The 288,358-nt window shown below is 43.3% G+C and overlaps 4 protein-coding genes across 6 annotated transcripts; 3 read left to right on the top strand and 1 right to left on the bottom strand.

Moving 5' to 3' along the window:
• Positions 1-39,265: 39,265 nt before the first annotated feature.
• On the top strand, positions 39,266-93,262 carry TBL1X (transducin beta like 1 X-linked; the record flags this gene model as incomplete). Its single annotated transcript, XM_084279466.1, has 14 exons — positions 39,266-39,323; positions 56,725-56,870; positions 59,558-59,807; positions 66,382-66,514; positions 75,184-75,325; positions 78,255-78,318; positions 78,422-78,519; positions 80,088-80,148; positions 84,292-84,413; positions 85,221-85,295; positions 88,502-88,629; positions 89,801-89,966; positions 91,246-91,347; positions 92,449-93,262. The coding sequence occupies 14 exons, from the start codon at positions 39,266-39,268 to the stop codon at positions 92,473-92,475; spliced, it is 1,572 nt and encodes a 523-aa protein (XP_084135592.1). The 3' UTR covers positions 92,476-93,262.
• Positions 93,263-112,062: 18,800 nt separating this feature from the next.
• GPR143 (G protein-coupled receptor 143) lies at positions 112,063-124,096 on the bottom strand (the record flags this gene model as incomplete). Its single annotated transcript, XM_084279178.1, has 8 exons — positions 112,063-112,362; positions 113,761-113,878; positions 115,442-115,550; positions 116,863-116,972; positions 117,470-117,562; positions 118,980-119,074; positions 122,295-122,404; positions 123,853-124,096. 8 exons carry the CDS (start codon positions 124,094-124,096, stop codon positions 112,063-112,065), a joined length of 1,179 nt encoding a protein of 392 aa, XP_084135304.1.
• A 15,706-nt stretch (positions 124,097-139,802) lies between these two features.
• On the top strand, positions 139,803-261,839 carry SHROOM2 (shroom family member 2; the record flags this gene model as incomplete). Of its 3 annotated transcripts, XM_084279112.1 has the most annotated exons (11): positions 139,803-140,021; positions 191,082-191,233; positions 219,832-219,963; positions 224,407-227,056; positions 229,123-229,226; positions 245,108-245,185; positions 246,098-246,853; positions 250,454-251,005; positions 251,888-252,068; positions 256,931-257,203; positions 261,573-261,839. In XM_084279112.1, the coding sequence occupies 11 exons, from the start codon at positions 139,803-139,805 to the stop codon at positions 261,837-261,839; spliced, it is 5,364 nt and encodes a 1,787-aa protein (XP_084135238.1). The 3 variants fall into 3 exon arrangements, with proteins under 3 accessions (XP_084135238.1, XP_084135239.1, XP_084135240.1); XM_084279113.1 differs by lacking the exon at positions 245,108-245,185; XM_084279114.1 differs by lacking the exons at positions 139,803-140,021; positions 191,082-191,233; positions 219,832-219,963; ... (1 more) ...; positions 229,123-229,226; positions 245,108-245,185 and having other exon boundaries at positions 246,762-246,853; positions 256,934-257,203.
• Positions 261,840-284,290: 22,451 nt separating this feature from the next.
• On the top strand, positions 284,291-284,977 carry CLDN34 (claudin 34; the record flags this gene model as incomplete). The annotated part of the gene is made up of 1 exon (XM_084279746.1): positions 284,291-284,977. The coding sequence occupies one exon, from the start codon at positions 284,291-284,293 to the stop codon at positions 284,975-284,977; it is 687 nt and encodes a 228-aa protein (XP_084135872.1).
• Between the last annotated feature and the right edge of the window lie 3,381 nt (positions 284,978-288,358).

The following is a 288,358-nucleotide window of genomic DNA, read 5'->3' as shown; positions in this document are numbered from 1 at the left end:
CTCTTGACAGCAGCCTGCGAGGAGCAGCATTCAGCAGCTCAAGGGTCTCACGACCAGGTAAGCCAGAAGTAATCTCGCCAAACAGAAGCTTACCTCGGGAACGTGGCTTCCCATCCACCTGCCTTTTCCTGGGGGAGGACACACGTGCAACTGGTTCCTAGGCATACGCATCATGATGAACTTCTACCAGTGCTCTCATTTAATGCTGTGGCATGCAGGTGCTCTAGAGATGTTTGACAAAAAGTCTGCATTGTTTTTTAAACTACAAAATGAAGACCCACAATGCAGCAAAACAAAGGAGCCACTGTACCATTTTTTAAGTGGCTTCAGTGTTAAGTAGTTGCTATGGTAGGAAATAACCCCAAAACATGTCGGTGGTAAGAGCTGTCTCACCACTGTAGCTGCACCAGTGTCAGCACTGCCTGGTCTAATGCTAGGCTTGAGCTCTCTCACACTGCTGAAATGGTCTGTAGAGGCTGCTTCTGTGTTCATGTAATGTTCATTGATACTCTCTAGCCTTTTCAAACTGCTGCTATGCTCCTTTCACACAATGATCTTCCAAATCCCTTGCTGTGCTAACACCAGCATGTGAGGCGTTCTGGTTAACAGAAGAGGTACAAAATTCTTCCCCTTTTTTGGTGAATTACAGAGAAAACATCAAGAAAGACCAAGATCTTTGCCATCTTGAGAAAACAGTATGGGGTCTATACAGCTGAATTTACTATTCAAGTCTCACTAATCCTATGAGCAAAAGTAGTATTTCTGTTCATATGCACTTAACATGTGGGGGGAGGGTTATTTCTCTTTTTGTCATAATGTTTCCCTGAACTTGTATTGAATTGTTTCTGTGCTGTGAAGATTGTATTTATTTTTTAAGACCTTTGTCTCTATGCACCGATTTTTGGGCATTACCTGCATTTGTTCTTTCTTGCTTGCTATGTAAGTCCACTTGGCTGAGCTGACTTTTTTTTGTGCCGTAACTACTGTCAACAATATTTCCTTTTGTATCACTGATGATGTTCTCAGATAATGTTGGGCTACTGCTGGATGATTTTATTTGAAGCAGAGTAGAATGCTCCTCTTCAATTATGATTTCCTGGTAGCAACTACTATTTTATATCTATATCTTAATCACATTTGATGGTACTGATAGTAATTTCTCACTCTTTATTGTTGTGTGTCTGTAAGCTAAATGCTGCTCAAAAGTCTGCGTGCTTCATCTAACGAATCGCTTCTGTTGACCACAGTTCATAACTTTATCAGATGATTGAATCAAACTTTGTGTTTTACTGGCCAAGTTTCTATAAAACGGTGTTGATTTGCATCAGTTTTATTCGTGTCATTTCCCAGTGAATTTATCCTTTATCTGCTCGCTAATAATGGCAGAGAGCTCTGTAATTACTGAGATCATACCACTTGCCATCATCAAATATTGGTGGAAAATAACTAGCAGTTCTACTGAACTTCTCTGGCGTTCCAAAATGTATTGAAAATTAGCATCATTGAAATCATACTCCAGCAAACACTTTCAGGACTCTAAGGCACAAATTATCTGGGTGTGCTATTTTAAAGCTGTCTTTTAACATTGATTTTGGTTACTAATGCCTTCCTTATCTGTAAAAATGCGCTTTTTTTCTACTTAGAAGAAAATATATGTGGGGCTTTCTGGGATTTTTTTGCATAGCATGTTTGTATTCTTTTAAAATATGAATTGGGAGTTGAAGGCCCTCTGCTTTCTTGTCTGTTTTCTTTAGCCCAAAATTTCCTATTTAAAATAACTTCTAGTTGAATTTGTTGGGGTTTCTTAGTGTGTAGTGTATATTTCAATCTAATTATACCCTTAACCCAGAAATAGAGTGTGATTTTTGGCCACAGGTTGCCTTTTTTTTTTGACTGTTTAATAGTAGCCTTTGACCCCTGGTGGCAGTGGGGTAGGAAGAGTCCTTCCACATTTTCTTTTCTCTGCTTTCTCCCAAATCCAGAATTTTCCCCTAGTTTACTGGGCCAATGAACTTCCGAGCTTGTGATTAACTAAACTACGTATTGAATGTGCAGGTCCAGAGTGTAAGTATGCTCTTGGTATTAGAAGAATGTAGGAGAACCTGTGTGGTATTTCTGTCTTACGTCTCTTAGATGGATGTCCTTCATAGCTCTTGTCTTGTTTTACAAATAAATACCTAAGGAGCAGATTACCCAGTCCTCTGATACAGTGTAGTGGTTTGTTTTATCTCATATTACCAACAGTGTATCCACACGGGATCTGCTAGCACATTACGTATATGAATTCAAGGTCTTCTCCTCCTCCCCAGGTTACTGGCCTCTCAGTAATTCTGAAAGAAAGGGGTGCCAGTAGTGTAGAGTACCATCTTCTGTTTCTTTTTCTCTGGGTCTCTTTTCCTGGAAAGTTAGAAATGCTGATTTTAATGTTTTGATTGTGGAGATGTCCCCAGCAGTTTGAAGTGATAGCAACTATCACAGAACATCTCCTTCTAAAGAAGAGCTTACAGCCTCTTATTTTCCTGTTTCCCAGGCCTCTAATTTCTTCCCTCCACTCAGGCATCTGTATGTAGGGTTGAGTTTGTACAGCACCTGTATCTGTAACACCTCCCAGTTGTCTTGAGCAGGTTTTTTCCAGCCCTAGGTCATCCTTACCCAAAGAGAGTAACCACATGTCAGTGACATGAAGCTAATTCCCTAAATTCTCCTCTGTCATGGATGCAAGATGCTCTTCCAAAGGCCAGAACCTCTCAGCTTTTCACCAGACACATAGGCAGTAATTGTTCATCAGTCTTTCTGCCCTTCTGAAATACAGGCAGATCTCCAGGATGTTTTTCACATGCTCCTTTTGAAACATGCAGCTGATTTAATGCTAGCCAGAGATGGCACATACTTTAGCACTTTTCCATCTCATAGTAACCCTGGCATCTTCATCTCTGCAAGACACTCTCTCTGACCAATCTATAGTGAGGACAGAGCCAAAACAGGTAGAAAACACTGTGCTCTGAAGAAAGAAATGCCAGGAAAATTTCCTGTAACTTCCTGACATCAAATGTTGTAGGAACTGCTTGTTGGATTGTGGAGAGTTATCAGGAGGACTGCTGCAAATCTGCTTAGGCAGTTCTGAAGCAATTGCTTGTCTGAACCAGTATGAGGAAAAGCAAAAGCAGAGAAAAACACGAGGATTTTGTAAAGTTAGCAATCATTTTTAGTGCCTGGAAATAGATCACAGAAGTTCCTTCAGTCCTGTGTTTTAGTGGTTTAGCTGCCTAATCTAGGACAACAATTTTTATGTGATGAGTGCCAGACCCCTTTAGTACTTTCTTCTAGGCAGGCACCAAAATCATTTACCCAAGGTAGTAGTGGCTTTTGAATACCATAGCCAAAATCACTACCAGGACTCATAAAAATACATTTTTACAAAATACGGGCGTGTTAATTTTTACCGTTATCATTGTCTAATATTGATATGATTGACGTGACAACAACAAGAGGCTGACTCTGTCAAGATCACGTGTGATACATTGTAAGAATGTGTAGGGAATTACAGTATTGTGACTAGAAAACCTTAGAGTGTAAAAAAGCAAAATGAAACAGAGGGATGAGGCAAATTTATATGTGAGAACATGAAGAATTGGGGGAGTTCAGTTAGAAATAGTACGAGTATGCATGATACCAAGAAAGACACAGATCACCCTTTACTAGATTGATGTTTATTGTGTTCATTAGTTACTTTGGATTTAAGAACAAGAAGCCTAGGATGCAAGTGGAAGATATTTCAAGTGTACCAGCTGATACGCTGAACAAGTTTCTGTTGTTGAAGGAGCTTGGAATGTCACAGTTGGAGAATGTCACAACCGAAATGTGGTAGTGCAGGTTGTGGCTGGCTCTGCTGGCAGTGCCCTGGCACTTAAGTTTCACTTAAGAAAATGCTCAGTATTCATTCTGAAGTAAATTTCCAGAACAGTTTTTTCTTCAGAAACATTTCAGAAGCTTTCATTTGGTGTGAGTGAGAAGAATGTTTCATTATATGTAGGTCAGCATTAAAATGGTTGATTTTGAGGAAAAGCAAGTCTTTGTTTTATGTAAGAACAAACGTTGCATTTTTATACAAGGAAAGTGAAAGAAATTACTGGAAATAAAAGAAGTTAAGTTATTGTGCCTGGGAAGATCACAGAACAGATCCTCCTAGAAGCTGTGCTGAGGCACACAGAGGACAGGGAGGTGATTCAAGACAGCCAGCATGGCTTTACTAGGGGCAAGTCCTGCCTGACAAATCTAGTGGCTTTCTACAGTGGAGTAACTGCATCAGTGGACACGGGAAGAGCTACAGGTGTCATCTGTGGATTTCTACAAGGCCTTTGACATTGTTCCCCACAACATCCTTCTCTCTAAGGTGGAAAGAGATGGATTTGATGGGTGGACTGTTCAGTGGATAAAGAATTGACTGGATGGTGCATCCAGAGAGTGATGGTCAATGGCTCGATGTCCAGATGGAAGATGGTGACAAGAGTCAAGGGTCTGTACTGGGACCAGTGCTGTTCAGGGCCTTCATTAATGATATTCACAATGAGATTGAGTGCACACTCAGCAAGTCTGCTGATGACACCAAGGTGGATGGTGAGATGAACATTCCAGAGGGATGAGATGCCATCCAGAGGGACCTGGGCAGGCTAGAGAAGTGGGCCCAGGTGAACCTCACGAAGTTCAACAAAGCCAAGTGCAGGGTCCTGCACCTGGGTCAGGGCAATCCCCATTATCCATACAGGTTAGGAGATGATGTACTGGAAAGCAACCCTGAGGAAAAGGACTTGGGAGTACTCATGGATGAGAAGCTGGACACGAGCCACCGATGTGCATCTGCAGCTCAGAAGGCCAACAGCATCCTGGGCTGCATCAAAACAAGATCGAGAGAGGTGATTCTGCCCCTCTACTCTGCTTTGGTGAGACCTCACTTGAGTTCTGTGTCCAGCTTTGGAGCCCTCAACACAAGAAGGACATGGACCTGTTGGAGCACATCCAGAGAAAGGCCACAAAAATGTTCAAAGAGCTGAAGCACCTCTCCTGTGAAGATGGGCTGAGAGAGCTGGGGTTCAGCCCGCAGAAGAGAAGGGTCCAGAGGGACCTTACAGTGGCCTTCCAATACCTGAAAGGTGCCTGTAAGAAAGATGGAGAAGAACTGCTCATGAAGACATGTAACCATAGGACAAGGGGTAATCGTTTTAAACTAGAAAAGGGGAGATTTAGGTTGGATATTAGGAAAAAGTTCTTCACTATGAGGGTGGTAGATCACTGGAACAGGTAGCCCAGAGAGGTAGTGGAGGCCCCATCCCTGGAGATACACAAAGTCAGACTTGATGGGGCCCTGAGCCACCTGATCCAGTGAAGATGTCCCTGCTTACTGCAGGGGGTTGGGCTCGATGACCTCTAAAGGTCCCTTTCAACCCAATACATTCTTTGATTCTGTGATCATCAAGGAGTTGCCTTGCAAGTGCATGAGTTTGAAAAGTATTATGCTTGTGTGTCTTTGTTCTTTAACACCTGTTTTAATTAGTAGTGATTGCTAATGGTTTGGTTTAATTTATTTAGAACTCATCAGTGTTACTGTAGAGGCAGAGAGAGAAGCTTTGTATGTGGTAACAACAGCTGCTGCTGGCACTAGATCCCACCAAATCATTGGTCAGTTTGATGTATGGACTAGTAAAATCAAACTTTTAAACAACGTCCTTTGTAATATAATTCTTGGGTTTAGTTAATAAAACTGTGAATTGATTTTAATTTCTAAAATTATTTTTCAAGTATTATCAACAATTAATGTGCTACCTGTGGGGCTACACATGAGTTATTCCCTTTGACTGCTCAGCATTCATTATTCATAGCGTGTGGTTATTCTTAAAAGTCACATGCCATTCTGTCTGCTCACTGAAAAATAGTGAGCTGTTGTCATAATATTTTTTAAAATAAGTATATTTTAAAATAACATCAGCATTCTTTAAAATGGCCAACTTCTGAGATATACTTGCTTTGAGCCTTCCTTCTCAGTGGTAGCACTTTAAACTGCTGCTAGTAGAATAAACATATTACACCTCTTTTTTAAAAAAACCCTATTTTTCTTTAACACTGCTGAAGTTGCAAGGAAGGTTTTTCAGTGATAGTGAAGAGAGGCTTGGGGATGCTAGCATTCCAAAATAACGTGGTAAAACACATTATCCTTTGATTTTTATCTAAGCTGGTGATTTTTTAAGGCTTAACTTTGAGCTTTTAGGACGGGGCTGTGGCAGTCCTGTGATCTCTGTCTTTTGATTTGTGGAGCGCATTAGGATGCTGCGTTCACTGTGCCAGTCAATTGAGAGCGCTGCTAATAGATATGCAGAGTGGAGAAAGACAGTTTTTGCTGTAATTGTTAATAAGTTTATATTTAGCTTACCTGGAGTGCCAGATTAAGTGGAAGGTGTGAATGAAATCTGTTTTAGAAATCTGCTGCTGCACAGAAGTGTGGGAGCTGCCAGAGGGTGGGTGAGAGGAAAGCTCTGCGTTGGCCAAACCCCCTCCTCTGAATTTTCTCAGCAGAGGCTCCACACAGGCCAACAGTTCTTCACCTGTCCAGGTGAAGTTCTTCCATGTCCAGGCAGGTACATGCCCAGGCCAGTGATTCCAGCTTAGGCTCTGGCACTCTTGGAAAACTCAGGTATTTCCCTGTGCATGTAGCACCCAAACACCGTGTGTGTAGCACATTGCAGGGATGTGGTGTCTCCTGCAAACTCCCTGTAACAGGGTACCATCTTCCCAAACAGAATTAGGGTGGTTTTCCTCTGAAGAACAGGATTTTCTGCTTTTTAAAGGTTGGTTCACTTGAAGCTTTTGTTTTAAACAGAATTCTTTTATCATATTATGCTGTAGAAATGGAATTACTACAGGCAGTCCAGTTAAACATACTCCTAAATATCTGAATGTCTCATGCAGTCATCCCACTCAGAAACAGAACATGTAATAGAAGTATCCTTAGAGTAAGGTGCTTCTCTATACATTAAGCCTTGGAGATGTATAGGGATCTGTATTGCTACTTAATACTTGTATGAGCTGTTCCTACTTGAGCTGCTTTGTTTTAATGGCACGTGAAAACAATTTATGGATAATCATACTATTGTATAGAAAGTACATGCTAAAGATCTGTGCCCAATGCACTAATATTCAGTTAATTGCAGAAGTTTCCATCTTCAGGCAGCCTGTGAGCATTTGGGCAGGATATTTTACTGGCTTAAGCTTCACTCCAAATGCTGTAAGCAAAAAGAAGTAAAATTATTAATTTTTCTCAAAAGTTTACTTATCTGTACTAGTGAGATTTAAGATGTCTTTGGTGTGAACTGGTGAGATTTCAGGTATAATTCATCAAAATGGAATTACAAGCATGTCATCACAGATAATACATTTTTACCTGTACACTGAGGTGACAGGTTCTCAGTTGGCTTTGTAATGGAGTACCGTGGCCCAAGCTTTTCTTTCATAACTGTGATTACACTGATTTACTAAAGTTATTGTAATAGTATAGGCAGAGAGTGAATGATTGCCACAGAAAAAGCTGTGGTGATTTATGCTATTGCAGAGCCTAGACCTGAGCCTGAAGAGCGATGTGCTTGAGTGTCCCTGACTGTTTCAGCACAAAGTCCATTTCCAGCCAGCTTTTGCTGAAGTCTGTTAATAGGTACCAGGATGCTTTTTAGCTTTAGGGCAGATGAGGAGAGATCAGACAGTCTCTTGCTCTGGTTCAGCTGTGATGGGCAGGAAACTTGAGCTAAGGAGCAAAGGGGACAGCTCAGTTCTACGTAGGTGCAACCACTGGTGTGGTATTTCTCAAAATAGTCTCTGTATTGACTTGGCCAAAGCCCATTCCCCTTGAAAGACCCGCGTTGCCTTCAGACCTTCATGCAGGAGGTGTTTTCCCAGGGCTGCTTAGTGTTGTGACTTCTCCTACTAAGTATTTCAGGACATTAGGTGAATATGGCTGCTACCTACTCAGAAAATACACGGGGACCAGGGAAGACAGTCTTCCAAACAATGCAGCTGTGTTGTAACAAAGCATGTTTATAATTTTTGTTATATCTTGGAAGGTTAACGTTTATTTATTGGTTTCTCTGTGGACTACAGTGGAAATTAGCAAGCATCCCAAATCTCTGTAACATGAATTGTGTTTATCGTCAACTTAAATCCATTTAAATAAGTTTAGTTCAACTGATGCATGCACAAATTAATTTGCCTTTTATCTAGCCTGCTTCCTGTCCTAATAAACAGAATAATCAATCATGGGAGCGAGCTTCTATAACGTGATTGTATATCCCTCATCAAGGAAATGTAAAATAATTTCTGATCCCTATTCAGTTCCCCACATAATCAAGGTCTCTGGATATAATGATTCATCTTAATCATTTTTATATTCCTTGGTGGAAAATGGAAAAAAAACCCTCAAACCAAAAAAAAACCCAAAGAACTAGGGTGTTGTGGGTTGGTTTGGTGTTTTTTAAATTTTACTTGTATCTTTAAAGAATTATTGCATTCAGCGTTGTAAAACTGATTTAAAAGTAGAAGATACTTTTTATTCTCCACAAGACAGGAAAGATACCAGTCTGACCCAGAGAACTCTTGATAAACAAAAAGGCAACACTATCACGTGTTCAAGAGTTTGTACTGTAGTGACCTGTATTCATCCTTACGAGTAAAGCCTGGGCTGGAGCCACTGTCACCTTTCTTACTGATTGCAGGGAGTGTAAGGCTCCAGCTAAGCATTTTCCCTCCTTGTTGAAATACAAAGCACCAAACAAAACCTGAGGTTAGCTTCATGGAAGATAGTAGAAAAACTCCCCACAATTAAAGCTTTAGGTTACTGTTTGAGAGCCTCCTTAATAGATTAGCTACATCACATACGTTTTTCCCACGTGGAACTGGCCTGCATATGAAATAATACTTTTACTTTCATGGTGAAGAATTTACACTATATATTAATTGTCTGTGATTTCTTGATTATATATCATTATTCTATACCACATATTTAATGACATTTGTATAGATAAGCAATTATGAAAAATTTATAATATGTGAAAGAGCAATTTTTGCAGTTTGTTTATAGTAGTATTTTACAGCTTACTAGCTGTAGTATTTTAGGGGTGTTTTCCAGCTTGCTTTTACCGACCAATTATTCCTTTTGCCATTCCAGAAGGCATTAAGGCAAACTTGTGTTCTGGGTGGTTTGTCTAAACCTGTGTCTTCAGAGTATGTCCTGGAAAGTGTAGTTGACAAGATTAGAAAAACAATAATATGTCTTAAAAAGTATTCCTACCGTGCCAGTTAATGGCAATTTTTGGACTGGCACTTCGGAAACACTGTTCAAATCAAGGTGTGGCAAGGAGTTGCTTCAAAACGACACTGAAATACATCCTGAGCAGTCAAACCATGCTTCTGGTATTTTAGCTTAAAGATGCCTCTTCTGCTCAACACCGACAGCAAAACAAAATTAATTTTGAGAAATCGTGGTGTAATTCAAGTGTAGCTGCTGGCTGTTGTACAGGAACTGAATCATTTGGCCCATATAATTCAAACTAGACTTTAAACATGTTAATCATATTGCCTTATTATTAATCAGTCCAATGCTAAAGACTTGCTTAATATTAGAATATCTTCTTATGTCTGTAGAAAAATGAAATGCAGAAAATATGCTTATTTGTCCTTTGGGCTTTCAAGTTATGAGCTTTGTTCCAAAAAAGATTTGACATGGATACATTTTGACATTGAGATGAGTCTTTTCCTCTATATTAAAAATTGAGCAGCATCATGCAGAAAACAATAATCCTTGTACTGGAGCAAAAGAAAAGAAAGGTGCAGTGCACATTTTGGAATAAATAACATTGCCTTAAGTGAAATAGTGTCTCCTTGCTACTTAGGTGATTCCATTTCATGAATACAAATACTAAATACCTTTGGTCAGTTGAGGCTTAATCATTTGCTTCAAAATGTTTGTTACCTGAAATGTAAATTAATCCCATGTTTTAAAAGTGTATTACTTTAGGTTTTAGCACAGTAACCTCATTTCACACTGCCAGTTTCATGATTGTCTTGCAAAATCTGTGTTTTTTGAGCCAAAAGTTCAGCTGTGATAGGATATGTGGTGGTTTGACCCTGGCTGGAGGCTTAAACGCCCACCAAAGCCTCTCTATCAATCATTCCCCTATATATTGAGAGGCTCAGGAGTCGAGATGAGGACAGGGAGAGATCATTCCTCAATCAGCGTCACGGGCAAAACAGACCCAACACAGAATAAAGGACAGAAAACTCTCTAATTTATGACACTGCCCTGCACACCCAGTGACACCAGATTCGGATAATGAGAAGTGTGACCAGATCTTAAAGCACCTCCCCCCCACCCCTCCCTTCTTATCAGACTTCACTTTAGTCATGATTTCCCTCCCTTCTCCCACCCAGGTGGCACAGGGATAGACAGGGAATGGGGATTTTGGTCAGTTGCTCAGGAGTTGTTTTCCTTCTTAGCCAGAGGGGACATTCCTCACACCCTTCCCCTGCTGCACGGTGGGGTCCCACCCATGGGTGACAGTCCTTCAGAAATTTCTCCAACGTAAGTCCTTTCCCACGGGGCGCCAGCTCTTCTCCAGCTGCCCCAGTGTAGGTCACTGCTCTGGGGTACAGCCATAAATCATAGAATGTCTCTGTCTCTCAGGCCCAGACTGCTCCAGCCTGGTACTCCACAAGGTCACAAGCTTCCCCCCCCCAGCAAACCTGCTCCAGCATGGGTCGATCTCTCTCTCTCTCTTTGATCTCTGTGTCTCTGTCTCTCTCCATGGGCTGCAGGTGTTGGTACAGGCTTGATCCAGCGCAGGTCACAGCCTCCTCTGTATGTGTCCAACTGCTCCAGCGTGGGGCCTCTCCACGGGCTCCAGCTGGGGTCTCGGCCTTTTCCATGGGCTGTGGGGGGACGGACACCCGCTCCACTATGGGTTTCTCCACGGACTGCAGGGGCATCTTTCTCTCTGGCACCTGGAGTGCCTCCTTCCCCCTTTCCCTGGCCTTGCTGCCTGCACAGTTTCTTAGATCTCACTCACTCTTCTAGTGGCAAAAAGCAGCTGCTTGTGGGTTTTTCTCCTAAATGTGATTCCCAGAGGCGCTGTGACCGTCGCTGATGGGCTCGGCCTTGGTCAGCAACGACTCCGGCCTTGAGCCGGCTGGTGTTTGCTGTCTGGGGCCTGCAGAGAGCTTCTGGCTGCTTCTTGCAGAAGCCACCCCTGCAGCCCCCCATTCTCCACCAGCATCCGTCCACACAAAGCTACAACGATGACTAAGGCTAAACTTGGTATCTGGTATGCCAGGAGGTCTTTCCAGTCATGTTTTCCCAAAACATTGCTTCAGACCCTTCCAGATGATACAGCATCATTTCAATATTTTTGTTCATTACCCTCTTCACAGTAACTCTAGCTGTACATCAAACTGTTAATCATAGTGGGATGATTTGGTTTTTAACAATTTGTGTTGATAGTTCTCTATTTAGTAGTAAACTGGAGAAGCTATTTTCCCTTTTTATGTATGCATTGATTTCTCTCTAGATACTGATAGATCTTTGCAAATTATCTTCTTAAGAGTAAGCCCAAATACTTTGAATTCAAACTAATTAGATAATGTTTTGGAAGTGTATAAATCTATACAGACTTTGCAGGCTCAAAGAATGAAAATTCTCCCCATAAACAGATGTCTAAAATTACACAAAGATCATTAAAGCAAGAGTAACAATATGAGTTTTTAGTAAAATAACCCAAGGCTAAGCTGTGGGTCTGGGGAAGGGGATCAGTAGAAGCAGTGGGTCAGGGAGGGTGAGTAGAACAGGAAGGAAGAATGGTCTCATAACCCTTGCTGGAATGCTGGAGCCTAGGGATTCTCTGAGTTTCTCCACTCCTTAGATGCTTGATTAGCTTGTATTGCCAAAATCCAAAAACGAGGGAAAAGTTGTTATCTATCTGAGGTAGATTAAACCTGTTATTATTGCCTATTACCAGGTTTGTTACAGGTATAAATGCAACTTAGTCACTTTTGTGTTCTTTGGGGTTTTTTCTCTTATTTTGCCTTCTTTTTTCCCCCTGATAAACTGTCGTTCTTTCCTTTATATTAACTTTTCCATCAAAGTCAGTGTTCTGAGAATTTACAAAATCTCCTTACGTAGAATTTCCATTTCTCTTGTGGTGCTTATTTCAGTCACTCCCCAAAGGTGTCATGGTGCCACGTCTCTCAGAGCTCTCTCTTCATACTGTGGTCACCCATCCTGTAATCAGTGTCTGCTTTTGCCTTGCATACAGCTCAGTGAATAAAGAGTATCCAGCCTTGCTGGAGGGTTTCTGAAGCCTAGCCTCTGTGTATGTTCTTCTCTTGATTCTTAAGTCAGTTTTGGTTTAGGATTTCACAGGAGAGTGGATATGAAGAGCTCATTGCTGCGTAATGGTCTGCATCATTATATTATCTTCTGGGTTCCTAAAATTTTGACACAAATAAATGAGAGACAAATGACATTGCATTTGTATTGATTTTAACCATTGTTGCTATGCAGTGGAAGGATTGCATGTCCCTTTGAAAGAGAGAGCAAAACAGGAGTGGCCTTGTTTTTAAAGGGATGGGGGAAATAACATGTCTGGTACTGCAGCATGTTCATTACTAAAGGAGTTGATCTGTTGATGAAATATTTTAGGTATACGGTTTTTGCTGTGGCTTTGTCCCAATTGCTCAAGTTGACCGCTAAATTCAGCCCTAGGGCTTGCTTACATAATTTTAATTATACTATTCATTAGATTCAGAGAGACCTTACGCAGCAGATTTTATTCATCAAGTGTTTTCTTGGTGTTCTAGAAACTTGCATTGTTCTCTTTATTGTAGTTAATTCTCTGGAGAAGTTGCCAGAAGCTTGAAATGGGGGATTTAGCGAAAAGCCCTGTGAAACGGGTCCGATCCCAGTTTCTCCTGTGAAGGTGTTGTTACCTTGAAAGGCAGATGCAGAGCTGTTGACTACAGTCAGACGTGATCGCTCCGTTCTAAATTAGATCTACCTGTGATGGTTAGCAGGGAGCTAATCAAATCACTTGCACCATTTGATCTGGTCCCGTCGCCTTTCATTATCAAAGCTGATTTAAACTGCTTTAAACTAGAACTGAACTGATAAAGCAGATAAATTCATGCATCTGTGATCACATTTTCCTACTCCTGCATTTTGTATTACCTGAGTCTAAAAAGTGGGCATAAAAAACCCTAAAGCCAATGATAATTTATTGTATAGTGCAAATTCTCATCTGAACAGTTCTATTAATTTAGGTGCTCCTGGTTTGGTTTTGAACAATGTGGAATGGGTTTTGGTTCGAATGTAGAGTTTTTAAGTGGTATAGTATCTACTTGTTAATATTCTGCCCTTAGAAATTACCTCCTTTCCTTCTGGATCACCAGCAATATGTAAAAAGTTATTTGGTCATTGCTTGAAAAGCACAGTGAGTTTTTTTTCCCTAGCAGTTCCAATTTAACAGTTGAAAAGGACGGTGATTTCCTTGTGGATGGTGTGTGATCTAACATAATTAATAGCCTTTTCAGTCCAGTGTTGGAATTAAACCATTATGCTCCCCCTTTCCCCTTCATATTACACCTGATCGGTCCAGTAAAAGTTAAGTGGGCAGAGCTGGGAGCAAAATTGAACTGGGCTACGAGTAGAATTCTTATGAACCTCTTGCTTGCCATGCATTTTATAAAAGCTATAATTACTAGTTTGGGTTTGCTCATCAGCAGCATTTGATTGTCTGTAGTTCTCCAGTTTGAATTCTGCAGTTTGTGTCCATGCCATCTGCATTACCTTTGATCTGAGGAAATTGGCCCATTGAAGGCTAAATAGCCACTAGGACTTGATTCCTGACTGGGATCGCAGGCATTTTGAATGTTTTTTCATCTAATTAGTAAAACACCACTTCAATTGGGCCCATCAAGCTGAAATGGAGGTAGAAGGATGTGGTCAGGATTTAAAAACAAGATGTGATTCCTTCCTGTATGCAGTGCAGATGTGACTGGATTTTGCAGCACCCCAGGGCTTGGGAGAGGGATGAAAGCTGCACAGAGGAAAAGAATCTGGGAGTGTTGTTTGACACTGACCTGAACATGAGCCAGCAGTGGGCCCAGGTGGCCAAGAAGGCCAACGGCATCCTGGCTTGTATCAGAAACAGTGTGGCCAGCAGGGCCAGGGAGGTGACCGTCCCCCTGCACTCAGCTCTGGTGAGACTGCACATCGAATACTGTGTCAGTTTTGGGCCTGTGATTACAAGAAGGGCATTGAGGCCCTGGAGTGTGGAGTGTCCAGAGACAGGCAACAAAGCTGGTGAAGGGTCTGAAATACAAGTCTGATGAGAAGCAGCTGAGGGAACCTGGGGGTTGTTTTAGCCTGAAGGAGGCTCAGGGGAGACCTTATCACTCTCTACAGCTACCTGAAAGGAGGTTGTGGTGAGCTGGGGTCAGCCTCTTCTCACAGATAAGTAGCAATAGGGCAAGAAGGAATGGCTGCAAGTTGTGCCAGGGGGGGTTCAGGTTAGAAATGAGGAGACATTTCTTCTCAGAAAGAGTGGTTGGGCATTGGAATGGGTTGCTCAGGGAGGTGGTGGAGTCACCATCCCTTGGGGTGTTCATAGGAAAGGTTGGATGAGGTACTTAGGGACACGGTTTAGTTAGTAATATAGGTGGTAGGGGGACGGTTAGAATAGATGATCTTGAAGGTCTTTTCCAACCTTAATGATTCTTTGATTCTATTCCAAGTCATTTTAAACAACAACTAAAATTACTTACCTCTTGGGAACTGGCAGAACAGCTGAAGTATTTCCAAATACATAAAGATAAGGGAAGGGAGAGCAATTGAAAAATGAGGTTTTGTGTGCTTTGCTTAATGGCACACCATCTTCTGAAGTCTGAAAACTGAGTGTTGAACCTACTGAAGTAAACTGTTCTTCGCCTCGTGTTCAGAGGGTATTTCATTAGGTTGAAGGTGCATATGGAGAAGTGGTGCTGCTGCACATGGTAACAAGTGACTGTCTACAGGATATATGACTCTTCGCCGGAGTCTGTACTGACAAAAGATGGGCAGGTGTAACCTGCCCTTCCCTGTGCAACAGTCCAGTGGTTGAATAAGTTTCAGTCAATTATAGCTGGTTTTATCTATCTATGGCAACAACACTGCGAAAGGGGGTATTGAGGTATTGCCCCAAAAGATCTGAGCTAATTTCACTTTGACACATCTTATTAGCAGTGATGTGAAAGGAAAAAAAATGTTAAAAATGTCTGCAAGTTGCCATTTGGTTTCCCAAAGTCAGCTTTATCCCTGTTGGCTATGGGAATAATATAAAAAGCCATGTAAAATCCCAAGTCATAATGCCATCTGTTCAAATTGCCTTGCAGGCCATACAGCAAGAGGTGCAAAACCTCACCAGCGGGCCCACAGCACTGTGCTAACTCTGCCCAGCCATGGCTGAGCTGCCTGTGCTGGAGCTCTCCCATCCATGGCTGGCATGCAGACTCTGGGGGTCACCCTCCAGAGGCAGGGGGAACCCCCCAGGCTTTCTGCTTTCGGCCATTGGGCCGTCATAGGGCTTTCAGTAAGGGGCAAACTGCAGGGCATATGAATTCAATTATTGTGTGGTTGGACTTGGTGATCTTAAAGGTCTTTCCCAAGCAAGGTTCAGTGATTCTATGTACTACTGCTAGCTCCAGCCCTTCTCCTGCCTACATAACCTGGCACAACCAAGGTTGAATTTTTATGTATTTTTAATGCTACAAATAATTCTAGATTTAATCATTCATTCTTTTAACAACAGCAGTAAAAAGCAACTTGTACCCAAAAGAGGCAGGTGACAGTGATCACTTTGCTCTTTCTTTTCTTTCTTTCTTTTAATGTCAGTTATCTAATTAATGTTACTGGGTATAGAGGAAGTCAGGTGTTGATTTCAGCAGATACAGTAAATGTTGCCAAGTTTAGTCAACTCTGTCTTGGAAATAGAAAACAGCAAAGTTTCAGCCGCCCCAGCATAAATATAACCTTCATTCTGAATACCCCAAACCCTGAGGGGAAATAGGGAAATTCTAAAAGCATAACAAAGAAACGATAAAAGACAAAAATAATCGTGGGAAGTGACGTAAGAAATAGTGAGCTGAGAAAATGGAGGTATCCTTTTTTTTATGGTGCACTTACACATAGCCCCCCCCTGCATCCCTCCTCTTCCTCTCTTCCTCCTAGTAAACCGTGCCTCCATTAGACCTGCAAAAGATGAGGTTCTGTAAGTACCGCAGGATCGCTGTCATGCCCCTGCTTCACTCAAGAGCCATAGACCCTCACCCTTTAATAACTCCAGCGCATTCAGTTGAGAGCTTTAACTGCAAGTTCTTTGGGAAAGAGGCTTTGCTTTTGCATCTCATGTCACAGGGACTTGGCATACTGTGCAGTGGGTAAAAAAACCTCTACTAATGCCAGTGATGGAAACAAGGGGAGCAAAAAGGCAAGGATGTGTCTTTCGGCAGTTGCTGAAAAATGGGTCATACTTTTAGCACTTCATTTTCTTCTGCTAAGAAAGTGCTTCTGCTTTTATTCTGTTGCTTTTCTGGAAGATGAACAGAGGGAATATGGAGATAAGCAATTGTAAAGGGAGTTTTTAGTTGTCTAAGTACATGCACAAATTAGATTTCCCCTCCCCTGCTTCTTCTGGATATCTGCCAATTAATAATTTGAATTAACAGGAAGCTGGAAGGCTGGGAGTGTGACGAAATTCAATCAACCTTGAATTCAAAGTCAGGCTTTTTTTTTATTTATTGTTATTGTGCTGGTGATGTATCTTGAAGGGAAGATGTGTGGTGGTTTATATCCTTTGATAAGGTTTGCACTATCGTCTTGGTTTTCATTTGATTTTTTATGTCAATTTTGTCCAGCTAATAACCACAAAACACCGGTGAGGTAGATAAATCCTATGTAAACTATTATAGAGCATTTTACAGCGAGCTGCAAGTAAAAAAGATTACCTTGTATTTCCCAAGATTGCAGAGGTGGAATTGAGAATCAATTGTAATCTTCAGGAATCAGTCTTCAGCCGTAACCGCTTAGTTTCTCCCATATTTTTGAATTATAAAACGTACTTCATTAGTACAGTGTGGAGCAAGCTTGAAATATTTTCTCTGAATTTCAGTGTTCAAACAATGGTTTTATTCGCCAGCACGTTGTGATTCCAAATAAATGTAGTAATTTTCAGTATTAACAGGCCTTTTCCTCTCTCCAGCACAGAAAGTGGTTTAGGGATTACAGAGGACAAAGCATAAGACTTCACGGCAAAGGATTTTGTCTCTGGATAACACTGTTTTCCTCTACGGGTGCAGGTGGATGTTACTTAGTTTTGGGAGAGTTGTGAGGTTTTAAGGCAAGGGAGGATTGTGTAGGATATGAAAGCTAATATGTGTCTTTTTAACACATGTTTTTAAGCTAATATAAGCAGAGTAACAATTCATAATTAATCGCTGGATTTACCATGGACTCTGTTTACCACCTGACTCAACCTCCATCATTTAAGATGATAGCTAAACAGAGATTGTAAAATGCCAGTGAAATTCTTCCTAAAGCAAGTTTTTTCACTTTAGTAGAGGGATAAAAATAATGTAGTGTTTGCACAGGTCTGTAACACGTAGTTTTGTGCTTTAATGGCAAGACAGGAATTACAGGGGCATTGCCACCTCTGCGTGGCGTCTGTACTGGTGCGGAGACATTTTCAGCAGCAGGGCTGGGGCTGAAGTGTGTTCTGCTGCCAGGGGATACCTCCATTGTGTTATTCACCTCCCAAAGCCACCTTACCTCTTGCCAACTGAAGCTGTAAATCAAGATCACAAAGCAAATCTTCCAGAAGTCCTGATTCTTACCCATTTCTTTTTACCAGTTGCTGCTGTTCATATTAAAGTAGCATCCAATGTAGTGCCCAGACTTAGGAGCTGAGGGATGAGGGATGCTAATCCCCTGCCCATACAAACTGGAGGCCTCTCACAGTGCCTTGTCCTGATCCCAGGGCAGGAGAAGCACTGGCACAGCCTGCTCCCGCAGTCGGTGAGCTGGGGGAAGGAGGCCCACACACTTGGGTCCTTCCCTGCCCACACTGCAGACTTCGGCCCAGAGCGGCTGGGAGCTCAGGAGAAGGAGCAGAGCTCTGGAGTGAGACCCACGTCACCTTCCAGGCTGCAAGTCGAGGTGCACCTAAAGCATGGTCCTGGGGCCTTCATTCTCCATCAGCCCTGGTCTCTGTAGCTAAGGCAACCAAACAAAAATGTGTCTATGATTCCAGTAATCCCCTGTTGCCATGTTTTCGGGTGCAATTCAGCTGCCCGGGAGTGGCGTTTCTTCTTTTAGTTTGTTCTGAGGCATTTCTTTTCCTTCAGTTTGAAGACAGAGACATTACTGTGTGACTGTATTGAGCACCAGGCTTGCTTTTAAAACTGTAGAGCGTTTTCAACACGAGAAAGGAGAATGTCAATTCTCTGTCAAAGAATAGACCGAAGAGTTTTAATACTGGAAAGTGTAATTTGAACTTCCGAAACCCAGAGCAGAGTTTTCCCTTGAGTCCCTAATGGGGAGAAAAAAAACATGAACTTTGCTGTAACACTCTACTAAAATTATGAAACTGTTCCAAGTGAGAGGAAAAAGGCACACTGCATCCTTTGTGTTCCTGTGGCTTCATGCGTACTGCCACTTTTTTATTGTATTTGCGACTCCACAAAGTGTTTCTCATCTTCTATATAAAAACCTACTGGAAACCAACACAGTGTTCGTCATCATCATCATCAAGAACTTTTCTTAAAGTAGCTGCAAGTTGATGTGCCCAGAAGTGGAGAAGAATATGAAAACCAGTCTAGCAAGTGCCTGGCATAGCTGTCATATGGAAGTTATTTGCTTAGTTACAGGTCCCAAGTCCAGGAGCCTTTTCCCATCTGTGTCAGTACCCCTCATTGATGTACAGTTTGGTTTCAGTTGTGGCCTGGAGCTACACAGTAATGAGCCGAAAAGGGTAGTTGAAGCACCAGAGACAAGTTTCAAATTCTCCCCATTTAACTAATATTCTTGTGCAGATAAACAACCGTCTCTACTTTTGTACAACAGGCTCCACCTTCTCTGTGGTCTCCCAAACTGCAGTCATGCTTTGCTGTGCTAATTTAAAGTCTCAGTGGCGTGGAAGGAACCTTGAGAAGCTGTAAGCATCTCCACCACATCAGAACTGTTGGTTTATTGCACACACAAACAGCATTTGGGTCCATTTATGTGAATTGCTGTGCAGGTGGTAAATCACCCATTCTGTTCAGCAGCAATCTTTTTGAGTAACCGGTTATCCTCAGAAAGGAGTGAAACTCCTGGTGTGTTTTTGTGAGTTTCCCAGAGGTGGTTCGTATGTGTCAGTCATACAACTTTAATAATGGTGAGGGTCAAAATAGTGAATCTGAACTTAACTGGTTCCAAAACTCTGTGAAGACAGCCTCAAGGGGATCTTTTGGAAGAGTTTATTCAGCAATGCTGAATATCAATAGTATCTCCAATATCATTTCAGAAATGGGCAATATTGCTGAGCGTTCACTCTCAAAATACGGAGCTGGGGTCAAAAGTACCAATTGACTCCGGAATGCAAATGGCTTGTCAGTTTTCCCTTCGAAAGCAGCAGAAAACTGGAATGAACTGAAACTGTAGACAGTGTATTTTTTATCACAGAAATTGAACTCCCTCCAACAGCAAATGCCAAGGTACATTGTGAGAATAAAATGATACCGTGGTAGATAAGTGCACAGCGTTAACTATGAATAGATGTACCCATGTGTATGACACAGCTCCTACCTTTCTTTGCTTGGAGAGAACAGTTCCACATGTACCAAGGTCGCTGGAGTGGCTGTATCCTGCAAAGCTCATGTCATGCATGAAAGTACATAAAGACCATCTGGGAACTATAAAAATAGCCTGTCCTGACTAGATGATTTGTGTGGTGGCCAAGGACTTGATACACTCATTCAGGAAATGGCAAAACAGTGTCAAGCTTGTTGGGAAATAACCGAGCTCCTTTTCATCCTTGGGAATGGCCAGGTATCTCATGGAACAAATCTATGAGGAGACTTTGAACCACACAGTTTCTGAATGTCCTGAAGTTATCCATGTGAAGTGGTTCAGTGCAGGCAGTGGAAATATTAGGGTTTTTTCCTTAATGTTGTAGGATTTCAGGTTTAATATTTCTGAAGCAGATTGAGAGTGACAGTAGAACTTAACTCACATCTAAAGATTTTTTTTTAAAGTTTTTAAACTTTTAAAAGGTTGGGGGGGTTAAGTTTCAAAATCAAGTTATACCAAATGCGTCATACAAGTTATTACATTCAGACTTTTTTGTTAAAGCCCAGTCTAGAAAGAGTAATTTTAAACCAGCAGAAAGAGCCATAAACAGTGAAATTCGATTGCAGCCTTTCCATGCAGGAGTAAAAATAGAGATTTTAATGACTGGTTTTCTGACAAGCATTTCTCTGTTACCAGTGACACTAGCAGCTTTTGAGCACAATTTTAATGAGATATCATACCTGGATGACTTCTGTTGAGTCCCTTAACCTGAAATCTGTAACCTGTGACAAGTCTGTCTCCCAGTTTTCGTTGTTAATGGATAAGCTAGATAAAGCTGTTGAGGTTCTCCAGCCACATCAGGCAGTCCAGGCGCTATTTTAGATGCTGTCAGGAAGCCTAACGGGTGCTATTAAGAGAATAGTTGTAAACCACCTCCCTGATCTTGTTGGCTTGACACTGAGCATCTGGTTATCACCATACATTTGTGACTTCAAAACAGCCATTTTTTATTGAAGGGTAAGCATTGCTGAGAAAGTATTCCTGTGAAGGACCAGGGTACCGTTCTGCTAAGTAGTTTGTGAGTCCTCCAGTGGCTCATTCTGCCCCTTACTGACATTACCTACCACAGGAGTGGTGTGTGCAGGTAAGAAAGTCTGATGCACCACGTTCATTGGGTAGGAACTAACTACCTCTCTGTTGTCTTTCACACTATCGGCTGCACTTGGGGTTGAGATCGGAGATTCAGCAAGCCCGTGCTGTTGTGTCCCCCGTGCTCAGAGCAGCAAGTTTTGTCTGTAAACTGTTCCCCCATTGCTGCCAGAGTTGGTCAGCTGGTTAGCTTACCCCAGAGTCAGCCGAAATGTAAGCTGATGTATGGGAAGTAGGAACAGCTGGAGAATTCAGACTTCAGAGGGAGTTTGATTTCTGAATTAACACAAGATTAGAGACGTACTTGCGGTTCTGAGGTCTCCTGTGTGGGTTTTTTATAGCTGTATAAAGAGGAATGACACGCTTCTTTCAAATGTGGAAGAAAAATGTAGGGGCTGTTTACTTGGTACCACAAGGAACTTCTTTCCTACTTTGCCAGAGGTCCAGGAGTAGTTAGGCTGCAAGAATGTGTTTTGCTTCCTGCAAATAGTTTGTTTTTATACCTGAATGAAGCTAAAGTCTTCTGAACAGTGTATTAGTGATATCTCAAATCCTGCCTTGGGAATATTTACTTACAATTTTGTTTTCCATTCTTCTGTCTGTAATCCCTTTCTTCTGAAAGTGGCATGAGTGAGTATCCTGCTTGTGCCTAAAGGATATGGGTGATTCCTTGAAATCACAAAAATGTCGTTGTCTATTAGAGGTGCAGCTACAGGCACCGGTTTCACCAGTATGAAACCCATGTGTTCCATCTCCTCAGTGCAGGCTTTTTCCACGTGCGATGTCGGGGGGAAGGGGGAATTAACCTTGGGGTTTTTTTCAGGGTTTTTGAGCACCACTGAGTGGTGTCAGTGGGGGAATGTGGTGTGGGTATTTCCAGAGTTGTGAAATCCTTGGAACACAGAGGCAGAAGCAGTTGTGCAACTTTGCTGGTTTATAGCCTCACCTGTAATCAAAGTAAATGGTGCTTCCTAAATGCCATTAGAGGGTGAAATTAAACAGCAGGAATCAAATTGGAACGCGTTTGTTTGCTCTCGGAATGGAGCCTCCCTTCAGCTGGCACTCTGGCCCGTCACGGCTCTCACTGGGCAGCTTCCCACCACTTCCCAGCTTCCTCCTTCATCACCACGTCCATCCTTGCCCTTTCATTGAAGCTGTTCTTCCACACCACAGACAGACAGAGGCAGTCCTACCTGTCAGCTCTCTCGCCATGCAGTCTGTCACCAGCCCCCCTGAATTTGAGCCCCACAGTTCAAACTCTGCTCAGACCTTGTTCTTGATGCCTCTTTGGTGGCTGGTGCCAGAGGGATGGTCCAGAATGGGTTTGCCTTTGCAGAAGAAAAGGTGGCTTCTCCAGCAACTGATGACGGAAGACCCCAAAACAGGCAGTAGCCTTTGCAACTTCAATTTCAGTAATCGCCCATTGAGAGGTGACTTGATGAGGGGCTGTGGCAGTTTGTGTGCTACATGGTTCTATGTCCCGTGGATTAGTGATTGTAGGCATGAAGTGTACGTGGTGTACACCTTCAGCATCCCAGAAACGTAGTTTTAAAGGGCTTCACATGAGCATAAAATGTAAATGAAACCATCCTTTTAAGCAAAAAAGATCGTTATTAAAAAAATAATTAAAAGTTGTGCATTTCACTTTAGATAAAACAATTGCCCCAAATTAAAAATAAAGCTGCTGCAAGGTAGTATTTATTTCAAAATGTGATTATAAGAACTGATGTAACGAGACATGTCATGTCTCTCACTGGTTAGCTTACATGAAGTAAAGCATTTTTAAGGGTTTCATTTAATATTAATAGATGGCCACTGCATCTTAGTGACTATATATTTTAAAAATTTAATAATACAAGGAACTGGACCATATTTAGTGCATTCATTGGGCTGTTTGATTCATTAGAATTATTTTTAAGTGACTGATTTATTTGTTATTTACTTCTACCTCCATTCTGGGAGAAATTTATTTGAATTCTTCTCCCCAGGCTTGTATTTCTTCAACCTCTCCTTGATTTTTATAGTCAAAATTATGCAACTCAGTTGAGAGATCAGTCTTCTGAAGATGCACTGCCACTTGAACCTTCATGCAGCCCATGTCAGCCACCTTCTGCACTAATTAAGAGGTGCTTTGTGGAAGCACACTGGTGAGGATGGATGCAGCTCTGCTGTAGTGGCAGGCTGAATCAGTAGGAGCTGAAAGCTAGGTTAGAGCAGGACAAGGGGGGGCAAGTGAACAGCTGAATGTTTCTGTTCTTTCTGCAATGTGTTGTGTCAGAAGGATTACTCAGTCTCTTAAGAGCCATTCTTACACAGTCACATTATTGGCAGGTTGTGTTATGCTGTAACTTGAGGTGGAACTAAAAGTCTGTGGTTAGCTTTGCTTTTTGTGAAACAATACAAATGATTTTGTGCTTGTTACAAACAGTTGAAGTGATCAGAGAGGTCAGAGATGTGAATTTGTGAAACGTGCTTTGCACTTGTGTTCGTCACAGATGCACTGTGGTCCTTTGCTTTGGAAGGAAATGGATGTGGTGACTTAGGACTGTAATGATTAAGTCATTGCTGACATCTAATGAGGGCCTGAGAGGCTCCCCATAATACCAAAACCAACACAGAAATGTCTTAAGATGTATTAGTTAATCTTTTAAGAATACTTTGACAGTACAGAGCAATAAAAAATCATTAATAGTGACACTGTTAACTCCTGAGGTGGGATATCCATCTCTTTCTGTGAGAATTGGCACTTGCCTGTGCATAAACTGTGCTTTTCTTAGACGGTTGTTCCCATTATTGATTATATAAAAACACCCCACATTGTGTTTTATTTCCCTGCTTTTTATATTGTAATCCTTCCAAAAGGAATGCAGTTTTTATTACTAACAATAACTGATTTCCTTTGTCAGCAAGATGTGCCTGAATTACTACACACACACGCCCCAAAAGAGAAAAGAGAAACGTCCTAAGTTGCTTGATTCTGGTTGTATGATAAATGCTGTAATGAGTGTGCCCATATCAGACCTGAAGATAAGGAAGCTGAGAGTTGAAGTTAAAAAAAGAAGAGGCCTGCTGTTATCCTCTTGCTGGTTAGCTCACATACAGTAAAACAATTTTAAGGGGTTTGTTTCATACAAACAGATACCCATTCCATCGTAGTGACTGCGTGTCTTACAGAGTATTTTGTATTCTTTAGTAACTGTGGAAGACTTTGCATGTAGGTCTGGATTTAAAGTATTGGCAGCTAAAAAGTACAATTTCTTTACAAAACATCTTGGTTGGTATTTTTTTCTTCAAGAGAATGGAAAGCTATTGCCATGTCAAGTAGCGGCGATGCATTGGCATGACATGCAGAACTGGTAAGGCAGCTCCTCTCTGGAAGCTTTCCTTCACAAGGTATTTGCTTGGAAGAAGGATCATCAGCATCAGTGTACTTGATGGGGGGATGGGGGGAAATGTCTTTTGTATGCAAGGGTCATTCTTAAGCATCAGATTAAATTCTAAAGCATCTATTAATAAAGGGGAGAAAGGAATCGTGTTTTGTGTCATTGTAAAAGCCCAGTGAGTAAATCTTGGCTTCCTTTGCAGATGGAGGGGTTTAGAATATCCCTTTTCTCAGGTCCCAGATCAGCTCTGGACAAGTTGGTAGTGAGTAAAAATCTAAGTTATGGCTCTTCACTGATGTATTTGATTTTATAGCCTTTTGTCCAGTTTATAGTACCAAAATATTGCTCAGTGATAGATGAAAAGACTTACAAATGTACCTTCTCAAAACCCAGCATTCCAGAAGTGTCACTGACAAGAAAAAGTTCCATTGCTTTTTCTGTCTTTGAATCCAGTGCTGCAGAAAGATGAGCATGGACTGAACAGTGTGTATATGTGTGCATTTCTGATGCTCAAAGGAGTTGAGTAAATATTAGCAGTTATTAGGAGCTAAAAATTTCTGCAATTTTCAATTTAAATTTGACCAAAGTAAGCTACAGGCCCTTGCAAGCAAACAGCTCTGTTATTTAAGCTTGCTTTTAACTAAGAAAAAATGAATGGAAGAAGGGGAAAAAATTACTTTCTGTTGAAAAGAATTTATACTTTTAAAATTATTTTTTAAAAATAATTTCCTGAATTAGCTAAGTCTCATAACTGAATGCTTGGGGGGAAATCCTTAACTCATAGAAATAATAACAGAACCATAGAATTACAGAATGCCTTGGGTTGGAAGTGTCCTCAAAGACCATCTAGTTCTAACCCCCTGCAATCAACTAGCCCAGGTTGCCCAAAGCCCCATCCAACTTGGCCCTGAATGCTTCCAGGGATGGGGCTTCCACAACCTCTCTGGGCAGCCTGTGCCAGGGCCTCACAGTAAAGAATTTATTCCTAATGTCTGACCTAAACCTGCCCCCTTTCAGCTTGAAGCCATTGTCCATTGTCCTGTCACTACGCTCCCTGGTGAACAGTCCCTCTCCCACTTCCCTGTAGGAACAGAATAATGAAAGTAAGATGTTGATGAATACAGCTACAGGGCATTAAATTTCACATGGTCTACACATGCAGGAATACAATACTGATAAAAATTAGTATGAAGAACAGAGAAATTTAAAAATCAGTGTTAAATTTTGGCTGTAATAATTTTTCCTCTGAAATATCACCTGGGAAGAAAGAGTATTCTCAGCTATCTGGAGAGAAATGAATCAACCTGAGGTCCATCGTCCTGTAGTCATGATGCCCTTCATCTTTCCCATCCCTGTCCCATCCCTCAACCCTTTCATCTGTATCGGCATGCGTCTGATTTCCCTTCTGTAAAAAGACTGTGAGCTCCTCTCACCTGAGCAGGAAGCAAAGTTAATGTAAGGAGAATATTGTCATAATTCAATTCCAGGCTTCCAACAAACCTGTGCTGAGTGTATACCAGTAGTATTTTTCAGGAGGTTTTATTTTAGTCAAAGTTGTGTGGATTTTCACTGTGATGGAAAAGGCACTTTGCCATGAGAACAACCTCTCTGCCAAATGTCAAGTTCCTGCTCCAAAGCCTGGAAGTACAAGAGATTCTCACTGAAACAGCTGTATAAATACCAGCGAAACTGGGTTTTCCCCTTTTCCGCCCTGAAACGACTGAACCGTTTTTTGCTTATTCCTTCCAGAAAAAAGGTTTTTGCCTGAGGCAAATGCTCACTGCAGAGCTTCACAGTCCAAACAGTTAAAATGGAGTCAAATTACAAGTGATAATATAAGCTTATAACGTGTCATGCTTAAATATAGGTGTTGATGTCGGCTCCTTGCATAGTACTACAAAGGCTTGGATTTCTGTAGGGATGAGAGACCAAAATTATCTTCCCTTAATGAGGGAATGTAAAACTTCAACGGGAGTGGTGAAGAGTGAAAAAGGTAGTGAAAATTCACCTTTGAGTAAAAGATAGACGGATGCCCAGATGTACTGCACGTATTTTTAATTGATGCTGAAAAAATTGAGACGTGTATGGTTCATGATTGAGCTGAGAGGTGGTTGCAATAAGCAAGCGATCGCTAAGAGGGGTTACAGAGCTGTTTCTTTCCCTCCGTCCTTCTGGCCTGTGAGTCTCACATTCTTTCCTCCACAAGAGTTTTTGTTTCAGCAACCTGTAACCAGGTGTGAAGTGTGCTCTTCAGGGAGCTGGAAAATGCAAGTTTGAACCTGCTAATTCTTAAATGAATACTTTAATCTTCAGTATCTTAAATCTCTTACACCACTTCCACGGCCACCTTTCTTCTTTTTTTTGCCTTCCCCCCTCCCCTTTTTTTCCCCCAAATAAAAATAACTGAGTCAGTTCTTTGCAGCCAAAGATACAAACTGGAGCCCACATTTAGAGGGGAAACTTGAAGCAATGAATCCCAGTCTCAGACAAGTGTCTAATCCACGGCTACAGGAAAACACATAAATCTTTGAAACAGGCACATAACTTTCCTCATTCCTTCTAGAGGGAATTTCATAGCTAACTTGCCTTTGAGAATTATGTTCCAGAAGCTGGATGACTAAAATACCCACTCGGTTACAGTATCCTTAGAAGATCCAGTAGGTATGACAGTATGGAGTGTTCCCCCATCTTCCTTCCTGCATGCCTTTTCCAAAAGATTCTTTTTCCAAATAAAATTAGTAAAGAGGGCAATGAGTGAGACTGTTCCAGTTTGGAAAAATTACTTCCTTTTACTTAACGCCTGAACCAGCGTTTGGTTTAAAGCTGTGTGGAGGTCTGGCGTCTTTGTAACACCCACGTAATTTCTCTTTGTGTGAAGGAGAAGAAAGAAGCAGTCTGGGCTGTATGAGCAGGAGTGCAGCCAGGCATTTGGCCAGGGGGAGGGATTGTCCCCCTCTGTATGGCATTCGCCAGACCAAGTCTAGACTGCATCCAGCAGTGATACAGGAAAGATGTGGACAGACTGGAGGGAGGTTGGGAGGACCCCGAGGTGATACAGCTGGAGCACTTGCCCTGTGAGAAGGGGCTGGGGGAGATGGGACAGCCTGGAGAAGGGACAGCTTCAGGGGTACCTAGTAGCCCCCCCAGCACCTGCAAGGGATCATTGAGGAGACAGAGGTGGGCTCTTACAGTGGTGCAGTGTGGGAGGGTGAGATAAGAGGTACGAGTTGCAGTGGGTTCAGGCTGGGTATAAAGAGAAACATTTTCCTGTGTATTCCCATGGAGAATGAGGCAGCACAGCAGGTTGGCTTGGGAAGCTGTGCCATCTCCATCCTTGGGCGTTTCAAGCCCTGACTGGTCCAAGCCCTTAGCAGACTGGTCTGGCCCCAGAGCAGGTCCTGTTTTGAGCAGGGGTTGGGCTAGAGACCTCCCGAGGTCCCTTCCATCCTGTGACCCTCAAGCTTTTAGGCACCCAAAATTCTACTGTCAGTGGCTTTTAAAATGTTTTTGTAATAGAAATTATTGACATCTTCTTCAACACTTCTGATCACTTCTAACTTCCCTATATTCCTTCTTGGAGGGAAGGCTAATAACTTGGAACCTTTTCATTCTCTGACAAAACAGTTCTCATCCAGGGATAAAGCAGAGTAGTGCTTTTTTATTTAATCTGAGCTAACTAATAACTGTGTCATAATATATTAAAATCCTTCCTGAGAAGTATTCAGCTGAATTTTTTTAATGAAAAACATAGATTATGTCATGTCTGTCTCTGACTCCCCAAGGACTTTTGAGTTCATCTTAGTTTCTAGGCTGTTTAGCTTTTGAAAAAGTAGGTTAAAAAGCTTTCCTGTTAGTGTTGCCTTTTAATTTATGGAATTTGCTATTTATATTAGCACTGTGTAGGGCTGCATGATGCAGTCACCAGCAGTGTGATTCTTTGCCTTTGTGTGTTTTACATTCTTGACCCATCCACACATGGAAAACAAAAATACCTACTGAGGACTGGCAAGTCCCTCATAAAATACTGTCTGAATGTGGTGCTGATTAAGTCTCCTGCTATCCCTAGGCTGGAGGAAACAGCAAAATACCATCTTGAAATGAACCAAAAATTGGTAGAAGATTGGGAGGAGAGAAGAAACCCTTTGTGCACTTGGTACCGCCATACATGGCTGGTGATGTGTTTGTAACAATGGTCAAACACCCTCCAGCTAAAGAGAAGCAGCACAGACTATTCCCCTGGTCGTGCTATTAAGACAGAAAGCCAAGAAAACCTAAAATGGCAGAGACTGCCTCACCCTGATGGCCAATTACACCATGCAAAGGAAGGAGGGTGGATGAAAAGACAGATAATGGGTGTGATAGTGTTGTACAAATTGGATTATCCTACTAGATACGGTCTGTGTGAATTTTTCTTTGCCATTTGCAGTCTGGATCTTGAGCATACAGAAGAAAAGTTAAAAGAAATAAAGGAAAAACAGTATTGGAAGCTGGTGCTCGAGGTGGTAATTCACAAGACAGAGATTTTTCAGTCTTAATTCTATGCATTGATTTTTATGGAAAGTTTCTCTATGAAATATTTAGCCATGAATGCAGAAAAGTAACTTGACTCTGGTGGTTTCTTAGAAGTTTCTGTCATGCATCCTTTGAAAGCAAATTACGCCTCTCCATCCTTCTTCCTTCCCCCTACACATTCCAACAAGAAAAGTACTGTTATACCTTCCATAAAAACGGAGGCATTTAGTGATGCTTCTCCACAGCTCCAACTGATATAAACGAGAAGTAAGCCTGGTGAGACTTGTGGTAAAAAAAAAAAAGCAAAACAAATAAAAATCCAACAGATTTCTAGTAAGAGCTAAAGGTTGGAGGTAGGGAAATAGCCTGAATTTCCATATCTATTTGTCTGTTGTTCCATTTCACTATCCCTTATAATTTTTGTCCTTACAGCATTTAGCATCAACATTCTCCTAGGATTATTCAAGAGAAAACATTAAGTATTTATAGCCATAGTTAATATCTTTATAAATAGTTTATAATAGGATCTGCCATGATAACAGTTTGAAATAGTTTCCATTATAATTCTTTGTTTTCATATATTCTAAAATGTAAAAAATACTTGTTTGGGGGTGTGTGTGAAATTTTCCATGTTGTGAGCCTGAAAAGTATTTTTTCCTCTTAAACTCACAGTATAATCCTTTCAGCTAGTTTAAAATTATAGGCAAATGGGAAGAATACTTTTTTCCCTTTGTACAATAATAATCATCCTAATCATCATAAAAATAAAGAAAATCCTCATCTACAGTTTTAACAATACTACAGGGAAAACAAGTTAGGGCTGAAATATGTGGTAGGATCTACTGCCTTTGCTTGCTTTGGGGAAAAATTAAAAATAAAAGTTATAAATGATGGAAAAATAACATCAAACTGTTCCCGTAACATCTGCTAAGTTTATTAGAAGAAACTAATAAAAACCCACCCCCCTCATGACGTCACTGCACATTCCCGTTGCCTGAGGCCATCCAGACATGAACTAGCCCCATTGCTGTGGCTCCAGAGGGGTCTCCAGACCCTCGCAGAACCTTAGCATGGCCCTTGCCCACTGGGCAGCCTCACTGCCCCAACTTGGTGTAGGGGTCAGGGATGTGCCTTGTCCTCTTCCCCCGTGGGAGGAGCAATGCTGGTGCTTCTATCCACTGCTTCTGGCACCTTACAACTGTGTGGGGCCAGCCTGCACAGCTAAAAAAATGTCATTTTTTAGACCAGGGCAGATTCCTGTTGTTTTGCATCAGCTGACGGAGAGCTTTGCCAAATCCAAGGGCTAGTTTGGTCACACATGGTTATAGGTAGCGCTATGAGGCAGTAATACCAGAATAACTGTCATATTTAGTCTTTCTCTAATGGCATCAGGCTGTCCTAAAAAATACCAAAATAGCATGGAATTCAAGCGTACATGGAATTGAAACACAGGTTTCACAGAGTGTCTGGCTGGGCCTTGTGGGAGAGGAGGAGTAAGGCACAAACCTACAGGTATGTGGACAAACAGGCCCATCTGCATGGTGGTGTCTCAGCTTTGTGTTGCTGCCCCTTGCCTGGAGAGCATCTCCTGCACCCTGCAGCTCTGGGACAAAGGAATGAGATTAGGGGTGTGGTAAAGATCTTAAACCTTTTGCTATTACTGCCCCTCACCTCCAAGGTCTCAAGGGAGCGCTCACCATGCCTGCCCATAAGGTGCTGGCTGGTGGAGAAGCCTGCTGTGGTAGCTGGCACCATTGCAACAGTAAGGTGATAGCACTGTGGTTTTTAAAATCAGGGTCCATTATAGGGAGTAGTTTATGTAAGGAACATGTATGGAACATATTTCTCCTTGCAGACCCATCACTCTTGCATTTCTTGCTATGGTGTGAGCATCAGGCCTGCAGCCCCTGCTGTGCTCATGCAGTGGTTGGCTTGGCGCCTTACGGAGGTTTCTGGATGATGTCACCTCAAACACAAGCACTTTATCTACTAGATAGACCTCGGACTTTCTCATCACAGTTTGGTGTCTGCCTACAAACATTCTTAGGGGCACTCACATTGAAGTTTTAGTGGATCTTCACTGTCAGGTGTCACAGAAATTGTTGACAGCTGAAAAAGAAACTGTACTTTATTCTAAATATTTGGAGGGATGTTCATTTTAAAGTATGGCTGTGTTATTTTACTCATGTCTGCAGTCCCAGAAGGAAAATGAAACAGGTACAACCAGTTCTGGTGGACGCTCATCCTGTCATATTCCTGTCACCTCAGTACTCAGTGGATAAAAACCGTAAAGGCCAATGTTTGCTCCTTTGGTTTTGTTGAGGCTTTGGTAAAAAAACCCATAAATTAAGTGAAATGTTAAATTTGAGATGGTATTAATAGCCTCTTCCTCCTGCCAAAAATCAAGAAAAGCAAATATTGATAGAGCAATTGAGCCATCTTTTGAAGTTGCAATCTTCCTTTTCTGAGTGTGTAGCACTACTTCTGAGATATAAAACACATTCCTTGCTGCATTATGGGCATGGAAATGCATGCACAGGCAAGTAACTGCATAACCAGAGGATCCTGTATTTTGTCATAATTGGTTTGAAATGAGTGGACACACTCTATTGTCCCCCACTTTGTCCTAATTGCCGTGTTGTGCTCATGTAAGGAAGAAAATTCTAGCTGTTTAGTGGCAGCATTCCCAATTGACTTCAGTTGTTCCAAAAGCGATGAGGAATCTTGATTCTCAAACTAAATCAAATTGCGGGGTTTGATTTCTGAAGCCTCTTTATTACCTTCCTTTATATATATATATATATTAAGATAGTTGATTTCAAAATTGGAATAGTTGTGGAGTCTCCATCTCTGGAGATATTCAAGACCCGTCTGGATGCCTGCCTGTGCAGTATGAGCTAGGGAGCTGCTTTGGCAGGGGGGTTGGACCTGATGATCTCTGGAGGTCCCTTCCAACCCCTACAATTCTGTGATTCTGTGATTTCAATTGCAAGCTCTAGAATTACCATCAAATTTTATTCTCCCGTCAATCTTATTTTGTCCTCCTGGAGGTTTCCATGCAACATGCTGCTGCAAATATTACTTTGTTTCTTTTATTAAAAACAAAAAAAGTTAAAAAATTAATTGAAGTTGCCTCTTCTTGGAACTGAGCTATAAGAGAGGTATAACACAACTTCAGTAATTAGGAAGAGCGGTTGATTTTGTTCGCTTTTTTTTTTCCCCTTAGCAAAATGCCAAAAAGCAAAGATCAATACAGGAAAACCCATTTCACTCTTCAGCAAAGGGAGCTGGAAAAGATCCACTTGAACTCTTAGAACTGAAATGCTGGAGGCTGATGTAATTAAGTAAACCAGATGAGAACTGAAAAATTACCCGATCAAACTAAGAGATTATAATTATGAAAGAGCTGATACACAGTTCTCAGTCTTTTAAGAGAGGAAGTAGGGTTTGCTGGGAATTTGGCAATGAAAGGCTTGGCTTTTGTTGACAATTAGTTCTTTTGCCCTGGATATTGTTGATGAGTTGAAAAATATTTGAACAGCACTTAGAAATTGATGAAATATCTCTTGTTGCCCCTTTTTTTTTTCTTTCTTTTAATAAATATATGTGGTTTCTGTTCCCGATGGCTTTTCAATTTGAAATGTAATTTATCATTTAAAGAAAAGTAGTATTCATGCTGAAATAAAACTTTCTATAATGATGTCCATCAAAGTGTTTAATTGGCCAAGGTTTTTTGGTTCATATATTTTTATTAGGTTTGATTATTTTTTATATTTTACTGGATGGTGTACTATTTTGCTAACTTTTTTTCAGGACAGGATAACCATTTTGACACTTTTGTAGATTTTTAAGAGGATAAGTACAGTATGCACCATTATGCTTTAAAAAAAGAAAGAGATTCATCAGTTCAAAAGCCTGTCATTATAGGTATTGCATAGGAAACCAACCTTCTCACTGAACAAAGTTTATATTTTATTTAAAGGAACACTTAATTTTTGTCAGATTTGCCCACGCAGCATTTGATTCATCAGGAGTCACCTCAAGATGGAATTGCAGGTCCATTCATGTTTGCCACGTGTCCGCAGCTGTCATTCCTGCTACCTCCTCTTTCCTCAGTTGGCACCAGATTTTAATCACTGCTGTGGCTGAGTTCAGTCACTAGTTCCATGAGATACCCTGACATGTCAGGATCTAAGCTACACCTTCTCCATACCCGTGACGTTTTTCTTGACGCTCACAGATGCAGTTGTTACTTTTTGTCAGTGTGGTCTTAGAGGTGGCAGTAAGAACAGGGCTCTCTGGGTTCATTTTGGTTTAGCGTGGCCTTTTAAAAATCAGGAGTGCACATAAATAGGTTTAAACAAAACAAAAAAAAAACCCCAAAATCAAGAGAAGAGATAACCATAGCATTTGGTTACGCAGGTTTTCTGACAAGCCTCTTTCCCCTTTGAGGTCCCTGTCTTTACTGAGCTGCTATAAATGACAGAGCTCTAGTGAGACAGTACCTACCAGAGTGCAATAACCATTCTCCAAAGAGATTTCCCTGTTCTGCAGAAGCTCAGCTTGCATTTCCTCCAAACATCAGATTGATTATTGTGCTTGTGAAGAGAACCACAAAGTATTAACAGTAAGTGACGCAAAGGCATCTGAGCATCTGTAAAGATCCTGGGACAATAGCTCTAAGAGGTTTCTGCAACCTCATTTCTGCCCTTCAGTAGTTGGAATGACAGTGAACGTACAGAGAATGAGGACAATTATCTGTTTGACTCCTTGTTGAGAAAGGCCAGGGAGAGAAGGTGAAGGTCTTACTGTGGGCACATCTTTCTTTGCTTTCATAAATGCTCTAGAAGGGGTAACTGTTTAGATTTTTAGGTTTGTTTTTTTAAAGCAAGATTCAAGCCTTACAAAGAGGAGTCTGGAAGTCGTGCATGTGGAATCTGCATTTTGGTGACTGACATAGGTGGAGTTTGGAAAGAAACCATCCTGTGTTCTCCGCCCTGTGTAATCAGCAGGAGTGCAGTGGTCTCATTCCTTTCTCGGGATGCTTGTAAAGGAGAAATGCTTTGCTCTTTAGCTTCATGAAATGGCAGGAGAGGCTACAGGGGGAGAGGGGGCCAAGTGTGCTCTTTTCCTCTCCAGAAGTTTGGTTTTAGCATTTTGGGAAAGAAGCACACTGGAGTTCCTCTTTGAGAAGAGGCAGCTGCAGTAAAAGCCAAGACTGAAGAATGCAATGGTGTGAGCCAAGCAGAGCTCGTTAGCCTTTGGGGAAGAGCTGCTGGCTGCTGACTCTGTCCTGGCTCTATGGTAAGACACGGCCTAGAAATACACACACATAGGGCACGTTGAACATTTCTGATGAAAGCATTTTCCAGCTAAAAATACTGAGATTGACTAAAGTGCCTTGTTTTGTGAGAAGTGGCTTCTGGCTTTGGGAAATGTTGGTTTTCATTAAACTACAGAGCGTATGCAAAACAGTAACACATTGATTAGGCTATGTTGTCATGGTGCCTTCCTAGAATCTATTTTAGTTCTCATGTTCATATTCTTGTTTCTGAGATGGGGAGACAGTAGTGGGTCCTGAGACATGTGGCTTGATGTATGGAGCCATCTTGGATGAGAAGGTGGGAGCACAAGTACTTAAACTCTGGTTCCATGTGGCAAGCCCTCAATTTGATAAAATTAAATGTTTGAACTTTCAGGAATGTTTCCTCTCTCTTCAGCCTTTTATTCTCCCCTAAAACAAAACTATAACTTATCTTTGCCTCCCATCATTCAATGAAAATATTTTTGTCATTAAAATCAGTTGGGAGAAGACATTTTTACCTAGCCTTGTCAAATAAGTAGGTAAATAGTGCAGCCCCTCAGGGAGACAAAATTTGTGGGTTTGCATGAGATTTTTTGAGGGGAAGGTGTTTGTTTAACAACTGACTCCCCTCAAAATCCTCCCAACTGAGGAGGATTTGAGTGCTCAGCACTCGGTTAAAGCAGCCTGGAGCTCTCAGATCTCTTCAGGGGATAAGATAAGCCGAGATGTCGGCAGGGCTGGATGCAGAAATGGGAAGTGCCTGGCTTCCTATTTAGGTTTGAGGTTTAGGTTTTAGTTTAGGTGTTTTCCCTAGATGTCTGGCTGGTTTCCGCCTTCCTGAGGGGAAGATTGGACTGGTAACTCCCAGTCCCAGTGGATGGCAATCCTGCTTCAAGTAGCAAATGTAAACTCCTTTCCTGAAATAGCCTCGGCCGTCCCCTTCCCCCAGCCTGGAGGTCAGGACATGGCCCTGGAGAACCCTGCGAGCAGGATTTAGAAGAGAGGCAGAGGAATTGTCTTAGATGCTGTTTCAAAGTTGAAAAAGTTATTTTCCCGTGATTCTTCAGCCAGATCTCCTTAAATTTATGGCAACGGTGCCAAAATGTGCCGGAAGAAGGAAGAACAACCCTTGAGTAAAGGGATGGTATGTGAATAAACTGTTCTCAGTTGACCCGACTAGAGTTGTGCTGAACCCGAGCTATATGCAAGGCTGCTTTCTCCAGAGCTGCTTGCATGGTACATTAGCAAGAGTCCCAGTGCTGCAGGGAGGCTTGAGAACAGTGTTACGTCAGTGCACAGAGCTAAATAGGGTCTGGTAGTGGACTCTAGGAGGAAGGCTGCCCTGGTTACCCAGAGCACAGGGGAATGTGCTGCAAGGTTGGCTTTGCTGGATCCAGCTCAACTCCAGCTGAACGTCTCGGTTCAGGAAAAGCCAAGCAGCCCCAGAAGCACAACGGTAGCAAATCCGATCTAATTACCCAGCTTCTTACCTCTTCAGGGGAAGCATTTCTGCAAGCTTGTCCCAGCAGAACTGAGAATTAAGGGTTTATTTTAAAATAACCACTAAATTTAATTTTGCATGACGTTGATAACCCATCCTGGGGTGGGGGCAGGGTAGGGGATGTTGAATGTTTAGGATCCATGGTCCTAACCCCCAGGGGGGTTGTGGAGTCTTCTTCTCTGGATATATTCAAGACCCGTATGGATACCTACCTGTGTGACCTGTCCTAGGGAACCTGCTTTGGCAGGGGGGTTGGACTCGATGATCTCTTGAGGTCCCTTCCAACCCCTACAATTCTGTGATTCTGTGATACTTTGGGAACTTTTCAGTGAGCACTGCACACATGTTTGGACATTGTCACATGACTGCAGGATCACAACCCAACTTCTTGAGGCGAGGTTGGAGTAAATAGAACATTGCGTTAGGTGTAACTGGGCACAGGAAAAAGTGTTGCAAGTAAAGAAAGCTCAAACACAGGTTTGAATGCTTTCAGTAAATCCTCTTGACATTGTGAAGAATTAAGATGTTCTTGCTGTTTTAAATACGAAATGTCTCCAAGGTATTGTTTATAAGCTATAATTTATTGCTTTTAAAAATAATTAATCAAGGTAATAGCAATCTCCAGTAATAAAAGAAGACTGATAGGTTAGCAGAAGTAAGTCTATCACAATTAATACTTAAGGTTTCTGAGATTTTTCTAAAGAAGTTTGTGTTTCTACATTTTAAAAAAACAGTATTGAAGGGAAGGGCAGTACCTAGACTTTGAGGTATACAAAAGAGAAGTACATTCCTCTCCTCCCCACTGAGCCTTCTGTCGCCTCCTTTATTTGGGGTGTTTATCTGCGCAGAAGGAAATGAAAAAGAGCGTTAATGAAATTGAGTATGGTCTTTCATAGCCCAGCCAAATTTCTAATGAATAGATTTCCCTGGGTCAAAGCCAAGGTCTGTGTATCTTTTTGGACGGGTAAAAGCTTTACGGTTGTGTATCTGATTGCTGCACTGGCATCTGTGGGAGGGAAGAAACCTTAAATGTATGAGTGGGGATCATCTGGTTATTTATGGCATGGTAACAATGTGTATAAAGATATGATCCGACACATATGTCAAAGTAATTCCTGTTGACTGACTTCAGGGAAAATGCATTGTAAATCCAGCCGCTCGGTGCGCTTGGGATTCTGATACAAACGTAGCTGCTGTGGAGGTTTTTTCTGGGGCTGTCAGACTATTTATTTTGCAGTCAGGCTGATTTTCTCTGGTTTTAATTCATTTAAGAAAAGTCTTCTTTAGGAAGACAGACAAAAAAACAACACTCCTCCGTTCCCTTCCCTTTCCCAAAGCAACCCTCTGTATGTGGGAAATACAATGCTATTGTCTTAAATTAGCAAGATGCATCCAGAAACAGCATTTGTAGTGTCTTGAGTTTTTTTTTTTTAAATAAAGTTCATTTTACCACAAAGTACGTCATTGCTGAAACTGAATTTTTGTAAGAGGTTTCATCTTTACCAACTTTCCTACCACCAAATACTGAAACTGCTATTTTTAAAATGCCTTTAGAAGTGTTACGTCGGTTGTTTTTTTTTTTAAACCCACAGCTATCAAAGTTTCTTGATTCATTGTTATCATGGCCACAGAAGTGGTGTGGATGTATTTTAAGTACTTGGGGGTGAAAATGGCTTTAACTGTTGCTGCGAATATCTGTCTGGCTTGTTCTCATTGTACGGTGCTGATTGTGCAACAAGGGGCACAGGGATTTGTTAGTTACTCACAGATGAGTCTGTTTATCTGGAAGAAATATGCATAAAGTTGTACTGAAAATAGTGCTCTCACTGCCGGCACGCACCAGCTTTGGGGACTTCGGTGCTTCCAGTCTCCTGACCCTCAGGCAGAGAAATTTGAGCCCATTTCAGAGATGAGGGATCGAGGAGAAAAGAGACCAAAGGACTTCCCAGGACGATACGTGGCATGTGTGACAGAAATGGATCTTGGATACAGCTGATACTCTTCCAGAATTTTAACAGAAAGTGATCATCCTTCCCAAAGTGGATGAAGTTTTCCCCACTGAGACCGCATGATTTTCACTATGTAGTTCCTTCCCATTCCCTGTGAAGAGCAATCTGTAATAATAAAGACTCAAATACTCGAGGACGATGTCTCCCAAATTAGCAAGCTATGGCTTCTCATGGAAAACCCACACCCAGCCATTGATAAAATATAGCAGCCCAGGAGAATAAAAGGCTTACCAGGGCTCGAAAGACCTCCATTTACATAAATATGCAGAGACATCTGTTACAGTCATGAGTGACCTGCTGGTTTAAATCATCAGCAGGGGAAACTTGTAGTTGATCAGCATTGCCTGCGGTAGCAGGTGCTACTTTAGGCAAGAGGAATTAATGAAGAGGTTTTCGATGAACAAAGACCTTTCCGCTTGCCAAGAAGAGGCATACGGGAAATTGAAACAAACGGCACACGCCTACAGTCTCTCATTTGTCGTACGCGGCAAGAGCCCGGCGTGCGCTTCGGCGTCCAGACCTCTACAAGATCACTTGTAGGTATGGTGTGGCTGACCAGGTTGTGGAGTTTATGTCTGAGAAGTACTGAGGGCTTTTCAAACCAAACTACTTCAAGTCGGATTCCCAAACAGAAATGAATCATCGAGATTTAATGGGAAATGTTCAAAACAAATTGATCATCTAAAAACCAGTGGGTTTACTACCAGAGTGTATGCTCAAAATAGTAATTTAAAACTGTCGTCCTAAAAGTTATGATTACTTAAATGGATGATTGAAGTTTAATTCTTGTTCTGCCATTAATCAGCAAAGACGTTAGAGCATTATAACTTCGTATAATGCCAAGATATTTGTATCCCTTGTTGGCACAAGGTATACGGCATTCTCTCTGTCCTTTTCTGTTCTCGCTCTCCACTCCTCCTCCCAATAAAATTTCTGATCTCACCTTAAATTTAGATTTGTTTCTGTGTCATGGGGATTTTATTTAAGTTCTCTGCGTAACATGGTTTTGTTAGGAAAGCGTCTAGTTCTTTCAGTGAATGAACTACTGGGCAGAAAAATAGTTTACAAATTTGGTGCTGCAAAAAAAGTTATGATTTGGTGTGTTGTACGTGACTGTAATTGCCAGCAGTTCTGTAGAGCACATGCTCACGCAGTAAAAAGGAGGGTCCAAAGAACCTGTAGTGAAATCACAGAAGTCAAAGCAATTTACATTTGCAAAGGCTTCCAAGATTTACAATGCTGATTCTCTGATATATGTTAAATATGTTCTTTAATTACAACAAAATGTACAGTACATCTTGAGTGCTTGATTCACTGTATTTAATGGGTACCTCACATTGGGATGTAACAGCTCTAATAACTGTATGAGATCTTTAAATATCTTAGCAATCCCCACCTCTATTTTGTTAAAAAGTTCATCCTAAATTGAGATAAAACAAAACCTGTTCTTTTCTTTCCCTTTGAACAGAGCGTGGATCACCCTTCTCGTAAACCTCATCAGATTGAGGTTGGGCTAAGATGAGCATAACCAGTGACGAAGTGAATTTCTTGGTGTATCGCTATCTCCAGGAATCAGGTAAATTTCCTGTCTTTCCTCACAATTTCAGGTCATAGTTCGAGTGGGAAAATTGGCTTTTTGCATGGTGTTGCTTTAGGGATATTGCATTGGGGGTTTCAAACTAGTAGACCAAATATTTCTTGCACAAACCCATGTTTCTTTGAAATTATGGGCTTGAACATAAAGTGTAAACATACAAAGGTACAAAGTAAACGTAGCAGCCAGGCAAAACAAGGAAAGAAATAACATCATATGTTAGTGTGGTTTTGTAGAGTTACATCATCTCAGCCAAAGTAATTTTTGGCAGCACAGGCACAAAGCACATGGATTTTGTATCTTTTTTTGATAGCTACTTGAAATAGTTCTGTCAGATACTTACTAAGTAAAGAGGGATTGTCTAAATTGGCTGTAAACGGAAGTTTGGGGTTAGGTATCTGATGTTTTATAACTTCATTCAGGTAAGTATCTATGTAAACTGACCAGCACGAGTGTCAGCGTGGCTCTGCCTTAGTGTCACTTCTACCTCTCCATGTTTTCATATTGGAAAATAATGTCTTTATGGGGCTTTTCAGTTTATAAAGAAAGCTCCATCTTAAAAAAAAATAAATCGAAACTGAAATTTTGGGTCTATTTTGTTTTCATAGTCTCGATTCCACTCTTTGACTACAAGAAGTAGAAGTTCACTGATAGAAAATGATAGAAAATGTTGATAGCACAGAGATGATTGAGGAGGTGAGAAACACTGACAAAGGATTTATGGCCAGGATACACATTTTCTTGGTACTGGCTTTATGGTCTGGGTCAGTAAAAGTAGAATTGACTAAAAATATTTGGTGTTTCATATGCTGGAACAACAACAGAAAAATTACGTGAAAAATCTTGTCTTCATGTCAGAAGACTTGAAGCCAGTTTCAGAATAAGCCCTTCAGACTTGAGATGCCTTGGACAGGGGACCAAAATCCCAGCAGCTAGAAGATGCTGGGTTAGCCTGCTTCTGTTAGTCATGATGACCACCATTCATTAGATAAGTGATTTTAATTTGCTTCTTCTACCTCCAAAGCTATTTCAGTCCCAGGAACCCAAACCCCTGTGCAAAGAATCTCCATTGGAATTGTGAAGATGATCTGTAAAACTTTGTCAGGGTTTGGCCTTTTAAAACAACTCTTTGAGAGTCCAGTTACAGCCTGTTAGTAGCTGTTTTCTCACATTGTATTCTTCTCTCTAATAACAAGCTTATAAAAAAATAGTCTAGTTCTGGCATACAGTCAGATGAAAGAAAGATAGGATTTAGCAGAACTAAAATTCCATCCAGACAGTGTTTATTTTTCAAATTAAGCTATTGGCTACCACATTGGAAAGGGCTTTTGAACATCAGAGCCGTGCGCAGATGGACATAATCGAAGCCTGAAGAATCCTGAAATTGGTTTACATTGCTATATTTGTTAGAGATTCTGCTTCACAGTCTATTAATGCAGTAACTTTTCCTGATGTGAAGAAGAAAAAAAAAAGCCTTTTTTTTTATTCTTGATAGATCAGTAGGTGGATTAGTGTTGTGTAATGATTCAGAAGGAGGCTTTACAAAGTCAGTCAAGAACGGTGGTGTCAGCCAGATGTCAGGAAGAAGGTCTAGGTAACCTCTCTCCTTCAAGCAAGCAGTCCCCTTTGCTTTTTAAGGGAGAGCTGCACATACAAATACTCACATTCATTCCCAGCAGCAATGCTCTAACCTTCTTTACTAAAGGGCCAAATGTTTTTCTTACTTAATCCATACATGGGAAAGGTGTTCACAAAACCTTTGTATTTCCACTGTTTCTGTCATATTTTACCCATATAAGAGTAGAATTTGAGGTAAAATATTTGAGTAAATAAATAAACTGAGTAAGTATTCACATTGCACACAATGAAATCTAGACGGCAGTGTGCTAGTGATTCCATTCAGCTACAGATAGAATAATATGGATATAAATAAAAGCTGTAACCAGTGAGGACTCCACTAATCTATTTAAAAAGCTTTTTGTGTTTAGTTTGTCTTCTTTCATACTGTCATTTGTTTTTTCTAAAGAAGTTTTTATCTCTTTATTTTCAGATAAAATAGGGTAATAAGACAGAAATTGTTACACAGCATCTTGCCTTTCCACCTGCTAGTACAAATGCCATAAGATGCGACAGCAGATGAAAGAGTTTTAATCAGTAGCTTCAGAAATAATGCATGCCAAATTTAGAGGGCTAGTGTGTAATTGTACTTTAAGTTCAAACCCCTCTAGTTTAAGAAGTTTGCTGAAAACAAGGTTATTACTTTGATTTTTTTATTAACATTAGCTGAACCCAAAGCTTCTAGATATTTTATCAAACACGGCTGTAAATGCTGCTTACAAGACTGTATAAAAGTGAATTAATCTTTTTTCAGGTATCTGTCCTTTAATCTTGCCCTGTAAAACTTCCAGGCTTTCCCATAAAATGTAGCAAAATGGTGGGAGGAAGAAAGAAACAACAAAAGGAAATACATATGTTGGAAGGACTATGTCAAAAGCAAACTGTCCCTGTGATATTTCAAGCGTTTTGTGGCTGCAAGGCAGGGAAACATTATGTGAGATTATGTGAAACATTATAGCAGAGATGCTGACGGGTGCCTTACGCTTCATTGTGGAAATGCTGGCAGGTCATTCTAGTAGTTAAGCTCTTCTAAAATTGAAGTTGGAAGTGAAATTCAGTAATTATATTTCCTCCTTAATTCTCTGTCAGGCTAGAAGACTTGCACAGGAGAGTATTAATACAGAGTTGAACTGTCTAAACCATTATTGTTGCTTTTTAACAAATCTTGGCATACCAAGTGGATTTCCAGTGAACTGGAAAAAGCAACTGTTGTGCCAGAATTTTTAAAGGTTAAACAAGATGATCCAGGTAACTATAGGTCAAGCAAAGTCATTGGAAGGTTGAAACTAGATACCGCCAACAAAAAATGAACAGATGACAGCATGCCTCATGCCAGCCAGCAAGGTTTTCTGAATAATAGATCTTGTCAAACAAACTTGATACATCTGTTTCCAAGCTCACAAATGAAGCTGACAAAGGTAACTGTGCTGACAGTAAGGCACTGAGGCTACTGTAGGGCATTTGCTTAGCTTTGATGACACTGTGGTTAGAAACAAAATGGAGGAGTGGTGTGTAAAATCAGTGTAATCCAGGGTTACCAAATGGATTAAAAGTGGGCTAAAGGAAACATCTTGAAAAGTTATTAGAGTTGGGGAATATTAATCTCACAGGTTGCTTCCAGTGGGAACTCACAGGAATCTGTTCTTGGCATGATACTGCTCAATGGCTCTATCAGTTACCTGGAAGGAAATATAAAATGATTCTCGAGTACATTTGCAGATGGAATGAAGTGGTAAGTTATGGCACATGATGGGTTCTACTAACTGATCATGTGGCCTGACAGAAAAAAACCCAGTCCAGTGAGGGAAACCACTTTGAGCTGCCTGCTGCTGGAGAAGATGCCCAGTCCAGAGGCAGTACAGTCAAATCCCTCCGATACACAACTTGGACAAGCTAAGACTCTTAATTGTTTAGCTTTTTTCAAATAAGTAACTAAATAATTGCCTCTTCACATAGATGACTGTCTCAGAGCTTACCTGTGCCCATAGAAACAAAGCAGCCAGGCATAACTTCCATTTAGGCCCCATGGTTTTTTGGCATAGGTGGCTAGGTGGTGTCACTTCTGCTGTGGGACCATGAATCCCCTCCCACCCCTTCTCTTGCAGTATAAAGACATTTAAGTGTTTAATTTGAATTTAAGATGGCTACCTGCTATCCAAAAGTAGTCCTGCAATGTTACACTCAGTTTGCTCCTTTTTAATACGAGCCTTTTTGTGCACAATTTAAAGTGGCCCAATTCTTTAAAGTGCTGACTACATCTAAACATTGTTTATCTCTGGAGTCAAACTTTTAAAAGGCAAGTTATGTTTATTTGTAGGTGTCCTGATTTAAAGACTACCTTTAAGTGAAAGTGTTGGCCTGAGTTACTAAAATCAGACTTAAGTCGTGTCTATGCTATGAAGTTACTACCAGTGCGGAGAGAGAAACACACAGAATTCTCCCATGGTGGGCATCATTATGCCAACGATGCAGGTGCACTGACCAAAGTGAAACAAATTATACCAAAGGAGCCACATTTCTGGCATCCAAATGACATTGGTTCAGGTTTACACCTCTTCAGACTCCTGGGAAGCATACTTTTGCTAGCAGGCTTCTTTGGTGCTGACGTAGTCCTGCTATTGGTTTTCTTCAGAGTGAGCAGCTGTTTCTACAAAACCATATACAATTCAGAGTACAGAGTTTCCCTTTCTGCTTTGCCTGCCCAAAAGTGAAAGTGGTAACCATTTGTCTTTTGGCATGGTCAGAGCAGTAGAGTGCAATGGGAGTAACAGGATCCCAAGGGAAATTGAAGGAGAGAAGGGATGGCAAAACTAAGGGAACTCAAATCTCTCACGTTCCTTTTAATCTAAAATGTGCTGCCATCTATTGTGAGTGACAGGTCCTATCAGAGGCCCACATGCTCCCATAAATTACCTTACCTGCCCAGCCCAGCATGTCACCTCAGTTATTAAAGCTGTTTCAAATTTGGTCTTTTTGATGTATTGATGGATTGAATTGTGTCCCTGTTCCAGCAGTTACATGCCTGTTGCACTATGGAGTCCTTATCTGAAAATCAGCTCCCCGGTTGTCTGCAGCTTACAGTGTGCTCTCTAGTAGGGCATTTATTGAGGTAGATGTCTGGCACTGACTTGGTGATTGCTGAGTTATGGTTGTGTAACAGTTTCCATTTTTCCTCATATTTTTACTGTTCAGTTTGAATTTTTTCCATGTTTTATGACATACGCTTGATAAAATATTCCTCAGTGTACAATCCCTACCATGTCCAAAGCAATAAAAACACTAGCTGGATGCTTCTGCTAAAAAGATGTCAATGAAATTTTTTAGCTGCTGACTTGGGACAGTTTACCATTATACTCCAGAGTTGGGAGTTGTCGTTTTCTTCCCAGCCATACAAATTAAGGCAGCTAATAAGGTAACTGCTTTCCATCTGTAGACCTGGGATGACAGCAGCGTGTTGGTCTGTTTGGTTTATGGTTGAGAGATTTTTCCTTGTTTTCCTCAAAGATAAGATTTTCTCTCAGGTTTTACACCTTTAGGCTCGAGGGCACACATACAGCATGAAGTGTTTCTGTGAATCACAGCACAAAATCCTTTGTAGAGTTGGGCCTGTGCAAACATGGGCCGTGCCTGTTAGCTGCTTCCAGGGCATCGTACTCTCATTCTGCCTTCGGAAATTATGAGAAAAACCAAAATACAGGTATTCTGAAGCCTGTGGGGTTTTTCTTTCTGGTGTTGTCAAACTAGATGCCAGTATTTGGAATAATTAACTGATTACAGTATTTCCAGTGCTCTTTGCAGTTTTTCTTAAAAGGGAGCAATAAAATTTGAAGGGAAATACCGTCTTTATGACTCATTCTCTTCTTTAACAAATATATTTTATACGAAATGTAAATGTTGAAGTTTGCTTGGCTAAGTTCTCAGCCAGTAAGGAATGACTGAAGATCAATATTCTGTTCTTTTGAATTTTTGCCTTGTGCAACAGTCTTTACTTACATAATCCTGTGTAATTTATCTATGAAATCTATATTTCTTCTGCATCTGAGGTACATTTTGAGTATTTTTGAACAACTGTGTATGGCACAGAGTCACAGATGAGGAAAGTGCATGTTGAAAGTCATGCAGATTAAGCATAGCATAAAATACTGGCATATATAGGTCAGCTGAATTTGCTTCAAAGCTAACAGTTCCCTTTGCATGGGAAGGCTGCTGCTAGGTAGAAGGGGAATATACAGTGCGTCAGTTTGGCTCGGATTACTAAAATCTACCCCTTGAAGAATAATGAAGCACTTGGCCAGTGTGGCAGTATAAACAATTGTGCACACGGAGAGTAGAGTCAGTGGAATGTGATTTTTATTTTGGTTTTTATGTTTTCTTCCAATTTAGCCCATTAGGATCATGAGATAGTTCAGGTTGGATGATATCTTAGGAAATGACAAACCAGAGAATAGTTCAGGATGGCAGAGACCTCTGGAGATCATCTAGTCCAATGCCCCTGCTCCCAGCAGGGTCGGCTGTGGCAGGTAGCTCAGGGCTCTGTCCAGTCAGGTTTTGAGTGTCTCCAAGGATGAACGGTCCGCAACATCGCTGGATAGCTTGTTCTAATATTCAGTCACCGTCACATTAAAGAAGTGATTTGGTTTTGTTTCAGTGGAATTCATGTGTGTCTCAGTTTGTGCCTGTTGCCTCTGGTCCTGTCACTGGGCACCACTGAGAAGAGCCTGGATCTGTCATCTTCGCACCACCCTCCGGTATTTATACACATAGATAAGGTTCCCCATGAGCCTTGCTTCTCCAGGCCCTCTCAGCCTCTCCTCGGGTGCCAGATGCTCCAGTCAGTGATCATCCTCATGGTCTTGTCACTAGACTCACTGCAGTATGTCCTTGTCTCTCTTCTGTACTGGGAAGCCCAGAACTAGACACAGCACTCAAGGCGTCTCACTGGGGCTGAGTAGAAGGCAGGGATCCCCTCTGTTGACCTGCTGTCAACGCTTTTCATAGTGCAGCTCAGGGTCCTCTTGGCTTTCCTTGCTGCAAGGGCATACTACTGGCTCACGTTCAGCTAGTCTGGGCTCCTGCCAAAAACTGGGGCACTTTAAAGGTCTTCTGAAGAAGTTATACATAAAGGTGCTGTTAAACATGACATTCACTGGGATGCTCCTCAAGCTGTGTACATCTCTGTGCTGTAATCATAAGGATGGAGACCTTTTGTGTGCTGAGGGACAAACACATCCTTGAAATGGCATCTGACATGGGTGACAATCCATGGCTGTGGGATTTGTGTCTACAGAAGTGATATCACCGGCCTTTGAGCCATGTGCAGTCTGCCTGTGGTACAGAGCAACTGCTTCAGAGACAGTCCCAGATCACTGATGGAGGGATGCTCATGTATTGGCTTAGCATCTGTTTGCACGGATACTTCTGTGCTTGTCTCACTGGGTGCTGCACAGGTACTACTGAGTAAATCAAACAATACACTTTGTAAGGAAATTTATAAAAACTGTGTGTTTAAACCTGGCTTTAAAGCTTTTGTGCCTCAATATTCCCATTTCAAAGTGAGGTTAATACTACATATGGTACCTCACAGCAGATGGTAAAAGGCTTTGTTCCTAAAATGTATTGAAATCCTCTGAGCAAAGACTATTACAGGTGGGCTGGGACACTATTTAACTTGTTTATTATTAGTATTAGTATTATTTCAAAGTACTACTTGTGAATTTATATGTATATATAAGAGCAGTATGAACGAGATGCTACCTGTATTATTCAGGAACTGATGTTAAGACTGAAGGCAGGGTTTCTTTTGCCTTTTCAGCTCTACAGTGGCTAGGCTTTGGAGCAATGCAAACCCCATTTTTAGTACTCATGGTTTAGCACAGATCTGATTTGTGTGCGTGCAGCCCTGTTTATGTGATGTGTTATCCTCTTTAGGGCCAGTCTACTCAATTAAAATAAAATTACTTAAGCTTGTGATCCAAATCTCTTATATACTGGAAGCTGGATATAGAACCAACATTTGTGACCCCATCCTGAAGTATTTGAGATAAAATAAAAGTCACAGTGTTGTTCCAAGAGTGGAATATGTGTTATAATGATTCTTGGCCAAGAGTGCTTGAGAAATTTGACAAAAACAGGTTTGATTTAAATAAAAGTGTTTCCTAAAAGTCACCCCAACATGAACATTCCTATCTAATTAGAAACCATCTGTAACTATATATATTCCATATAATGAAACATAATATATATAACTCCTTGCAGCATAATATGTATGTTGTAAAAATAGTGTACTATCAAAAGGGTTTGTAAGAGGTTTTAATGAACTGCTACTCTTCTTGTTTGTTTAGATCTCTCTCCTACTTCCTGTATTTCTTTTAAACTAGGGAGGAAGTGACTCTGTGATTCCAGAAACAGTGGCACTGACCCTGAATTTTAAATTCATAGTTGGAGGATGGATGACTGCTGAAAAGACAAATCCATTTCTCAAATAAGAACCACACGACTATGCACAGTTTCTCTCTATGCTAGTAATCATTTACTCTCTTTGCAAATACTACATAAATTTATAGAAAAACAGGGTCAGCATTAGGAGACAGGCAGCTTTATTTGGCTGTAGTTCCAAACCCATGTTTTTAAAAGTCATCAAAGCTGTAGATCTTGAGAAAGATGAGGCTGATAGGTTGCAGGTAAATACTTTTCCCAGCTTTCTTTAAAGACAAGCAAATGGGTTTCTAAGCAGACAGCCCCTCCATACCGTGTGAAATGACATAGGAATCTAAACCACACTGGGCACTTTTTCCATAGAACAATGACCACATATCAGCAGTATTTGCTGGTCAGCTTCCTAAAATCCAAATTCTACAATAGAGGGGGGAGGGAATCTTTACAGTTAGAGAAATTACTGCTTCTTCATAGTTTGTTCTGGTTATATTATCTAAAGAATGCAATAGGCTGTATGAGGGCCATTTTTATGTGTGTTTATACACACGGACCTTAAGAGTTGAGTGACCAGAGAGCTAGTTTATATGCATACATATAAACGGTAGTTTCAAACTGCATTGTGGGGCAGTTCAGGAAGTCCTTTTTGGCTGTATCTTTTACCCCTGTTGCATAACAAGAGCAGCATGAATGCCATGTAAGAAAAGCAATACTCACTGCAGAATTTTGTAAGTTCCTGTGAAGGAAGAAAAAAAACCCTAATACACTGAGTATGGTGTTCTTCTTGCCATTTGCAGAACACTGCTCACTTGGTATTTCCTCCTAGGTCTCTCCACAGCTTTCTACACTAGGCTATTTGAATTTTCCCTTGGCCTGAAGGTTGCTGTACAGTGTTGGATCTCAGACACTGAGCAAACAGGGTGATTTTTAAGCTACACAAGCGTAAACAATTCCGCCTTTGCAAATGTATTCCGCAGCACGGATTGTGGTTCTGATCACTCCGTGCCCGGTTTTTAAAGCTTGCATAAATGCAGTGTTACAGCCGTATTAAGAGTATAGGAAGCTGGGTGGAAGGCAGTTATCTATAGGGCAGGATGGCTTTGCTGTTCAAGCCAGTGAAGTGCTACGCGTTTGTCAGTGTACAGCTCCTCCAGGCCCGGGGAAAGGCGCAGTATCTTGCATCATTTCAAGTTCTGCTGATGTCCTGTGTGCTGGGTGGGGGCTTTCTGCCCGCACAGCTACGGCAGTTACATACCACCCCTCCTCACACCTAACCAGCTGCAGTAGGACTCCGTTTGTAGGCACCGTCAGCAGAAGCCGTCTTGGTGTTGAAGTTCCGGAATGCCCACTCTGTGTGTGCCGGCCGTGGTGTCCTACCTGCCGCCCGCTTGTCTTAGGCCTGATGGGAGAACATAGCTTAAGGGGGGGGGAAAGAGTGAGGTGTGTATGACTGTGAAAGGCCTTCTGTGATCCTTAAAATGATGCACGTCTCTCTGGATGTCTGGTTGCATGGACAGGGCTAAAAAGATAACAGCACCACGTGAATTTGGCAGGAAAAAGATTATCCTTTTTTTCCATGAGTTATTTCAAACCTTGCCCGTAGTTGCATTAAATTTCTAGGTCATTTATTCACACTCGTCGGTCTAATTTACACAGAGTGAGTGAAAAAGAGGGTTATTTCAGACCTTGTTTTCGAAAGATTTCAAGTTCCTCTTTCCACTGCTCGGGTTCTGTTTTCTGTCTGTATCGTATTTCTCTTTTTGTTAATTTGCAGCCTTCAGAAAGACTTAAACAGTGAGTGCCAAGTGCTGCTCATCAAAAGATCATTTCCAAGTTGTATTAATCTTTTCCAACATATTTTCCTGAATTAAAAAAAAAAACAAACCCTGCCCAAAAAATTCTTTGGCTCATAATAAAATGATTTTCGGGTAGCAGACATTTACTCTGAATTCTTGGCAGAAGGTGGACAGGTCAGATATCCAAGAAAGAAGGGTGTAACGCTTAATATTGGTGAATAATCAGTTCTACTCAACTTTGGGTAACCAGGCACACTATAATTTTGGCAACTGACGCAAGCTACAGCTAGGGATCCTTTCTTTAGCTAGGGATTCTTTCTTTATATTTCCCAGGGACTGTGAAAGAGCTTGTAATACAGGACACATTTCCCAGGGTTCTGGAAATGATTTTAATCGTTCAGCAGTCCTAATCTTGAAACAAATGTACAAGCCCTATTGTTCAGCTGCTTCTTCTAAAAATATATTTCAACTGCAGTTCTTATTTTAAATTGCTAATGTGTGTCCTTGTTAAGCCCTTTATGTAATTGCGAAGGTAAGTCTTCAAAAATAAGCAGACACTGCCAAAACCAGAGAGGCACTCTAGGATGTATTACTGAGAAAGAAAAAGCTCAGCTAGTAGAGGAATCTCAGTCTGCTGTGAATAATAAGCAAGATGTGGTGTGGGATTTTTGCCCACCTTTTATTTAACTCTTTGTAGAACCTTATCGCTGGCTTGAGGCACCAGCCTCTAATTAACTGCAACCGAATGTAATTTGGAGAAACCGGTGAGCTTTTTGTGAAACCTCTGTGTATGTGTGCTGGGGCTGTATTTTATGGCCATATTTTTATGGATGCATAATGACACTGAGACAGAAATGTAGGGAGAAGCGAGGATAGGGATCCATGTTACATTCTCAGTTCTTACTCGGTGCATCACGCACAAGGGGAAATACTAGAGTCTAAAATGGCAGCTGCAGTCAAGTACAGTGAAGAGCATCATTGTATTCTCTTGGGCAATGGGCAAGAAATTATGTCATTTACCTCAGGAACTAGATTAGCGTGTGTTAGGCACAGGATTAAGAAAATACAGTTGCTCCAAGTTAAACTGTCTGCTTCTGGTTTTTGCAGCCAGAAGTCACATTCAAATATGCCCTTAATGGGATGTGTCCCTTCCTTCCCTACGCTAGTAAATGTAGAGCTACAGAAGTGTTAACTTAGCGTTAACTGTTTGTACCTCGTGAGTATTCACAGGGAATGATTTTGTGCATGGTCCTATTTCAGTGTTTTTTGGCAGAATTGCTGAAAACTGCAGTGTCGGGGCTCTAAGGTATCTCAGATCACCATGTTGCACCACTCTTCCCTTCTTGCCTGCCTGCTTTAGATGGCACTCCCAAGACCCAGGCGTCAGACTTGGGAAGAGGTTTTCCCACTGGTTGCATCTGGTTTCTTTGGCAAGCAGCTGTGCAGGCAGCTGCAGAGTTCCTTGGGTTTGGTAGCAGGGCAGAGCAGCCGATGGTACTGCGAGGGGACATCTCTTCCTCCCGCGTGCAATTTTCTTCTGGCTCGTTACGCTGTGGAATGTTTCTACTTGATGCCTCTAAATCTCCCAGGATTTTTTGCCCATATTCCCATTTATGGTCACGAAGCTGCCTTTCCTTTACCCCTTCACAACCATCTTTTTTTCCCTGCAGCCTGTCCAGCTCTAGTCAGCTCCGACATGCCTGCTGCTCTCGCATGAGCTTTACGTGGGCCACAGTCTCCGCAGTAGTGCCAAGTGCAGGGCTGCCCTAACAAAACAGGCACTCCTGCAGCCAGAAAACTTGGGATTGCCAGTGGATCCCATTATAGCAGTTGCTGGTGGGTTCTCTAGAGCCAGAAATTTTAATCGTTTCTAAAAACTTGCTCATTTTTGCATCCTGTACCTGCCAAATTCCTTCGAAGAGAACAGCATGTTACTTCAGAGAGGAGGATTGAAAGGGCTAGCACTGGGGATTTCCAAGAAAAAAGACGACAAGATGTCAGAGGAATGGATGAAATAAGAAAGGTTGATTGTTTCCACTGGAGATGGTTACCTTGTTACAGAAAAATCCAAGGGGTTGGGTTGTTTTGGGGTTTTTGGGGGGTTTTTTGGTTGGTTTTCTTTTTTTTTTTTTTTTTTACATTTTTCTTTATTTTTTCTTCTCTATACATCCTCATTTTGCTTTATTTTTTCTTCTCTCTTGCTGTTGAGGTTTATTACCTAATTTAGTGATTTCCAGAAATTGAACCAAAGATCCCTGGATCTGAAAACCTCAGTCTGGCCTGCTTGAGTTAAAGAAATAGGGAAATTTTTTCAAGACGATGGCACAAACCTCCATAAGAAATCTCACTGTTTTCCAGGACAGAGGGCAATGCTGGGCATGGGTTACATGGTAGTTTGTGGGGATGGCTTGTTACTTGGACTCAGTGTTGGGGTAGAGGCTGTTAATCATCAAGATGCCTGAGATGCATGTGAAAGGCAATTCGATGTTCATAATTCTTTATTCTCTGTTTCATTCTACAGTAACGAATGTTTCAGTGAAGAATCACACAGTGTGAATAATTAAACTGAACAATTTGCAAATAACTTAGAGATATCTGGTTTTTAAAAGATTGTTTGAACGGTATGCTAGCTAAATTTACCAGAGAAGACCAAGTTCAGAGAGGGAAAACTTGCTCAGTGTTCAGTTATCACTTAAATATTGCTAATCAGGGCATCCCCCAGGTAACATGCAGAAGAACTTTTTCACAGTGAGGGTGACAGAGCCCTGGCACAGGCTGCCCAGGGGGTTGTGGAGTCTCCGTCTCTGGAGATATTCAAGACCCATCTGGACGCCTGTCTGTGCAATATGAGCTAGGGAGCTGCTTTGGCAGGGGGGTTGGACCTGATGATCTCTTGAGGTCTCTTCCAACCCCTACGATTCTGTGATTCTCTGAACTCCTGAGCAACCAGCAAGGACTAAGACCTTGCAGAAGTCCTTGCCTATTTTGTCATTCCCTTCCCCCGTTCAAACGCAGCGGTAGGTGCTGTAGCTCTTACAATATACGATTGCAATTCAAACAAGACAGCTTTCTGTGGAAGGGATGGGAAATGAAACGAGTGTTTCGTGAATGTCAGTTAGCTGGATCTGCAACTGCCAAGTGATCTAGCACGGGGAATACTCAGCAGCAGCCCAGCTGTGTGCCTAAAGAAAAGAATCCTTCACTCCCAGAAGAGGTGAGACATGAATCTGGAGAAGACAAGGTGTTTCCCAGGGTGCATGCCTGCCCTGTGCCCTTTCCTGCACCTATGTTGGGCAGGCATTTCTGCTGTGAGCCAGGTATATTAAAAACAATTAAAACTACATATCCTGCAGATCAGACAAGCACACAAAGAGCAGCATAATGTTCACCAAATAATTTTGTGATCTGTGGCAAATCTTATTTTAAGGGAGGCCATTTTTAACTGAAAAAAAGGAGCAGCCAAGGGTAAAAAAAAAAATCATCTCCAGTTTTGCAGTTACAGCAAAATCTATCAGTGAAATTTTGCAAAACACAGCCCTACATATGCATTTTTTGGCACTGCCTGGGGCAAGAATTCCCAAATGGCTGTGTATGTACCACTGAGAGTATATACAGACTCCTCGGTGTGGGAAAAGATTCAGCACAGAACTGGGACCTGTTATCACTGTGAGTGCAGGAAGTGCAGGAGTCTTACAGTGAGGAATTTCACTCCGTTTTCAAGTGGGAAACACTCGCATAACAATTTTTGGGCTGAGGGAGAGTCATTTAAGTCATTTTTCTGCATTCATTATGTCAGCTATGATTTTATGTTCTGCACAAAACCAACTACTCCACATACCTGATAATGTATTTACAGATTGTGCAGAGTGTGACAGTTCGTGCTTTCCCATCTGTTTTGAGGTAGGAAAAACCTGGGAGCTGTTCTCTCAAGTGCCACAAGGTGCCATTTAGTGCGCTGGCCGTGTCACAGCGCAAGTGACTGTCCAGTTCACCTGGCACAAAACCAGCTCAGTGCATGGTCATAATCTTCATCCCTTTATGATCATGACTTTAACCTTAAAAGCTCATAGTCTCATTGCATGTGTCCTCAAAGGGTTTCCTGCATTCGGGTATCAGTTATTGATGCTGTTGGAATAGGAGTTACTGTGTTATAGGGTGGTTATTATGCTCACTGAAAGGACAGAATTTATGAGAAATAATGCATATGGACATGGGTTTGCAGCTCATCCGTGTCACTGCTCCTCCAGCATTTCTAGTGTGGGTCTGTTGTGATTTCATGTCATCCCTACCGCGTCCTTTCCTCAGATCCCCACTCACAGAGCACCTTCTGTCTCCCTGCTCACTCCCCAACTGCCTTGACAGCCTGTACAGAGTCGCTGGGGTTGAGGGGGAGGGGATGCTCGTGTCTTGGCTTCCCGTTCCCCAGTGTGGTTTCGTGAACTTCAGAAGGAGGGCCAAGTTAACAATCGTAACACAGGCTAGCATTTGAGAAAAACAAACCCAAACCCCTTGCCTTTGTTTAATAGAAATCACCTTTCTGTAAGGCTGGGCTGTAGCACTGCCGCAGCGTTGCTGTATAATTCAGTGCACTCACACGCAAAAGAGAACGGATGACATCTGGTAACTATAAAAGCAAAGCTCAAGTGATTTTTCAGTGTTATCAGAAACGTGACGTGGGTACAGCTTCCTTCAGGATTTTGTTAACTCTGTGTGTTACTTCCAAAGCCAGTCTGCTTTCCTGTGAGCCTGACGCTGCTGCTATGGTAGTACAAGAAATCAGGAGGCAATTAGCTATCGGTCGGTGGTCTGGTTGCGTTGTTTCTGTTGTGTTTGGGTTTCTTTTAATTGCAGTTGCATGGGAGGAATTTTCCAAGAGGGCTGAGGAAGCCAGTGTCCAGCAGCACTCGCTTAAGCACTTTCACTCTGTTGGAGTTCAGTATTTAGATCTTGGAAGGTTTTAGGAGAGTTTGCTAAAACTGATAGAGATGCATGAATGAGATTGCTCTTCAGTGACAAAGTAGCCAGGAGTTTTGTCATTTAACATGTGCTTTGTTACACAAATCCACTTTTGATGGTTTCTTACCATCAGGAGAAGTAATCAAATAGCAAGATTTGTGGCAATAACATGACAGGGTTACGTGCTGGGAAGTTCCTTCTCTCGTGTGCAGCCAGGTGAGACATGTCACTCTTTGGGGATGTGGCAGCTCCATCCTGGACAAAGGGATCAGCTGTGTGCAACAGTCATCTCTGCTGGCAAAGATGGGGCTTGATGCAACCCAGCAGACAGCTAAACAGTCTGCACGATACCAAACGCAGTAATGACAGGTACGACATCACCATTAAAATTCAGCCTACTGTAAGGATTTTCTGCTTTTTCATACCAATCTTTGTTGGTTGCCATTTTTAAGCCATCCACCTTTTGATTGGATCAGAGACCGCGTTACAATTTTCTGCGCTGCTGATTCACAAACTAGCTGCTGCCAAGTTCCGTGCTTCTGGACAACAGGTTAATGATCTCATTCCTCTCCATTCTTAAGCAGATCTGCTGATTTATCCATCATGCATTTTAAAGTCCATTCCTTTCCAAGGAAGTGGTGTTACTGTTGTTGTTAATTTACAGATAAACATTAATTAAATAGGATCTGATTCTCTAATTCTGCTTTCTTGTGTGGCGTGCCTTCATACCTACACCGAGATGTCAGTGTTCAGTAGTCGAGCCCTAAGATCTCTCAGACATAGGCTGTGCATGCTCAGTGCTTGTTTTCTTCCTTGTTGTGGGGCCCAGTAATACGCTGCAAAACTGGTAAGGAGGGAAAAACACTGCCCCGCAGATCTTGCCCCCTAGCTTGGGTGCAGGAGGAGGTCCAGCAGCTCATAAACTAGACCAGGACATAAAGGGCAGTAAGAACTGGACCAGGGGGTAGATAAATGATACTGCAATTTTTAAGGTGGTTTTTGCTGTGCTTTGTTTTTGTGTTTTGGAATCCCGTGTAACTCTGCTCATAGATGGACCTGCCACATCTAAAAAGGTATCCAGAGCATCCCATAAAACTGGGGAGTGCCCTGAAGGGAAGGAGAGGATAGAGGCTGTTACCAAGAAGGAGAAAAACAGTGGCCAACTGAAATGTGTAGAGGAGGGGGGAGAATCATGGAGAAATATATCCCTCGGTTTCAGATGTGGGAGGCATTCTATTTCTCAGCTTGTTTTTGCTATCTATCCACAATCATCATTGAGATAGCTGCAAAAAACGGGTCTTGAAAACAATTTGAGTGAGAGAGAGAGAAAAAGCATTACTGTGGAGCGAGCCCAAAATCCCGTCCTCCAGCCCACACACAATTGGACATCGCAGTGATACGGGGGAAATCCCTTAACGGACAAAACTATAAATGAAACTACTGTTGACAAGGGGAAGAGGCACAGCTATATTTAACGGAAGTATTTTCATCTCAGAGCTGCTTGCCTTTTTTTTCATCTTTTTTTATTTCTCTCTTCTTTCTTGTCTCGTCGGTGGAGACTGCGAGGGCTCTTCCTGTCTGAGACAGTGCATGGGTGGTTTCCCCAAGGCTTTTAATGTTAGATTAATGCTCTGGAGACAGCGTGGTGATAAATGGGTTCCTACAGTTATATCTACATCCTGTTCCCCCATCCCCCTCCCGCATCTGCCCCTACATACAGTCGCTCTGCAGCGCTCGCCTTCATACCCAGCAACAGTTTTCAGCAGCTTCTGCCAGCATTTAAGGCACAGCTTTCTCTTTAAAATGTGCCCAGCAAAATTCTTCGCATTTTCAGTGCCCTCATCTCCGTTACCCCTTATTTCTGAGAAAAAATGGCAAAAAATGAGACAGGGAAGAGAAAGGCTTCTGGTAAAAGGATAGGCCACTGCCCTGACTTGGTGTCTGGTGTCTGGCAGATGCCAATTAATTACTATTGCTATCGCTGTTCAGTTTCAGCAAATAGGTTTATAGGAGCAGCCTTGCTGTTGTTTCCCAGTTTAATGGCAGTGCTCTGCACGTCACATTGTGCGCAGCAATAAACGAGCAGAGGGTTTGAAATCTCCTCCCTGGTACAAGGGAATGGCTCCCTCGTGTCAGTTGCCTCTGTGGCTTGATTTGATACAACTTGAGCGCTGATAGGGACTTCAGTATTTATCTTCAGAAAACACCCACGCTGAAACGCAGCAAGGGAAATGAAGATTTGAAGCATTTTATTATTTGTTTTTAGGTGGACTTGCCCTTGTGGCGATTTCTAATTTCTTGTGTGTTTTTCTGTTCAGTTAGTGCAGTTCTCTGGTTATTTTTCTCTGGGTGCATTTCCATCCCTAAGCGTGCAGGGGAGGGGGATGGGCGGCGGCGGCGGCAGGGTGGTCAGGATGGCTCTGGTTAACCTCCCGGGCTCCGTGCAGCCAGCCCGCGCCCTCCTGCTTACGCAGCAGCATCTCTCAGATCTCGGAGCAGAATTATTTTTAGACCGTGAAGTGAAGGTGTATCTGGCTGGTGCATTTAGATTTCATGTCATGGCTTCCTTTTCCTGCTCTCAGGTTTCTCCCACTCGGCCTTCACCTTCGGTATCGAGAGCCACATCAGCCAGTCCAACATCAACGGAACACTAGTGCCACCTGCCGCACTCATCTCCATCCTCCAGAAGGGGCTCCAGTATGTGGAGGCTGAGATCAGCATCAATGAAGTAAGTACCCCCAACACCCACAACCTCCATGGGCACCGCTGACCCGTCACGCCTCTGGGGCTGGCGAAGCCACGCATCCCAACAGCCTGGAGATGCAAGCCAGCCACTCCCCTGTTTCTGTTGATCTGGTTTTGTGTGTGTTCATACTTCACCCCACCCCCAGCTGAAAAGCTCTAAGGTAGATCCGAAGTTAAGTTTTTACCTCTGGCATTGAGGCCACCTGCACCCTGCTTAAATGGATTTCTGCTACCCCAGTCAACAAATCTGGGGTGCACTGGTACTTGGGGCAAGGAAGAAAAGGTGTCTGTGTTCACAGTTGCAGGGTCGCAGCAGAATTTGGCAGGAAAAGCTTGCAGCGTGGGTTAAATCTTCCGTTGCAGCACTGCTTGTGAGCTGTGAGAAGCCTGCTCACAAATCCACAGTGGTCACTGGAGGTTTCAGTGACTTTGGCTCAGATCATACAAGACCATGTACATGGCAAAATGATTCTGTGCAAATGCTGACCCTGGACGGGACACTGGTTGTCTGTGGGCATGGTATGATCAGCCACAGCGTGTCTCTGTTCTCCTTGAGCTGCCAGTGGAACAAAGAGGGGGTGTGGGAAAACCCGGCGTTTTTGCCCTGCCAACCTTAACAGCGTGATGCTTCAAGAGGGAGTGAAGCATGGCAGACAGCATGTACCACATTACAAAACATTTACCATAGATACTCAAAGTTGTCAGAGATCTCTAGTAAATACTAATACATAAAAAGCTAAGGCGTAGTCCTCGGTAGCTCAGTGTAGCATATGAACAGCATGGGTTAGAACAAAGGAATATAAAACAGAGGAAAGGTTGTGGTGTTTGCAGTGTGTAGTTTGGAAACTCATTTGTTTTTATCACTGACATTGTGTGTGACTTCCTTTTTATGACCTGATGTGGTGTGTAAGAGTTGTGTACATGTTACTTGTTAACTGGGGCAGTGACATTTCACATAGATGCCAAGCTGCTCTTTGATGCAGTTGTAATAAACCAGCCTTAGGAATCTGCCCCAGTTTGCTGCTACTTAACATTTTGCCCCATACCTGAAATTTGAGCTACACAGTTAGGGACTTTGGGCTGTGAGTGAGCAGCTCCTGTCGGTTCAGGTTGGATGATGGCTGTAGGGGTCTGGTCCAGTGCATCCAGCTTCAGAATTGGCCTGGGTTGAGAGAATAATCTAAAAATAGGCACGTGATCACCATTAAGAAGTATGTTGTTGCAGTGGTTTGGTTTGATTCTGTTCAAATACATGCCTGTAAGAGCATTACAGCAAAGCCAGGGCTTTGCTTTCTTGACGCCTGACTGCCATTAATGGCTACCCCTGTGCTTCCTTGCATGTGCCTGTTACTTAACAGCGGCGAGTAATGGGTGAGTCTATAAAGTACTGTGTGTAAAATGAAAGTATTGTTTGTGATCTGTGAAAGGGCAGTCATGGAAATAGTCCAGTGAGCAGTTTTAAAGTTAAAAACCTAAGATGCCAAAATCCATTGGCAAGCATTTTTGTCATTGTGCAGCAAGGACTTGAGCCAGAATTCAAATAAATGCCGGTAGAGACATTTACATAAAAAATGTTGAGGAGAAAGAGAGCTTGTCTTTTTCTTTTCTAATGACTCTTTCCTCTCCTTTTTTTTTTTCCCCAGGAGGAAACAAATATGTATTATCTTAATACTGTAATTGTAAGGGGTAATTCAGTGGCTAGTCCATCAGAAGCGTGCTAGTCGGCCAAACCGCAATTTTTCTTTATTAGTTATTGTTATCTATTGAAAATTACATTGTTTCCTAGCTGCTTCATATATCCATAGCCTAATCTTACCTGTTATTCCTCAAACAAATCTTTTGCTGCTGGATCTTGATTATTTCAAAGGATTAAGGGGAGTGTGCAGAAGACCTGTAAAATGGCACTTTATGGAGGCGATTAAAACCTTTTCCTATATTTAAGATAATAGGAAAGTGAAAGTGAAGCAAAGCTAAGTGAATACAGCAGTTGTTGACCTGAGCCTATATTAAGTCTTAAAAACCAGCTCTTAAAGGTTAACTGGGTTGTTAGACCTGAAGCCTGATGTACAGAAATCAAAACGAAAGCTCTAACTATTATGAATAAAACTATCAGAAAAAAGGAAAAATAATGGAAAAGCTGTCCTGTACACTCAGCTACAACTGGTGGTGCTGGGCCCGTGAATGCAATGTGAGAAACCACTGAAGTTTTACATGCATCTTGTTTTGGCTGAGGTTCATTATTCACCAGCTGCTTCCATTCCTATGCCCCTGTAAGTGCAGGAAGGCAAGCAGTTCAACCAAAGTCCATCTGCCTTTGTCATCGCTTTAGCCATGACTCTGTTTCTCAGCATACTAAGCAAAGACACGTTTCCTGTCATCGGTCAGATGGGGGTTTTCTTCTGCAGCATAAATTTTTTGCACCTGTAAAGAGTTTATATGCCTGATTTTTCTTTAAAACTCCAATAAATGACTTAGTCACAAAACATACTTCTAAGTGGAACATGAGTACCACCGTCGGAGATCTGTGAGAGAGACAGGGCCCATGGTGACGTGTCACTGGTGGTTAAGTTAGTGTCGTGTCTTCTGTTCCTTTATAATACCGCCTCTTTGCCCACCTCAGTGGTGAAGATCCTAAACTTTTGGTGTCCCTTCTGCTCGTTTTCCCTGCAGGATGGCACAGTGTTTGACGGCAGGCCGATAGAATCACTGTCTCTGATCGACGCGGTGATGCCTGATGTCGTGCAGACCCGGCAGCAAGCATTCAGAGAGAAACTAGCTCAGCAGCAAGCCAGCGCGGCGGCCGCGGCGGCAGCAACGGCAGCAACAGCGGGAGCAACGACGACTGCTGTTACCCAGCAGAACACACCAAAGAACGGAGAAGCCACTGTGAACGGAGAGGAGAATGGGGCACATGCAATAAGTAAGCCAAATAATGCAGCTGCTTCCGCTGCTGGGGTGGCTTTGAGTTTCAGTAGTATTCCTGTGTTTAGTTGGTGTCTGCAAGGTGGTAAAACGCAGGGGAATCATTTCAGGAGGATGGAGTATTTCTAGAGAGGCTGCTGAGTAAAAATCACGTTTCACATCACAGTGCTGTGTTTCACTGGTGTCCTCTCAGAATCCAAAAACTGGAGGTGTCTTCAGAATTGCAAATCGAAGCCCGTATCATGAATTGGAGTTGTATGCTGTCTCCTTGGAGCAGGCTAGCCAGACTGCATTAATATTACCTAGGAGGTAGATGGATTGAGAGGCTGGGACCTACAAACCATACGTGTGTAAAAGCAGCATGGCCTTGAGCACTAACCACGCTAGGAACAGCCATAGCCCTGACATCATGGTCCTTGGCGCAGTTTGGCCCATACCAAACAGATGCTACCCATTGTTGAACATCATGGCAAAGCACAGGATAGAGGATTGCGTGTGCCAAGGACCATTCCCAGCAGATAACTAGGATGTAGACAACCTGTCTTGAAGACACAGAGCAAAGAGTTTTCCTCACTTTTTTTATTTAATAGCATGTGGTTAGTCATACAGCCAACTGCAGATATATCTGTGTGAAGGTCCTACCTTCCTGAGACTTCCTTGGTCAGTGGGAACACTTAATTCTCAAGAGCTCTGAATTCACCTTTGTTTATTGGTGGCAGAGGGAAACTGAGCTCCTATCTTAGTTATTTGACATCTGACATGTAAAACAAGGAGTGGACATACCTGCTTGTGTCACTGCGTCTTGACAGATGTGCTAACATTGTGAGGCAGATAGGATTAATAGTTCTGGTTGCTCCATGCAAACCATAGTAGGACACTGGCTAATTTCTGAAATGAGACCTTAATACTTGATTGCCTTCCAGGAAAATTCTAGAGGAACAGGCATGGCAAGTTTTGTAGGAAGTCCCCCCAACAGCTCTTTGGCTTCAGCAAGTGATAGATGAGGACTGTAGTCATATAACAGATTTTATTTGTTCTGCGCTGTCAATACTTTTATCAGTCTCCATCTTCTCTTTGATCTGAACAAATTCATCTGTCCAACTGTGAAAAAAACATTTTCAAACCAGGTTTTTCATCAGAGAATTCCAGCTGCATGAGATTGTTTCCCTCAATAAAATTGCAGTGACTTGAATTACATTTTTCTCTTGAGAAAGCAATTTTTTAAAAGTTCTGAAGAAACCCCAAAATATTAGTCTGTTTTTAGTCTCTGGAATGCTTTTGTTTTACTTCCAACTGGCCCTTTGTTTTGAAATGGAAATTATTTCCTATGTGAAAGGGTGCAAGCAGAAAAGAAAGCACTTTTAAATGTTATCAAATCCTGACATTTCTTTTATTGACACTATCCCTCAGCTGATTTGTGAAAGTTTGAGGGAAATGTCTGCCCATCCCAAGACAAAAAAAAACCCCACCAAATTCTGAAGGCTGAAAACTGATTATTGGTTCATCACATAGGCAGAACCACTCCTGATCTGAAGAAACACACGTGCTAGAAGGAAAACCTTGCAAACCAGTTCAGATGTATGACTACTCTTGTGTCTCTCAGATCGGACATTTTATTATTAAAAGCAGTAATTCTCACTGCAATATTTAGTAGGAAGGATTTTCATGAATAGTTGTAGACCTTTCCTGGAGTCTTGAGGAAGAAAAGTCCTGTATGCCTGAATATCATCCAGTAACTTTGTCTGGAGCAGGATGAAAGAACATGACACTGTGTTGTCCATTAAAACTTCATAGAGGTAGGATACATGTTGGGCAATGAGATGCTCTGTCAGACAGAAATTTCTGAGCATTCCTGTGGCTAAGCAGCCTGCCAGGCAAACAAGTTACTGAGCAAATACAGAACATTGTAGAATCATAGAATGGTTTGGCCTGGAACAGATGCCAGGTGGGGTCTCACCAGAGCAGAGGGGCAGAGTCACCTCCCTCAGCCTGCTGGTCGTGCTTCTTTTGGTGCAGCACAGGATATGTTTGGCTTTCTGGGCTGCAAGCACGCTTTGCCAGGTCATGCTGAGCTGCTGGTCCACCAGCACCCCCAAGTCCTCAGGGCTGCTCTTCATCTTAGGAGTCCTTGAGGAGTAGCTGGCCAGCTGGTACGTGTCATTGGCTGCTGGTGGTGTGCCAGGTGGTCATCCTGAATGAAGAGGTGAGGTGTGCAATTTAAGGAGAAAGAGGCTTTAGAGAGAAGCTGCTGAGAAATCCAAGGACAGCCAACTCTCATCTGACTCCCTCACCTTGGGAAGACTTAACCCTTTCTGCCTGAGGCATTTGGAGGATATCAGCAAGGTGGTACAGCAGAGCTGCAGATGAGGATTACACATGGGAGGTGCACACAGAACTGCAGATCTGGCATTCTCACCCTGGCACAGAACGGCTTAAATAAACTCCAAGAGATCTGCCTCAGTAGTTATCAGAAACCACTAGAAATAAAGACTAACAGATCTACCTGGCAATTTACTGTTTGGGTCTGAATAACATTCTTCCAATTGTATTTTCCTCTCTTGTAGTGAAGTAAGAAAAATGTAGTCCTGTTAATGACGTAATGAAAGGGTCGTACCCTTCCTTTCCGTTGCTTACGCAGGGCAGACTATATCCAGCCTTACCTTTTCCCTTATCCCTGTGTTTGGAGAGTCTGTTTGGCTTGGGATAGACTAAGATGAAAGATCTGTCATGAGCTTTGCTTAGGACAAAAGGTTTAGGGTAAGATTGGACAAAAGTTTGGGGTAGGGTGTAAGGCGGATAAGGTGAAAGCTGGGACACCTCCTGGGTAGAAAAGACTGCCGATACAGGATGTGTGAGGAGCTTCCCAGATCCTCATTTTTGCTGCTGTTGGGTGCCACAGAACTGGTATATATCTATCTATCTATCTATCTATCTATATATATAGGGACTAGTTTTGACTAGTCTGCTAGTCCTTAGTCATAGCCTGGAGGTCACCTGTATATCAACCTATCATAGAAAGGTGGGATGCAGGACAGCAGGTAGATGTCTTTGGGAAGTTATCTAGTTTGCATTTATTCTGGAGTTCTCCAGAACACTGTGAGTCTTGCACGTAATATGATGTATTTTTATATATGCTATAAATAATATCATGCGACAGGGGGATTTTGATAGAAGAAAGGGACAGACAGAAAACATCTCACACCAACAACAGTTTGATGGCAGATCCAAATAATAAATAGATACATTTACTGCCTACTATTGCTGCTTCCTGAGTAATGTTTGCAGCTTTGAGTCACTTTAAAAAATATTTTTAAAAAATGTCAAAATGGAGCCAAACTTTGGATTGTTTTCCAACTGAAATATTTTTAGTGTCATTTGTTTCATTATATTTGCAAGGATTGGCTTGGGTTTAAGAAAAATAAAGCTCTGGAAAAAAGTCTAAGCCAGTTCCTTTATTATAACTACAGCTGTAGTTACACAGCTACAGCTTTGGTGAAAGGCCTGTCAAAGATTTAAGTAAAAACCCCACATTTTCTGTGAAAAGACAGGGTAAGCACTGGTAAGATCTTAAAAACAGATCTTTCTTAATTTGGAGGAAATAGTTCATATTACTCACTGGTACATTAGAATTGTGTTTTCTTTTTGAAACTTAATCATAATAGTTTGGGGGGGAATATGACATTTAATTTCCAGTTATTTTTGATTTTTAACATGTGTGAGGAAAATAATGAGACGAATATAGCATAGACGTCAATAAAGATCCTCTGGTCTTTAGAAAACAGTTTGTGTTAACTTCTGAGCAGAGTCCTCCAGCATGTGACCTGCAGCGTGAAGTTTTTCACCTACAGGGATCTGTGGCACTCGCAGAACTGCCACGTTCCCCAGGCACACGCTGAAGCTGCATCCCCAGGAAAGCCTGATGTTCAGATGGGACCAGGGTTCACAAGAGCTCATGCTGTGTGAGGAACTCGGCACTCTTACAAGGGCACCTGCCGTCTTGTGCTCAGGGGTGTCTGCAGTTTGTTGTTACCATAATCATACCCATTTCAGCGTTCATACCCATTTTCTATTAGTAGCATCTGTCTGAATCTGAGAGGAGCCTGAAGCAGCATTGCAGAACCATCAACTGGCCTGTTTTTTCAGTGGGGTGGTTTAAGTTTCATGCTTGATGGTAACACTCTAAATACGAATGTTCCCAATTACTGTTTCCTGATTACCAAAGAAAACACATATAACGTGAACATTCAGGACTGATTTCTGAAAGACTTCCCATCTTTCCTTCCTTTTTCTTCTGAGCTGTCAAAGCTGTAGTGCCAAAATCAAGACTGGAAGACAGTAGAAAATAATCCTGCAGGTATTTTGTTGCTCCCAGAGGCCAGTCAGTCGTGTAGGTACTAATGAAGGTATCACCCAGTCAAGGTGTCTGTTTTACAGCATGGCTCTTTCTGGGGTTTTTTACAGCCTGTACCTAGGTTCCTCCATCTGGCCATATACAAACAAAAAATACTTCCAAGTCTCAGATGGCCTTGCTCTGATGGCACCTCATGACTCTGGGACCTGGGAGCAATGCTGCTTCCAAGCTGTCACTTGGTTTTAGTCGAGGATGAAAAGCAGCTCTGCCTTTAGCACCAGGTAGGTAGCAGTAGGATTGTATGCGGTGGAGTAGCATCTCATTTAAATTTTTAAAATTAAAACACTTGAAAGATCTTACCTCTTGATTTACCTCCACCTTCTACCTCACGCTGTGAGCAGCACACAGATGAATGCATAGCCGTTACCATGCTGCTCTTTTTCTTGTGAAAATAGGCTTTAAACTCAGTGACTGTGCTGTGCTGAGAAATAGGGGAGGATTGTGAGTTCCAGACTCGTATCTTCTGCTGGGTTTTAAATAGCACTTTGCTTTTCATTGCCCTGATTTCAGAGAATACCATATCAGAGTTCCCCAGCTGCTAGTGCCAGGCTAAATCTTGAATAGTAATGTATTTTGATGGTATTAAGTTTAGTAGTTATATACGTAGGGGATTATCAAGTACAATGCTTAATGTAGGGATTCGGCTTAGGTGTAGATGTTCCAAATAGGTATTTGTGGTATGTTTAGTTTTGCACGACGAGTCCATAGGTAGTAAGTATAGTTAAAAGTACAGATATCTTGAATTGGAAACATGAGCTGTGAAACTACAGTCAGTTATTTTCCAATGTGGATGCTCAGTGCTATGCAACTCATTGAATTACATGGGAATGACACTCATTCCTGGTGCAGATACAGCACAGACATAGTCAGTAGGGTGCCTAACCAGGCACACAATGAGAAGTGCTAGCTGTGTGACTCAGCACAGATTGCAGCAAAATGGGTTATTGAAGGCCTGGGTAAGGGTACAGATCTGGAGATCTTCCTTCCGATGGCAGTTGTGCCGCGTCACCGCCTGTGTTGCCAGTCGATGGGCAATAGCTCAGCAGAGCTGCAGTATGGGGACAGATGGCTGATTTTAAATGCCATAAACATGTGGCAATAAAGGAGCATAATTATTCCACTTGCAAACCTATGGATCTCCATGTGTGATTAAAGAATGACTAACTAAAAGACTTAACCCAGAATGAGAGCTTGGATTTTGCTCAATCGGAGCAGATCAGCTGGCCGAGGCGTTGATGAGAGAACAGGAGGCTGACTCTCCCCCAGCCTGCCAGCTCTCTGCTCCTGGATGTGCCTTCTGCAAAATGGGCTGCTGCAATACCCGCTGTCTGCTCTTTCAGTCTGTTACCTGTCCTTGGCTGGAGTCATGCTCGCGGAGGATAATAAAATCTGGTGTGGCTGCCAGGGAGTGTAGTTTGAGCTGGATGGGGAGGATTTGCACTGAAGCAGTGAAAATCTGGAGTTAAAACATTGTTCGTGATGCAAATTAGAATGAATTGCTGCCACTGAGAGAAATCAATGACTAAATTTGCTTTTTTTTTTTTTCCTTGAAGGAAATAGGAGGGCTTTATAAACAGAAAGTAACTTAGACTGCAGCCTAAAGAACCCCAGAATTACAGTGTGCAGGTTAAGTACCTCTACACCTCAGTTGGTACCTTCGCATATATTACGATATCCTTGAGGAGGTGATCCCTCACCATTTCCCTGCCGTGCCTAGGGAATGAGGCCCTTCCTCACTATATTTTCCACCTGTGAGTAGCACACATATTACTTTCAGGACAAAGTGTAAGAAAATGTATGTACTGTACATTACACAAAGCATAAAGCTTTTCTTGGGTGTGGCACTCCACTACTTTAATAAATCTGTAAGTCATTTTAACAAAGCCAGCTTCAGAAACTGACATAAATGCTCTTTTCTTGAATAAAAGCTATGTCCATCTATATAAAGGATTTTTGAAAGCTTTATACATTTTGTGGAAATAGAATGAATTTATATCATAGGGAAGGAAAAAAAGAGTAACATGGTCAATGACATAACATGTGGGGTATTATCTATAGTGCATACATTGCTGGAAGCTTCAGGCATTGAGTAGACAGCTTGTTTTTAAAGCAGACCTAACAACACCTTGCAAACTACTTATTCTGATATATCTCCTTACAGATAATCATTCAAAGCCAATGGAAATTGATGGGGATGTTGAAATTCCTCCTAACAAAGCAACAGTCCTTCGGGGCCATGAATCAGAGGTGTTCATCTGTGCCTGGAACCCTGTCAGTGACCTGCTAGCATCCGGGTAAGGCCATGACTGAAACCAGCTGCTGCAATTAGCATAACATTTAGAGATGCAAGGACTTGCAGGTGTCTGCAAGAGACGGATGAGTGTTGGCTCCACTGTTTTTCCAGCCTGTGGTTGTTTTTCTTCAGCAACCCGGTACCTGTGTAGGGGTTAAGTAGTTATAAGGTGACGCAGAACGCAAAGCATTTGCACATTAAGATGTGCACTCTGTGGTCCTGAGTACACATGCATTTTTTAAAAGGTTTTTAAAATAACTGCAGGTAATTCCCAGAGTATTTGAGGTTCACGTGATCTGCTCCTGCTTAGTTAGCAGCTCAGACTGGGGTCTCAGAAAGTTTTTGGCATTCCAGTTATGTTTTGAAGCATGGAGTCTCAGCACAAACAGGAGTAGGTGTGTACAGCAAAGCTGTTGCGTGAGGACCTTACATCACTGCTGGTTGTATCAGAGGGGCGCTTTGGGCTGGACCTAGTGTTGGACAGTGAGCTGATCATGAGGGGACGTGCTTTGGTTTATTGCCATTGGAAAGGAGTCTAGTTTGGGTTCACCAGGACTGCCTGGCATCGACAACCAAAGCGTGGTAAGTGGGGCAAATCCTGGGATTGACTTAAGAAAAGCACTTTTGGTCCAAATAAAAATGCTAATGTAAACATACCACAGGAACTATATATGGACACTCTTGGACTCTCTGTTCCTACTTAAACTTAAACCTTAAAACAATAGCGAAATTTAAGAAGTCTTGCTGGGAACGTGGAAGAACGCTGATACAAGTTTTAGGAGGTAAATGGGTCTCCATCTCTCTAAGTTGCTTTAGCAGTACCAGAACACATTTCTTACAAGGAAGAAGAGAGTTCTTATTTTATTTCCAACTTTTTTTCAAGATCATCAGAATAATCTTGTCTGTGTTGACTTAATACATGAAAGCAAGGAGTTGGAGTGCAAATGGGAAAGAATAAATAGGAAAACTAAAGACCAGGTTGGATAAACAGCACAAGATCTCTAAGAGAGTGAAGACAGAAGTTTCCAAAGAATAAATTCAGATAACAAACTGGATTTTTAGAGAAGAGAACCTCTGTGAATATGCTTCATTTCCAGAATGTCCAGGCCTGATTGTACTCCGAGCATCTGTAACACTAGGTGTCTTCATATATTAAATTTAAATAGAAAATGTGATAGAATTATCTATTTAAACCCGTATATAAGGGTTTTGGATGAAAAACTTTGGGTTTCAGCTCCTTTTTTCCATAGGCTCAGTGGGTTTTCTGGTTTGTGGTAGGGTCCCTGGGTGATGATGCCATGGTACAGACAAGAGCAGTAATAGCAGGCACGCTCCAACAGCATGCGTTTGCTATATTTTCTGCTAAACGTATTCCTCTGCCCACTCAGTTTTCTGGTCTCTCAGGCAATGTTTCTTGGCAGTATTACTTATCCCTAGCAAATGATTGTTATTAAGAAGGGAAGTCCTGAACATTAAGGTCAGTCTGCAGTTACAGTAGACAAGTATAAAGCAGTTATTTCACACAGATTGCCCTCTTTAGATTGCCCGCTTCCCAGCACAGAGTTGAGTGAGCCATAAAATGAGATCTATTTAAAGTACAAATAAATAAAAATTGGGATTGACAGATGTAGAAGAACTGTAGCATATCAGATCTGTTAATCATCCTGGCCCAAATCTGGGAGGATGTTTTCAAGGAAAAATAAATGAATGAAGGGAACGCAAAGAATCTGTGAGGTACAGGAATGTTCCTGCCTACATGATGATTTGTAAACCAACGTGAAATGATCCTGAATGAACATGCTTCTGTACTACTCCTCTAACTCTTCACCATGCACCTGACTACCCATCCCAGTAATGAAGAAAGCCTCAAAAACTAAGAAGAGGTCAGTTAACCTCATTAAATTATTTTCATGGTTGTTTCTTACTAAAGATGAAAACCTAGAGAAGGTTTCATAAAAACTGGAAGAGCTTTCTGGTAGCGGAGACAAAATTCATTGGAATTTCATGGGCTGTCTTGAGATCAATAGCTCTCATTTAGGAACATTTAAAAGAAGGGACTGCATTTGTTGACACAATAGACCTCTTCTAGCCTAGACATCCTAAGCAATAAGCATTATAATAGTAAAGTTATCCATTATGGTATTTATTTGAATTCTGTGGAGAACAAACAGTCAGCAGGTTAGCACACACACAGTATTATCTGGAGGAAAATCGATGGGGAGAGAGGATACCATGCAGAATTGTTCTTTAGGGACACCCAGTGGCCTCTGAGATGAGAAGAAATGAAGATGGTGCTTTATTCTGGAGAATATCTGTGCCGCTGAAATTAGGCACCTACTCAAGTGTCTCTGCAGGTACCTACATCTCTTAACTCATTACCTAGGGAGTCTCTTAAGTATAGGTTCTCAGACCTCATCTGTTGACTTTAGCATTTGTAACTACTTCCTGGTATTGGACTCACCTCTCTGCCAGTGCTTTTGCCTACTGTAGTGCTTCGCTAGCACCTGAGGTTCGCAGTGCTAGCCTGTGTAGTTTAAACTGTGGACCATTAAATAAACCAGAATACGTGCTGCAGGGATGGAGGATTGTTTAGCTTTGCTACAGGGTGCTAAGCACTGGTAGGTGTGCCGCTGGGACAGTGAGGCTGAGGGGAGATCTAATTGCTCCCTAGACTACCTGCAAGGAGGTTGTGGAGAGGTAGGGGCTGACCCTTTCTCCCTGGTGACAAGTGATAGGACAAGAGGAAATGGCGTCAGGTTACTCCAGGGGAGGTTTAGATTGCATATTAGGAAAAAATTCTTTGCAAAAAGGGTTGTTAGGCATTGGAACAGCTGCCCAGGGAAGTGGTGGAGTCTCCCATCTGTAGAGGCATTTAAAAGATGGTTAGATGTAGTGCTGAGGGACACGGTTTAGTGGTGGTTGGCAGATTAGGGTGGTGGTTGGACTTGATTTAAAGAGTCCCTTCCAACCAAGACAATTCTATGATTTTGTATCTTACACAGCTTGAGGTAAACCTGGAGGATGATAATCAGAACCATTAGTCAGATGTCTGAGATAGAGGAGAACCGTCTCACTATCTCTTCAATTAAGCTTTACCCTTCAGTGTAATCAGTCTGTCTTAATAAGCTTTGCTACCGGTTTTGGAAGCAGAGAAATACATGCACTGTTAGTAAGTACAGTCCAGTGCTGTCTCTCGAGGGCTTAGTGGCAGTGGAATGAAAATGCAGATAACTCAGAGCTGGGGGCTTCTTGGTCAGCCTTCAGCGTGCTCACAAGCCACAGCGTGCGCGACGCCGTTAGCCGTCACCGCACGTGATTCCGGACGGAGCTGACATGACTGGAGTGGCACAGAACGGACAGAAGACCCTGAACTCGAAGGAGGAGAGCTGAGTGCCCAATTATGCCCCTGTGCAAAGAAACATCCAGGAGTCTGGTGTAATAATAATACAAGCTCCCATCCACATAGACTGTGTAGTATGGCACCAATTAAACGAGGGGGAGAAGTGCCCCGAGCTGTCCAGCACGCTGGGGTTCTGTTTGCCCCTCACAAATGAGGCTTCAGGAGGAAACACCCCAGTCAGTCTGACGTGCGAAGGCCGAATTGTTGGGTTCTGTAAGAGCCATATTGTGCTGCCCAGTTCGTGGCTTTGTGCTGCTTTCCCATCTGCCTGATCATACCCATCTGTTCTCTTCTTTAAAAATACGTATCAAAACCTATTAAATAAAGGAAATAACACATTTGTTCTGCTTACAAAATGCCGAGCACAATCAAATCTCAATTTGTGACAAAGTATTTTCTTCGAGCCTTGTTATACAGGCAATAAATTTTTCTAACAATTAGTGGCAGTTTAGACAGCAACCTGATGTAATCTTCCAAGCACTAAAAGAATAATGCAGGTTCACAACCTCATCTGAAGCAAGCTGTGCAAGGGCATTTGTTTGCAGAGTGAATTATCCAAAAATAGGTTTAGTGAGTACCCTGCTGATAGAAAGGGATTTTGATATTTGATGTCCCATTTATTTGGTTGCTATGACGTTTCAGGGTGTGAAGGCTAGCACAGAAATATATACTCTCAGGACTTTTCAAAAGGCCATTCAAAAAAGAAAGCAAACAGTGGAGAAGGGAATTTCTCTGATCAAAAACCCATAAAAAGTATATTCTGTCCTTCCTCCATCACCACATCGATAACCCTTCAAGTGGAGGATGGAGGAGGCTAGAGATACCAGTAAAGGCTACCAAAGGCATGGCTGTCAGCAGATGCTTGTGAGAAGAACGCTTAGATGTTATAAACAGAAATGTTACAATTGTAAAGTACATGCATACAGTGGGGATTAATGACCCTTTATGAAGGAAATCAGTGTTCCAAAGAAAATTATTGCATATAGTGTTTTGGACAGGTAAGGTTAAAAAAAAAATACATACACACACACACATATTTTTATATATATATATATGTATACATATATATGCTTGACTAAATAGTAAGATTTGGCCATTCCCAGACATAATTCCTATTTGGGTCTTAAAAGCCAATTATCCTTCTCTTCACAGTCTGATTTCTTCCACTAGATATCTTTCAATATGTAAGTTGCAATTTTACAACACGTAAATTGTTACAGATGGTTATGTTCCCTGTGTAGTGCAGAAACCCATTGCAGCGATGTCCACATTAGTAAACTAACCATGCCTGGGAATATTCCTAGGCACTGAGGCCAACTGGCACTGAAGGACCAGTGTCTGTGCTAGCAAACTGTCCTGGCTGCCAAACAGGCTGCACATCGGGAATTGTCTCTGGACCATTACAACCACGGAGCCATGCCCAGGAGCTATTCAGAGAGAACATCAGGGCCCTAAGCAAGCGTGCTAATTAAAACAGGACAGAGTCTGGACAGGGAATAACCTCTCGGTTTGCTAGGATAGGTGATCATGGTCCAGTGACCCAGAGTGTTCCTGAATGTGCTTGAATTTCCCAGCATGGAAGTGGATGGACTGTGAATGTCAAGGTTGCCAGAGCCTTGAACTCCAAAAGCTTTGCTAGTTGCATTTAGGATGCTCTGTCCGCACGTTCAGCTGCCGCTTCCAAGAGCGTGCTCTGTTCTGCTACATCCAGCCGTGCCCTTCAAGTAATTCTCATGGCCGTGAAGCAGAAGGACCTGGCCTCATTCCCAGTACCTAGCAGTAGGGTTTTTTTGCTTACCTTCACTGATCTATACCAGTCTCTTTCACACAGGGGAACTTTGTCTCTTGCAGAGTGCTCTGTGCACCTTCGCTCTTCCCTAGTCAGCAAAATAAAGAGCTGTAAAAATGGTTGTCTGTAAGGTCTTTCAGTTCTGGCTGTGTCTCTCAGAAGCAAGAAAGGATGTTTCTAGGCCATCTCCTGTCATCATCTCTGGGGTTTATATAATGCTTTGATGTATTCCTCATACCAGTGGTTTGAGCTCCATTGTGAATTACCTTTCTGAACAATCCTTTTGACTTGCCAGGCCGAGGGTGGTGATTTTACACACCACCCCTCTACTCAGTGCCAGGTGTTAATTCTGCACCCTGTGAGCGCTTATTCCTCAGCAGGTGATCTCACTGGGGACGGTTCCTCATTGCATCAGAGCCATTAATGCAAAATCGTCGCTGTTAGGTGAGCTCTACTAGAACAACCTGTTGCCAGTAGCAGTGTTGCAGAAGCACCAGGACAGGTATCTCCCTCTGGCTACCTGCAAGGCACTTCCTGCTACTGACTGCCTCGGAGGTGTGAGTGCTTGCTTTAAGGGACCTGCTTTTTTTTATTAAGGAAAAGTTGGGAGTATAAATTATGAGGAAGGGTTTCATTCCCTTTATGCTTTTAGTAATTTATTTTAAAATGAAAATAATTTAAAAATCCAAACAAAATTCTCAGTATCAATGTTGCATATCAAAATAACAGTGATTGTAGGGCTTGCAGCCGAAGATGGGATGTGCCAAGGGTCAGCAATGGTCTTGCAGTTTTCTTTACACGACTGCAGCTTGGTGTAATCTCTGCTGACAGGGATTTCATATGTCACAAACGAAATTGTGCAAACGTTCGTCCACCTTGATTCATGGTTATACAGGGGCTGGAGAGCATGACATAAAATTCTTTCAGAACTAAGCCTGCCTAAAATTTGGCAGAGCTCTACCATAGCGCAGAGCTGTATACCTGTTACTCAGATGTTCGTGACTTCCATGTTGGAACGAGCTGCTTTATCATGCAGATGGAAATGCTTCTGTGGGCTAAGGAGATTAAATATATTTCTGAATTGTGCTTGAACTGTAGTCCCCTAATAAGGCAGGGTTCACTGAATCATTCAGCAGAAATCAGAATACTTTCCAGAGCCAAGATTACTCCTTTTTATTTTCCCCAGCAACAAAAGGGAAGACATACAAATACCCCTGCAGCACACTGGTAGGCTTATAAAGGCTCTCTGCGGGGACACATAATAGCTTATGTAGCCTTGGGAAGAAGAAAATGGAAAAACAAAAATAAAATACTGGAAAATAAGATTGCCCGACCATTGCCAGAAAACTGACTAAATAAAACTGTTGAAAAACAAAACATAACCCTTTTAGAACTAGCAAATGGGATATTGTGTTTGATGGCCAAGTGGCTGAGTGCGGCATTCACAGGGTCCAATAACAAACTGGGTTATTACAATGAGGGCAGGACTGGCCCAGAGTCCTACATAGCGGAGAAGCCAGCGCTGAAGGAATGCCCTACTTAGCATGTTAACCAATAGCCCAAGCCTGTGAAAGACTTAGGTTCTTGTTACTGTAAATTATCACAACTGAAAAGTTCCTTACCTTCCAAGCAGCATGATTAACTTCCTTCATTTTCTAGCCAACACGTACAAAACTGTTGCTTGGTCTACCAGACCTCTAAAGAAATGAGGAGCTATGTCACAGCTACAGCTCTGTATGGCGGCAAAAAACTACCCTTGTTGGAATTATTTCTTAATCACTGAAGTGACAGGTTTGTGCCAAACATTAAATAATGGCTGCACAGCAGGAGCTCGTGGTTAGCCTGGAGAAACCCAGGCCAGCCATCGCATCTCGGGTTGACACAGGGGGTTAAGAGGAGACGGGGTGCATTCCCCAGGCGTGCCGTGACCCCACAGAGCTCAGGGCCACTTGTGCAGGCAGAGGGGTTTCTGCTTTTCAGTTCTACTGTTGTTTGTGTAAAATGTGGCTGAACTGTTAGTAAAATAATACACAAGGGTCAGTCAGGTTCAGTACTTGGTTGGACAAGATTTGCGCTCGAAGACGTGCCAAGTGTTTAAAATCTGCTACTTTTAATACTTTTAGTCTAAATAATTAAAATGCTTTATTTGTAGACCACAAGAAAAATCAATATTCTCTTGTGATGGATTTGCTTTACAGGGAAACCTGGCTTATCAAAGCAAAAATGGATCTCAGGTTTTTAGTCTTCAAAGAAAGACTTCTCCTTGTTAGCACATAGCAAAGGGGGTTCTAGTCATTAAAAAAGGGAAAAGCTAAGCATCAGGTATATCAGCAATGAAATTTCATCTGGACTGTGTGAATTCTCAGAAGGATGAGAGGTCATAATTCTGCTACAATATTCTACTTACTGTATGTAAATGAAAAATACCCTCTGGACAAAAAAAGCAATCCAGGGTACTTTGATTGTTTTAGTGGATGTTGTTATTGATTGTTTTTTTTAAAAAAAAAAAGCTGCGCTGGAATGGGGGGACTGAGAGACAAATCCCAATAAGCCAGTAAGCATTATATCTTCCACCCTGCTGAAAATTGATTTCTGACCTCAAAGATGTTTTTCACTGGAAGAAATATTTATGCAAAGTGAAAATACATATATTATTTACAAGCAGCTTATGAGAAACTCTTCGCTTCTTCCTCACAACTTCTTCTAGACAAAATCAGGGTTTCAGCCTGCAAAAAACCAGAAAATATTTGGTCTACAAAATAGATTGCAGTCCTGATGCTGTCTCTGTCTTGCTCTGTTGTATCAGAGCATGTATTTTTTTTGACACCATGAGCTAAACAGCCAAGCTACAGACAGAAAAGGACCCTATAGGCATGGGGTTTATAAAATAAAATTAAGATGAGATTTTAAAATTAATATAAATTACCTGTCTACTTTCCTAATCTTTAGGTTCTGTACGTTGATTTCAAGCTGAGAGACAAACATCTTTCAGAGGCTATGTTCTGGTCTGTCCTGAACAGAAGTACCTGATGAAAAAGCCATGAATTAAAGGCAGCCTTAATTTCCCCTCCTGCTCCTGCCATAGCTGTCAGAGGAACCTGGGCAGGACCAGGGAGTGGGTATCTCTGCATTGGGATCTCCACAGTGTCATGTGGGTAACTCCAGCTTCCATGAGACTCTCGGTTATGGTCATGTCAGCTTCATGTGCCAAGTACAAAATGTAGAGAGCAAGCAAATGTCCTTTAGGTAATCTTTTTCTGCATAAAGCAAATGCTATGGATTCAGATGGTATCTATAATTTAAATATGTGTTAGCATATTTTAAAAACTACAGGGAGTGCAGGAACAGCAGAATTGGGTCGAAAGATTACATTTTAAAGACTGTGATGCTCTCTCAGTGGAAACAGGAATAGAGGTTTTTACTTGGTTTTCCTGGGTTGACACCAGGAGCGGATTTCATCCCTTCACAATTGTTTTTATAGATCTGGAGACTCAACGGCCAGAATATGGAATCTCAATGAAAACAGCAACAGCGGTTCCACTCAGCTAGTTTTGAGGCACTGCATAAGAGAAGGAGGACACGATGTCCCCAGCAATAAGGATGTGACTTCACTGGACTGGAATGTAAGTTAACTTCTAAGACTGTGTATGGTTTTTAACTGTCTAAATTTAATTCAGAGGCAATTACAGCTGCTGCTCCTTATCTTTTGTATCTGAGGTGACCTGAGCTCTGTCCTAACCTACTGACCTCTTGTTTCAAATACTCATAATAGACTGAACTTTCCCCTGTATGCTATAATTTTCCAGGACTGTTGCCATCTTCAAGCTTAATAATGATTTATTTCTCTCTGTTTTAGGTGCATGGGTAAAAATAAACTTAGTTAAATATAAGAATTAAGATAAAACAAGCGATCTGTGTAGTAATGAAGCCGATTAATAGTGTATTTGCATCTCATAGTAACTTTGTTTTGGCATCTGAGGAGATACAAACACCAGCGAAGGTTTTTCTGAGGTTGGACTGTTGAGACCCCTCTCTCAGATATCTGATTTACACCGTGCATAGCAAAGCATGCTCACAATCTTGGCTTTATCTTGGTAGGAGCTCCTGTAGTCGTTCTCTTACCCGCCGTCTCGGTGGGTGAGAGTCACCTACCCACCTTCTGAGTGGGACCATCTGGCCTGATGCCTTTTTTACTTTCATCCTGTAAACTATTCTATCTTAGATAATATGGCCCTGCACAGAGAGACTGGAGTGAGCAGAGAGGACAGGTATTGTGAAGAAACCCCAGCGTCTTTGGGCAGCTTTAGGGCTGCTTCGTGTCTCCTTCCTGCTACTGAGCATTTTAAAAGGAACCCAGGAGACCTTGCAGGAACCTCCATTAATTTTGAGATCATTTGCACTCTGTCTGTTTTGCTAATATTACTGTAGACAGAGTTACCACGTTAAGTCTTGTTTTTGTGGGAAAACAGTTTAAAAAACAGGTACCAGAAAGCATTCTGAGCAGTTACAGAGAGTCTCACTTGCTTGCCAGAGACCGAGATTCGATTAATCTTTACTGCAGCATTATTGTCCTTGGGGTGTACTAGGTGCTTTGCAAAAGTAAAAGGTAAGGGCACAGCTTCCCCCCTGTGTGTCTTCTGTCTGACACAATGGAAAACGTTGGTGAATAGCACAGAAAGGAGAGGTAGGTTGACAAAGCAAATAAAGGTGTAAAACCCAAGGATGTTCATTACTTGTTTCCTGTGGCTATCACGGCAAAGAAAAATCATTGGGAAAAACTGAACTGAGTAGCAGGAAAAGAGTAATTGAAAGAGGAAAACATGCAAAGGTGCAGAACAGTCAGGAGAAAAGTTGTCCAAACCATATAGGCCACCCCGTAGTATTTCCTGTAGTAGTTCCTTACTGTTCTAGACTTCACTGATCACTGATACTGTGCATGCATTATGCTGGTACCTAATGTAAGGAAATGTTCCTAATTTAAGCACCTGAAGTACTTCCAATTTATTCCAAGTTGTAGGAATGTGAATTACCACCAAAAAATTTGGATAAATTGTACACCTGGTCCCTGAGCTTTCCTACCCTTTCTTCTTTTTGCTCTTGGCATCAGTGCTCCAGATAAGTGTATATCACAGTGAAGTTGGCTTAGGTTTTGATATTTTTCCCTCTACGTCATTATATGTATGAGTTAAATCTACAGTTGCTCTGACTCACTGTTTCGGAGGGTTGGAGTGGGCATATGTTTTAAAGAATTATTTTATGCCTTGTCCTGATTTTCTATTCATGATGCTAGAATTGCCATCTGCCTTTATAGTTTATTTGGAACCACAATATTAATCATTTCGCTGTGAAATTTTCACACTGGTGATATTAAATCAATTCTTCTCTGGTTTCTGTGATTTCTGTTATAAGAAGAAAGGCCTAGAGGCCTTACTCAGATCATGTCCTTTGGTACCAAGGGTTGGATTCATCTCCCTTAGTTTTAACCATCTGAACTAGTCACCTAGACTTCCTCTAAATCAGCAGTAACAGACACGTGCCTTCATAGCTGATCGATCTAGTCAGAGTCTTAAGCAAGTGGAATCACAAATTCCACTCCAGAGGTGGCTGATGCTGTTAGTTACAGAGGGAGACTAGCTTACTCTCTTAAACTAACTACAAACTCCTGGATGTCTAGAGGTAAATGGCATAAATCTCACTCCTAATCCAGGTGCTGGAATGTTTAAAGACTAAACGGCCGGCTCCAGCAGTACTCAGCTCACTAGGTTGCAAAGTCAAGTTCCTTTTTAGTTATGCTAATTTTGGCCCAATAACTCTAGCATTGCTGGCTTCACAGGAGGTAGCCTTCAGGGGAGGACTCCTTCCAGCAGAATACACGTAATTTACTTATTACCATGGGTTTTTTCTACTAATTGGAGCCCATGAATCCAGCTTTTCTGAGGCTATCGTTCATCCATCCATCCATCCATCCATCCATCCATCCATCCATCCATCCATCCATCCATGAGGGTGCTCTGCCCCTGAGCATGTGGGAGTGCATGTTTAGACAAGAAGGCAGCAGCTTCCTTGCAATAGATAGCATTTGAGATGTTGACCAGGAGTGTAGGTGGCGTTGCTGCTTAGGTCCTTCTGTCATATATAGGTGCCTAAATTTCACTGAAGTGGGGTTCAGTTAGCATTTAGATGATCTGTTGATGTTTTATGGGCTCTTTATGCCTAACAGGTAGTATCTGTTTGTTATCTGGAAGAATTCAATAAAATTTGTTATATCTTGTTTTCTTTTTTACTAATCCTTTCCATTAAATTATTCTTATCTGATGGTGCAGCCCAGCATTTCACGGTATGTTAGAGGGTTTTAGTTCCTCTTTGCTGACTACACTACTAAACCTTGAGTTTAAATCATAATCTAATCTGTCTCACTGTATGGACTCAGATTTCCCATAAATCACAATGAATAAATATTAAAAAACCCTTAAAATCACAATGAATAAACCATTAAAAGGCGAGATTTTATCCACTTTCATCAACCTTTGCCATTTATATGTATCCCAACAGAGTGATGGAACACTATTGGCTACCGGCTCATATGATGGTTTTGCAAGAATATGGACAGAAGATGGTAAGTCAAACAACATTTATTGTTCTTAAGCATCAATCAGCAGTGAACTGTAAGTTGCCTAATTTGTAAACAAATTGTAATATTAAGCTTTTCTCTATTCCAGGTAACCTTGCAAGCACCTTAGGTCAACATAAAGGTCCAATATTTGCCCTCAAATGGAACAAAAAGGGGAATTACATTTTAAGTGCTGGTGTTGATAAAGTGAGTTTTCAAAATACATTATTCAAATGTATAAGTGAGTTTGTGCTGATGAATTCCCTAAGTTTATATTCTCCTCCTCCAGGCATCCCAGAGAGTTTACCCTTTTTGAGATGTTCTGGTGTGCGTTGATTACATCTTTGAGGCTGCATGAATGTGTGCTATTTCAATGTAAAAGGTTTTATTTAAAGATAACTCCACTTGCTCCTGTGTAATGTTGATCTTAAGTGTTTCTTAGTTAAGGAAAAAAACCTGCTTCCACTGCTTACATTTACAGTTTTATCAGCTAACTATTTCCAGGAAGGAAGTGACCTTAAGGATACTTGACCTTTTAGCTCATCTAATTATTGAAACACTTGTATTCGTATTAAATACATTCGGCTTCCTATGCAAATATATTCCAGTACTCAACTCAGAATCGAGCAAAACATGGTGATTTCAGCTGAATGCAGGTGACTGCTGATGCTGAGCACAAATCCATTGAAACCAAAACTGCAGCATTCCTTTCATCTTGCCTTGCTTTTGGTGTCTAAAAATGCAACGTGTGTGTCACCCTTGGCTTCCTTTATAAAAGACAGAGGGAAAAACAGCACTTCCAGGTGATGAGTCACACAGCCTGTGTTACCATGAGGGGCACTCTCAGTGCCCTGGCTCTCCCACCTGACAGAAGGAGCCTGGGGAATCACAGAGTCACAGAAAGTTAGGAGTTAGAAGGGACCTCAAAAGATCATCTAGTCCAAAAGTAGAAAACTAGCTCAGGCCTGTCCCTCTGAGATGTGGGACTGGTGAATCCCTGTATTTTCACATACTTGTGTAAATGGAAACCAAAGCTTTATTACTTGTAATACAGGCTTCTATTCAGCTACACTTGTCTCCCAAGGGTAGTTCCATTATTCTGGCAAATTTCCTGTAAGAGCAGTGACTCTTTAGATGATTATCAGCGAGATGAGGCACCTTGACTTTATTTTGTGGAGGCACATACTCCCAGAAAATAGGGAATGCACTCAGAGGGTGGTAATGTGTTCCACAGGAGAGTTGCTTACGTGTGCTGTGTGAGTAGGGATTAAACCTGTAGTAAGGAAATGACACCTCAGACTGTCCCACCACCGTGGCAAGGAGTGGTATGTGCTCTGCTGCTGGATAAACATGTTCCTAGGTGGTTTAATTGTTAGAAATGGAGCATCACATCATTTTGTAATAGAATTCAATTTGCATCTTTGAAAAGGGGAAGAAGCATCTTTGAAGAAGATAACTGAAACAGCTGTAGCATAATGCTTATTGCCATTTTGTACTGCTGTCTTCTGGCGTTACTGAGAGAGAATATGCCTATTCTTAGTAGTTATATTGCTTCATCTGTAGGGGTGATGCTACATTATCTATGCTTAGATTATTATTCTGTAATATTTGGAAGTGATCTCTATTTTTTCAGCTGTTCAGCATACAAGGCTCTCTGCAGTCAATAATTTTATCAGTCCATCTTTGAGAGTTGCTCCTCAGCGAGGGCTCTCTCTGTTTGTTTCCTCTGAGGTGAACAGTTACTAATATTTTTTTCCCCTTTCCCTTGCATGCAGACAACAATAATTTGGGATGCTCACACAGGAGAAGCTAAACAGCAGTTTCCTTTCCATTCAGGTAATTTCTGCATAACTCCTCAGTAAAGCAAAAAGCAGTTTTAAATTTTGTCAATCTAATTTAGCCTTTTGTAAAAACCTACCTTCCAGAGAGAAGTAAATTTTGAGCCAAGGGACTTTGTGCTTTATCTATGCAATGTATCGTGGCTTGTGGGCTTACTCTTTTTTTGGAAAGATGGGGTTCTGTGAGCATTGGCTTTGAAAGTCAGACTGACTCTAGGAGAGGGTTTATACACCAGCCATGTCTGCCTAGCTGAACGAGTCTGTCATTATCTGTGTGATTGAATACAAGGTTAAAATAAGTAAGTTATGAAGGGATTTTTCTGTGGACATGTGTGGGATCTCTTCTGCTGTTCCTGCCCCTGTTGCAGTGAAGCTGGCTTCAGACAGAGGTCTTGGCAGCTTGCGTTCACCACTGGCAGCATGAAGGTCTCTGGAATTTATTAGCTTGAAGATGTTCACTCTTTGCTTTCTCACAATTATCAGAAATCAGTTGCCAGCCTTGAGTTTCAAAACCTCGCTTCACCAAGATCTTACCTGGAGGGTTGTTTGTAGATCTGGGCTGCTTCAAGAAGACAGGAGTTGTCACACATACAAAGTCATATTGAGTAACGGGCTGTCGTTGACGTAATCTTAAATTCACCTCAGGCCAGACCTCTGATGGCCCAATTCGTGACCCAGACTGGACCAGTTGTCACAGTGGAGAATGTTTAAGGCGCGTGGTCAAACTGAATTTCAAACTGCCAGAACATTCCAGGTTCTGGTGGTAGCAGTCTTCATCTCCCTGTGTGCTCACCGTACCTAATCCGTTTTTAAGCACAGTGCTTAGTGGTGTTGAAAAACACGTGCGTTACTCCTCCTTCTAGAACATTCACTTGTGCGTGCTTTCCAGCGCGGCTGCTGGTTGCTCTCATCCTCACACTTGGCAGGTGTTGCTAACACACAGCAGCAATTCAAAGGGGTATTCAGCAGAAGAAAGAACGTACTCTGCACGGTGTCACTCATCGTCTCCCTTGCTAAGGCTGTTGTCAGTTGGGAGGAGTCGGTGTCTGACGACACCTTTTCTCACTGTGGCATTTATTTATCTTCCACAACTGTTTCATAAAGGCAAGCTTGCCTGTACAGTGAGGTAGTTGATGAGACTCTGAAGCCCTCCGATCCCTAACTATTAATCTAAGCAGTTGCAGATTCAGAAGTTGGTTGCCCCATCAGAGTTACGTTCACTGATGTCTAGCTGTCTCAGCAGCACTGAGCATTGAGGACATCTCATCACTCCACTCCCCTTTTAGCAAGTTGAAAACTTCATTGCATCTCCCAGTGCAATATGCCAATGTCTATCTCCATTAAGAGATTTTTTAAAAAATTCCTTACTACACATGCTGCTTGTCTTTGGGCATAAGACTCAACTGAAGTGGAGCTGTGGAGAGGCTAATTAATGGGGGGTTTTTTCATTATTTCACATACATTTTCATAGGGAAGTAAAGCAGTTAGTTATTAAGGAAATTGTCGATAGGCCAAAAGCGTACGCCCTACAAAAAGCCCCTTAAACTCAAATGAAGTCTTTGTTCTCACATAAATCTAAACCTACAAAGACCTCACCTTGTCCTCCTTGTGTCGCTTATTCACCAAAACAAACTATACCAGCAGATTCCTTACCATATCTGGAGTCTGAACACCTTGTCTACACAAGGATTAAAGGTGGCATTTTAGCATTTAAAAGTCTAGTCTAGACAGAACACAGTTCCTTTAGCACATGCTTGCGTGGCATACTTCTTTGCATACTTCTTTGAAGTCTGGAGGTAGTCAGCCTTGGAACAACAAAATTGTTACTCTCATCTGCGTTACAACTTGTTTAGTTTACACCCCTATGGACAAAAACTCAAAATGCACAAGGGAGACACCTTTGTTTAGGTCTTGAAGGCCTCTGTATCACCGATAGGCACATGTAATGTTAAGGTTTTATGGTCAAAATACCTTAGTATGGATAAGTAGCTTCTAGGGTTTCATTGTTCTTTGCACAACTATGAGTCATCATAGGGCATCTGATCAAAAATGTGTATTCACAGAGCTTATTTCTTTAAAAGGGAATGAAGTAATCCAGTTTTCACATCTGCTGATAGATGTGGACTGATGTCTGTGCAGGGAGGAACAAAAGGGTTAAGTGATATCGTAAGAGGTATTTGTGTCAGCCAGTTTCAGACATCTAAGTGCTCTGGATCACTCCCTGCAGACACTTAACTCTGTCCTCTTCTGAGCTTCTGTTTCTGAATCACAGCTACATTTGTTCAGAAAAAGCTTAAATTAATTGATAATCATTGCAGCACTTTTATTGTTGGCATTTATTTTAGCTGCATTTCTTAAGGCTTTGCTGCTGCTTTTATTAGATGACATTCTAATTGTTTCTGTGCAATTGGCTAATATCCTGTGGTTTTGGAGACACTCTGGCAATTCAATTACTTGCATGAAAAAACATGTTTGGTTGGTTTTTCCAGACCATTTTATGCAGTTATTTATCCAGTAAACGTATGATTAAATACACCAATAAATGAATTAGTATTAATTATCAGCACTCTATGATTCAAATTACGCTGTGATGCAAATCCATCGCTTTAGGTGCCAATAGCTTTCAGAAAATGACTTTTCAACTCACACATATCGTATTAGATATTAGCCCTGAAGGCATATTGCTATTAATGAAGATAGATTTTTGTTTGCTCTGAAACAGTAATGCAAAGCTTGCAGCATAAAAGGAAAGACAAACAGGCAGTCAGAGAAACAAAATCCTTTACTGTTTCCTGATCCCCACTGCTGTTCACTGGAAATCTCAGCATTACCTTGCCTTTCTCACACAAATTTCCTTTACATTCCCGCACTGTAGAAGTTCCTTACTTGCCACAGAACTATTGACCTTTTTCATTAATATTCAAAAAAACCCCAAACAACTTACATAGGTAATAATTGCAGCCCTCCATTCTCATTTAGAGAGCTGCCTGATGATTTGGAAGGTGATGTGGATTGATCTCATTCTGTAGTTCATAAAAATTAGAGCAGGATAAAATATATTTCGATATAACAGGCTTGGCAGAAGGCCAGTTTCACTTCTGCATTACAGAAGCATTTTTTCTGAAAGGTATTTGAGTACAGCATTTCTTGGTTTCATTTTGATGGTAAATTTGTGTGGCACTGTTGCCAGGATAGGATTCCACTTCACTTCCCATGTGCCGCTCTCGTTCCAGCACACTTGCTTCTCACGGGAGCGTGGGGAGAGCGAAGATGTCTGTGCCTAGCAAGTCTGATGTCATCCTCAGGAGGGCAGCTCAAGCCTTCCCTGAGCAGGAAGAGAGCTGCAGCCATAGACACACAAGCTGCACCTCAGGAGTTCCCTCCAGTTCCTGTGTGTGCTTTCAGTCTGCCCTGACATTCTGTAAAAGGGGTTTTTTTTGTTGTGTTTTTCCCAGTTACTGCAAAATGCGTATGTTGGGCTCAGGCACTAGCTACGTGTTCATACGCTGTGTGTGCACAGGGCTTCATTAGGTCAGTCCCAATTAACCCTTCAGGGAAGCTCCTCCTCTCATTTCAGATCCCACTGATCCACATACCTGTCTTAAATCGATCCCCAACCACATTAAGCAGAAACACTAGTCCCCACATCTGTGCAGAGCAACAGGCTGCACGGGTGGTTGCCTAACGCCAGCGCAGAGGGAGGTGGCTGCATGCTGCTGCTCCCGCCCGTGTCTTGTGCCTGGCATCCACAGGAACATTTTTTCTAACACAGCTGGAGTTATCCATGGATTTTCTGGATTCGTTTTCTTCCAGACCCTTCTCCAAGTGGGCTTGCAGAGGAAGGAATGGGAGACATGGCTGCTGGGAGCAGGGAGTCAGGTTGTTTTTCCCTGTTTCATGCAACTTGACCCCAAAAGATTCTCGTAAATAGGTGCCATGCAAAGCATCCAGATTATACACTGCAAGAGAAAGAATAGCTTATGGTCTCTGGGCAGTCCCTGTCATCTCTGTAACTGGTAGCAGGTCCAAGAAGTAGCATCTAGTCCATTTGATCCAGACAGACGATGGGAGGAAAATTATTTGGGATGGGTGTTTCTTTGCTGCGTCCCCTGATGTTTCCTCCATTGTTTGGACTTCACAGCTCCTGCTCTGGACGTAGACTGGCAGAACAACACTACTTTTGCCTCCTGCAGCACTGACATGTGCATTCACGTATGCAGACTCGGCTGTGATCGTCCTGTTAAAACCTTTCAAGGACACACGGTAAGTGTAAGAGGTCCCCACGTGTTAGCGGTAAGGTCACGTAGCAGTGGTGGCAGCAGGGTCTGTTCTAGCACCAAAGGTGTTACATCCCATTGCTTCCCTGAAACCCCATTCCTTGGGAGTGACTCGCTGCCTGTGAGAGGGGACAAGCTCCTGCAAATCACCGTAGGAGGCAAAACCAGCAGCTTAGACACTGAGACTATTTATATGTGGCATGAGCTGCAGACTATGGGCACTTTCATAAATAAGATGTTGTTTTCTACTGACTTAATTTCCTGTAGCAAATCAGAGCTGTGAGTAAGGAGAAAATTTACCTCCATCCATCATTCAGGTTTAGAATCAGTTTAATAAGATCTGTTCAAGGTGTGTTTCCCCCTTCTTTTCCCGGTGGTATTTAATGACTGTAAAAGACCAGTTGTGCTGGCTTTCATTCATGAGAAACCTGCTATCATATACTGACCTGTAATTTAGATACTATCTTTCAGAGCTTGCTATCTCCTCGCTGAGGAAAAATTGTTCATTTGGAGATGTTTATCTAGCCTGTGGTTAAGGTGCTATTAAACCACCCAAAGACTGGTGGTTTTTTATGACTATCTGAAACTCACCATTTTGCTCACAAACCCAAACCGGACACCCTTCCTAAGTGACACTTGAATAACCTGTGCTTTTGTTCATCCCCACAGCAAGCAGGGCTGCAGTCTGTCCCTGAACCTGTGGCATGCGTAGACCGTGAGTGCCCTCTGATGGGTGCCCACTGCAGTGCAGGTCACCGCGATGTTTACTTCATAAATTCGCTCTTTGTTTCAGAACGAGGTTAATGCAATCAAGTGGGACCCATCTGGCATGCTACTAGCATCTTGCTCCGATGATATGACATTAAAGGTAATATAATTTCCATTCCTGCCGTTCAAAATGACAAAACCTATGCCTGTTTCTCAGTCTTCTCCAGAATGACGGTGCTGTGTCTCCTAAAACTCTGCATGAACAAGAGTTTTGTTTTGTCCCATGCTTCTTAAAGCTAGTTTGAAAGATTGAGCACAGAGAAGCAGCTGCTGGGGAAGCTGAGACATCCTATCCAGATAAGGTTTTAAGTGCCTGATAGGGCACTGTCACATAATAGTCATAGTTTAACTATAAACATACATACACACACATGCCCAGCGGACTGTCCACACTGGCACAGCCCCCTGCTATGAAGCAGCATATTATTTGTTGCATGTTGAAAAGAACAGAGAAGCAAAGAGTATTCTTTTTGGAGTCTTTTTTCTGGGGGCTGTTGGGTTCGTTGGTTTGTTTAATACCAAGGAACAGGCCAGGATATCTAAATTCAGAGCCCAGCAAAAATCTGAGTTGCTCCCTGAGGATGCTTGCCTTTATCCATGCCCTGTGTGGGGAGGCTAAGGCAGCTGTGCTGCTGGAGTGCGTGCCTCTGTTAGGTGCCTGAAGTGAAGTGGGGTGAGTGGGGTTCTGACTCACCAGCAGCCTGCTGGTTCCTTTACTGGCACACCTGGGGGAAGGCTGTGTCCACGTAGGAATAGCTGGGTGTCCTAATAGCAGAGCCTTCCTGCTGGGACTTACGCTGGTTCCTTGAGCAAAGCATCAAGGAACAAACACATCCCAGGAAGGATTTGGGTTTGCAGATATAATTCTACCAGTACTATAGATTCCTCTTGTGTTAATTAAGGCTCATACCTCTTTCCACTGCTGGTTGACACAGTTGGAAGTAAGAGGTGTTTCTAGCAGGCACGCAGGCTGTGGATAAGAACTGAAACTGAAAGACTTGCCAAACTTGAAGAGCTAAGCGAACTTCAGCCCGCCCACTTGGGGTTTCATCCCTCTGCATTCTAGATGCATTATTCTGAACTGCTCATCAAACATAACGTTCACAGAAATAGGACTAGCAGGGAGGGAAAGCGAGCACCTCACCTGTTACACTGCCACGGAGCAGCAGGGAAGGAACCAGTACTGCATCCTGACCCAGAGCCATCACATGTTGTTCAGTGCCCAGTTGCAGACTGTGTTTTAAACACTGATGTGGCTCAGAGTTGTCGGTGCTGGTTCAGGCTTCTGCCACTGGATTTGTCACAGGAGCTGGTGGGTCACTATTCCCAACCTCACCTGTTTCTGGAAACCTTCAGTGACAGAGACTGCAAATCCTCATGAGGAAGTTCCTCTTCTTATTCCTTTTCCTTAGAAATCACCCCTCTCTGGATTCTTTTCTTGTTTTCTTTAGTTACCTCTTTTTTTCTTTTTTTTTTTGGAGTTCTTGATCTTTTCCTACAACTTCTAGGGCCATCTCTTGCCCATTGGCCATAGAGCATGGGTAAGGGTGTGTAACATTTCCAAAAGCAGACTCAGGTATGCTGATAGAAGTTCAACACATCATTTCCCTCATGGTGCAGGCTTAGAGGTGAGTTAAATCACTGCTGTATCTTGGGTATCTCTCTGAAACTGACTGACTAAATTTATTTTCCCTGCTGTGCATCAGATTAATCTCATTTTCTCAGTGAGCTGAAGAAAAGATCTACCAAATTAGCTGTCACCTCTGTCAAGCATATTCTTTATCTCACGCTGAAGTATTTGGCCATGTAACTGCATAAATAACTGACCTTGTTCCATGGTCTGTGCTGTTAGAAACATCAGGAAAACAAGCGGAGTTAGGAGGGAAGGGAAAAATTGATGTGGCTCTTGACTGGCCTGAGAGAAAGGGATGAGGTTCCGAGCAGTTCCCGAAACTTTATTTTCATTCTTTAAGATGGCTGCTGTCAAGATGTGCAGTTTCCAGTTAAACTCCTGAAGAGAGTAACTTAAGCTTCTGTATGCTGAAGGCCAGCTGCCCACCAAAGCTGCTCTGTCACTCCCCTCCTCTGCTGGAGAGGGGAGGGGGTCAATATAACGAAAGGCTCGTGGGTGTCGATAAGGAACAGGGTGAGATCACGCAGCAGTTACCATCACAGGCAGAACAGGCTCAACCTGGGAAAAATTGATCTAAATTATTACCAGAAAGACCCAGAGTAGACTAGGGAGAAATAAAACCAAATCTTAAACCATCTGCCCCCACCCCTTCCTTTTTCCTGGGCTCAGTTTTACTCTCAGTTTCTCTACCTCTTTTCCCCCAGCAGCACAGGGGGATGGGGAGCGGGGGTTGCAGTCAGTTCGTCACCCAATGTCTCTGCCACTTCTTCCTTCTCGGGGGGAGGACTTCTCAGACTCTTCCTCTGCGTCAGTGTGGGCTTCCTCCCACAAGAGACAGTCCTCCACCAACTTCTCCAACATGAGTCCTTCCCACAGGCTGCAGTTCTTCACGACTGCATGGGTCCCCCACGGGGTCACAGGTCTGGCTAGCAAACCTGCTCCAGTGTAGACTCCTTTCTCCACAGGACAACAGGTCCTGCCAGGAGCTTGCTCCAACATGGTCTTTCCATGGTTTCACAACCTGTGCCTCCACCTGCTGCAGCGTGGGGTCCTCCATAGGCTGCAGGTAGATATCTGCTCCACCATGGACCTCCATGGGCTGCAGGGGGACAGCCTGCCTCACCATGGTCTTCTCCACGGGCTACAGGGGTATCTTGGCTCCAGTGGCTGGAGCACCTCCTCCCTCTCCTTCTGCACTGACCTGGGTGCTGCGGAGTTTTTCACATCTTCTCACTCTTCTCACCCCTCTGTCTGGCTGCATTTGCTCTTGGTGGTTCTTTCATCCCTCCAGCAGCAGGTCCATCTTGGAGGTGACTGGCACTGGCTCTGTCAGACATAGGGGAAGCTTCTAGCAATTTCTCACAGAAACCACTCCATGCCCTTCCCACACAAACCCAGTACAAGGCTGTGGGCAGTACAGCAACTATTCAGTTCTTACCTGTTGAGTAAATACTACTGTACGTACATGTAGCTCTGTCCCCTAATGGGGTTATCCTAACGTCTGCACGCTGTAGATGCCAAACTGCTGCATTAACAAACTTCAGGTATGTTTTTGTGTTCATGTATGTGTCTGTTGAGATCTGACATAAACAAATAGTAAGAAAAACATAGAACTGAAATGATCCAGCTGCAAAAAGTGATGTTGCCATTTTTCCCCCTTCATCAACACCCAGATTTGGAGTATGAAGCAAGATACCTGTGTACACGATCTTCAGGCTCACAGCAAAGAGATCTATACTATCAAATGGAGTCCTACAGGACCAGGCACCAGCAACCCAAACTCCAACATCATGTTAGCAAGGTAAAAATATAAATACCTCTCTTTCTGTTGCCTGCTAAGAAGGATCGCCTTTCTGGTGTGTAACTCTGCTGTCACCTTGCTGTCAGTCTTCCTGCGACAATTCCAGCAAAGAGTACCTACTGTTGTAAATCAGGGGGGTGGAAACAAAGGGAAGGGGATCATATCTGAAGAGGGAAGAAGAAGGAAAATTGAGTCATATGGTACTTACGATGTTTTAACTTTTCAGATGCCTTAAGAGAAGGATTGGAAATTTGGTAATGTGCCTTCGCATCCGGCATCTGGTTGTCAGGAGTGGAAGTGCCTTGGGGGACCAATGGCAGCCCACACAGCCAGTGGGGATGTGTTGTGACCAGGGTCATGCATCTCACCTGGGCAGATGCTGACAGCTTTTGTATGCTGCTAACTAACAGAGAAAAGCCTGGATCTTCTTTCAAATTCTACCTGAAAATCTGTCTCAAATTTTTCTTTAAGATTAGGGAACATGTTTATTTGTAGAATGCCGATTGGTGGTACTATGGAATTGTCAGATCAGCCCATCAGGTGTGTTCAGCTTGGGGAAGGGTCGTATCCAAGCTGTTTTGTTTAATTTTATCCTTAGTCTGGAAGAGGACAGGGAAGAAGAACTTTGCTTTCTTGGAGTTGTTCTTTTAATATTTTTAATACCAGTTATTTCCCTTGCCTTCCTCTAAGCCCACAGTTTGGGATTTAGGTGGGTCATAGCCAGACCCAGCACTGAAACAAAGCAAAAAGAACCACAGTTCCAGATTATTACAGAATGCAAATCCATGAGTTGATGCAAATCCATTAGGAGTAAGATTTCTCTGGAGCCATTTACCCTACTACTGGCCATACGTATTTTATCTTCCTGAATTGTATCAAGTAGAATCTCAAAAAAGAAGGAGCTCCTTAGCCCTTTTAGGGCAAGTGACCTGGTCCTATAATAGAGCACCCTGAGAGAAACTCAAAGGCTCCACATACAGGAACTCAGTTCCGTAGGTACAGCCCTCTGGCAAGGCTGCAGTGAGTATTGGCTCTCCTGACCGAAACCGCTCTCTCACTTAGCCAAGGCCACAAGAAAAGGTGTTAATCTCTTAAAACCATTCACAGTATCAAACTGCAAAGTGATTCACCCTGGGGCTGAGACATGCTTGTGTTTGAATGCTTCTTGCAGCGCTTCGTTCGATTCCACCGTCCGGCTGTGGGACGTTGACCGGGGAGTCTGCATCCACACGCTAACGAAGCACCAAGAGCCCGTCTACAGCGTAGCGTTTAGTCCTGATGGGAAGTACCTAGCCAGCGGGTCCTTCGACAAGTGTGTCCATATATGGAACACTCAGGTACCGCCAAGCGCCTCTGGTTTAGATGCCACGTTAGTAGCAAGGGCTCAGGTGGAAAATACATGGACCTCTCTGGCATGTGGCCCGCCAGGGTGAGCCCGATTGCACTGGCTGATGCAAATCCCAGCAGATCAGCTGAGTCACTCTGGGGCAGCACCTGGGCTTCGCTGTGTGCCAGAACGTGAGCCGAGCCGACGTGAAAATAGGTGCGTCGGTGTGTCAGCTCTCTCTGCCCTCAGCTCTGGGAGGCAGAGGTGGGGATTGCTTCTCAGACTTTTGTCTAGTGACAGGTGGAGTTCACTTGTGAGGCCAAGGCACCTGGCTTATGTGTTGTGACGTGGGGGTGATAGATCCAAAGGGCACACAGGCTGGGCACTGGGGGTACTCTGGAGAAGAGTGGGACGTCGTAGTTCCACAGATGTAATTCTGAATACTGGGGCCTCACAGCCCAGATTAACCACAGACTTCAGAAAAGACCACCTCAGCCTAACTTCCCCAGGCCTTTATGTTTATAAAGTGGACAAAACAAGATGTCTTGAGGGTCTTGCTGTAAATTGCCTTCAGGAGGAGTGTCAGGGTTTAACCCAGCAGGCAGCTGAAACAACCACACAGCCATTTGCTCACCCTCCACCCTGCGGTGGGATGAGGAAGAGAATTGAGAATGGAAAAGAAGAAAACAAATTCAAAGAAAACAAATTCAAACTCCTGGGTTGAGGTAAAGACAGTTTAGTAGGACAAAAAAACAAGAAGGAGGAGGATAGAATATGCAAAACATGTTAGGAACAGCACATTTTCTCAGCATCTCAAGTCGATGCTCTGCAAGACCCTGAGCTCTTGGCCCACTCCCCAGTTACATATAGAGCATGACAACATACAGTACAGAATATCCCTTTGGCCAGTGTGTGCCAGCTGTCCTGGCTGTGTCCTCTCCTACCTTGTTGGCAGGGCAGCAGCATGGGAAGCTGAAAAGTCCTTGGCTGCCTGGCAGCAACTAAAAACATCCGTGTGTTATCAGTGTTGCTCTCACCCCAACTCCCAAACACAGCATTCCACCAGCTGCTAGAAAGGAAATTAACTCTGTCCCTGCAGAAAGCAGGACAAGGAGCCTGTTTATTTTTGTTATCAAAGACCAGTTTCCTAGCTTCACCACCTTACAGAGGTGACCATAGTTGGGGGATGTGAATAGCAAACCCCTCGCCACCAGTCTCTTTTTTAATGTAGTCCCCAAAAAGAAGGGGACCTCCTGTTTGAAATGTTTGCATGCTGTTTTGCTTTGTAGAGTGGATCTCTAGTACATAGCTACCGAGGTACCGGGGGCATCTTTGAAGTCTGCTGGAATGCTAGAGGAGACAAAGTGGGAGCAAGCGCATCAGACGGATCGGTAAGGAGCTTCACGTACTGTAAATTGTGGGTGGAGATTACTCTTCTGGAGAGTGTCAGGCAGAAACCATGGATGCCACCCTGTGTTCTCTGGACAGAGCTGAAGAGTAGACAGCTCAAAATAGTTCTGCAGAGAATAGTAAAGATGCTCCTGCTTTGGAAGGGTTTGAATGCTGGGAGGTTGAGTTCCTTTTGGAAATGAAGAATGCTCCTGGACTAGGTGAATATGGCTGAAGATGGGAATGACTCTTAAGTATGCATTTGATAAGAACACCAGTAGTGCTGTTTGTGTCATTATTTATCTCAGCTGTCATTTTTTAATGAAGGTCAGGTCACAGCAGTCAGCTCTCTACTGAACAGTTGTCCTGGGGCTTTCTGGTTTATCCCACAGAAGACTTACCCTTGAACAGTTCCCAAAAGGGGAAGCTGCCAGCATGCTGCCCTAAGATCTCATCACATGGTAAAGGAGAAACAGGGCTGTACAGACACCAATTAGTCATTACTATTTTTGCTGTTAATGGTACTTCCAGAATTTCTCAGCTGTAGGCTGGTCAGCTGGCGAAGGGCGCATGGATGTTGCGACACGCTCTACAGCGGTTTTAAACAGCTCTTCTACATGGCTGGCTGGCGTAACGACCTCAGAGCAGCATGTTTCATTGGTGGTTAACAAAGGGTACGCCTACGGTGTGACTCAGTCGTGCTGTTTGAGGTGGTGCCGTGCCTGGCTTCCAACAGCTGCTCTAAACGGGCGCGTGCCCACTCCAGGCCCCGTGTCACAGCTGCCAGGCCCCGTGTCACACCTGCCAGGGCTGCCATCTGCTTCACGGGGATGCTGCGTTCGGGTGTTTAACCAGAGCCCGCGGCCTTACCCGGGCTGTGCCGCCGAGACGATGTTGGAGTCCAGCTCAAGGGTAAATGTTTGGCTTTCGGTTTTCACTTGGGTTTCCTCCCTGGTGTGTGTGTCAGCAGGTAGCTGAGGCAGGCTGATGTGCAGCTCGGGAGTGACGCGGCGCTGGCTGGTCAGCTCCCCGTGTAGGAGGAGTAGCAGCACCTCCACGTGGCCTTCAGAAACGGTTCTTAATGCCGAGTCTTCTCTCTCCAGGTTTGTGTCCTAGATCTGCGGAAGTAAAAGTGAAATGTGTTAGAAGAAATTTCAAATGGACCAGCAGTGAATGTGTGGGGAGAAGCACTCTTCAAAACCATTCTTAACAGCTCCAGAACTGTACGAACTTGAACAAAGTTAGAGTGTACCGTGAAACCAACTCTCCCTGGCCACAGGTGTCTAGTATTTTGTCCGTAACCTTCATCAAGGAGTAAAAACACAGTCACTTCAGAGGGGGAGGGAATGGTTTCCACCTGGAACATTCAGCCTTGGAAGCATGAAGCCACCAGCTAGGCATTGCACTGTTTGGTTTGCGTCTGAGAACTTGCTCTGATGGCTGGGAAAAAAAAGAAAAAAAAAAAAAAAAAAAGCTGTGCCAAAAAAATTAATAAAAAAAAAAGGAAAAAAAAAAGAAAAAGAAAAATGCTGTGATAAACCAAAAGGGAAAAAAAAATCCTCCTCCATGCGGTGTTGTATTTTTTCCTTCCAATTTGGACACTACAGTTGCTCTCCCAAAGGACGTTCAAAGACCAGTTTGTACTGATGAAATGCTCAACTTTGTAATCACAACACTTTCTATTTTCTAGACTACTTTTTTTGTTCAGTGTTTTTTCTATCAGCTGGAATATTACAGCCTGGAGGATCCCGGGCTTGGGATGAAACTTTTGTTTTCCTTTTATTTCTCCCTTCCACTCCCAACTTCTTCCTTTTTTTTCTTTTTTTTTTGTCTCCTTCAGTTTCCTTCTTACCTTTGTTTTCCCCAGCCTTCCCCCCCACCTATTTTTCCCCGTATGCCCATAGTAGATGCAGCCAGGTGGACATGACAATGAAAATTTTTGACAGACTGCTTCTCCTCTCTCTCTTCCTTTTCCTTTCTTTCTCTCCGTTGAAAAGAAAAGAAAATCCTCCATGCTTCAGATCTTAGCGTCTCAAGGGCACTTTCAGCAAATTGTGTAATAAGTGCTTTATATAAGAATGCGGTTGCTGGGGAAGATTTTTACAGGAGAAAGATGACTTTTAACAGAAAGAACCCAGTGTATTTTTGGAAAAAAAATATTTTTTATGTTAAACAGTTTTAAAAGCCTAAAATGGCCACCAAATGTAGACCAGTTGTGTAATCCAAGCAGAAAGAATGACACAGAGTCCAAGGAACATGAAAGGTGCAGTATCCTTTTTCTCTTCTCTCTCAGAAAGTGCTGTAAGAAAAAAAACCCTGCTATTTGATCCAGTAACTGCCAGTCATTTGCTCCGAGCCCTCTTCCAGCAGCCAGGCGTTCATCTGGCCTCCCTTCACCTTTGTGGCTGTTCGGCGATGTACGCTTGTTTCAGGGGGTTGGTGAGTTTGGGCCTGTAGGCGCAGCATCGGTTCTCTTCAGCCCACGTTTCCCTCTATCCTGGTAGCCAGGGGAAGGCGTCTCTGTATCTCTTCTGCTCCAGCGGTGGCTCGGGTGCCATTCGGAACACGGGCTCGGCTGCCCGCGGCCTTGCTGAGCAGCGCCGTCTGCCACTCGTCACCCCGCTCGGCTGCTTCTGTTCCAGGAAGCCGGTGGGACTTTTACCACTGAATGACTTGAGGCCAGTTGGACCAAGGTCTGTTGACTGCATCTGTCCTCGTTGGAGAAGAGAGTTGCTAAGCTCTTGTCCATCCGTGGTCAGTACACACCGAGGAGGAGTCCCTTCCGCTGCATCAGGCAGGCGGTGGTGCTGCCATCACCCTCAGCCAGGCCGTGTGTGCTGCGTGCGACGAGGAGTGCTCTGGGTCTGGAAGCTCCTGGCCAGCCAGGCAGGTTTAGCCTTGAGGATGTCCTCAGTGCAGCACTCAGAAGGCAGCATGGAACTCTTCCTTAGCAGAGGATACGATGCAGGATATATAAATTGGATCTATATACATACGTATATCTCACTAGAAGGCTGCAGTGGGTGAAATGAGCAGGATGACGACAAAGACTGCCAAAGCACGCCCTGTCCATGTCGGAGAAGCTCTCTGTGTGCAGGCTGGACATCTGCACGGACGCCTGCTGAAGGCAGCGCTACTAGATGAGCAAACCATGGATGCCAGGGAGGATGCATCAGCAGCGGCTGCTGGAAGCTGTCAGGAGACCTTGGGGTGGGGGCAGCCATTACTTATGTCCTCAGAACTGGCCGAGTGGAACAGGCATCCCCCCCAGCCCGCAGGCTAGCCTAGGGTTTGTAGGAGAGGGGAACACAAGCAAGCAGAGAACCCCCTTAATGTGATGTAGTACCCTCCCAAACAGCCCAGAGTCTTTGTTGGTGTAAGAGGGGATCTTGCCTTTGATTTGGCCACAGCTGCTGAAGTGGTGATTTGACCAGAGCCCTGCTGCTTGAACCGGTGGCGCAAGACGCACCAAGCGTCGTGGCATCTTGGTGGCATCGTGCAATCCGTACCTCCTCGTTCCTCCCGTGCTCTCCTCTCTTTACTCTTGCATCCCCACAGTCTCCTAGTCCTTCAGTGGAACCAGCCCCTGCCAGCTTCCGCTGCAGTTCCAAAAGATGTGCCCCTGGAAAGGAGAAAAGGGGGACAAGACCTAACTGCCTAGAAGGGTTACTCGGTCCTGGGATTCTGGTTATTTGTGACAGGCTTGCTTGTCATTAGTACTGGACGCTGGAAGGTATCACGGATTATTTTCGGTGTTAAATGCTTTTATGTGTTGGGTTTTAGCCTCCTGCTCCGAGAGCACGGGCTGTAGATGACCACGTGGCAGTTTTGCACTGTTTTATAATAACCACGTGTACCTGCTGATTTAAAGTCACTATTTAAAAAGGAAAAAAAAAAATAGAGTATCTGTTGAAAGAGAGACTTGGATTTGAATAAAAAGGTTTAATGTGGTTTTATAAAGCACGGTTGGGCTGATGATTTGCTTACAGTCACTGCATGTGCACGGTTAACTTCCCAAGCTGCTTTCGGGTGGCCTTTCGGAGAAGGACACGCAGAAGCTCCCGGTCTGCAGAAGCTCCCAGTCTGCCAGTGGTGGAGAGCAGCAGGGACAGGGGCCCTCAAGCGGCTCCTGAAGAGGCCAGACCTCGGGGTTCAACGAGATGAGGTTGCTCAGTCCGAGTTCAGTGATGCCGCCTGGCTGCCTGGCCATGGACCTGTGGTGGTGCTCCCGGGAGGGCTGCCGGGGGTAACCGGCAGCATCCATCATACCTGTTGCTTTTTGCTTTTTCCCTTTGTTTTTTAAGTTGCCAGAACAGCACCCTTCCTCTGCCCACCTTGGCTACACGGAGGTGAGAAGCCAAGAGAAACATGCTTGGAAACCCCTCTGTGGGTTTGCAAAGCCCTGTGTGTGGAGGGGCTGCTGCTCCGGAGTGTCCTCTGCACAGGCTGGAAGCGCTCTGCCTTGAGAAGCTGAGAAACAAAATGCGCCTTGCTTCCCCTGCCCAAGGCCCCAAAGACTGGCAAATCCTCAGCCATCCCGTGGGAGCTGGTGTGCAGCTAAAACAGGGGCAGATCTTAAGGAAGGCAGAAGATGCAGCCGCCAAGGCTAATCCTGGCCCTAAGGAGCTGGTTTCTTTAGGAGATGGGCAACGGGGAAGGAGCGACATCTCCGGGTCACGGTTCAAGGTGTCGATGTCCAAGTCTGCACCCACAGCACTGGCTGCGTGGGAGCTCTGCCCCCTCCGCTGCTGCAGCGGCAGCCCCAGCTCGCGGCGCCTTCCTGCGGCTCCCCTGGAACGCGACATCGCCCAGCGAAGGCCGGTGGGCTGGAGCGGGTTCGGTCTCCCGGCGTGTTGTGGTAACTTCAGTGTCTGTTCTTCTTTGTAACCGAAGAGAAATAGAAAAACCTGAGTGGCCAAATAGGACTGTGGAACCAGCGAGAGACTCGCTGGGCTCTTGTCGTTGCCGGCTGCCTGGAACTGGCCTTGAAGTGAGGGAAAACAAAAAATAAGAGTTTCTGGAAAACCACTCGACTCTGTGGGTTAGAAGGATACTGGATCTTTTATGTCGAAAACACTGGGTCCCTTACGGGGCACTAAGGGCCTGACTTACAGGGTTATACACACATTAACCCCATGCTACATCTTAGAAATTTCCTTTTAATTTGTTTAAAAGAAAAAAAAAATAGCTAATTTTAGAGCCAAGTGAAGTGCACTTTGTCAAATGTAAGGGTCTGCTTTGGTTTTGGGTTTCTTTTTTCTTTTTTCCCTTTTTAATTTTTTTTCCTCCTTTTATTTTTTTCCTCCTTTTGCCTTTTTAAAAGATGTGGTTCTTTGTCAATTGCAGAAATGTTCTTTCAGCCACTCACTGAAACTCTGAATTCTGGCTTCTGCAGTTTTTATTGTCTGTGTCAGACTTGCAGCCAGACTTGGTTCTCATTTCAGCGTTTCCCAGGTTCTGTTGAAACAACATCAACCCCTTATTTTGTTTCTCCCCCCAACCACACTTTCTTCAAATTCACCTTGTGTATTGTAGCTCATTTGTTTTAAGGAGAGAATCAACAGATCATATTCAGTGTCTTGAATAAATTGCTATATTTTGATATTAGAGAATTCTGTGTGTGTTGTTCCTTATTCTTGCCTGCCCGTCGGGCATCCTGCGCTGAAGAGCTGGGGCCAGGTGGCTGAAGTTGCAGCGAGATGTCCTAACCTAAAGGGTTGGGTGTATAGAGGTGGTCGGTTCATAGGGTTTTGCAGTACACAAAGACACAGAGGCTTTACCTCCTAAATTTCTCTATGAGATTGCTGCAGATAAATACCCCAGAAATCACTGCTAGCCAGTCTAGCTATGATTAAGAAAGCAACTGCATGTGCATATATGTGTAAATACACGGAGCTGCTACAAATTACTGCCAGCCAGCAGTAGTATAGCAACAAAAATACAGCAGAAATCAGTTGTAGCAACAATTAATCATACCAGCATCCCATAATAGCAGCACTCAAGTTCACATATGTAATACTACAGGCTCTGATAAAGTTGTTACTAAGCAAATGTATCCCATAGCATGCCAGCAGATAGGAGAGATTTACTGGGAGGTGGAGCTGTGTGGCAGCAAGTGCACTTCAGATGGGGTCAAACCGCCCCAGAGCTGGGAGGACAAACCCAACCAGCCCATGTACAGGGAAACCCCCAGGCTCAGGGAGTTGTTTATTTTTGGGAGGTGAACAATAAAACAACAGGCACAGTCTCGCTTCGAAGATGATGCATGTCAGGGAGTTCGAAGTCCCCAGCAAAGGTCCAAGGTCTTGCAAAAAGTTCTCACAGCCCTTTGTAAGGACAGAAAGTTCCATGCAGCGTGGGAAGTCGTTGCAGAAAGCAGCTCTGTTCTGGATGAAAGTGAAGTAATTTTTTATGGTTTATGTCATAGACACCTACAGGGCTGTAGGGTCACCGACACTTGGAACAGCCAGCAGATGCTGTTAATTTCTGGGTTTCACCTGGGCCAACCAGTAGATGATGAGGATTCATATTGTCTTAGACCCAATGTTTTATTTTTCAGGACTTCAGTTCTGGCCCATGGCAGCTGCCAACCCTCCCTTTCTCAGGATATTTCCCCCCTTCTCCAGACTATTTTTCCTCTTTTCAGGTGACAAGTGTCCATTACAGTTCCTTGGACCTGTGCTTATTGAGGGTATCTCAGGATGCCCTCAGTCCCTAGGTACCCAGCTGCACGTCAAAGATGCTGGCTATGCCACTCAAGGATGCTTCTGGTTCCCAGCTCCCAGCCTTGCAGGCAGATTTCAGCAGCTCTCCTCTGTGCAGTACTTTTTCCCTTCCAACCAGATCACCTTGTGGACGCTCCCATCACATGTTTATCGTTCAGCTCCATTCCCCACACACTCACCCCCTGTGATCCAGACAGCTGGCAAGGCAGCAATCTCAGCAAGATTGGGTTGAAGTACTTCTTAAAACATTTCTTTTCAAAAGTTATATCCAAAGGAAGATTCTCCAGAGAAAATATGTTGGATTCCAATTCTGACCAAAGTAAATTGTTAGTTTTTCTTTAAGCTGGCAAGGCTGGAATTAAACTTTCCTCAAGCAGCTGGAGGGGTTTGAAGAACTTCAGGATATTCCAGCCCCTGGGACAGGGTCACAGTCATTCCCTCTGGCAGGAGCTCCCATGGGCATCATCTCATAGCCCCGCTCTCTGCGTGGGGCTTGTGGCACTGACAGCTCAAAGGATACAGGGTGAGGGGGGTTTAGCTTCAGCAGGAAGCCAAACAACCCCGTTCTGTGGTTTTTAGCTGGCTTTAATTTCACGTAATGGTACCCTCGTAGCTTAGTGAGGGATCTGAAGTGAGACGTGGGGTTTTTGCTTTGTGCCCACGTAAGACGCTGCCCGTTCACCTCAGTTATGGCTGAAAAACTCCCAAAAGGCCTTCAAAAGGAGTTAGCACTTGGATCAAGCAGAGTCCTGTATGTCACAGCATCTAGTTTTTAGGTATCTAAGGACCTAGAGCCTTAAGTTAGTCCTGATACACAACTGCTGGGACATTTCTAGCACGAGTGCTAGAAAAACTGGTCTGCCAATGACGAGCACCTCCCCGCCATCATGGAATCCTGCCTGGGGAAAGAGAAAGCCGTGCCCGTTCCTGCCACCTGTCTGGGTTCATGCTCCGAACTGTGCACAGCATGAACAGCTGCCAGGTCCCTGCGGCGGTGCGGGCCGAAAGCTGCAGGGCACAGGCGCTTGTCCCTTCAGCTCTCGCAAGACCAGGACCCCAGCAGCAGTTTTCGTCACAGCTTTTTGAAAACAAGGGACAGGAGAGCTGAGGAAGGGGCAGCCACGGCGGGGCTGGAGCTTTAAAAGGTAGGCCGCTCACCTCTCCTGCTGCTGGAGCTACGCGGTGGGCCTGGCTTTAGTCGCAGCGGTTCCAGGCGTCACTGCCAAATGAAAACTGTAGTTTAGTTTTCCTTTATTTAGCCTGTAAATATTTATTTAGCCTGTAAACTATTTGACAGCCCTGGAAACACTGAGCCATCCTGAACACTTGCTTCTCACTTCTGTCGGCGTGCAGTGAAAGGGGACTTGTTAGAGCAGTTCGGGGAAGGTGGAATACTGCAGCATCTCACTCCAACCCACTTCTTTCCCTGCCATCTTTCTACGTATCATTTCCTGCCAGGAGACAGCTCAGCTTGTCCATTAAGAGTGCGTGCAATGGCACACTTAAGCTCCGTGGTACAAAAAGTAACTTTTAAAGCTTTGAAGTCTCTTCAGTGAAGAAATGACTCACTTGGCAAGGAATTTATCGTCCTTGCTGACTCCTTTCCCAACAGGAAGGAAGCTCTTTGCTTCCTTAGAGATAGTTTTTTCTATTTCCCTTTGAATATATTCACAACCCCAAAAAAATACAAAACCCAATAACCACAGGAAAGCAGCTACATCCTCTTTTCCTGCTGCAATGTCTTAATATCTTCCACCTTTGCAGAAGAAGCCTTGGCTCCACCATGTAAATCACTTGTATCTATCTCAATACTAAAAGATTGTGCTCATCTCCTCTTTCCAAATGCTTCCCATTAAATACAAGGACAAAGTTGCCAACCTCACCCTTCACTGGAGTAGTTCAGCACAGTAAGAATGTCACAACAGAAGAGAAATTATTTAGATCGGAAGCAATGCCATTCTGCAGCTCCAAAACTGAGATTTATCTCTGAAGGCTTCTGAAAACTCAGTGGTGTCTAGAGAGCATCACATCCCTACACACTGTGTTGCTGTTCCTGAAAAGCTCTATTTTACTTTGAGGGCAAAACATAAAGGTCAAACTCTTAGGAGGGTGTTTGAGACTCCACAGTCCTTACCACCGTGGTGTCCAGCCAGGTGCACTGAAAGAGGTGTTGAGTCCCTTCAGAGAGTACCCTCAGTGAGCACACTTAGGGGAGACAGGATCACAGACTCCTGAGAAAAACAGAAATTGGGAAAAGTCTGCAGCCTGGGGCTGCCATCCTTTAAGTCCTTGTGGTGGTTAGACCCCGGCTGGAGGCCAGACACCCACCAAAGCCGCTCTGTCACTCCCCTTTTCAGCTGGACAGGGGAGAAAATATATATTGAGAGGCTCAGGAGTCAAGATGAGGACAGGGAGAGATCATCCTGCAATCAGTGTCACGGGCAAAACAGACTCAACACAGAATAAAGGACAGAAACCTCTCTAATTTATGACACTGCCCTGCATACCCAGTGACACCAGAGTCAGGTAATGAGAAATGCAACCAGATCTTAAAGCACCTCCGCCCACCCCTCCCTTCTCAGCAGACTTCAGTCATGATTTTATTCCCTTCCCCCCTCATTGTGGCATGGGGAGGGGCAGGGACTGGGGGAATGGGGGTTTGGGTCAGTTCCTCACTAGTTGGTTTCCTTCTTGGCTTTAGGGGGCATTCCTCACACCCTTCCCCTGCTGCAGTGTGGGGTCCCACCCACAGGAGACAGTCCTTCACAAACTTCTCCATGAGTCCTTTCTGTTGGGGCTCCAGCTCTTCACCAGCTGCCCCAGCGTGGGTCACTCTATGGGGTGCAGTCATAAATCACAGAATAGCTCAGTCTCTCAGGCCCTGCCTGGTCCTCCAAAGGGTCACAAGCCTCCCCCCAGCAAACCTGCTCCAGCGTGGGTCTCCCTCTGTCCTCTCTGTGTCTCTCTGTCTCTCTCCATGGGCTGGAAGTGCTGGCAGAGGCTTGCTCCAGCGCGAGTCACAGCATCTCCTGTATGTCTCCTCCTGCTCCAGGTGGGGTCTCAGCCTTTTCCATGGGCTGCAGGGGGGGGATCCGCTCCACCATGGGCTTCTCCATAGGCTGTGGGGACATCTTTCTCTCCAGCATCTGGGGGGGGGGTCTCCTTCCCCCCTTCACCAGCCTTGGTGCCTGCACAGTTTCTTACACCGTCTCACTCCCTTCTCTGGTGGCAAAAAGCCACCACCTGCATTTTTTTCTCCTAAATGTGATTCCCAGAGGCGCTGTGACCGTCGCTGATGGGCTCGGCCTTGGTCAGCAACGACTCCGGCCTTGAGCCAGCCGATGTTTACCCTCTGGGGCCTGCAGAGAGCTGTCTGCTGCTTGCAGAAGCCATCTTTGCAGCCCCTCCTCCTCCACTAGAACCCAGCCACACAAAGCTACGACAGCCCTAGACAATGGGTACTTGTCAGCTTCATCCCCAGGGGCTGGTTTGGGGAGAATCATGATAAATTCCTGTGCAGTAAGATGACCGTGTCTGATCATCCACCCACTCACCTTCCGCCACAGAGGATGACACAGGCAGGGAGCCCGTGGTTCACTCAGCCCACACAGATACCCGTAGGGTTCGGGGGGGGGTGGGGAGGTGGTTCATATCCACATTAAAGGTCCAGGTCTTATGACTTGATCAAGGAATACAGACCAAAGCTATTTTTAAAAAAATCAAACCTTTCTAATCTCCCAAGAATGGCGTTTCTCTTTGGGCCTGCTTCAGACCAGAAGACCTGCTTCAGCTTTTAACAGATCTCTCAGTGAGAGTGGTTTAAAAAAGAATGTGTTGGAAGAAAAAAATGCTCTGGCCTCTGTGCCAGAGCCTGGAGAAGATGGACAGACTCAGGTGTATTTCTCCAGATGCAAATTTGGCAACTGAAGGTGTTGGTGTGGGGAAAACCAGCATTTCTCATCATTGCAGAAGCTCCATGAGCCCTCCTGAGCCTGGGGAAGGTAAGAGAAGGTTAACGTCATGCATCATTGAAGACCCTTTACCAACAAAAACCTAACCCCAAGCCAATCAGACAGACCAGCACATTTCTGTCTGGTTTTCATCCTAGTCTACTCACAGCCCTAAGCTGAGGATGTGTCTCCCAGCTTTCTCTGCCAAAACTTTTATAAAAATTTACTTTTAAAAAACCCACCAACACCCAGTAGGAACTGAACTCTCACCAGCACCTCTAGCAGAAAAGGAAAAAATTAATTTTATTCCATATTGCCACTTGGTCACTCCTTTCCACGTTCTAAACCCGCAAAGAACCAGAAAAGGTTTGGTGCTCACTCCTCCTTCATTGGAAAGACGAGCTGATCAGCTCCAAAAATGAAATTATTTTAAGACAATAAGACCATTTTGCTTTCAAGTCTACTATTTTGACCTAACAACTCATTAATTCTGTCTTTCTCCTTACTGTGCCCTGTATGTCTCAGGCTGGGGAAGATATTAATGCTCAGCAAGGGCTGTGTATCTGGATTCTTTTCTAAGATGGATTTCCTCTTGAACCTCTTAGAGCACGGGGACATCATGGAAACCATTCAGTGATGAAAGTGATGGGAAGACTGTGCTGATCTGGCAGGGGGGTTGGACTAGATGATCTTTCGAGGTCCCTTCCAACTCCTAACGTTCTGTGATTCTGAAGTTCTGTGATGTTCTGTGACCCTTGCCTCCTGTCCTGTCACTGGGCACTACTGAGAAGAGCCTGGTGTCATCCTCTAGACATCCACCCTTTAGATACTTATAACCATCAGTGAGATCCCTTCTCAGTCTTCTCCAGGTTAAACAGACCCAGCTCTCTCAGCCTTTCCTCATACAAGAGATGCTCCAGTCCTGTGATCATCTTGGAGCCCTGGCACAGGCTGCCCAGAGAGGTTGTGGAGTCTCCTTCTCTGGAGACATTCAAAACCCACTGGGATGTGTTCCTGTGCGATTTAGTCTAGGTGATCCTACTCTGGCAGGGGAGTTGGGCTAGATCATCTTTCCAGGTCCCTTCCAACCTCTAACAACCTGTGGTTCTGTGATTCCGTGATGTTCCATGATTCCATGACCCTTGTAGCCCTTGTAGCAGGATAACTGCACGAGGAGGAGAGGAACGATTCTCAGCTCCTTGGGGCTGCCTCTATGTCTTCAGCTCACCCTCTCACAGGTTTCCAGATGCTCAACATCAGCCTTGTCACCACTGAAGTCATACAGCTCCCCAGCCTCAGACCCCAGCAAGCAAAGGTGAGAGGCCCCGGTTACATGTGGAGGTCTCTATTATAAAGCCTTTTGTCTGTAGCAACGAGGGGTTTGTCAATGCACATGTGACTTTTTTCATTTTAAATTCAAACACTACATTGAAGGCATCTGGGCATACCAGCTTCCAGGCTATAAAATCCCTGGGAACTAAGGGAAAAGCCACCTTATCTCACCTCCTTCTGGGTGTAATTGCATTCCTAGGGGATGGTTGCCTGCCTGACACGGGGCGTGAGCAGAGCTGCTGGTTACCAGAGCACTTAGGGAGGCTGGGGAGTGCCTCTGATCCCTAGCAAGTCCCGTCTGGTGCCTTGAGGAAAGGCTTGGTGAGAAGAATGCTGTGCTCCCCATCACATGGAGGCACATGACACGGGGCAGGGTGAGAGGACGCCAGTTCCTTGCCACATAAAATGTGGTGCTCGGTTGAGTGCTTTGGCCTAAGGAGACAGTTGGGTCAGTTGGGGTTTTTTCCTGGTTTGGGAATTTTCTGTCTTCTTTTCCTCAAGGAAATGCTCTCAAGAGCTGCCATAGCAGGCAGAACAGGAGCAGATGCTGTTGTGTGGCCACAGCTGCAACGAACTGCTGCCAGGGCTTCTGCGCTGTCTGGAGCCTTGGTGCCCTCTGAGGGGAGAGGACACTGCAAGGGCAGCCCAGGCAGCACAGCCGGTTCCTTACATTGCACAAACCCCCCACCGCGCTGGTTTAAACCCGTCTCCAAAATGTACCTGTTTAACTGGCACAGTAAAAGAGGTCATGCTTGGGTTTACACTTTTTCAAGACCTTTCAGGAAGCTGACAGTAAGTGGGTACCTCTCTGGGGGCAGCTGGAGAACAAGGATCCCAGGCCTCCAGTTCCCCTCTGCGTCCCTCCCAGCTACGCCATGCGAAAGGATTCAGTAGGTCACGGGAGGCAGAGGGAAGTGGGTGCAGGACTAGGTGAGGGCAAGGCTTGGCCAACAAAGGTTGTCTTTATTAACAGCTACTCCTGTTCTCCAGAGGGAGGGAGCCCATCTCAAGCCATCATGGCTCTTCTCCACTCCTTAAGAGCTAAGTTCCTTTCCACAGAAGTGAGACCAGAGATCACAGAAGTGAGACCAGAGATGGCCTGAATCTCAGCCCAACACAACACCAGGGCATGAAGTCCCCTCAGTTCCCCTCACGGTCCCCTCAGGTACTGCCATTCACAGCAGGACAGAGCCACAGCTGCCACCTCACCAGCCCTGGCTTTGCAAAGGGATAACTGTCCACTACGGAAAAGCATGAAAGTTTAACAGGCTTCTTGCCACCCCAAAATGCCATGATCCCCAGTGACCAAGAGACGAAGGAGCAGCACGGTCTTCCCATCACTTTCATCACTGAATGGTCTCCACAATGTCCATGTGCTCTATCCCCTCTCCTCCCTGCTGCCAGGCTTGGGATTGCAGTACTGCTGCTGCTGATAAACCCTGGTGAAATAACAAGAGAAGAGTGCCACAACACCCCTCCTCTGACCTCACAAAGTGGGGTCTCCAAAGCTGTATCAGGCTTTCTTTTTAACTGAGTTCTTCTCATTTACAACCAGATGGTAGAGCGTCCTTTCACACACCATACACCTTTTCCAGTGGTCACCGGGGTGGCTTTCATGGCCTTCTTCCTCCTTCTGCATCAAGGCCACACAAATCACTCAGCTTTTCCTGGCACAGTGAGCTTGCTTTGTCACCTGGCTGGTGTCCTTTCTCAAACCGGCCGCGCTACTTTTATACAAACACTCTTTTTACCTTCGAGGGAGCAAAGAACATCCCATTCCTCCTGTTCAAGCTTCAAGGGGGAAATTGAGCTGTTGTAAGTTTTCAGTCAGATTAAGATCCCATCACATTAAGATCCCATCACATTAAGATCCCATCACATTAAGGTCCCAGACTCGTATTTGTAGATATGAACAGCAGGATGGTCATTCAGAGGCTTCACAGAGAGGCCCATTAACACACTTGGAGGTTTCTGACCACAACAGGCTCACACTTCCAGTTGGAATTCCTTTCCAGAGACAACAGCTATCCGCATTTTCCTGGGTCAGTTCAGCCTCCAGATCCCCCAAAAGGCTCAGTAAGTTAGAAAGGGCTCCACACGTGCTCCCAGCTCCGAAACAGTAATGCAAAATTCTGTAATGCCCAATGCCTGACCAAAAGATCTAACAGGGTGAGGGTGGGAGCCCAGATCACAGGAGGCTTTGAGGTGGGAATGGACCTCTGGAGATCACCTGGTCCAAGCCCCAGCTCCAACATGGCCACCTGGCGCCTGTTGCCCAGGACAGCGACGCAGGAATTAGGCCCCGATGCTTCCAGTGCCAAGCAGACACCTGCATTTTGGTAGCTGGATGGAGACAATGAACTGTTTTCAGAGAAGCCAACACAGTGCCACCAGATGACAATGGGCTTCAACCCCCACTAAAGTAAAACTGGATTCATACCAGTGTTGTGAGAGGCGAAGCTCTTCTCAACCCACCACTGCCTTCTGTAACAGAGCCTTCCCCTGGTCTGGCCAACAGGTTTTTAACCTGTTTGCCAAACAAAAGAGAGCTGTGAATTCAAACCAGCCTTGCTCTGCTTCTGGAGTAAAACCCTACATTCCTCTCATGGCAGATTTTCCACCCAGAAGTGGTAGGACAAACTCCCAAGTCGTGTGGAGAGCTCGTGTCTGCTGGGGAGAAAAGCAATGCCTTAGACTCATTTCTCCACTGAGGAGCTGCAGGATGCCATGTAGCGTCCTCCACACTCTCAAGCAACACCAGCTCACTTGTGCTTCCCTAGGACCGAAATATGACCATTTGGCCAGTGACCATTCTGACCTAAAGGGCTCTGGCAGCTTCTGGTGTCTGAGACCTTCTCTCTGCACAATCCTAACCCGGTCAGGATGGTGCCCTCACTCTGCATCACAGGATACTTTTATTTCGGTGGGATTGCTCATTTCACCTCCAGCAGCTGCTGACTTGTTCTGGAGCAAGGAAAGGGGAAGTTAGGATGCTTCCACCCCACGTATTTGTTTCCTCACCTGGCATGGTAACTCTCTGCTGGGAATTCTCCTTCGTTAACCTCAGTCCATGGTGACCTCAGTCAACACGCTTGGTGTGACCACCACACGCCCTTCACACTTACCCTGTTGTCACTGCCCCATGCAGCTTCTGGCCTGGACACAGCCATGTCCCAGCTCAGCCCCTGGTTTCACGTTAGTCCGACTTCCCAGACACGTTAAGTCAATTTAACAGATTAACAGGCAGCTTCTCCTAAAACTAAGGGCATTGCAGCCATTTGGGTGCAGAAGGTGCCTGCCGTGACCCAGGTAACTGGCAGGTATCTTTCTCTGGCAGCTCTCTGGTGCAGGATGGCATCTTCATCTCTCGTGGTGCTTGCAAAAGGCCCTTGAAATGCAAACTGTCCTGCAGAACACTCAGAGCACACACAGCCCCACAGAAGCAAATACAGCTAAACAATCCCTCAAAGCCAACCCATGACCCGAGCCTGCCCCGTCCCGTAGTAACTTGTGAGAACACCCACAACGACTGAGACATCCAGGGAGCCCATCAGTTTTTTTTCTTGTTTAATTATCAGCCAACCAGGTCACAAAATAATCCCTCCTGCAACACACAGAGAAGCCTGAACTGATTGCCAGGGCTCTGAAAACTCCCTAGTCTTGAAGACTTCCAAATCAAGATTTAGAGGCGAGCTTTCTACCTCTGAGCCAGGTTTCTGTATTAATTAGACACACGGGCTTCTCTCCTCATGGATGCCACCTTTGGGTCCCACCAATGTTTTCATTATATTGTGTTTGACCCAGTTCACACGGTCCCATTGGTTGCAGTGGGTTACAGCAAGGTCACCCCTTTCAACCCTCACTCCAGAGATGCCATGAGCAGCAAACCTTCATCTCAAGGCTTTTAATTACACAGCACATCCCAGCCTGTGCTGGTCCTTTCTGTAGACTGAGCCATGCAAGTTCAAAGCCCAGCAGGTCCTCACTCTACCACACACTTAAACACAGCAGGAAGGGACAGCTGGGAACGCACCCTAAACCCAGGGGGCTGTCAAAGGTCTAGGGATGGCTACAGTGACTATCTTTCTAGCTATGATGATCTGATTTCTTTCCTGGGACCCTTTCAATCTTGTGTAGCATGAGCACTCAGAAGCTGGTGAGAGCCAAAGACACCCCTTCTTGTTCATTGCTTGGAAGACAGTGCTTTAGTTCGTGTTGGGGTTTTGTTTCGTGTTAAACTCAAATGCTACCATCACTTAGCAAATTTTCTTGGCCTTTTGAAGACTTTACCTCCAACACCCCTAGTGAATTTAGCTCTCCAAATGTTTAAGGGTTTGCTTAGAGAGGTGTGGTGCAAGAACCAACTTTCCATACCACTCGCAGCATATCCTAGGGAATATAAACTGCCAGGGAAAACAGATGCAAATGCATCCCTGGATTTGACTGTGCTCCCTGTTTTTTTCTCAGTAAGGCTGTATCTTCTTCAGCTGCCAGCTTCAATTTTCAGAGAAGCATGTCTGATTCTTAAAGGATGAATGACCCAGACATCATCTGACCCATCTTAAAATGACGTTAGCTACCGTGTGGTTTAGTGATTTCCATCTGGGATTACTGTGAACTTGAGGAATCCATGAAAATTAAGAAAATTTCAGGAGATCAGAGAACTTTTCGTGATGAATACACAAGAACAACTTCTGAATTATAGGTCAAGTCCTCTTATGAGGGCGATGCCGGGGGGAGGGATCACATGTAGCATTTCCCTTTCTTAGTTTTCTCCATGTGCTTGGCCTGCAAGAGCGAAGGAGGAGCTTGGTGAGAGGTGTAGTTCGGATTCTGGTATTCAGACACATGGCAGACCTCATAAATGCAGAGTTTTGGTATGCAAGAAGTCTGCCTGTTTGAGCAGCTCATGATTTTACTAGTGCTCCTACTTCAGCTTTGCAATTAGCCTGAACATCTGGCCAAACAAAACCATAATGACATGTGTGAGAGTGGCAGGACAAACACAGTCACATGCATCCCTTTCCACCAGCAGAGAGGTAGCTGGGGGGGGGGGTGTGTTAAGAAAGTATTTTGGGATATGACAGGACACTTTCCCTGTAAGTTTTTGTTTTATCTTTGAGGGCTTAAAAATAAGTTTTGGTGAATGTGGAGAACACTCCCTGCACGTGGCTGGCTCTGATAAGCTGGCTGGGAGGCGAGGAAGGCGTGTGACAGAAGCAACGCTGCTGCACTGCCCTGTACTCATAAACGTCCTTTGTATGAGGTTCCACTGCCACAATTTGATTTCAGCACGTGGATTTGACCTCTTTTCTCTTATTTACCTTTGCTGTTGTGGTTTTCCCCCTTCAATAAATTCAGGAACACATTGTTGTGCTCTGATATGCCCAAAATACAAGATGCTAAATCTGAGGACTGCTGTCCTCTCAGAGCGCAGTACCTGAGCTGCACATGCTTTATTCACTGGTACCCGACCTCGCTCCCTGCTCACCCCTCCTCTGAGGCACAGAAGCAGCTGCATTCCTGCTCATGAGCTGGGCAGCTCTGTGGCTGTGGAAGTGACACCTCCTCCTCCCAGGCAGTGGAAGACCAGAGAGTCTGCGGCGTTCAGTGTGGACAAGATCTTTCCCTTGTTACCCAGAGCCATGTTTGAAACACACCTTAAGAAACATACACTCAGGCCAGAGACAACCACTTCCCACGTGTCCCAGCAGCAGCCCACCAGAACACTCCCATAAATAGGCATTTCTGAAGGAACACTTTGCATCGCCACAGGCGCGGAGCCCGGCTGCAGCAGGACTCAGTGCTGACTGTGCAGGCACAGACCCTCACCCAGGTGAGAACTGGGCTGGTTTTGTGTGTGCTGACCAGCACAAGGCCCCTGGCAGGAGAGGGTGTTTGGCACATTTGAGGCAGCAGCGTTGAGGTTGGTGTTACAGCGACGTTGTTCAGGACATGGTGCCTGCAGCATCTCCTTGCTGACCCCTGGAGCACACACTCAGCTTCACCCGAGGCTGCCCCGTGGCGTGCACAGGCACAGGCAGTGGGGCCATCCAGAGATGCTCTTCCCAAGCACAGCCCTGGCTGGAAGAGATGGGCACAGCCTGCTGCACTTGGAGAAGGCAAAGCTTGGCCTGAATTGTTGAATGGTGAGGCAAGAACAAGGTCTGGGGTTGAGGGAGGGGAGGAATCTGGCATGGTCATGCTTACACAGCAGCAGAACCAGTTCCCACTCCATTTTAACTTATGGAGGAATGTCTCGTGTACGTTCACCAGAGGCTAGTAAGGAAACTCTCCTTACACCTACTGCTTGTGCAAGTTAAAAACAGCTGTTGGTTTGCTCTGCTACACCCTATTTCATGTTCTTGGTGCATTAGCATTGGCTTAGTTTTCTTTAACCTCTCAGATGAGTCCTAATCTTTCATGATGACACCCCAAAACAGAGGCGTGCTGCACACATCTCAAGCCCAGCCTTGAAAGTACAAGAAAAGTAGGGGAGCCAAGCACAGGCTTTGTGAGAGGCTGCCCCAGCACAGGGGTGCTCCAGCACCACCAGCCACCTGGCACTGCTCAAGGGCTGCTCTTGACCTTGGGGGTGTCCAAGGCTGGAGCACCCTGTCTGTACCTGTCCCTTATGTGCCCTGGAGTAATGAAGGGAAGGAGGGATTAGTTGTTTGGCCCTGTCACAGGGCCTCCTGCTGCAGCCTGTCACCTCCCAGGGGATTATTCTGGTGAAGCCAGAGGCTGTTTATTTGGCTTTCGGGTTTTGTAGCTTGGCCCACACCCTAGCATCTGAAAAGGTTTATCAACAACTCCACCTCTGTCTTTTTCCTGTTCTTTTGAACCCTGCAGTGATGAGTAGTGCACCTAAAATGTGGTCTCTATTCCGTAAGGATAAATATAATCTGCTCCCAAGTCCCTGTGCTTGCTCTTCATGGAAAAAAAAAGACTGATGAAAAGAAAGGACCTGGTGATCTGCCAGTATTTCTGACAACTTGGACAGCAGTATAAAGCCATAAAACCACAGGGCACAATGTAAAAAGATTTGCTACAAACCAACCACAGCTCTGCAATGATCTGCCTAAATAATTATCAGATCCTTGTTTAACACCTCTGTATCAAACAATTGGTTCAGGGAGGTAATTTATTTAAAATTGCAAATCAATATTTTTTCTGAATAGTTTCTACTGAACCTGCTTCTGTAACCATCCTGGGGCTCCCTGGAGTAACACCAGGGCTTAAGCTTCACATTATTACAGCACTTACCTTTCAGCTGTCTGTAATAACGTATTTGTTGTTTTATACAAGAGCTGGGACTGAACTGGGCTGGAAAACAAAGGCCTGGACAGCCAGGGAAGTGCAGCCAAAGTGGATGTGAATGGGGTTTAAAAACCCTCGGGTTTGTTTTCTGGTGGGCCTTGGCCACGTGCTGAAGGAAGGGAGGGAGGTTACCTGGTCTCAGGGGGCTTCCACTGTGCCATCAGTGAGACTGCATTGCAAACAGCTTCCAGCACAACCAGACTTCAGTTGTACTACTTCTGCTTTGATATGAAATTAAAAGCCTGGGATAGACATGGGCATCATTTTTTTTCTTAGCTTTCAACCAACCTGGGGAATTGTTTGGGCATAGGTACTTAGTGTGCTGCATGGGAAGAGGTACCTATCTGAGAAGATAAGGAGAATAGATTTAATATCTCTTAGTTCAGCAGGTGAAGACATGAAATACAGAGCACCTCAGAGAAAGGATTATTGATTCTATGCACTGTTTCTCAATGAGCACTCAGATCATGGAGCTGGTTTTTGCAAACGTTATCTCTTAATGCACCTGTCCTAAGAGTGGTAATCCTGTTAGACAAGTACACAGAAGGATCAGACTGAATCCATACTAAAAAATAGTTGGAAGGGTTGTTTTTGCTTGATCCAGGAGTGAACTGGAACCACTAATCTGAAGGGTTTATGGAGCCCAGGCTGGGCTTGACTGTTTTTTTAAGGCTTCCAGCTCTCTAGATAAAATTAAACTGAAAATTCACATGAAGAAGCTAAAAGAAGACTGTGCCAGTAAGATCCTACACAAACAGGAAATGATTGTGCTTGTATCAAAGTTGGCTCTCACCACTGTTTTACCACAGCGTCAGAAATCCTAGAGCTCTTAATTCTAGGTGAAAAGTTTCATGCTGAGCCAGGCAAGCAAGGCAACAAATTTAAAAACCCAACATATTAATAGTCCGTTTATTTAAACAAAAGACTCTTCTACCATGTGGAAGTTACAAGAGAGATTAAAGCAAAACGGGTGAAAATGAATGGTAAGTAACACACATCTCTGCAAGGACACACTCCTGCTGAACAAGGGATCGGGCCTTTATACCTGCTAACACGTCTCCTGTAAGGCAAACTAAGGAGGTGGTGGAGTCACCACCCCTGGGTGTGTTTAAAAAAAGGGTAGATGAGGTACTTGGGGATATGGTTTAGCTTCGGATGGGAATGGTTGGACTTAATCTTAAAGGTCTTTTCCAACCCTGTGAGCCTGTGAAGAACCGCGGCATCGCCCTGTCCCACACGCTCGCTCTCTCGCACACACAGGTTACAGGAAATGACATCACGCCACCGGGCACAAACCTACTTCCAGGGTACGCGGCGGTTCACACAGTGACGCGGCTTTCTGATGAGTCTGGGCGAGGTTGGAAGTGGGACCCAGCGCTGGGCCTCGCAGCTACCAGCCCTGGTAGATGGGAGAGCTCCTGGTCAGCCTGTCGTCGCCGCTGGTGTTGCCCTCGGACAACATGCTTATAGCCTCGTCGGTCTGCTGGCTGTCGCTGGTCGAGATCTTCTTTGAGTCGTGGAGGTTGGTTTGGTAGTTCACTGGCGAGGGGTAGGTATTTTCCCCCACAGTGGATGAGGACATGGATTCCCAGGGTATCTCTCTTTTTCTCCATTTCAGGTCCACTCTCCAGCCCGTCCAGCCGTAGAAAGCCAGCGTGAAGAGGAAGCCTTGCATCGGGTTAAGGACCCCCTGGGAAAGAGAAGTGCAACACGAGTTACACCATCCAGGCTGCGTTCTCCATGTCAGCAGGACGCTCTGCGTGCACTAACAACTTCCCTCTCACAGTTGCTGCCTTCAAAATAAGCTATTTGCATGGAAATATAAAAAAAGATGTTGCTCCCATTGCTGACACAAACGAATTGGAGTGAAATACCGTGACCTGCTGCTCCGAAATGCCGAGGCCACCCCAGTGAACACGAACCACCAAACAGGGTTCTACCATGAATGTCAGCTGGTCAATCCCCTGGTGTGTTTTTCACTTTCCCCACAAGGTCTGGACTTTTTTTATTCACAAAAGCAAATATATTTTTCACTAGAAGCCAAGTCAAATATATGAGAGTGTACACAGTCAGGTTTTTTAAAAATAGCCAGAATTGATCTGTCTGGAGCTGCTGCACATTCCTGAGCCAGTGAAAATGCCCATCAAAGTGGGATGGAAAAACAGGGAGGGACATTGAAAAAGAAATTCCCAAGTGACTCAAAAACCCCAAAGTCTCTGTTCCCAGTGCTTTGGGATGCTCAGCACATAAATGGCTTTAGCTGTGTCCATTTTTCTCATGAAAAAACCCATTGAATTCTTTTTACAATGTAAAAAAAATAGCTCAGTTCCCAGACTCAGGTGAGCAAGAGCAAGGTTCCTGTCACATGAATGGGTCTGCTGTTAGAGGAGGAGCTTGTATCAAATCAGCTGCATCGCTTAACCCCTTCAATACAAAACTGCTCAAGGGCTTAACTATACAAAACAGAATAGTAGGGTCTTACAGATATTTTATAGCTCCAGAATAAACTCTCTTGGACAAGAAACCTGCAATATCACTTCTGAGAAATCCTTTGTCAAATATTCCAGTAGGAGAAAAGACTTTGTGGTATAGTAAGAGGCCAGCATCTTAGAGCTGGTTTTTGGTGCATTGCTTTCAAGATTTTTCACACATTTGTCCCCAAATAATTATTCAGATGTCATGATGGAAGATGCAATTACTCTTTAGAATGAAGAAAACCCTAGTTACAAACAAACAATTACCAGAAAAGGCCCATTCATGAGGTAAAACTTCTTAGCTTGCTTTATGGCAGGGACTAGCAAAATTAGACTAGAAATTACCTTAAAATGGGTGGCAAACACTCACAAAGAGAGTGAAAACTACTGTGAAGGGAGAAGAAAATTGGCCTTTGGTACCTTTCCGGAGAATCTTACATGCGAAAAGCACTCCCAGTGACTGCTCCTTCCTCCCTCTTACTTTCTGCTTTTCTTGCTTGATTTTCAGAGTGTTTATGCCCCCCACAAACCATAAACCACCCAACACACTGGTGCTGTTCCACCAGTCTTACAAAAGGGCTTTTCAAGGCGAAGCAACGTCACGGCTGGCCTACCATTATAATCCACGTGATCAGCGCGGCACTTCTGATGTTCTTCAGGGGCAATTCATTGATGTCAGGCTGCATTTCCAGATAGAACAAAAGGGTCTCATTGATGATATTGGATGACCAGCTAATGCAGGAGTAAAGAAGAACAAGATATTTTCACATATATATATATTTATATATGCGTAAGTAAGGTAGGCTTTACCTTCAAATTATATAAACTAGGATCACTAACAAGGAGAATGAGATACTTTTTAATGTTTAGTTTCAATCTGAAGGGACCAGTAGGTCTCTCAGATCACGATCAAAAACTAGGCAATTATGTACTAGTCCAGGCCTAGCCAAATTAATCAACATAACAAGAGAAAAAAAACAAAATTCAACAAACAGAAAACCAACCAAACAAAAAATGTTGACCTGATCACTTGAGCTTGCTGCAGAACAGTAAGTTGCAGGAAAAAATTGAGATGCCAGACAACTTTTATCCTAATGGGAACATCACACACACTGACTTATTTTGTTTGCATCTTCAAAGGATAATGCTCACAGATAAGGAGACCAAGTACACGCACACGTGTTACAAAAGGCTGCAGAAGCTCCAGGGGAGTTAAAATTTCAGGGTTAGATTACAGCAGACTTTCAAAATGTATAAAACATTCCCCAAGAAAAGGCATTAATTTCCCTCCAGAGCACTCCAGTTTACAGCAGCCAGAAGATAAAAAGGCAGCCTTTCTCCCTGCGCAGCCTTGTAAAGCAACACAAGATGCATGCACGTGCCCACATATAAAAAAGTTGAGTAGCTGTGGAGCCTGCTAAGTTTGGCCAAGTCATTCTACCACTCCAAGACCATTTCCTTCCTCCCCATTGCTTGCATTTCCCACGTAGGTAGGAAACATTTCACAGCAGTGACTGGTTCTTGTTGCGTTGTTGCACAGACCCTTGTAGTATAGATCAGCACTCCTGTCCCCACAGGGATTGGGGGATGAGAGGTGTAGCCTCCCTCCTTCCCCACTTCTCTAGTTCCCTCCCTTCTCTCTTCCCTATCTCTTTCCTGTCCAACCTCAAAATTCTATTTTCATGCAGAAAGATAGAATATGAAAAGAAAAAGATTAAATGATCAGAACTTTCCCATGTGGTCACATGGAGGTTTCTTTTCTAGAATATAACCCTGTATGTCCATTTGATATCCATGCTTTTTTTCACACACTGGGGATCTGCAGACCACAGAGGTGGCTGCATTATACATCATGAAGCCAGTCTTAGAAACACATTTATTGTAGGCTTTGGGTGATGTGTTTGGTGAGAAGACTCTCTGAGAATTCTTGAGTACAGAAAGCTGTCTGTCAGCCTACAGTGCTGGGGAGCTGCTGTTCTGCAGAGCTTTAGCCTATGTCCAACCTTTTCTTTTTCTTTCTTTCTTTCTTTTTTTTTGACTATTGTTTCTTGGGGTTATTGTTTTCCTGTTGCTTAAACATTTTTTATCATTTCCTCACAGCCTTGTGATGCTACAGGAGTGATTCAGCTACTTTGTGAACTAGTTTAGAACGGCTTCTTCCTCAGACATCTTCCCTTCCAAGAGTAAAGACAAACAAATGAAGCAACCCATCAGACCCTATTCTTGTCCCTGGCCCTCTCCAGCTGGGAAAGAAGAAAAAAAAGTCAGCTTTAAACAAAAAAATGCACCTCTTACCAAATAACGAATACCAGCATAATTTTGAAGAAGCGGATCTGGATCTCTGTCCCCAGACGTCTCTCATTCTCTGTGTAAATCCCTTGTCTCCCTTTCAGTAAGGAGGCAACTGGAAAGTATACAGTTATTTCAATTAATATATATGCATCTTGTTAGCTATAGGCACAAGGACCCAGGAGATGTCTGTAAAGAGGGAAGAAAGGAAGGGATGGGTTTGTCTCTAGCAGCAGTTCAGAAGTCGGCAGGACTGTCATCACGGGATCTCACATACAGCCTGATACTAAGGGAAAAGAAGTGCCTCCACTATGGATTCCTAAAATGGTTGATACCCCACTAGCTTCTTTTTCTTCTCTCAATCCCACTGAAAATAGTATGGTCAACAAACTTTTCCTTTATAACAACAGGTAGTGCTTACAGCTTCTGTACAATATATGATAATGTACTTTGTGTGACGTTTAGATGAAAACAGAATACTTGTTATTATGCACGTTATATTTCAGTGTGTGGTTGATACATGATTGGCTTCACTTCTAAAACATGAAGGTGTAATGCCAGGGAACACAGACAGTTATGCTGTGTGCTGTTCAGATATCACCAGGAACATACATATGCTCAAACACAGATATGCTTAGCAGGTATTTTCCCATAAAAAAGAGCAACTTTTTATAGGAAATACTTTCAAAAGGAACAGCTGTTCCTTTGAAAATGAGTATTTTACTGAGAGACACGGGGTAGATGGGATGAAGACTGAACTGAGAATACAGGGTCTTCTATTGCTGTTTTTTTATAGACAGTGTGTACAGGATAAGAGTGAATTCAGGTACTGCGAGCTCCTAGTCACATTACATGCAAGGAATGTGTTGAATCTGTGGCCTTTTTTTCAGTCTCATTTCTTCAAAGCCCTGGATAGTAAATGAAATGGGAACTTCAAGATACCACCTGAGTTATGTGCAATTCAAATATTTTCATAATCTCAGAATCAGGAGTGTCAAAATTCTCTTCTTATTTTATTATTTTGTTTTTAGCTCCAGGGCTGCCAAAAAGTTAAATCAACTATCAGATCTCACCAACACTATCTTTAAACCAGAATAAATTACATTCCAAAGTCCAGGTTGCTACCAATACTGCAGTAGAGTTAAGCATTGCCTCAAATAATAATTTAGTACCACACAAACACCTTTGCCAATCTGTGGTATAGGTTTTATAACAGCACAGCTTAAGTATGTCTTGAGTATATCAGTGTGTCTCTAGGGCAAATTTCCCATCAAGATGTTATCTTCCCTCTCACCCTTTGCTGTATCTTTATGATTCAGTGAGGAACTATCTATCTCATATCACTGAATACATGGGCAGGACTTTTTACATTATTGCTATGTTGCTACATAACACACACTGGCTGATGCTGGCCAATAGGAACATACCTGCTGATACTGTCCTCCTAAACAGGATTGGGTTGACCACCAGCACCAGCAGGAGTGGGGCATAGGTTGTGATGTAATGTGGGATTGCATGCTCCAGGCCATTTTCACAGCTGAGGAGAAACCATTAACAGCTTATGCAATTTTTCTGTCCACATCTGACAGGTCTGGGTATCCCAGCTATGCCACATTTCACTTAAAATAAATAGAAGAAATGAAGTAAACAGATGCTAAACTTCTGATTCATGTACCTTCACCACCAGTTCACATGGGACACACAGTTGGATTATGTGCATTTTTCTCAAATTTAAAGGAACAAATGCAAAGCTAAAACCAGGAGTGGGAGAACTGTGTCTCATAGACACCAACACAGAAGCCGTATCAGTGCTGCAGCATGCCCAAGTGCCTGCATTTCTGGGCATGTTTCTTCACAGCCCCCCAAAACTCAGGCAGGTATTTCTAAGATCACACTGACTCCATGGGACACACTTGTCAAGGATCTAAAAAGCCCAATATTTGGATGTCTGCCTCTAAAGCTGACTGAAAGAGATTCAGATGACTGCAGAGCACTGTGATTGCTCAGGGTGTTTGTTCCCAGAGCCCTGCTTACCTGGAGAGGGAAGGGTAGTAAAGCAGAGCAATTCCCTCCACGCAGAGCATCACGGCGAGTCCCCACGTCATCATGTGGTACAGCACAATCGTACTGCGGGCACCAAGCAGGACAGGTGTGATTAAAGACACCAAACCTTACACTTTTCACATGGCAACAGACAAATAGGAGCCTCGCTGCAGCAGAGCTTTACAGACACGAAATGGTGCAGAATGACACCAAGCACAGTAAACTGAAGGAAGCAGGTGGGGTTGGGGGGAGCCCCTGCAGAAAAAGGATGAGCCAAAGCGGTTGTTGAGGCTTGCACACAGAGGTCCTGTGTGCTGCTCCAACCTCCAGAGTGGAAAGCACTTTCTTATCCCTAAATATCCAGGAGGAAACCCTGCATCCTTCATTTCTTCTCCAGAGAGCAAATTGGAGGATTAAAATTTAAGAATGGAGCTAAACAGTCAAATAAACCTCCCTTTTGTAATTTGCAGAGAACCATCTACAACTTTGAGAGTTGGATACTGCTCCCACCTTAGGGACATTTGGATCTGGGTGTGTAGAAAGTCTCATTGTTTAATCTTATCTTAGAATCAAGCCCAAATGCACATGATTTATTTTATTTTATTTTATTTTATTTTATTTTATTTTATTTTATTTTATTTTATTTTATTTTATTTTATTTTATTTTATTTTATTTTATTTTATTTTATTTTAATTTTGGTTAGCAGAGATATGGTTAACAGAGATAGGTCCCAGTTTGTTTCAGACTAGAACTATGAGACTTCACAGATTCAGTTTTATCCTCCACAGGCTGAATTTCAGTCCAAAATCTCCATTTTGATAACATCCAGCTCAGTGTCATCTGGGAGCAGAGTCACATAAGTTGGTGTTTAGCAGTAAGTAACCAAAGGTCATTTTGCCTTCCTAACAACCACCTTAGGAACACCTTATGTTTTCTGTCTGCCATGAAAACACGGTGTTTTCCAAAGGGTTTAGGTTCTTCTTTTACAGGCATTGCAGCAAAATGTATCATAAATACATATTGTTCTTAAAAACTTTCAAATGGGATCAGGAGTGTAATATTGACAACACCAAGAAGTGGATAAAATAGAAAATCTGAGGGGAAAAAGCAGAGAATTATCTATATGAAATTCAGCACTTTCCCCTGCCACTTTCTTATTTTCTGGGTAACACTTTTTTGCCACAAGAATCAGTTTGAGGTACGGAGTAGGGACAAGAAGAGATACCTTGCTGCAATCAAGTTTATAGAGCCTCCCCTGCCCCCCATTTTTCTAAAAGTTAAATGAATTCAGATACATTTAAATCCTAGTTGGACATAAACAAATCAATATTGGCAATTTAAGCACTTAGCACACCACTCGTCTGTATCATTACCTGGTAACCGCATGAACATCAGATGTTTCTAGAAGCTTTGCTTCTACACTTAGACAGCTGCAGACAAACACGGACGTACAGAGTTGGAAGGAAAGTAAAAAACTCAGAGCTTTTAACTCTGGTGTACCTCAGTCCAGCTGATCTTCTTACCACCAAATACGAATCAACAGCATAGCAAAACAACCACCAGAAGCCAGCGCTATATAACAGCTGGATCCACATCTGCATGGAAAACAAAAATGCCAAATGTCACAGCTGCTTCCCCAGTACCACTGGGGATGGGGCAGGGACTCAAACCTTTAGCCCAGTGATTTGTTCTTTAAACCTGTGTATTTGCCAGCTGAGATTATGAAGTATAAAATCTTCCTCAAAATCACAGGAATAGCACTGCTGGAGCAAATGGGTCAAGTCACATGGAAATGGAACAGCGTTTGCTTTCACAGCTTATTCTCTGTTTTGAAAAGTTGTTATTTGCCTCTCCAGTCCTAACCCTCAATATTGTGAGTGAAGCCCAAATAAATTTATAGCAAGGATGTTCCATTTTATTGTTAAAAGTTTATCAGTTTCTTAGTAACTGAGGCATGAAAATGTAACTGAAGTCAGTCATCACCACAGTGTGCCTTTGCACCGTGGGATCTGCATGTGACAGGGGTTTTCTCCATGCACAAGAACCTGATTCAGGGACCAGTTACTAAGAAAGAAAGGTCTTTTGCAAAAGTATCACTTGCCCTCTGGACAATTTATCCATATTGAACTCCCTGGCTGATTTCTTCAATAAAAATCCAAAGGAAACAGGTTTAAGTCAAGTTAAATTCCACAGCACTCATGAGCTGACCCTATGCATTTTTCCCATGGCCTATACAGGGTAAGTGACCTTTCTTTGCTGCTGTTTATACATTCCAAATTTCTTCCCTACAGGAGCTGATAGGGAATAGTCTCCGTAGTCGCCTGGAACTATTTCAGTATTCATATTACCTTCCCTCTGAGCCCTCCTTCAGTTCCTATCTGAATATCCCTTATCACGGCTCCATTGTAGCATCATTTTACAGCTGGAAACCAACATCCTTGTTACTGAGCCAAACACAGAGTAGAGACCAACCAGTCCTTCCTCTGAAAGGCGAATCAAGCAAGGAAATATTTCCTTTGGCTGTGTGGATGTAGACCCTACCTCTATCATTAGTGGCACACATTATTCAGTATTTAATTCAAACATCATGACATTTTCCCAGTGCACAGGAGCCAGGAAATAAAATTCCAGTCTTCTTCCTAATGCAGTTTTATCTATAACATTCAGCATGTGACCTCATGGGCACTTTTACATATTTGCTGCAGTTGAAAAATGCACAATTTACTGTACATGCACACACATTCAAAAATAAACTGTGAGGTCTTTCCATCCAACATAGACAAAACAGTATCCAAAAATAATATACATCAGATGTACTTAAACACAAAATCTTCTATATACTATTTCATTTTTTAGCTAAAGGACACATCTTGCTACGGTGTCTGAGAAGATATCAGAGAGTGTTACTCAAAGAAGATGCCTCAAGGCCTCACTATTTCTATTGGTTTGTGGTTAAGTGGTTAGGTGAAATAAAACAATAGTAATAAAAGAAAAATAAAACAGAATCAGAAACATTTTATTAACTCACACAAGAATATGTTAGGGGATGTGTGTGGAAGGAGGATTATTTTTCATTCCAATATAATTAAATCTAAATTTAGCAAGTGACTCAAATTACAGCACTTAGCAGGAGCCCAAGAAAGGGGAAATAAAAATTGTGGTAGACCACTCTGCTGCTCACCATCCAACCTGAGACCTAAATGAAAACCAAACAGTTTGCATACAGTATCTTAGTCACTGTTTAAAAATACTACTTTTTGTGCTAAGGCACAGAAAACGAAATTTAAGACATAGGGAAACGTGTTTTTCAATAGGATGTTCCTGCTACAAGATAATGGAACTGAGAATCAACAGATGCATACAATGGGGATCTTATTAATGCTTATAAATATCTCAAGAGTGGGACATGAGGAAATGGCCAGCCCCTTTTCAATGGTCTGTGGGGACAGGACAAGGGGCAATGGCTTCAAGTTGAAGCACAGGAAGTTCTGCACCAATATGTGGGAGAATTTTTTCACAGTGAGGGTGACAGAGCCCTGGCACAGGCTGCCCAGGAGGATTGTGGAGTCTCCATCTCTGGAGATATTCGAGACCCATCTGGACACTTACCTGTGTGACCTGTCCTAGGGAACCTGCTTTGGCAGGGGGGTTGGACCCGATGATCTCTGGAGGTCCCTCCCAGCCCCTACAATTCTGTGATTCTGAGATGCTGTGAACTCATATTTGCTCCTATGGCACAACACTATCATGTCTGAAATTGTCATGATACAGGCATATAAGGCACAGTGAGTTCCATTTGGTACATTTGACACATACTATTTTATTTTAAAACTATTGGAGGTGAGTAATTTTGTTTACATGCAGAATATCTTCTTCCATACCGTAAACTTTTAATAATTCATTGGGCACCCTATGTTCCTGCTGAATTTGGGCTAAGTGACAATCTGTGTGTATTTTACATCCTCCATGTTTTGGTAAAAGCCACGGCCTTTTTTCTTGGGTGGTAAACTCACACTATATGCCTCAGGCAATCCTGAGACTGTAATATTTGAAACTGGTGTTTAATCTGCACTTTTGGAATACATTCCCATTTTCTTATGCTTGTGTTTTAATCCAGGGGATACTTAATTTGGCTGGGCCAGACACAGTCACTGAACAGCCATACAAGCAGCGATCTGAGCTGCAGCCTTACACAGTGGGGACGGACTTTCTGCCAGCAGCTCTGCGTCTCTGGGTATATTTATCCTGCAGTCCCTCTGTGTCTAAAACACACACTCCCACGCTGCAAAGGCTAATTTGAGCTACCCGAGTTGCTGGTTTGGTCCCCACCAAAACCACACAGGCTGTAATTTCTGCTGGAGAAGGTGGGCAGAACCCTCAAGTTACTGGTGTGACGGAGCCACCGGAGCATCAGCGATGCTGTGCCAGCACAGACCAAACCAGTGGCTTCACAGCCCATTTGGGAATGTCTATACCCTTATGCCTCTGTGTCCCTGACTTCAGTAGAGGTGTGCCTCCACTGCCCCAGCACTCCTCTGATGAGCAAGTACTACAAAACACCTGGGATTAATCTGACCTGCGTTGCCCTGCGTTCTCACATGCATGGTGCAGCATCTAGCACCCTGTCTGACCTGATTCAGGGTTTCGGAGGGAGGCATGAATGCACTTGCAGGGGTGTGGCAGAGGCTGGAACTATAATATCCAGGCTCTGACTCACAGACAAATTTCCCCTTGGACACAGCAGTTTGCCTTTCAGGCACCCTACACAGAGGGCCTGTCAGCTGGGAACAGGATGGAGACGACCTCTGTACCTACCGCGCTCCCCACGCAGAAAGCAGAAGGCCACACATCGGTCCCATTCACCACAGAAATGTTAGCTATGAAGCCTGGGAAGCCGAGCCACACACTTGACCTGAAGATCACACCTAAGGGGGAAAAAAAGGAAGCATTAATGCTTTGAATCTGCTGGCGTGATTTGGGTCACATGCTTCTCCCTGGCCACATATTTCACATGGCAGCCCAGCTTTTGTGCGTCCCCAGGAAAGCTGCGGCTGCAGAGGAGCACAGCAGGAGTAACTGTGCTACTGAAAGGTCAGTGCAATCACTGGGGGAGAGTAGCCCCAACAGTCTGAAGCTGCTGGGACTTGAAATGCTATGGAGATTAAAATCTCACTCTACTTAGAGATATTGTCATGCACTCCCCCCAAAAAACCCGGGCAGCATTTAGCAGATTGACATAAGGCAGTAGCTAGCTATTTACAATTTCACTGGCATATATTCATAGGCTAATGTTCATTTCTATATAATCCCTCATTGCAGGCAAAATGTTATTTCCCATTTTTCACTGTCTTCACTTTCACAAGCAGCTCTTTCCCTCTCTGTCACAGGACTGAGCAAAGCAGGGCTTCAGAATTAGGTGAGAACACTACCTAGTTTATCTATTGCTGGCCTCATCTGACTGAAAGGACATTTTCCAGGTGAATGTGCACACATTTTTTATACCCCCCCTATCGATTGTTTTAATATTGGTACTTATTATGTACCAGGAGAGAACCTGGCTCGGTATGAAAGGAGAAAGGACCTCAAATCCCACTCCCTTCCCAGGCAGTGAGAGAGACTTATGGAACAGTCACTACTTCTGTTATCTAATGAGAGGAGAAAAATGTTACTGTAGAAACAAACTCATTCTGTATTTTCATAGCATGTGTCTCAGTAATTTATACCTATGTTGTCAGTAAAGGCCATAGACTGACGGGACAGATTTAGACATAATACTTTCATTTTGACTCGTGAGTTTTGTTTTATTCTCTGTAGTTTTATTCCTCCAGCCTATCAGGCAGGGGCCGGGCACCGGGTTGTCCTTGATAAGGAAGCTTCTCTCGCATTTCAAAAGCCTGTGATCAGCATACAGAAGCAATGAAAACTCATTTGCTGTTGATGTGATGAGCCCAGAGAAGTGGCTGGCACACGAACAAGACTGTAAACTTGGTCTGAGAGGATTTAAAGACACATATGAAGTGTTTATCAATGGATGGGCTAAGTGTTTGATGTCAGCTTCACTTTTAAATGTGCAACCGTGCCTCCACTTTTACACCTTACTCCGAGAACTGGGCATTGTGCTGGATTTCAGTTTGTAGTAAAGCTGGGATTTTGCTGTACATTTGTGTTTGCTTCTAAAATATAACTATTAATCAAGACCTTTCTCCCCCAGAGGCCCATCATTTTCTGATCTCACTTAGCTCAGATCTCCCTGTGAATACATCCAGCACCATACCATTTCCCTCAGAAATTTCCATTGTCCACTCACCAGCTTCCCCTCAGAGCAACAAGAGCCTGCTACAGTACGGGTGAGGGACACGACGCTGGCGCTTACCTAAGCCTCCAAGGATGTCACAAATGGAGATGAGGAGAAGGATGGTGGAAGAAGAGGAGGCTTTGGGCATCTTCCTCAGGATCTGTCCCTTCTTCGGCAGGAGCTGCAGGACGGTCAGTACCAGACTCACTGCGGCGCTGCCAATGCAAACTCCGCAGAAGACTTCAGGGTGGAAGCTCATCACGAGCTGCGTGGCCCCATCCCGGTTTGGGCAGCAGTAGGTTTCTAACCTGGGAGAAGCCATGAAGCGTCCAGCTGGCAGAGGAGCCCCAGGAGCAGCAGGAACTGCTGTCGCGTTCCCAAGGCAGCCTTCGCTTTGCCTTCGCCCTCCCCATTAGTCCTCGGTGGTGAGAATCACGCGATTGATGGATCATGTGCTGCTGCTAGAAGAAAATCCCCTCGAGCTGCCTTTCTCAGCCTCTCCTAGCAAGGAGATCAGATCCGAACAAGAAAACACAGTGTAATCTGAAACATGCCCCATGCTTGCTCAGAGCCATTGGCAACAGTTCACTCACATATTTCTGCTTGCACAGTATCTGGTACAGGAAGACTTGCATTCACCAGAGCATTGAAGATGGTTTAAAATAAATAAGGATGCGGATACCACAGGAGAAGCATTACATTTTAATTGTGTTTCTCTCTAGCCCCATCCCACACACCACCCTTTAATTACTGAAGATTAATTGAAAAGATGAGTCCAGACACAAGCAGCCCCAGCGTTTACAGGGAGGAGCTGGGCTGTAAATCCACACCCTAACCCAAATCTAAATTTTAGTGATTCAACCCACCGGTCTCTGTAATTAAAATTAGAAACATGATATCCTATCACTGTGAACAGAGATTACATTTAGGAAGACAATATTAACCTCATCATATTTAAACCACAAGCACAGAAAGTCTTCTCTTTAGTCTATGCTGTCTGTGTTGGATCAGCTTGACATGGAAAATTCCAGGACTTTTGATTTCTTAAGAACATTTATTTTTTTTTAAATTTGGTATGAGTTTAATATGAAAACAGGAATCTGACCTGTAATACTTGTTTTTACTTTATAAAGCAGACAACATCCTTTAAGTCAGGGGTCCTATTAGACACAGCAGCAAATACTCCCAACCATAAATCCAAAAATTAACTCTCCCCTCTCAGATGAGTTTCAAACACCTTGCGTCAGCCCTCAGCCCTACAGAAAACTTTTTTGTTGGAACACATTTGGGGAATAGGGTAGGGAGCATTGCCAACAGGCTTGAAGTGAACTGGGTGTTAAACAAGAGAGTCATGGATTTTATAATTAGCCTTTAAGACAACAAATTACCTGACCTTTCATTGTTTTGGTTTTTTTTTTTTTCCAGTGGCCCAGCTTATTTTTTTAGCAGAAATTATGAAGGCCTAAGGAATGACAGTGGGATGTTGGGTGGGTGTGTGTGTCATAAAACAGCCAGTGTGTTTGCCCTCAGTAGAAAAAACAGCCACCAGTCCTGAGTAACACAGTAGCTGCAGAGCTCCTCCTTATGCAAGGCACCATCTACACTTGATCCTGCTGCAGGAACAAACCCCACCAAGCTCATCAGCCTGCTGGCTTCTGGGGATGGAGGCAAGCATGCAGTCTCCAGGTGCAGGACAGCAGTGGCAGGGCTTGGGTGGCAGCTGGAGCCCAAGCTGCCAGGCATGTCCTATGTCCACCTAGCCTGCTCCCAGGGGACTCCACAGCGTTCTGCCCGGGCTATGTCACCTGCTGAGAGGGACGTTAGCTTGCAGATTCAAGCTCCTACATGCAGGTGTCCATACATCAGCAAGGTGTCTGAACTCCCATATAGTCATTCTAGATCTTAAGCAGCTAAGCCTGGCATCTAGACATAGTCTAGAGAGCTGTTCAGCTCTTCCTAAAGTAAGTGCATGTGGTGAGCTGAGCAGGCTGCAGTGACTGTAATGGGACGTTATAGTTACATTATAGTCTATAAACATCATTACAGCCTCCTTGAAATCCATGCAGCTGAGTTGAAGCTGAATGTCACCTGGATGGCTTTGCTGCTTTCCAACATAAAGAGATTTTCCTGCTCCATGGATGAGGACAGGAAAGTCACCTGGAGGCCGCAATCCTAATGTTTCTTTGTCCACTACTGGGTGGACAAAGATGCACTCAGTACAGCAATGCTGAGAACCAGATTGCCCTGCTCCATAAATACAAACTCCTGTTGAGGTAAAGAAGAAGGCCTATGCTCTGCTGTCAATCCAAGGCTCTGTTACCAGTACACGGGTGGGACTCCTCAGACTCCATCCCACCTCCACTAGAGCAGCAGTGCATGGAATTGCCACCTCTCTGTTGAGATACTTCACTGCAGTCAACCAGGCTAGGAAGGAACAAAAATTACAAAGATTCCACAGAGAAAGACTTTTTATTTAAATTAAATCCATCATATATCACATATACGATGCAAATACATCTATATGAAAATAAGCTGTGTTATTGCCTGGTTTATATTGAGAACAGCAAACCTTTCAGATTATTAGACACACTTTAACAGAAGCCTTTCAATTCAACTACCAGTTTCTAAATCTGCTCCCCTCACTATTCCTGTTGCCATCTTCCTTAATATCTGCAAAGCATGTCAAGTTCTTATCCTGACCGTTTGTTCTGGCTTACAGATAGGATTTTTTCTGTGTTTTGCTTTTTCTGCTTATCATCTGTTTTCATTGATCCTAACTGTGGTTTCCTACTTCGCCCATGTGGGTTTAGCTTTTCATTATTTTAACTTCTCCCTGCCTTTCATTCAGCTGCTTGGAAACGTCTTTTATTCCTTAACTGTGGGAGACCTTGTTTTTTTATTCTCCTGAGATTTTTTTTTTATCCTTCCTTCCTTTTCTCTCGATGGTTTTGCTAGCTGTGCACCCTATTTTTATTGCTTTACTTCTCTGAGTGGAGGATTGCTTTTTAACCTCTTCTATGTCCCTTCCCTCCTATTCTCAGGACATGATGACACAGTGGCTTACAGAGAGTGTGTTTTTTATTGGAAGCAAAGAATATGGCCTCTAGCATACCTATTATAAAAAGAAATTATGATGACTCACGAGTGAATGAATACCTGCTACGATACAAGAGGATGTGTCTTTACATGTGGACATCTGAGGCTGAATGGGAGATGGATCTACCAAGCTAATGAGCAGACCAATATCTCAACTGGTAAGATCTAGCTAGCCTCTGGCCCTCAATGCTGGGCTCAAAGTATAAAGAGTCAGAACAGTCAAAGAAATTCAAAGCTGGTTTGGTAGCCTTATACCTGAGATTAATTTGGCTTCTCATGATTATGGAAATAAGAGGATAAAAGCTGGGGACAAAGGCAAAGGAACAGAAGAGTAATGAAAGATTTATTTTGCCTTGTTAAGGAACATTATTTAGCATTCAATACAACTTACATCGTTCTACAGGTCCTAATTCCCTTCCCACTGAAATTATTGACACAGTTTCCACTGCAGCCAGTGGTACAAGTACCGTATGTCTCCCATTTCTGCACCAAGGTAGGATCTCAGTTAAGCAAATGGTGTAGCTTGGAGACAGCCATTAGCACACACACAAGAAACATTAAAAGAACCCCCCCTGGCACTGCTGCTACTGATCAATCAAACTCCCTGTGTTAGCACAACATTGCCCAACAGTGAAAATTCCAGTTTGAGTTTGGTAGGTTGGCAGCGGTGTGCTCCAGAACAAGGCAAATACTGTGCTCCTTGCAAGGAGAGCGGGCAGGTACCCCATATGCACAGCTTTTGGAAATGCCTATGCACCCTCTCCTCGCACCTGGGACATGATGTTTCAGTCCAGTCCGTGTTCATTGTGAAGATGAAACACTGGCTTACCTGCTTCCAAGGGAAAGAGACAGGTTTGCAAAGGTAAGACAGGCACGCCTTTCTGCTGTAAGGAGTGTGCCTCAGCTTAGGCTTGAGTGTGCAGTTACAGGTACTTTCACAATAAACTGGTTTGGATTTCTTTTTGTTTACACATAGAGTTCAACAAATCACCACCTGAATTTACAGCTCCCAATGAAGATCTTAGCCACTGTACAAATTTTGTCAGTGGCTCATGATCTCACAGTCTTTCACAAATTGCCTGACAGAGCATTCCCCGAGATCAAGAAAGCTTGGTCTGTCTTCAGGCTAAACGGATGCAATAAAACCAGTTATGATCTCCCCAGCAGGTCTACAGTATGTTCTTAGAGGCCTTAACATACAAATCTTCTATATGTGAGGCATGGCACTTCGCTCCACCCACACAGACCTCCTGCAAGTAGATTTACTTTGGAAGAAACCATTAGATGTGTCCTTCCCATAATTATGGGTACTCAGTTTTAAAGCTAACTTTAAAATGGCATTTTACTCATGCATAACTGAAATGAATGGGGAAATTCACACCCCATTATTTTTATTTCAAGTTTTCTGTACATTTAGGCAAGGATATCGGAACAATAGTGATATTTAAAGTGTAACATCTATCATGATTATAACAGCTATTGTTACAATGAACTAGAAGAAAAAGAGAGGTAGGGCTCCCCTCAGTGATTTGAATATAATTACAGAGTTGTAAATTATTAATTTACATGTAAGGGTGGTGAACATGAATTTAAAAGGATGAAAATGAATGTACTTCTTTTGCATAAAAATAATGTTCGAGTTCTTTTTTGTTTTCTTTATGAAAACATAAATACAAGAACTGAGTGTGCATTTGAACAGCTCAGTAATTGTGTGTATCTGACTGATGCAACCACGTTACACATATTTTACTTCCCTTTTCCAGGGAAATGTTATCCTGCCTGACTTTTTACCAAAATTAGTTATTGAAACTGTGCCTATTATGCATTTAAATTAGTAAACAAGGTTTATATGGGCAAAGTACAAAGTAACTGAGTAGAAAAATGCATCCATAAACTGGAGAAAAGAATTTTTGCTTGGAAGAACAAAATCCTCTGTGAGAATGCTGAGAACATTACAGTCTCTGAACCTGCTTTAAGTCAGATTTTGTGGTCACATTTCTGGACAAATTCTATCATTAATCATTGCAATGGTTACATTAGTTCACCGAACAAAAGACACCTCCCTTTCAACCTACCTGTAATAGAGAGACCTAGTCCCACACCTGCACAGACTACATGAGACACAGTTTGTGTAGGAACTGACTAGTGAAAAAGACTGTGGAAAGAAAGAACGTTATCCTCTTCATACACAGTGATAATGCAAATCAACTCCGAAGCATGCAGAGGGTGTCCTGGTTTACAAAGGTTTTGAATGTCTACCCAGTCTACCTCAGTATATTCCAAAGCTGTCTTAGGCCCCACTACTTCTGCATTCTCCTTTGGAGGTTATGTTAGTGTGTTCTCTCAGGAGAAATTAGGTGGGATACTCTTGCATCCTTGTTTTTATTGATAGATTATGGGATCTTGTTAGGTTATATCTCCCACCATACAGAAGTTACATTTTCAAAGCCTGTTAGCCCTAGGAAATTATCTCATCAAACCTCTATTCCCAGGCCAGTCTACACAACCAAATCAAAACATGTTTGTTACAGCACTAATTTCAGAGCTCTTAAAATGCAAGAAGTCTCCAAGACTCTGTTAATTAATTTGCTAAAAATGCCAGTGTACCATGACCAGTTAGATGGTCTTGTTGAAAGCTGTAACCAAGTATTGGAGGAATTCTGACAAAGTGTGCAATCACCACGGGGACCAGCTGATGCTCCCCTTTGAAATCCCATGAGCATCACTGGGTTTCTTCCCTCTCCAGTCAGGCCCTTTGTGGTCAGGCCTGAAGCATCTTGGGATGGGTGAAGGAAAGCTGCAACTTTCTGCTTCATAAATTGTTATCTGCTATTTTCTGAAATGAGCAGAAAGTTTGAAAGCATGCCTTAGCTAGCTCAGGGAATCAAGAAGAAACTCAATAATATATATAACAGCAGAAATGTTATAGTGCAGGAAACACTTAAGATCCACTTTTCTGACTTTCTTGTTCTTCAAGACTGAAGATCATGACTGAATTGCCAGAAGTGGTCTTCACAGTCCAAGGCAGGAAAAAGCAATGAGACAGAATATTATGTAATTCATAGAATTATAGAATCTTAGAATCATAAAATGGTTTTGATTGGAAAAGACCTTCAAGATCAACAAATCCAACCATTTATCCAGCCCTACTAGGTCCAGCACTAGATCATGTCACCAAGTACAACATCTACTCTTAAATACCTCCAGGGATGGATGGTGACTCCACCACCTCCCTGCCCAGCCTGTTCCAGTATCTGACAACCTTTTCAGTGAAGAAATGTTTCCTAGTATCCAACCTAAACTTCTCTTGATGCAACATCAGGCCCCGTGTCCTGTCACTAGCTACCAGGGAGAAAAGACCAACCCCCACCTCACTACAACCACCTTTTAGGTAGTTGTAGAGAGTGATGAGGTCTCCCCTCGGTCTCCTTTTCTACAGACTAAACAATCCCAGCTTCCTGAGCCACTCCCCATAAGATTTGTCTTATAAACCCTTCACCAGCTTTGTTGCCCTTCTCTGGACATGCTCAAGCATCTCAATGTCCTTCTTGTAGTGAGGGGCCCAAAACTGAACACAGTACTCCAGGTGCGGCCTCACCATAGTTGAGTACAGGGGAAGGATCACTGGACACACTGTTCCTGATGCAGGCCAGGATGCCATTGGCCACCTTGGCCACCTAGGAACACTTCTGGCTCATATTCATCCAGCTATGGATCAACACTCCCAGGTCTCTCCTCCAGACAGCTCTTGAGCCACTCCTCTCCAAGCCTGTAGCTTTGAGTGGGGTTGTTGTGACCCAGGTGAAGGACATGGCACTTGGCCTTGTTGAACCTCATGCAATTGGCCTTGACCCCATTGATCCAGCCTGTTCAGGTTCCTCTGTAGAGCCTGCCTACCTTCTGGCAGATCAACACTCATGCCTGTCTTAGTATCATCTGCATCAGTATCATTTCCTCAGCATCCAAAGCAGTTTACTGGGTATGCTCTTCAGGTGAGCAATATGGCTATGCTATATACTTCCAGCTTGGCTGCCTCAGCTACTCCCATTAGTCAACGTCCTGGAGCTCCCAAGCAACTGTTTGGTCCTAAAACTGTTTCAGAAAACACAGTGTTCTGGAAGAAATCCCCTGTGCATCTTTAATACTACATAATTCAGTCTTCAGAAATGAAATTTTGGGGTTGTAATAGGATCTATGTTATCACAGATGGGTAATAAACCCACCTCCCACCCCAAAGCTGTTTCCCCAGGTTGTTACTAACAATGCCCCACTGACATGAGTACTCCCTACGCTGTAGACAAAATTCAGGATAGCAAAGCAGTACCTCCCATGGCAGCCTTAACCTTTCTAAGTCTAATTAGGAGAAACTAATCTGAATATTGGTGCTTTTTTTCATTTGCATGACTTGGGAGGATTCCCTCAAACTTCCCACCAAATGCTAACTGTTCTGTCTTCTGACAGAGGAGACCACATCTGTACCTTCAGCATAAAGGGGCACAGCAGTCTGTGGGGAGATAGCATGCACAGAAAGCCCCTCCATGGACTCCTGAACATCCTCAAACCAGCCTTTTTTCAGCTGTAACATCACCACATTCACATAATATCACAGGCCTGGCACGGCTGGACCACGGTTTCTTGTGCATACCTGATGCTTTAGGGCAAACAACTACAGCACTGGGAAAACAAACCCAACCCAACCCACAACAACAGAACTCCAAAAATTTAATTCATGCTGTGTGCATGCTTAGATGGACTCTCACAAGATGCTGTATCCTATGACCTCCACCTGGACATGGTTCATGTTCTGTGTAACCAAGCTGAGAGTAGAAAGGTCGTTTGTAATGAAGGAATTGTGTCTATTTATAGAATGCCCTGAAAGATTTATTTACATGTTGCTGATAGGCAGAAAAAAGGAAGGTCTGTTTGGGGTTTGCAGGCAAATGAAGACAAAGTCCAAGTGAAAAATAACACGTTACAAGGCTTTTGTCTGTTCTCATGCATACTCTTGCTATTTATCTACCCTTTTAAAAGCCTTCAGAGCATTCTCTGTAAAAAGAGCAGCTGAAACCTCCCCATTGGCATTTTTCCCTGTTCATCCCTGCTCCAGTGATCAAGTACAGAATTTAGATATAACACACTGTGATATCAAACTTGAAATGCATTAAAGACTGCTTGTTAGCCTATGCCCCTCAAGTAATTAAAATGGGCTCGTGCCTGGTTTTTGGCATGTAAGGGTAAGTGACACAGCACAATTTGTATAGAGAATGTTACCACATAACGTGTGTTAACAAAGACGATGGATGATGAAAAACAGCCCCTAATGTACCAATATCAGAAATTAGGCAGCAAGAATAAACATTACAAATGATGCTTTGCTGAAATGATGAAACTTTATGAAGCAAATAAAAAATTAAATTCTCAGGTCAACGAACCTGCAACACACAATACCCATGGCCAAATATAGCTAGATATAGTGTGTTTGTGTATATATATATATATACATATATATATATCTCACAGAATCACAGAATTGTAGGGGTTGGAAGGGACCTCATATATATATACATATACTGCTGAACTCTCTTCCACAACTAAAAAAGTGGGGCTTCATCCATACTGCCTCACAGTAACAGTCACTAGCCCCCACTATCCCCCAAACATTGCCTAGCTAGCCTACCAACAATGAAACGATACAGGCTGCCATGTACCAGTGCTTCTGCCTGCGTGCTCTCACTCTGCTTTCTGGGTTTTTTGCAAAGCTGTAGTCTGAGATGTTGTAATAGGATTTGACAAAGGGTCCTAATGCAGGAATTGGGAAAGGAACAGATATACATATACCAGGGACTATGGCCCAAGGCACGACGTAACTTGCACCTGGATTTGACTGCCAGCTGAAAACCCCATCCCCAGGGAAAAGTAGTTACCTCTTCACCTCCTCTTGTTAGGTTGGATGTTGTCTTCTGATTCTGCAACCACACAAGGTGTTTCTGTTGTGCTTTTCATTGACTTTCAATCTTGTTATCATGCAAAATCGTGAAAACGATTACAGGAGTATGTGTTTGACTCATATCCTCTTCTCCTGTCTAATAGGTCTTTAGATCTGAGCCAAGAATATTGTTGTCAGCAAATGATGGGCTCTTTTCTCTTGGTCACTCACAGCTACTGTTTGTCCAGCAGTGAGTGCTCTCACCCTCAGAAAATCACTCGCAAAGCAGCTGTGATGTTGCAAGAAAATGTAAGAACTGAACAAAGTTTGAGTTAAAAACTTCAAGGAGATAGAAATACAAGAGTATCATATGAAATGCTATTCTGCCACAGATTTTGCCTTTATACAAGAAAACAGCAGCTTTTTTTTTTTTTAATCTTGAAGAACTGAAGAAGTCCACATGTATTTGAGTATTTATCTGAAATGTTAAGAATTTCTAAGCGTTTCTCCAGCACTAATTATGTGCTGATGAAACCTTTTTTGCAATACAGGAGAAACCAGACACACTTGGGAAAGGCTTTTTAAGTGCCTGACACACTTGGGAAAGGTTTTTTTAAGTGCCTAAATCAAACAAGAGGCATCCTGCAGGAGTTTTTCAACATGGTATTTTTCTTTCTGGCAAAATGGATAATTTGTTGGAATCAAAGTGTTTAGCAGAAGAGCATGATTATGCTGAACCCATCAGAAGAAACATGGCAGGTTGCCAAAATAAACCCTCCTGGTTCTTAGCTATGCCAGGATGTCTGTCTGTTGGGCTACTCCCCAACCTGTTTCTCCAGGTTCTCAGGACTTTCAGACTCCACGATAAACTGTCAGAAGCTTGCCAAACCTTGAATTACTTGATCAAAAAATTCATCCACTTCTGCTACAGGAACTTCTTATCATTGCTTCAGTTGTTTTAGTCTTTGTGATGGTTATTTTCAAAGACACTAGAGCTTCAAACAGGAAGGAGCTGGAAGCCACTGCACAGCTAGAAAGCTATGATCTAAGCACTACCACTGAAATGTGGTGGGATGAATTGCATGACTGAAGGGCTGCAATCAATGGCTACAAACTGTCCAGAAGGGACAGCCAAGGAATTGATGGGGGGAGTTGCCCTCTATGTAAAAACATAAAAAGAAACCTATGGTGTTTAATACAGGTTGCCTGATGAAGGGGAGGGAGCCTCTTGATAGAGTTGTGTTACTTCAAGTACAGGGAGCATCATGCTCCCAGGCTCTGATCCTCCCAAGGAAATTCAATCACCTTGACATCTGCTGGAAAAGCAGCACAGGAAGCTGTAAACTTCCTTACGAGGGGGAGTTAGGGGGCAGTCATTGATCTCCTCTCTTTGGTGACTGTGACCAGTGATAGAATCCAAGGGAATGGCATAAACCTGCAACAGGGGAGGTTTAGAATGGGCATCAGGAAGAAGTTCATTACTGAGAGGTTGGTTGGGTACTGGAACAGGCTCCCCAGGGAAGTGGTCACAGCACCGAGCTTGACTGAGTTCAAGAAACATCTGGGTGATGCCCTCAGTCCCGTGCTCTGACTTGTCTGGGACCCTGTGTGGAGGCAGGAGTTGGGCTCAATGATCCTTACAGGTCCCTTCCAACTTAGGATATTCTACAAATCTATGATGCTATGATTCCAGGAGACTCCTGGAGTGTGCCAAGGATAATTTGTTAATAGCGCAACCAGAAGAGAAGTGTTATTAGAACTGCTGTTTACCAACATGGATGAACTAATTAGAGATGTCAAGACTGGTGGCAAACGGGGGCTGCAACAATGATGTCCTGGGGGATTCGTAATCCTGAGGCATATGAGCAGGTAAAGAGTAGAGTCAGGATGCTGAATTTTAGGAGAGTAGCTTTACATTGTTTTAAGAAATTAGTGGATGGGACCCCCTAGGTTTGGGTTGGAAGGGACCTCAAAGACCATCCAGTTCCAATCCCCCTGCCAAGGGTAGAAACGCCCTCCACTAGACCAGGTTGCCCAAAGCCCCATCCAACCTGGCCTTGGACACTGCCAGAGAGGGGGCAGCCACAGTTTCTCTGGACAGCCTGTGACAGGGCCTCACCACCCTGGCAGTAATGAATTTATTCCTTGGGCCCAATGTAAACCAACCACCTTTGAATTTAAAAATGTTGCTCCTTGTCGGTCACTACAGGCCTTAGTAAAAAAAAAAAATCCTCTTTCCATCTTTCTTATAAGCCCCCTTTATGTATTGAAAGGCTTCTATAAGGTCTCACTGGAACCTTCTCTTCTCCAGGCTGAATAAGCCCAACTCTCTTAGCCCGTCTTCACAGGAGAGGTGCTCCAGCCTTCTGATCACCTTTACGGCCCTCCTCTGGATTCGGTCCAGCAGATCCATGTCCTTCTTATGTTATGCACCCCAGAGCTGGACACAGTACTCCAGGTGGGGTCTTATAAGAGCAGTGTAGAGGGAGAGAACCTTCCCATTGGAAGTTTTCAAGGTCAGGGTAGATGGCACTTTGAGCAACTTGATCAAATGAAAGACATCCCTGACACTTTGATTTGAACTACATGATCTTTAGAGGTCCCTTCCAACCCAAATCATTTTACGACTCTGTTTCACTGTATTTGTTGTTAAATGCACCATAATCACTACATAGGATTAACTTTGGCTCCACATGCAACATGTGCATGCATGCCCCTATAGAACTGAGGTCTACAGACAGCTCTTGGGGAAGAAGATACACGAGTCCATAACACACATCTTGCAATCCATGTTTCCCTTGAGTCCTGGCAGTATTCTCACTGGATTCACAGTATTCTTACTAAACTCCAGCCTTCAGAAAAGGGTTTTTTGAATCTTTTCATCTTTACTGGAGAGATTGTACTACACATACATGTTCTATCCATGAACATTTCTTCCACCACCAGTGACTAAAATGGTATTTCTTCGGCAACTATAGCAGCTGATAACATAGAAGAAGCTGTGTTGGTACGATTACCAAATCGCAAAGTCATTCTAGTAAATGCCATTGAGGATGTGCACAAGTCTGCTCTGCCTCTTTGCCAGAGGTTGGCAACTCCTCTACCTGAACTGACAGGGCAGAACGTGTGCCATGGATCAGCTGCTCCATCTCATAGCCCAGCATCTGAACTGAAATTGTCAATGAAATATGCACGCCCCAGGGCACCAGGTTTTTTATTTCAAATGGCTGAGGCAGAGGCGCTTTGTCTCTTCACCATGTGTGGTTAGCTCCTGGGGAGGAGTGGCAACAAACAGGGGCAGGTTGTAAAGGCGTAACTCACCTCAGTTCTTTCCTCTGTGGCTATGAGTCACAAGCCGCTACTTCCAAACTTCTCAGCTGCTGGGGAATAAAAAAACCAGTGCCCTGCTGGCACAAGGTCCAGTCTGATGAACGCACTCAGGACTGAGAGTAAAACGCCCTACTCTAGAGTCGCCCTGCAGGTAACCCGCCTAATTCAGTGCAGGGTGTCTTAAAGAAAAGGGGTGTATAGCCAGGAAGGCGAGGCAGGCTGTGCCTGAAGGGCTCGCTGTGCCCTCGTACTGCTTAACCAAAATCCTGCCACAGAGGAAGTTATTCAGAGTTTCGATAATCTCCATGGCTACGTAGGGAACAGGTATGCAATCTGTGCAACGGAAAGAATGAAGGCCAAAAAAATTCTCTAGCACAAAATTTCACTTGAAATCATTAATTGAGCTTCAAGGCTGCCAAGGTAGGACAACAGAATGAGTCCTGTGGCTTAAGGCACCTGGGCAACCTGCAGAAAGCTGTTGCTGTTACAGGGCAGGGACTGGCAAACGGGGTTTGCAACTGGTCAGGCCCCACCTGGAGTATTGTGTCCAGTTCTGGACCCCTACGATTCTGTGATTCTGTGATCCCATAGTACAGCCTGACAGCTCCTTTTGCACGGCAGGAGGAGGCATTTGGGCAACTTTTGCGTATCACTGCAAAATATCTTTGAGAATATTAACAGCACATGTTTTTACAGAAGGGAATATCTTTCAGACATCTGCATCATTCTCTGTCCTTCATGTGAAAAAGTCTGTTACTTCCTTTGATCCATTTATGGCACTCTGATGTACCTTATCTTGCCTTTCTACCTTGTATCGCTAACTTTGTTACACTCAGACATTTGACAAGTGCTACAAGATGTACAGGAGAAAACTGGTGGCTTTGTCACGAAGGGATTTGTTAGACAAATGCAGTTATCAATGCTTTATTCTCATAAAAAAAGAAAAGTAGCATTTAGAATATATTTACTAAATCCTTTGTTCTTTATGACTATCTGAAACCTTATGAAGGCTGCAGAAAATCAAGTAATAATTTGATCACAGTATTTTAAGAACAACATGAGCACAAGCCTCCAACTGGGTTCTGAAAAAGCTTCAAATCCCACAGGGAAGGAGGATGTAGAAGATGTGAAGAGCAATTTGACCAATATGACAAAAAAAAAGTTCCTGTCTTGCTTTGGTCTGGCAAATCTTACATGTATGAGGAACATTACATAGTGGTCTCTTGGTTCTCCGTTGATAACATTAAAGGGGAAAAAATTCAAATTGTTATTATGCTTGCTAACAACAAACTTGTCTTTAAAACTTCCAGCTACAAGTTATTGAGTATATATTGCTGAATATATAACCTGCTACGCGCTGTTCAAACATAACTGAAGAGTTTGTTTTAGATTCAAGGACAAATGGAGACAGGACATGGAAAAAAGTCATTTCCCTTTACCTGGGGATGTTTTTTTTTATTTTGTTGGTTTGGATTTTTTTATTGTCTTATAAACAGCACTCGTCTATATGGTAGAAAAGAAGAAATCTGACTGAGAATCTGCAAGTCATTTGGGGCTTTACAAAATTTGAGGCAATACATATTGTTGGTACAAGGTTTGGATTTAGCAGGATCCTCACAAAAGTATGTAAATTGGTGCCATTTGGGTGTCCCCACCATGGTTCCATCAGGCCCTTTATCACAAAGGAACAACACTCATCCTCATCAAATATTTTTCTCCAGTCTGTATATGTCCTCCAATCTGGATGGATGCTCTCAATCACAAAACCAAAGTTTGCTTTGGGTATCAGAGAAACATACTGCAGGTAACACTGAAGGTATTATCTAAGCAAACCGCTGCATTTAGAGGAAGGCAGGAGAATCTTCCAAGGAATACATTAGCTGAATCAGGATTTAGAGGGTCAGACTATGTAAGCCACCTTCAGAAGGAAAACAGGTGAACAGTCATATAAATAGAACCTCAAAGTGACATTGCACATACCAGGCATTTCCCCAAGACTGTCTAATGCAGAAGCACCTTAAGAATCACTAGTTTTTCAGAAACTATGAGCCAGATGTATCCATTTCTTAGCTCAAGAGGCACTTCACATGCTTTACAGAGAAAATCAGGGCTGTGTGCTGGTACGTGTGCTCCAGGACAGGTCTGGTCCTGAGTTAAGCCAGTGAAACTTCCTATACAGCAGCGCAATTAAGCTGGGAACGACATCCAGCAAGAAACAAGCCTTTCCCTCCCAGCTCTGCCACTAATTCAGTGAAGATACCAGCCAACCCCAAACCCGGCCTTTATTTCCCATCCATGAAATAAGATTTGCCTTAAGACCAGCACTTCTACTGCTGCCTCACACTCCTCCGTCTGACTTTTTTGATTGGCTTTTTGCTGCTGGACTTTTGCTGCAGAACTGCTGTCTGGGGCTGACAGGGCAGCCAAATCGCTTTCCACCTGGGTTTTTCTGCTGTGCACTTCACCTCCCTGTTTACCACCGCTCTATCCCGTCGCTAAGCCCGGCCTGAGCCAGCCACGATCCCGACCCCTAAGGCCTCCGGGCCGGGGCAGCCAGCGGCAGCCCGGCCTGAGTCGGACAGGAGCAGCTCTCCCGCAGCCGGGGCCTCGCTTCGGCCCAGCCTCGCCCCTGGCTGCCGCTAGAGGGTCTCTGAGGGAGAGTGAGGCGGGCGGGCCCGCCCCGGCTCACGCTGGGGCTCCTCCCGCCCCACAGGTGGTGCAGACGGTACGGGGTGGTGGGAGCGGCCCGGAGCAAGCGCCTCCCACGGCTCCCGCCGCAGCTGCCCCCTGACCTGCCCTCCATGTTGGCCGGCTTCCTCCCGCCCCGTCGTCCCCACCGTGCAGCCCTCCCCCTCCCAGCCGCCCTTCGCAAGCAGTGCTTCGCGGCGAGGCGGGAAGAGGCGCCCCTCCTCTCTTCCCCCACTCCCCGGCCGGCGCGGCCCCCCGCTGCCTGGCACCGTGAGGGCGGGGCGTCCCTGGCTGGGGGCAGGCCGCAGCCGCCGGCTGCTTCTCTCACCCCCGCTGCCGTGGGACTGGAGCGGTGCGGTCCGCCCTCCACCTGCTCGCCGCTTTTGTTTAGGGACGAAGGAGAGGTGCGGCCGCCCCTGCGTGTGGCGGGGCGGGGGTCGTCCCGACCCCGGCGTGTTTCGGAGCTTACGGACCCTCTCGCTGCCGCCTTTGTCTGGCGGCCGGCCCGGGGCTGCTCGGCTGCTCTCTTCCTCCTCCCCCTCCTCCCCCTCGCCCGGCGGAGCTGCCCGCTTTTGGGGAGGGGCGAGCGGTTACCCCCACTGGGGAAGCCGGCGGTAGAAAGCGGGTTTCGCCCTCGGGGTGAGAAGGAGGGAGGCGGGGGCGCCTCGCTCCGCCGCGCTTATCCCGGCGTCCCGCGTTGCTCGGCGGCGTTTGCCCCGCCGCCAAGTTGCCACAAGTTGGAGCCGCCTCCCCGCCGCCGGGTTCTGGCCTCGGCGTGAGACAATACCGCGGGCTGCGGAGGAGGAGGAGGAGGAGGGAGCAGGCGGGAGCAACCCTCTCTCGCCGCCGATGGGGCCGGGCGGGACGGCGCTGCGGGGCGGGTAGGTGGCTCCGCGGGCTGCTGCCGGCTGGCGCGCACCGGGGAGCGGCCGGCAGAGGCAGGCGAGCCCCGGCCCCGACGGGCGCCGCTGGCGGCGCGGGGGGTTCCATGGAGGACGTGGGGCTGCGGAGCGGACGGGAGCGGCTGGCCGGCGGCGACCCGCGGCTCGGTGCCGTGCTGGTGGAACCGGGACCGGTGGTGGTGATGGTGGAGCAGCGGGCAACGGAGGGCTACAAGCTGGTGGAGGTGCTGCTGACCGGCGGGGCGCCCTGGGGCTTCACCCTGAAAGGCGGACGAGAACACGGGGAGCCCCTCATCATCACCAAGGTGAGAGTCGCCGGGGGAAGGCGGGGGTGGCGGGTCCGCCGGGCTCCATTTTGGCGTGCCCGCGGCGGTGACAGTCCGGCCGTGGCAGCCGGCCCGGCCTGGCCCCGCCGCCTGCCCCCAGCGCACCGCGGGGCTGGGAGGCTGCGGCGGTGGCGCCGCCGGCGCAGGTGCCGCCGGCCCGGCTCCTTGACGGCGATGCCGCCAAGGCCCCGCGGGGCCGTTAGCGCCCGGGGAGCGGGTGCCTGCGAGTGCTGGGGCAGCCGCCGCCGGCACGGGGCGCGTCCGGGCAACAGGTTGTTGGGCGCCGGCAGCCTGGCGGCTCCGACCGCCGGCTTCTGGTCTCTCCCGTTCCCCGCTGCAAACCTCGCGCGGCCGTTGCGGGCGCTGGGAAGCGACTGGGGACTCCGTTGCTGCCAGCGCAGCCCGAGACCCGGCGCAGGGAGGGCCCTTCCCTCCCTCCGGGCTCCTGGCGCAGCAGGGAACGGAGACTGAAACTCCCGGCGAGTTTTTCCCCGCAGCTGTTGCGCTTGCAAATTCAGAATAATTAGAATAACCTTTTGTCTCTCCTCCTTTAAACAAAAGGTCTTGTGGACAGTGACCAAATTCGTACTCCAAAGACGGGGGGCCCAGGGAGGGTCCTGGGTATATATGCACTTTCTGTGGATTTATTTTCTTTTTTTTTCTCATTGCGTTTCTTTTTGGGGTTTGGTGGTTGGTTGGGTTTTTTTTTAATGACCTCGTATATATCACAGATTTAACCTCAGTATATCGAACATAAATACACACATGACTTTTTCTGGAAAATGTTTTCCACCTGATTGAGTTTTGACTTAACCCCCATTCCGAATAACTGTTGATTTTGCTGTTAAGACAGTTTTCTTGTTACACTGTGAAAATATGTTATAATAGATCCATATGTAGTGGAGGTGGGGACACACACACACTCACATCAGTAAAGCACACTTTGTCCAAGATCTGTAGGAAAGATCTATAAGCTTTGTCTACAGGTCCTGTGGATTCTGCCTGTTCCCATTTTAGAAGTGCACAGAGAGTGTCAGAGGTGAACCAAGACCTGTTTTATCCACAGCAGAAATTCTTCTGAGCTTATTTTTAAACGGGTTTTATTGTGAATTGTCCAGTTGGTTTCCCATCTCCCACCTTTGAAACAACTGCGTGATGTACTTTCCAAGTTAGGAGTGTTGAAACAATCTTTTTTTTCTAGAACTCTTCTAGGCTGCTGTTTTTCAAGAAACAGTCACTGTCAGAGGATGTGTATGCTGAAAAATGACTGCGTGTCTGTTGGCCTCCTGCCAGTGCCCTGAATTACAAAATATCAAACCTGGGAGCTTTTGAGGAAAGGAAAAAAAGAGATACTTACTATGTATGCATGAGTTATCGAGTGCCAGATCAAATAATGCCACCTCTTTGGTAGTGGCTAATAAGGGCTACATCTAAAGACTGATCAGCGATATTTATTCGTAATGTTACCTTGCTATTAAGTAACAGGCTTAAGTATTTGTGGCATGAGGATGTGTCTGTGGTATGTGAAGTGTCCCAAGATGGGAACCTTGTAAACTGGGTCTGTTGCAAAGGAATAATTAAGCGGAACCTCAGCCTCGATACCCTATGAAACCACGCTGCTGTGTGGGAGTGAAACCTGGGTCTGTTGGTACGCACCTAGGAAGAAGAGATGACATGCATCTTTGTGTCTAAGGTTTAGAGTGTATTTTCATTTGCTGCTGTGGAATGTAAGCGTATAGAACTGGCTTTGAAACCAGGGACCGCAGGTCGTGTCCTCTGCCTCCCCAGCACTACAGACATCTTCCTCCTGACTTGGCCCACCCATCTCGCTGTCGAGTTTCTTGTTTTCTGTACTGCTGTGGTGCTGGAAAGCTACTGGGAAGAATAATTTAATACCGGCTGCTTAAAACAGTGCTTCCTTGCAGTGGGACATGGGAAGTTCGCCCTTTCTCAGCTGGAGAGAGAGTCCTAGACCGGAGCTACGCGCCCCCTGAGCACCCGCGGGGGTCCCCGGGTTGCCAGGGAAGCGTGGGTGCCGCTTCACCTGCGCTCCCCCGCTCGCTACGGCGTGTGACGCCCCTTCTCGGGTAGCCTGGTCGGTAGGGGAGCCGAGGAACCCGAATCCTTCAAGGATACCTGTGGGAAACCTCCTGGTTTTGTGGATTCCGGCTGCGCGGCGGTGTGAGCGGGCTGTGGAGCTCTGCCGCGCTCTAGTCCCGGGCGGCTCTGGGGGAGGGAAGGAGGGAGGGAGGAGGGATGACGCCAGCTGCCGCTGCTTGGGGAGAGGAATGTGACAAGGTGTGAATGGAGGCTCAGATAGCAGCTACTTAAGGGGGATTTTTAAAGTTCTGCCTGTCTCCTTTCTTACCGCCGTCTCCGCAGCGAGACCAGCCTTTGAAGAAAGTTGCACCTTTATGTAAATGCCGGGGAGCCTGCGGTGTAAATGTGTTCCTGCTTCCCCGAGCTTGTGTGGCACAACTGTCGTCACGGCCGGCAAAGCAGCACCGGAAAGCGCTGTAATTGAAAAATTAGTGAAAAATTAGCGCGCTGTTTATTTTGCAGCGCTTTCTGGGTAGCTCAGCTCTTGGGTGCTGGTTTCTCAGGGCGTGTGGCTATTTCCCTTCCCGCCAGGAAGGCAGATTTTCCTTCTTTTTTTTTAATTACAGGTATCCCAAGGAGGGTCTAGGGCAAGAAGAGCCGCAAAAACTGGGTTTGGGAACTTATTAGCTGGAAACCCAGTCACTTAAAACAAGAGCGTCCTTTGACCCACCAAAGTACCGGTAGTTGGGGAGGGGAAGGCGCGCAGAGGCGAAGGAAACGTGCCCGGCCTCAGCAGGGCGGCGGTGGCTCAGCGAGCGCGCAGCCGCCCGGCAGCGGCCCTGCCGCCGCGGGGTGAGCGGGATTCCGCCCCGCTTCGCGGTGCGCGGGCTCTCTGTCACTGCGGCAGGGCTCGGGGAAGCCGTCCTCAGGCAGGCAAGGAGGTCGCTAGGATGTCAAGCTCACCTGTCAGGCGCAAGTCTTTCTGGTTATCCCTCTCCCCCCGCCCCCTTGCCCTTTTATTGCAGTAGGTACAGAGGAAACCGGTGCGTTATGCTGTTTGCTCTGTCTTTAAACATGACTTTCCCCACCCATGTGCAAGTGGTGTTGATAATATTTAAGGAAAAAGTCTTCTAGGGTAGTCGCTGTGTTGCTTACTGTTATTTTTATAATGTCACTTTAAAGAAAATGCTTAACAATTTTTTTTCTGATGTCTGCATGTGTGTATGATAACATTCCAAAAAACAAAAAAAAATGCCTAAAGGCAGCTTGTTCTTGACTAATTTGACATCTTGAAATGAAGGACTTGATTTTTATAGCAACATATATTTCAAGGGAAGGTGGATTGACAGCTTTGAGAACTTTAATTAGAAATCTCACACGCCTTGCTTTATTTTTTCCTCTTTAAAAAAGAAACAAAGTAAATGCTCAAGTGGAGGGCCTTACTGGAAATAATGAAGTCAAGATACTCAAGCGTAAATCTTGTGAAAATCTCCAATAGTTGCATTATCTTGATAAGATTTACTTTTAAATTACTCTTATCTGAGATGCACGACTTGTAGTCAGTCACAGCATTGAGGGCGGGTGATGGATAGAAAGTTGTTTAACTTCCTGTGGTAACAACATCCTTGGGAACTCTGAAATTGTTCTTCAGTCAACTTTATCCTCACAATGTTTTCATATGTTATTAATGTAACGTTTCAAGAAAGATTGATGTATCATTTAAGTAAATTCCTCTCTAGTGTAAGCTTTACAAGGGCCTACAGCCATACCTCCTCAAGCTATGATCTCATTGCAGGGTAATCAAGGCTGGGCTTGACTGGTATTTCGGTGAGATTTCCAACTGAAACCTGGACTGTTGCAAGTAGTTTTGTTGTTGATTTAGTAGATAGAGTTCTTGTCTCCTGAATCAGTGCTGAATTCATGCCCCAGCTGGAGGTGGTGTCTTTCAAGAAGAAACTGTATGGGACAGTTGAGCCTTTGTTTATTCAGTTCTGTTTTCCTAGTATGCTTCTGTCTGTGTTTAGGTGTGAATTGTAAAGGAACCTAATACCTAGTGTGTAAAGGAATGCTTCTCTATTAATTGGCTGCAGGACTTCTCCATAGGACTTGTATCAATGTATTATTTCAGTAGCAAGTGAAGTGATTAATGCTTTCTTTTAGATAATTCTTTAACCTTTGGCCTTAAACATACTACTAAAAGCAATCACTTGTGTTGCTGTACTGCAACAATATTTAGAGAGGAAAAAAAACCAACATACCTTTAATGGGGCCATATATGAGTTAATCAAATGCGTTTTCAAACACAAATACCAGTTGCCTCCCTCACATCAGGGGTTTGAGATCAGCTGCACCGCTCAGACATTAAAAATCTTTAAATTTGGCTGTTAATCTTGATGTCCAGAAAACCAGCGTCCTGCCAAATTACTGACCACTTCAATGTACATTGTATAAACAGGTGCTTTGTAAGTTATTAGGAGCTGTTGTAGTGTGGCTGACAAAGAAAGTTCTAATCTAGGGCTCGGTATGCAGACAAATTTAATTTACTTTCTTCAGTTGTAGAAAGGTAATGCATGAAGGAATATTTGTTCTGTGTTACTCTATCCACACACATCAACAACATCTAGAATCACTGACTTGTATGGACCATGGTTTGAGCATGTGTCTTAACTGGCAATTTTAAAGGAATGTGTCATATCACTTCTATATTTTTTTTTGAAACTTTTATTCAACTTTTTAACTTGCAGGAGGGGTGTATTGTTTGGCAAAGATTGGTCTGAGTTGGACCTTTTCTGTTAAATTTGATAGTTGAGAAATTTGAGGAAATGCTTATACATTAGCATGAATGTTTTAGGATTAAAATATCTTTGTGTAGCCATTTATCTTTTTTTTTTCCCTTTTCAAATATGTTAGAAGTTGGTGTGGTGTTTTTTTTAGTGCTATAGAAACTGTTCTTGAGTGGTGTTTTTGTTTGGTTGCTGGCTCCCAGGTCTTGATTACTGGAAGAGAGGGGTTGGTTTGCTTTGGTGCAAGAAGATATGATTGCTTTTACTCTAGTAAACTGATTGATGAAGGGAATGCTCTTAACTTTTGTGTTTTCATGGCTGTTGAATGAGCTCTCTAAATATGCATGTTAATTTATAGGTAGAATGGAGCCCACCACACTCATGTGTGCTGCGAGTGGTCTGGGCTTGAAGCTCAAGAGGGGGTTGTTTTAGCAAGAGCCTTAACAGTTGAAATGCCACCTGTATTGGAAATTGCATTTTAAGTCTGTTGTGATATTGTTATGGGTGATGTAGAAACCGTAGGGAGTTGAAATGAGGGGATGGGTTAAAAGTCTTGTAGCTGATGAAGTTTTAGTCAGTCATGTGGTGCTTAGAAGTCAACAGTGCCAGAGTGCCACTTAAGAAACAGTGTGGCACTTGTGGTCCTGAACTGCAGTTTTCTCTTGTACATTTCAGGACAGAAATCCTCAGAACACTGTGTTTAAAACACAAACTAAGAAACTTCTTTACAACAAGCAAACTTTTTTACTTTTGGCAATAAGAGTTGCTTCCAAATTGCTTGTTTTCCTCTCCTCTGCATTTCTCAACTTCTAGCTAGTTAGGCAGAAACTATCAACTATCTATCATGATATTTTAGTTAAAACCAAGCCAGAAGCATTCATGTCTGTGTAGTCTGGCAGAGGAATTGGTGTTTTGTGGGAATACTTACTGCTGTATGAGTTAGATAGCATGATTACTTATTTGTATGTTTATTAATTTAGTCTGTTGAAAGGACAGTATAAACTTCTTTTGTCATGAGTGTCTGTTGCTACTTTTCTGTATGAATTTTGGATGCTACCATAGACATTAGCATAAAAATAAAAGACTAGCAAGAGACCTTGTTATTGTTTGCTGTTGTCAGAGGATTGCCAGTAATGTCATTTATTACCTACCTACCCACCATGCCTGTGTTTTTGGGTTTAAGAGGACACAACAATGTGGGCTTATGTGGTATTTATTCCTACGTAGCATATTTACACAATATGCTGTGTATATTTTTTTTTCCTGTAGAACTTGATTCATTACATATTCTCCTGATTAATGAATGAAGTATGGGAGTGTGGAAAGAACAAGGCAAATGGGAAATGAAACCTGGTTATGTATAGATTAAACAACTGCTTAGTGGTAACCAAGCCAACGTGGCAGATACATCAGCTTTTTTTTTCAGGAAAACCATTTTTGTGTAGTCATATTATGCATTTGTAACCTATATGGAGAACACCCAATGTGTGTGTGGGTGTTTATGGATGTAGTGTTGTGGGTGACTTTATTACAGAAGTTTGAGAGAGGTTCCAGCCATTAAGCAGACTTTTTTTTTTAACGTCCTGTATATGTAAGTGATACAGTGCATGAAGAGCTTTCTAGAGAGGTGAAGTAAAAATTGTCACTATTATGTTGAGACTTCATCTGTTTAATCTACACAAACTTGTTTTCTGTTGTGTTTGGAGCTTCTTTGATATAAAGTCGACTGAGTTTTTAAAAAAAATGTATATATAAAGGTATGATCACCTCTCTCAAACTTCTGAAAGTCTTTCTTGGGTTTTGGTTGTGTGTGGTTTTGTGGTTGGTTGGGGTTTTTTTAATATCTCCTTAAGATAAGAATAAAAAAACACAGAAGCTTTCTCATTCTACATAGTGTGGTATTTTCAGTTTCCTAAAGGTTATGCAGCAGGTATGCTGCACTGTTCTCCCCTGCCCTTCCCTCCCCTAGGAACAGCATGGCCACTCTGGTGGTGGGTTTAGTAGTCCTAATTTTTGTACTTCCTGCAGCTTCACAGGTATGGTCAAATCAGAGCAAGATGGAATTTAGGGTTTACAGAATGAGTCACTTTCCGTTTAAATTAGTTCATCCGGTGATAGATGTCTACAAAGTTTTGAACTGTAACCAGGTTTTAAATTCACCTCAATATACTTGGAGAGCAAGTTGGTATCCCTTAAGTTTTACCAAGCAGCAGACTTGCTTGGACTTGGCTGTATGTTTTATAGCAGTAGGTATCTTTGGAAAGAGATTTGTATTGTTTGCATTAACCAGACTTACATGCTCTGAATTGCTGTCAGCTGTGTGAGAAGCTGAGGAAGCCTGTGCTTGATGCACCTCCAGATGCTTACATAGGTAGCTGTACTAAGGGGAAATATACTCAAGCACGATTGCTGTCCATGTATTTGCAATGTGTGTGGCTATACCCCAAACTCTTGGAAAGTTCTTTATTTTTCTGATTGTGCTTTGTTTCTGAACATCACAAAAACCTAGCTTTTCAGTTTGTTTATCCAGCTTACCAGGGGAGAGTCATAACCTACCAAGGAAGGCTGTGCTTAGTCTCTCTCAGGAGAGAACTTCCATTCCCTGTAAGTTAATACAGTATCGGTATTCAGTCTCTTGAGTAATTCAGAGCATTCTTGCTAAGTGCTGGTCAGGTCACCGAGATAAGAGAAGGGCTTCTGCAACACAGCAAGTTATGGGGGCATATTCTCAGTGGCTCTGCATGTAGCTGAGGGTCATTGTGGAGTAGTGAAATCCTTAAGGCAGAAAGAGCTGACTGGTAAATGCAGCAAATTGTTGCTCTGAGAAACTAAATAGCTTTTGTCAGGTATGCAAGTCTTGGATTTGCTCTTAAAGTAGAAACAGATGGAGCAGAGTTTTTGATGATAGAAAAGAGGTGGCTATTTCAGACTTCTCAACCCCAATGAAACCGCAAAATCAACCTGAAAGCTTTAAACTGTTTCGGCTAAGGCACAGCAGCATTGTCACTGGGGAAAGCTTCACCTCATGCGTCCCTATGCTTCTCCTGCCTTATCCCTTACAGAAAGGAAGCCTTCCTTCTTCCCCTCTCCCACCAGCTCTGCTTTCTCCCCTTTTAAATCTCTCTCCCCTTTTCTAAATTCTTATATGCTTTGAAATATTTAAATTCTACTTATTTACATGCGTCCATCAACTTATGATACATGGGTTAGGAAATACGTTGTCATGTTTCTTAGAGAATTTCTAAAGAACTGTACTTGGCAAGAAGGTTTTTGAAGCATGCAGAGTGGCCCATTGTTCAAGGGGTAAAAAATAGTCTCAGTGACTGAAAGCTGGAAATAGGGAATGAGCAGAACACTACTGCTGTGCTTGAGAGACTGTGCCCCTTTAGATAGACAGTTGGAATGAAACTTCACCTGACCTCACAGTAATTTTTCTACCTGAATGGCACTTTTTAGAAGGCAGATGGATTGTGATCAAGGGTCCTCTCCTTATGTGGAGAATGGCTTTATCTGATACTTTCTTTGCTCCAGGCTCTTAGCTGGTTCCATTGGTCATGTTTCTGAGATCTAGAGCGTTCCTGTACTCACAGTAGTCCAGTCCTTTGCGTGGCTGTCATCTGCAGCAGGGTTTGTAATGTTCCGGTAATAGCGGAGAGGCGGTTATCTCTCTGCAGTTTGGCAGAGATTGTAAGAATGCTCTTGCTGATGTGTGAAGCTGAATTCAGTTCAGTTTTGTTGAAACTGTGGCATAACCTGGTGAAACTATATTTAGAGTTTTTTTAATGGAAATGTGTTAACTGCATTCAAGTTGTACTTTCTCTTCTAAATGTAAAGAGATCCAAATATTAGTAAAACTTACTTGAAACAAAATCCAGAGCCTTGTAAAATGACTATGGACCTTAATTTTAGAGTAGGAAGTTCTTTATCCTCATTTCTTATGTGTTCTCTCTGTAACGGGCTTGCAGTCAAGTCCAAATAGCTGAAGTGGAGCATGAGAATTTGTTCAAAATTTGTTCAAAAGTGAAGTACAGGTGCCAAATGCTGACTTTTAAATCGCAGTTTCAGAACTTTTCTTTCCAGTAAAATGGACAATTGTTTTCAAAATCCCTTCACAAAACTATAAAACCAGATTATTTTGGATTTTTTTCTGTCTCTAGAGATAAAACCTACTTTATTATGCACTTGCTTTGAAAGCTTCCAACATAAAGTAGGAAACAAAGCAGTATCTCCCATTTTCCTGAATACATATAAACTATTCTGTGCTCTTTAGGAAGCAAACCTCTAATATAGTTCAGTGAATACTGTAAGAAGTTACTGTTGAGAGGTAACTACTTTATTTGGAAGCTGAGCATTTTTCAGTAAAATACTGTAATCTTTTAGGATAGTATAATAGAAACATGATTTCACGGTGAAGGAAGTGAAACGCTTCCTACACAGTATCAGTTAGTCATCACTGTGTTATTTTTCTTAAACAAATTAGATGCAAAAGTGAGTTTGTGGGTGTTTAGCTGGCTCATATCTGATAGAACAAATTCTCCAAGTTCTGATGAGTATTTGGATAACGAAATCATTACAGTATGGTAAATTGCTTTGTTTCCCCTACAAATACCTATTGTTGATCCAGGAGAAAAAATGACATTAAATTTTCATTAGAGATATTTGCAGTTGTCTTTTTTTAAATGCAGTAGCAAAGCATCCATTTCATACTCATTCATTCAAATGAAAGATGCAAATATGCTGTGTTGATATAAGGTAGTGTTTTGTTGGGAGTAATTTTAAGGTAACAGGGAAAACTTGAAGCTTTATATATCTGTTAAATGTAATTAATGTGTAGAATAGTTAAGTCAAGATTTAAGAGAAATGTCTGCTTCCGAAATCTGCATTTATAAACAATTTGTAATCTGTTTCTTACATGACTATTTTGTTAAAGTGCCTTTATTTCTAAATATAAAGGGGTCTTTAGAATTAAAAAGCAGTATCTTGTTTTGGGGATGGAAGATGTTGTATAAATACTGGATTCTCTTAAGTGCAGCTTTCATGCCATAATGTTACTTATATTCTGAAAGCAAAAGAGAGGGCAGAACTTTCAAGCTCTAAGGTAAACTTTTTTTGCCCTTTTAGACTATGTATACTTAATGCACAAGAACTTTTGTGTTACTACTTCTTTTTCCTTTCCCTTGTTTTGTAAAAGGTGAAACCAAACAATTTGCTCCCCCGTGTCTAAAAGTCAACCCATGTTGATTTATTGGTAAAATAAATTTTATTTTGACAGTCTTCACCTTTTGGGAACTTGATGTTTTTCATGACTGCTGGGGGGAGATTGCTATCCAGAGCAGGGAGGAGGGCTGTGCCTTTCCTGACACCTTGGAGACCTGAGGAGTTTCTGTGATTGCTCAATCTGATGGTAGGGAGGGGTTTAAGGCATGTCACTTGTTGCTCAACTGAATTTCTTCTGGTTGATTAAGGAAATCATCATCTTTAAAAAGATCATAGCAAATGACCTGTTATGTCAAAGGTGTAAGTGACTGAAATGTGAAGGTGGAGAGGTGCTTTAGTGGTGGTTTGGTTACGTGAATCCAGTAAAAACTGTGAGTTTGTAAAGCTTCAACAGAAAAAACCTGTGAGATGCAAGGAACTGGAAATGCTAGTGAATTGGAAATCTAGTAAACACCTCCTTTGCCACAGGGTGTCTGTGTGGGGTTGTCTGGCATCTTTGCCTCAGTCTCTGGTGTTGGATAGGTATAATGCTATTTCCTGACTTCACAGAAGTCTGTTCCTCAAGAAACAGGTCTGACACTGGAGATCAGCATCTGCCCCTTCAGTCCCCCTTGTCAGAAAGCTGTAGACTGTGGTGATGTCTCCCCTCAGCCTCTTCTTCTCCAGGCTGAACAAACCACGGGACTTCAGCCTCTCCTCATAAGCCTTCCCCTCCAGACCCTTCACCATCCTCGTTGCCCTCCTCTGGGAACTCTCCAGTAGTTTTGTGTCCCTCTTGTGCTGTGGCACCCAAAACTGCACATAGCCCTCGAGGTGAGGCTGCACCAGCACAGTGGGACAGTCCCCTCCCTGTACTGGCCAGAAATGCTGTGCTTGATGCACCCCAGGATATGGTTGGCCTTCCTGGCCACCTGGGCACACTGCTGGCTCATGGTTAACTTGCTGTTGACCATGACCCCCATCTCAGCATGGCTGGCCTCCAGCATCTGACCCCCAGTCTGTATGAGCACAGGGCTGCCTCTTCCCAGGTGCAGGATCTGGCACTAAACTTCATGCTGTTGGTGACTGCCCAGCTCTCTGATCTGTCCAGGTCTCTAAGGCTTCTCCACCTTCAGTGGAGTCAACCGCTCCTCCCAATGTGGTGTCATCTGCAAATTTACGTAAGACACCTTCAAGTCCTGTGTCCAGGTTGTTTATGAAAATGTTAAAAAGAACTGGTCCTAAAATGGAGCCCTGGGGAACCCCACTAGTGACTGGTCACCCACAAGATGTAACCCCATTTACTGTCACCCTCTGGGCCCAACTGACCCTTCAGCCAACTGCCCATCCAAGGCAAAGACTTTATAGCCTTTCTAGTAAAACCCAGAACTCAAATACATTGAAACCCTAGGAGTACATAGATAGAGTTGTCTTTAAAAGGCTATAGTTATGCAATTCTCTTAGGAGAGACAAAACAATATTGCATATCTCCAGCATTTGTCATAAAGTATATATAATGAAGCATACAATTTGATTTCTTTTCACAAAATAACCCCCACCACATACCCCAAATGCACAGTTGCTCCCGGTGCCTCAGAGAAGTAGAAGAGATGGAGTGAGACAAGTTGTTGGCAGCCGAGTGGGAGGGGAGGGGAAAAAAAAAAAGCAATGTGGACTTCATATATAAAAGGCCAACCAGATATTTGAATCTGAGATCTGAAGTGCTTGTTAGCCTAAAGCTTCATAAGGAAGTATATTTTTTAGCCAAAACACTTGTCCTTGCTGACCACTTGAATTCCCTTCAGCTTCTGATGACTGACCAGTTATTTGCAGCTCCCTGATAGGAACGCGCTGTCAGTGGTTAGAAGACCTGATGGTCAATTTATGGTTGATCATTGTCTCAGGGAATAATGTAGGATACAAGTTTCAGCTGAATGAAGGGAGCATGTTATGTGTTTCCTTCTCACTACACACAAACTTACAAATTTAGCTGCTTTATCTGTCCATCCTCCACGCTACTTGGAGGCTACTGTTTGCTCCAATACAGTGTGTCAGTGGTTGCAATCACCTCAGGATTCAACCTAAAGGTGCTGGTCTGGTGTAGACTTTACATCCCAAATCCAGTGCTGCAAACAGTAGACGTTTAGCAACCTAGTTTGTTTTGCTGAAAGCTGACTGGGGAAATGTTGCATGAGCAATTTAATTAGCTGATTAGAGGGAGTGGAGATGAGCAGCAGGGAGTGGCAATAGCGGGCTGTGCAGTCACACGCCCCACTGTGACTTACAGGCTGTTGTCCATCTGACCTGCAGTGAAATTAATTTGCAGTTTGGAAGTAACTTTAGAAAATAGGGGATAATCATTTATGACTTCTGAGCTTTTATTAATGAGCAGTCTGAATCCAGACCTGTACTCTTTCTTCATCCTGTAGCGTCAACAAAACTACATCCAGCCCTCTTCTGAGGACAAGATGGACACTACCTGTTACTAAGATCCCAGTAAAAACAAAACATTTTTGCTTGCTTTAAGTTTTTTCTACCAAATAATACTTCACATATGAAAAGCTAGGAAAAGATGTTAACTAACACTAAATTAAGTTTCAACACATTACAACTACATTTGCGTATGTTGTGGGTACCGCTTTGTCTAAAGGCTTGGAATTTCCTGGGATATTTGATTGATGATAGTTGCAGTTTAAGGCCAGGTTTTCTTCTCATGGAATTCTAAAGGAGTCTCTGTGAGGGGTTTTTTTGTGGTTTGTTTTGATATGGCATTTTAAAAAATAGTTGTATAACTTTTAATAACATACAGCTAGAGATTATTACTTTAAATATGTTTTTGAACTTTGGACTGCAAAGCTTTCCTTTGGATTTCTGATTCGTTTAACCTTTTTGTAGCACTTCCAGTGCCAATTTAACTACTTGGTCACTGAAAAGCTGCATCTAGATCTAAACTCTTGGAAAAGATTTCAAGGAAATGCCTTCATGGATGTGTTTGACACTGTTAAATGAGACTGGTTTCTGCCTTCTAAGTAACAGTTGCAGTCAGTGTCCTGAAAATGACCTCCCCTCCACTCTCAAAATCAGCAGGTCTTTAGGCACTGGATGGTAATTCTTTTTTTGTAGTAAATCCATGAGAGGAAGGAGAAAGCATGCTATTTGGCCATGAAACTTGGCATGTTGTGATGTATGCTTGTAACCGGTGTGGGCTAGGGTTGTATATAAAGCACTCAGTTACAGCACTCTTTTTTTTATTTTTTTTTTTACAGAGGGATTTGCTGTGTGATTTTTAGTCTTGTAATTGATTTTGTGTTTCTTAAAAAAAAAAAAAAGCGAGCTTTTATTTTTCTCAGTTTCCAGGGACATGTTAAAGCTGTCTCTCCTTTCCAGTGCTTGGTTTCAACCTTTTCTGAATTTCCTGTAACTTGTTTCAGTTTTAGCTCTTTCTTTTCTGGAAGTCTTTATCCTTTGTTGTTCTCTTCACTTGAGTGGTTCTTGACTCAATTCAAGACACAGAATCTTCCTTCAGCAATTTCTCTTGCTTTGCTATTTCTATCCCTAGCTCCACATGCTTTGTCTTTTTCAGCCATGTGCCGTTTGGCTTATATGACCCCTTTCCTTTTTCCTTGGCACATCTCTGCTTAAAGCTCTAGGCCTAGAAAATGTTTAGCAAGGAGTATCTCCTCACAGGGCTTGCAGTTGGCACATCTAATAGCTCAAAGCTTTCAAGCTCAAGCAACATAAGGTATATATATGCATGTAGTCAACCAGGACGCATGCTGGATGCTGTCAGATGTAGTCCTTTTACAGAAGCAGGGGTCACTGGGGTGTTTCAAAGTAAGTTGTCAGCTTTGCTTTTTAAGGTAAGCATTTATTTCTTTATTTTATTTCTTCCTCTGTTTCTTGGAACTGGGTGAACTATTTCAGTTTAAGAACATTGAGAGTTTGAGGCTGACATGCACAATAGACAGTTTCTGCCTAACTAATGTATACTGTGTGATTTAGTCTGGGTGATCCTGCTCTGGCAGGGGTGTTGGACTCGATGGTCTTTTAAGGTCCCTTCCAACTCCTAATGTTCTGTGATTCTGTGAAATGGCAGATTCATCAACTGCTGAAAGAAAATATGAGTTAATGATGGGAAGCATCAAACAACTTTGATTAGTGAAATGCCTAAGACCACTGTGCTTGATTACCAAAATGGATCTTAGAGTAAGACTTAACAATGACTTTTGCCAAACCGTGGCTTTGATACTACTTTATTAAAAAGAAGCAATATGAGGGTAACAAAAAGATGACTGCAGTTGTTTGTATTGAAATTTATGGTGCAATGAAGAAGTTGTGGGGTTTTTTTCTTTTTTTTTTTTTTTTTGGGTAGTTGTGTTCAAAATGAGTCATAGAATCATCATAGAATCATAGAATAGTCTGGGTTGGAAGGGACCCCAAGGATCATAGAGTTCCAACCCCCCTGCCACAGGCAGGGCCACCAACCTCCAGGTCTGGATCTACACAAGGTTGCCCAGGGCCCCATCCAACCTGGCCTTGAACACCTCCCGGGACGGGGCATCCACTACTTCTCTGGGCAGCCTGTCCCAGCACCTCACCACTCTCTGTAAAAAAAACTTCCCCCTAATATCTAATCTAAACCATCCTTCCTTTAGTTTTAATCCATTCTCCCTTGTCCTGCCAGTGTCTACCCTTTTAAAAAGTTGATTTCCTCTGCTGTTTGTATGTTCCCTTCAGGTAATCAGTCCTCTTGTTTCATTTAGAGGCAGTGTAAGTACAACAGACTGGGAGAGTATCCCGAGTGTTGGAGTGCCTCAGTGCGCGTAACTTACCTCTGACTCGTGCAGCTGAGATGTCTCATGCAGGTTTGGTTTTGAAGGGAAGTGTGTCTAGTGAGGTTAGTGGATGTTTTTTAGTGTTTGATGATACTTGTCCAGGTGATGATTCAATTGTAGCAAAGCACCAGCGGAATGTTTCTCCTTCTTTGAGGTATTCTGAGAGTTATTTCCCTTTCCGATTCGGGTGTGAGTCGAGGCAGGAGGAGAATGGTGTATTAGTTACACATTTTAAAAAGCAGAAGTAACTTTAATGTATGCTGACAGAAAAGGAATTTTCCATTCTTGAGTACATATTATTCAAAGCTGGAAGTTTTGGAAGGAAAGCAGGAATACCTTATGACCTCTAGCACATTCCAGAGTGAGTTTTTGTTGTTTTGTTTTTAAGACCGCTTCAAATGCATTTTGTTCTTACCTAATTTAAGTTCACAAATCCATTTCACAAACCAACCAAAAATCTGATGATGGATGCCAATTTTTTGGGAGTTTCAGGGTTATATAATTAAAACTAAATCTCAAAGTTTTATTTACTAAATGCTGGACCTCAATCACAAAGCACTGCAACGCTGCTTCTCCACCCCCCTGTAAGCTGTATCTGTTCTAGCATTTCTCATTGTAATACAATGCAAGTTGTGCACGTGGGATGGGGACTCTCTTAGAAGGCAACAAGAGTCTAGGATTATTTTTTTTTTAAGAGTCTGTCATGTGAAGTTTAAGATGCAGTGCCATCACAAAAAAGGGTGTGTGGTCTTGGGTCTTAGAAACAAGGGTATAGGTGGTGTTTTGTTTTGGTTTTTTTTTTTTTAAATCTGGTGTGTTAACAGCTGACATAAGCTCCCAGGTTATTAAGAGGATGTTGAAAATTGAGTAAGGTGCTGGAAAGTCTGAAGAAGAGAAGGCTCCAGGGGGACCTTATAACAGCCTTCTAGTACTTGAAGGGGGTCTACAGGAAAGCTGGGGAGAGACCTTTTACAAGGGCATGTAATGATAGGATGAGGGGTAATGGCTATAAACTGGAACAGGGTAGATTTAGACTAAATAATAAAGAAGAAATTTTTCATTATGAGAGCGATGAGGCCCTGGCACAGACTGCCCAGAGAAGCTGTGGCTGCCCTCTCCCTGGCAGTGTTCAGGGCCAGGTTGGATGGGGCTTTGGGCAGCCTGGTGTAGTGGAGGGTGTCCCTGCCCACAACAGAGGGGGTTGGAACTAAGTGATCTCTAGTTGGTCCCTTCCAACCCACACCGGTCTGTGATTCTATGAAAAAGTGAGGTAAGTGCTACTTAAACACTGACAAAATATATTTTACGTGAGGAAATTGAAATGCAGACCAAAATTCAGTGGATTTTAAATTTAACAAACATTCAGAAGAACCTTTTCACAGTGAGGGTGACAGAGCCCTGGCACAGGCTGCCCTGGGAGGTGGTGGAGTCTCCTTCTCTGGGGATATTCAAGACTCGTCTGGAAGCCTATCTGTGTGACCTGTCCTAGGGAGCTGCTTTGGCAGGGGGGTGGACTCAATCTCTGGAGGTCCTTTCCAACCCCTTCAATTCTGTGAATCTGTGAAGACTTGCCTTCTTTGAAATAATAGTTTCTAACCTTAAGAGCAAAGTTCTAAGGCATATTGCTTATTGATTTCTGTTGCTTGGTGGTCTGGTGGGTTTTCTTTGAAAGCAAGTTACTGGGCTCACTGTCAGTGTAGCTGGAGAAGAGTTCAGAAATAAAGTTGGACTGTGAACTGATAGACCCTTTCACTATTTTGTCCATTCATGGGTATTTAGTTTCTGAAGAAACAGAAATGGACATTGGGATTCCAAACAAAAAAAGCTTTGAATTGTGTGGTGGGAGGAGAGTAAATGCTAGTAAATCATGAGATCTGTAACCTGTGCAGCTGTTAATTAGTCACAGGGGACTTGAACAGTGAAACTTGTGAGTGGTACCATTCAGGTTAAGTACAGGAAGAAATGGGTTTTGTTTTGCATTGCATTGTGTTTGCAGGATACTCGAATGAAAATATGTAGCTTTGTTGGTAGTTAAACACAGCTTTGAATCCCTGTTTTTCCATGATCATAAGATTGTTTATGTAAGATATGAGGTCAGATCTTACCCTGAAGTAGTACAGTGTTTTCATTTATCAGTTAAACTCCAGATGACTTTTGAGATTAGAGCGGGTAGTGGTTTGAATGTCTTCTGTCATTCCTTATATTTTATCTTTTTTTTTTTTCTCCAAAGGACAAAAATTTATTCAGTAGTTGTGTAAAAAATCTTACTTAGATGCAAGTTGTAATTAATGGTTCAACTTAATTTTATATCGTTATATAATGTTTCTGTATTTTGTGTATTTTCTTGCTCTCGTCAGGTCTATTCTTACCCTTATGTTTATTGTTTGGAGGTAAAGCTTTCTTAAAATGGCCTGTTCTCTTTTCAAAGGGCCCACTTCAGCAGTGAAAATAAACTCCTTGAAATAGTTAGTGTTGAAAATGAAATTGTATTGTTTTTTTAATTTGGATTCCTTCGTTTTCTTATTACTTGTACCGTGTCTTTAATTCTCTCTGGTATTTTGGTGCACTGTCCCTCATTATGTGTAAATGTATCATAGAATCACAGACTGGTTTGGGTTGGAAGGGACCTCAAAGACTATCTAGTCCCAGCCCCCCTGCCACAGGCAGGGACACCCTCCACTAGACCAGGTTATCCAAAGCCCCATCCAACCTGGCCTTCAACACTGGCAGGGAGGGGGCAGCCACAGCTTCTCTCAGCTGAATCATATTCTGTTTTTAATGAAAACAAAAGATGATGTGCTGTACACTGTGTAGGGACACGTTAAAAGTTCTTTGGGATGAAGCCACTGAGGTTTGTTATACATTTTATTCAAGATCCTCCCCATGTCAGTAGAGGCCTACAGTTCAGTGAAGTTTTGTTGGTGTATAACCACTTGTCAGGGATTTCGTTTCTGCTTTTGAGTTGAGATTATTTCCAGATCCTAGAAAATCAGCTATGTAATAAAATTAAAAAAATTCCTTTTCAAAACAGATGCCTGAAAAGATACTGATTCTTCTTGTGTGTGTGGATGTTGAGTCAAACAAAAATCTCTTTTTGTCTGAAGAATCTCTGTCAGCCACAGGATTTTTCTCGTGCCCTTTTTACTGATTTATCTGTGTGTGTTCCTTGGAAAAATTTGAAATAGTCATTGCATAATGAAAACAACAGAACAGTGTGTGTAAGAATGAGCTTCTGTGTGTTGAATTGCCACCTACCTTTTTTCACCTGTAGAGCAACTTCATCTTACTCCTTGAAGCATGTTGGCAAACTGTTCAACTAAGATACTGCAAGTAGTGACATGGCAGTAGGAAGAAGTATTTGAAGCAGACATTATATCAGTGCAGTAACACGCTGGGTATTGCTCAAAGGTAAGCTAAGTAAACAGTGCTTAGAGGATTGTACAGTGCAAGCAGCCTATCTTTTTTTGAAAACTAGATCTGGTTCTTCTGGTTCCTGTGCACTTACTGTCAAATATTGTCTGTCTTTTCGGCAAGCAGTGTATAATCTAAGTGGAAAACACCTCTAGAGTCCTCTACTTCTTTACATTGATGGGACAGAGTAACCACTTCTGTAAGACTGGATAGCTACTGTTACTTTGGCAAAATGGCCAAAAACGTATGGAAGCAGTCTGTGACATAGTAATATTCATTAGCCTGCAAGTGTTAATCAACCTTTGAGACTTGCATTGAAGATGGTAATAGTATAAGCACCAGACAGGATTATGGATTTGAACCCTTGTGCAACTACTTGTAGCCTTTTGCAACTAGTGACTAAATCTGCTAGTGGTGGCTTCCCAATTTCCTAAGAAATGCCAAGTAACTAAGTACAGCCCTACAGCATAAAGCGTGGTGTTCTGAAAGATGGCATCTGGCAAGAAAGCTTGTGGGCACACTGCCTGTTCTTTGGTGATGTGAAATTTACCTACCTTTAGCAAAGCAAGATGTAGCCCCTCCACTCTTACCCCTGTGGATCATAAAATAGGTTAAAGCGTAATGTTGTCCACTTTGACTTGGTTTAAGCAACCTACTCTTATGGTCTGTAGACTTCACATTGAAAATGAAACAAGAAGTGCTTGAAGAAAATGTTGAAGTGCTTTGTTCCCTTAATAAATGTTTTTGAAGATTGAAGGGTAAAGGTCTTCAACTTGAGTCTGAACTGTACCATGGCAACAAAAAACTTGTTTGTTCTGCTGAGTCCTCTCAGATTCCTCTCAGAGAGGTCAGCCAGACCAACAACATGCTGGAAGATACCTGAAGAATACAATAGCAAACCTACTGAAGCCTTACAAGTATGTAACTTCTTGAAGGTAAAAAGCTGTGGTCTCATACTGGAAATGCTCAGCCACACAGCTGTGGGATTCGGTACGCCACGTTTAAAGACAATACCACAATTTATGTGGGGGTGGAGACCTGTGAGGGTGTGCAGCAGCACTGGAGGTAATGACACAAGTTCACAATAGCAGCAATTTGTGGTTATCTCGATGGCTGTATCAGTTTTGTGCTCATAGGTCTGACAAGGAAATCTTCCTCAGGGAGTCTGTGTCATGCTCATGTACGGTCGCTCTGTCACAACCTGGCTGGAGTCATCTTTGTGACTCCTTGAGCGTGGGAGGTGTATGAAGGCATAGTTTCTGGTTGCTTTGTAGTTTCAGAGGGAAAGATCTGTGGGAAACAAATGTGGCTAATACATTTGCAAATGTGATGGGCTCTTAACATGCGGGTCATGAACTGTAATGATGCATTTGACATCCCTGCTGATGAGGAAAACATCTTGATCCTGCTAATCAAAGATTTCCATCAAGAGCTAGACATAGTTTTTTCCTGATTTGCTGCAGTCTGTGTAATGACTGTTGCAGGAACATTACCATGTATTCTCAGAGAGCAGCTTCTAATTTGTTTCACATCTTAACTTCCATACATTTAGAGAGAACCAGTCAGTATTCTCAATGCTGAGAGAACATGCCCTGCTGGTTCACAGGCAGGGGGAAATACTTATAGGGTAGCTCTGGAAAGCTTAGGAGACCAGTTATTTCAACTGAAGCTATCTTGCCTAGCAAGATTCCTGGTCATTTTATTTAAGTGTGCATTTATGGAGTCACTGCAAGTAAGAAGAAAGCTTATGTGAAATATATTTATTTAGTCATAAGTTCATGTGACTAGACTGATTTTATTTGGTCCCAACTTGGCCTCGATACTCTGAGCTTTTGTAAGATCTGGGTATTTGCTAACCTTACATAGGGATTGGACTTTCATTTTCCTTATGCAGCTTTAAAGTTCTCAGCTGAAATTACTTTATTTCATAAATTATGACTCTTTTCATAGACGAGTCTGTCAGTGATGAGCCTGTCAGTATTCCCTGAGAGACTAGTGATTCATGTACTCTCCAGCCCAAACCAGCGAGCATGATAAGCTGACTGTGTTTTCATGTGGCTAACTCTCTTTTAATGCATATAATTATACAGGTCAGTATCAATCCGTTGCATTTTTTTCAACAGCTTCTGTTTGGCATTTAAATAAGCTTAAACTAGTCTTACTGTTCCACGTACAATGTTGCCATGAATTTTTCCAGGCTAAATGGTATCCTACAGTTCAAGGATTTTTACAGAATGAGTATATTACTTTTATATCTTTCCCTTCATCATTGGATGTGTTTGTCCTCGTTGCCAGACTCAGAGCTCTGGTGCTTGTAGCTCCTTCATTTGAGATAGCCACCCTATGAATATCTGTTTTACAGATGCCATTTTCCAGTGCTGTTTTTGAAAGTCTGTTTGCTCTTGAAAACAACATCTGCTACTCCTGACTATCGCCGTATCGCTGGGAGACAGCGTGACCTTGCGCCACTTTCTAAAAATGCCTTACCTGTAATTGTTGAGAGTATCCTTTATTTTGAAATCAGAAAGGAAATGATGTTTTGTTAGTCTTGACTTGCTGACAGTATGCATTTTATGGTAGCTATGGCATAGCCAGTTTAATGTGCTGGTTGTCTTACTGTTTTTTTCCCTCCTTCACCCTGCCTTCCTCCTCAGCATCTTGAGGCAGGAATATTGTGTGGGTGTTGATGTCTCTTGTATCTAGGAGCATGAGGACAGCTGTAGTGAGTAGGGACAAAGTCTACTGGACCTTGTTTGCTGGTTTTGGAAGTAGCTGGGAGCATAACTGGTGAATGGTTCTGAGCAGCACAAGTATGGTGTAATATTTCTAAATTATTTTTTCCCCTCTTTCCTTTTGATACAGTCTGTTAATAGTCAGCAAGTTAGGGTTGTCTGGTTCATCCATACCTGCTTTTAAGAAAAGGTGCTGCTTTACACACCTGTCTAGCTGTCTGCTTTGTATTTCTGAAAAATAACTGTCCTCCTCCTTTTGTGGATTCATGACAGTTTGTTACAGATTCAGGTGTTACAGACTGGTATACAATAGTGTGTAACAGTTCTTCTTGCCACACCTTTCCTAAACTCAAGTCTGTCCTAATTAAATTCTCCCGTAAACTTTGGTCAGTATCTCAGACCAGCCTGTTCTTTTCCCTTACATTTCTAAATTCTGCTGGATTCCTTTTTTTGGGTGTGATGACAAGAATTAACATGAAACTTTCAGTTTATGTTAACATAGGATTGACTGACGTAGTACCATCATGTGTGAATGAGAAGGGAAAGCTGTTTCCTTTCTAACAATTCCAGATGTTTTGTTTACTTGACAGCTGTTGCTCCAAATCCAGCAGTTCAGTGGTCATAGCCTAACAGGATGCACTCCCTGGTGCTTGCCTATGGGTCTGTGCTTCTTGCTTGTGGGGGTGTGGGGGAGTTTTGGGTGTGTGTGTCTGTGTTGCCTTATCTGCAGTGACTTCAGGCAATGCAGTCCTTATTGTGTGGCTCTGCAGCCAGTGCAGCTTTGACTAACCGGGTAGTCTTGCATCATCCGTAAACTTGGATTGTTCACCCTCCTGCAGATCACTTGTTTAAAAAACAAAAAGCCACAAACAAAACCACCAACCAAGCCCTCACAAAATCCAAACAAAACCTCAAAACCAAAAAGACCTCAACAGCATAGGCCACAGTGTAGATGCCAATGACACTCTTGGTATCTTCTCTCTAGTGTGAAAGTGGCACTCTTGTTTCTGTCCTTTGAGTTTTCCTAACTGGATATCTAGAGAGGATTTTATGTATTTACTTATAATCCTATGGCAGTGTAGTTTTTTTAACAAGGTTCAGTAAGAAACACTTTTGGGGGTGGGGTGGGACGGTCTATTGCTTGGGTAAATCTTCATGTTGAGTCTTTCAAAGAACTGTAAGACATTAGTGAGACAGAAGCCTGCAGAAGTCACTCTGCTGCTGTCTGCTGCACCTTACTAATGCTGTCCCTTCTGTAGGGTGTAAATGAGTAGGAACTACAGTACTTGGGAACTTTCCTGAATTTCTCAAGACCATTGTGGGGTTGCTGCAGAGATCACTTTCATATATTGCCTTTGTTTTGTGAGGTAGCAAGGTTGTTTTAAATGAGGGGTCTCATGCAGAGATTAATGCAGTGTGAGCTGCTTTAAAACAGCGTACTATTGATTTGATGGACGTTGTTGGAAGTTTTTCAGCCTCTTGCTGGTGCTTCAGTTTGTGAGTGTTCTGCTTCTTCCTTTTGCAAGAAATTACTGTGGTATGCAGGAATTTCTTGGACTTTCTCTGAAACTTCTTTCTCAAATTTTACAGGATGCTTCACTTCGCTGTTAGTGGCAGTGCAACACAACATCTTACTGAGTGCACGTGTCACACACAGTTTGTTACTCTGGATCTGCAGAGTTTGTGACTGCAGGTCCAAATTATTGATTTTGGCTTCCCAGATCAAATCCCGAGGCTCCTTTCTTGATCTCTGAAAGATTTTAGTTAATTTCTTGGCATTGGGTAGAATAGCCGCATTGTGGTATTGAGTGAGCAGAAAAGGCTGTATACAAAATGCAGCTGTATGGTCCTATTGCTCTTTAGAGAATGACTTGAAATAAAACCTGATTTGCAGTAAGCGATGTGCTTGATCTCACAGACACCTGGCCAAAAGCAGTTTTAACAAGCAGCTGTATTTTTCATTCCATATGTGCTCCTATACTTTGTTTATAAGACAGGAACCCGGTCCCATTTTCTGGTCAGGGATAATTACCAGCAAAATTTGAACATGCTTTATTTTGTGCTTGGTTTTTGTGATGTATTTTTTTGGGTTTTTTCGGTGTTTTGTTTTGGTTTTGTGGTTTGTTTGGGATTTCTTTTGTCTGGCATAACAGTCCATAGATTGGTTGTTTTGTATAGATTACTAAAAATTCTTTAAATTATTGATTAATCAGATGATCATCCCTGTTGCCTTTGTAGGAGGCAGCAAGGTAGGACTTGGTAGGACAGTCCTGTTTCTCAGACTCCTGTCTAGCCACTTCTCTCCTGTATTTGTTGGACCATCCTGACTCATTGATCTTAAAAGCTTTTTTCAGATCTTCTGAGGCTTGACGTGTGAGGACAGCTGGGCCCAGAACCACTTGCATACATTAATAATGCTTTCTGTGGGTTTGCAGTATGTTCCCTCTCCGTCTGTGGTGTAGCATTACCTGGCTGTGTTTTCTCCCATTTCTCTAAGTGCTTAGAGAACATAATTTGCTTACCCAGCATTATTCAAGTGTGGCCATCATTTGCTTTTCTCAGGCTCTAGGAAGTGATGCAGCTTTTGTTCAGCATTAAAACCTTAGTTACAACGTTGTTTCCCTTATTTCAAGAAGAGTTTGGAACTGAAGAGTGAGCTTTCTGTCATGACAAGACTTTGGATAATTGGTGTGGGTTCTTTTATGGTAAATGGTGCCGGATTTGAGATTAGTGGAAAATAAGGGCATGTAAAGTTATGTTGCGAACCAGGTTTTACCCAAGGGCCTCAATCCTTCCTTTAGGCTTTGCTAAAAAAACACATTTCTCTCTTCAAATCTCCTTTTGGCAGAAGAGTTTTCGGTGTGAGATTCAGGCTTCCTTTGTAATCTCCTTTTTCTGTTATTGTGTCCCACCCTTGTTCCCTTCCATCTGCATGAACTCAGCTGGGCTTCCCTGAAGAGAAGGAGGCACTGTCAGTCCCTGCATACTGTGTGGGCTCCTCGCCGGTTGGGACATGCGGCAGGCTGGCTTCTTAGCTGAGCTGTGGTTTTGATTTACTGCAAACAGGCTAATTAACCATAAGTTGCCATCCTGCTGGTGTTTGTGTGCAAGGAAGCTCTGAAGCATTTATGCTGAGCTGCTCACAGTTTTCTATTTCTGATCAGTGGTTTTGTTGTTGTTAAATGTTAAGGGCGTAACATTGGCGTAACTTGAAATAAAATGTAGAGGAATAGGCAAGGCAGAAACTTTCTGAACTGCTCAGTTTATGCTTGGTGTTTCTAGATCTTTTTCAAGTATGGACATAACTCAGTTTTGTATTTTGTTATTTAATATCCAAGATGAGATTTGTGCTTTGTACTTAACGGTGTTTCTGTAGTCTTAATATAGACTAATTGATGGAGAATCTGTGTTTTTTAACCCTCTCAGAGAGATTTAGCAAGTGCAGTATTCCAGTGCTTCCAAAGGTAGGATAGAGAGGTAGTGTCCCTTAGTCTTGTTTTCCTCAATCATAGTAATATCTGAGGGGTATCACTGTAGAAAACATATCCTTTGGTATTTGGTTGTTTGAGATTTTTTTTTTTCTTATTTGGTTGACAAATTTGTATTTTGTAGTTGCTGGACCCTCTCTTTTCCGTAACAGAGTTCAGCAGTAAGGTTCTCATATTAACAAAATTCTCAGATCTGTTCAGTGGAAGACAGAAGTCTGTCATCCAGCCTTATCATTCTACCCTTTTGTACCATCTGTAGGCAATTAAGAAAACAAGGTAAGAAAATACTGTTTGCTTTTTGCTCTATATAAATAAATGGAAGTGAGCATAATAGCAGCCAAAGGAAACATTCTTCTGTGCTTGCAGCAAGGTTTGTCCAAAATAATAGACCTTGTATTTTGTAAATGTTTGGTTTGCCTCTGATGTTTAACATTTTAGGCTCTTTAGTGTATTTGGGTGCATACTAGGCTAAGTGTATGATTTCAAAATCCATTGGTGGAAGCCTTCTAAGACTGGACCACCTGCTGTGTTTGCTCTGCTGTTTCAATTGCTCTATTATATGATTTCTTCTGTTGCAAGTTGAGGAGGATGGAGGAGGCAACTTGGTTAAAGTATTACTTGACATTAAGTGGTTTTGCTGGTCACCACTTCCCTGGTTTGGGAACAAAACGTTTTACACGCGTGACTTGTCTTGGAGTTGGTGTCTTCTAGATCCACAGAACAATGCATCCATCTTTCCATGGATCCAGTGGAGTTGGGTTGCATCCACAGAAAGCTGAACCAAGGCTGAATGGCTTCCGCTTCCCATGAAGTCATCAGATCGTGAGACTAGTTTCCTGTGCACTTCAGTGATTACTCTTGGGTTTTAACACTGAAGTAGCTGTTGAGGCTGTGTATGAAGCTACCTCTGTCACTAGTCACAGCACTAATGCTGCCTAATGAACCAATTGTTAAAAACAATAAATTCTTCAGGGTTTGGAAGTGTCTTCATATAACTAATATTACAGAAATAACGAGCACTTTGGTATGAGACTTTAAGTAAACCACGCAGAACTGTATGGTAAACAGCAATGATTCTGGCCAAGAAACGTTTGAGTCAGCACAGGAGATGATGTGAAACATTCATCCGTCTTGCACAAAAGAAATGAGGGCTTTCCTTGTGCTGAGAGGACAGAGTGGTGCCCAGCATACCTCTAGCTTTACGAACAGCCTCCTGCCCCTGTGAGAGAAAATCAGATTTGTAACGTAATCCAAATGACAGCACTGTCTCTGTACCTTACCATGTGATTCTGCCTCTCTTGACTGAACCAAAAACACAGTCAAATGGGAACCTCCAGAGTTCATGAGCAAAATTAGGTCTCATCTACAGTCCTGTCCTCTCAAATGTTTGTAAGTGTTGGTACAGGATGACTGGCTAATCTTTGAGCCATTTAAAAAGCTCAGCTCTAGCAGCATTTCAATTAAAAGCTGCATTGAGGAACTGCTCTGCTGGCCTAAGGTAGTGCTGGTGTGGGAGACCTAGAAATCATGCTGCAGACACTGCTGCACACCCTCCTTTCAGCCACAGTTAATGCTGTGCAAACACTGTCTAGTGATTAAGTTTGTTCCTTACAAGATATAATGAGGAAATCATGCTTTAATACAACTTAAAGTATTAAGATAATTCACAGGCAATTTAATGCCATTTTAGAGGCAACTCAAATGTGTTCTGCCACCTGCGTCTGTCACTTAACTAGTAACATCATGGTGACAAGGACAGACTTTACTCTCCAGGCTGCTCTGTGCTGAGCACTTACTGAGTAATGTAAACAGGCACAGTGGTGGGAAAGCAGTGGGTAGGTATGTGAAACCTGTATGTAAGAAGCCTTGTGAATGTTGCCTGGTTAAGAGTATTTTTAAATTCAAAGACTTGCCCAGCTGAGTTGGGATCATATAGGAATGATGCTTTGAGCAAATGCATCTTATATCAAGAAAAAGAAAGGATCTAAGTAAGAGAACTTCGGTGTTTACAAAGAAAGCACCTGTAGATTTTGAAATTTCTTTTTCATGTTGAAAATAATGCTGCCTAGGAGACTGGATTTAATTTGCAACATTACTCCGTAAATATTTTAAAGGCTAATGATACGGGTCAGTGCTAGGATGGGTGACACAGAAGCTGTTAGCTTATGCATTCTTGGTCATATTTTGATAATCTTCATCATTGCTACTTTTTAAAACTTCTCTGAAAATGAGTAACAGAAGTTTTGAGGTAACATCGTCCAGGTACCTGTGGCAGCAGTGGAGATGGTAGTCTTTCACAGAGATAATTTTTATTTTGTTTTGTGCTGACTATCCAGCCTGTTTATTTTATTCTCCAGGTCTTAGCTGTGGTCAGCCCGTGTCCTTTCTCCCCCAACCCCAACACTGGAACAGCTCAAGGTCAAGAATCTGGCTGCTAAAGGAAACTGTTTTGTTTTGCATTAAGATTAATGGAGCTTTAAACTAACCAGGAGAGAGAGGAGGATTGTTCTGCTGAAATTGTTAAACGAATCCACCCTTTTCAGCAGACAGGGTTTTGTTCTTAGTGGTGCTGGGAACGAGTTTTTACCAGATCGCACAAGCAGTGGGATACTCAGTGCAAGTACATAATTCATTTTTTCATAACAAAAGGTGAGATTGGATATGAATAAAAGTGGCAATCATAATTAAGAACTTAAGTAAACTCAAGACCATATTGTTGTTTAGTAGAGGATCGTTCAGTTGAAAATAACCTGAAATTATGGGGCTGTGACTTTGTGCATGTGCATTCTTTATGTGAGATTACTTGAGCAATGTGATACACTGACTGTAGTTCAGTTTTCCAAGTGATTTGATGAACACACAGAGAGAAAATACAAGGAAGCGCCTCCAAGCCCTCCTTGTCTGTTCAAAAGGCATAATGGATCCCATCTTTTGCTCTAAACATCTTCAAGACTCCTTTGGGGAGTGATATGGCAGCTGCTTAACTGATTTTGGAACAGAGAAATCTGAAAGTAAAGGTCAAGCAGAGGTGTTTTGTCAGTAGCATATTTCTCTTGTGTAGTCACTTAAATCCTGCTGCTGCTTCTTCCCCATCATCTTCCAGGCGCGCTTGGCTGGGCACTGTGTCTGGCTTGTGCAAGCACTGAGAGCCATGACCAGCCACACGGCGCTCACACCCTCTCTGTTTAATTCCACGTATTGGAGGGTGCAGGATTGGGAGTAAAATGTGATATTGTCACTGGGTTCTGGCTCAGTCCAGTATAATTTTGGCAGGCTGCAACCGGGAGATAACTTGCTAGTCTTTCTGATGAGGAGGAGGAAGGAGTTCACTGCATGCAGGCTGACTGTGAAAGCCTACACTGTCATTTTTCACTGAGAGGTTATGCAGTCCAGGGATGAAAAGTTAATGTTTCCTTTCAGACACACACTTCCAAATTCTTGAGGCCCTTTTTAGCCAGTTCACTAACATTTATTACTGGCCAAAGTACTAACATCATCTGCTGTGCAGGACTTCAGATGTGTAGTAACCTAGTTTTATTTTTTTCTCCCCGTAAGACAGATGATGACCCTAGGGGGTATAAGGCAAAGACCAACAATTGGGGGTTTCTCCTGCAGCTGGAGTTTTCTAAAGAAAATAAATCAAATCTGAATTTGTACAGGAATGTTTGCCTTGCATTCCACACACTGAGTCAATTTATCTCAGGGGCTCTCTTTTTCCTCCTCCCCACCCTCTTTAAAAGCTTGGTGACTGGAAAAGAAAAAGGAGGGGTGTATGGTAGATGGTAGAAAGAGATTTTGTAGCCACTGGTGCCAGGAATCATCAAGGAATGCTTAAGTAGTGCCTCTTGTGACAGCATCCAGTCTATTGGAAAAGCAGTATGTGCCATCTGGCTTCGATTTTGACTTAATTAAATGCATGCAGCCGTTTTTAACAACTCGGCTGAGATTCAACTGCCTTGACATTTTGTAAAGAGCTGGAGTTTGGATTTTGTTGGGGAAGCTACAATAGTCACCTGATTTATGTCATTTGGTTCCCTTTCAGTGCGGTCCATGAAGTTTGCTGCTACTTGAGTGACAATTCTGTTTAAATAAACTCTTAAGACTTGCTGACTCCTTGGAAGCCAGATGCAGTAGGGATTTTCCACTCTAGATTCTGGGATTTTTCTTATAACTGCAGTTATTTTTTTAATAGTGAAAGGAGATTCTTAAGTTCAGCCAAGTCATTTGTCTGGGAAAAGGCAAGCTGCTTTGTTGAAGAAGTTAGGTTACTCCACCCAGAGACTCCATATCAATGGGATTTTAGCTCTGTGTGGGGAGGCAGGATGGGGAATGATGGGGGGAAGGACAAGAATGCTTTCTTTGCTATTATCCAATCCTCCTTAATGCAGAGAATAGGGAGGGACTACTTTTTATGGCTAAGCAAACCATACTGTACTGATGAGATCCTGTCCTCCTAGTTCTCCTACCTGTTGTTTCATCTTGCATCTTCACTCTGACAGTAACTTACCTATGCAGATGCAGGATGTTGAAAAAAAATGTGCAAAATCCTACACATGCAATTGGAATCTTAAAAAGTACTCCTTTGTTGCTCTGAGTGCTAGGTATCTTGATTGAGGCTTTATCATTTTGATCTTTAAAGTTAAATTCATGAATTTGTCTTCCCTTGAAAATAGTATTATTGTTATTTAGCATCTAGGCAAGATAAGGATTAATTCAAATGGCCCTTCTTACTTTGAGTTTCATCAAGTTGACTAGTGATACGGTGAAGTATTAATGTAAAACAAGCCTTCTATTATGTTTATGAACCTTCCAAATGGTCAACTTCTCCTCCTTTTTGTTCATATATAGAGATTAATATTATACATAAGATTAACATACTTGTTCACATTTTTTCATTGGGAAGGCAATATGCTTGGAAGGCTGAAGAGGGAGTTGTTTTATAATTACATGTGCAGGAGTATCTGTCCCTTTTCTAGTTCTATATTGCAGTAAGTGTTTTTGACTCTTAATCTTTCTAGATCTTTTATTTTTAGCACGTTATCCTTGGCCAATTGCCACCCATTGTATGAATGGAATTCTACAGCTCTTGCTATGAACGTCAGTTTGCTTAGACCTCTTTAGCTGATTCAGTAAGCACAATATCCAGATCCCTCCTACTGTGTCTTAACAGCTGTGCTGCAGGCTTGGGATAGATTTAACATTTAATTTACATCCCTCTCTTTTTACACCCCCGCACCCCTGCCCAACCACCCCCCCACACCCCCCCCCCAACACACACACCCATCACCAAGCTAAGCAAACCCTCAGATCTCTAATGGGCACTCTGTCCTGCTCATTCATGAAAGAAGCTTTATTAGCTGGTCAGTAAAGTTTCACATCTCCATTTCCCTTTACCCATTCACATTTGATATCAGGATTGGTGGGGGGAGGAGGGAGAAAGAAAAACTGCTGTTTTTACAACCTTGGTGATTGGTTGGCTGTCTGTAGAAGAAAAACAGCATGAAGAGAGAGATAGCTGTCAAACATCCTCATGCAGCCCTGCTCAATGTGCCTTGACAGCTCTGGTCCCGAGGCTGAGAGGCTGCTGGAGTTCTGCTTTCATACATGTTGAGTTCTCAGCCTCTGCATTCAGACTGCTGAGAAGGTTACAAATAATGTTTCTAGCAAAGGAGGCACTTATTAGCGATAGCCAAGCAACATCTTCCTTCTAATGTTAATCTGATTACTGTAGGGCTAATTGACTCAAAGCAGAATTGAGGAGCTTTAATTTCTTATTGTCCACCTGCCTCCAAGGAGGGGTTTGAACAGCTCGAGTTGTTTGGAATTGCTTTCTCAAAATCATTTTGCTAGTGTGCGTTATGATTTTTATTTACTGCAATTTATAATTGAATTGAGAAGCCCCCAAATCTTTTCTTCTGTTGAGTGGGAAGTATCAGAGCATGAGATTCTTTCCCTGGTATGAGTGCACTTAGGTAGTTTCATTTGTGTTTGTCCCAGGTCGTTTTAGTAGGACTGCTGCATGGTCTCTCTGGGCTTCAGAGTGGCACTGTTGTAGCAGCAGATGTGCCTGTATATGATTTTAAGAAAGCATTTTTTCTACTTTTTCTCTGATTTTTTGGAGATTCACCATCAATATATCCATACAACATTTGTAGTATTACATACCATGATACAGGTAAGCAAGGCAATGGGAGCTGGGATGTGGGAAATAAATCTTAAGGAAAGTTATCTGATTGTTCTGCCTGTTTCCTCTCTGACCACATATTTATTTGTTTGAAGGAGACTCTGTAGGACAGAAACCTGAGCCAAAATTACATTGGGGTAAGAAGAAAGGAAATGATTCAAGCCAACTCTTACTCAGTTGGATTGAAGTTAGTGACAAGTTCATTTGGAACCTCCTGTGATTTTTGGATTGTAGAGCATCACTTGAAGAGCCCTAGGAGACTGCAAACTAGAGAGATGCCAAAGATTGTGGCTGGGTTGTACTATACATCCCTGATTTGAGGAATGGGGTCTCTTACCTCAATAGTGAATGTGTATCCATGCTTGGGAGCCCTTTCACAGCCAGTAGTGCAGCAGAGGAAGCTTTGGGAGTTGACTGTACAGAATGTCTTAACAGTTGAACCTGCTGATTAGTGGCTCAGCTGTAGAGTAAGTCAAGTAGGGTGTAAAACAACAGAAACCACTATAGTTTTGAGGTCTACAATTCTTTTTGGCTCAGCTCTTGTATGAAAGATAGTCAGCTTATCTCCTCTAACCTGTTCTGAGTTGACTTCTGTTTCTTGGTCCACAATTTTAATTTCAGTTGCATGTTTATTCTAAGGTTTAGCAAAACACTTAATTTGCTTTGTGCTTACCTTGTAGTAGCTGTACCCTTATGGAGGACTGATTTGGTGCTTGTGTATGTCAACTGTACGTTCTCTGGATAAAGAAAAAGCCTCCTTGAGCCTATATTCTTCTAGTGCATAGTAGATGGGTCTTGGTGCTTGGCTGAAGATCTAAAAGACCATGATTGGTATAAGCTTTTCATTGTACAGTTAGCTGCAGTTCTCAATTTCCTAATCTTTGGGGGAACTGGCTTTTGAACCTGAAGACATTTGCTGTTCTAGTTTGCTATGGTTATGGCATATACAAGTGCAAGCATGTAGGTACATATAGTATGAAACAGGTTAAAAGCGCTCCTAAGGTGATGATTATCTTTACATGAATATCATCATCACCCCTTTGTATTTCTAATTGTGAAGCAATCAGTTACTTAGAGGAAGTAGTCTGAACCAAATAAGCAGTGACTGTAAAAGCATGAGGTCACAAAGTTCAAGAGCCTGACCCCTTCAAAACCTAAGGAAGAAGAGCTGTGTAGCTCACTTTTGTAGTGTTGCTAATCTACTTTCACCCAAAGTAACAATTTTCAGATGAGAATTTAAAAGTCTTTACACTGACTATGGTTTAAATTTTATGTAGAAAACCAACACTGTGTCTTTTATTAACACACCTGTACCTGTACATTGCACTGGGGAAATAAAATTAACAGCTTTGTGGCAAAATTTACATGGTGGTTATAACAAATTTAGTTGTGACTTCTGACAGTGCTGATTGGAAGGCACAGGATACTTACTGAAAATTAAAAAAAACTTACTTGAAGTTTGAAAACAGGAAAGAAAATTCTTTTCCTCTCCATTTACCACCTTCTCCTTTGACTAATGAGAGAGAGTGGGTCAACACTCCAACAAGCAGCAAGGAAGATTTTTTTTTAATTAGGTTCTCAGAGACATTTTATTTTCAAAGAATATTTGCTGTAATTAATTTTGAAGTAGAACATTTTGACCAGCTTCAGTTTTATGCTTTCAGTTATTGAGATTTTTAGTGTCAGGAAGAACACTAATTTTGAATATCAGGGGTTTGTGCTTTAATTATTATATGTAGCCTTTTCTCTGCCAAAAGAAGTGTGATGATAAATCTTGAGCGGGAAGTTCAGAATATTTTAACTTGTTGTGTGGATGTGTGATGAAGGGAGCTTTTAATAAGGAGACCAGTCTGGGGGGGGAGAGAGGTTAAAGCAAGGCAGTCTTATTTCTTCTTAAATGTTTGGTGGTTTAGACCTAAGAGAAGAACGGGCCTTTTCTCCAATGTGGATAAGCCTTGGATTTTTCTGGATTTTGTTGACTGAAACCTGCTCTGTGACACGTAGAGTGAAGACAGGCTCCTTCCAGGGGCAAAACAGGGAGCAGAGTGAACAGTGTGCCTTCATGATGTAGGTACGTTCCTCCTGGGCAGGCAAAACCTGGAGGGTTAAGCTCATCCTTAGGGCATGGAGAGTGCCACCCCAGCCCTTGCACCTTTACAGGCTGTAATACAGAAAACTAAACCATACAAAATACCTTTGTTACTTATATTTACGAGGCAGTGAACAGTATGGAAAGTACGATGTCATCGGAACCATACGGCTGTATGCGTGTTTTGTGGGTGGGGATCTGGGCTGCAGTAACCTCCTGAAGATACATTGCTCGGATGAGAAAGCAGAGCAGTGTTTGTACAGTGACAGTAGTTGAATGTGCATAGAGTATATAGATCCCTTTTAAAATACAGGAGGGCCACGACCTTGCATTCCAGAGCAGATTAAGTAGAAAGCATCAGTAAAAGCCATTTGTAATCAGATTCTTTGCAGAGTTTTTCTTATAGTGTTTTTGATCCAAGATGAAGTCCGTGAGTGATGTGAAAGTCATCTTACCAGAGCATGAAACTTCCTAACTTTGTGCATTTGGCACACGTTCAAATGGCTCCGTGTGGGGTCAGTTGTACTTTAACCTTGAGCTTTAGGCATGCTGCTAGAGTCCAAGGGCTTTTATTTGTCCCCTTCTTTCCTTGGTTAATAAATTCTGTCTTAAAAGTGAAAATATTTAACAGAATGACTTTTTTTCAAGTTTTTCCACAAGTCAGATGTTAAATGTCATGATTCAGATAAAAAAAAAAGAAAAAAAAAAGTTGTGGGTTTGGAGAGTGGTTTTAAAAAAACAAAACAAATTCAAACTACTGTGGTAAGCCATTTCAGTTTGGGAGCTTGCCAAAGTTAGCTGAGGAGTTTCTTATCTAGCCTAGTCATTTCTCAAGCATTCCCTTAAAACTCCCCTTGAGTGCAGAGAAACGAGCTGGTTAGGTCTTGCTGTGTCTCAACTCTGCCTGCCCAGCGTCCCCACAACCTATGAATTTAACAGAAATGTGCTGTAGCATTAAATATTTTGGAAGGGATCCTATTTTGCTGTTGCTCAATGCAGCAAAGAAATAGCAAATATATTGCAGTATTGCTTCAGTGCCAATTAAAGCGATAGGTATTTGGTGGTTTTGGTTATTCCATGCTGTGGGGCAGAGCTTGATCTAACTTATTTAGCAGCACTGTGTTTGTTCATGTTTTGTGCAACCTGTAGGGCTTCCTGTGCTCCCCCCCCCCCCAAAAAAAAAGGAAAAAAGCAAGCTTTCCCTGGCTGGTGCGTGCAGCAGCTTCCATTAGTCTAAAAGAAAGCTTGTTGAATGTCAACATGTTTAGACATCACCTTAAAATAACTCCTTAACGCTCCCAAATGTTGCCATTGGGCCTGTTAAACAGAGAGGTGGTTTGTCTCCACAGCCGCAGAAGAGCTGCTGAAGACTTTACCTCCGGTGGCTGGGTGATTTTGCTTTCTGCCCTTCTCCCCAGTTAATTTCCGTGGGTCGCTTCTTTTGCTTGGCACACTGCTTAGGTCAAATTGCTTTGCAGTAAGATTCACCCTTTGCTACGTGTCTTCACGTGCTGCTACATACGTTGTCTGTGGGGTTTGTGGGCCTTTTTTTGTGGTGGGGTGGTTTGGGTTTTTTTTTTTTTCCTACAAAGCTCCTTAAAACTCTCCTTTTCACTTCTGTGCCGTTGACCGGTCAGACAGGGAGGTTTGGAGGCTGTGGGGTGGTTCTGCATTTCATGTCTTCCCTGTATCCGTTTGTTTAGCCTCTGGGATGTGATCATTTGCAAACAATGCACAGCCCGGTACAAACTGTTATAAATTTGTCAGCCACAAAAGCAGGGAGAGACTCCTCAACTCCAATGTGTATGTTGTAACTTTGTCCCTCTAAGAGAAGCTGCGTATCTGGTGGGCTTACGCAGATCTGGAAATATTTCAGCCCTACTAATACTGCAGTGCTGCAAATTTTTCAACTCAATTTACACTTGAGATAGTTATGTAAAGATAATACACTGCAGAATCGGGCTCCAGTGTAAAAACAGTGTGCTGGAAAGCAAACTCAAGGGTCTTTAGTTTTAGGTTGAAAAAGCAAAACTGTTATTGAAATGTCCTTTAGCTTTTCTGTGCTGTAAAGTGCTGGTGTTGGAGCCTGAACGTTTCACAAGGTGCTTGGCAGGGGTGGGATGGTTGTGAGAGCCTTCGAGGAGGCATGAGGCCATGCTCCAGACCTGCTGTACAGCGCGGTGTTTGCACAAGGAACACACGGCTTGGGAGGGCAGGGTGTCGATCCCTGTGCTCCCACATGCCCATGGATGTATGGAGCTGTCTGTGTCTCCTACCAGCACCCTGGAGAGGGAGGGCAGGAGCTTTGGGACAGGAGATGAGCTGTGCAGCGAGGACAGGGAAGGATGCCGTGGCCTCTCAACAAAGGCCAGTTGGGCTTTGCTTTCTGGTCCAGTGCCAGGAGGCTGCTTTGAGTTCTTGTGCGCTGGCTGATGGAAATACCCTTTGTTATTCCCCCTTTGGTAATAGGGCAGCTTAAAAGCAGCCATATCGCAAATTAATTTCTGCAAGGCTGTATTTTTATACAGTTTTGTGTTCTTTTTCCTTTTTTAAATTGGGAAAATAGCTTTCTTTTACTTTTGAAAAAGCTGGTACAGAGTTGTAGGTTAAGGATGATGCTTCTCTGTGAAAGAGGCTGACTTAGGCAACATATCATAACAGTTTCTAGTGGAGTTGCCTTAAAGGTGCTTTTAAAATGTTTCTCTCAGTGTACTGAAGTTTTCCATAATGTTGAAATTGATGAAAATGTGATTCCCCCCTGCCCCCCATATTTGAGTATGTGCTGATTAATCTCATGTATGAGCTGCACCTTTTTACCTGTGATCTTGTAATAGAAGAGTCTTCTAAATGAGTATTTTCTTCTGGCCCTGTCCTGCTTATATTTTAAATCCTCTTGACTAGCAAAGCAACTGTTGTGCTCCTTGTGCATATGTATAATTAACAAGCTGCTTGTATTGCCTCCTAATCTAGATTATTATCCTGAAGAGAAAAAAATTTTCCTTTCACAAAGAGATGAAAGGCTGAAGTGCAACTTAATACCAGCACGGAGGAATAGCATTACCAATTAATAACACTATCAGGAGAAGGAAGGGAGCCTGTGTTCCTTATCACAAGACCATTTTTAAAGTTGCACAGTTTTTAAAACTCAGCCAATTTTTCCTTGTTTGCATTTGACAGGGTCTCAGTAAGAATCCTGAAAATGCACATTTGGTTTAATATAAAGTAGGCAATGTTTTTAGTGAGTTTTGAACTCTTACTTTCCTGTTTTCTGAATTAGATTTTTATGGCTTTAAGCCAGTTTAGTGAGTACATCATAGCTTAATTATTAAGTACATTAATTTACCAGTTTATTCACTGTTTTGTGCTAAGCTCTTGGAAAACTGATACTGAGATAGCCAGCTATAGTTCTGATGCCAGATGATATTACTGGCTCTGTGGCAGCAGACTGTCTGGTCCTTTATCTTTCAGAAGATCACTGTGGAGGATTTTGCATGTGCAACAGAGTTTATGCCACCTGTATCCCTCTGGAGGTTTAGAGTGAAGTAATGAATGGGAAAAACCAGCAGCCTTTATTGGAATGCACGCTGCAGTGGCTATGCCAGGTAGGACTGAGAGAGTGAACTTGTGAACCAGAACAAACAGACTGTGTAGACTTCCTTTTTTTATTCCTAGTAAATTGCTATACAACATAGCTGTGTATTGGACCCCAAAGGTGCTTCAGTCACTCTTGTTAATAACTAAACTATCCAACTAAGAGGTCTGGTCTTTGCCTCACTGATAAATAGGAAATAGGATAATCCCAATGTGAGATGGACGTACAACAGTATTCTGGCAAAAGCGTATAGATGTTTTTGTGGATCACAGCCTTTAGACTTCATGGAAGGACCACTGTACAGAAAAAATTCTAAATTACAACTAGTAAAGCCGTGAAGAATTCAAAGCATATGGACTAAAAAGGTAGTTCTTTCAGAAAGCTAACTCAAACTTTGTAACAGTCTTGAAATACAAATAGCTATAGTAGATAACTATAGAGAAGGAAGGAGAGAGCGATTGGTATTTATAATGAGAAAACTACCAATAGAAGACAAAAACAAACTTGTGGTTTGAATAACCACTTAGAAAATGCAGTGAGGTTTTATTTGTAAACTTAGACTGGATGGTGCCCAGACAAGGATAAACCTATGACTGATAACCATTACAGATCTGTCCTAGCTCTAAAATCCTGTATGTAGCCCGCCAGTCTCTCCAGCTTCATGTAACTAGCTACTGTTTCAGAGGAAGAAATTCTCACTATTTCTGTACAGAACCATAAACCAGCGGCTTAGAAAATGAAGGAAGAGGTATTGTCTAGTAGATACATCATGCTTCCTTTAGCTGGTAATGTCTCTGCACCCAAGAGAGCTTCATGAAAGGTTTTGTCTTAGTTTACTTGGTGCAGCTCAGAAAATAACGTGTGCAGCAGTGTGAGCTTTTCACATATAACGAAATGGGAATTTTAGGTCTGAGTTATCTAACTTCCTGCACTTCAGCCTTACTCATGTCCTGGAAACCCCCCAATATAAATAGTCACAGTTCTTCTCTCTGAGCAGCCCAAGATGCATTGACTGCAGTCTCCCTTGGCGTAATACTGTGGCTGCTACTACCTACTGTGTGGTACGGACCCAGACCAACTGAAATGGACTATTTCTAGCCCGTCGCTGCCTTCCTGTACCTCCAAAAGAACAAATGTGTTTTTCTCCATCAGTCTCAAGGTAAAGAGTATTTTTCAGCTTACAGGGAGGAAGCTGAGAGTTTTGGGATGTACTCCCAGAAGGCACATCTGCACCTCGGGAGAGAAGAACAAAAGCCAACAACACGGTGCAACTTTCCTCCAAGATGGCATAGCCAGCATGTCTTTCTGGTGTGTCTGTGTTGCTCTTTTCTCTCTCTGAGGTTCTTTGAAGGCACAGACCTGTGTTTTGGAAACACTACACATATATAAAGAGGAGGAACTAAACCATGTGATCTCACACTTCTCATAGTCCTTAGCTGCTCTTGAGACAGAGAAACTAAACGCAGGAAGTATAGGGATAGACATCTAATAAAAAAAGAGGGTTTCTATTGACCCAATTAGTAAGAGGATTGCAATTTGTTCTTATTTCAACAGCCCTCAACTTTGATCTGTAGCAATAATACACTCTTTTGATATTAAAAACAAGCAAAAGCTCCAAGTCTGCTTTTAGGTATACTGTTTGCTTTTAGCTGTTTCAAGGAGAATTATAGCTCTTGGCAAAAATAGCAAGGTTCATCTTCAGGAGCTGAGGTGACAGATGTTTTTAAAAAAAAACATTAACCTTTTTTCAGGTCCATAGGTAGGACAGACAAAAAACTCTAGAGGCATACAAACTGCAGTGTCTGACATTTAGCTTCTAGTCCATATACTGTTGATAGTAATTAAGTGCTTTAAATAAGTGATCCACAGCATTCCCTGTTAAGCAGGGAACTACTTAAAGAGGTATCCCAACGTGAACATCTGAACAGAGAAGCAGTCTGAATTCTCTCCCATTCATTGTAAGAGGAAAGTCGGGACTGCAGTAGCAAAGTGAATTTACAAACCATAAGCTCAGGGTGAACTCCTCTATCTTCCCTCCCCACCCACTTCTATTTTCCTTCCTTTTCACAAGTGGGGATGACTAATGCCTCTCCTTTTAAAGTGAAGCCAAAGTGGGCAACAGCAGAAGTGGTGCTTGTTCATCTCTTCTGACCTATGCAAATGTTGGCATGCATGTCCAGAAAATGGGAGGCGTTTCTTCCTCTGCTTGGGGGTGGTTCAACCTCACACCTCCTATGGCTGGAAGACTTCCCTAACCACCAGGCTGGATACTGGGACAGTGCAGTGCTCCTCAACCACTGTGCAGAGGCAATTCTGGACTGGTAGGGTAGGGGAGAGTATGAAGGAAATGCAATTAATTTTTTTTTCCCCTCCTTTTTTGTAGACCATGACTAGGATTTTTTGGGGGAGAGGTGGGCAGTCTTGGGTACAGATTTCAGCTCATGGTATTTATATCTGTAATGAGGAACACGAAGCCCATAAATGCTCCTGAAAGCAGAGAGAGAATCCTCCAGTTATTCTCCTCAATGAATATGCCACATCTGTCAGATGTTTTGTTAAAAGAAAATCTTTTCTGAAGCTGCTTCCTAATAAGTTAAGATTAAGATGTGTTTCCAGATCATTAGCATTTAAAGGATGGGAGATACTCCCATCACCTAAAAACCCAGCCTGCTCAGCTGCAGCCCAGTCCTCAGTGTAACCTCAGGAAGACCAAACTGCTCAGCAATGAGATACTCTCTTCAGTCAGGTTTTTTTTTCAGCAACTTGTGCTTCAAGGAACTATGAACGTGGAATCCCAGGAAGGATTTACCAGTGGGTAAAAATGTATTCATTCATTCAGCCAAATTTTGAGGCTGTTTTGATAAATGGCCTGTTACTTCATTAGTAAAAGAAGGCACCAAACTGCCTTGTTGGAAGGACTGTGGAGACTAATGCACAGCCTGAAGTAAATCTGAGGTATAGGTTTTAAGTTTCAGTCGGGAACTGATAGAAGATTGGCAAGGTGATGGATTTACCTGAGAATGCAAGGCATTCCCAAGTTTCTGGAAGTGGCGTGGTTCAGCCCTGCAGGTAGCTGAGCGCCAGTGAAGTCTAAGCCTGCATGGTCAGTCATTCAGAATAAAGGCAGACATCATGCAAAGGTGGAAGGTGTCTTCAGAAGCCAGAGTATCATTATAACAACATGCCTTTGAATACAGCTTGTATTTAAAAAGACCAATAATTTCATCTTCATGATTGAGTCTGCATTGCAACAGTTTTCTGAATCACAAAATGTCGGATTATCCTACTGAATGCTGGTTGGCCTCTGTCCCCCAGAAAATGGTGCAGAAGAAACATCTTGCCTGTTGTGTTTGGAAAGCAGAAGTTTTCCAGTTGCTGCTCGAGTCAAACTTTCAATTTTCTTTCACCATCATGAACAAAATCTTAATAATAGCTGTGATTCTGTGGAAAGGTTTTCCTATAATCTAGAGTCTAAAAATTACTGAATTTAGAGAAAATTTAAATACAGTACAAACAGAGCTTTACAGTATGTAGCTGTTGTAATGTAGCATGCAGTTTAAGTGAGTGTCATTCAGAAGAGTAGATTCTCTGCTGTTGTCAGTGATGATAGATGTTTCTGTTGAACTCAACATGTAGCTAAGTCCTTTTTGACCTAATGATCTTTGCAGGATGAGTTGAAGATCTACTTTGAAATGTCAACCTCTGAGTTGGTATTTACAAAAACACTCCTCCTTTGTGAGGGAATCTCAGCCTGCATGCAGAGATCTTGTGTGTAAGACAAAGTTCAGGGGCTTTGTTTAGGCAATCTTCTGCACTTCACTGTTTGAGGAATCGGGTCTCTGCTCGGAATATGGTTTTGGGGGGGGAAGGGAGGCTGCAGTGACAGGCAAGTTTTGAATGGGAGTGCTGCTTACAGTGGGCAGGCCCTCCAAAACACCATGTTGCTTTCTTCTGACGGTGGTCATAAGACACTGCCTGTGGGAAATTGTCAGGACTATCAGACAGTGAGTTAAAATACTGCTTTGCTCCCAGCTCTTGCATGCTTCAGCATTAGGCCTCGTCTGAAAGGAAAACATCTGTTTCACAGCGTTCATAAATAACACGGGCAGCATTGCGTAGGTTCCACAAAACACTTCCCTGAACCATGTTCTGGACTCCTTTCAGAACGTCAGCGCGGGCAGAGGTGTGCAAGTTCAAAATCTCCCGTGCAGTGCGGTGGTCAGAACAGCCAACCCCCTCCCAGCAGCGCTGACATCCTAACCTGGGGCGCTGAGGCGTGAGTGTTTGATTGGCCGTGGCTGCCCGCTGCTGGAGCACACGCCAGGGGAAGTGCTCCTGTTCCCTGGCACAGGCAGCGGCGGGAGGCACACGGCCTGTGCGCGGCGGCATGCCCGTGTGCCAGTGTAGCACCCTGGCCCACAGTGTGGGAAAATAAAAGTGTGATTATTAATTTTCTCCTGTTGTGCAAGAGTTACTGTGCAAACATTCTTCCCCAAAATTCCACTCATACTTGAGCAAGTGCTGTGTGGTGGAGTTGTGACTTGTGCTGCCTGAACAGGATGTGTCTTTAAGTAAGTGCGTCTGCCTGTATGACAGATACTTTTGCCAACCAGAAATACAGATGTTGGTCAAGCTGAGTAGTTTTGTGGTCATTAAATACATACTTTCTTAATCAGGAAAAGCAGTTAATCGTGTGAGGAATGTTTCGATATTTCTTTAAAACTTTTTTTTAATGTCTTTGGGATAATGTGCCTGCTCTTACAGCTAATTATGTCAGCAACATGTGTTATACAATGCTGCTTTTGAAGAGCTACAAAGGAAAGCTAATTTGGAAAATGTCCATTTAGAGTAGTAAGCACGCTCTAATTTCAGGATCTAAGAAGTCTACTGTGCTACATTACAATTTGCTGCTAAATCCATGCAGCTTTTTGAAGCTCCTATTTGTATGTTTTGTGTAAGTTTCTATTACTTTAATCCATGGTGATTTTAGTTCACCAGTTTGTAATTCACAGCACAATCCTATAATTTCCTAAGTAAAAAAAAATCTTTGTCATGTGAGCATGAATTACTTGACCCAGTATAATTATCTTATTGGTTAATTATCTCTCATTAATCCTAGGAAGAATTAGACTTCTATAGTAAAGGTGGCAAGATACTTGCAGAGATGCCAAAAATGCTTGCATATCTAATTCCTGTGGTGAATTTTTCATGAGGAAGGAATTTCTTCTTATGTTTTATGGTGACACTGAGTAATGGAGTTGTGAGCATGGGTATATAGAATGACTACACAAAATGGAGAACCCAAAATTAGGAACACTGAGGACTATTTAGAAACAAAGAAAATGTTTTTGGGTCTTTTGTTTATATGCTTTTTGGGTTTTTGTTGTTTTGTTTTGTTTGTTTTTTAAAGGGGTTTTATTGGAGGGTAGATTTTTTTTAACAAAACGCTGGAATATAGGGTGACAGGGCATTGATGGTGAGGTGGGAAAAGGGCAGGATGTCATAATGTCATTGATGCCAGGGGTTGTGCATTGCTATAGTCACTCTTCGCAGAATTGGATTTTGCTTTTCTCAGGGTTCCTGACTCAACAGACTTGTAAGATGTTGGTGCTTAAGTCCAGGTACATGAACACTTTGTGTCCTAGGAAGGTAGATGGGGGCTATTTGTTCTTGTCAATAACCTGTGTAAAAACACCAGTAGGGTTTTTATTGGCGTGTTTTTATTACCGTGGCATCATGAGAGATTTGCGTTGATTTGTATTGGAGGTGTCTCTGTAAAAGTGACCTCCTGGGGTCTGACTGTGCCCATCAGTTCAGATACCACAAGTTTACAAGGTGGTGGGCAGAAACTGTCATGCAGTCCTCTCTACGACTTGTTTTGTGAACCTTGTTCGACAATTTTAGAAGCAATTGCATTGCAGTTCCTGCCCTAGAAAGAAATATGTTTAATGCTGTATTTAGTGTTTGCTTTCTTTTCACTTTTGAATTCTGGGACAAAGTGGAGTGGGGGAAGCTCTCTTCCTTTACTGGGATACTAACAAACAAGAGCAGAGGAGAAACTAAGGGCAAGGTTACCAAGACCTTTTTTGTTTCTACAGTAATATGTTGTGGTTTTTTGTTGTTTAACTTGAGGGTCGTCCTACTAGCTTCCAAGTTTTTATTGCTTTAAGAAAGGCAAATGGAGATTGTGTACAGTGTGCGCAGCAGGAACAAGTGTTTGGCTGAGTGGCAACAGATAACTGAATCTATTCAGTTTGAAGTACTATGTACTTACAGTAAACAGGGTTGTGTAAATCATATAATGGTGAATTAAGACAGTTTTAGGGGTTGTTGCCTATTTTAACACAGGGATGGTGGAGGAAGGAATAAATGCATGTTCTTGATTGAACTTGGCTTTAAATATTAGAATTGTTGAGGAAGATGATGGCAAAGGAAGACTTTAGTCAGTTAGCTGGGTGCTCTGTCAGCCTGAATATCAATTCTGGGCAGGGAGCAAAAGTTAACCTAAAGAACAAAGTCTGTTGTCAGATTTTAAACCCTTCAAATTTTAGGAGGAGCCTCACCCTTCTTTTGAAGGGTTGTCTTTTTTGTTGTTTTCTTTGCAGAGGAATGGGTGAGGGAATCAACAGATAAGACCTATTTTAAAATTCAGCAACTCTGTAAGACTTTTTTTTTTCCCTTGAAGAAATACTGCAAAGGGCAATTCTTGTTGGAGAAATTGCTATCGGTTACTATGAGAGCAGGTCTTTCTTTCCTTATTAATGCTTTCATCTGCCAGATTGTTGCTTAGATGTGTAACATGATGTTCTGCTCACCCCACTGCATAGCAGTGGGTTCCTAAATGAATACCTCAGCAGTTAACTATTAAAAATTGCGTTTACTTTTGTGATAAAATCAAGTTCTCAGGTGTTAAGAATATTATACAAGATTTATTGGGGAATACTTTTTCACTCTCTGAAAAATGAGCATCTGTACTATGAGATAAACAGAAGGTCCCAAATAGCAATTGTGACTATATACCAATGATGGTACAAGTTTGTCAAGGTAAGCATTCTCTTAAAAATGGGCTGTGTGAGAGAAGGTATTTAAAATGGAGACCTAACACTGTAAAATTCCTGTGGCTTTTGGCAGATCCATCATAGTGCTTTTTGAAACTAACAGGCGATGAAGCAGTTTCCCGTTGGTGGGTCTTAATCAGTAATACCTGTCTCTGGAAGGGTTGCTTTTTTTTTTTTTTCTGGAAACCACAGCAGTTTGTAGACATAGGCATGTGTGCAACTTCATTTTTATGTAAAAGGTTACCTTTAGACTGATTGACTAAATTAAATAGAAGAAATTTATTTTCAGTATGTATCTGTAATCTACTAGGTCTCTCAATGTCTTCCTTTGAGGTATGTCAAAGTTCTTCACAAATAAACTCTTAAGTTGATGAAAACAGACTTTTCCTTTGTAATTAAAGCACAGTCATATCTATATGACCATATAGACACACTCCTGTTTTTCTTTGATTTGATGGTAAGTCCTACCTTTTCCTAGTTATACAGCGGTGTTTTACAGGCTATTGGTATGTATTTGGTATGTTATCATCAAGGGCACATTGGCAAGCTGGGACATTATTTTCCTAGGATGGACAGGAAGGCAGAAAGATAAGCCAACCTTGTTGGAAGTATATGGTAGTTGCAAAGTAAAAAGCCTTGAACCTTATGATCGTAAAGATTACTTTGTCAGGTCATATTTTTCCTCTTGGAAGTCTGTTCCTGTTATCAGTTTGAAAAGATAAAATGTGAGTTGTTTCAATGCATAACTTCTCTTTTTTTAACCATTCTTATCATTGTTCATAGTAGCTGAAAGTACAAAAATGTAGATGTATAAAAAGTGCTCAATGTTAACTGCACAGATTGCATGTATAAACAGCCTATATGTATACACATATATAATCGCCCATAAGTAAACTCACACAAGTAAATAAGGATAAGCTAAGCCTTTCAATCTGCTCTGGTACAACATTGGTTGTAACTGCATATAGAGAAAGAAGTTATCTTTTGGCTATTTTTTTTTTTTTTTTTTTTTGTATGGCACAGGTACATGCTTCTTATTTTGTCATTTTGGACACAAGATAGGAAGGTGCATTTAAGAACAATGTAGCATATCCATGAGTTCAAACTCTGGGTTCAGTGCCATTAGCTTCTGTAAAATGCGAACCCACCGCTCAGCTAAAAAGAAGTGGGAGTTATTTCTCAATAACTCTTGAATAAGCTGCGTACAGCTTGTCTGGATGAATGCTGAACTAAGTAACAGCAGTAGGAGAGTGCCTGGATATTGATGATGCTAGGAAAAAAGAAAACAAACCCAAACTTGAGCTATGCTTCACAAAGATAGCTTTTTACAAACATGTTCCTGTGAGGGAGGGATGGGACTGAGGTTCTCCAGGTTGACGATCAGCACCGACATCAGGCTTCTTCCACCACCCTGGCTTCCAGCATCTCCATCTTTTCCATTCTTGCTCCAGGTAGGCTGGGTCCTTTTTTGCTTTTCCCTTGCCTGGGTTCCAGCCTGGGTGTTTGAAGCTTCCCTGCCCAACTTATGCTGTTCTAGAGGGGCTCTTGCATAGAAAGATCCCCAGAGACTACAGTTTGTACCTGTTCAGTTCCTCTGGGGAGGTGGAATGTCTGCAGACCTGCTGATGTGGGTTATATGGGCTGAAGAAGTCTGGATATGCTTCTAAATATTATTGCAGGAAATCTCACTGAGTTGGAAAAAGCAGATTTTATTTAGGAGCTGTAAAATGTGTCTAGCAAAGCTTAGATACTAATGGTGAAAAACCACATCCCTGATGGTAAACAGCCCCACCTTCCTTTTCCTGATTTGAAAGCATCAAGGTGGGTTTTAATTTATTTTTCTTTTAAACTTTTCCTTTTTAATTTGAGTACAAATGTTCAGCGATGAAATGTTTCCAACTTCTGCTACTGAAACAATGGAACTGCCTTGGAAAAGAACTTTTAAAATAAACATCTGTTGTTAAGTTTTTGAAACCTACAAATCTAGGAGAAGTCTTTCTTCCGGATACTTTTAATCTGGAAATTGTGGTTGTTAGCTTCTTGGAACAGAGTCTTTAGATTTTAAATTTTTAACTTTGAATACTTTAACACCAGAAGAGCAGCGGGCCCAGGTGGGTTTCTCTGCCAGTTCAGTAATTCTGTGGCAGTGGTCATCAGCCATTGCCATGAAGCCTAGTGAGAAATAAACTGCTGTTAGGGAAATATATTGCCTTGGACTTAGCGTTCCTAAACTTTAGCACAGTTTGCTTCGAAGTTACAAATGAATCTGTGCAAGAGCAAGCATGGGCAATGAATGGCGGGGGGGAAGTGATGGCACCAGGCAAAAGAGAAGTTCTGGCTTCTGTGTAAGTGTCTGCTGAGTCTCTTGCCTGCCTGATCAGAGCACAGCAATTGCCAAGCTCATAGTACTGGAGAGGAGTGGACAGGCCTAGATGTTGCAAGCTGGTAGCACATAGTTAAGCTTTACTGTATGCTACTGTTCCTTCATGTTTGTGTTGGGTGGTTAATGGTGGTTGTTGGACCCGAAGTCTGTGGGAAGAGGTAGTTTGGGGTTACGGATGCCCTCTTAGGGACTTCAAGGTTTGCGTGGAATTCCTTGTTTAGCTGCAAACATCCTGTGTTGGTTTCGACCCTTTTTCCATATGTGCTTCTGAGCCTGTCTGTAAAATGGGGATAGAGTTAGTTCCCTGCCACATGTCCTTCTAACACTGTCTAATGAACTAAATCAGAAGTGGGAAAGAAAGAATATGAAAGAAAGTAAAATTAAATGTGCTAGCCTTGCCCAGTGCATGCATAGCAGTGTGAGACGCCTTACATACAGGTACCCATTCTCTTTGGACAGGTTTGGTCCTGCTGCAGTTTGCACTCTTGCTTTACCCTGCCCCAGTCTGAGCTGTGAGTCTGGCTGGTGAATGCCCTTGCCACTCAGGCTGCCCTTGTGGAACGTGTAGCTGTAGCTCAGCTCAGTCCTGCTATGTTAATGTTGATCCCTTGAAGTTACACAAATGCCAGGCTTTAACTGTAAAGGGAATCCTCCTTTGTTTAACTCAATGCAAGTCAAAATAATTAATGCTTCCTACATTTTACTTGTTCTGAAGACTTCATAAAAAGATTGTTAGGGGTCTTTTTGAAAAAAGTCCATATTAGATGGCCATAAGACAAACAACCACAGAATAATTTCTTGGCTGCATGAGAAGTGAATTATGATAAAACAGTTTATCAGGGCCGATAGCAGAAAGCTGATAAATGGTGGTGTTTTTTCCTGTGTTTGTCTCTGGGTTTGGGTTTCCATCCCGTCTCCCACCCTGTCCAAAGACAGCGTGGACAACAAACTGTCGTCATTGTAAATGAAACTCGATCTCTCGTGTGACACAGCATTTCCCCAACCTGTCTCCTGCTTGTTTATACAGGTGCCTATAGAGGAATGCGGGTATTTTAAGTAAAGCGTCAGCTCTGATAAACACAGAAGTGAAGGGGTCACGTTTTAGAAGTGGTGCTCCCCATCAACACTGTAGCGTTGTTTTCCCTTTTGTGTGTACTACTGCCAGGGGAAATGCAGACTTGTGAGTGGCCTTTGAATATGTTTGTTATCCTGCTGTTAGACCTCACTCCGCAGCTCGGCTCTTCCCCATTTCAAGGCGCTCTATCCTCTTCACAGGAGGGATTTCGTATACCGGTTTCACGTGCGGTGTTTTTTCCAAGAACACTTTTATCCCAAGCACTGTCTACATCTGCATCTTGTATCAGCGTCTCTTCCTGTTTTGTGGATATGATATTTCGCAAACTAAGATAAATTCAGGAAGATGTGAGAGTAAATGCAGATACTGTTGTGATGGCAGAAGTCTGTGGTTCTAGACCCCCTTGGCACATGGATCCCAAAGTTTGCCTTTGCTCTTGGCCATAGGGAGGTCAGCAGGGACAGCAGGGTGAGAGTTGGAGACTATCTCAACAGATACTCTTCCTCAACAAACACCCTTTTCATCTCCTCTTGAAAACACTTTTTTGGTTGCAATATCAACATCCCTGCTACGGATAGGAAGTTGTGGTGTTTATCCTTGTTAATTTAGTATAGTGAGAGGTATGATTTGTTAATACATAACAAAAGCATGACTACTGGGCCTTTCTAGATCTCTTCTTTACTTGTCCAAGATATGCAGTTACTTTTTTTTTTTTACAGCAGATGTCCATTATTTATAAGAGAGTTGTTTGTTATTTTTCTTGTATTTTTCTTATTTCCTGTTATTGCTATAAAAATGTGAACTTGTATACTTTACGGGCATTTAGTCCCTGCAAGTACTTCAGTCTGAGCAGAGGGGTTTGTTCAGGGTGACATCCAGTTGCATCTGCTGACAGTGACGGAAGCAGATCTCTTCTTGAGTGTTGTTGAAAGGCTTCATTTTAAAGTGCACTTTCAAAGCTTTATTTTTAGCTATTGACTGTTAGTTTTTCTGGGCACCAGAAACTCAGAAAGGAATTGGATGTTAAGTTAGATAAACATTATGGATTTAAACCTTAAAGTTGGATTAAATCCTGAACATAACGTAGTTAACTGTAGGTGGGGGAGTGAAATACATTCATGTTTGCCATGTGAAAAATAGTAAAATTTCCAACTGTGTGTGCTAGCTCTAAAATGCTTATGTATTTTGGTTGGGATTTATGCTTCTAGTGAAGATCTGATGTGATGGAAAGTTTACCAATGGTTGAATAAATAAAAACTATAAATGGAAATACTAGTAACTGGAAAAAGAGAAAACCTGAAGGTGAAGCTGGAATGGCCACTGTCCTATGGGGCAGGCTACTAGGGCAGTGTGTTTGAAGAGGTCTTTTCCTCACTGTGTTTTTTGGCTGTGTTTCTTTAGATATCTGCTAATGCTTGTTTGGTTGGTTTTTTTTAAAATTCATTATGGCTAAAGGACTTTTTAGTGTCATTCAAGGAATTGTATTTTTCCTGTCTAGCTAATATTGCTGTTTCCACTTCAAGTGCATTGTCAAGTGGAATCACGTTCATGCAGCCATTCAGGGGTCTGAGGTAAAACCAGTACAGAAAATCTATGTGTAAATTTGTTCAGCTTGAGGAGACGTTTACTGTGAATGGTTCTGTAGTTTTTATTCTTCCTAGCTGCAGCTGACCTGGAAGTAAGGTACTTCCAGCTTTCATGAGGCCAGCTTCAGCTTTGAGTCCAGGTTTTGATTTTTGTTCTTCTTCTTTGATTAATGTTGTTTTGGACAGTCAGAGTCTCTTTGGAAAGCTTGCACTGTGTGGAATGTGTAGTCTCACTGCTGAAATGAAAACTCAGAGGGGGTAACTGAATACTCCCTGGTCAGTGCATTGCCAGCCTAAAGAAAAAACAAACAGGCTTACAGAGAACAATGAACATTCCTTGAAACCCTAGGAGACAGATGTTTTCTCTCTTTTTTTTTTTTTTTTTTTTTTTTAAGACAAAAGAGACCCTCTTGAGGTCTTCAGGCCCAGGTGGTGGGGCCCATGGGCTTCTTACCTCTTGCCATTTGGTTGGTGTCTTGCTCCAACCATAAGGGCCACAACTGGTTGTCATCTACATTTTGGAGTTTAAACTGTATCCTCATCTAAGACATTTTCTTTGTGCTGTTTTTTTTTCCTTCCTTCCTTTCCTTTTACCTCTGTTTGACCTTCTCCCTCTAATTCCAGTGATTCAGCTCTGACTTTCATTAATTTTTTCACAGTGGTTTTCTGACCTACCAGGCTACAACCCTCCAAACACAGTTTATTTAGTAGTAACCCAGAAATGCATCTGAACACTTGAAAGCCTTGCCAATTGCCTTTTAGGAGGCTTGAGACTCATGAGTCCCCAGCTGCACCTTCTCTTGTTCAGATCTGCCCTCTTTTCAGGGTCCTTCATACAGCAGTTTCTCGGTACTTAACATCACTGAACTGAAATCTTTCCTTGCATATAAGTGATTTCCACTGCTGCTCCCCTGTTTTAAACTTTACTGTAGATCTGCAGTGATAATTTGATATTCTGGTAAATTTTTGATGTTCAGAGGATACGTAAGCAGTTCAGAGGCAGGTCATAGCTCGAGAAATAGATGTATTGGGATGTAGAAACTCGCTCTGTCTTTAATTATCTGTGTTTTTATTACGATAAGTTCTGGAAATTAAGTTGCTTAATTAGTATTAATAATGTGTGGTTAATGGGATATAAGACTAAGCAATTTCCATGCCATTCTTTTTGGCTTAGATTTACAGGTCTGAAGATTTTAAAAAAACCTTTATCATAAACTTAAATGAAGAGAGCAGTGAGATTGCTGCCATGTATGAGATCTTCCTCATGTACTTTCATCAAGAGATATTGCTTTATTTTATTAGGTTATTTAATTTATACTTTGGTTGCTGGAGAGTCTCAAAGACCTGTACTGTGAACTTCAAAATTCATAAAGTTAAGTTTCCTCTGGATTTATCTTGCTGTTGATTGACTTTGGTGCCTCAGAAGATGGCAGGTCTTTATGAAGCTTTCTGCAGTTAGGGCAATTACAGGGATTTCTTTGTAGATTCACTGGCATTTAATAATGTGGGCCTTGGAGATACTAGTCAAGGCACTGTGTAATGAAGACATAAATGAAAGTCTTTGCTTTGAAGACAAAGTGTCAAATCTACAAGAAGAGGTGGGATATGGATTGTGAACAAGTGAGGGAGGAATAAAATTAAATGCATAGATCATGAACCCAAGCAACTGAGAAGCTGGAGGCTGCACTGACAGCAAAGGAGATGGGAAGAAACTGAGAAAGCTGAGGGACTGAATTGCAAAGTGTTCAACACCTACAGCTATATTTGAAATAAGTTCAAACTGTGGGTGCTTGCTAGTCTGGCTGATCGAGGTTTTGAGATTTGTTTTTAAAGAATGGGTAACTTGTAATGAGCCTGTTTCCTTCACTGTGGTGGGAATTGCCAAAAAATGACTCTCTTTTTTTTTCTCTAAAAATTCAGTGCATACAAGAGATGCCTGTGACACAGCAAAAAAATCTTCCAGTTAATTTCCCTTAGTATTGCTGTGTTCTTTGGCAGTGTAACCTCCTATTTTTCTTCCTTGGGTCTCAGATCATCATCTCTTCTTGTAGCCAGAGCAGTTAGCTGTATGGGTTGTAAATTCTCAGATACTTTCCTAAATGCTGTGTCTGTTGAAAATCCCATTGTTTTCTAGACCAGCTTGTAATGCAGTATTGTAGAGTTTCCTAGCATGCCAGACTTCTGGAGTTTGCTCTGTGGGTTAACATTATTGACAATATGGGTAGTACTATTGGTTATATTCTCCAGAGAGCAAGATTTTAAGATGCCTGCCCAAAGCGCTATTTGCAAGTATGATTGCCTGTTCTGGATTGAATGGAGCTGAAGATCACAGTTGCATTTGACTCCCAAATTTCCGTTGAGCTTTGTAATTTCCTCAGATTCACCCTCCCTTCCATTTCTTTCCTGTTCTAATTGTCTCCATATCATTACTATCTTTGTAGTGTTTTTTTAATTAATTTTGAAAAATAATTTAAAATAATTACTGTAGTAATTATTGTATGTAGCCAAGATTGAAAGCTCCTAACCTTACTTTAAAGGTGCCACTGCAACCTCAATAATTCTGCCACTTGATATGCTTTATCTTCAGATTGAAGATGGGAGCAAGGCTGCAGCTGTGGACAAGTTACTGGCTGGGGATGAAATTGTTGGCATCAATGATGTGGGCCTCTCCGGTTTCCGACAAGAAGCAATCTGTCTGGTGAAGGGTTCACACAAGACGCTCAAGCTTGTAGTAAGAAGGTAAGCTTGTGTCATTCCACTGGAAAACCAAGTATGTTCCAGCCTCTAAGCTACTGGGCAACTAAATTTGACAAGACTTGGCAAGATAATGACTTTCATTAACTCACATATTATGCAGTGTTAGCTCATGCACAGATTCTGTATGGATGATGATATGGGAAGAGGTAGTCTATTGCCTCATCAAGGTATAATACTGCTGTGATGTGATGAGGTGGGACTCTGTTCCTTTCTGTCCCCCCAAAGAGCAGACTGCAGAGCAGGCTGTCATGTCCATCCTGTCCTGCTTCCCCACCAGGGAACATGGAGTGCTTCCCCACTCCAGACACGTGTGGGGAAGCATTTGCCATGCAGGACAGTTGGGCTGTGAGGAGTGGGTTATGTGGGAAGCTTCTGGAGAATCATTTCCCTGCTTTGTGCGAATGTTTGAGGTCTCAAGCATTTCTAATGTGTTTTGGGTGAAGAGAACTTTCAGTTAGTCATTAGTGAAGGGAAAAACTGGAATGGCTTATCAAAACAGGACACTTCTTTGGTATGGAAACCTTTTGCTTTGTCATTTTTAACTTGCAACTATTAAGTTCACACTGTTTTGAACTAACTTGAATTAAAAATAAGTTTCATAAAATAATTTTGTTGAAAGTGAACATATGTTAAAGCAGGTTAAATCATGTAACTTCTAAGAAACACTCAAACCAGAAAATTGAACAATAAATCTTTCTCATTAATTTCCTACTCTGTTGAATCTAATTAGTTGCTTCTCCCTAATTATACCAACCAGTCTTTCATGAGAGAATTTTGGATGTGTGTTAGAATCAAAAAAGAATTTTGTAGCAACACTGAAAATGGTGAGGACTGGGGCTTGACAGGTATGATCATCCAGTCTGTAAATATAACCACTGTTAGAGGCTGTCTTAACTGAGGGCCATCTTTTGTGAAATAGTGCTGATAGGTGTAAGAGATGTACAAAAGCATGCTTGCTTTTCACCTTTTAAGAAGGTGTTTTGACAGCAGAAATTATGCTTTTACAGGTGATAGGTTATATCTTCACCAATAGCTACTTTCAGAAACTGTTTCAAAATTTTTGTAGCGTTAAAGCTAGTAAATGCAAAGTGAAATGCATTCACATAAGTCATGTTGATGCTCAGCAGTTTCAACTTGCTCTGACTTTTCCAGTAAAAGCACTTTTGTTAGAAGTTGCATGAGCTGCTTCTGTCACAGAAAGGGAGAACTTCAGGGTTGAGAAGTTTTATAGACACTGAAGAATCTGCCAAGACAGCAAGTCTTAAGTACTACAAAAAGCTTCAGATGAAGTGGAAAGATTCCTTCTTTCTTGGTGTTTTTCACTTTTATGGTGGTAACTTGCTCAGAACCTGCTAATGCTGATCTGTCTTTGGAAAAGGCAGGAAGTTTGATGCTGAAATATCCTTATAAGAGACAGAGCCGTGCCGTTCTTGTCATTTGCAAGCACTTGTCTTCATGCATTGGCATTTTGAAGACCTTTCATACAGCTGATTGTGCACTGGTTTGTGGCTGGGGATTTGTGGCTGTTCTCTGCAGGCAACGGAGCACCATTGCTATGCATGCCTGCATGCAGTTTGGTGCAAAGCTGATGGGTTTTCATCAGCCTGTTCTCATCCCTCCTCTTTTTCCATCCCTAGCACACACGCCATGCGCAAAAGCAACCTCGCTGTTCTAGCCAAGAGGCTGAAATAGTGGCTGTTGTTGTTAGGGGAAATACGTTTGTCTGAAATTCATGGAGACTTCCATAGCTCCCAAAAGAGGCAAGAGCCTTTTGGGTCATTGACAAGGCTCTATAATATTAGGTAAAAATTCATAAAACTTACTGAATGAAATTAGCTAGGGGTTTTGTCTGTGTTTTTTCAACTTTGCTCTTTCTCTTGGAAAGTTGCCTTAGGACATCAGTCCTTTGACGGTCAGAAACCTTTTAACACCCCGTCCCGTTTTATTCTTGGCCAACTTGTTCTCATGCACTGTTGTCTGTGTGCTGAAATAGCTTTTCTTTTCCTGTTGGAAGTTCAAATGATGCAGGTTTTTTATAAAAGCCTTGTTGCATGCTTTCTTCCAGAAGTTACGGTTTGAACAACAGCATTGTTTTCTACTGTTTGCCCTAAATCTTAGTCTGAATTTTTATGAGTGCTTTAAACAGTCCTGTCTTTAAGCAAACCAGTTGTTTAGTCTTTGTGTGAGCACTCCTGCAGGTCTGGTTTGAATTGGATCAGGGAACTGATCTGACTGCAAAATTACTTGGGGAAGTAAGTTTTCAGCTGGATAGGACCACCTCTTTCAGAGGCCGTCTGCACTTTAATTAATGACAGCAATCCTGAAATGGCTGCCTTAACATTTTCAGACTATTTCAGTTGTATTTTAGAACCACCCTTAGTGTTCTCTGGGGACATTGGGGATAATCCCACAACTCCCTTTCATGGAGTTGCATATAAGATGAAGTATTGATCTGCAAGTCGTTTTAGCATCTCTCTCTGTGTCCTTTGTCTAGTACTGTGATGCTTCCCTATTGCATTAGCTTAGCATTTTACTCCCTGTGAGTGTCAGTGTGATAACCAGAAGCACAGAATAGACAAATGGTTTGAAGTTCAACAACCCAGTCCTGAAGGTTTAAAGGACCTTTGTTTTAATCATGTTTGTCCTTACTATCTGTGAGAGTTAGGTTCGGAAGTCAAGATCTAGATTTTGCGTTGAAACCTTTTTTCCCCTAGGGTTGTTTGTGGCATCTATTTCTAGACTCAGCCAGAAGTCAAAAGCAAATTTAATTTTTTTTTTACAACTATCATAATATGGAAGAACTACTTTTTAACAAAATTCTTTTGGAAAGTAGAGAACTTCCTTCCTATTAATGTCAGTAGAATTAATCCAGAAAAATCAGGGTCTACTTGTCACTGCTGAAAAGTTTTTCCATGTGAAATTTCTCCACGCAGGCCACTCATTCATGCAGTAATGCCACGTCCTGATCTTATATTGATCTAACTGTTTCTGTATCTGCCAAGCTGTTTTTCCTTTAGAAGTCTAATGTCCTACAGCCAAGACCAAGTGAAAAAAGCTTTGCCATAGTGATTATCATGTTTCATGCACAATAATTAACCTGGGACTGCGGTAGAAGTTTCTCAAGGGGCTGGTGGTGTTTGGCAGTGGTAGCTGGCCTCCACAAAGTTGTTTTTACACACTATTTTTAAAGAATCAGATGCTTGACTTGCATAAGGAAAATACCATTCATCTCTAAGTGCCTGCAGTACCAAATACTCAGCATAAATGGGCTGGCTCTCAGCACACGTGCTTTGCTGTATTGCATAGTTGTGGTCTAAGCCAAATCAGGACGGTACTACTGGCTTAACAACAAACACTGTGTTTTTAAGTAGCTTACACATATTGATGGTTGAACAAGTGTGGTGTACTTCTAGTCTTGGATTAAAAGAAGACTCTGGAGGCTTCGTGTTGTTTTCTCAAGTGGATTTGTCAAAACAACACATATTAATTACATGCTAGCTCTTCAGTGTAATACTGAGTCATTTCTTGAGTCGTTGCCTTGCTTAGGAAAATGAAAGTGTGTGTAGGACATTGCTTGCAGAAGAAACTGGATGTGAATGGCTCTTGTTTCGGATGTTCATGCGTACACATGTAAAATAGCTCTGAGTGTTGAGACTGAGATATTTGTGTAACTTAACTCTCCTGTGCACTCTTCTAACTCAAATTCCCTTCAAGTTATTTAATATAATCGCCATTCCTCTGCACATACTAGAAATAAGTGTATACTACAAACCCATGGAAGTTCGGAATGATTTTTCACTATGAATTCCTAAGACATTAAACTGTAAAAAACCTGACACATAGGTGACACTTCCATTTGTAGTTTATTCATGTTAAAGGTAGGGTGGGATTATATGGCCTTTGGGAGCCACCCATTGAAGTTATGTGGAGTTGTCCAGTTGACTGCTCGAACTGTCTGTTAGTGACAGTGGAAATGGTTGGGCATGGGAGGGAGTAGCCATGGATTTCTTTTCCTTGGAGTCAGCTGGTGTCTGGAAGCTGGACTTTCAGTTTAACTTTACCAGCTCTTCAGGTACTGCCAATGGCTGACAACCAGCCTTAAAGTCGTGGAGTAGTTTTGGCCACATTGCAGTCACGTGAGTGCGTATGTTTCTTTCCCTTCACGTAGCATTTCGTTTTGGTGCCTTTATGTGGTGAAAGTGCAAGCTGTTCTTGCAATGCTGAGGAGCCCCTTGTTGCAGAAGGGAGAGCGAAAAAGAGTGAGAGCAAACACTTGCCATCAGAAGCATAGTCTGAACACTGAAATTTACTGTACGGAATCCTAATGAGAGAAGTGAATGTCATGATGGGTGAAGAATGAACACCTAAATGTGGATAGTTAGGATAATTATTATTTGCATGGCACTTCATGGAAAGAGACAGCCATTTAATTGAAACAGAACAAAAGAAGAGTTTTTAATGAATGTCCCAATGACTTCAAGATTGTGAAGTACTGTTTCAGAACCTGAGGCCTGGACAGGAGTCTGGGAATAGAAGTCTGACAGTCATTTACAGTGTTCAGATGAGAGATCACTGAAATTTTGTCATGTTCTGAATGGAAACATGCTCAGCACCCACTGACCTTTTCATAGTGGACTTTGTGTAGCATAGTAAGGAAATTTAGTCTTACCTGTTTATCACTGGTGAACAGACAGCTGTGTACTTCATAGCTCGTTTTTGCTGCAGTACTCTGTGAAGCTTGGCAGTATCGATTTGTGAGATGAGTTGGGAAGATGAGGGATGTGCACGAATACAAGATATGGATTGAGAACTGAATTTTGTCTCTTACCTGTGTTGGACAGTTGATAGTGCTGGTTTTATAGACATCATTATAGTATAGGAAACAAGAATAGAAAGATACAGGTAGTTTTGCACATATTACAGATACTTAGTTGATGGCTGTGGTTAAGTGTTGCTCAATAAACTAAATATGTTTGTGGAGAACCACTGTTGGGTAGAAGTAAAATTAATTATACATTTGATTTTGTTGCTTCTGGAGCTAAGGTTTGTTACTACAGAACAGCAGGGATTGTTCTCTTGTGGCCCAGTAGACATAGTTCTTCCTTTTTGAAGACTGACTGTGGCCTTGACTGATCAAGAACAGATTTTCTTAATTTATTTTTTTTAAATGTCAGTATTTTCAGCAAGACATATAGGTAGGAAACTTCCAGGGTTGTATGTGTTTGCACGTACTGTTGCTGTAAGAGATAAGCAAGGGCGTTAGCTCCTCACTGGTCCCGTTTCTTGGAGGCGATGTGGGTATGGAACACCACACGCCTGTGCAGACCTTCAGCATGCTCACTTTGTGTGTATTTGTAACAGATGCACACAGCTTCTAGGCTCAAGCCTTGGAGACTTCTGTGTGGCTGCAGGTGGTGGGGAGGGATGGGCTGTTAAATTCCTCTTTGACAAATTCTCTGAGAAACGGGTCAGCGCATTGCTGTGGGCTCACTCTTCTGCCTGAAGCAGGGTGGCTGGTTTTAAATGCGCACCAAATAGGATGTCTGCCAGCCCCTGCTCCCAGCTGGGTCTCTTGTGATGGAGAGAGGAAGAAGCCATGTGTGACAGGGCATTGCTAGGGCAAGGCCTCTGTTTCTATCTTTTGGTGCTGCCAGTGAGCTATCATTGCTCATGGGGGGATAGCAGGAGCCAGGTAAGCGCAAATGTAAGGTGGTGTGTGAATTCCAAAGCACCTACAGGCCTGGTTCTGGAGCCCTTGGGGGGTGTGTCTCCTCCACAGGCAAACCCAGGGCTAGTAGGGGCTCCACTGCTGCCCCTCCTCTTTCAGATATGTGATCCAGCCCTACTGATGGAAGGAATGGACACAAAAGGAGCAGCACACACCTTCATCTTAAATTTTCAACAAATTATACCTTGAAAGAACCCTGGTTATGGCCACTTCCCCTAGTTGCCTGTCAGCACAGTCACTTAACCAACATGGAAATAGTGTGAATCCGTGTTCCCTTCGCTATGACCCTAGCAATGCTGCTCAGGTATTCAGATGTTTCCTGTGCCAGGTGTTCTTTTGGAGGGGCGTACATCTAAAAAACACCTTTATTTCTTAATTTCTGTCCACCTCACCCACTTCCTAGACATCTTAATGTGATTTGCTTAGCATTAGTAATATACTAATGGACTCCTGAGTGGGATATAAGCTTTGGTTCCTCTGATGGGTGGCATGTTGTTCCTAGTTTCAAAGAGCGAATTGTGGTTTTGGATGTCTGTCCAAATGTTGGACAATGGATATTGTGACTGACATGTTTTTACGTTGTGGTGATTTTCATAACTTACTTCTTTGGAAATCTAAAAAAAATCCAGCATCTCAAACTTTGAATAACAGAAAGCCAAAAGCACTTACAGATGTCACTGTGTTTTACCAAGTCAACACCTTTAGGGCGGTGTTTGGAGTACACGGAAGAGCACAGACATTTGTGGATACAAGGAATCTTCTTTAATTTGAATATGCTTATTCAAAATGTTACTTGTGGCAATGATACTTGGTTTTACAAAGTAATTACAGAAATTGTGCAATGTGGCTGCTTTTTTGTTTTTCCTCACCCAAAAGGAATATGTATCAGATGGTAACAACCCATGAGTCATGATTGGCTTTTAGGGGTTTTTGTTTCTTCACTACTGCAAGCACTTGTCGAAGGGGTTAATTTTGAGCATGAGTAGTCTCATCCAATTTAGTGAGAGCACTCACATGACTGAAGATGGAAAAGTATACAGGCACTTACAGGATTTAACCAGAATGTTTTACATTGGATTTATTCTTAAAACTGCTTTCCACTGGTAAATTTCAATGTAGGTGGTGGAAACTACAGTATGCAGTCCCTTGGGTGAGTGGGGGAAACCAGTGAGCCTTCTAAAATTTGGGGGTCTGAAAGCTTACTCATTTCACATAGTACTTTCAAATGCACCCACAGAGGATTTTTTTTTTGTGTGTGTGTTTGGTAATACTAAAGCTCTTTGCAGATTCCTAACTGAAACAGAATTGTAACCCCATCCATTAAATACCAAATAAATAAGTTTTCTGTCAAAAATCATCTTTGCATTTGGAAGGAATGCTTCTGTATATGTTGTACACGTTTTGAAATACTGAGTTGTTTGGGGTTGCTTTTAAGCACGGAAAGGCATTAAGTTTTTTAAACACTGGTCAAGAACTTTGACATGCATATGTACAACTTCAGGGGAATAGGAATAATACTCCTGTTTCAGCTTGTTGCAGTTCTTGTGGTACTTATATTTTAGATTCCATATTTCACCTCCTGAATATTTAATGGCTGATGAGATTGAGAATTTGGATGCTGCTTAAATGTTTGGCTGTCAAGGAGCGTACTATGTTGAGTATAGAGATTTTATGCTCTACTTGGTCAAATAACTACATGTAACACCTTCCAATTTGAAAAGATTATAAAAAGATTTTAAAATAATTTCTGAATCCAGCCCTTAACTCCAGAAATATGACCACTTAAGGGCAGGAATGCAAGAGCGTTGCAGCTTTAGTTACTGAATAACTGAACAAATTTGCATTTTATCTCTTGCACAAAAAATCCATTATTTTCTGGTCATTGCTGCTGAATCTGCATAATACTGGATCACCTGGCAAAACAAAGTCTGGCACAGACACACAGCTACTACACTGCTGGGTTATACAGCCCTTAACGCTTTCAGTCCAGCTTCATGCTGAGCACAGAGGAAGGAGAGCGTGACAAAAGCTGGGGTTTGGGGAGATTTCTGCTGGGTTGCAGTTGAAAGCAGAGTCAGTTCTTTGGTCTGGCTGGTGGAGCAGCCTTGCTGGCAGGTGGGTGGCTGAACTAGGAGGTGGGATCTGATGGGGAAGAAAGTACTCTGGGGGGTGGTAGTGTCTTCAAAATCTGGTCTGGAACAGGCATGTCAGAGCAAAATAGTTTTCCCAAATAAAACTTGAAGCATCTCAGCTCGTGGCATTGGTCTACACGGAGGCTCAGTAATTTGCATCATGCAGCTATAGTGTTTTAACTGGGAATGAGGTGAATGACCTAAGGCTCAGCTCAGCTCTCTCCCTTGCAATGTGCTGGGACTAGGGGAACTCTCCTTCCCCAGTCCTGCTGTTGGGTCACCTTGGATATGGCTAGGTAAATCACAGCTCAGAATGATGTGGCAACACACCACCGCTGTGTAGAAACACTGGCTGGTATTTGGAATGTGGTTTCTGAGGAAACTTGGTTCATTTGGGGCAGTTATGAAATGGTAAGCTCATTGCGGTGAGCGGCTGGAGGCAAAACACACCCCTTGTTTCTGGCCACGAGCAAAGCAGAGTTTCCACGGCCACATGCTCCAAGGATGTGGCAAGTTGTTTCTTGCTGAAGGCAGCGTGTTGGGCCAGTGAAGGCAGGACTGCTGTGCCTGCTAACTCCGTCCTGGGCAAAGGCAGTGGTGGGAAGCATGTCCAAAGGCTGCTCTGTATCCCCTTCCTCACTCCTGAGCCTTTGCTTCAGTGGTGGTGAAACAGCCCAAAACCTCACCACCCCCCCCCCCCCCCCCGTGTGTTTTGACTCCTGCTTTTAGCATTTACCCTATGAAGGCTGTATTCTTTTTCAGTATTACTAGCAATGAAGCCTCTTTTGTGTTTATGTTAAAGGATAATTTCTTTAGCACCTCGCTTACATAATGTGATAATTTCCAAAGTGTGTGAAACTGAAACCTGCTGGAACCAGTGTTTGGAGCTGATTCTTCAATACATGAAGTATTTTAGATGCTTCCAGATGATAAATACTCATTAAAAAAATTGTTTTAATACCCTTTAGAGGAATTCTGATAAATCATGGCAAAAACTGAGGTAAGAGAATGACATCAGGATTTTAATGCTATCTAGTCATCAAAGGTAGTGGAACATGCACAAAATAAGGATGAGGAAAAATTATTTATGTAGCTTATATCATATACCATAAACCCCAACATCAGCACTTTTGTCTCAGGCATCCAGATGGGTCTGTCTAGTTCCCCAAGGCAGAGCAAGGATAAACAGTTCCAGAAGAAATTTTATGATGGTAGTCTATTGTGCATTTAGGAGGCAGGAAGATTGATGATTTAATACTGCATACAACTTAATACCTCATTGTCAACAGTGCATATCTTATTTGTAAATGAAATTGCTGCTCCATCCTGCTCAAGCCTGTACGGTTGGGCTGGGGTACAAGGAAAACTGGAGCCAACTGTGATGATGAAATCCTGATTGGCCCAAGTTAATGACTGAACTCTCTCATGGGCAACAAGACTTGAGAATTCATTTGCCTTTATTTGTTTTCACGGACATAAGCAGGTTTCTTTTTATGTAAAAATGCATCTTACTAGGTTGTGGGATAGGAAAGGAGCTACTCCCCTGTCCTGCTTCAGAGTCTGGCTCCTTCTGCTCCTTCCAGCATGGCTCCTTTCAAAAGAGCCACTGCTGACTCTGGGGCAGGGTCACTCTGCCCTGTTTTCAGACACAGGGTGACGGGCAGGTGGGAGGTCAGACCAACTGGTTACCTGAGGCACGGGAGGAGAAAGCAAAGAGCAGTGCTCCAGACAGTAGGTCTTGCTGTGGTTGAGGGGGAGGCAAAAGGGGACTGTGTAGATCTTTGTGTGAATTTTGGCAGATGAGAGTAGCCATGCTGCTTTGTTAGAATGTTAAGGATTTGGACAGATACCTATACAATAGAACTCTGTAAGTAATCTGTCTGTTGAAATACTCATTGAATTTGCCATTCTAAGGCATCTGAAAATTAACAGGTTGCTTTTATTACTGCTTTTCTATCTGTTAGATCCCCTCCCTTGCCCTATAAGTCCATCAGTTAAACACATGGTGTTTAGTTTGGGGTTTTTTTTGTGGGGTTTTTTTTTTTTGGAAGCCTTCAAATTCTAGGTCAGTTCTTTCTTAGGGATACTTTTTGGGAGTCATTTCCTTTCACGATAAGATAGTAGAAGCTGAAAATACAAAAACAGGAACTCCTCCTGTTTCACATGGAAAAACAATGCTACACTTCTATTTGCTGCTTCCAGAATGGCTTTGTTGTTGTTCGAACTCATCCACACTTTTCTGTGGAAGGTAAGAAAGAAAGGAGTAGGAGGTACTTAGGTGCTCAAGCCCATTAAGACTAAAAACAAACAGCAAAACCGCAAACACACAGTTTTGATGTTTTAGCTCGTGGCATTGAGTGTTGGTGAGTTACAGACAGTTATAAAAACGATGGTGGTATCAGGAAAACAACCTGTGCATTTCGGGCCTCTCAGTTGGAGTGAGTCATTTTAAAGGTGCCTAAAATCCCAAAACTGCTGAGTAATCTCCCATTGAAAACAAAGAGAAGCAGCAGTCTTAAGGTCTGCATTCAAAAAGGGAGACACCTAGGACCTCCCCTGACGCGTGAAGATCCCAGCTGTAGCAATTAAATGCCTGAGGACCTCTTTTTTAAATGTTGAAAGAGACCGCCTGGCCACAATGGATGCGTTTCTGAAAATTATTTTGTTCTGAATAGCTTCAAGCCTGTAGGTCTCCCCGCGGTTGAATCCTTTGCTGGTAGCGCTCTCTTGTGGCTGTTCTTTTCATTAACGGATTTCTTCATTTTTAAAAGGATTTCGAAAACAAGTCTGCAACTTGGAGATTTCTGCTTTAGAATACTCTTTTGGATAAACGTTCCTAGATAAAATGTGATCATATATAATCTAATGATAGAGGTCAGTCAAGAGAAAAGCATCCCAAACGTGCTTCCCAGATCTCAGCAGGGGCATGTGTATTGTGTTCAGGGTTTTGAACCTGTTCTTGTCTTTGCATTTTTGGGAAAAAGCCATACACCTGAGGAAGGACAGCCAGGAGGCTCAGTGAGGAGTGAAGCCTTGGTCAGGAGGAGAGACTGGGACGGGCACCTTCAGCAATGAGCTGCTACACAGATGCTGGTTTTCCTGTGGCACTGCTCCCAGTGATGAGTGGGTAGCTGCCCCCAACTTCGGTTATTAAAATGAACAAAGAAAAAAAAAAAGCATGTGGCAAAGCTGTCCCAGTGCAACTGATATGTGTGTTCTTGGTGAAAGGGTTTAATCCTGAATTACTGATTGCCTCTTCCAGGGATGGGAGCAGAGAAGGTGGGCAGGGTTACCCTTGACCCATTCTGTTTTCGAATTTCAAAGCTCTCAGGTGGTGGTTTATTTTTTAAGTATGGAGCTAAAGTATTCTGGAAGCCCAGACTGTGGCATGCACAGGTTCCCTTTGAACTAAGAAGCTACAGTTTCCACTTTTAAGAAAAGAGCAGTTAATGAAAAGCTATTCAGTACTACATAGGCTCACTCTCACCGTGATGGTAAATCCAGTGCCATAGCTGTATAAGCACATCTGTATTAATACCAAGTGTGTGAAGTTGGCTGTAGGTTCCTTTTCCTTCTACACTATAATCCAGCAGCAACTAGAGTAATGATTAATCCCCAGTTATTTACTTAATGGTACTCTCTTGGAGAGAGGCAGGTTTGCACTGGAGGTGAGGCCCTGATTGAGAGGGGTCTTTGCCCTCAAAATACTTCATTGAGAAGTCGCTATTCTTCGATAGGCTGAGGTCTTTGTGTATGGCATTTTGGTCACTCACTTTCTCTGATCTTGGGATCCTGTGTGTAAAAAAAAGCTCAGTAATAAACCCAGTCCTTTTGGGGCTATTTTTAAGATTTCAACTACTCTTTTATAAATTATTTCATAGCAGTTATGTGACTGGCTGTTTGCAGTTGTCTTCCAGCAAATGCTGTGAGGTGCCTAACAATCCATGTAGGGAAGGTAAGATGAGCTTGCTTTCTGTTTGCTGTTCTGGCTGCAGGCTAATAGGATGGCTCATCACTACCTGATGGAAGATTAAGACTGGAAAAAAGGCAAAACCAACTTAAAAATCCTGTTACTCAGCTATGTTTTGAGGTTCAAGTTTTCAATTTCTTTAAAAATTAGAGATATTTTTTTTTTTTTTACCATTGTGCCAATGTAATTCTAATACTTTCCCAGACAGTGGATTCAATAGTACTCACTCTGTGCAATTTATTCTTCTGTTACATGGAGTGAAGATGGACTTGCTGCTGGGAATCCAAGGAAGAAGTTCTTTTTCCTCTCAATTTTACTTCTCTGTTTTGCCGATTAAATCACCGGTATTTGTCAACTGGACTTTGCACCATCATTCCCACAACAGTAACTCCAGGGTTTTTAGACTCTTGCAGGAACAATGCTAGAAAAGTGATCCCTTCAAACAAAAGTCTGTCTTTCTCTGGACACGCATGCATGTGTGTTAATATTGATTTAGCAAGGGATTATGCTAGTTTACCTTTATTCAAATTACTTCCAGAAAAAGCTCATTATGTTAGTGTTAACATCTGTAAGAAATCAATCCTCTCATTTTTATGCAGACTTTTTTTGGATAGAATATTGCAGTCTGGCTGGGAGCGTTTTAGCCATAGGCCATATAACATTCAGCAAGCTGACACTGCGGAGCTATTGGATTTACTTGTAATTATGTAATTCTGCCATATGCTGTCTTAACTGAGATTTCTTATTAAAATCCAAAGATGACTGCATAAAATAAGACCACTTCTTACCCTTTTGCCAACCTCCTCCTCCTTCCTGCAGTCTGAGGATTTCTGTAAATCCCCGGCACTTCTAGCTTTTCCTTCGCAATGATAAGCACGTCCTCCTTTAACCTGTGGGAAGCCATTCATTTTTCTTACTCAGGGTGTGGATCAGTCAGATCATAAGGATGCTGTGGTGAAGTCAGCTTCCTGTAGCAATCAGTCTGCTTTGTTACAGCACAGAGCCCATAAAAATGTGTAGTCATTGTGTGTTTAGTGTGACAGGTCCGCAAACCAAAGGAAAACCTGGTCTTGACACACATGCCAGTATATAAGAAGAAAGTGTCTCCTATTCATTCTCCTGGGCTGAGCCTGAAGGATACATCAGAACTACTATGTTTGATTTTTCCCTCAAATAAATTCTGTGCAGCCTGTTACTGTGTGCTTTACATCCATAGGCGTGATGATGGTCAGCAATTGTAACAAGCCTACATGTATAGATCTGGCCAGTGGCTGGGGATTAATGCTGTGACTATGGAATAAAGCTTTTTTTTTTTTTTAAAACATAAATTATTAAATAATTCTCCATTCCCCGGGGAGACTGATTTCTGGGGAACTGAAGGACATACCTGGCAATTTACTCTGCAGACGATTGTTTCCAATGCCGGAGTACTGAGCTTATATATTTTTAGGGATTTCACAGGCTGCCCCTCTTTTGGTGGAAATGCTGCTCCCTGAGAAGACTGACTGGTTGGTTTTAATGTATAGGAGAAACATCTGCAACTCTCATATGCTGCTGACAGCCTGTCAAGAGGTCCAGGTTGTTCTGGAGACTTTCTTTTAGCTTTTGCTCCTTGAGGAGATTTGTCACCCCCTAGGTCACGCTAACTTCCTTACAATGTTAATAGACACCAGACTGGTCTCTTTGCCCACCTATTTGCTTCAAAGGTGGTAAAAGGAAAAGATGGAACAACTGGGGGGAAAAATACTGCACAGTCAAACACCCCACCCTAAAGCCAACCAGTTTCAGCAGCGTAATTCCAGTGTATTATCCACCTACCATGTCAAACACCACTTAAACCTGAAAATAACGCTCCCCCCTGCCCTCCTTCTCCTCCATCCTCTGGGTTCGTTTTCTGGGCTTCGCTCAGCTTGTCCCTGCCGAGCTGAGCAGGGGGTGTTCAGCACACCGGAGTCAGTGGGCAGGGTCGCGGGTATGACTAATCAAAACTGCTCTGGCCTCTTAGTGGGGAGCGGTAACAAGGCTCCTTTGTGAGTCTAATTATATCCCCTAATCTGGCACAGCGGCACGGATTAGTGCAGGGGGAGGACAGTCGGTCGCTGAGGGCTGCAGGGTCCCATTGCTGTGCTTCACCAGCATCGCCTGCTACTGCTGGGGACGGAGCCCAGGCAGGTGCCACCCATACCCAACGCGTGCTGCCCTGGCCGGCAGCTGGAGCCCTGTCGCTTCGCTCTTGTCCCAGTCCTGCTCCCTGGTGTGAAGGCTTGCCTGCCAGCCCGGAGCCATGCCTGGCCCCTGAGGAAGGGGGTCTGTGGAGGAGGTGCTGCCCGGCGCAGTGCCTGGGTAGGTACCTAGGGTTGCCCTGGAGCAGGGAGGCTCCTGCCAGGCTGGCAAGCACCTGATTGCTCCGGCAGCTCTTTGCTCCTGCAGCTCATCACTGGGATAAGCAAGTGTTTGGGGTACCTTTCTCTGGGCTTTTTGGTATCTTATTAACTTATCTGTGCAGAAGGGAAGGAAGTCATGCGGGGTTGTTTGAAATGCATCTGGTTAAAATTTCATAACAGGATTGTTGGGAGTGGAGTCTGCAGGTGTGGAAGAGGAGAGGTGACTTTGAGAAGAGTATTTGGTGGTTTGCTCACCAGTTTGTTTCACATTTCTCAAGCAGACCTGGCTGCAGCATGCTTTGTGTTGCTGAGCTAAACCCCTCATCCCTCAGCAAGGTGGTGCACTGGGGTGGTTTGCAGTTGCTACTTTGAGAGGTCTGCAACTAGTTTTCCTGGGCAGGTCCCTTCATCCCAGTATGAATCCACAGGATGAAGGGAGTAGCAACAGAGTCTGTCAGAGAAACTTAAAGCACCGCGGTCTGAATGTTTTTTCAGTCTTGAGCTTCTATTGGTGTAAGAAGAAAATGCCGTGGAGAAAGTTTTCCAGGCTGCAAGCAGTTTGCTGACATGTGCAGAGGTTACCCAAGGTTGCAAGAGAATTTTTATAAATAGTGAAAGAGGAAACAAGTATGCTGATAAGCATGTGAGGCCAAAATTGTTTGTAAACAAAAAAACCTGTCTCTTCAATCTAAAGAAGGGACCATAGGATTTCTCCTTGGGAAGGAAAGAGCAAAACTTGGGGAGGTGGAATTCTATAAAATACAGTGGTTTATGTAGTTTTGGGAAGGGGGGGATTGTTAAATGATAAATTTAGCTGAGTAGGATTTCTTTCTCACTGTCAGGCAGTTACTGCTTCCTGCTCTTCAAGAACATATGCTCTGAAGGTGGGGTGCCAGAGCAGCGTGGGCTCAAGATGTGTTTCTGTCTCGATCTGCTTAGTGATGACCAGACAAGGCAGGCAGCTCCATTAGAGAAATCCTTAATCTAGTGAGGCTAATGGAGTTTCCCTCCAGTGTGAGCTGGTTGGATGGGAACTGCCCATTGTATTTGTGGGGCAGGACCCCAGAAGTATTGATCAACTTCTGCAGGTTACTGTTGATTTGTAATAAAACATAACAAGGCATAGCAGACACATCATGTGTTTCTGCTGACCTCACTGAACTTTAAATAAAGCTATAAAATTTCCTTAATCACTTGGACCTTATATGTAGTATTCAGTGTGTCTTTTTCAGTGATCTTTATATATTAAAGGTATCTTTTCTATTCCTTAAGGCTGTTTAAACTTCCCTGATGGAGCTATATAGCACCAGTGTTACAATCTGAGTTTGTTTTCCAGCCGAAGACAACTAAATCTAGTACAGATTATGCAAAAAGCTGCGTATTCAGTTGGGCAGAGCTGCATTCACTGCCTGGGGTTTGAAAGTAGTGATGTAGGCACAACTTGTATGTGAATGTATTAATGTTATTTTTTGTGTGATTGCCTGTAGATACCTTGCATCAGGATCCATGCATTGGTTTATGTGGGAAAAGTGCACAGATTAATTCAGTTATTAAACTGCCCAGTCACATCAGAGGGATGCTGATAGCCAGCCCCTATGGCTTTTAACACACGAGCTTTAGCAGCAGGAATAACTATTTATGCATTTTAGCTAGAGGCCCCCAACCCCCACCCCATACTTCATCATGCTGTTGTAACTAATCTGGGCTTGGAGATTTGTTGAGGTAGTTTCTGATTTGATTTCTTTGTATCCAGGCACATGTTTCAACTTGTGGTTTTCTTAAGTTTTATTTTTGCCAGACTGACTCCCTTGTAAAACTTACTCATAGTGATAATTAGGGTGACTAAAGACCGAGATCTGAAGGGGTGGTGTGAGGTGGAATGGAAGAAGAATAATCTATTGAAGATTTGTGGTGGTGTTGCTGTGAAGTGATTCTGTTTTCAATCTTGCTCAGAAAATAGCTTTTATTTTGCTGTGAAGTGACTGAACCCAGCTTTCAAGCCTAATGATGTTAAATTGGGTGCATATCTTGGCACATTTAGTTTCTGCAAAATAAGTCTAAAAGCCTGCAATAACATTATCCAATAAACAAGATCAGTTCTGCTCTGGGAATCCCAGAAATCAGAGTTGTCTGGTCACTTTTAAACTTCCAGCTCAAAGTGGTTTTAAGGCTGCTATCCATCTGCTCAAAATAAGGCCTGTACATGTTCCCAGGGTATCCAAATTAAGGGAAACAGCATTGTTACCGTTAGGTTACGTGAGGAGGTTCTTTGATCAGTGTTAATTTACTGAAGACTTGAGTGTGTTTACACCATGGCTGGACTGAAGTGGGTTCTTCACTGGGACCAGTGGCTCTGGAAGCCGCAGGGGTGGCCAGGGGATGGCCACTTGTCCATGTGCACTGCTGTTTCTCGGGGGCTGAGGTGGCTGAGGTGGCTGACATGGGTGAGTCTTTGGCAGAGGTATTGCCTGTTTCGATATATCCTCCTGTTCACTGTGGGGTTTTTTGGTAAACTGTTCAGTCATAGCTCCTGACTGCATTTTTGGAAGGGTCTCATTATTGACAAGAGTGAAGGAATTAAGCCCTCTATTTCAGGATTCACACATACTCCTCTGTGTACATAATGGAAGGAGGAAGGTTTGGTCAGGGGTGGACATGAGGGACAAGTCTGTGTATTCTCTAGGTACAGTACTGTGTGCAGAAGTGAAGGGGCTCGTCATCTCCAGGCACAGCTGGCAGTCCCTTTGCAATAAAAATAAGAGTATTGCTGTCTCTGGATGACCCAGATACTTAACTGTAAGAGAGATGATGCAGGGCAAGAAAGGTCAATCTTCTTGCTTCTGTGACCATCAGCTGGATCTAGTCTTGCTTAACCACTGTGTCCTTACCAGCACGGTCTTGGCAGCAGGGAGCACTGAAGTCAGAGTCCAGCTCTGTTTCTGACAGAATAAAACATCAGGAGAATGAAGCAGGATGTACAGCTGGCCTCAGCAGAGGAGCCAGCTTCTTCCATTTGGCTGATTGCAGCTCCCATCTCCCCTCCAGGGAAGGAGGGCAGCAGCCTTGCCCCTCTCAGGGTAAGGCACAACACTGCAGCCCCACAGGCTGGTAGGAGCTCTCGTTGGCATCAGGGACAGCAGTGACACTGCTACACCTGCCTGTGCAGGATAAGTGAGAGAGTCTCTGCACAAATTGTCAGAGAGATTGAGCCCAAATTAGCGTAGGCTGTGCTGAACTGACCTTGGCTGGAGGCCAGGTGCCCACCAAAGCCACTCTGTATCAGCAGAATGGAGAAGGAGAAAATAAGATAGGGAAAAAAAAAAAAAACCCTCTTGGGTCTAGATAGAGGCAGTTTAATAAAGCAAAAGACTGTCCATGGAACCAAGGGAAAAACAAAGGATTTATCCTTTGCTTCCTATCAGCAGATGATGTCCAGCCCCTTCCCTGGAATCAAGCCTACAGTATGCATAGCAGTTGCTATGGAGGACAAACATCATAAATAAATAATGCCACCCCCCTTCCTCCTCTCTTCCCTTAGCTTTTGTTGTTGGGCACACATCATATGGTACAGAAAATCCCTTTGGCCAGTGTGGGCCAGCTGTCCTGGCTGTGTCCCCTCCCAAGGGTCTTGCCCACCCCCAGGCTGCTGGTGAGGGGGGATGTTGGAGAGACAGCCTTGATATCTGTGGCTACTGTGGCTCAGCAGTAGCCACAACACCGGTGTGTTACCAACTCTGTCCTGGCTACCAACACACAGCACAGTGCTGTGAGGCTGCGGTGGGGAGACGTCACTCCTCCTCAGCCAGGCCCAATACCCAGGCCTTAGAGCTCATGCTCCAAGAAGCTGCAGGAAAACATCTGCCCTTTGCCAATGGAGAAACTGTAGATGGATGCATGTTTCAAATTGAAATGCTTCTTGTTACACTGCTGTTACAGCTGCAGTCACCAGTTGGAGATTAAGAAGCTGGTATAACTTGGAATTGAACAATTAACTTCTCCACCTGAAACTTGAGCTGCCCCTGGGATGTAAGGAGGGAGAGGTTGCCTCAGAAGATGATTGTGCAACTATAACCTCCATATGCCTCAGGCCTCCAACACATTAAGGCAGCTGAGATAGCTCAGTAATGTGCCAGAACTCTAATGTCTGTTTTAATCTGAAAATAGTTATTATGACAATAAAAATGCTTTTTAAAACATTGCCATATATCAGAGTGGTTTACAGTGGTATAGCTACCTCCAAATGTCATGTTTAGTAGAAGCACTGTAAATTTTTACATGAACTTGTATGTGCACTGCAAAAGGACTCCGGGAGAGGATTTTCTTTTTTCCATTTTCTTTTTTCTGTTTTTTTTTTAACCCTTCCTTTTTTAATGCAGCATTTTTTCCTTTCAAATCTCTCTTCTCCTGAAACCAAGATGCCTCGAGGGAAAGTTTCTGCTTAAAAATCTTATTTATTTATTAATGTAGAAAATATTGTAATGTTTTCTACAATATTGCTCTCATCTTTTGCCTCAGTTATGACTAAGCTGGAATAGAAACATAGAATGCTTTGGGTTGGAGAGAACCTCAGAGATCATCTAGTTACAAACCCCGGCCATGGGCAGGGACACCCTCCACTAGCCCAGGTTGTCCAAAGCCCCATCCAACCTGGCCTTGGACACTGCCAGGGAGGGGGCAGCCACAGCTTCTCTGGGCAGCCTGTGCCAGGGTCTCGCCGCCCTCACAGGGAAGAATTTATTCCTAATGTCTAACCTAACCCTGCCCTCTTTCAGGTTGAAGCCATTACCCCTTGTCCAGTCACTACACTCCCTGGTGAACAGTCCCTCTCCCACTTTCCTATAGGACCCCAGAGATCAAATACCATTCCTGGAGTCCTGTTGCTTTAGCCATTTCTTTCTGTGAACAATTTTGCCACATAAAGTGTGAACGAAGTTGCATTGTCCTCTGTGTTTATGCCACCACGACCAGCATGGTTTCAACAGAGGTTGAGAAAAGCTCTTTGGGTAGGGAAGCCTAAATTGGCGTCACAAGTTTGTCATTCTGTATAAATTCACTTACTGGTCCTGGTAGCTGCTATTTTTTCCCCTATTCCTTCTCTTAGGTTTTGCTGAGCCCAAGAAGTCATTTCTGCTGCAGTGTGTGTGTCTGTGCTTGTTACGTGCAGAGTCTGCGGCTTCTCGCCTGTGGCTAATCCAGCTGTCACCAGACAGGGGGATGCAGACAGCGGGGCTCAGCTGTCTGAGGTCAGAGAAGAGTTTGTTCATATACCAGGCTGATTAGTTTTCATCACTGGTTCATCCCATTCCAGTGAAGTATGTCACAGGGGATTTTCCCAAAAGAATAGATACTAATACAGGAGGAGAGGTGGCTCTGACAAACAGATGGGGTGCGTGCTGCTGTTAATGGAGAGAAGCAGGGTCTCAAAGCAAAAAACACTGGTGTATGGCTTGAGTGTTGCCAGTAGTAATTCAAATTTATATATGTCAGCCCTCCTGTGTTTGTTTAGGAAGGCAGTGTGCAATTGGTGAACTAACAGTAATGTTGCTGTTGATTTCTGGTATTAAGAGCTTCACCTTTAAATACACTTTCCTAGGCTATTGAACTGGCATACTAGGAGTTTAAATCTCCTATAAGCAGCATCTGATCAATTCTCATGGGAAAGCATTTCCATTTAATCTTCGTCAGACACCTAATATAACAACCTTCAACTAATTTTTGTCCCAAATCAAGTTCCATTTGGGTATTTTTTGTATTCGGGCAATAAGAGTGAAAGAGAAGAGATGGTGTGTGTTGCTTTTATAAACCTCACTATACATCTGCAGATGTAAAAGGTATTGCTTTAAAACACTTACCATGATGACATTTATCAGCAGTTTTCCAGGTTTATTGCTCACTGTTAACAGGCATTTTATATACTTTAAACTTAATCTCCTTAAAAGAAAGGGTGTGATGTCTCCACACAGTTAACTTGAAATTTCAAGTCCTGATGTCTCTGCCTCAGCTAGGAAAGCCCCATTTGTGTGCTTTTAAGCAGGGTTTATGCGGTCACTGTGGGGCTCACCCAAACAAAGCCTAAATTTACTGTCTCACTTTGAAAGGATGTTTAAGGCTTTCTTGGATGGACAGTGTGAGCACTGGCATATACTTCAGAAAAAGTATTAAAATTGCCACTCTGTAGGCTCAGGACAGTGGAAAGTTGGGGCATCCAAGACAGAATCTGACTGAAAGGCAGCAGGACCAGCTTACAATAAGGCAACAAAGCAGTTCTGGCTGTGTTGCAGGCTGTGTTGCTCTAGAAAGAAGCAAGGAGACAAATTAAGGAGAAGACCGTGGGTCAGGTTTGTGCAGGTCTTAGTAGTTATGTAGGGAAGACCAACATCTGGTAATTGACATGCAAAACCATCAGCCTGGACAGAGAAGTTGTGGGCATATCTTGACTTTTGAAAAGCCTAAAAAGTGACTTGCATATGCATATGGGGGGGTGTATATATATAAAATACATATATAAATACACATATATACACAAAATACATAAAAAACCTTCTTTAGATCATTCATGTTCATTATGAATGACAGACAGTGAAGGTTTGTTTCAAAGTGTTGTATCATAGGAATTTTTTACTTTGAAGGGTATCTATATTTAATATGGGATTGCTGCATGGAAATTTTCAGGGGGCTTTCTGCATTTTTCTTCCTTCTCATATTCTTTCACACATATACAATCCCCCCTTTCTCCATTTTCAAAGAAAATAAGAAATAAAGTGTGAAAGTAACTGTGCTCAGGAAAGGTGTTCAACCTCAAGTTTTGGATGCTATTATCCTGTGCTTGGTTTTCTGTTACATCCAAAGATATAGACAGGTATTCTCTAGGGAAGAGGTCGCAGCACTGAGCTTGACTGAGTTCACAAAGCATCTGGACCATGCCCTCAGACACATGCTTTGACTTGGCTGGCCCTGTGTGGAGCCAGGAGTTGGACTTAATGATCTTTATGGGTCCCTTCCAACTCAGGAGAGCCTATGATTCTATGATATGTATGTCAGGAGACAGGACAGGGCTGAAAATGGCAAGGGGAAGGAAGGAGAGAATTGTATTGCACTAAACTAAAGCTTCTTTATGGAATTGATTACAAACATTTGAGCTTAGATTGGGATAACTCATGGATATATTGAATTACTGAGAATGGCACAAGAAGCTGCTTGCATTTCTTAAATGGCTTTGCTGCTGAACCATAGTCTTTTCCCAGATCATAGGTACTTCATGCCTATGTTACCCTGGCAGATAAGATAGGTCTGCTGGGGTGACTGAAGTAATGGTAAGTAATTTGGATTCTAGAAATGTAGTTCCCTGAGAGAGAAAACATCTCACATCCTTGTCCGTGGAGGGTGATGACTCCTTCAGTACTCTATAGAAAGGAATGCTGTTTGTCTGAAGGATAAGAAGAAAGAGAAGGTATTTTGACTAAGTGCTTATTCAAAAATGTACTTGATTTTTTTTTTCTCTTTAAGAAAAATAAAATCATCCCATTCTAGTTGTGAGCTCCCAGGTTAAGCATTTGGATAAGGTCTTCACAATCTTAAGTGAGAAATAGATTGAACTATTTTTGAAAGGAAAACCAGTGACATTATTTCTGATTATTTGAGGCCCCTGAATATTGTCATAAATTAAGTGATCTGGTAGTTCATTTACAGCGGCTTTTTGTCCACCCATTTAATTGGCATTGCCTATTGCTTTGCTAGTGTACTGTAATCCACTGAGCATAAGAAACTGCAAAAAACCCCACAAGCCAGAAGCCATGGTTTGAAAGAACTTCCTTCTCCCCCTCCAGCACAAAGAGATGTATGAAAATAATTAATGAAGCATTGGGATATGTGGCCCAGCGTACATGCTTTAGAAGAGGTGGGGTGAGAATCATAGAATCATAGAATTGTAGGGGTTGGAAGGGACCTCAAGAGATCATCGGGTCCAACCCCCCTGCCAAAGCAGCTCCCTAGGACATATCACTCAGACAGGCGTCCAGATGGGTCTTGAATATCTCCAGAGATGGAGACTCCACCACCCCCCTGGGCAGCCTGTCCCAGGGCTCTGTCACCCTCACTGTGAAAAAGTTCTTCCGCGTGTTGGTGCGGAACTTCCTGTGCTCCAACTTGCAGCCATTGCCCCTTGTCCTGTCCCCACAGACCACTGAAAAGGGGCTGGCTGATTCCCCCTGCATCCCCTGCTTAAGATAATTATAAAGTTTAATTAGGTCCCCCCTTAGTCTTCTCTTCTCAAGGCTGAAGAGTCCCAACTTACTCAGCCTATTCTCACAGGGGAGATGTTCCAGGCCCCTAATCATCTTCGTGGCCCTTCTTTGGACTCTCTCCAGGTGATCCCTGTGCTTTTTAAACCAAGGAGCCCAGAACTGGACACAATACTCCAGGTGGGGCCTGACCAGGGCAGAGTAGAGGGGGAGGATCACCTCCTTTGACCTGCTGGCTATACTCCTCCGGATGCACCCCAGGATCCTAGAAAGAAAAGGGAAAGCAGGGAACTGTGTAGTCGTTTGGACTTTTTAAGGGGACAAGCCAGAGCACCTGTGCTGACACTACAAATTCTTGGCATTTTTCCTACAGCGAATAAGAAACAGTGGATGCATTACTGCGAATGGCACGAGAAGCTGCTTGCCTTTCTGAGGTGGCTTTGCTGCTGGACCTTAGCCTTGCTGCGGAGGTCCCCAAGGCTGAGCTTCTCAGAGCTGCTTTCCTGGCTGGCACAGGCCAGCCCCGGCTGTAAGGAGCAGTCCTAACAGTGCCCGAGAGGGCCTGTTTGCCCGCAGGGCAAACGACTGCGGTGTGATGGGGTTTCTTTGGCTTCGATACAGGCCCAGGGCACCTTGTGAGACGTACCCATGGGTACGTGCGCCGTCCCAGCAACCTTCTGGTTTGAGAACGCCGGCATGTTGTGTGCTTGACCTTTGCCCAGGCGCAGGTTTGCCTTTGGTCTCAGTGCTGCAGCCTGCCTGCGTTTCCATAGCGTTGCGCCCTCCTGCGCAGGCAGGGGCCGCCTGGTAGCCATTTACCTTACACCAGAGTCAGGACAATGTCCCGCTTAGAGGCGAAGCTTCAAATAACCGTGAGGAGCTCGGACCTTCTGCTGCAGCTGTCAAAACTTCAACTTGGGCCGGGTTAAAACCAAAGCACTGCAGCCAGGCTTTGCTCGCCCCCTGCAAAGTCTGAGTTGTGCCTTGGTGGAGGGAGGGAGAAGAATGTTCCTCTGGTGGCGGCTCTTGGGTCTGACTGTGCTGACCAGTTCCTAAACTGGGGGGGCTTGCAGAGGCGTTCCACTGTTAAACCATGGTCTGCAGCTTTGTGACCATAAATGTCCTGCGGAGACTGAAGCAACTGCAAAAACACATGACTTTTTTAAAAGGCTCTCTGATATAGTCGCTACAACCATTTTAACTAATTTTTCCTGGGTGAATTAGTGCTGACAGCCTGTAGTGGCTCTTTGGAGGGGCAGCTCAGTTCTGACTGTGCCCACCGACTTGTCCTTCCTTTTAAATCAGAAGAAAACATGAAATCCTTGCCCCAAACCAGCTCCTAGTTCCTGCTGCCGCCGGTACCGAGTACCAGCAGGAAGAGCGGCATTCGCAGGGACAGACACCGGGAGCCGGCGCCTGGCTCCATGTGCCGCGGGGGGTAGGGGGGATAAACCCTGGCCGAGGGTGGTGGGTGAGGCCGGGTTCCCGGGCGGCCCGGGGACTGCAGCCGCCGGAAAGAAACGGGGAAAGAAACCCGAATGCGGCAGGGTGTCAGGAGAGCAGCGTACCGCCTCGGTGTCCCGGGGAAGGGGTAGTTACCCTGAGTGACGGCGGGACGGCGCAGCGCAGCTCCGGCTGCGGTGCCGCCTTCACCGCCCGGGCGGCGCGGCCGCCGGGTCTGCTGCCGGGTCCTAAGCCCCGCCCGTTGGCCGCATGGAGCCGCTATTCTCTGTGCGTAACGCGGGTGAGGCGCCTCCTCATCCTCCCTCGGGCGGCCTTTGTCAGCCTGGGTGACACCCGGGGCGGGGCGGGGCAGGGAGAAAGTTTCGGCTGGTTCGTTTTTTCCCCTCCAGACGCGCTCAGCCATTTTGAAGAGCTGTTTAGATTTAACGTAGGAAGTAATCATATGAATCAGTAAATTTTGGGCAACGTAAGGGTGTTCTTTACAGAGAGTGGTGAGGGGCTGGAACGGGCTGCCCAGATGGGTGGTGGGTGCCCCATCCCTGGAGGTGTTCAAGGCCAGGTTGGATGGGGCCCTGGGCAACCTTGTCTGGATCATGCCTGGTGGCCCTGCTTGTGGCAGGGGGGTTGGAACTCTGTGATCCTTGGGGTCCCTTCCAACCCAGACCTTTCTGTAGTTCTATGAAATAATACAAGACAGCCCCTAAAAAGGGAAGTGGCTCAGTAGACCTGGTTTAAATGCCCCGCCAGGATGGCTCTGCGCTCACTTTGACATTTCCAAAGGTTTACCTGAAAAATCCCTGTACGAATCCTTGTTCATTATCTTGTTCTTGAAATGGGTCAGAGCGTCTTTGGGCATGTCAGTGCTGCTAGTACTAAAAACACTTCTTTGAGCTAAAGAGGCCAGTAATGAGATGAATGACAGCCCGTTTCCTATTCCAGAAATACCATACAGCCTCTGTCATGTGTAGCTGCTACTACTTGGAAGGAAAGATTTGCAGCCTTATGTTTGTGTGTGAGCCAGCAGTCAGGCCTTCTGTCTTTGCTGATTCAGCAGAGGGCTGGAAGGAGACAGTAGCAGGCAAATAAATCCTAGGGAATGCTTTCCACCTGGATGGACGTCTCTCATACTGCTTGTCCTCCTTTTGCTTGGGGACTCCAAATGCAAAAGCCTGTGTGGTAGGTACCTATGTGAACGGTACCTCCAGGGATTCAGAATGTGCCTGAAAACAGAGAAAGTGGCTCATATTTGTTAATATTTTCGTTGTGTGCTGAGGCAGTTCAGTTGCTTTATTCAATTTCCTGTCTGCTTTTCATTGTCCAGGATATTTTTCTGACTTCTGTTGTTGTTTACAGATAAATTTGCTTGTCCAGTATAGTTATTTTTTTCTCTAGGTCAAGGAGGTACGCTTTCTGTCTTCGCCTCCATATCCAGTCAACCTCCTCAATATTGCTGCAGCAACCAGTCACTATCTCTTACATCTAAATTCAGAATATCTTTCTTAATGACTTCCAAGCATACAAGGACAGATTTATTCCCAAAACCTGAACTGAACTGGGAAGGTTGTTTTATTCCTTAAGTCTTTGCACACACACCTCATTGAGAACACTATCTAAGAGATTGCTTATAGTCAATAGAAGTTGTGGGTTTTTTCCCTTTGTATCATATCTTCAAAGCTTACCAGCATTTTCCTTCCAGCAGCTTTTGTAAAAGCACTGGTAGAGAGACACTCTCAGTGAAACGCTTTTGTTAATGCTTCCATTAATGCTAGAGGTTTTCTGGGTTGTAGGTTCAGATGATCTCATTCTGTCACTCAGTATTAATACAGAGTTATTGCATTAGAATATAAATGCTCAGCTTCCAGCTTCTTTATTTGCCTGCGAAATATTCCTGGTTTGAGGCTTTCAGTCTTTTCAGTCCTTCTACCCACTTGTGCTAAATTTTGGAATCAGTGGCCGTGCTGTGCTCCATTTATCATTAGAAAAAATTGTTTCTTGAAGTGCAGGAAATATAATTAAATGATGAGAATCCAGTGTAAAATATTTTTGGCTACGCACAGTAAATTAAATTAAATTAGTCATGTTGTGGACTTCAGTGAAAGCAGGTGTCTGTCTATGTGATTCCACCCTCCAGGTACCCTGCCAGTATATTTAGGCTGTTCTCAGACTATTATGTATAAGAAAAAAAAAACCCACAAAAAACCCTTCTCAAAAATACATGTGTGTCCATAAATGCAAAAAATGAAACAGAACTTTGTAAGTTCTTGTCCACTTGACTTTCCTTACATCACGACTCAGTCCAGTCTGTTCCTCCCCTTCCTTGGCTGCTCAGGAAGATGAAAGTGGTGGTGGATTTTATAGCACAGAAAATGCCAACTGAAAATGATGTTCATGTGGCAAGAAACTATCTTATGAAGATCTTGAGAAGTTCCATGAGGTACAGTACTGACTTCAGTAGCACATCCCTTCTGTTCCTTCCCAGTGGTCGACTTCCTCTACCATTTGCCAAACCCATAGCAAACCTTTGCAAAAGTCCTCTTCCCCAACCTTTGTTCCTTCATGTTCCAACCATAGTTGTATTGTGCTAGTTTTCTAGTCTTGTGTTTCCTCAGTGGTGCATCGTTAAAAAGTAACTGTCTCATACTAGACAAACCTTGCTGAACTGATGCCTAGAAAGTCTATTGAATTTGTCCAAAGAGTTATCTATGATTTGCCAAGCTTGTATCAATACTGTTAGAGGTGAGCTGAGGGTAGGGGGGAGGAGTAACTCTTCAGTGTTATGTGCAGCTAATATGATTTTTTTAAATTTCCACACCCCCCCCCCCCATACCTGAACACAGGCTTGGGGCCCTTGGACTATACAAGGACCGTCTAGAGCCCAGCATTGTGTGGCTGAGCGGAATCCTTTTGTACTTGTTTATTTGGGGTCTTCTGCTGACTCTCTGAATTTCATATTCTTCCAAGAAAGAACAACATAGTGATGCTCGGCTTAACTGTTTTCTCTTTTGTCATGCTAAGAAGAGTAGGCTTTTGTTTATGGAAACAATTGCTGCTTTTTTTAGTGACTGTAATGATGCTACACTGCTTAGAGAAATTACAGCTTCCCTGTAGAATTATTATTCTCCTTTTGTAGTCCTGCATGCAGAGTTTGGAAAGGCAATTCATCATTGAATTAATCAGATTTTCCTGAATATACTGCAAAAACCCATGTACTCAAATTTGACCTGTTTTGAAGATACTGGATTTATAATGAGCTTTGATTTTGTTCTCTATATCCAATGGCCATCTGATAAGCCATTTATAAAAAGGGAGACTGACTTAAAAAAACATAGAATTACCTTTAGAGTTCAATTCGAAAATAGGGAACATTTTCTCAGCAAATTACTTTGTAACTTAGACAAATTACTTAGCCTTACAGTAATAAGCTTCATAAATACATAAGCAAAATATGTAAGTGCATTTAAAAATACCCCATCAAACCTCAAGAACTAAGGGTCCTGTAAATCTTTGGTTCAGATTGTCACTTGGAAGGATGGGATTTGTCTCACCTTATACCTTGTCTAAATTTTAAATTGCACTTCCCCCCAAGATGAGCTGAAGAGAAGGGCAGAACAAATTACCTTCAAGAAGTTCCTGCTTCATTCTTGGGTAGTTGAGAGGGTCTATACAATTGGCCCGAGCTCAGCATTGGCTCACTGAAACAGAAGTAACTGAATTCTGCCCAGGAGACTTATTTTAACACTGTGGGAGAATAATGTACTTATTTCATGAGTGACGAGAGGTGTTGCAAACAACTAGTCCCTGGAAGGACATGCAAGCTGCTGTAACTAAGTCCTGAACAGGGGGAAGGGGCAGAGGAGTGCATGGAGCAGTTTTATAGAAAGGTTTGCAAGGTATAAGCCTACAACAACTTATTGTTGTACTTCTTAGAAGGGAATCTCTTCAGCTACATGGACATGTACATTTGGAGGTGATATCCGTGTAGATATTAGGGGACTTTGAATTGCTGAACTGTTTTTGAAGTGTATTCTTCAACCAAAACAACAAAAAGCCCCCAAAGTTACCAAACCTGCATTCCTGGGGTGCCAAACATTTCAAGAGCTGAAGTAGAACTTGGGAGGAGTTAAAATTACTAGTTACATCACTCTTACTAACTTGTATGAAACAATGTACACTGCTTTATTCCTTCCTGGCCATTAGCTCCTTTCTTCTCATCTCCTCCCGTAAGCACCTACCGACAGTAAAACCTTGCCAAAGCCCCACTGTACTGTTGACATGTAGTAAAAGAGTCCTAGGTGTCAGTATTGCCTTTCACTGTTGTCATGTGCTTGAAAATTCGTTTGCTTGTCTACACCCCTCATAAAACACACCCCACACCCAAAATCATTTTTTTAAAAAACAACACCCACCCACCCCCAAATACTCAAGCACAGACCTTGGAGATTATTGATGTTTCACTGCATTTGGGGCATTTTAAGGGAATGCTGGTGTCTTTTCTAAACTGGCATGCATGTAGAAAGTTGTCTCCTTTACTGTCATCTGAAGTCACTGTGCCTCTGTCCTGCCTGTGTGGTGTTTGACCACTGCCCCGGTAGGTTTTTCACCTGGATGTCACCTAACTGAGCTGTGTGCATTCAACCAGTACCCTCCACCTCTCCTTTTCAGGAGGAACGACGTAGCCTGCAGGCCCCACTCCTGGCACGCAACCAAATTTACAGAAGGTCAGCCTGAGACAGCCACGTCACACCTCTCCTCGTCCAATGCCGGCGTCTCCTGGCACTCGCGCTATCACGCCAGGTGAGTGATTAAGTTACACGCACAGCGCTCCGGCAGGGAGACAACAATAACCTGGGTCATGACATTGAGCGCGAAAGCCAGGAATGGGAAATGCCGCCGTTAGATGCCTTTAGTACTGCCTGGCCTTGCACTGCTGGAAGGGGGAGCGGGGGAAGTTTGCCGTGTGGATGAGTGGATCTCAGGAAGGGTATGTGGTGCGTGCGTGTGACCGCAAGGTAAGGACCTGGCTCTAACGGTGCCCCACAAGGTGCGTTTCTTCTTCCGCGTTTCCTTGCGGCGGCTGCTGGTAAAACCCTAAACCTCTGTCAGCAAACAGAAGCCATCAGAACTGCCATGCGTAAAGTGAAGTAGTGAAGGGAGAAGAAATAGGAAAAAATACAGTTTCAGACTATTAAAAAGTCTTTTCCTAAAGGGAGGGTGCAGTATGTTTTCCTGTGGGGCTTGACGATATTACCGCTTTTATTAGTTGGACTGTCTTTCTGACACATCTTCCCTACAGCTGTGCACTTGCTTGTGAGGGGAGGTAACAAGACCAACGGTTTTCCAGGCCCTGTTTAAAGCAGCTTAGTATTTGTTAGGTCTCATTTGGCACCAGGGGAGGAAGGCTGGCACCCATGCAGTTCCAGCTGTGAAATGTTAAACCTTTGGGTAGTGCCTGTTTGTGCTGGTTACAGGTTCTTCTTTGTTTCCTGTGCACAGGTGACGCTCTTCAGCATTTTCACAGCAGGGTTTTTTGTTGCTTTTTTTTCTGTTTGTTTGTTTTTGTCACTTATTTTCTTCTCAGTTCCCATTGGGCCATAGTTACACTGCGATTTAAAGAAACTGAGTCTGGCACGTAATCCTAATTTGGAAAGTAGGGTTGTGTTTTCTATGCCTACTCCTATACATTCTCCATCATTACTTCTTGATGTTAATTTATTGTGGTAGTTAAACCAGAAGAATGTTCCTTTTTTAAGATTTCAGTTCATTTTCCATGTCACTTTTACAATTGGCTTTCCATCGTTTGCTGTCTTTAGAAGCTCCCTAAAATTAAGTTTTTAAAATGACTTGTTATCTGCCTCTGAATAAAGTATGAATGTTAACAGTTAGACAGAAAGGATTTTTAAATGCATTTTGTGATACTTCATTAGCAAAATTTTAGCACATTATAATTTCCAAATCCTTTGTTATAATTGCTGCTGATTTACATTGACTTACAGAGTTTGCATTTAAATATCATGTAGATGGGCTGAATTAGATATATATATATTTGAAGACAGTAATAAGTCCTTGGACATAGAAAAAAATGCAGAAACTTCTAAAAATTTTATAGAGCTCTTGGCTGCAGTGCTAACTCAAGACTATTTCTACTGTACATCTACTCAGTCTTCTGATGAATTTGTAAATCAGTATATGATTCCTGTTCTTCCTGAAGGTTGTTCTTGTACACTGTAAAAGTAAAATATTACCAGATATGTATCTCAAAGTGTAATTTGATAGGACCTGGGTGAATCATAATATTTAAACAATGAAAAAAAATTTGGTTCAAAGCCTGTTTGAAATGAGCTTTGGGCAGGAAAATGTGGGTGTAAGGGAGAAGGGAGTGGAATAGAGCAATCCTGCTGCCCCAAATATCAGAAATAATAGTGACTGCTGGTTGGTATCAGTGTTAATGAAAAGGGAAAATTCTGCTTTCTCAGATGCTGCTGAAAGATTTAGTGGCTTTAGCCCAGTCTAATCCCAGGGCACTGCCAGCCTGAACTCCTCAGCTGCCTGTGCTGCCCACTTGAAAGAAAAGTGATGTCTTTGGAAGATCTGTCAGTCCAGTTGTTTGTTGCCCAAGACAGTTTCAGTGACAGAGCTGGCTTCAGGCTGCATCTGCTGGAGGTCCAGTATTCCCAGAGTGCCAGCCCAGCCACTTGGGTATTTTGAGGATCCTACTTGCAGAGGGGTGTTCTTTGGGCTTGCTTGTCTGCAAAAAGAGAAGGTGAGCAGCTTGAGAGGTTCCCAGCTTTTCGAAGTACAATTTACAAACCGAGAAGCACTCGCACCAAGCTGAACGGGAGGGACAGCACTCTGTAGCTGAAAGTACCAGTATGCAAGGAGATAAGAGAAATAGCTCCAGGATGGGATCCTTGCACTCCTTCTGGAATTTCTTGTCCTTCCCTGAGCTAAGCATCTGGTAATGGTATTCTAAGGTGAAAAAGTAAAATCTCTTCTGAGTGTGCCCGTGTTCTTTCTGTGTGTGGGGGGGAGAAAAAACCCCACATTTGATACATGGAGTGTTCGATCAGGGGGAAAGATGCTTTTGCTCTCTTCCAAGAAGGATATGCCTGGATTTTGTTTGTTAGGGGGGTGGGGCACATCTGGACAAAAAAGCGCTCTGAAAATTGCCTTTGCTACCTAGGTAGATGATAGATTAAACCGTGGGTGTTCACTTTGGTTTGGGGTATTTTTGGTGGGGTTTGGTGGGAATTTTTTTCATGTCTACTGGAGGCCTTTGCTAAGCTAGAGAAAGACAAAGAGACCAGAAGAGACTATATCATTGTAGGTAGGAGAGGGTAGTTGGAGCTCAGCTCTCCGCATACATACACTGTATGCATATTTTTTATCATGTGACTTCAATTCAAAAACTTTAAGCTATCTTGGGAGCACTGGGCTAGGTTTAGGTGCCTCTCACAGAAGGCTGGAACATTAGACCTTTCAAGCATTTGGTGCCTTAATTTCCCTCAGTGAGTCTTCTGGGAAGGACAGCAGAAGTCATTCCTTAACAACATGTATGCAGACTTTTTTCCTAGCTCACCCTAGAGTAAGTCAGAGTGCACTAGAATGTGAGAATCTTAAGGTGCTGAAAGTTTAGACCCTGCATTTTCTTCAGTAGGATATACTATAACAGAGGACTTTATAACTGTGAACAACCTCTTCTACTTTTTTCTGACCTTACAGGTGTGGGTCTGAGGCAAGTATGCTTTGAGAAGACTGCCTAAACTGAGTTTTTAGGGTAATCAGGGTCAATTACATTTGGTCTGTAATCCCATCACGTGCTGATGTGATGTCATATCTGTGAGGGCCCAGAAGTAGAAGCTCTTTTCCCAGGGTTGGTGGGGAGGCTTGTAGGCGTGTTGTCCAAAGAGGGCAAGGATTGTGTTGGTAGATTATTCCTGGACTTCACCTGCCAGGTGTTGACCAGCAGTGTAGGTGCTTTTGTGAACCCACTCTACAAAAGCTACTGAGAGAAGGATAACTTGGCATGTCAGGCTCGGGCAAAGAAATGGCTTTTGGACTCTCTTCCATGTCAGGGTTCCTGGGAGGGTTCCCCTGCAGTTAGGGACCACACGAGCCCGTGCTTTGTGGTCCCATCAGAAACTTCCCTGTCCTGTCATTGAAGTTTTTGCTCCATCTGCTGGGTTTCTATTGGGAATTTTCTAGCAAGGCTTTGACCTCTTGTGCTAATGAACTCTCCTTCACGTTTGGTACCAGCAGATCTATGCAAGACTTACAAATTGAGGCTTTCCTGCCAAGTATCTTCTTAGTGCTGAAGAAGGGGAAAAATATCTTAATAATGACCATGACACTTCTTATGGGAACCACAGTATCTGCCCAGGATGAAAATTAAGCTCTTTCCAAGTATTCAGTGAGATGTTTTAAAATGCTGAAAATAAAAGAATGAAAGAACAGAAGCCCCACAAGATGAGGCTGGTGCTACTGTAGCTTGTTAATAAAATACTTTTAAAAAATAAGCACAGAGTAGACCTCCTCTTATTTCACATAAATTGCTTTTGGCCGTGTTGTATAAAAATATTACAATAATGGGGAGGATGTTACAGTAATTGGGGGGGAGAAAGTGTTGTGTTAATACTGCATTCCAAAGACTGTGTAGTTGACCTTTGCAACATTTTTGACAGGAACAAAAGATGATCTATATCACTCTCTTTTTTGTGTGAGGACTAATCTAATTTCATTGCTGGCTTACACAGGTTTCTTTACTGCACAAGATTTGATAGATGCTTCTTATAATTATAGCTACAGGGAAGTGGAGTAATTCTGGGATTTCTACCAAGGGGCTTTGCATGCAAGGGCAAGAATTTGAATTCAGGAGGGGCTGCCAAAGAAGTTCAAACAGGGAGATTCAATAAGAACAATTGGAAAAGCTGTTGTCTCAGCATTGGTGTGTTGAATTGACAGGAGGTGGGTGCTGTGAAAGATAGAAAAGAAAGAGAACAAAACTGATTAGTTATGAAAACAATAGAAGCAGTGTCCTAGGCAAATGATCTGGGCAAAGTACAATGTCATATCTGATGTTTCTGTTGAGGGAAGAGTGGCAGAGGGACTAGTGGTGGTAAGTGTTCTTGAAGGAAGGTGAGAAGTTCAATCTTGGTGGCTGTATATTTATAATTATGTGGGAATAGTGTATTTTTGACTGATATATTTATGCTGAGATTTTTTGTTTGTTTCCTACTGTAGCTGTTCTTCTCATGACCTGTCCTACTCATGGGATCAGTCAAGTCTGCATCGTACTTCTGACCAGTTCAGTTCTTTGGGAAGTATGGACAGCTGGGACCACACTCCACAAGTAGTCCAGTATGGAAGACTTTCTTCTGCAAGGTCTAATAGTAGCATTGATCATCTAGGGAGCCAAAGTAAGAGAGATTCAGCCTACGGGTCTTTCTCCACAAGCTCTAGCACCCCTGACCACACTCTATCCAATGCAGACACTTCTTCCACAGAGAACATGCTGTACAAAGTAGGCCACTGGGAGACTGCAAAGCATGGAAACAAGTCTGGCCAGTTCTTGAATGACAGCAGTGGGATAGAGGACAAACCTGGGTATTTGCCAGCTCCCATCCAGTACGAGAACAATAAAAATCCCAGAACAGAGGAACTCGCTGATGGCAAGCTCACTAGCTCTGGAAGATCCAGTTTTGGACCTGTCTGGTATGTTCCGGATAAGAAGAAGTCTTCGTCTCCTCCCCCTCCACCTCCACCTCTTCGTAGTGACAGCTTTGCTGCTACCAAAGGCCACGAGAAAGCCCATGGCCCTGTGTACTCAGAGGGTGCCAGCACGCAGCACTTTACAGCCCTGAACCGGTCTCAGCCCAGGAACGACTGGAACTTGGAAATCGTGGAGCAGCAGCGGCGGCCCTCCAGGGCGTGTGACAGGAGGGTCAGCAGCTCAAATTATAAATCTGATCTCAGCTCAGAACACGCTTTTTCTTCGACTGGTGAAAGGTACAGTAGTAATGCAGGAACTGTGAACAAGCTGCAGGCGTCCTTGTCCAGCACCGATGTTCGGTTTGCACAGCCTACCTACAGCTACCACCATCAGCACCAGTACAGCGATGAAAGCACTTTTTTTCACAATGCAAGAGCCTTGGCTGCACCTAAAGACCAGCAGCATTATCTGTCCTATGGTGGCATTCAGGAATGGCCCACAGATCATTATCATGGCTATAGTCCAAACCAAGCCAGTCTGCCTAACACTTCCTCCTCTTCAAACAGTGCTGCTGAACAGAAGGTGGACAACACTGGACAGAGTCGTTACTATTGCGTGACAGCAAAACAGCCTGCTCAGGGAAGCTCAAAGGCACTACAACTCAAGGATGACAGCTGGAAACCTGCAGTGGGGGCTGATGCATCGCTTGGACCTCACGAAAATCCTGCAGTTGTCACAATGGTCCAAAAACCAAAATACTATCTACCTCAACAATGTGCTGAATCTTCACCAGAAGGGTATGAGAACAATAGTCATTACCCAGTTGACAGAGAGGGGGAGGTGAGGTGTGCTGTAGTAGAAGAAGCTAAAAAACTCAATCAGACTGAGAAGTCTGGACAAAAGAAAAACTTTGAGAGGAGCTCTGAGGAAAGTGAAACTAGGTACGGTCAACAGGAGTATGTAAAGGGCTGTGTCCTTGCCAATGAAAACAGATCTGCTCAGAAAGATTTTAGGTGGGGCAAAGATGAGAGTAGCAAGATTTCTCCTCAGAAGACCCCAATGTTGCACTCTTTAGCTCAGGAAGGGAAAAAACAGTGTGGCAGCGGCCCAGAAGCAGTACCAGAGCGCCAAGCCCCATTTGATACTCACTTATCTAAGCAGGCACGGAGGAGTGATCGTTTTGCGACAACCCTGAGAAATGAGATCCAAATGAGGCGAGCTAAGCTGCAGAAAAGTAGAAGCACTGCTACGTTAGTAGGGTCACCTGAAACAGAGGAGTGCAATGAGACCTGGAAGCCAGATTCAGTAGAAAATGTCACCACCTCCCCAGATAATAACTTTACCAGCACCTACAAAGATCATCTCAAAGAAGCACAGGCCAGGGTTCTGAGGGCAACATCCTTCAAACGGCGGGACTTGGAGCCCAGCCCTGCCGAATATCTCCGCAGGTCACCCGAGCAGAAAGCTGGCAGTTACAACTCTTCGTTATTGGCTTTGGTTTCTGAAGATGCCTCTGGATTCCCTGAGGCTACACAAGCCAAACCGAACCCTACAGGGAGCGGCACTCATCACGTTTCTCGCATTGGAGCCAGGAAGAGGTTCACAGCAGAGCAGAAGATGAAGTCTTACTCTGAACCAGAGAAGATGAATGAGGTGGGCATGTTGGAGGATGAGTGCCGTGCTCACTGCCGTCCAAATACATCTGAAGAAGCCCTGGGCTCGTTTGCAGACAGGTGGAAATTTTTTGAAGAAACAAGTAAGCCTGCACATAGGAAATCGGCACAGAAGCCAGCTCCCTGCGGCCTAGGTGAGGGGCAGCCCGAGAGGCCGGACAGGAGAGGTCACAGCGTACAAGAGGGAGAGGAGTCATGGTATGAGAGAAGAGGTCGGGCAGCCTCTGTTGGACTTGAAACTGCATATGCTTCCAAAGATAACGTCCAGCACAGTAGCAGCACTAAGGCTGCTGATAGGATTGTGAAATCTGAACAGCCGCAGCGCTTGGGAACCTTTGCGGAGTATCAGGCGTCGTGGAAGGAGCAGCGGAAGCTGATGGAGCCAAGGAGCTCGGGAAGGTACCATTCAGCTGATAACATCCTCGACGCCAGCCACGAACAACATGAGAAACCCCAGTACACCCATGAGAGGTCTAGATCATCCCCTTCTACTGATTTCTATAAACAGGTACAAGTGTCTTTCACGTTATCCTTTAAGTTGCCTGGAGAGGGGGCAGGAAGTTGGTGGAAGGGGCATGCTATATTTTCTGTGAACATTTCCAGTTTAGGAACACAGTGTAGTGGGGGTGGTTGCCTTTTGTCAGTGAGGGAGTAATTGTTGTAGGTAGCTCTACTAAGTGAAATGGAAAAGATCAAAGTTTGTATTGCACAGGAATTGAGTGTAGCAAAGAGCAATTGGACCGAGGAATTTCTTGTGTATTGTGGACAAATGGAAGGAGACAAGCCAGTTGATTTGATAATATCCTCTTTTTTGCAGTAGAGGCATAGGAGGATCAAAGTTCACAAAGTTGGGGGTTTTTTTTCTTCGTTGGTGTGGTTGCCTTCCCCATTTCAAAGCTTTTTCAATTCTCTGAATCTATGAAGAAAAATGCTAGAAGAGGAAATTATATATCCCTTTGTTAGTTTTTGTAAAGGATCTATTAATTTTCCATGGATTTCCCCTTCAAAACTTAGTTGATGCAAAAGCTACATAGGACAAAACTTCTACCTAATGAAGTTTAGAGATTAAAAATATGCCTGTTAATGTTAAAGCTACACTGCAGCAACAAATGAAACTGCTTAGTGGTTTATGTCAGTTTGCTTGATTTAAGATGTATAAATTTATTCCTTAGAGAGAATGCCAAATGTCTGTTCAGCTTGCAAGTAAATATTAAGTTAATTTTTAACTGAGTAAGACCGGGGAATGGTTGGCAGGTGGCAGGGGAAGTAAACAGAAACAGCGTCTCAAGTTGTCTGTTTAAAAGATGTTTTTCAAGCTGCTACAAGATTGCCTGATACGAATAAGGAGTCCTGGTGTGTTCAACCTGTGCTGAACTTCACCTTATGCAAGAAGAGAATTGAGGCAATGCGGCTTTAGGTTATGTTTGCTTCCTCCTGCTCCCCACTTGTGTGTGTACATACACAGACATTCACAGAACACCTGTGTGTGTGTGTGTGTGTGTGTGTGTGTGTGTGTGTGTGTGTGTGTGCAGGGAGTAGAATGGGCACAGCTCAAAAGCAAAACACCTTGGTCTCTAAAACTCACAGGATCACAGAACTGTAGGGGTTGGAAGGAACCTTGAGAGATCATTGGGTCCAACCTCCCTGCCAAAGCAGGTTCCCTGGGAACCTAGGCAATTGTGCTCTTTGAGCTTTGGAAAAAGTTATTTTGAACTCTACGTGCAGACTTGGCTATGCAGATAATTTACTAGGGTAGAGATTCCAAGCAGTGGAAATGTTCACCTGGAAGTTATTTGGAAAATTAAATTAACTAAATTATTAAATAATTGCCTACCCAGCAGAAAAGTCATCATATAATCTGTTCCATGTATGCATTTCTGGTTTATTAGTCAGGGCCTTTAAGTTCAGTACAGGCCTCCTGGGGCAAAAAGCAGACACCTGTTTAGGCACCTGGAAAATATGGTGATAAGTGCATTGGAGATGCCTACCAGAGACCCAGGAAAATAAAGATGTTGTTTCACATATATGATTCAGATGATTCCAGTGCTAATGTGCAATTAAATTTCCTGTAGGCTCAGTGTTTGTAATGCAAAGCTATGCTTTGGGTGTGGGTGTTTGAAGATAGCGAGATAAAATTCTGGAACGGCGATGTTGTGTGTTTTACTGAGAAACTAAAGTAGGCTCTCAGGGATTCAAAAGCTGGTGTGTACTTGCCTCTTGTAAAATGTGAGCAAGCCTCCTGTAACTTCTTTTGCTGCTTTTTTTTTTTTCTTTGCTTTCTTTCTTTGTCTTTGCCAAATGGAAGTTGTGAAGGTTTACATAAACGTTCAGCTCTTCTGTAGATCAGCAACATAGAGCAGGAACTCCAGCACAGCCAGGTCGGCAGCGCTGCGCAAGAGGTCACAGCATACTGTATCACTTAAATCCAAACAAGCTTAAGACATGCTGTGCTGTTGACTTCATGTATATTCAAACAGAGCAAACCCACAAATAAGTGGTTCCATAATCATAGATTTTTGAGGAGTCTGAAACATGATGACTGGGTGTCTTACTTGTGCTGTAAACCACTTTTAGGAAGTTTCAGTTGAAGTAAGGAGGCAAGCAGAGGATTTAAAGGAAGATGGAGAGCGTATTTTCTCTAAAGTTAACAATCTGGATGAAAGGAACTGCACTGTAAGGTAAGTGTGTCTCGATTTTTGGCTTTTAGAATTTTTTTTATGGCAACTCTAATCCGATCTTCTCCTGACCCAAGCTGAAAATTTTGCTGTGATGATTTCAGAGATTTTGCAATGTCTTTTTTTTTTTCTTCCTTTTTTTTCCCTCCTTGTTTCTGTCCTTCTTGCCATATACTTGGAACGTGCACAATAAATTTCAGTCTCAGGATCAATTCTGTGAGGACTGTAGGGTAAGCCTGAAGAAACTGCAAAGTGTTGAGTGTATTACAGTTTGTTCTGAGCCAGATGACTCTTTATTTGTGTGGATGAGATTATTTTGATATTTTTCATATTTATCAGTTACAGGTTTTTTTGGGGGGAGGGGTGTAGGGAATGCTTGAGGTTTCCCAAAAGAGTTTCCAGTATTATGTTTGGCAAAGATGATGTATGTACTACTGGAACGCCGTAGTGCTGTAAGTTGGACCTTTCTCTGCTTGTGCCTTTGCAGAATGCAGCATGTGAAGAGAACCCACCAAAAATTGTTTTCCCATTTGATCAGCTCCGCTATTCTCGCTTAATTCATGTTTTAATTAAACTCTGCCATATTTTCAGACCCTGTTCAAATGCATGGCTGCGTGCACAGTGCAGTTAAAATCCTTAAATGCCCAGCACCCTGGGGGGTGCCCTCCTCCTGGCCCGCAGTTTACCGGAGCTGTAGTGATGTGTTAGCAGTGATTTCAGCTGTCGCTGATACTGCGGCAGCCGAAGTGCCGCCTGGCAGCTGGACTGGGAGGTTGCACTCACTGCTGTCCCTGGGTTTGATAGCTCTGCTTCTTTGGAACAGAAGCAGCACGTGTAGAGGAATAATAATTTCTGCGGGTTTTCCTCGTTTCCCTAAGTGGTGTTAATCTCTCCAGGGGGGAGACACAGTTATGAACTGTGGCAAACAGGTACTCCAGTCGCTTAAACCAAATTAGGATTTGTTTGTGGCTTTTTATGGTTCTATTTTGCATTGCTTATGGACCAGCTGAAGAGACCATCTGCTATTTTTCTAATTCTTTGGAGCCCTTTGTACTCACCGTAATGATTTCAAAATGAATAGCCCAGGAGGGTGTGACCGTGTGCGCAGGCGCCTGGAGCCGAGATTGGGCAGGAGGGGAGGGAGAGGGGAGGCAGCAGCGCAATCAGCCCAGAGCAGACGTGCTTCTGTAGGCAGACAGCATCTCTGGACAAGGAAAACCTTTTCCATCCACCAGTGCTGAACCCTAGTCACAAAAGCATGTGAATAATACTCCTACGCCAGCACTTCAGCAGTGTTTGTGCAGCACAGTTCTTGCCTTATAATCGCAGAGTCCATGAAAAACACGTCACTGGGCACCAGCTGCAATTTTTTTTATGTTGTTTTTTTTTTTTTTTAAAAAGCCAAAGCCTATTTTGACATCCTTTTTCAGATGTAGTATTGGGCCATTTCACTGCGTTACAGGAGGTTTTGTAAAATGGTCTCTTTCACAGTGTTTTCCTCAGTGGTATTGTATGCAGAGGGCTGAAGTGTCTTCCATATACAAAAAACTAGCTAAATGAAATGTCTTGTTCGGGCATTTAATTCCTGTGTTGTGAAGTACCACTGCATTATGATGAATAGCTGTCCTATGGGAAAGAATATGTATTTCCCTGTGCCCTTTGTTTAACAGGGTATTCCTGTGCTCAGAAGAACTCATCATGACATGAATTGATTTTATGATTTTTGATCTGCCCTAAAGGCACTTAGTTTCCTACTTTCAAAAGCTACCAATCTGCAAATGGCTAGCAAATCAACCTAGTCCTTGGTATATTCTAGAATGTGAATATTCACCCAACCTAAGGTCTTCATTGAGGCTATAATTCATACTTCCTTTAAAAATCTGGGTTTGGATTGTATTGGTGACGGCCCTGATTTTGTGCTACAGAAGCCTGTGGGCTATGGTTGCCTTTGTGCTTACCAAAGCCAGAGTGATGGTGCTGGATACAGGAGCAGCCCTGCAGCATTTGTGTGGGTTAGAAGTGCAGGGGACCCAACCAAAAGCCAGCTGTGGAGTCCACGGGTGTCTTCTCTGGGTTAGACACTGTCTGATGCTACAAGGTGCCTCTCTTCCTGCTAGTTGTTTGGCAAAAGCAAGAATAAAAATTAATGATTTGGGGTTTATATAAAATGTGAAAGTTTACTGTAACAGCTTCCCTGATTGTTTTCAGGAGAAATATGAATCTAGAGTGAGAAAGGGTTTTGGAGTATTGTAACAGCAAGTGGTTAAAAAAAGCAAGGGGGGTGGAGAGTGCTTGGTAAGCAATTTTTTTTTCCTACTGAGTTTTCTGCTACAGTAAGTTTTTTTGGTACTCTTTTTTTTTTTCAGTACACAGTTGCAAAACCTAAGTTGACGTTATTTCAGAAATTTGGGTTTGTTTTTTTTAAGTTGATGAAGATAATTTGTGAACTCCTTTCATCTTTGGACTGTATTCTTCCCCTCTGAGATTACCGAGTTCTTCCAGTGAATTCCAGTTGTTTTATCTCCCTTCTTAGAAAACCTGCAATGTGTTTTTTTCTGAAATGCAGTGTTTAATAACTTGGAGTATTATTTTTATAGGAAGCTAAAGCCACGGTCCACAGTAGCCGTTATCATCTGTCATGCAAGAACCAAGCCACTCTTGTTAGGAACTTACAGGCATGCACACAGACATCTGACATGAGCTGAATATTTTTATCCTGATGATTGATGAAATTATAAGTGTGGGGTTTTTTTAACTTCAGGACTGCTTCAGAAGTGTTACATGAGTCTGATATGTAAACCAAAAGTTTATTCTTCTTTGTTTGTAATGATGCTCCTCTTATTTATTTCAGTTTAATTACAAAAGCTTGGCTTTTTACAGATGTCAAGTCTGTGTCCCTCTTTAAACCGGCCTCTCTTTCCGTATTTGTCGAATGGCTTATGCTGGTTATATAATTCGCTTCTCTCTGGATGTCTCCATAATATCTAAACCGACACAGCCCTTCAAAAGAATAAAGTCTGGAGCTGTGTGCTCTGGCCTGCAGTCTGTGGCTCCCTGCAGGATGACATGGCACACATAAAAGTCAATTTGCATCAAACAAATAGTTCTTTAGGATCTAATTTTTAAGGTTGCTGTCTACTAGCGATGTTCACAGCCATTGCTCTTATTTACTTTCTAAGAACATTTGACTCACATCTCTATTAATTTGTTTCTGTGATGTCTGTGAAAATTGCTTAATTTCAAAAAGTGGAAAAGGATTTATGAGATCACAGGTTGCAGAAAATCTTTCAGTGTTTAATAAGAGTCAAGTGCCAGTGCATGTGCACATCAACTATGGGACTACAGCGTGACTCAACTCTAATTAAACACTGTAAGATATTTCTTTTAGACCTTTCATGCCTTACTAGTTGTTTCCTATCTCAGCTCTTGAAGACAGAGGAACAACTTTTACCATACAAAACCAAGGTAAAAATCATTCTTGATGCCTAAGTTGACCTAAATAGCCAAGTTTAATGTTCTAAACAGAAATATATAAGTACCTTTCTCCCTCTTCCTCTTGAGGAAGAAATGGTATAATCCTGGGCAACTGCTTCCTTACAAATCAGTTAAAAATGGCTCTGGCAAACATTACATACATGTATTAACAAGCTTCAATATTTTATGGGGCAAAAGAGGTCTAAGTTCTCTGTTTTACACCTCATCTACAGCTGTTGTAATTTTTTTCCACATAAATTCTTCTAAAGGAAAGAAATATTCCCTATCAATTTGTTTAGAATAGAATGACATAAAAAGTAGTATGTAGTAGGAAATAAATTACAAAATGTGTGATTACTTTTTAATCTAATTTGCAGTGTACTAGCAATTTCTATGTGTCCTCTCTTTAAAAGCATTTAAAATATCACAAGGACTGTTACAGAGGTTTAAGGTTTTTGAGGGAGATTAATTATTTAGTTAAAGGAAGAAAAAAAGGATGCTTTTCTGCAGCCAGAACATATCAGTTTGGCTCAAGTAATTCTTCAGATACCTGAATTCCTAATAACAATTAATTTACAAGTGAAAATGTCTTCTTGCATGAAGTTTAAAAATAAATTACAGATTCCCCTTTCCAGCAGTTGTACTTATCATCTGGAGGAAGTGCAGGAGAGCCCAGGCATCCTCACAGGCTCTTATCTATTAACAAAGACTTGACAAATGTGAGCTGCTGAAGCCCTTTATTTACATTAGCATTTCTTTATCATTAAGATACAGATTATTGAGGCATCTGTCAGATCGCTTTTTGCCAGTGATGTCATTGTATGTATCATACAGACTAATGGATGATGAAGTACAGTCTTGGGCTGTTTCAAAGTTTGTATCTTGTCAGAAACTGGGAAAGCACTTCTGTGGGTCTTCCCATGCATATAGAGGCAACAAAGGAGAGTCAAGCAGCATTTATTCAGAGTCCCCTGACATCTTTTGTCTTCCTGAGATCTCTGTGAATACTTGTAAATGCTACAAGTCTCATTGCCATGAGCCACTGTGTCTTCCCAGTGCGCTAGTAGACATGACTAACAACACCTAAATAAGTATCACACTTTGAGACAGCATAGACTTGAATCATAGAATCACAGACTGGTTTGAGTTGGAGGGCACCTCAAACATCATCAAGTCCCAATCCTCCTGCATTGGCAGGGACACCCTCCGCTAGCCCAGGTTGCCTAAAGCCCCATCCAACCTGGCCTTGGACACAGCCAGGGAGGGGACAGCCACAGCCCCTCTGGGCAGCCTGTGCCAGGGCCTCACCTCCATCATTGTAAACAATTTCTTCCTAACACCTAATTCCACTTTTAGAAGAGTGTCTAACTGGTTTTGGACCCACATTAGCTTCTGATATCTATAGGGTTTTGGGATGATGTGTTGTGAGAAGAAGCCAGTCTTCTGTGGGGGTGGGTGGGGTGTTTCCTCTGTGAAAGCTGCTGCATGGTCTTGCCCGTTTTTCTGTGTCTTTCTCCATTCTCTTATGTTCCTTTCGGAGCAGTGGGAAAACTGCAACAACATTAGGGTGCACAGTGAATTCATTTAGTAACAGTGTTTCCTTTACCTTGACTTTTTTCTATTTTTTTCCTGCTGTGGAATACAGTGATCATATTCCCATACAAGAATCTGTGAAATCCAGATTTTCCTTCCCACATAGCAGTAATTTCAGTTATATGTCATTGCATATGTTGCTGAGCTATAGGAAAAGCTATCCTGTGTGTTACTTTTCATTTATTAAATTTGGATTTCTTCTGTGTTCGTGGCCCCTTCACTCAATGACAGGAACAATGATCTTTGACTTGTGTCTCAATTACTTAGAATAATTTCCTCACTGCAGCAACAGTTGCCACCTTCTTTTCACCCCTTTTATAAATCATCTAGATCTAACCACTTCGTTAATTGTGTGGTGATACAAGTGAGGACTTTGTCTCATGGCAGGCAAATTTTTAAGCCCCTCTGGTGAGGAGGATATTTATTTTATTTTTTTTTTTTAGAATTTTGTAAAAATCCAAATAGTCTCTGTCATCCAGATCACTCTTGTCCGTGTGTAAAGACTCTTAAGATTCTCAGTCATTTTAACACACTAGTTAGTGCAGCTGCTGAGCCAGTTCGTATAATTTCTATGTGTTGGCTTAATTTAGATGTTAAGTTTATGGTTTTGAAGTTTCCAATATTCACAATTATTTTAATTTTTTCTACTTTTGCTGTCTTTCTGTCATTTCCTGTTGTAAACACCCTCACACCCTCCAGCTCCAAAGATTGCACATGCCTCTTTGCTTAAGCAGTTGCTAAACTGTCAGAAGAATGGGCAGTTGTGTATCACAGCTGCTATTTCAGCAATTTTCTATGAGAGTTCTAGGGGACTATCATCTAGTACAGGTAATTCATGACCACCCACTTAATGGTAAACAGTATCCAAGAATAATTAGAATAATTCCACATAGGCTGTTTCCTGCTCACAGAGATGTTAAGGGGTTTCCATACCAATTTTCTGCTGTGACCTTATTTTCTTCATATTCTTGTACTATTGTAGTTTTGAATCTATAATCTGTTTAGCAAATACTTGTGTTTTAAAAAGTGCCTTTATATTTTTAACTTTGTTGTTGTTGTTGTTGTTCTAACACCTTTAGGATTTGTACCTTACCACTTCTTTTTTCCCTCCCCTTTTTTACCTTACTCTGTCTATACATCTTTTCCTACAACAGTTCTGGATATTCCTTATTTGAGTAGGACTTTGCTTATGTGGTGGATGTCCTTTTAATTACTTTTTAATCCAGCCTTTGAAGTGGAGAGAGAGGGGGAGGAAAAAAAGAGTGCTCTTGTGAGTTTTTTGGTAGGTATTATGCATTTTCTCTGAGCTTCATGTATGGCTTCTTTCTATCTCTTAGCATTATGCCATCTGTCTTGTTCCTTTTAGAAATATTCCTCTCATGTATGTAAATGCCCTTTTCAAAATTAAATGCCACAATGTGGATTCTTGATCTTTCAAGAATGATTAAGCTGAATACATATGGCCACTGGCACAGGGTAGCTCTTCAGTAGCAAAGTTCTGAACCAGATTCTTCTCATACCTCCGGATCAAGGCATGATGAATTGTCCCACTTTTTCTTCCTCCTGTTGTCCATTTTAAAATTTCTAGGCTGCTTGACCTGAGAGATGTGTGGTTCTTCAAGCGGACCCCAAATGCTTTATTTTTGACATCAGGGGTTGGTTGTAGCTAAATGAGAGTGCTACACCTTGCATAGTCTTCCTGTTGCCTTCCCATTCCTCACTCCCCTAGCCAAGCTCAGCCCCACTCAGATGCATATCCTGCAGGTCAGCGTGGTGCTCCGCTTTGGCTCACCGGCAGCCAGTGGATCTCATTAAGCTGGTGCTGGATTGTCTCCAAAGCCTCTCCTTGGTTTACAGTACACTGAGGTAATGTAGCCCGTTTCTCCCCCATCCAATTTGCTCATTCCCCACACCCTTGAAGTGTGGCTTCTCCCTCTGCCTTTGCTTGGTGAAGTGTTCATCCCTATTTCTAGACTTGAGGGTAGGTACCACACCTTATGTATCCCCTTTTCTCCTACTTCCAGCTTCTTACTGCTGAGTGAAGTTCCTTTCACTTCGTTGCTGCCGGCACATCTCTTCTCCACTGTGCATTCAGTGGCAGCTGGGGGCATGGGAGGCTGCCAGGGTTTGATAAAAAGAAGTGTCATAGGATAGTTTCTTCATGCAGAAAGTTTCATTCCTGCCCCCAAAGGTTGGCGTTACCAACTGGGAGAAGTCCTAGGCGTGATTCTGGATGTAGTGAAACTGGCGGCAGGCAGGAGGAGTGGCACACAAAAATGTTTGTGGAGAGAGAAATGCAGATGATTTTGTCAGCATTAGTCCATTTCTGTGTTGTGGTTTTGTTTTGCTGCTTTCCCTGGAAAGAGGACCGGAATGAAAACTGTCTTAAGAGGAAGTTTTCATTGCATCACTTGAAATCCAGCTATCTTCTTGTGGCTATTTTGATGATAACAGCTGAGTGGGGAGATAAGAGATAATGTAAGGCATAGTGTCCCATGGTTATGCACATAAACCAATCATCTTATGTTTTATTTTCCCTCAAGTTGAAGAGCATCTTTGGAAACAGGTGGCTGATTTGTCTCAGCGTAGCAGTTCATATATTTCTAATGTATGGATTGGCTTTATAGTGTTCTAGTGCTAAAAACTAGCCTGTGAAATGTTCATCTTCCTCTATAAGCCCTTAGGCAGCAGGGATTATGATTTGCTGTCACACAGGAGGCTGTTTATGCCAGCAAATTTGAGTAAAGAGTAACATAACAGCTATAACTTCCATTTCTCTGTGTGGGCCAACCAGACTCACGACAGTCTGTTAACCAGCCGTGTTGTATTAGGTAAACAGGTGAGTTTTCTTGAAGACATTCTGTCTCTATCCTGAGATTGAGTAAACAGCTTTGGGAAAGAGAGAAATTGTAGGGGAGGGATATATAAGCAAGAGGATTACATATTATTTAGGGGGAGGATTATAACTGGATATCAGTACTGTATCATAATACCTAACCGCTGTATGTGATTTTACGTGCAGTTTCAATTACATTTTCTTCTTAAAGTGCTCATCTTTAAAATGATCTTTTAAAACATATTAAAGCCTTATCCGTAGTTTCTCTATTAAATAGCCTTTCATGTGTTCTTGCAGAAAAATTGAAAGGAGCTTGAGCTTTGCTCTGATGAAGGCCTCGATGGCTTTGGTTTCTAAAGATGGAGCGTGGGGGTGGTAATTTGCTCATGCAGCATGAAAGCATTTAGTTCTTCCCCTGCAGAATCTCCTGCAGGAGAGTGCCTGTACACACAACGCATGCAAAAGAATTCAAGCTGGAGGGCTGTTGATGAAGACTCTCCTCTGAAATTAAAGACTTGGTTATTTGAACATTGTTTAGAAAGCAGCCTAGTAGCACGCTGATCTGTTAAAGTAATTTTAAATATTTAAAACTCGCGGAACTGTTGTTGCTGAAACACAGATTGTGATTTGCACAAATGAAAGGAAAAATCCTTAGAAAATTAAGGGACTTCTTAAATATCTTTTTTTCTCCCCCCCCCCCCCTTTTTTTTTAATAACCAAATCCAGGGCATGGGGGAAGGGAAAAGCTTTGAAGTCCCTGAGATCTTTTCCCTGAGGTCAGAAGTTTTTGATGATGTAACATACAATACAGACCGAGCCTTCACTTATCAAGGTTAAAGTTGACGGAGCTTGTATGAACTTGTCAATCATAGGAAGCAGGCAAAAACAAGCCAGCTGTTGTGAGGCATGGCTTTGAAAATCCTCTGTGTTACAGTAAATGAGACACAGAGGTTCAGACAGATTCAGTTCTGCAAGGCTTTCAAACTGGCTGGCACATTTGTAAGGATGCAAAGCTCACATATCCAATGAATATGGGTAAACAGCTGTAAATCCTGGTAAGATCGTCTTGTCTTTACTGTTAGAGCATGAGAGGAGCAGCTAGAGGCGTGTGCCTTAATTACCTTTTCCTGTCAGTTCTGAACAGAAAATTTCAGTATTAATTCATACAGTATTTCTTTTGTTCTCGGGCTCTTTGAGTACAGGCTGCGTCTTCTGTCCTTATCAGCAGAAGCTACAGTAGCAAATTAGGAACGATGCGATGCTTGGTGTACAGGCTTTTATTTTGCTTAGCGTGATCGACTGCTCTGTTCACTGATGGGTTGGGAGAACAGGGAGGAAACGTGAGTTAATTCCAGCTAAGATGCTGGGTGTGCATGTGCTCGCACACGCGCGCTGCTTTTAGCAGCTTTTGTTTTCGCAGTTGGCATCGTGCAGGCTGGAATGAGAAGGCAGTGCCTTTTGAAAATATTTGTTTTCTGGACAGAGGGCTGCAGTGCCGTTGTTGTGGCTCGGGGTGCCAAGCTCGGGGTTCCTCTCAGCTAGGGGTGGTGCGAGAGCTTTTCATCTTGTCGTTTTCCTGGCAAGGCTGTGGCTGTGAGTGCAGGCTCGCACGAAGACCTTTTCCACAGCAGCAGGAGATATTAGCTGGGAGTGTAAGAGAATTGGATGTGACTATTGGAAGCAAGCGGTGAGTGTGGCTCGGAGTGAAAAGATGGCTATTGAAATGTGTGCATATGCATGCTAATTAATTTAAATAACTGGTTTAGGATTCTTTTTTTTTTTCCTTTAGAGATGAGCTATGTGTTCGTTTTGGTGCTTGCCTGAGAAACCCAGGTGACCTAGCTATTATTCACAAAGTGTTTCATTTTATAGCTTCTGTTCTGTCAGTGAATTTTTGTTCAGCTGCAAGCAGCTGTTTTCAGTAGTAAGAGCAACAAGAAAACAGCAACAGCATATCAGGGGAAAAAAGTATAGATGTGAAAAAAATAATCAAAGGAGTGGCAACTGGAATGTGTGTAGGGTTTGGGTTGGGTTGTTTTAGTAAATTGACAAAACAATCATTTTTCTTTCAGCTTTATTGTTATGTGACTGTGATTTCCTTGTGTGTTGGAAAGTATTGTCTTTTGTCTCTGCAGTGGTTGCCATTTGTGCAATATGATGGCTCTTTTTATACTGTTGGGATATTATGATGATTGAATTCAGTGCATAAGTACAGAACACATTAACGGGTTGACTTAAGTGAGCAGAAGTCATTTTAATTCCATGCAGGCAATCCCCTGTGTGCTAGGACAGGCATGCAATAGATAAAGCAAGTAAGAATGCAGCCACAAGAATTATTATTTATCATTGATTTTTGATGTGCAGCAGAGTGGAGGAGGGGCTTTTATTTTCTGAACTAAGGAAAGAAAAACATCCCTCCCTTTCCTCTTTTCTTACAGACTTCTTCCCTTCTGTATAAAGGCCCCTATGCTGTGATAAAAAATTTAATTTAAATCAGATTTGATTTTTACTGTGGGCCTATGCATTGTGGTGTTGCTACATATGACTGACTGGCCTACATTTCATCCATCAACGTACCCTTGCGATGTCTACCGCAGAATTAGAGTGGGTCCGGTCAATTGATTGCTGATTTTTGTGAGGAGAGAGGTAACGTTTTCAGAAAGAGCATGTCAGATGAAAACCCACTGCTGTGTATGTTGCCATGCAGGCAGGAGAGGAAATTCTGGTGAGACCAACCGACTGGCAAGCGGTGTCTGTTATCAGGTTTCATTCTGCGATAAAGGCAGGTGATAACGCGAGGGTTGTTAAGCTGGAGTGACATTTTGCTTTATCGCATTGGATGCAACAACTAAGCTGTATTTAGTGCTACTGACTAAACAGATAGGTGCCATTAAGCAGCAGATAACAGACATTCAGAGACAGAACTGGAAAACCAAGACACACCACAATAAATGGGTTGTAGTGTAACAGTGGTGTGGTTTGGGGTACACTTTGTGAAATAGATTTTTTGTGATTGTTTTGGTTTTGGGAGAAGAAAGAGTGCACATTCTCTAATCATTCAGCATTTGATATTATTTTCATTTCACACATGCTTTAGTTGTAAGATCATTTTCTTCAGTCTTGCTTCTGGGATGCTAGTTGCCATCATCTGTCTCTTCAGAGCATAGTAGTGAACAGCTTTACTTCCTGGTAGTGACTTAGGTGCCGTGCCTCTTCCTGGCATGACTGTTGCGGTACAGCCATCATGGTGATTAAAGGATCTGTTTTCTGGAGAGTCCTTTATTCTTTGCATTTGACTTTGAAGATTTCTAAGTAGTTTTGTAGCCAAAGTTCTCATCTGACATCTTTGGAAGCTGCTTTGTGTGCTCTATGTGGTGGACAGTGCGTGCCGCACTGACTCAGTAGCAATAGATGGAGTGCTCATCAGAAAACTGGACTGCTAGTAATAGAACTGCCCTTGTATTGGATGTTCAGATCATAGTGTTCTGGTGTCTCTTTGGCATTGCAATAGTAAAGCCAGTTTGAGGGTTTCAAAATCTTTGGGGTCCTGGAGCCTCTGAAAGAAAAAGCGTGTGGGACTCAGATGAGGATTTGGATGCCTATTAGAAGAAAGGTGTCTGCATGCGAGCAAACTGCTGACTCAAGTTATAACCACAGCACGCTCGGGCTCCATTCAGTTGGCTAAACACAGGTGTCTGGTGAGACCTGGGACAGCCCAGCATACCCCACTTGGCTTCAGCTGCCACCTCTTAGAGGAGCTCTGAATCTCTAAAGCTTCTGAAACGGGATAAGACTCCTATGTTTGGGTAACTAAATTGGTCCCCTGGACAGTGAAATCAATGTGTGATTTGCCTGTAGAGACTACTTTAGGGTGAGCTGAATCTGTTAGATTGTATTGACTGTGTATGTATCATTGTGGATTAAAATGTGGTAGTAGACCTCAAAGTTTTTCCTCAATTTTGAACAGTCTCACCCTGTGCGTCCTGTTCCAACTCTGTAGCATGGTGTTGTGGTCTCAGGCAGAACTGTACTGGGTAGAAGAAAGCGCTCTTTATTTGCAGGCTGTTGCAGAAGTGCTTTTGGAGCCCACTGTGCCAAGCGCCGGGCAAATACACAATGAAAACACTTTCAGCACATAAAGTTCACAGCTGAAAAAGTAGCGTGTCGCCAAGGGCTCTGCCGGTAAACAGGGCAAGGCATCAGCACCGGCCGTGTTTCACAATTGCTTTAAGCCACATAATTCACGGGTTTGAGCCAGGTCGGATCCTTAAACCACTTTTCTGTGGGGCTGTACGATTCCTACTGCTAATACAGTGGAGAAAGCGGGAAGACAGAGTTGGGGTGGACTAAGGAGGAGACTGCCTCTCCTCTAAAAATACCTCTTGCATTTAGATCAGTTTAAAAGGACTACGAAACTGGCCTTGATTGTGGGGGTTATTGCAGGGTGAGGGCTCCGTGGGGGAATCTTAGTCAGGTATGAAGGCCTTTTTCTAGTGAGGCTTGTAGTGCTTGAGAAGGAATTGAAGCTAAATCAGAAACAGCCACTCCATTGGCTCTCCTTTGCCAGGAAGTTAGTGCAGGGACATGTTGTTGCTTACATAACCACACTTATGTTTTATGGTGAAACTTCAGCACAAAGGTCAGGTCTTTAACAAACAATGAATTTTTTAAATGTTGGCTAATGCATTTTTGCAAAGCCTGTCTAGTCAGGGGGGTTAGAGTTGGAGTGTCTTGTGGCACTGTTTGGTTTGGCCTGAAGTGTTCTCAAGAAACTGTAAATCAGATAAAATTCAGACAGGTTGAGTCGATCGAAGTGTCTTTCATTTATTGAACTACGACATTCGATCAGATCATTCTACCTCTGCCCAGATTTAGTCAAATCCTGAGTACAGGGCAAACAAAGGAAGTGGTTTGGGGTTGGCTTTTTATGGCAAACAAAAATGTTATCGTTCTGATAGGCATCTATATGTAATGATTCATTTTGGTAATTGCTCATTGACTCTGCTGGCAGGCTCCTATTAATGTGTGCATGTATGTGTATTTGTGTGCGTGTGTGTGTGTGTCTCCATGGTTTAACTTACCTGAAGTAGCTTATACTACTCTTATCTGTGTCTGCTTTGTTAGAACAGCCTGCTGTGTTATTGCTGGGGGGCTGGAGTGTCTGGACCAGGAAGGAAGCTTGGTTGATTTCCCCATCTTAGTGTTTATTTGGCCTTTATATTTCAGTCATGAGCACGCATGCCCCAAGCTAACGGAGCCAGAAGGAAACAGAGAGATGTACTTGTCCATCTGGGTAGAAAATACTTAGTGCCATCATGGAAATACACATTTCCACCCCCACCGTGACAAGCAGTGCCATTGTGTTTGGTGGCTGTGGCCATTATGTGGGGTCACAGAGCTCCTCCCAAGCTCATCTGGCCAAGGAGTGCGCAGCCTCTTGTCGTTCTGCACAGACCTCCTCTGGAAGAGCTGAGCCCTCTTCTAAAGGAGAGCTCCTCAAAAACACAGAGACTGGTTCTTGTAATGAAGTAATTCCATCTTTTTTTTCAGTTAGAAGCATATGTTGGGTTGCTGCCACACACATACACATTTAGATATGAAGGGTCCTATACTTAATTCCTTTATAGACCTTAAATACCAGAAGCAGGTGTAGTAGACAAGTAGAAAAGGCTCATGTTAGACTCCTGTACTAGACTCACCCTTACTGAATACCACTTTGTATCAACAGTGTAATTCTGTTGATTACATTTCCTCTGCAGTTCAGGTTAAGTGAGCGACGGAAGTCTGACAGTCAAAGCTGTACCATCATCACGTGCTCGGGATGGGGATCATGGTGTGAGCTTTCCCAGTTCTGTTGCATCAGGAATGCTCTTCTATTTGAATAGTTGTGCCATTTGTACCATGGGGATGGGGGAGCTTCGGCTTTGAAGATCACTTAAGAGTTTAACATTTTTGATGATGACTGGTTTGTTCTCTAGAATAAAATTATGTCAATTATTGTGTTTACGGATGATTTAAAACTGTTCTGTGCCTCTCACTTTGTGATGTTTGGTTATAAATGATGAATTCATTTCAGTGGTCCCTCATCCTTACACCATCCGATGGGCCTCATTTCCCAAACATAAACATACGTGAAGCATCAGCAGATTTAAAAGTAGCTTAGTGGACTTCCTGGTATTGATATTAATGTAACACCTTTGCAGGTTCTTGCCACTGTGTTCTCCTGGGGCTTGAAGCTTGCTTTCTTTTCCTCCTTTCTGAACAGTAAGCTGAAATCTCTCCAAAATAGCGCGATCAGCATGTTTTGCATGAGGACCCACTCGCACCGAATGCAAACCAGCCTCAGTGTTGAATGTAGCCCCTTTCCTCAGACCCCTTTTCCATGGAGCTGCAAAATGTTTGCTTAATTTTGTGAAAGCTGTATGAAGGCACGTATGTGACTTGGAAATTTTATCTCCATGTTTGCAAATGTAGCATCTCTAAATGTCTCTGTGCTGGTGATTATTTCCTTTTACTCTGTTTATGGAAGGTGACAGGACTGCTAAAGCGCGTTTGTTGCTTCTGAGCCAGGGTAACATTAAACAAAGTTGGTTACATGTTTTGGACATGTAAATGTGCCAGATCAGTGGTCTCTTCTGTCCTGTTTGCTTCCACCAGCACACCCGCCCCTGATGTGCATGCAAGATTCAGTGTATACTTTGCAAACTGGCTGAGGTAGTGCATGTAACTTATGTCTCTGCAACAGTTTGTGCTGTGCCCTTGACTCTGCCCTGCACTTCGGTGAAGCTGTTGTATTGTCTTATGTTACAGCTTAAGTACGTGGAGGTGAATGGAGAGGCCTGAAGAATTCTTTGGCATAGGCGAACTAGGAGACAGTTGTGTTTTACATGGGTTATCTAGACAGTGAAAAATCCAGATTTAAACACAGTTTTCATACTTCAGGCCTGCAGTCTTCAATTGGTAAATATTTCCATGAAAATTAGTGGGACCATTTACAGGACAGTTGTGCTTACATTGAGCCCACTAGGGAAAACCAGCTGACACTAGAGAAACCGAGTAACCAGCTCTAAATAGCATTGGTCTTTCTGGCCTTACATCATTTTACTCAAGCTGACCTTCATCTAATGTTAAAATAGGAGTCAATAAATACTGTTTCGTAAACCAGAATTGACTCTGAATTTGTCACATGACTTGAAGTCTGAATCAACTGTTTGTAGTGAGGTTGAAACGATATTCAGCTCCTCACTCATGTTAAATTGAAAATTTACCCATTAAAACTGAATTTTAAAATTTAACCCTTCGAATGAGAGAGAGATAGTGTATGTAACTGTTCAAGAATTAAATTGTGAAAAAACCATCTCTTTTGGAAGTACAATGCTATTTTATTGCTGTGTAAAAATCAGTGGCAAGCACAAATATTAAAAATTCCATACATCAGGCAGTCTAATAACAATGGCTAGAATTTTTTTAGAACTTTTTTCCATAAGCACTAAGACATCACAGATCCAATGACTCAAAAATAATAATTTTGAATGTCATTTGATCATACAGATGTGAAAGTGGAACCTGTATTTAATCAGTTGTCTTCCCACAATACTTCATTGTAAAGGTTTGTTTTGATTTAAATAGTAATGCAGTGTGTAATTGCTCCAATTTTTTTCTGCTTCTTGAATTTATAATGTATTTAACCTATTTCTTATGGGCTTTTATCTCAAATTTCATTTTCCTATATGCTGATGCTAATTGCCTGTAGACTTATTCTGAAAACCAGTACAGTAAGGTTAATAACCTGTTTAAGTTGAAAAATCAGGTTAAACTTACTTTACAAATGGGCTGGGAAAGATGCCTCTTTCAGTCCTCTCAAAAGAAAGCTTGGGCAGTGCACGTCTAGTGGGTTACTGTTTCCAAATACAGACACAATGCTGTCAGAAGCACGGATTATGTTAGCAGCTCTCTGAAGCCTTTTACTTCTCTGTTGCAGCTTCTTTTCTAAGTTCACAGTGTCTCTTCAGCCTCCTTTAAACAAAGATCAAACCTGTCTCCTCTTGGAGCTCCAGAGGTACTGGGTTTTTTATTTCCCTTCTCCCTGCCTTCTGTTTCTTTCCCACTTTGCCTTTATCTGGTGAGCACAAATGAACTACATGTCTTGTGGCAAAGCACAAGCCTGGAGCTGCGAAAGTCTTGTTTCCTGGCTAGAGAAATAGAGTGTAGAATATTGGAATAAACCCAAAAATATTTCTGTCTAAGGTAAGGCCTTTTTCACCATCGTTTGTCATTTGTGCTGACAGGGCAAAAGAAGTTCAAGTTAAAAATAAGTCTGACTGGAAAATATTACCCTTCCTAAATTTACTTTTCTGCCTTTTTTTCAGGAAATGTTAATTTTCCCTTTCCCAGTTTTTTTAGCTTCACCAAGCGCTTTGTTTGCACTCAGTTCATTTTTCATCAATTATGCCATAGTGCAACCTCCAGATTCATAATTAAAGTTTCTGGTATTCGATTCACTTGTAAAATGACACTGAAGTATTAATTTTTCACTGGTTTTCTGCACTTCATCACTGACTCTGAAACAAAAAGAGGATTAAATGTTAGTGTTAGGACCCCTCTTCTCCAGTAAATCTGATTTCCTGCCAACATCTGTGCTGCTTAGATCGGCGCTGGAGGTGCGCTGTGCGTTTTAACTGTGCTGTGCGGGCCGCAGCACCTCAGGTTAACCCAAGGTTGTGTCGCATCCTGTGGCGCTCCGTACCCTAATTTAGCCTGACGTTATGCTTTGACTCATCACATTAGATTAGGGACAGCATGTGTGCCCGTACATGAGAAGATAGATGTTTCTGTGCTATACAGTTACCGTGGGTTGGGGGAGTTAAATGTTGGGTGCCATCTCGGTGTTCAGGCTCCCTGGATGGGTGCAGTGGACCTGCACCGAAGGAAATAAATCAGCAACCCACTAATGATGTGTTCTCCCCTCTAGGCAAGCTGACACAGGGGCCCTGAGGGAAAACCCACGGGAGAAGAGGGATCAGCTGGACCAGAATTTAGGCCACAAGTGGAAGGCATCTGTCAGACCTTTCCATGCGCGAGAGCCTGCAGTGCTGCCGCAGGAGAGCCGGGGGCGGTCTGGGACGTTACCTAGTGATTACCGATACTCTCAGGAAAACGTGAGTGAGCAGAGCAAGGACTGCAGCCTGCCTCGTCACCCCTGCTCTGAGCCACAGACCCTGAGCGAGAACTACTGTCTGTCCAGGGGCAAAGGAGAGGAAAACCATAAGGTAGAGCCAGCGCTGCTGAACAAGAAGCGTGGACCTGCTCCTCAGAGGCCACCGCCACCTAAAAGAGATAAATACAAACGACCAGATAATTCTGCGCCATTGCTTGGCACCTCTTCTGAATCTCTGCTGGTCGTGCCCAGCCGCTCCTTTCCATCCTCATCCCCAAGCTCCACTGAAGGATTTGCCAGCCACTCAGCTCTCTGTCAGAGTCCTGCAGCTTCCAATGGAAAACTGAAGAGTGCTAATCCACAGCAGCTCCAGCAAGCTTCATCCGCAGAGAATGTTTGTCAGCACTTAGAAGAAAAAACGCACCTTAGGTCTGAGTCTGTATTGTCTTCCAAGTATCGGTATCTTCAAAAGCCTGGCATGGAGACATCAAGGTCCCCTTCTCCTCAGTTTGCACCACAGAAGCTCACTGATAAACCTCCTGTGTCCGTACAGGATGAGAACCCAGCCAGGTACTAGATGTAACTCTTCTGCTATTTTATTAATACATTTTGCCCAGTTTGACCTTATTAAAGTTGACTGTTTGTTCTCTTTACTAAAAGCACGTCTTTTGGGTTCATATTAAGCAAGAGCCATCCCAGCACGTCCTCAAGCGACCTAAGACTCTCATGAAATTCCAGTTGGTGCCATTAAAATCCTTCAACTGGTATGAGGTTTCTTTTAGTTGACTGATGCTGCTCAGGTGTTACAGCTGGTAGTTAGTAGAAAATGAAAGGGATGGATCCAAATGGATTTTCCATTGTAAGTCTGGATGAAATTGGAAGGTTCTCTGTCATCACTTCCTCCACCCCAGTCTGTCTGTGAATGTGAATCAATGTAGGGACAAAGCGGATGTGGGAAGGGAAGCTGTATCCTTTGTGAGAACAGCTGTTTGGAAAGCACACACAGCAAGGTAGACTCCAAATCATGGCTGTTGTCATGTTGCTTTTATGATGAAAGACTAGTCTGCGAGGGGTCCACAGAAGTGCTTGTATTGAGATGGGCTGAAGATTCAGCAGGAGAACATCAGTCCTTTCCCTGGCTAGATAAACTCAGAATTAGAGAAACTGACTGAAATTGATTGGTCTGTCTTTCATATGCTGCTGATATCATAAAAGTTTACTCACCCACAAGATAACAAACTCTTCCAGGAAGCTCAGGAATCTTGGTTTTCATAAATCCTTCAGCACTATAACTCATGGTCAAAGAATGAAAACAAAACCTCTGAGCTGAGTGAATCCAGAGGTTTCTCCTGTGAGGGAAAGTAGTTGGAGTAGCTCCTCTCTACACTGGTAAATGGTTGGATAGACTCAATGGTGCTGTTTTCCAGTGTGCCTTATGACACAGAAAATAGGAATAACTTTTTTTCCTAAACATACCTTGAAGTTTTTCCTCTTGCAATCAGAGGAAAAAAATGGCATTTCATTCTGCAGTGTTTTTAACACAAAGTAATAATGCAGTTTGCCATGTGAAGTGCAACAAGTCCTGTGAACTCTAACATCTGTGTGCAAAAGTAGATGACAGTAATGACTTCCTTAATGTGTTGCTTTATGAGTAGATACTAAGGATGCATGGAAAGCTAATTGTATTTGCCCTTCCTTTTTACTAAGCCTTAATGTGGAAATGAGCACTGAGGTGTGCCTAATTATATGCCCCTATCTGAATGATGGTACCCTTAATGCTGCAAATCTGGTGTTAACATTTAACATTCTTGGGCCCAGACAGCTCTTGTTTGTGTTCTCCTCAGTTTGTAATTGCATTACTCCAGAAAACAGATATGGCAAGGAGGGAAAGGCATGTGGGAAATGCCTCTGAACCCTCTATATGATATTTATTTCATACGAGTGAAATATGTCAAGTAGGTTTATCTTAATAGGCAATTAATTAGATTTGGCTTATGACCTCAGTTGGCTCCTTACATATGAGGTTTTGGACAGGTCACTTTGCATGCTGTGGGCAACTAATGTTTGATGAGAGTAGCTGTTTACTCCTACTTAAGAAAGGTGTCTTGTTTACCAACAGGGTAAGCCGAGTTGAGCGTGCAGGGTTTTAGGTAGAAGAATGTAGTGTGGGGAAATACCAGCGGTGTGCAAAACCCAGAGACGACTGTTTAGCAATAACAAAGATGAAAAGAGTGGATCTGGAGATGTGCATCAGTAGATTTCCAGTAAACATGCACTCAGGTCAAGGAGTGACTATGCTCGTGGTTGGAGTAAAGCTTCATAATGGCCCCAAGCAGAGTTATTGCAAAGGAAAATTTCATGCCACAGTTCCACAAATGGAAAACCTTCACCAATCAGGAGGATAGTGATTGTGGAGACAGAATTTCTGCATCACCTGGTATTGAACTGTCTTTGCTCTGACTGAAATCAGTTGACTTAGTGATGCCTTAAGTATCTGGAAAATCTTTAACTATTCTGGGAGGAATGTACTCTGAGTCTCAAAACAGATGTCAGGCATTTTAGGTAAAGAACTGAAGTCAGCTCACAACCTCCAGTTGTCCCACACACACTTACACACACATCTTGTATTTTCCCCTGAATTCAAAAATGTGTTCCTCTTCACAGTTTGGTGGTGTCTGAAAGGCGTGGGCTTTATTTAAAAACAACCAAAAGAAAGGGGCAGAGGCAGTGGCAGGCCTCTGCCCAGCTCTGCTGCAGGCAGGAGAGGCAGGGACCTGGGGCTGGACACAGGAGCAAGCTCTCAAAAATGACAGTCACCTTGAATGGAAACACCTCAACCAAATAAGAATGTGGGGGTTCAGCTTGGGCCAAAAAAACCAGCCCCAAAAGGTGGATCAGCATGTCAAAGAATGTCCATAAGCCTCCTGAGGAAAGTAAATACACACCAGGAGGCTGCACATGTGTTCAGAAGCAAGTACACCTTTAAAATATAAGCTACTACTTCTCAAAAATCCAAAGTCAAACAGGTTTTGCTGTTCCCTACAAAAGAAAAGTGTAGCACAATAAAGTAGAAGTTTATTTTTGAGGGAAGTGACACACCCACACTGAGAGGAAAAGAGCTGTAGTAGGTCTTGCTCACTTATCTGAAAGGCGGCAAGCTGCCCAGCCAGATGAAACTAGATATTTGAGCTAGTAGGCAATGTTCCTTTGCTTGCTGTAGGGCTTCCAAACCCACATTATGACAATAATTTCAAACTTTCTGCAAACTCAAAACCACCAAACTAGATTTTAGTTTCTTATGGTTTACATAGAGTACAGATGCTTCAGAAATGTTATTTAACATGTTATTGTCCAATTTAAAAATCTAAGTTAGCCTTCTCTTTAAATAGCTTGCCTAACTGAATGTCCACAGTGTCCCTTTGTGTTGTGCAAAACAGAAATTTTGCTATAAGCTTCCCTTAAAAGGAGTATCCAGAATTGTATGTTGTCCTCTTCAGTGACTGGCCTTTCCTCTTTAAGTAGAAAACTAGGACACTGTGGTGGGATCTATTTATTAAACATCTGCATCTTGTGTGAAATTTTAAAAATAGAGATTGCTGCTTTTTTTATTTTTAATCATGTAATTAAGTTTTGAACTATTTCCAGGTTTTCCATGTGTGATTGTTATTCTTGTAGCTGAGCAAAGACCTAGCCTGCAGGATCCTTCCATCTGGTCTGTTGTCTCTTCCCTTGGAAGAGCTGGGCATTGATGTGAGGGCATCACAAGCTGCCTGTCAGGCCAAAAGCTGAAGTCACAGTTGGATCTGTGTGAGGCAGTGAGGCTGAGCTCAGGGCTTATTTTCCTCCATGTGTGTGGCAGCAGAGAGGTTAAAGGTGCTGTCTCAAATGTGGGGCCTGGCTGCTGACGTTGGGCCCTCACATTCATGGAAACGAGCACAAGGCTTATACCATGAGTACTCTGCAGGGCTGCTTAAATTAATTAGAAGTTACTTAAAAAGGAACTAGTATGAGCAGCAAACACATAGATTTAGGGTATGAGGTACAGCACAAGAAATATTCCTTTTAGATCTCTTCCCTTTTGCCATATTTGGGCTTTCCCTCTGATATGCAGATAATAATCGAGGTGTAAGGTTCTTCCATTTCTAAAGGTAAATTTTCCTTATTTTCCAGAATTGAAAGGGTTATAGACAACAACACTACAGTGAAAATGGTTCCCATCAAGATAGTTCATTCTGAGAGCAATGCAGAGAAGGAGAGTCGGCAAAGCCTTGTCAGTACTATGGAGCCTCCTGCTTTGCCCAGTGGTTTGGAAAAGGACCAGATTAAAACCCTCAGCACTTCTGAGCAATCCTACTCACGATTCTGTGCTTACACCAGGCAAGGTGTAGAGCCAGAGCCAGAAGCCAGAACCAAAACAGCTGACCCTCAGCCAGCTGAAGAACCTGGGAGCAACTTGAAGGACAGCAGTGCTGCCACGCCAGCAGTCAGCTACGTAAAGGCCAAAGAGAAGACCTTTGAAGACTGGAAGTCAGAGGAACTAGCCAGAGAGATTGTGGGAAGAGATAAATCTCTAGCAGACATACTAGACCCTAATGTGAAAATAAAAACGACAATGGATCTGATGGTTGGAATATTCCCTAAAGATGAACACCTCCTAGAAGAAGCTCAGCAGCGCAGGAAGCTCCTGCCCAAAGTTCCTTCTCCAAAAATTTCAGAGGAGAAGTGAGTATTACTTTCTGTAGGCCAGTGGTTCCTTATCAGATGCTGTCCAAAGTGTGTTAGTTTTCTTAGAGGGCTGAAGGTGAAGATCTCCCTGCTTGTTAAGGTCTGGGGCTTTTCTAAGACCTTTCCATTAGAATAAGACTCAAGCATAATACTGCCAACAGTACCAGTAAGGACAGAAAAATGGTGTTGTACAACATTATAAGTTTCCTGAAAACTATTTGTGGAACTTAAGGAATAATTAACTTCTCCCATTTCATACAGATCAGATATTTTACCAAAATCTTCTGGTCTAGTAACTGGATAGAGAAGGAACTAAGTTTTTATTACATAAAAAGGCTAAAATACACAGAGACAACTTGAAGTGGGCATGGAAATTAATAAGAACAAAATAAGAAAATATTTAAATTTCATTAGATTCCATCCATGTTGATATTCTGTGGGTCTTTTGTTTTCTTGACATGAGTTATCAAATTAATTTATAGCCATCTCAAGTAGTTCATGTGTAATTCTGTAAGCAAAAATATAACTGCGTTGTGGTATTCACATTTGGCAGTCTGGAAGGATGTTATCTGTGACACTGAGGTCTTAGCATTACTTAATAAAATGTAATTTTAAATTTTGCTTCCAGCTGAGATACCTTAGGTACATTTCACTCACTGTAGTGGTGAAAGGTCTTTTGCACCACTTCCGTGGGGATGTGCTGAGTTCACACAAATTTTCTTCACAAACAGTGTTTATTTATCTATCCTGTTTCCATGGGTGATGGCTTTCTGTTGAATTCCCTGCTTGCTTGGTGAAATGATGGCTTTAAAAGATTGTCCTTTCTTTTCAGTGATTAGGGTGTCAAGGCAGTTAATTGAAGTTTTGACTTTTTACCAGGAAAGAGGAGCAGAGCGCGCCGTCTGCCATCTCCCTGACAACCAATTCTACTTACTACAGCACATCTGCACCAAAGGCAGAGCTGCTGATTAAAATGAAGGACATGCAGGAGCAGCAGCAACAGCAGCAGAGCGAGGATGATTCTGAAGATGAACTGGATCATGACCTGTCAGAAAAGAAGGTAAAATGCATTTCTGAAAGGAGGGTCTCAGTTGCATGTGTTTCATTAACAGTGAATTTCCCAGGTAAATAAAAGGCATTGGAGATGTACAGGATCACTTGGAAAACAGGTCTAGTTTTGGGGGAAAAGGAGGGAGCAGGATCAGCGTTAAGTGTCAGACTAAATTTAGGAACTTGATGTTAGGAGGAACTTGATGTTAGGTGCAGCTTGATGTGCATTTTGAAAGGTCCTAGAAGGGAGAAGTTTTGGGGAGGTGATTTTCAAATGGTGTTTTCCACTTGAAATTCCAGTGTGTTTATCTCACTTGTTATATACAAACAAACAGTAGTGCTTATGTATCCCACTCTGACTGGTGGATTTATTTTCTCCATGGTTTTGAGGTCCAGGATTTGGGTTTATCATGAGAGAGAAGAAATCACAAACACACACACACATCCCCTTCTATTTTTTTTCTTTTTCTTTTTTTCACTTGTTTTCATGATCAACAACAAATCACTTTATTCACTATTTCTCCATACTCCCAAATGAGTAACAGTGGTGGTGTGAGATGGCTAATCAGCTTGGTCAGTTCAGTGGAAGTTACTCACTACAAGGGAGGCAGTCTTCTCCACTCTTGTTCATCCCCATCTTTTGGTAGTTTATTTCTGATTGAAGGTCAGCATAATGCCCTAGGTATTAAAATGATGGTATAATGACATTTTTGTGGTTTGAGAAAGTGTTGTCCTATGTTAAAACCGTCTCACTCATCTCATTAGTGATTTGGGACAAGTATTTTAATCATAGTTCCCCGTATGGTATAAGCTGGAGGAGATGGTCTGTTTGATCAATTAAAGTGATGTGGTTTAACTCTGTTTACCTAAGCCAGTAATGCAATGGTGTGCAAATCTTGCCTGTTAAAGTCAGCTCTCCACTTAATAATCACCTGCCGGGGTGCATTGGGTACTCCAGTTCCAAAAAAATGTCTTTTAATCAAATATTAGGAATACTTTTAGTTGCTCAGAATGAGAGATGCCACAGGAGGTTCCCACCTCAGATTCAGTGCAGGAGTGGATGCCGCTGTAGTGTTTTCTGTTACCACTCCAAGTTGGGGTTTTTTCATCTCCCTCAGCATTCCCTCCCTCTCTCTGCCCCCACATCGAACAGCTCGATACGGCGCGTATCGAGCCGCCAGCGAGCTGCCCTCACCCTCTCGCCAGAGTGCCGCTGAATACAACGGCTGCACTACTTAGACACATGAAGGATTTCACTGCATTTGGAATAATGTGGATTTATCTGCTGCCACACGTGATGGCTCATTGTTCTTGCTGGAATTAGCTTCCTTCTCATTAATTATGGAGTGTGTGTATGGCAGGGTTAAAATTAAACTTTTCTTGTTTGCCCAGTGAGCTAAACAATAAAACTTTCATAGGCAGAGGTGCCATTTGTTTGTGTTTCTATCTGTTAACAGGAAAATCATGTTCAGTCTTTACGTGCTCCTCCCTCCCCCCCAGCTCCAGTATACACCACTGTTCATATGAGATAGGAAGTGTTTAATGAAGGGCTTTTAGCAGAGCTCCCCCTGGTCTTCTCTGAAAATACATATTGTCATAACCACTCGTGTGTCACTGCTTACTTCTCTCCCTGCTCTTCTGCATGCATAGGGCACGAGCACTCAGCTCAGTGGGCTTTCATCTTGGATCTTGTCAGAAAACATATAAAACTTGTGATAAGTGGGTCAGGCGTCTTTATAAAGCAGCCAGAATATATAACTTGGCTCAGCTTCACATAGTTGGCAACGGTTTAACAAGGGATCATTAAGGACCTGAACGCTTTAATAGCACACTTTATGACTTCAGTTATTTTAGAGGAGGCATACGCCCAGAACCTGTTCCTCGATTCTTAGAAATCGGTCAGTTCTGTTATGAGATATCTTAATTGCAGTCCACTGTGGAATGATTGTAATATTTGTCATTCTCTGCTCTGCAAACCAGAAATGCCTGGTGGAGTTTTTTTTTTTCTTTAACCCCCCTCTGTTTTGAAATAACTGTAGGAATTTCATATAGAGTCATTAATTAATTAATTTAATTTAAGATGTTCCCTGTATTCTGAGCTAGCAGGAAAGGAATGATTGTGTCTTGTGCACTGCATTTAATGTAGGCTTGCCACAACTATAAAATATTGAAGAGATGTTGAAAACAATACAGGAGTGCTGTTAGTAGTGGGGAAAAATCCACATGTGACTGAGTAGGAGGTGCCCCCTTTACCTTTACGAAAGTTCCAGCAACTCCTGAAGACTCTGAAAATAATTGAATACCAAATTTCTTGGCCTTTTAGGCCTGAACGTCATGTGGTGAGCTGAGAGAAGAATCTTTCACACAAAGCACACCTGAGCAGCACTCTGTTGAGCTACTTTTTGTGCTGATAGTCGGATCAGCAAGCATTACTAGAAAAAGATCAGGTTTTCTTGTTTACTGGTACAGAAATCACAGCTATACATTATTAATCTGCCAGTTCCGAGGTGTAGATTGAAGCTCTTCTGGGTCAGTAGATACTGAACATAACACAGGTTTTCTGCTGGTTGGCAAAAGCATGTATTGAGCTCGTGGCTGCTGCATCCAAAGGCTTCTTCATCTGGGTAGGAACAATCACTGACCATAATCCAAATCTTAATAGATACAGCAGTCTTAAAGAGGGGTGAGTACTTACGGCCTTCTCGCCAGCAAAAGCAGTCCTTTAGAGGCCAGCTTCAGCTGGGAAGGACAAGGGAAGGTTTAGATGAGATATTAGGGGGAAGTTCTTTACAGAGAAAGTGATGAGGTGCTGGAACAGGCTGCCCAGAGGGGTAGTGGCTGCCCCATCCCTGGAGGTGTTCAAGGCCGGGCTGGATGGGGCCCTGGGCAACCTTGTGTAGATCCAGGCCTGGAGGTTGGTGTCCCTGCCTGTGGCAGGGGGGTTGGAACTCTATGATCCTTGGGGTCCCTTCCAACCCAGACCATTCTATGATCTAAATAGGATACTACTGAGGAAATGGAGGGGGGGGGGGGGTGTGTTTGATTTTCTTTCTTAAAAAAAACTTGATGAGCAAGCTGATCTGGATCGTCAGACCAGGTTGGTAAATGTTGAGCTTTGGCTTTTTTTCATTCAAGAAAGTCACAGCACAGCTGCAGAGGTGAAAAACTTGAGATAGTAACACAGAGCACAATAGTATCCTGTTGTGTTGGGCATGGTAAAACAGCAGCATTGTGCCTGTCATCTGAGGGAAAAGAGAGCATAGCACTGTGACCTACATAATCCAAATCAAACTGCATTTGCTTTGAGAGAAGGAGGGGGGGAAATCAAATCCTGCAGATTAATCAGTCAGTAAAGCAGGCATCTGTAGAACTGCTTACTACCTTAATCTTTTGGGTACCCAGCCTAACAGATAACCCAAATCCAGATTAACCTGGCCTGAGTATATTAAATCAAAAAGGAGAAACTGGCCTGAATAATCCATGTGTTGAATTTCTGCCTTTTCCAATAGTCTGTTACATTTTTGGAGGGGTAGTTGCTTTCTGTTAAGATGACAGACTTTTTCTTCACACACCCCCTCCCCCCCCAAAAAAAAAAAATTGGCAAAGACTGTTCAGTGGCATCTGAGCGTGGTAGCTGCTATCAGTATGTTTCTCAGTAATCATGAAGGCTTGTAAGCAGATTTGCATTTAGAAAATGGAGTTCCTAAGGAACGTGACAGATCATTATTTTTTTTCAATAGAAATTGAAGGGGTTCTCTGGAAGTAATGGGTGTTGTAAAAGATGTCATTTTAATTTAGAAATTGCACTGAAGTGTATGGTGAGAGGATGCTTTGGGAATTTTTCTTACTTGAAATTAGCTGAATGCTAAATAGTCTAAATAAATGAGGCATTTTTGGGGTGTGATTCCTCTCATGTTAGAGTAGATGACTAGTTGGACTGAATTGCACCCCTTGCTCCCATGTGAAAGCTGATGGACACATAAGAAATAAATCTTCTTGCCCAAACGCAGAGAGGTAGCTGGGAAGCACAGGTTGAATTTAGGTCGTTGAGAGAGAAGATGATCCATTGGTCTGGCTCTGGTGATACACCTGAGATGCTTTTTCCAAGCCAGGGCATGAGCATCCCAGGCAATGGGGAACCTTGGCAAACTAGATGAGGTGGTATGCTCGCCTGGCATAGGGCAGAGACAGCCAGAGGTGCTTCTCTGGTCCTTGAGCAGAGCCACTTGGCACAGGGCTGCTTTGTATGGTACAGAGGTAGATTTTGTTCCCTGTTCTGTGCCACAGGGATTATGATTTCCCTACAGAAATGTTGTAGGGCAGTGTTAATGCTAAGGTTTTCTGAGAGTGGAAGGCCTGCTATTGGAGGGATGTTAATATTATGCAGAAAGGAAGAAACAGCTAGGCAGTGCCCTAGTTTCAACTGTGTCGTGTGGAAAATACAGGATTTTTTTTTTCTTTTTCCTGGTACTGTTGATCTTCCTAAGTGTAGTTCTTCAGAAAGGTATTATGGACCTGATATTTAGAGAGAAAAGGTTGCACTGTACTTTATGCTGCTCAAAGCTGTTTAAAGAAGAAGCAGGACTGCTTCCTGGGTTGGGGGGGAGGTGTGAGGAGAAGTCCTTCGTGTTTTGCAACAAAGGCAAATTGCTTTAACACAGCTCTCAAGCCGAGTGTTCTAGACCTACATCCTGACCCGTTGAATCCAGACACATAGACCTTAGACACATTCTTAGACATGTATTTATTTGTAATGCACTCATTGTCATGGGAGTTTCAGTGTATGAAAATGCTGGATTTCTGATAGGACCTTCAGAGGTGGGGGGGACAGGCAGTAGCACTAACAAATTCTCGTCCCTTTTATTTCCACAGCAAGAACTTATTGACAGCATTAGTAGGAAGCTGCAGGTGCTGAGGGAAGCTCGGGAGACGCTTCTGGAAGACATCCAAGCAAACAATATCCTGGGGGAGGAGGTGGAGGCCATCGTGAAGGAAGTCTGCAAACAGAACGAGTTCGACAAATTCAAGATGTTTATCGGCGACCTTGACAAGGTGGTCAACCTCCTGCTGTCACTCTCAGGTCGTCTGGCCCGGGTGGAAAATGCCCTTAATAACCTGGATGAAAACACCTCTCCGGAAGAACGGGTGAGAAAGGCCAGTAGTAATATCACTGCAGTTAGTGAACCTGCCAGGGGGAGGTTTGTTTGGTTTTGTTTATCTGAGTTGCAGAGCTCAAGATGAGGGATAGTGAATGTAAAGCTGTTTTTTTTTTAATTTCTTAAAACTTTCCTCATTGCCTTGCTTTTGCGTGGAATTCTGAAGCTACAGGTGGCTTTGTGAGAAAAAAGTGGTATTTTGGGTGCCACATACTGGAAAACAGACTTCACAGAAGTTTGAAGACAGAGGGGAACTACTGATAGGAACATACAAAAGAGGCAAACAAAAGTATTCTAATAATTCAGGATGGAAAAAGGAGTGTCATTTTGTGCTGTAAACACAGTAAGATTACAGCCTTCTTTATACTCCACGAGGATCTTGGATAAAAATCTGTAAGATTGTTATAGAGGAAATGTTTCTCATGTACTACAGCTTCCTCCATGATACCTAGCAAGAAATGACAGATGAACAAGCCTTATTATAAAAAAACAAAAAAGGTGGGGGATGGGGGGCATGATGTGACAGGAGGGAGGCATTGCAAGAAGAATTTTTCAACAGAAAACATATATTTACCAAACCAGCCCTGTAGTGATGTGAAGGCATCCCAGCAGATGCGAAAGTTTCAGGAGTGTTTGAGGTGCTTTTACTTGTTGGACCCCTGACTCTGCTGGTAGCACTTTGTTTAGCTCCAGATCACACCAGGCCTTAGCTGGGCAGCAGATACCAAGTGATACAGAAATGCAGCAAAGGAGAGGTGTAATAGGTGTGAAACTGAAAGGCTAAAAAAGAGAGGGTGGGAGTCAGGTATGTGTCAAGCGAGTTTAGCTTTGGCTGTGAAGTGAACATGCAGTGGGATTTTTGGCGTGTAGCTGTGGACTGAAATGCCAGCAGTCCACCTGAGTGTTGTAAGGGAACTCTTTCCACGAGCTGCCTATTCACCTTGTGTCTCTTCAGCCTGCTCTGTTGCTTCACCCATGTGTTTTTTGCTGTTTGGCTCTCACTGCTGCCAAACATACTTGTTTAACCTCTGCCCAGTCCCCTCTCCGACTGAGGCAAAGGGAAGGTATTTGACAGCTTATTAGAGGACAGATCAAAGCTGCTGAAACTTTAAGAAATTTAATCCGTCTTTAGGCTTCTTTTTTTCTTAATGTGGTTGCAGTTGCCTAATGGGCTCAAAGTTGGGAGCGTGAGCTGTGGAAACAGCTACCAGATGATATAACAGTATAGGAAACACAGTTTGAGAGCTGTGATAAAGAATATAGCTTAATGGCCAGGTGTGGAAAAGGAAGGTGGTGGGCAGGCGGTGTCACAAGGGCAGTCAGAAACTGTCTGTGTGCTCCGTTGTCGAGTTGTGACTGACAGAATCCCAAATCCCCATTCATCTTCTGCATGTCTTGCCATAGCAACATCAGGGATATGTCTAAGCATGTTGATCAGAGATGCTTCTCAGGTGGATCCAGTCCCCAGGTACTTTGGCTATCAGCGCGGTGCGTGTAGGGTTACATGGGCCTATCTGTGAATTTAGACGGGCACGTCTGGCGCTTTTGGTTGCCCTTTGGTATTTCTTAAGTTGCAGGACAATACTTGGGGTACTACTAACATACCATATAGACAAAGCAGGGGATATTCCTTCAGTCCCAGGGGTTCATATCCCTAGGGATTTATTTTTTTAAAAACTAATGCTGTCTAATAAACATTACTCTGATAACTTTGTACTTTATGGGAACCACCATCAGCTCAGCAGACGTTCTAAACAGTCTGTCAGCAGTCAAATAACCACTGCTGAATTAATATTCTGTTAGGTGGCCTGTCATAGGTCTCTGTTACCAAAGGGATCACTATCAGGTATTTCAACTTCTGGAAAGGGCTTCATCTGAAACAGCCTCCAGCCCCCTTCCTTCTGTGCAGTGAGTCCAGTGTCTTCTCATTACTTTCCTTATCAATCAAAGCCAGAGTGTGTTGAGCACCCTGAAGTCTGGAAGCTGCAGTCTGCAGGTGTGATCAGGTGCCCAGACCCACAAGACCTGGTACTGTAAAACTAGGGACAAGTGCCAGGGATAGTAATTTAGGAACTGGATGTTGGGAAGTCAGACACATGGAGGGAGTTCCTTTTCACATGGCTGTGGTTCAAACCAGCCAACAATTCTTGAGAAAGACTCTCAATAGAAAGAACCAAACATTGTTCCATCAGAGGAACTTCAGGTGGCCTGTGTTTGGCTGGGGCTGACCTGAAAAAAAACCCTATTGTACTCTGGCTTTGGTTGAAAATGGTCAGATGAAACCATCCAACATCACACCTTTACACCCGGTGAGCCATTTACCCATTACTCAATGAACCTCAAAAACGGTGTCATGAGCAGTTTGTTTCACAGACTGTTTCACATTACCCTTCAAAACAGGCTGTCTGGCATCAGTCATCTTTGACAGAGGTAGAACGAAATTCAAGACCTGTCTTATTTTCTTTCTTCCTTTCTGTGTCCCACTTCTCTTGGGTATTCCCTAAGCCTCCGCAAGGGCAGAGGTACTAAGATGTCATGCAAAGTTCATAAAAAAAGTAGCATTTACTTTCCTTTAACTTGTCAGGTTACCACTTTCATCTTAAAGTCGTGCCATGGGCTTGATAAGAAGAAACCACAGGTCTTAAATTGTTAATGATGAACATTTGATAGCTCATGGGTCTGTTGACAGTGATAGCAAATGGCTTGAAGAACAAAGCTATTTCATCCCAAGGTTAGGTGGGGAAGTCTACAACGGAGCGACCAGCTGGTTGCTAAATGCCCTCTTGAGGTCACCACATTCTGTCTAGCTCTTCAGCTTCTCAGTGTACAGGCAAGCTGCAAGGCTGCCATGATGTAGCCATGCTCCCAAGTTTGGGCTTGGCTGCTAGTTCCCCTGGAGAATTTAGGAGAACAGTGCTTCCATCTCTTTGTGGCAGATAGTTCTCCTCACAACTGGCAGTGGGATTTTCCCCTGGCAGACGCTCAAAGGAAGACTGAACCATGTTTCTTCTAACAATGTGTGATTTCTGTGACGTGCCTTCCATGGCTGTCTTGAATCCCACATTAATCTAAGCTGTATATTTTAAGTACATTGAGAGTGCAAGTCTGAAAGTGTTTCACCCTCTGAGCTTTCTGCTGCCTATTAAAAAAAGAGGGAGCACGGGGATACGTGTGCAACTCTGAGAGACAGACAGGTCTGTTAAAGCTTGCTGGTCTGTATCCCCCTTTGTCTCATAATTCCTTCTTGAATGTACTCCACTTTGTAGTCTAGAAGAACACTTCTCTGTAAATCCTTTAGGCTTATTATAGCACGTGTGATTTAACATAAAGTCCACATAAAAACCAAAAAAGGACACGTTTATTTGAACAGACTGTGGTTTATTTGAAGACATTGATTCTCAAAGAACATTCATCTCTGAAGTAAACCTCACAGTTATGGAGTGGTACCTCTTAGGGGCACTTTTTAATTAAGTTCAGAGGCCTGTACAGGAATTCTTGACGCCAGAGCAGGCCATGCTCTGTTGCTGGACAAAGGCAGTCGCTTCTAGGCAGACATCTGAAACAGGTCAGGTTAACAGTGCTCCTGCTTCTTTCCACATACAGCTAAAGGGGTGGAGCTGTGTGGCTGTCTACTGTGTAGGCAAGTGAAGTTGTCTGAGATGTGCCTCACCCTTCACATTTATACATACGTGTGGTTGAGATATGGCTCCTGTCCTCTTCCTTGGTGTGTTTCTCCATTCCAGCTCCCTTTTTCTCTTATGAGGGCGTGAAGCAAAACGTTTATAGCAATTTGGGGGAAAATAATGATGGGGTTTTAACTTACCTCCCATTGTCTTGCCTCAGCTCTTGCTCTTGCTCATCTTAAGACTGCACGACTTCACTTCTTATGGAGAAGCCATGCAGCTTGCAGAGCAGAACTGCAAGATACCACAGTCTCAGGAGCTGTGCAAGAACAAATCGCTCTGTTAATTAGTCTGTGGGTTCTCTAACCACAGATGTTTCAGTGTGGAAGTTCAGCGCTGTGCATTGAAGATGTGAGTTGTTGCCGAATGAAGTCTTAATTTGGAGAACTTGGATGTTTCTCAAAGGCAACTGTATTTTATAGAGCTATTTTGAACTATGAAATGGTAGTCTTTGAAGTTCTTGCTGTTGAAGCCAATAGAAATTAATGGTGTGTCTTTCATGGATTGGCTGCATTTTTGTGCTGTTTGTTAATGCGTTTTATTAGGCTACACTTTAAGGAGATATCTTATTCCACCTCTGAATACTCAGGAAAGCCTTTGTCTTTGCAGATAAAACAGATGTAAGTCTGGAGAACTTAAGTGCTTTTTTTCAACTGTTTTTTCTTTCCTCCTAAGCGGACGTTGGTAGAGAAGCAGAAGCTGCTGACTCAGCAACACGAGGATGCAAAAGAACTGAAGGAAAACCTGGACCGCCGAGAGCGCATTGTCTTTGACATCTTGGCCAACTACTTGAGCGAGGAGAACTTAGCAGACTACGAGCACTTTGTGAAAATGAAGTCAGCCCTCATCATTGAGCAGCGGGAGCTCGAAGACAAGATCAAGCTGGGGGAGGAGCAGCTGAAGTGTCTGACCGACAGCCTCCAGCCTGAGCGGCTCAAATAAGAGGATGTGAAAAACGGGGAAAGAAGGAAGGGATGGGGAAGTTTTCCAAGCATACAAACACGTATCTTGGCTTGTCTGGGTGTCCAGTAGAGAAGCAAGTGCACAAGAGTAAAATAGCTCTCACAACAGCAATAATGCTCTCTTTAAGATATTTTTTTTCTTGGGATGATGTATTTAATTTTTTAGAACACGTTTTTATTGCTGGATTCTACAGCTGTTTCTCATTGCTTAACCTACAGACAGCTCCACAGAAAAGGGTAGGCTCTTAGCCTCTCTGCTCAGTAAGTTGAAAGCCTGTGGGAGCTGTGCATGCAAGCAACAACATTTTTTTAGAATAGGTTGTATACTTTCTCTGTGTTCAGATGCTGTACAGACTGCTGGGAAACCCAACAGCAATTTATGAATGCACACAAATTTAGAAGCTCTAAATTTAGTGGCTTTTTTATTAATTTTTTTTTTTTTAAAGACACATTAAATAGGGGAAGCGTGCATCTTACAGCTAATATATTCAGATTGCTGAAATGTAGTGTCACTCTGATCCTGTGGCATCAGACACTTTTTTTGTAATATTGTATATAGGATGGCACTTTCCCCTTGCAGAAAATAACACTCTGAGTTAAACACTTAAACCAGCTTGCAGATCACCTAATGGCTACCTTGCTGAAGAGGTTTTGGGTTTTTTTTAAAGAAAAAAAAGTATTTTGCAAGATATAGTCATATGCCTTCTTACTGCAGTGCAAGCCATTTCCCTTACTGCATCGTACTTGATTTAAGAACCAGGCTGGAAGGACTGTGCTCGATTTTTGTTCAAAACATTTCTCATCTAAATTATTTAGAAAGCCTCATTTGCTCTTCCTTGTGCTTTTTTATGCATGTTTTTATTCTTCCTCTCCCCAAAACCCCTACGCTTCACGAAAATAAATGTAGGCAAAGGACACTGTTTCTGTACTTCTCCTGATTGCTCAGCGCTGTGATGGTTTTATATAGACAGCTAAGCTCTACCGTGGTTGACCTATGTAATGCTGTTTGTTCTTTCCTCTTTCTCAGACTACCCAATGCAATGCAGACAGCCTCTGCCGTGTTAATACTCTGCGTGACTCGGAGCAACTCCGCTGTGTAACTTGTGAGCAGCAGAGGGGTTGGGTTTCTTTCTGTGTTTCCCTTGCACAGCCATGGACGGGCGGGTGCTAGTTCACAGCAGCATGTTCCTGGTTGTGTGCGGGTAGCACTGCCGTTGACTCAGATTCCCAGTAGCTCTAAAAAGAGGTGCTAACTCGTGTTTTAGGGCAGGGGAAGGTTACACCCACTTGCCAGGGTGCCTACAGAGAAGGCCTGCAGTGGCCAAACGTCACGTTCTGCGTTACAGGCGTTTCGGGCAAAGGCAGGTCTCGGGTGCCTCTCTGTGTGTGCCATTCGCACTGTGGTACGTACAGACAACTCCTGGCTCTCTCCCTAGGTGAACAGGTTGCCCAAGAAGAAGCCATTTTTGAGGGGGATGTGAATGCCAGTCTGTAGCTATGCAGGTTGAAAATACAAGTAGGTGGGTGTTGAGAAGAGAGAGAAAATAATTCTTCCCGCCATTCCTGCAGTGGCAGCACTCAAAAAAGACGTTCTGTCCTCCTTGCCAGAGGCCCCTCTTTGGCAGTGGGAGAACCAGAGAGGTGCTGATCAACAAATTCCTTGTGAGTTGGGGAACTGGGGAGCAAAATTCTGCTGGAACCAGTTCCTTCACAGACAGATGCAAAGGAAAAAGGACTGTTGCTCCCCCTATCCCGCCCCCCCTTATAGTGCACTACTTCGTATACCCGGACCAAATCCTTAATGAGGTTCTGTTGATGTGTATGGGCTGAGGTCAAATGGAGCTGCCATTTTACCAGACCTACAGCTGACCTTAGTTCCTTCCTCCTAGCTCAGAAACGTAGTCTCTGGCATCTCACAGTTATTTGCTGCTATGTTCCTAGGACGAGTGGTCCCTTTGTCCTTAAACTTATCCCTTAACCATAAGGAACCCAAAACTAAACCATTCCCAAATAAATTATGCTTGTTGTCTTTTTAGCTTGGAGAAAAGCGTGCGTCGTTTTATCTGTGGCATTTTAAAACTCCTGCGTATCGTGGTTACTCTGGAATGTGTATGTGAAATGTGAATAATAATATAATTGCAGTGTGTTTGTATACAGTACTTTGATTTAGATCTTTCTGATAAAAGGTAGCAATATTGTGAATGCTATATATATATATTTTACCCTTTTCACGGAAGAGTTTGCGTAGACACCGTTCTCTCCTTTTTTATGTGCTGAAAATCTCTTGCCCTGGGAACCTGAAGATAGTTGCCTCCCCATGTTGTATGTAAATCTGTAAATAGCTATACTATTGCTTTTTGGAAAAAAAAAAATAATCTTGGTGCTAATGTTTTGCCTCTGGCATCCGGGGGATGGCTGTTCCTTCACCCTGTGTCGTTCTCAGTTCTAGATCTCTCTGTATAGTGAAAGATTTCCACTATGTTTCTCCAACTGTTTGGATCCTGCAGCCCAGAGTGAAAATGTACAGTTTTCCTGCCTGACACCTAACACTTACCTGCTGACAAATGGTATTGCTTGACTTTGAGAAAATAAACTGTATATTTCAACGTAGGGTTGGCTTCCGTGTGGGGTGTTCACTGTCGAAGCCTGCTGTTTTGCTGAGCCGTGTGGCACCCACCGTCTCGTGGTGCCCACCACCAGTGCCTGTAGCTTTGAGAGGCCGGGCCAGGGACCTGGTGGCCTGAAGCAGCTTGCTGTCTTCTCACAGATCACTTTGCCACGTTGACTTCGCTGATCGCTCTCAATCTCCCAGCAGAAGTACATACCAGAAGGGTGTTTGTGTCTAATTCAGTGTGTTAAGTGTGTGAGTGTGAGATGACAGATGTGTTAGGAAACAGATGAGGCAAATCTCACAACATAGGGAGTATATACCATGGTAGGAGTTAAAACTTTTCTACTTGGGCAGTTAATGCTCTTCTGGCTTCGCCCTGTGTTTAGAATGATACTTCATATGGAAATATCTAAGGTCAGTGTTTCTCCAGGTTGTTAGGGTTTTTTTTTTGTAAGAACAGTCCACTATGACCTCTCTGTCTCCAACCCACTTCCACAGAAAGCGTTTAACATCAATTCAATGGGGGTTCTCAGATCAACTGCAGAAATGTCTGTCTTATTCAGAAACCCTGTCAAGTGTGCACAGATTTGTCACAGAGGTGACCATAGGTTGATTTTGTGGCTTGATAAGCCATTCTGGAAATAAAATGTCTCTGATGGTCTTTATCATAGACACTACCTGGAAAAAGGAAGTTAGGGAAGGAAAAATAGGTGGATATTCGTAGGATTTTTCTAAACTTTAATGATGCTTCTCATCCCCTTCTCCTCTCTCTCTGCATGTACGTGGACTCACCTCTTTATGCCTGCTTCCCTGGACACCTGGTATGATCCAGGATGGCAGCTACATGGGAATGGCAGTCTATCATGAATTGGACAAAATTCCTTTTCTTTAAACTGAAATTCATCTCCTTATTTTCTGGTTTGGGGTATTCGAGAACCTCAGATGTCAAAGGAGTCACCGTTTCCCCAGTGCTCTTCGTTAAACAAGCTCTACTGATCAATTCTGGTGCACCTAATGGTCCCAAGATCTTGCATCTGAAGGAGTCTGTTGGCAGGCTGCTGGCCAGCACAGCATTGTGATGGGTGCACAGTGGAACAGTAACTCCTGTTTCAGTGGCACCCAGCCATCTGTAGCAGAAGTTCATAGGTTTGCTCTAATTAAGGGCTTCTCAGTTGTGGGTTGTTTTAGAGAATAAACGTGTTTTTTACATGCTTGGGCAGAACCTGCCCACAGAGTAGATGGTATAAAAAATTAATAATTACATCTTTAAATTGCTGGATTATATATTGTCAGTTGTCAGCAGTGGTAAATTGGCCATCACATTAACCCAACCGCAGCTCCAGCCTGTAACTGAACTAATTGTTCCTGATCCACAGATTGTATGGTGGGTTACCTGTCTGGTGCGGCAGTTCACCTCCAAAATCCTGGGCTTCCTTCTCCCCACCTCCTGCTTTGATAATGTCCCTGTTAATGAAGTATGTTAATTTAATGCACCTCAGGAGCAACACCTGAATTGGGGTAAATTCGTGGTAGTTCAAATAGCAGAAAGCGATTCCTCTCCCTGAGGAGAGAGGGAGATTCCTCTCCCATCATGCCTCCCTGCAGAGTGGGTATGGCCTTTGCAAGGCCCTGCTCAGCACTTAGGCCTCAGCTCCAGCCCTGTGGGCAGATACTGTCCATGGCTGTTGTTTATCTTAGCCCAAGGGGTTTATTTCAGTCAAAACACTTGAGCCTTCCCCAAGAACAAGTCTAGCAAAATGCTGCCCCCCCCACCCCATGTTAAAAACCCTTTGAGATCTGTGCCTTGGAGAGGGTCTGTGACTAGGCTGTGCCTTCGGCTTCTGCCATACATGTCATATTAGTGGGCTTCCTTCCTATGGTTCACAATTCCTCTCATTCTTCTGGATGTGACCAAGTGCTAACAGGTAAGGTCGAGGAGGAACTTACCTGCTGTTTTTGGTGGCCTGCTGCTGCTGAAAGCCTCACCTGGTGCAGGCTGCTGCCATGGCTGGGATACCGGAGTACCTGGGCTGCTATACATTCATATGTTCTACAGTATATCCTCTGTGTTCCTCAGGGCCCTGTGCTGGGACCGGTGCTGTTTGGTATCTCTATTAATGATACTGACAGTGGGATTGAGTGCACCCTCAGCGAGTTCACTGATGACACTAAGCTGAGTGTGTTAATGTGCCAGAGGGATGGGATGCCATCCAAGGGGACCTGGGCAGGCTGGAGAAGTGGGCCCAGGTGAACCTCATGAGGTTCAACAAAGCCAAGTGTAGGGTCCTGCACCTGGGTCAGGACAATCTCTGTTATCCATACAAGTTAGGAGATGATGTGCTAGAAACCAGCACTGGGGAAAAGGACTTGGGAATATTCGTGGATGAAAAGCTGGACAGGACCAACCAATGCACATCTGCAGCCCTGAAGGCGAATGGCATCCTGGGCTGCATCAGAAGTGTGGCCAGCAGATCCAGAGAGGTGAGTCTGCCCCTCTGCTCTGGTGAGACCTCACCTGGAGTACTCTGTCCACCTTTGGAGCCCTCAACACAAGAAGGACATGGACCTGTTGGAGTGTGTCCAGAGAGCCACAAAAATGATCAAAGAGCTGGAGCACCTCTCCTATGAAGGTAAGCTTGTTAGAGAGTAAGACTTGGGCTTGTTCAGCCTGGAGAAGAGTCGGCTCCAGGGAAGACCTTTCAGGGCTTCCAGTACCTGAAAGGTGCCTATAAGCAAGCTGGGGAAGAACTGCTCACAAGGGCATGTAGCCGTAGGACAAGGGGTAATGGCTTTAAACTTGGAAAGGGGAGATTTTGGTTGGATCATAGAATCCTGCAGGAGGGTTGTACTAGATGACTTTGAAAGGTCTCTTCCAACCTAAAGCATTCTATGATTCCATTGCGGTGGTTTCTGGAATCTTTTCTGGGATGAGGTGGGGCGAGAAAGACTCTGCACCTCCCACTCGGCATGATTGTTAAGCCGAACTGTGGTAGTACCACTAAGAGAAGAACCAGATTCCCACCACGTCCCACGTTTATTGGATGATTTTATTTGCTATTTGTGATTGCCTGTCTTACCACGGGAGAGTTTCTAATTAGAGCAGATATTTGTGACAATGAAGCTGAAGAAGTGGAAGGTGTTGAAAGAGAAGAAGAATCACACACAAAGCAGTGTCCGTGCTGCCACGTAGCTGGCGTGCTATAGGGCACAGTGTGGATGCTCCACCATTCCAGATCTGTGCTCACAGGTTTCAGTGGTGTTGGTGAAAGAAAAGGGTTCCTTAAGCACATACCAGGCTGCCTCTGTGCTAACCAGACTTTGTTCGTTCCAAGCAACTCGGGGCCAGAACCAGCTCTGAACAAGCTGCGGTCAGGCATGCCACTACCAAGGGCTGTCAGTCTGCTGCTTTTCCTTGAGATGGTCTCTCTGGCCTCCTGACGGGGAGCGCACTCTGTGAACCTCCCAACGGGCGTATGGTTATCAGGCTTTTCCTGGCATTTTGGTTTGGAAGAGCCGTGAAATCCGAAAGCCCAAGAGGAATTTAACAAAAATCTTCCTGATGAAGATTGTTTCAAGCATTTAGTTTCCACACCTGCTTTGCTTCCCAGCTGTGTCTGTTCTTTGTAACGTGTTTGCCATGGAGGAATCAGGCTCCTGCCTTTTCTGACAGCCTTGGAGAAATAAAAATACAGTGAGCAAGTTGCAGACTAAACAACCAGCAAGGGGAGGGAAGATGATTTCCTTGGTATCTCAGCAGGAAAGCATGAGTCTTGCCAGTACCATTCATAGCCGCTCCCAAGGAACCGCAGCTTCCGTGCACAGGTAGGGTTTCCCCAGAGAGAAAAAGGGGAATCAAGCTGAGGTGATTGAGGAGCCCCACGCTGACCTGAAACGGGTGGAGCGGGTCAAATTCTTTTTATTAATCATGGGGCAATACAGATCTTGAGGAAGAGAAAACTAGGAAAATCTGGAAGGATCAGTGCCCTGAAGGAAGGAAAACTCAGCAAGCAGTAAAGTCCATCGGGGCTGTGTATTTCCTGCTTTTCTCAATACATGGTACAGCAAAGCCATATGGTCTCCACAGGCTGGGGCCAGCATTTTTTGTTGCTGTGGTGTAACAAAACCTTAAGGCTTCTCTGAAATTTAAACTTAAGGGGAACACCTCCGAATTCCTGACTCCTGGGTTTCACTGTGTCAGGAGGAGACCATCATGCTGTTAAATGTGCTCCTCAACACCCCTTTCTCAGCTCAAGAGATGCTGGCACAGTTCTCTGGCACTAATGAGCCCTCAGCATTGCAGAAGTCGTCATCCTTTCATTCCAGTCATCCTAAATTCTCCAAACAGCCTGGCTAGCAAGGCACGCCAAGATGCTGAAGTCACCAGGGCTGTGAGATGAGGGTGTTCCTCATCTTGACCAGCGCCCTGCATATGTACCCAGTGCCTGACCTGGCTCATTCTCTGGGGCTTTGCTTCCACAACTGCCACCTCTTCCGTGGTTGCTTTGCTGCCAGGTTTTTGGTTGAAGGCAGAGCAATATGCAGTTCTCTCTTGGGCTGGATTGTGATGTGCTGCCAGGAACGTGTGTTTTAGAAAGCCAGACACGAAGCAGGCCTGAATATTCAGCCCAGGCACTGGGGTTTCTGTAAGGAGCAGGGAGTCTTGGGGTTCTGTTCCTAGAACTGCTTACATAGCTCACAGGAGGCAACCAACGAGTTAAAAACTAGAAAAGGTCCAGGGAGAAGGGTGCCCAGAATCTGCCCTGCTGCCTTAGCTGCCCCCCAGATGCAGGATGTAACATCAGGCTCTAAATCCACGCTTAAGGGCCGGCTGACCAGCATGCAGGGGAGTGCCACAGGCTGTGGAGGGTACAGCTACCGGCGCACCTTTCTCTTGGCTGTTCTAGTCTGAGTGCCTGGGTGCAGACACGGATATGGGTATCAAAGTCCAACTCTTCAGTGTGTATGGGCTGCTAGGCCTGGGTCACCATTTCACACGTAGCTGGTGGCCTAAATTAGGAGCCGAATTGGCCTTGATTCCCTCCATAGGCAAGCTGGGATGAGGTAACTGAAAGCGCTTGGTTCAGCCCAGATACCTCTCCCTTCCCCAGCTCCTTCTCTTTCTCTAGGAAGACAAAGCCAATTTAGGCATTGAAATCAAAAGCAGGATTAATCCATGCTTGAAACAGCCTTCATCAGGAAGATTTTTGTTAATTCCTCTCAGGCTTTTGGGCTAGGTGCCTAACTCAGCATTAAATTCTGAACGCTGGGGTGTTGTGATGCACAGCATTAGTTGCAGGTCCGTCTGTCAAATGCCCACACCTACTGAATCCTTGTGATTTGAATACAGATGATGTCTCCGGCGTTTGAGATCCAGGGTGCCTTACAAAACTCTCTTCAGTCACCCTGTTCTCCAAATCCCCTGTGTGTTTGTATACTTTTATCCTCGAGAAGTAAACAAAGTAGCTTTTCCTCCTATTTTCCCTGCAATGGGGAAAAACAGAACTGGGTGAGTAAACTGTCGTCACACTGGTTTTGCACAGGTGGAGTTATTTAGGCCAAGGTTTCTATGCGGTGGGCAGTTCCACCACACAAATCGGAGATGATTACAGAAGAGGCACAGTGGCAATGGTCACCACTTGCCAGGTATATGGCAAACAACGAAGAGGAAAGTTGTATAGAGCAAGATTGGTTCTCTGGGTGTGTTCAAACTTTATACGTGGTGACATGCAAAGTCACTAATCAAGGTGGAAATTATGGAGATCAGACAGAGTGATGGCGTATAGACCAGAAAACAATGACTCAAAAAAAGTGTGTGTGGGGGGGTGTTATAGTGAATAAACAACTCATATGAACTTTGTGCTCTAGGAAAAAAGCCGACGCAGTGCCTCAGGAGAGAAGGGGAACAGGGGGAAAGTGGTAGTTCTGTGCAACAGGCCTGAAAACTTTCCAAACTTTCTAAAATCCTGTGTCTAGTTTTACTGTCCATAGCCACTACAGAGGTGTTGGAAAACTAGAAAGCATGAAAAAAGGCTCATCTAAATGAGAGGGTCAACAATCAAAACTGAGATTTAATGACTGGTACCCAACATCACATACAAGAGTCTTTCCATGAAACCATGTCAAGAACCAGCAGGCACAAGGCAGACCCTGAAAAATAAAAATCAGGTACAGATGTCCAAGGGTGTGAGGGGTGCAGAACTGTTGCTGTGACTGGTGGCAAAAGCATGCAGTGTGAAGGTCGGGTATTGAAGTCCCCAGAAGTCAGGAAACACAGGACGAAAGTTTTATGGTCACCATAAGTCCCCCTTTGGTGTTTGTTGTTCTTACGTTACACAGTCGTATACCAAGGGGTGTGACTACTTTTGTAAATATTTATACTGCCAACAGTCTTAGAACCAGGGTCCTCACAGAGCAGAGGTAATTGCAACACGTGGCTTTTGTTGACTGACAAGTCAGGAAAATAGGTGGGAGCTGGCAAGCCCTCAGCTCGAGTGCTCCGGGCAGCACGTCTCAGATGAACCTTCTCCTCCTGTTACAGACCCTCAGCACACCTACAGGAACCACCCACCACAAGCTCTTCTCTTTATGGCAGTTGGGTCAGTTACTAAGTTCGCTTTTGGTTTTCCTCAGGTTTTCTGAGAGAATGGCCTGTTTATGGGCAAGTGTCCTGTCTGGCAGTGCTCCCGTGCTGACACGCTTAGCTGTCCATAAGAATGTTTCCCTGGGCCAACATCAAGCTGATCTCACTTCATCAGCTCCTTCCAAGTGGCTGCATCCCCTGTTTTGAAGCTGTCCCCCCATGTGCGCTGGAGCACAGGTCGTTGGAGGCTGGATGGGCTTTCATCTCCTTCGCTTTGTAATCTCAGGGGAAGCCAGGGCAGCTTGACACCACTTTCATCCCGCTCCCAGGCAAATGACAGGCTAGGATAAAAAGTAGGGCTGTCTTACCTTTGGGGCCAAGTTGCTGTAGTAAAATGCTTTTGAGAAGCAACTGCCCTTCATGTACTTAAGGAATTTGCCCTGTCTGGAGCTCTGTGCAGAACTGCAGCCTTCTGCTCCCCACCACTCCCCTGCTTGTGGCCATACAGTAGTTCATAAAAAAATACATCTATTTTGCTCTCCACATAATCCTATTTTAGTTGTGTCCTGTCTCACCAGAACATTCACCTCAGATTCCCACCATGCCAGCCTTGATAGGGCATTGATCGGTTGAAAGATCACAGTCATTGTTCAGCTATGATGGTTACCAGGAAGGGGGATATAAAGCCATAGAAAAATCGTTTAGGGTGTCAGCAAAGATCCCAAAGTTCTTCTCACAGCTGATGTCATAGCCGTGATGAGCTAATGAGCCACCAGTGACTCAGGTATTTCTCCCAAAGCAGTGCTCTCACAGTGCCCTGCCACCTCTGCAGGAAGTTGCCTTGTAAAGCTCTAAAATGCCCGTGAGGCGTTACCGGCTGAAGGTTTCTCTTGATCTTTTACGTTCGTGCCCTTTAATGGAAATTTAGAGGGATTTGATTTTCTCAAGGCTTCGAGCACTGGTAAGGGTGAGCTGCTGAGGCAGCTCCAACCAAGAGAAAGCAGCCTGACTGGCGTTGCAACGCTGCTGCGCTCTCCCAGCACAGAGGCACTGCCGAGGTGGAGCGAAACCCGCGTGTGACATGGTGATAACATCCTCCCATCAGGTGGTCTCTTCTGCTAGCTCTAAAATGTCAACAAGTCCGAGGGAAATGTCTTTGTTAAGCTCTGAATGACCTACTTTTGGGTATCTGGGAATAACCAGAAGACGACCCAAACCACAAGAGTGCATCTAATTTTAGCAGCCCTTCATTTTGTGTGTGAGAGCATTTGTGCTCTGCGTCTCCAGGAGAAAAACACTGATTTCTTGATGAGCCAAAGGCAATTTTTGTTGGTTTTGAATCAGCCTCTTGTTGAGTCACAATCACAGTGAACTCATCCTTTTTGAAACTATCGAGTCCGTAATTGTCATCCCAGTTTTGCATCAAAACATTAATACTGAGCCCATTCTGAAGCAGCTGTAATACCTGGTCCCTAAGGAAAATGTCTGAACAGCCCATGCAGTAGATAATCTGGGTGGCTGTGTTTTGTGTTTCCATTTCCCCTTGGTTTTGATTGACTGATAGTAAAAGGGTTGAGATCTTCATAGGAAGCTATAAGGGCAATCTGTGAAAAGTAAAGGACAAACAGAGTTGTTAGTGCATCAGCAGGGAGTCTGGGGACAGTACTGGGGGCATTGATGGTGAACAAAAGATCTCTGATAATGTTTGGACAGAAGAAGAGCTAAGTAATATTTGACTGATAGGGATATTAGTGATGAGCAAGATTTTTGGAAGGGAAGCAAGTCCAGGCATGCATGAAGTACAGGCTTACAGCTTCCAGTACCTAAATTCAACATTGAAACACCATCTCTTTTGCTAGGAAAGATGACATATATATATATATGTATAATATATGTATCATGTATAATGTCAGAGTCCACTGCCATACCTTAGACCATGTTTTTAAATCTCACCCACGCTGGACAGAAAAAAATAGCAGCAGAACTTCCACAGAGGACGTTGGTGACTGAGCATTTTGGACGCTTATCTGTGACTTCAAAAAACAGAAGAGAATTCCAAGCCAGAAAAATGCAATGACATAATGACAGCAGCACAAAATAACACTATTACCAAGTTCTCTGGAGTCAGAGAACCTCCCAGCTTGTGGGTTCAACCACAAAAGCAAGCAGCACCTGCTGGCAGCTGTGAATGGGGTGATTGAATTTGGGAGCATGTTGAGCATCTGATGTGCAGTTTCCTGGAGGAGCCCCACCGAGCTTGGCGGCACTGCCTCCCTCTAGAACCATGCCCTGGCCAGTCTGACTGCCACACGCTCCCAGCCTGAGCCAGGGATGGTAGGACAAACAGCAATAACCGCTGTAAAAGCAAAAGCCAAGGTGTTCAACAGCTCAGCCCGTGGCTGTGCCATGACAAGAGCAGCCCTGGCCCATGGTCAAACACGGGGAGGATCCCGCTGTGGCCCGTCCACCCCACCACTGCTGGCCACCTCAACTGCAGAGGAACACGGGGCTGGCCCACTTGTGGGAGTACTGAGCCCCTCCCCTGGAAACCTTCTTCTCCTTTCCTAAGGTGTGTGGGATGAAGGGCAAGGGGCTTAACCCTTTCAAAAGCCCATCATCCTTTTGGGTGTTGATTACTGCAGCAGCTGTGGAGTTGATCTGCGCAGGTGCCCAGTGGGCTGGTTATGGGATTAGCCTCAACAAGGGACAGCGATTGCCACAAAGTGATTGGACGCTCCCTGGAAATGCATCCTCATCTTTTAAGTGCCCCGCTTTTCGATGGCATTTAATGTGCTGTCGATGATGGTTTTGTGATTTGTGCTTGAAGAGGGGCAGGCTGACCAGGCAGAGAGTCTGCTGACACTGTGCCGTGAAGCCCGCGGTCAGCGCTTCGAAGTGGTTTGACCCACATCTCAATTCCCCAGCTTCCAAAGGATGACTTCATTTGGCTGTAAAGGTGCAGTTAGGAAATGTGTTTATGCAAGTACCTTTCTCAGGCTCAAGCTGTGGGTCTAGAGACCCACACGTAGATCCAGCATTGGTTTTGGAGACACGTTGGTATGATGCTCTGCTGAGAACAAGCGGTGACAAAGATCCAGGGTGCAACAACTCTAATCCCCAGTTAAGCCACCACAGACAGGCAAGCTGTGTGCAGGATGGCTGCTGTGTTTCCCGGGAGAAGTAACCTTTGTCTCAAAATGAAAGGTGAGAACGTGCTCATACCTGAGCCTCTGGGCTGCTCACGGGCTCTGTCTGCAGCCTCTCTGGTACCACTCACTGGGCAACGTGTCTCTCACAGCATCTTGATTTCAGGCTGGGCTTTTTTTTTTTCAATGTGGCAAATGAAAGGAAAAATAACCAGAAACAAATATTTCCTGTTCTGTGGTATTTAACAATGAAATTGTAAACCACAGAAGGGACCAGGCTTGATCTAAAGGTCTTTGAAGTCAGCAGAGCTATTCGCACTGATTTCAATGCGCTTTGGGTCACGGCCACGGGAGGAAGAAAGCAAATGCCTTCTGCCTGAAAGAGTATTAACCATTGGCGTTCAAAGAACAATGAAGTCTGATGCACAAATGTGTTCCTCTCACTTAAGCCAGTCAGAAATTCCTTTAATTTCCATCTACTTCCTAATAATTTGCCCCTAATATGCTAAGAAGGAATAGCATGTCTCTAGAAGTCCTACTCATGTACCAAGAAGACAAGAGGCTTTGTACTGTCGTTCGCTTCTTCGGTGCTTCCATCCCATTTTGCAGGTATTGTGCTCCTCACTAATGTGGCAGTGCCTGGGTCACTCGTTATGTTATCACAGACAATCGATGTAGATTTCCAGGTGATTCATAGAGTCACAGAATCGTAGGGCTTGGAAGGGACCTACAGAGTTCATTGAGTCCAACCCCCCTCCCAAAGCAGGTTCCCTAGGACAGGTCGCACACTTGAGTCGAACTTCACTGATGGTGGCTGACAAATGTAGCCCATTATTCTTTTTTTGCACACTTACTGAAACCAGCACCAGGTTTGCCTGAGTGTTTTGTCTCACACAGTTATTAAGTCCAAGAAAATGCACCCAGCTGCCCAGAGATGCTGTCCTCCTGAATCAGCCACCCCACCACCAAGTCAAAGGACTGTCCTGAAGTCTGACACAACGAGGAGCCCATTGGGGCCTGTGTGTGTCAGGGCCTTTTGGCAGGCAGCAGCAATGCCCCAGTAGCTGAATTTGCCTGTGCAACAAGCTGACACCACAGCTGATTGCAGCCAGCCGCAGAGGAGCTCACAGCCTGGAGAGCTGCAGAAGGGAAGATGGTGTTGCTGTGGCCAGGCTGCATGGCCTGCACGTGAAAGGGTGAATCAGTGTCAGCTGGCAGGTGCTGCAAGAAGAGGGACACTAGAGCGGTGCTGCAGAGGCTGGAAGGATACGGCTCAATGCCGTTTTGCTGCCGCCTTTGATGCTGGCCATGACCAGCCGTGGTGGGGGTTACAGGTGAGAAGAAGTTTTCAGTGAGGGCTTCCCACTTCAGGATACTTCCATGAATTAAACTTCCTTGTCTTTCAACACCAGCCCTGGAAATGTCCTCTCACCGTAGGAGCCAGTGCCAAAGCTCAGAGATTAGCAGAGTTTGCTCTAGGTTTCAAAGAGGAGAAACCAGAACGGAGCTAAGAAATCCCTTACCAATTGTAAGGACCATTATTTGCATTCACAGGAAAACCACAAAGCAAGGTAAACGTAACATAATAATCATTTTACAAGTTGGGGTTGGTGTTGTTTTGGGTGTTTTTAAAAAAAAAATCTGAGATGGTACTGCTTGTACTGGAGTATGGGTACTGCTAATCACAGCCCAACAAGAGATCAGTTTGGCTTGAGTTTACTCCTTGGAGAACCTCCTCCTTCTCTACATTTCTTCCCACTGCAGAGCTGTGCTAATTTGGGTTTCATCAATACAGGAGGAGAAGTCTAACAAGGAAGAAAGGGTTATGAAATCACTTCATTATCTTTCGGATGAGAAGTCCATGTCCAGCTGTCAGGCTGGGACATTGTGGTGGTCTCAAGATGGAAAATCCCATAATCCCAAAGACGGGTTTTTCTGGAAGGGTGTCCTACAGAAACCTGAGTTCTTCCATGGAAGTTATCTCCACACTTCAGTAAGTGCTTTGAAGCAATTAGAAGAAATGGCATATGGTAAAGCTTTCATATTTTTATAACATGTTAATGATTAACTGACTTCCTACAGCTTTGTTGACTTAGTGGGAGAGTGACAAGGAACTGTGAGGTACCTATTTGGTAGTGTTACAAGTCAGACAATTTGCACGGGCATTTTTTCCACCTCCCCTCTGGAACTTGCTTCATCCAGCAGACGCTGCTTCAAAGCCTTAGGCAACTCCTCTCAGGCTCACAGAAGTAAGTCTCCTCTCTTTTTTTTTTTTTAAATGCAACTTATTTTATGAAGTGCTGATAGAGAACAGATGGGGAGAGAGATTTAAATATTTATTTGTTTCCTATAAAGAGTGTTTTCCCAACTGGGAATTGAAGAATTAAGTTTTCAAGCATTAAATCACAGGGATATTGCTAAGAAGAGACCTTCTTAATTACGATGCCGTTGGGTTTTATTTCAAACTCACTTTCTGCTGCAAAACTTCGGTTGAACAAAGGGTTTGGTTAGAAAGCCATGTCCAGCATAGCCCAATAAAGCTGCATCTAGGCAATAAAACTTTACAAAAGCGGAGTTTGGATGTTATTTTCAACATGCATGCAGGAACGGCAACATCTAAAGCAAAAATACTTGCTTAAAACATTTTAAAAAATGGAAATGAATGATTTCCTGCCTGCACCAGCAAAGAAAAGTATCTCTGTGTGCATTTTATATAGGAAGAGTTTACAGGGAACTTTCTCTTCAAGGTGGTTCCAAGCTGCAGTAGATTCTTAAAGCAAAACCGCCTGCCCGGTGGAAGCCTGGTGGCTGCAGACAGGGAGACATGTACTTTGCTTTTCTATTGCCACATTTTTTTACTCTATTCAGTTTTGGCTGTTCCCTCACCTATGAAAAAAATGAATGCTGTTGCCTGTCCTTTTGGAAAGCTCTTCTTTCAACCACACACCCGCTGGCTCCGGACAAAATCTCAGCATCAGGTGGCTGTGCACGTCGTGTGCTCTCCCATTCCCTGCTCCGTAGGCAGCTCCTTACACACTGTTGGCACAGGCATGCTAACCGTGCAGCACGTCCAGGCTGGAGCTCCAGGTGCTTCTGGAGTTCTTCATTTCTCCTGCAGGCACCAGGCAGGATTAGTGCCTGTTGTTTTGGCTGGAAGGGGACTCCTCCTGGGTGACACCTTCCCATGCCACAAACCTGTATTCAGTGCCCTCATCTTCCCAGTCATGTGTGAGCCCTCTGGGACCTGGATGCGGGTGCCTTGGTCACACCTCTTCCCCCTTAGTGCTCTTTTCTCCACACCAGACACCCAGGGTCAGAAAGCTTTTGGGCTTCCCTCTGCTTTCTGAAGCTTCCTAATGGGATCCATCTCGACACAGGCATTCTAGCTGTCTTGGTTTTCCAGGGGATGTCATTCCTGTTGTGTCCCTGAACTGTTCTGCTTAGGCTCTCAATGGCACTCCCTTCAAGGCACAGGTAAAATAATCTGTAGAAACTATAATAATAGGGGTCATATGGGTCCTGTGTCAAGACTGCTGCTGCCCCACTCCACTCCTTAGAAGCCCGCAGTGTTGCCTTATTGAGCAAACTCTTGAGGTGGGATCAACCACCGTAAAGTAAATTGGACCCTGAAAAAAAATAGCAAGGAGCATACAGAAGTTATCAGCTTCTCTTCATCCTTCCATCGAAGCAAAGTGCTGTGGGTTTGTCCCAGTCAGTAGCCAAGCCCCATGCAGCCACCTGCTCGCTCGCCCCAGGGGGATGGGGGAGAAAATCGAGAGAGTACAAGTGAGAAAACCCCTGGGCTGAGATACAGACAGTACAGTAGGGAAAGCAAAAGCCAAGCACACAAGCAAAGCAAGACAAGGAATTCATTCCCCACTGCCCACAGGCAGGCAGGAGTTCAGCCATCCCCAGGGAAGCAGGGGTCTGTCATGGCTATCGGTGACTTGGGAAGACCAACGCCATCATTCCAAAAGTCCCCCCTTCATTTTCTTTCCTCAACTTTATATGCTGAGCATGACAGCATGTGGCACGGGACATCCTTTGGGTCAGCTGTCCCAGCTGTGTCCCCTCCCAACTCCTTGTGCACCCCCAGCCTCCTCACTGGTGGGGTGGGGTGATGAGCAGCAAAGGCCTTGGCTCTGTGTGAGCCCTGCTCAGCAGTGATGGAAACACCCCTCTGTTCCCAGCACTGTTTGCAGCACAAACCCAAACCAGAGCCCCGGACCAGCTAATGTGGAGAAAATGAACTCTCCCTGCCAACACCAGCACACAAATCAAACAAAATCCTCTTGTCTGAAGTGAGCAAAGAACTTTTACACAGCTAAACTTCAGTGTGTTCTTACTCAGTGGAACAGCAAAGAAGATTCAAGTGTAGCTCCACTTTGGTTTGCTCTTGCTGCCGAGACCATCAGGAGGTGGGACAGTGGGCACAAAGAACTGACCCTTAGACCACAGCATTTCATTTTATTATTTTTAGAGGTAAGCCTGATGCGCAGATGATCCAAGAAGTAGAGAGCAGCTTGCTTCCATTTTTTCTTATAAACTCAAGTTTGCTGCTGTAGGAAAGTCAACACAGCTCCCAGGCTCAGCTGTTTCTTGTAACTGAGAGGGAGAAAGCCATGTCTCATCCTGTCCCTGAAGTATGTGAGCAATGGCTCAACACACTCTTCATAAACAGCTACTCACTGTGCAGTGCTTGATTCAAATAAAAAAAGCAATGAAGACAAAAAGATCCTTCAAATCTGGGACGAATTCACTGGCATGTGTCGCCTTTTACCATTAGCTTCTGTCTCTTCTGTGCTAATTGCCATCAAATGCTAGAGACTTTACATTCTTGCTTGTGCTCAGGCAGGGTATTTGGTTAAAAACACCTCTATGAAGGAAAGCCTGTCCAAAAGGGGGGAATGAAGGATGTGTTAAGAGAGAAAATGATAACAAAGGACTCTCAGGTGAGAAGCCTGTAGGAACAGCTCTCCTTTTTCTAGCTCTCATTTCTAGGCTTCTCAAAGACTGTCCCCAGGAGCTGCTGGAATGCTTGTTGGATTGGACCAAGTCAATTTTATGTGAAAATGTTGATGAAATCATGTGACACCAAGAGATGTAACGCTAGCTGCCTCTTAACACACTCCTCTTGCTCCTTTGGGTGAAAAGGGCCTTAGTCATGCTTTCTGTCCACTGGCATAGATGCCACATAGACCTGGCTTGTTCCCCTTGCATGATTGCCTTTGTAGGCTGCATCCATCCCATGAAAGAGCTGGCATGAAGACTTTGAAAGCTGAAGCCTGCAGCTCTGGGTGAGCTTCCAAGTCAAGAACCGAATGCCAGCAACACCAACTAATTATAAGACCTCCTGCAGCTGACTGGATGTGAGTTCATTTGCCTCAGGAAATTTCATCTAGCCTTCATGTTACATCATTGTGTCATTCAGATCATATATATATTCATATACTAATGACATGAATTCAAAATATTTATATAATTGCTAAAGCATGAAACCAGCCAGTAGAACAAAAGAAGTATATCTTGGCTCTTTACGTGAATGGTAAGTCAGTGATGGATCAGGTGCTCCTGTCACTGAAACCTATGGGCAGGGTGTTGCTGGCATTGGAGCAGAGCTGAGCGCCTGCACCCCCTCCTCTGGGCAGAGACTTGTGCAGGGTCACCACCCCAGCCCACACACCGCTCACCGAAACCAACTGCTGAGGTCAAAAGTCAGTCCGTGGCTGCAGAGGGGGCTGCTAAAGCCTGGCACTGCTGTGAGCCTCGGCCATGCACAGCTCCCCTCCCCTTCCCTTCCCTTCCCTTCCCTTCCCTTCCCTTCCCTTCCCTTCCCTTCCCTTCCCTTCCCTTCCCTTCCCTTCCCTTCCCTTCCCTTCCCTTCCCTTCCCTTCCCTTCCCTTCCCTTCCCTTCCCTTCCCTTCCCTTCCCTGCCCTGCCCTGCCCTGCCCTGCCCTGCCCCGCCCTGTCCTTCTCCCCTCTCTCCCCTTCCCCTCCCCAGGCCTGACAGCGAGGGACCCGCTGCGATGGGAAAACCCTGGATGGAGACGCCCTCTGGAGTTCACTCCCGGTTTTACTCGGCATTTGCACGCGAAACGTCCCCTTTTTTTGGAAGCGCTTGCCAGAGTAGTCCCCAAAACCTCATCTCGCTACATTTTGGAGAAAAAAGAGTTTCCTTGATGCTCTTTGCCCACTGGCAGCCACAAAGCGTGACCTCGGCTGGGGTCCCGGATGGACCCCTCTGTTGGATGCCCCCCACCCCACAGCATGCCCGAGGCACTGTGGATGCTGTGACTTGTGACAGCGATGCTGAGACTTAGTGTTTATGCCAGAAACTTGAGGCTAAATAGGTTCTCATCCGATATCTTCCCTTAAAATCAATGCTTCTGGCAAGCAGTGCGTATCTGTTCTCATTTGATGACACCAGCAAAACCCAGAGTGTGTTTGTTACGATTCATAACAGTAGAGGCTGGAATCAGGGACCAGGTCTTTGCTTTCATTTTGACATGTTTTCATACAGCAAGCAAACTCCTGTAACTGTTCTACCTTGCTACCTTGTTCTTTACTTTCTTGCTGAACCTTAACACCAAGAGACAGGCTTCTGTCTGGTTTCCCAAAACAAGCAAGAGTGATAATCGCCATTCCATTCCATCATCGACCTCAGAAGTACTTTTTGGTCACCTTGGCTTTCCTGTGGGCTGGTCGGTACCATTGGGTGAGATGTGACAGGTTCCAGTGGGCAGGGTGTGGAGAGATGAGCCAGGAGGAATTGTTTCCTGCACGAGCAATTCTTTGTGCCTAGGCATCTGGTACCTCGTCTAAATCTCACCTTTGCTGGCTGGGTTTTCTCCAATGTTTTCAGAATCTTTCTCTAAGCCCCATATTGTTTCATCCTGCATGTTTACTTGTTCAGTCACAGAATCATAGAATCATAGAATGGTCTGGGTTGGAAGGGACCCCAAGGATCATAGAGTTCCAACCCCCCTGCCACAGGCAGGGACACCAACCTCCAGGCCTGGATCTACACAAGGCTGCTCAGGGCCCCATCCAACCTGGCCTTGAACACCTCCAGGGATGGGGCATCCACCACCTCTCTGGGCAGCCTGTTCCAGCACCTCACCACTATCTCTGTAAAGAACTTCCCCCAACATCCCATCTAAACCTTCCCTCCTTTAGCTTTAATCCATAACCCCTTGTCCTGCCATTGTCTACCCTTTTAAAAAGCTGATTCCCCTCCTGTTTATAAACTCCCTTCAGGTACTGGAAGGCTGCAATGAGGTCCCCCCGCAGCCTTCTCTTCTCCAGGCTGAACAAGCCCAGCTCCCTCAGCCTCTCTTCATAGGGGAGATGCTCCAGCCCTCTGATCATCTTCATGGTCCTTTTTGGAGTCTCATGAGGGGGAAAAAAGGATTTTTTTTTTCCTTAGTTTTCATTTTGTAATTCAATTCTGGACACCATTCTAAGTCATTTGCCACATGGAGGTTTGGTAGAGGGCTCGGTAACCGTGGATACGATCTCACTTAATTCTGTGGGAAGGTGGGTGAGTAAATTCAATCCTTGAAGACATATCCTGACATGGCACACAGAACAGCTCCCAGTGACATGGAGTGGCCTGCTTGCCTGTCCTTTATGGTTTTGATAGCAGGGAGTTGTTGAAATTCGTGTTTATGATGCCTGTGGAAAGTGTTTAGAGCTCTGCCCAAAATGGCATTTCAGTGTGATTCAGGTTTGGCCTCCATGTGCTCCCCTGATTCAAACAGGGACAGAACGGAGTCGGTGCAGGACTCCTTCAGTTGCCCTCTTTTCCCCCTGGCATCTCCCCATCACCTGGCACCTACAGAAATGACATGGGTTTGATGAGGATCTGGGATTGAAAGAAAAAACATTCATCATTTCCCATGGGACTTCTATGCTGTGTGGCTGTTAACAACTGGTAATTAGATGGGAGGGTGGGGGGCAGGGGTTGTAATCACTTTGGGAACAACATAGCAGACTGAGGTAGCATTTATAAAATGGGTTTAAGTAGATAAAATATAGGAGGCTATTTCAGAGTGATTTCCTCCATGCAAGAAAGGGTTAAATGTGCCTTTTCAATAATGATTAATATGTCCCACAGGAAATCAGTCCCATTGGAAACACGTTGATGAACTGAGAGGCCAAAATGAGAAGACTGCAGATGTGGCCGTGTTTGGCTGGCATCAAAACCCACTCTGCCCCATCCTCTTACCCCTGGCCTCAGCTTTGGGACTGAAGTAAGTATGGGTTCTGGTATGAGAAGATGGGAAGTGTTTGCTTAAGGCCATATTGTTAGGAAGATACTTTTTATTTACTATTTCCACAGGTGGCTTTTTGCAACTAGATTGTATCACTGAATCTGTTAGGTTAAGGTAAGTAAATAGAAAAATTATTGCTTTAGTAACAAAATATAGTTTCAGCTCTATCTTCTTATCATCAGAGTGAACTTGGTACAGTATTTTCTTCAGTCTTGAACATGATGGGAGCAGGAGAAAAGGTATTCTAGGTAACTCATAAAATACAGGGAGCCCTACAGCCTTTCAGATCAACATCATAAAGTCAAGGCCACTTCTTACCTAATCACAGATCATTCCTCTAACTGTTTGGAAGGTCATAGGAAAGACATGGGGAGTTTACAGCTCTTTTTAATTAGAATAAACCCCTAACTTGCAGTCAGAGTGCACAGTGTCAGCAAACAAACCTAAGATCTTTTGCTAGTCTAAATGACTAAAATCTTTCCCACCGCAACTGGAGCAGCTGTACAGGTTGCAGAAGGGTGTGATCTGCCCAGATAAAACACTAAAGAAACCTTGGTTGAAGTTTGAGGCTGGGAAAGCAACGGCAGCACAGCCAAGCCCCAGCCCAGGCACAGAGTGTTGTAGTTCTCATAAATTCAAGTGTTTCTGCTCATGCATTCATGGTTAAATAATATAAAAGAGGTCGAAGGTCAGTGGTCAGTATCAGACTTTGCTGCCCAGATTTGCTCCTGGTTGCATGCACTGTGCATAAGGGTCTTTGAACATAATGGTTAATTACCAAGGCTGGAAAGCTGCCTGGCAGAGAGGGACCTGGGGGTGTTGGGTGACTGCGGACTGAATGTGAGCCAGCAGTGTGCCCAGGTATCCAGGAAGGCCAACAGCATCCTGGCTTGTATCAGGAGTCGCGTGGCCAGCAGGTCTAGGGAGGTGATTGTGCCCCTGTGCTCGGCACTGGTGAGGCCGCACCTCGAGTGCTGTGTGCAGTTTTGGGTCCCTCACTACAATAAGGACATCGAGGCCCTGGAGTGTGTCCAGAGAAGGGCAACCAGGCCGGGGAAGGGGCTGGAGAGCAAACCTTATGAGGAGTAGCTGAGGGAGCTGGCGTTGTTTAGTCGGGAGAAGAGGAGGCTGAGGGGAAACCTTACTGCTCTCTACAACTACTTGAAAAGTGGCTGTAGAGAGATGGGTGTTGGTCTCTTCACCCAAGCAACAGGTAATAGGACAAGGGGAAATGGTCTCAAGCTGTGCTAGGGCAGGTTCAGATTAGACACTGGGCAAAAAGTTCTTCACTGAAAGGGTTGTCAGGCACTGGAACAGGCTGCCCAGGAGGCCGGTTCAGTCACTGACCCTGGATGTGTTTAAAAGAGAGGTAGACGAGGTTCTCAGGGTTATGGTTTAGTAGAGGACAAGTATGGTTGGACATGATGATCTCAAAGGTCTTTTCCAACCTAGTGCTTGTGAAGGAAGAAAATAACTTGGAAAAAGATGTAAATTTTCCTTTCGGGAATGTAAAATAAATATTGTAATAAGAGCTAATTACAGACCCTTTCTTCTCCTTGTGATACAATGAAATATAAAGGATTAAAAGTCTCAACATTATTTATCTATGGACATTAAACTTCAACAATTCATTGCAGTTGGGAAAGGTGACTGCATCCTCCCTCTGCACACATATTCTCTCCTGCTTTTTCTTTTTCACTAAGAGGTTCACCTATTCACTCAAATACTAATTGCCTCTTTAATTTTTTACTGTTTCTTTCCAGGAAGAAACTCTATTCACATGGCTACGGTGTCTGTGACAGAACAGATGACCTTCAGAGGATGAGCTCCTTGGTCAGGACCTCCCACCTCCAAGTAGCCGCCTTTGCTCTGGGTACGGTAGGCTGGATCCTGTGCACTGTTTCAATGGGACTCGTGGAATGGAGAGTGTGGCACGTAGACAACACCACCGTCATCTCCTCTGGCATTGCCTGGGTGGGGATTTGGAAAGTCTGCTTCATCAGTTACCTCCATGTCTCGCCTGGCTATAAAGAAGAGTTCTGCCATAAATTCAGCGGCTACGACCCCTCCATCCCCCACGAAATTTATGCTGCCCAGGGTCTCCTGCTGATTGCCATGTTCCTGGGCTTGCTGGGACTGACTGCCACAGTATTTGGTCTGAGAAATGTTTACATGGGAATGACTCGCAAAGCCCTCATTACCCGCTTCTTCCTGGCGGGTGGCTGCTTCCACGTGTTTGCCGGTCTCTGCGTTCTGATTCCCGTGAGCTGGAATTTCTATTCTGTAACTCACAACCAGAGCATCGCTTTTCCTCCTTCTTACTACATGCCCTCCAGCCCAGCAGCACAGGAAGCTGGTGCTGCCATTCCTATCGGGATTGTAGCTGTCATCCTCCTGCTGCTAAGTGGGACTTTTTCTCTCTCGTACAGATATCCAGTGACCACAGACACCATCGTGAACTCCTGCCAGGATAAATCCCATCCCCTCCATGCTATTCCAGAACAGTAGCATAGTCAATAGTTAAGGAGGGCAACATGAGTGATTTTATGGTCAAGGAACTATAGAACTTTATTTTTGTCCATAGTAGCCACGCTATTTTATTATATGAACCAGCTGAATTACCATCTTAGTTATCACATATGCCCAGAGGTTCATCTTTGAGATAATTGCTGTTGAGCAGCTATTGTGATTCCTATTTGTCCTCTTTTGTATATACAAATGTTATTGATTAATTTATTTTTTGTGTAAGATATTTACCACGCTCAAAGAGCTGATCTGAATTAACTGTCCTGTTAGAAAAATGTGAAACAACTTGTGTTAAATGTGAACTTGTTCCCTTGTTGGTACTAAATTATTTTGTCCATTATTTAATTGCATCTATAGCAAAGGAGGGTTTGTGACTAGTCAGGACTTTTTAATACTGATAATAGGAGTGTCATCGTGGTTGTGTCAGATGAGTCTTCCCTGAATCCTCTTACAAAGGTCTTGCCAGTTCCTCCTCTTCCTCTAGGGCATGGAAAGAGTGTCTTTAATGCTTCTATTTTTCTTTCAACCTATTTGCATTTTCTGTTGCAACATGTTTGCCCCTGGGCAAGGCGCGCTCCTGGTTCCCCACCAAGGCAGAGCCAAAAAGTCTGCAAGTGCTCCCTTCTTCAGCAGACACTTCACCAAATCCAAAGGTGTTGCAAAAGGTGGAAACAACTTCTGCAAGTTGTTACGAAATCCAGGTGATAAGGAGCCAGGAATATTCAGTGCATCTTTCAGGGTGTGATTCATCTGACCTGATGTAGACATCTATAGCTAAACCGGTCACTTCAGGCTCCATTTATAGTCAGTGTAGAGACAAGGACAGTCTTTTCCCAAAACAGATGCCTAGAATGGCTGGAAGATGACATGCCCCCTAAAAAAAATGTTTCTTTTCAGTCAGTATAATGTCTGTAATCACTACTCCAGTGTACACAATCAACCTTCACCCAGGTTAGATAAAGTTTGGTGAAATTAATCTGTCACTTAAGGGATATTTCATATGCCAGTGGCATAAAAAACATAAAAAAGGAAAAGAAACATCCAAAATGATGCTACAAGGGCAATTAAAAAAAAAATAAAGGGGTTGGGAATAATTAAGAAATAGCATTAGCAAACAGGTGATGGTTGAAAACAGTGTCAGCAACAGCTTTCAAAGAAATGCTACAGGAACCTAAGCAATTTTATTTTGCTCTTTTAACTGCCCCTCATTTTGGAACATAGTTATGGATTCAGGGAGAGAAGAAAAGAAAATGTAACAAAAATGTAACCATTCTTACCCATTCCAAGGAAAGGTAAAATGCCAGCAAACCAGGCCTTGTTGCTGGTGGCTGACACTCATGGTAACTTCTGTCTTTGAATTTGGAAATAGAGAATGAAAAGGAATTCAACCTTTCATAAATCTCCCTTTCTTACTTTCAAGGAGCAAGGCAATGCCCCAGATTCTTTCTTGGCACCATTGTTTCTGTGGTTTTGGGTTGTTCTTTTCCTCTAGGATCCTGGTTAACGCTGCCAACTGTTTGCCCATCAAGATTGCTTGTTTGTTTCTGCCCTAAATTTCACCCTTACTGAACCCAAGAGATATACACAGATGTAAGAAATTTGTTTCTTTATTACTACCTCAACTTGTCCTAGCTGTCCTGTTATTTTTTTTCCCTCCACACCTTCTACATGGTCTCAATGTTGTTGTACTGACTGTCTACAGAATCTCCACAGCACCTTATTTTGTCTCCAATCTTTGCCTCTTCTGAAGCAGGAGCTTATCTCATCATTGGTAACTTTTTCATCTGCTGCAAGGGTTTCTCCTTTAACTGTTTGCAATGCTGTAAAGCACTTTCAGGTGGTGTTTCGGTGAAGACCTGTGATTTAATAGCTTGTTTATTGTGTATTATTTCTAGTCTGATTTCTATTATACGTCCTTTACAATGCTGGTAGGCTATATTTTAAATCTGCAAGTCAATGGAAGTGTTATCTCTTCCCACAGGGCCTATGATAATATTAGATTTTATCTTACTGTAGCTGTAAAGAAAAAAAAGATCTATCCATGTGTTTGTGCCAGCATTTCCCCACACTAATAAACCACCAATTTTCCCTGGCAAGGAATTTGAACTTTAACAGAAAAAACTGATTCTTTGACCTTTTTTGAGTTCACCTATGCACAGAAATGTCAATAAACCCAACTGTGTTTGTTATCTCTGTTCACTAAATGATTGGGTTCAATTTACATTTATTCTTCTCAGTTAAAAGGAAAAGGAACAAACACCATCAGGCACACAATGAGTTTCTGTGTTGCTGCCACAGCTGTTTCCACCAGGAATTCTGCTCACCTGTCCTGATGGGTGACTAGGAAACACTGGCGCTGTGTCAGACAAAGGCTAGATGAGGAGGGTGTTCCCCATCTGGACACTGGAATAGATTATCTAAGGAGATGTATGGGGTTTTTTTAGGATTACATTTTGTTAAAACTCAGTTTAGACAAATAGCAGCATGAACTGAGTGGTAAGATTGGGTCTATCTCAGGGCAGAGAGATGATCTAAATGGAACTCTTGGTGTCCTGTCCACTGTACTTCCTAAGTCTCAACTACAGAAGTCTATCAGCAGCCACATGGCCCAAATTGTATGTTGACATATGATAGAACATAGTCTATGGTCAAGTATCAGGTTGTATTAAAACCCCCAGTCCTTCCCTAAAGTAGACAGGAGAAGAAAACCCCAAACCTTAGAATAAGGGAGAGTCAAAGCTTCCATTGATTCCAATGGGACCGAGCCTGTCTGATCTTGATCCCTCAGGGCTGTGTGATTCACAGACCGAGTGTCTGGGTTCGCTATGGTTTTGGTGTTGGAGGAAAGAGAAGCCTCAGCACTTTCACTTCACAAGCAAAGAGGCACAGCTTCTTTGTGAGTACTTAATGACAGATTTGTTACAGAATTGGAGGAGCTACGTTACCTTTCAGGGGTCAGTGCGGTGCCGTTTCAGCTCTGCCCGTACAGCTATCTTTGGGGCTGTCTGCAAAATCAGGCAGGTGAAAATATTTCAGTGTAAAACTCAAAAATGTAAAACTTTTCTGGAATGCTATTTTTAACCTAGATTTCTTCAGGGAGCAACGCTGTAGCCCAGCCCCACCATCATTCGTAGCAGCGCAAATGAGGGTGGGCAGCGAGCTGTAGCGCAAAGAGAGGAGGGAGTGGTCAGGGCCTTGAAGTAGAGAGATAAGGGGCAAGAACCTCTTAAGCAAATTTCACCACTGAAGAGATCATATCGAGCAGCTTCATCTCCAGACGGGGACCTGCTGCCTCCCCAGTGACAGCACCGCTGTGGGCTCCACCCTGTCTAGGAATGTCTCCTTTCTGGCCTCAGTCTGCAC

Source organism: Gallinula chloropus (genome assembly GCF_964237585.1).
Source record: "Gallinula chloropus genome assembly, chromosome: 1".
NCBI lineage: Eukaryota > Metazoa > Chordata > Aves > Gruiformes > Rallidae > Gallinula > Gallinula chloropus.
Note: the sequence above shows the minus strand (reverse complement) of the source record. Positions and strands in the feature narration are given on the sequence as shown.